At 39.4% G+C, this 288,358-nt stretch overlaps 3 protein-coding genes and 1 pseudogene across 6 annotated transcripts; all 4 read right to left on the reverse strand.

Annotated features, from left to right (window-relative positions):
* Positions 1–938: 938 nt before the first annotated feature.
* On the reverse strand, positions 939–55,045 carry MRAP2 (melanocortin 2 receptor accessory protein 2). The gene is made up of 4 exons (XM_047101287.1): positions 54,996–55,045; positions 32,036–32,169; positions 19,224–19,323; positions 939–2,488 (listed from the first exon to the last, which is right to left on the reverse strand). Exons 2-4 carry the CDS (start codon positions 32,160–32,162, stop codon positions 2,095–2,097), a joined length of 621 nt encoding a protein of 206 aa, XP_046957243.1. The 5' UTR covers positions 32,163–32,169; positions 54,996–55,045; the 3' UTR covers positions 939–2,094.
* An 8,874-nt stretch (positions 55,046–63,919) lies between these two features.
* Positions 63,920–136,584, reverse strand: LOC124529130 (tigger transposable element-derived protein 1-like; annotated as a pseudogene).
* Positions 136,585–139,475: 2,891 nt separating this feature from the next.
* LOC124528385 (cytochrome b5 reductase 4) lies at positions 139,476–234,095 on the reverse strand. 4 transcript variants are annotated; one of them, XM_047101952.1, is made up of 17 exons: positions 233,901–234,089; positions 232,455–232,517; positions 230,287–230,440; positions 205,384–205,484; positions 201,729–201,810; positions 190,672–190,701; positions 186,004–186,064; positions 184,535–184,592; positions 182,712–182,805; positions 179,031–179,063; positions 176,903–177,025; positions 161,422–161,562; positions 159,733–159,885; positions 156,777–156,927; positions 156,384–156,470; positions 144,730–144,894; positions 139,476–140,090 (listed from the first exon to the last, which is right to left on the reverse strand). In XM_047101952.1, the coding sequence occupies exons 1-17, from the start codon at positions 233,973–233,975 to the stop codon at positions 140,036–140,038; spliced, it is 1,626 nt and encodes a 541-aa protein (XP_046957908.1). In that variant the 5' UTR covers positions 233,976–234,089; the 3' UTR covers positions 139,476–140,035. The 4 variants fall into 4 exon arrangements, 3 of the variants coding, with proteins under 3 accessions (XP_046957908.1, XP_046957909.1, XP_046957910.1); XM_047101953.1 differs by lacking the exon at positions 232,455–232,517 and having other exon boundaries at positions 233,901–234,087; XM_047101954.1 differs by lacking the exons at positions 139,476–140,090; positions 144,730–144,894 and adding an exon at positions 154,798–155,011 and having other exon boundaries at positions 233,901–234,092.
* Positions 234,096–236,621: 2,526 nt separating this feature from the next.
* Positions 236,622–240,927, reverse strand: RIPPLY2 (ripply transcriptional repressor 2). Its single transcript, XM_047103016.1, has 3 exons — positions 240,577–240,927; positions 240,188–240,252; positions 236,622–236,769 (listed from the first exon to the last, which is right to left on the reverse strand). Exons 1-3 carry the CDS (start codon positions 240,925–240,927, stop codon positions 236,622–236,624), a joined length of 564 nt encoding a protein of 187 aa, XP_046958972.1.
* Positions 240,928–288,358: the final 47,431 nt, after the last annotated feature.

Below are 288,358 nucleotides of genomic sequence, written 5' to 3' on the forward strand. Positions count from 1 at the left end.
GAGAGGCAGGATGGTCAGAGACAGAGGTATAAAGTAGGAGCAGAGGATGGAGTGATACAAAGTCCTAAGCCAAAGAGTGTGAGTAGCCTCTGAAAGCCGGAAAAGGCAAGGAAGTGGATTTTTCTTTAGAGCTTTCAGATGGAATACGGCTCTGATGACACCTTGATTTTAGCCCACTGACACTGATTTTGGACTTCTGTGCTCTAGAACTATAACAGAATAAACGTGTGTTGCTTTAAGCTAAATTTGTGGTACTTTGCTACAGTAGCAACAGGAAATGAATTTAGGATCCAACATGACCATGAAGAACATGTTGCCTGCTGTGTTGTAAGAAGTTCTTTGTCTCTGAGCCAGGAGTCTCATGTCTTCTGCCAGCATCCACAAAACTGGACCTGGCTTACGTTGATAGCTTGCAGGAGGTGTAAAATCTTATACCCTTCACAGTTTTTGACATTTAGTTAATAAGAATGATGGTATGGTCATAGGTATTTTTCCAACTTCTAGTAACACTCTTCTAATGAATCTATTTCTAAATAAGATACCACTTAAATAGCTTTGAATCTTAAGAAATAGCCTATGGTTTATATTTGGTTGTTTAAGTGATGAATAGTAATATTCATATTAGTAAAAGTTAATAAAATCAGCATTCTTTAATGAAAATAGCAAGTATCTATTTGCAAAAATGTGCTAATTACAAGAAATGTTCCATGCTTTGTTCTACTGTTTAATGTTAGAGTCTTAAAGAATAATATTTTCCTCAAAAGATATTATAGAAAAGGGATTTCTTCTGGTGGGATAACTCCCAAATGAAATCTGGTGCATGACTCAGACCAACTGGGCTCCTAGAGATGACAGAAATTAGGAAGCATTATAAACATGGAATAATTCTTAAAGGAAATGAAAAATTTGGATGTGTGAGAACAAAGAACCAGAGAAAATTCCTGTGCAAATGCATTTATTTTTTAGCTTTAGCAAGACAGGTGGTAAACAAATTCATGATGAAAATGCCACCCAGAGATTAGCAGTTGGCCATGCAAGCAACTGTGTGCACAAAACCAAGTTGTTTCCAATACCAGTGTGCAGACTGGATTCTTTCATGAAATTAACTCTGTGTTGCACCAGGCCACCCTGCATATCTGTTGGTGGGGATTTACAACCCATTCACCATCTCAGCTCAAAGTCCATACACGAGTCACATGACTATCACCTACACACCTGGCAAATAAATAGCATGACAAGTACTCTTCTTGTGACGGACGCACGCCAACACAGAGATACAAAAGGCACCTCCTCTCACTGAGCTGACAACCTTCTCTACATTTCTGGGAACAAGAGTGCCATGCGATGTACCATGAATTGGTACCATGAATTGGTTCATTCTGGGAGAAGAGGGGCAGGGCTGGCCCTAGCTTTTAGCATGGGTGGCTGGAGGTTCTCAGAAGAGCTGTTTCAGTACAATCAAAGAAATGTTGGCCATGGTGACTGAGAGATGTGTCTTCTGACCTCCTCATAGATGCTTGGACCTCTGACAAAAGCTGGGCTCAGTTAAGGGCTGAGTGGAAGGTACCGACATAGGGCATCCTACAAGAGATAGGAGGCAGTGCCCTGGTTTATACTGCGTTATGTACATTCCAGCTTCTTCTGGATGCAAAGTCACAAATTCACAAAATATTAGAGCTGGGATGAGTCATCTACTTCAAACTCCTCATGTTACAATGAACAATGTGGCAGCCCAGAGAGGTAAAGCAACTTGCTAAAAATAGAGCGTGGTGGTGGCAGGGCCAGACTGGAATGCAGCATGCTAACCCCCATTCAAGAACACTGACACTCTGTGCAGCCACACTTTTCAACAACAAGGAAGATGAGACCATGCAAATACTTTATTCTCAAAAAAGCCTGAACTGTGTTTAAAGGCACAGAAGCTCAGCTTCTTCAGCTCTTTTCTGAGGGGGCTCTCCTCTCTGTGTCTTTCTTTCTATCTCTGTCTCCCATGTCTCCCCCCAACACACACAAACAACTTTGGTCAGTGGAGATTTCTTGCTTTACAAAGACGGATCCAACATCTCCAGGAAGACACTTTACAGAGTACGTTTCTCAATCCAGGTCTTTGTGTGAGATCTGGGAAACTGGCTTATTTTCTAGAACAATAGGTGGTTCTGAAATCAGAAGATCATCCTCCCCAAAGGAGGAGTTCTGGTCTGTGTTCACGAAGTTGGGGATGTCAAACTTCATGAGCCTGTTCAACTCCTCCTCTGGCCGCCCGTTGCTTCTAATGGCTTCCTGCAGTTGAACACAGCTGTCAAGGGCTGTGGTCTGGTGACAAGCTTTAGCCCTATCCAAGTGTTCCACTTCATTGATGTAGCAGTGAAAGAGAGACCTGGATTCCTCATTGCCCTGTCGAGAAAACACCTTATCTGGCTCCAGCGGTCTTCCGAAGTCTGACACAAAGCTATTCATTCTGAATCTCTTCTCTGAAGACTCTGCATTGCTGTAGAGAGAAGGAAAATAAAAGAGTGCTTATATACCAGCTTGTTCACCTACAGAAATCGTGGGTTTTGGCATGTTGGGCAGACCAGCATGTTTCCACTGAGCCTCGAGCACATGCCTCTGTACAGGACAGACAAATACCACAACGGAGAGATATCACTTCTGAACATGTAAATAAACCCAAGACAACTGGACCATCCCGAAAAGACACCTTGCTGAGGAATCCCCCAATATTCTGGATCAAACAGCCATGCTTCTCTGGGACTCTTGGATCACCTGCATCAGAATTAGTTGAAGTGCTTCTTCTGAAAATGCAGAATCCTGCAGGGCAGGCACCTGGGTGGCTCAGTCGGTTGAGCGTCCAACTTTGACTCAGGTCATGATCTCACAGTTCGTGAGTTGGAGCCCTGCATTGGGCTCTGTGCTGACAGCTCGGAGCCTGGAGCCTGCTTCAGATTCTGTGTCTCCCTCTCTCTCTGCCCCTCTCCCACTCATGCTCTGTCTCTCTCTGCCTCTCAAACATAAAGAAATGTAATTTTAAAAAAAATGCAGAATCCTGGGTCAAGACCTTCAGAATCTCCAGAGGTAGGGGCTGTGTTTTCATAGAATCCCCAGGGATCACCACTGATGGTCAAGTTTAGGACTCCTGACCTACATCAGATCAGCCTGAACAGCAGTGCTATCTTACAGGGTAAGTTTCATATTTGTCAAAGTGCTTTCATGTCCATGTATTTCACTTGATTCTCAAAAATGACCAGTGCAGTCACTTAGGGCAGAAATCATGATACCCATTTCACAAATACATGAGCTAAGGTAAAGAGCCATCAGATTGCCCCCCTGAGTCACAAAACCAGTTAGTAGTGGCAGTGAGAATAAAACCCACTTTCCTAATTCCTTGTTTTACTTAATGTGGAACCAATTAGCAACTCAATGGTAATAAGTCAGTGAATGAATGAATAAAATAAGTGTCGATTAACCCCATTAGAGCTTTGAATAATCTGACACCCATCTATTTTAATCACCATCCTTTCCAGGTTTCTACAAAGGTTGCTCACACACAGGTAGTGATTCTTTAAGGGTGAGAATCATGACTGAGCATATTTTCAACTCCAGAATAGAAGCTGACAAAAATTAGATTCTAGAGTCTGTTTAACAAGCATGTGATCTCCATGATTTTAGTTCTAAATCTCTTCCTTCCCACCCTATCACTCAGGATAAAGTTCTCATGACCAAGCTCTCATGGGGCAGAGGGCATGGATGCATTTTTTTTTAAGTTTATTTTTATTTATTTTGAGAGAGAGAACATGAGCAAGTGGGAGAGGGGCAGCGAGAGAGGAAGAGAGAGAGAATCCCAAGCAGACTCCACACTGTCAGCACAGAGCCCAATGCAGGGCTCAAACTCACAAACTGTGAGATCATGACCTGAGCTGAAATCAAGAGTCAGATGTTTAACCAACTGAGCCACCCAGGGGTCGGTCCCTGGATGCAATTTACAGTCTGGAAAATCTGACTGTATGGACTCCATATATTACTTCCATATAGACCTCTGGATTTTGGAGGTCAGTTATCCTATAAGCTTTGCAATCCAGCAGCTGAGGGACTTTATACCAGCTCTCCAACCTGATTACCTGGGTGACATCAGACAAGGCATTCTTCTCAGAAGCCTGAGTTTTCCTTTTTTTTTTTTAATTTTTTTTAACATTTATTTATTTTTGAGACAGAGCATGAATGGGGGAGGGTCAGAGAGAGGGGGAGACACAGAATCTGAAACAGGCTCCAGGTTCTCAGCTGTCAGCACAAAGCCTGACGCGGGGCGAACTCACAGACCGGGAGATCATGACCTGAGCCAAAGTCAGATGCTTAGCTGAGTGAGCCACCCAGGCACCCCGATCCTTTTTAATTAAAAAAAAAAAAAATCAGGTGAACAAATATCATAGCCTACCGAGCAAATGTGATGTGAAGCTCAATGATTTATACAAGAGTACAATGTTCACCAAGTCACGTATTCAGAATTCAGAGAAAAATCACTTTAGAGGGACTGACAACTTCTGCTTTAATGCACATTTAAGAGGTCTTCTTATCTTTCAGTAAGTGGTTTTCTTCCCCTAATTGTCACTTCACCCAGGTTTAAAAGATGTTTGAGAGTAGGAATGAGTGTGCCAGCAACCTGTGACCAAATAAGATAAAATGTCACCTAGGAAAGAAGGGCTTAACACATTTGGAAACGGCATGACTAAGATGCTGGGGCTTATGTCACTTTCCAAATCCAGGGCTAAGAAGCAGCTGAGGCTTCTCTGCCTGCCTGGAGCATCTACCTAGTATGAAAGCAGACCCAGAAACCCAGCTGTGGGCAGCAGCTCTTCCATAACCCAGGCTACATTTTCTCAGGATTAAGAAGTGGCTCCATTAATCATCCTTGCTGAGAAATTAGTCAGTCAGAGAACTCATATGACTTCACTCATATGAGGACTTTAAGAGACAAAACAGATGAACACAGGGAAGGGAAGCAAAAAGAAATAAAAACGGGGGTGGGGGGGACAAAACAGAGAGACTCTTAAATATGCAGAACAAACAGAGGGTTGCTGGAGGGATTGTGGGAGGGGGGTGAGCTAAATGGGTAAGGGGCATTAAGGAATCTACTCCTGAAATCATTGTGGCCCTATATACTAACTTGGATGTAAATTAAAAAAATAAATTAATAATTAAAAAAAAAATCATCCTTGCTGAGCCAAGAGGAGACCAAAAGAGTTTTGTCTTCCTGCATGGCAGAGCCAGGAGGTGGACAGTCAGGCCCTGGAGGTGCCTTCTCTGCCCCACCCGGCTCTTCTGACCTTTCTCCTGATGATCTCTTGGTGTGATAACAGTGCAATTTGTCTGATTCTCCCCCCCTGAGAACAAGGCAAAAGTTCACCTTTGTACTCTTAGAATTTGGTAAATGTTAAATACTCAATAGATCATCCCTTTATTCTTCTTTTCTTTCTTTGACTGGTAAACTAAAGAACCTATATGTGAAAAAATGTAATCACAGACACAGATTGCTTCAATTCCATTTATTCCATTATAGGGTAAAATTTACATATTGGAACTCATAGATCATAAAAGCAAAATCCCACGTAAACATCCATATAACTCTGATAGTGACCAAGACAGACAATGTTTCCTTTCTCCTAGAAAGTTTCTTTCCATTCAATTTCTACCTACTTTAGCACTGCCTTGATCTCTCTATGGATAAGCTTTGCTTATTCTTGAATTTCTAGTCAATTTCCACCTCCAGTAGGTAAAGTGTGTGGATTTTTATCACCACAGATTAGTTTAGCCTGTTTTTAAAATTCATACAAATTCATATAATATATAACCTTCTGCGCCAGATTCTTTTGCTTAGCATGTTTTTTGAGAATCATCCATGTTGTTACATATAACAACAGTTTGTCCTTCTTGCTTAGTGATATTTCATCATATAAGTTTGTTACAATTTGTTTATTCATTCTCCTGTTAAAAGATATCTGGCTTGGGGCACCTGGGTGGCTCAGTCGGGTAAGCCTCTGACTTCTGGTTTCGGCTCAGGTCATGATCTCATGGTTCATGGGTTTGAGCCCCGCATTGGGCTCTGTGCTGATGACACGGGACCTGCTTCGGATACTTTCTCTCCCTCTCTCCCTGCCCCTCCCCCCACTCACCCTGTCTCTCTAAAAATGAAAAAAAAAAAAAGACATCTGGCTTGTTGACAGCTTGGCACTGTTGTGAGTAGAGCTATGAACACTTTTTTTTTTTAATTTTTTTTTTTAATGTTTACTTATTTTTGAGAGAGACAGAGACAGAGCGCAAGTGGGTTAGGGGCAGAGAGAGAGGGAGACACAGAACCCAAAGCAGGCTCCAGGCTCCGAGCGGTCAGCACAGAGCCCAACATGGGGCTTGAACTCACAGCTATGAGATTATGACCTGAGCTGAAGTTGGAAGGTCAGGATGGAGCCACCCAGGCACCCCGCTATGAACACTCTTAATTAGTCTCTTTGTAGATACTTGTTTTTATTGCTCTTGAGTAAATACCTAAGAGTAGAATTCCTGGGTCACAGAGTAGACACGTGCTTAACATGATAAGAAACTGCACTTTTCCAACGTAGTTGTGCCATTTTACAACCTCACCACAAAGTATCAGAGTTCCAGTTACTCCCCATCCTTGTCGACATTTGGTGTTGTTGGTCTTTTCAATGTTAGTCATGCTAGTGGGAGGGAAATGGCATCTCGTTGTGATTTTAATGGGCATGTCTCTGATGTCTAGTCATGTTGAATACCTTTGCATGTGCTTATTGGTTATTGGTTTATCTTCTTTTGTGAAGTTTCTGTATGAGTCTTTTGCACATTTTAAAAATTGGGTTATTTTTGTTATTGATTTGTGACAGTTTTGTAATATATTTTGAATACAAGCCGTTTGTCAAATGCATTGTAAACATTTTCTCTTGATCTGTGATTTACATTTTCATTTTCTTAGGATGTCTTTTGAGGGGTGCCTGGGTGGCTCAGTCAGTTAAGCATCCAACTCTTGATTTCAGTTCAGGTCATGATCTCACATTTCATGAGATCAAGCCCCATATCAGGCTCTGTGCTGACACCACAGATCCTGATTGGGATTCTCTCTCTCCTTCTCTCTCTGCCCATCCCATGGGTGTTTTCTCTCTCTCTCTCTCTCTCTCTTCCAAAATAAGTATTTTTGAAGGTGTCTTTTGATGAGTGGAAGCTTTAAATTTCAGTTAAGTTCAAGTTATCAACTTTTAAAATTTTACATTATGTTTTTTATATCATCTCTAAGAAATAATTGCCTACCCTAAATTCATGAAAATATTCTCCCATGCTTTCTTCTAGATCTATGCTGTCCAATATAATAGCCATTAGCCACAGGTGGCTATTTAAATTTAAATTATGTAGAATTTAAAAAAAAAAATCAGAATCTCTGTTCTATTACTCCCATTTCAAGTGCTTAAGAGCTACTTATGGCCAGGGGTTACCTGCATGGACATCACAGAGAACAGTTGCATCATCACAAAACTGCTCTTGGACAGAGTTGTTCTAGGAGCTTTTACTGTGGGTATATGAACCATGTTGAAATAGGGGTCAAGATTCCTTTCTTTGTTTATCCTTTTATTTTTAATTTTTTTTTAATGTTTATTTATTTTTGAGACACAGAGACAGAGTGTGAGTGGGAAAAGGGCAGAGAGACAGGGAGACACAGAATCCGAAACAGGCTCCAGGCTCTGGGCCTCAAACCCACAAACCATGAGATCATGACCTGAGCCGAAGTCGGACGTTTAACCGACTAAGCCACCCAGGCGCCCCTTTGTTTATCCTTTTGACCCAGCACTGTTAAGAGACCTTCCTTTCAATCGACCTTAGACATAGTCATAGACAATAAGAAAAAAATCCATTCACAATAGCATCAAAAAAGTAGAATACAGGCATACTTCATTTTATTGCCCTTTGCTTTATTTGCAAGTTCACAGACACTGTGTTGTTGTTTTGTTTTGTTTTTTTTTTTTTAACAAATTGAAGGTTTATGGAACACCGTATCTGGTGAGTCCATCAGTGTCACTTTTCCAACAGCATTTGCCCACTTTGTGTCTCTGTGTCACATTTCAGTAATTCTCACAATAGTTCAAATGTTTGCATTATTATTATATTTGTTATGGTGATCTGCAACCATTAATCTTTAATGTCTATCTCTTAATTGTTTTGGGGGCACCACGAACTGTGCCCTCACAGGACGGCAAACAATAAATGCTTTGTGTTCTGACTGCTTCACTGACCAGCCACTCCCCATCTCATCTCTCTTCCTCTCCTTGGGTCTCCCTATCTCCTGAGACATAGCAATATTGAAATTATGCCAGTTAATAACCTTACAATGGCCCTAAGTGTTCAAGTGAAAGGAAGAGTTACAAATCTCTCACTTTCAGTCAAAAGCTAGAAATGATTAAGCTTAGTCAGGAAGTGAGTGCCATTACTGGAACTGGAACCCACCTGTCCTCCCCAACCCACCTCTTGGCCCTTCATGAATTATGTCTTGTGTCACCTCCTGCTAGAAGTCTTCCCTGAGTCCTCCAGTCTGAGTTAGAATGTTCTCCTGGAAGACTGGGTGCTTCTCTCCATCTGTCTTCTCACTCTGTATTATACTCTTTTCTTATCTGGCACCCTCATTAACATTATCATCTCTTGAGGGCAAGTATCATGTGTTTCTTGCCTATTTCCTAATACTTAGCATAGTACTGGGCATATAATAGCTGCTCAATAAATTTCTCTTAAATGACTTAATGATGAAGAGATCTTGAAACTAAATCAACCCTTGGCTTGGCAGGCAGCCTCTTCTATAGTTTCTACAAGGTCAGAAATTAATTCAAGGGCAGCATACCCAAATAAGGTCAAAAAGTAAGAGCAAGAGAGCCTTAATAAGGGATGGTCTATCGGTGGGCACCTGGGTGGCTCAGTCAGTTAAGCGTCTGACTTCAGCTCAGGTCATGATCCCACGGTTTGTGGGTTCAAGTCCGTGACGGGCTCTGTGCTGACTACTGAGAGCCTGGAGCCTGCTTCAGATTCTGTGTCTCCCTCCCTTCTCTCTCTCTCTCTTTCTCTCTCTGTCTCTCTGTCTCTCTCTACCCTTTCCCCACTTGCTCTCTGTCTCTGTCTCTGTCTCTCTCTCTCTCTCAAAAAAATAAATAAACATTTAGAAGAAAATTTTAAAAAAATAATAAGGGATGGTCCATTAATAGATCCTGAGTGTGGACTCTAGAGTGAGAGATACAGGAGGTCCAGCAAACTAGTCTCCCCCAGGTCTGCCCTGCACCTACTTTCGGTACAAGGAAACACCCTACCTCTGCCCCCTACAGTGCTCTCCACATCCTCAAGCTCTGTTCCATACTCTTCCATGGTGCCTCTCACATAGGTCCTTGGAACTCATATACCGTAGAGTTACTAAAAGGGCATCTTGTACTTTCTACAACTGGCCAGCCTTGGAGGCTGCAGGGCTCAAGTTCCATGGGGAAGATTTCCTGCCACTCATTCGTAAGAATGGCTTCAAGGAAAGCCAGTGAAAATACTGCCCCTCAGTGGCTACCCATTTTTTAAAACAGCATAGCCCTAATAACAACCAAAAATACTTTTATTTATTTAATGCAGTGAATATCAAAGGATTCTCACTAATTAGGCATGGGAAGTTTGCAGCCAGATGTGGTCTTTTTAAAAATGTATTTATTTGAGAGAGAGAAGTAAGTGAGTGCAGGAGAGGGGCAGAAGGAGAGTGAGAGACTCTCAAGCAGGCTCCACGTTCAGCATGGAGCCTGAGGTGGGGCTCAATCTCATGATCCTGGGATCATGATCTGAGCTGAAATCAAGAGTTGGATGCTCAACCGACTGAGCCACCCAGGTGCCCTTGGATGTTGTCTTAATTTAGTTTTTAGGAAAGAAACACATGCCGTATTGCTAAGGATGCCTTTCCAGCCTGTAGAGGGCCTGGGTACCGCTCTGTGGGTTGTTATGCTCCCATGAAAAAGAGAAGACAGCAAGTTTCAACTTTCTCATTCTCTCAAATTCAGCTGCATAGGGAAAAACAATGCTCAATGGCACCTTTTAGATCAGTTAAAAGAGTTTAAAGTCAACTTGTTCTTCTACAGCTTTGGTTACACTTGGGAAAATTAAAAACTACAAGGGCCAAACATCTTAAATTCTACCTTGATTAAAATTACAGTTAAAGCCAGAAGCCAGAAGCTTCAAAAACTGAAACACTGAAAGAATGAGAAGCTTTGAGATGTTGACTGGTCTGGCAATTAATACCACGTTATAAGTTATCATGAGGAAAGGAGAGAATACTGAAGAATATTGTGCTATAGGTTGAATGTCTGTGTCCCTCCAAAATTGCTGTGTTGAAATCTACTCCCTCTTGAGATGGTATTAGGAGGTGGGGCCTTTGGAAAAGGATACTTAACCTTAATGAATGGGAATATGCCCTTATAAAAGAGGCCCCAGGAAGATCCCTTGTGCCCTCCTTCATATGAGGACACAGTGAAAAGTTTGCCATCTATGATTTACCAAATCTATGATTTACCAAATCTATGATTTACCAAATCTATGATTTACCAAATCTATGATTTACCAAATTTACTAAGTTTACCAAATCTGCTAGCACCTGGATCTTCAACTTCTCAGCCTTCAAAAACTGTAGGAAATAGATTTCTATTATTTACAAGCTTTCTATCCTATGATACTCTGCTATAGCAGCCTGAACAAACGAAGACAGTTTGCCACAAAATTTAGAATCATCAATAATTTTAGCATTTTAAATTGTTTTTGTTACATTCTAGATCTTGTCATTATGAAATTGATGATCTAGCTACTGTGCTCAAGAGAAGGCCTCCTGTGTCATCCTAACTTTTTAAAAATTACAAGAGTTTGAGAGGAAATTGAACCTTGTAATCATTTATTTCATTTATTTGTTTTAAGAATTTGTATTCCAGTATGCCAGAGTGGCTCAGTCAGGTAAGTGTCTGACTCCCGGTTTCAGCTCAAGTCATGATCTCATAGTTTGTGAGTTTGAGTCCTACGTAGTCAACACAGAGCCTGCTTGGGATTCTCTCTCCTTCTCTCTCTGCCCTTCCCCCGTTCGTGTGCACTCTCTCTCCCTCTCTCTCTCTCTCTCACACACACACACACACACACACACACACACACACACAATAAACTTAAAAAAACCTTATATTCCTCATTTTCATCTTGTTTTAAGAAATGCAATTGGCTGGGGGGGGGGGGGGGCGGGCGGGGGAGCGCCTGGGTGGCTCCCTTGGTTAACTATCTGATTTCAGCTGAGGTCATGATCTCACAGCTCTTGAGTTCGAGCCCCATGTCGGGTTCTGTGCTGACAGCTTGGAGCCTGGAACCTGCTTCAGATTCTGTTTCCCTCTCTCTCTGCCCCCCTCTCTCTCTGCCCCTAACCCACTCACATTCTGTCTCTGTCTCTCTCAAAAATAAATAAAACATTAAAAAAAAATTTTTTTAAAGAAATGCAATTGGGGGGTCGCCTGGATGGCTCAGTTGGTTAAGTGTCTGACTTCAGCTCAGGTCATAATCTGGGGGTTAGTGAGTTCAAGCCCCACACTGGGCTCTGTGCTGACAGCTTGGAGCCTGGAGCCTGCTTCAGATTCTGTGTCTCCCTCTCTCTCTGTCCCTCCCCCACTTGTGCTCTGTTTCAAAAATAAACATTTAAAAAAATTAAAAAATAAGAGAAATACAATTGGGACTTAATCTATTTGTTGCAACATTACTGAAATCCCCCAGTCAGAATAAAAAGACTGATCAGACTGTTCTTATTCCTGTTTTTTTTTTCTTCTTCTTACCATGGGTTGTGTCAAGTATTTTCTGTACCTGTGGAATATTCTGTACCCGAACAGACAGCCTCTAACTTGCAGTCCTCTGGCACCTGCACTGATTGTCATTACTCCCATGACACTCCCCTGCTCACAAACCTTCACTGAATCCCCAGACTCTCTGCCTGATAGCTCAGACCCCCCACCCCTACCTCAGCTGGGCATTCTGGTGTGCTCTCCCACCAGTCCCCTTGCTAATCCTATGGTCCAGCCACATGGCACCAAACGCACTCAGGACTGTCCCTCTCTTAGGCTTGTACTGTTCCTTCTTCCTGATGGGCCCTTCCATGCTTCTCTATCTGTCAAAGTCAAATACCTTCTTCACTGTCCAATGCAAATGTTACTGCCTCTAGGGAGACTGTCTGATCTTGCAATGAGAAGGAATCTATCCCTTCTCTGTTCTCCTGCTGTATTTCACTGACCTTTTCTTACAAGATGCATCCCTTCCTGCCTCGTGTCAGAGCTATTTGTGTATGGCCCGTTTCTTCCTATGCACTGTGGTGCTGGATTATGTTCATCCTTGCATCTCCCAAAGGGCCTTGCAGTCATCAGACCCTCAATGAGCGCACTGAACAGCTGTATCTGCTGGTGGTCCAAAGCCCTGGTTCCCATGAAAAGCTTAGCCACCCCCAGTGTATAGCATTGTTGATAGTGGTAGACCTCTCGAACCCTTCTTCTGTGACCCAAGAGACAAATCAGGTCAGGAGGACAGGCCCCTCCCACCTCCATTGGAGAAGGAAAACATCTGTAATTCTCTGGGTTATTCCTCCAGAGATTTTTCAGATTTATCACGATGTTTTGCAAACGAAGTGCCTGCTGGTGTGCTGAGTCTTAGTACGTCCACGATTGTCTTCAGGTTCGCCCTACTCATGAAAAGTGGTGGGCAGTTCAGCCTGTAGGCACCTGTACTTCTAGAAGTCATTTCCAGTGGTCCTTTAGAGATGTGTTAGGCTAAACAAAGACCCACTAAGAGTTAAACCTCTGTGACTACAACTACTGAGAAAATAATAATAACCACTAATATTTATGGAGCCACAGCCTGTGCTAAAAGCTTCATGTCATGTAACAAGGCCTAGAGGTGGCAACCCAACCCTTCTGTCTGTTTGTGGCAGTGCCTTTGGTGGCTTTAGTTGCTAGTTCTCACTTACCAGGAAGGTGTCAGTCTCTCTGGGGTAAGAAGAGTTTACTACATTAGAACAACCCTCAGTGCAGTCCTGGGTAAGCCATGGCTTCACTGATGGGAAATTAAAAGTGACTCCTGGAAAAGGGGGGTATAAATTGAATCTGATACATAAAATAGTCATATTTTCTACCTGTTGATAGTGGTAGACCTCTCAAAATGTCAGCACTTCTTCAGGAACCACTCACTATGTCTGCATTTTGCCAGCTAGTTCCTGTGGCCTTGGTCATTATCAGAAACCTTAAGCACTGACATTTCTTGCTATTAGCTTTTAGATGCACTATACCTATCCTTTAGTGAGTGCCATATTCAGGTAAATTGCAACTCAAAGTAAAATGTAATTTCCATTTTTATAAGGTCATGAGCAATTCTGCACTCAGGCCTAAAAGTACATCCCCACTCGGACAAGATGCACTTAGCCAAGGCTACAAAAGGAGGGTATTTGAGACATATGATATCTGGAGTTTGATAGTTTTGGGGGGAAGTTCAAAACATTCAACATAAAAATGTGATCCAAGGCTTTCCTGTTGCTCTCTCTCTGGCAGATTTATGATAATGGGGCTATAATGCTTTCACAAGACAGCCAGAGTAAATGGCTCCTTAGCTGAGAAAGCAGGGGGAAATGGTTCTTTTATCTTCATTGTCCATAAAGGATCCAGGTAAGAGGGTTTTTTCCCTACACACACAATAGCGAATATTCCAGGAGGAAAATAATCCCCATTAAAGCTGTTTCTTGGGCCTAAAAGCTTTTAGGAAAGGTGATGTCAGCTTTATAATAGTCTTTCTCCCTCTGCAGTATACTTTACTTACGTTCGCCAGTATCTGGTTCTCTTCTTCTGGGCACACAGATTACCCTTCTCGGCCTGGGCAGTCAGGGGGTGTGGCTAGTTCTGGCCAATGAGCTGGGAGAGGAAGGGATGTGTGCCACTTCCTGGCTGAAGAACAGAAGGGCAGGTGTGAGATCTCCACAGGTGCTCTCCCCGTTACAGTAACCCAGAAGGCTGAGTGTTGGAGACAGCGCAGACATAAGAGGAGAAGCTTCTGTCCACCCACGGCAAACATGTAGCTTGAGTAAGAAATAAATTTGTGTTGTGTCATACTAAGATTTGAGGAGTTGTTCGTTACTGTCTCATAAACTCATCTGGTTGTTACACGATCCCTCTCTTCGCAAAAGCCATTGAAGGGTCAGTGACTCCAGAATTGAAGTTCTTAGGCTAATATGATCCCAGTTTGAAGTCTTCAGGGGGAAGAAACTTGCCCATTTTATTGTGATGTCATTGGCTCAGTGTAGTGAATGGATCTCCACTCCTACCATCGAACATTGTTAAGTGAAGGTCCAGCCAGGGATGGCAATTACATATACTCTCTCGGCTAAATTGTGATCGATTCCTGATGGATGCCTAAAATAGTGTTTTAAAAACAATTCTGAGGCTAAGTCTTGGCTATGCAGGTAGATAGCACCGCCGATTCGTGATGTCTGTTGTGGGCATGGCACAAGGAGTAGAGCCGCGGGTTGTGGTATCTGCCATCTTTGTGTGTCTCTACTTTCAGAGAGGCACATATGCTTTGCATGTGCCAGCAATAATGAGATCCTTCCCTGAAACACCTCCACGGAGAAAAAGAAATAAGCAGTAGACTCAGCACTAGTGCATTATGAGCTCGCAGACTTGATCAGGTACCTTTGTTGCTGTTCTTGTTCTTGTTGTTTTGTATTTAGATTCAAGTTGGTTAACATACAGTGTAGTATTGGTTTCAGGAGTAGAATTTAGTGATTCAACACTCACATATAACATCCTGTGCCTTCCTTAATGTCCATCATCCATTTAGCCCATGCCCCCACCCACATCCCTTCCAGCAGCCCTCAGTTTGTTCTCTGTATTTAAGAGTCTCTCATGGTTTGCCTCCCTCTCTGTTTTTATCTTATTTTATTTTTCCTTTCCTTCCCCTATGTTCATCTGTTTTGTTTCTTAAATCCCACATATGAGTGAAATCACATGATATTTGTCTTTCTCTGACTGACTTATTTCACTTAGCATAATACACTCTAGTTCCATCCATGTCGTTGCAAATGGCAAGATGTCATTCTTTTTGATCGCCACGTAGTATTCCAATACATATATACACCACATCTTCTTTATTCATTCATCAGTTGATGGACATGTGGGCTCTTTCCCTAATTTGGCTATTGTTGATAGGCTGCTATAAACATTGGAGTGAATGTGCCCTTTCAAATCAGCATTTTTGTATCCTTTGGATAAGATCAGGTATCTTACCCAGAGTGACAGAGTCATATTCCAAAAGGATGTTGCCCGATACCTACTTGAGGAAATAACTGTTCTCTGTGACCAATTATCCAGAGAGCCTGCTATATAAAGCAGTCAGAATTCAGACATGTCAGTCCTTCCAACCCAACACCAAGATTCTCTACTTAGTCTCCTTTCTAAAATCATCTCACTGTTTGAGAGACATACTCAAAGTGAGGCTAGAGTGGAATATTGGCAAGTGCAAATAAAACGTGAATGCTTAGGGCCTGGATGTCCCATGGGAGGATGGGTTTCTTTTTATTCTGCCTCCTACTGTTCACTTGGACTCCCAGCTCTCAGCAGGACCTCTACCAGCACCCCAGGGATGGAGTAAGAGTCACTGAGTACCACTGTGAATCCAGAAGTTCCATAGGCATTAGCTCATTTAATCTTTACAATAATGCTAGGAGACAGATACTATTTTATTTGTACAAATGAGGAACCTCAAGCAAAAAGAGGTTAAGAATTCAGTGCAAAGTCTCAGTAGGTAAATCTGGAACTGTTTGACTCTAAAGCCCATGCATAGCCCGGTATGTCCTAGAAGAAAGCAAATCTGATTGCTAGTATCTTTGGTTCAATAGAAGGAAGAGATTAAAAATTACAGATATGAGATCATTTAATGTAGTGGTTAGTAACAGGAGCTTCAGAGTCAAAGAGGATTTAGTTTGAGGCCAGGGCCAAGAGTTGTTTTCACCTGTGAGACCTCAGACAAATGATCCATTTCTCTCATCTGTACAGTTGGAACACTTACAGGATTTACTTCATCTTCCTGTGAGGACTTAGTGAAATTATACATATAAAGTGATTAGTAGACCCCAGCATATGGTAAACATTAAAAAAAAAAAAGCTGTTATTATTTTCAATGATTTATCATTCTTTCCTCCATGCCTAATTATCACACAGGCAAGCTTAAATTGGTTGTTTTATATTAAAGTTGACTGGGTGGAAAAAATAATGTCTCCTTTAGAGAAGATTTCTGCCAAATAAACGTCAACATTACTAAGGTCTAAAAGCCTTTTTAACTGATCAATTTAGGGATTTTTGCCCCATGTCTGCTTCTTTCAGTTTTCTATTATGATATACTGCAACCAAATGCCAGATCTTATACTACCTCAGACTCAAAAAAGCATTTCAAATGTGGCCCTGAGGGCGGATCCATTATTTTATTAAAGCAAAAGTAGGTTAGACTTTCTCCTTAACCTCATTAAAAGCATAGAGTTACAATGACCCTTGTTCTTTGATTGAGATTATTCAGAACCACCATCAAAAGATAAACCATGTAGCAATAGGACTGAACTGCCAACTGAAAGATTGGAAATGCAAGTCTCAGCTACCCAGGGTCACCACGACATATTAAGGAAATGTATCAGCCAGGACTCCAAAGAAAGAAAAACAACAGGCGCGTGCACGTGTGTGTGTGTGTGTGTGTGTGTGTGTGTGTGTGTGTGGCTAACTACTGAGAGAGAGAGATGTATTCTGTCTGTCTGCCAATCCAACTACTGAGAGAGAAACCGATTTATTTTAAGGAATTGGTTCATGTGACTGTGGTTCATGTGACTTTGACTTTAGCAAGTCTAAAATGTGAAGGGTAGGCTGACAGGCTGGAGCCCCAGGGAAGTTACAGTTTGAGTCAGAAGGCAGCCTTCTGCCAGGATTTCTTTCTGCTTGAGGGAGGTCATTCTCTTCCAAGGAAGGCCTTCCAATGATTGGATGAAGCCACTAATTTTATGGAGGATGATCTGCTTTGCTCAGAGTTTATGGACTTAAATGTTAACTCATTTAAAAAAATGGGATAAAATGTTATCTCATTAAACACACACACACAAACACACACCATTTAGAATAACATTTGACCAAATATCTAGGTATCACGGCCTTGACATATAAAATTAATCATTACATGAAGTCACGTTTTATTCAGGGTTAGGGTGTTCTCAACCATAAAGATCACCTGCATCCTATATTAAACAAACACATCCCAATAGTCCTTCAAAAATCTATCTGTCCCTCTGAACAAAAGGAAGATAATAGCGTTGTTATTCCCTGACCACTCTATGAGATGTTCCCTAATCTGAATTAATCCTCAGCTTTTCTTACTACTGTTGCAACCTGCACTATATCTTCAAATTCCTTGGACCAATATAATAGAAGCAAAGGCATGTACAGATTTGTTTAAGGACATGGAAGAAAGCAAAGATCCAGGTCTTTTTATTTAATTTTTTTAAGTAGGCTTCATGCCCAACACAGAGCCCAACATGGAGCCTGAACTCACGACCCTGAGATCAAGATCCAAGCTGAGATCAAGAATCAGACTCTTAACCAACTGAGCCACCCTAGCACCCCAAAGGTCCATGTCTTTTTAATCGCTGTTAAAGAGATTTTCAACCATATGTCTCCATATGCTTCAATAAAATGGTATTTTCCTTTCATTTAAAAACTGTTTAATTTTTTTCTACACCTTAATGTCTGAAAATAGCTAAGTGAAGGGCAGAACTGTTCTCTTTAGCCAGGCATTTGTTACAGTGCAAGTGCAGGCTGAAGAGTGAACAGATGCTGGAGAGTGTGTAATGAAATGTAACAATGAGAATCCTGTTACCAGGCTATGAGGATGAAGTGAGCTACCAAATATGAAATGTTCAGATTTGTGCTAAATTTCTTCGATTTATTCTCCCAGGTGGCTCTCCATCATTCCCCATGCTGCTCTGTGCTCTGTGCCCTAGAAAGCTGACCTCTGATGGGGACTGGCTGCTGGTTGTGCTACTGTGATCATCCAACGGAGATCTGGTGCGTGGTGGGAAGGAGAGAGGAAAATAGGGTCTTGGTATTTAATTTGAGGCTCCCTCCCTGAGAGGTCACATGGGCTAGTTGTGTCCCTCAACTCAAAGTCACGGCTCCTTTTGGCCACAGGACTCCTGGGTCCCCTTCAGATCTAGGGTGGAAACTACTCCTCAGTGTTGCTAGCCTGGAGGTCCTGTAATATCCTGTAGGGTTATCCTCCCATCTGGCCACAACCTGTGGATAGTCCCTTCATCAAAAGCACATCTAATTACCTAATTTGAGTGTGCTATTTCTGCTGGCTGGGACTAACTAAAAAGGGATTCAACATGTTATTTTTCCTTTTGTTTGAAGAGTTGGGACAACAAAAATCCTCTAAAACATTTCTGAGTTTTTTGCAATCTATAACTGAGAAAATACCTTCTGATGTTACTCAGTGTTCTTTAACCACCATGTCATAATTTCCTCCATAAATCCAAAGCCCAACTCAAATGTTCTTTATCCTGCCATGAGAATTACATAATCCTTAGGGTTTCTCTTTTTATCCTAATTTCAAGGAAGCTCAGTGTTGAACTCAGTGTTTATTGTCAATAATTAATTCATTTAAGTACCCAGTAATAACTATTTCTATGCTCCATGATACACTTTTAAAACTGGTTTTCATCTGATTTTGCTATTTTCTTTCTTTCTTTCTTTCTTTCTTTCTTTCTTTCTTTCTTTCTTTCTTTTCACTGTTTTTGGTCTCGCAAGACATCTAAATTCTTTTGGGAGTAAGGAGAAAATACATCCTAATTAGTAAATATTTCAAAATAAAAATCAGGCCTGGAAGCAGCTTTAATGCTTTAAGAAAGGACCATGAAACCTAGGTTCACGAGGGTCCACTTGAAAACTACAGAGGCAAGAGGCAAAGTGCCAGGAGGAAGATGGGTCTCACCCAAAGGCAACTGAGTTCAGGCAGCAAATCCATAACTAGCCTCTTTTTTTCCACCACTGGAAGCAACCCCAGCCCCAGATATCACATCCATCTATTTAGTTCCCCATGGGGCTTAGTGACATTTAGGAATGGCCCAAACTTACTCTTGGTGTGGAGCTCCCGTCTTGGTCAGCAAAGTCAGCACAAAAAACATGAAAATCACGAAGACAGCAAGACCAACCCAAAATCCAATCACAATGGAATCTGTAAACAGTTAATACTGGGATTAGTATTTCACAGCAGCTTAAAACTTGACCATTTGAGGAAACTGAGCTTTCTGGTACATGAAATAAGAGAGGAAGTCAACAATCTGATAAGATAATCTTGACCCATTAGTCAACTGGGGACAAATAAGATACAGAGAATGAGGGAGAGGGAAGAGTCCACATGCCCCTGGGTTTCTGTCTCAGATAACACTAAGAGACTTTGGCCTTACTGACTCTTGGTTTCCAGATCTTAGTGAAGGAATCCAGGCCAGAAGGTGAACCATCTAGGTCCTTATGATTCCACTAAAGTGTCCTGAGTTAGAAAATATTGCTTTTAGCAGAGACTGCAATATGAAATTTCAAATGAATTCTGATTCAAACCAACCCATTTTGTATTTTCACTTACATTCATGTTGGAATAATTCAAGTCCTTATTACTTCTTGAGGAGAACATACGAATTGCCTCCCAATTGCTCTCCCTGTCTTCTACCTTTCCTTCTGCCTCATCTCTGTAAGAATCTACTTTACGACAGCTCTGATAATATTTCCCTTTTATAAAAAACTCTTCGGCAAAAATGGATCTGACCTTTTCCAAATTAAAAGAGATTCCATGTATATAGCACTTTATATGGTATCTGACATCTGAGAAAAAGGTACCCCATATTTGTCAGCTATTATTGTTAAAATTATCATCAATTTTTTCATTTACCCCTACTTTAAACCCCATGTTTCCATTTAGACTAGGGAACATTGTGTCCCTGTATTTACCTTAACTCTTAGCCATAGCTTCTGAAGACACACACCTTTTCAGGAGCTCTCACCATCACCTGGCTGGAACAACTTTCCCCAACATAGAGCTAATGAAAGTGTATCCATCCTTTGAGGCCCATTCCTTACATCATCCCCTTCACAAAGTCTGGACTAACTTCCCTAACTGATGTGTTTTCTCCCTCCTTTGAACCCTGTGACATTTGTGCTTCTATACAGTGGGCCCTTGCTTGATCCTATCTTGGGTAATAGTCACAAGTATCTTTAGAACAAGGATGAGACTGGATTGTCTACACAAACTGACATACACATAATAGAGTCTCAAATCTGGGGGAAGCACCAGAGTTAAGTTATTTTTCATTTTCTGATCTATTCTAAGAAGTTTACCTACGTGAGATTATGGTAAGGATGCTTAGAAATATTTTTTTAAATAAATGATTGAGGGGGGTGCTTGAGTGGCTCAGTGGGTTAAGCGTCTGACTTTTGCGCAGGTCATGATCTCACAGTCTGTGAGTTTGAGCCCCATGTTGGGCTCTGTGCTGACAATCAGAGCCTGGAGCCTGCTTTGGATTCTGTGTCACCTTCTCTCTCTGCCCCTCCACTGTTCGCACTCTGTCTGTCTGTCTCTCTCTCTCAAAAATAAACAAAAAATTTTTTAAATAAATGGTTGGCACTTATACATTAAATGTGTTTAAATGTAGGGGCGCCTGGGTGGCGCAGTCGGTTAAGCGTCCGACTTCAGCCAGGTCACGATCTCGCGGTCCGTGAGTTCGAGCCCCGCGTCAGGCTCTGGGCTGATGGCTCAGAGCCTGGAGCCTGGAGCCTGTTTCCGATTCTGTGTCTCCCTCTCTCTCTGCCCCTCCCCGTTCATGCTCTGTCTCTCTCTGTCCCAAAAATAAATAAACGTTAAAAAAAAATTAAAAAAAAAATGTGTTTAAATGTAAACCATCATTCTAATTAAATTATGTGGGGGCGCCTGGGTGGCTCAGTCGGTTAAGCGTCCGACTTCGGCTCAGGTCATGATCTCGCAGTTCGTGAGTTTGAGCCCCTCATCAGGCTCTGTGCTGACAGCTTAGAGCCTGGAGCCTGCTTCAGATTCTGTGTGTCCCTTTATCTCTGGCCCTTCCCCTCTCGAGCTCTGTCTCTCTCTCTCTCTCTCAAAAATAAATAAACATTAAAAAAACTAATTAAATTATGTGTGTATAACCCTTTTTCTAAAGTGAAGAAATCAGATTAGCAATTTACTCCGAATAATTCATATTTCATTCCGTGTATAGGATTGCTGAGAGGTTAACTTTTGTTCAACAATGTTTATTCAACACTCTGGATACAAAACTAATATAATCTTTCCTTGAATTAAGAGTGCCAAAGAAATAGAAATTGTAGACTTTGCCTTATAATATAGTGGAAATGAAGTCTAAAAAAGACAAAAGGACAAGTACCAAAAAATACATGTATGCAAGTACAACCAAATGCAACAATAATGTATCAATTGTGGGGGCACAGCTTATGAAGCACCACTGTACAGGTAATGACGGTTCAGCATGCTGTACCTCATCAATTGCCTGAATACCAAAGGCAAATTCTAAAAGGTCACACCAGAGTTATGTTGAAGTTCTCAGTTAAGAGTTTAACCTAGTCATGCTGATTCACATTGGAAGGTGTTCTCATTAGGACAGCTTTCACATTGGAAACAATGGCTGGATCCCCATCAGTAAGTACTTCACTTCTCTAGCCCAGGGTGGGCAGAGGTGGAGGAGGAGTGCCTTCAACCCAGCCTAGTTCCTTCTCTCTGCCCTTCTAGTGGCCCAGTGAGTTGATCAAAAAGCAGCAATAATGTGGGACATGAGAAGGTCATGGCCCTCCCTTGAAGTCCTGAGGGAGCAGACTAGGGAGGAGCAGGGCTGTGGCTGGAAATTGAGAATCCTAGTGATCAAACAGCATTTCCAAACACTTCCTTAATAACATGCCATCTACATTTCCTATCACAATATGCTTTAAATGGTTCTGTTTATTCACATTCCCCTTGAAATGGAATTTTGCTTCCTCTAATTATTCCCATTAATTTTCCTTTACCTTGCTCTCTGTCACATGACTTGACCCTATGGTACTTTCTTACCCTGAACCCCTTTCAGAGGACATCAGAGATCCCCATATCATTCTAGGAATATCCAAACTCTCTTACAGTTTTATTTATATGCCAAGTTTCATGGGCATGGGCATGGCAGGGAAAACAGAGCCTCTGGCCTTCTCCAGAGCACCCTTTCCTAAAAAGGATTAAAAATAAAGGTTTATATAAAGTAAAGCTCCAATGCAGCCAGTTGGTTAAAGAAGCCAAGAGAAACCTTCCAAAGGTGTTTTCAACAGAGCCCAGCAGTCACTTTTGTCCTGTCTAGAACCAGAACTATTTAGAGATCATTACGGTAAAAGGGTAGAGAAAATTGCCAAGGGAAATTCTAAACGGAATGTGTCATAATAAAATAACTTCCCTTCAACCTGACCATTAATGAATGGAATGAAACAGAGCTGAAGGCTGATGATGACATGTTTTTCACTGGTGTGATAATTTTTCTCAAAGATTATCTTTTCTACTCCCGGGTAGGACTAGAACAACTACCCCATCCCAATACCCTCCTCTCCACCACCTAAGAATAAACTGTGACCTTTCCAACTCATGGTTGTATGAAAAACAAGGATTCATACTTAATTTGAAAGAGAGGGTTCAGGATATGAGAGCCAGCACTGTCCTCATGCTGCTTCTGGCTTTAATGCATTAGGATCAATTTTCTGTTGGGAATTCCTGGAAAGGAGTCCACAGTGGTGTTCCACAACTTGCTTTGTGCTCCCAATGACAAGTTGTAGCCTAAGCATTCACAAGCTCTAGCTCTGCTTCTCATCGTGATGACCTGGCTTCTTGCTAACTCATCCATGCACGTGGCTGGCATTATCTGCAAGTTGGCATTGAAAAAAAGCATGGAATATGGTCTCCACTGATGGCTCAGAATAAGAGGATGCTCCTTCAGTTGTTGCTCAACACAACAGCTCAAATGGTCCACTTAAATGGGTCCTAGGAGCCTACTGACTCATAGGCTTTGTTTCTGTCTTACCTATCCAGGGCCTTCCTAAATGTCCTATTTCTCTCCTTCCCTTGATAGCAAAATTTTTAAGAGATTTGCCTGTACATACGATTTCCAGTTCTTCTCCTCTCATTTTTTTTTCTTGAACCAATTCCATCAGCCTTTCACTCCCACCCACTCCACTAAGACTGCTTTAAAATCATTGCCAATAACTTCTACACTATAAATCCAACAGTCAAATCACAGCCCTCAATTTACTTGACCTAGAAGCATCATTTGACACAAACCACCGTCTCATCCTTGAAGCTCTTTCTTTCTTTTCTTTTCTCTTCTTTTCTTTTGAGAGATAGAGAGCAAGTGGGGAGGGGCAGAGAGAGAGGGAGACAGAATCCCAAGCAGGCTCTGCACCATCAGTACAGAGCCCAATGTGGGGTTTGATCTCACAAACCATGAGATCATGACCCAAGCTGAAACCAAGAGTGAGATGCTTAACCAATTGAGACACCCAGGTGCCCCCCACTTGAAACTTTAAAAAAAAATTTTTTTAATGTTTATTTATTTGTGAGAGAGAGACAGAGTGTGAGTGGGGGAGGAGCAGAGAGAGGGAAACACAGAATCCGAAGCAGGCTCCAGTCTCTGAGCTGTCAGCACAGAGCCCGATGCAGAGCCGGAACTCACAAACCACAAGATCATGACCTGAGCCTGAGCTGAAGTCAGACGCTTACCGACTGAGCCACCCAGGCGCCCCTCTTGAAACTCTTTCTTAATTTGGCTTTCAGGAAACACACCTGCCCTGTTTTCTTCCTACCTTTCTGTATGTTCCATTTAGCCTCCTCTGCTATTTTCCTCCCAACATCTCCAACTTTCAAATGTTAGCATGCCACAGGGCTCATTCCTTATACCTCTTCAGTTTTCTATCTATACTCATTCATCCAGCCTCTTAACTTTGAGTACCATTTATATGCTGTGACTCTCAAATTCATACTTTCATAGCACCTCCCCCACCATCTCCTATTGGATGTCTGACAGGTCTCAATTTAACAAGTCCAAAGCTGAGCTCCTCATGTCCCGACTTCTCCCACATCTTCTCCATCTCAATTAACAGCAATTCATCCTGCCAATTAGATCACAAAACTTCCAACCAGCCTTGGCTCTTCACTTTCTATTTTGCTCTATGGCCAGTCCATTGACAAACCCTATCAGATCTATCTTTAAGAAATATCCACAATTTATGCACCTCTCACCACTCCACTGTCCCCACCATGGCCAAGCTACCATCAACAGCTGGACTATTGAAATAGCTCCCCTGAATGGCATTCTGCTTCCAGTCTCATCCTCTTCCTTCCCCAGCTTCAGAGTGGTCTTATTAAAACCTAAGGCAGATTCTACTCCTCTTCTCCAAATTACACCTCAGAAAAAGCCTAAGTCCTTAGCATGACATCAGAGGCTCTTCTACCTCTTTCCTCTTCTCTATTGCCTGACTTCTCTTGCTGCTCTGCCTCTTAATCACTCCCCTGGCACCATGTTGGTCTCCTTGTTGTTCCTCGCATGTCCCATTTCATTCTTGCTATGGAGAATTTTCTGGAATGCTCTTCCCCAGATACCTTATAATTCAACCTCTCACTCCCTTCAGGTCTTTTCTCAAATTTCTCCTTCTCAATAAGGCCTTCCACAGCTGGTCTATATATAATTTCACCTCCATACCCGACATCTCCTTTCTCTAATGTATTATTTTTTTCTATCACCATCTGGCATGGTTTGTTTATGTCATTTATTTATTACCTGTCTCTCTCACTAGACAGCAAGATCTATAAGATGAAGTATTTTTGTCTTTTCTGTTCACTGTTGTATCCCTAATGCTTAAAACAGTGCTGCATATAACCAGTGCTCAATAAATATTTGCTGAAAGAAAGAGTAAATGAGTGAATGTCCATTCTGCTGGTTCCAAATATATGTCAGACATAGGTCCACTTCTGATACATTTCAAGGTTTAATACCAGATGCAAAACTGAGGGCAAAAGGAGAATTCACAATAACCATCAGAGATTGTCTCTCAGATGAAAGACCCTTTGAAGGTAGGAATCTTTATTTCAGCAGGTAGAAGAACCTAGTCTAACTAAAGATGGAGCTACTATTGCAGAGTATGATCTGTTACAGGTATCGTCACAGTCATTCATATCCTTAATAAATGCTTTCCCTTGAAAGGTCTTGCTTCCCTTTTTCTGAAACTGCACCTAAATGGCTTTGAATTTTGCTCTGCAAAAGAAGGAGACACACTTGAAGGTCAGAATCACGGCATATTAAAATGGAAGAGAGTACACCAAAATACACAGGACGATAGGTGGCTTCATCTTTTCTATTTTCCTGTATGGCTGTGTTTTTTGTTTGCCTCTTATTCTTCTCTAGGTGTCTCAGATATTGTCAGGTTGCTGAAGCTAAAGACCCCCACTTTGATCAGATCTCTCATATCAGAACAGTAAGAACTCACCCAGGCATTTTGGTTTTTTCCTGATGTGAATGTTAAAACTAACAAAAGAACTTCTTATTAATAGTATAGTAGGTAAAGTAAGTATGTGATGTGTCACACTTCTGACTACATTGTGCAAGAATTCTTGCCAGCTACAATCATTTTTAGAATGTAATACCCTCAAAAAAGATTTTCAATTGTCTCTAGAAATGTACCAACCAAAATAATAGCAGCAGGCCTGTCTTCTTGGCCCCATAAACTAAGGAAAAGAGAAAGGAGAACAGAAAAATAAAATTTGTGCCACCAGGCTGCAAAAGCATATATTGTAGGGAAATATATGGCAATTTGCCCCGTCATTTTGATTTCCACTAAAATTCTTAACAAACAAGTAGCCTTACCTAAAGATTGTCCCAGAAAAGTAATAGATTAAAGAATTAAAATAAATGCAGGAGGATGATTTCATACCCTTACAGCAACAGCCTTCCACCAGGTAATCAATGACAGCATATCCTAATGGATTTCATGCACTTTTTGAAATTTCCACAAAGAAATACTGAGTAGACAGCAAAAAAGGAAGGAGTGAAAGCATTTAATTACCACTATTCACTTTAGGGATGAAGGATATACGGTTCAGTTAACGACTTTTCAAGGAACAAATACAGAAAGGCCTTGATTGAGTAAATGAGTCACTCTGAAGCTCTTTGCAGCCCCACTGGTGGAGACAGGAACGTGGGAGCCACGGATCACTGCCCCCTAATTGACCCACTGGAAGCCCTGCCACAGCCACCAGCCACCAGCCACCAGCCACCAGCCACCAGTGGCTTCCAGGCCCCAGGGACTCACTCATGAAGCCTGGGGTCTTGTACTCCTTCCTGCAGCAGGGGAGTGTGGACATGGGCTAGGTCAGCTGGAGGGGGCAGCTGACCAGGATAGAGATTTAGGAGGCTCCTGAGCTCCCCTCCTTCCATGAACACACTGAATATACAGCTACATATGGAGGCGTTCCCTCTGAAAGACATCTGGAAACTAAGCCACTCCTACACCTGTGGCAAATGAGGAAAATACATACATAAAAATGGGTAGAAAAGGCTGAAACACAATCTTGCCATAACCCCCCCCCACACACACACACACAGCTACATACAGTTGGAAGGAAACCCCCAACTTCCAGCTTCTCCCTAAGAAGGGAAGAGTTTGGACAGGATATCTAGAGCCCCACTTTTAAGATTCCCGCTACAGAAATGCACCCCTAAAATGTCTAGCTCTGACAGCCAACAGGGCTGACATCCATGAGAACCCACAGACTACAGCAAACAAAGAAGCAGTAATTCCTGGGCTTGCAAGCCTTCACCACAGCCATCTCCCCCAGGCTCAGTGCAGAGGAAGCAGACAAAAACACCCATTTCCCATTCTTTCCCTGAAAGGGGTTTATCTGCATACTTTAAAAGATGTTGCCTCAGGGCCAAGCTTCTAATTTAGCACACATCTAGTGGTGCCCACCGCCATCTTCTCCAGAGGGCAGGGAAGCTGGCAAACACCTCCCCTGCCTTCTCCCTCCAGCCTGCTCCAGTAATAAAACCAAGTCACTAGTATCTCCCTGGAAAGAGGTTGTATACAAGTCTGACATCCTAGCTTTTGTGGCTACAGCCCGAGGCACAGGTCCCCAGTCACCTGGCTCTGATACCAATGGTGTCCACATTCAGGAGTCCCACAGGACTATAGTGAACAAAGAAGCAGTTCTTAACAAGCACAGGACTACTTTCGCAGCTATGCACTTGGTCTAGAAGAGAGGAAACAGGCAAAAACTGAAAGAGGACTTTCACTACGTCCATTTTGACCTCCAACTTTCTAATTAATTATTTCTTTCCAGCTTTTCTCTTAATTCAGGCAAAAGATCCTGGGGCAAAGCATCCCCTGATGAAAACCGAAACTACCCCATTCTGCAATAAGGACTTCCCTGAGCCAGCAAGAGCCTGCCCATGATCGACTCCAAACCAATGATAACCTGACTCTACTGCCCACATTTGTCCCCCATTTTTCTTATATAAACCTGAAGTATTTTCAGCACTTTGGAGACAGTCTTTGAGATGCTAGTCAGCTGTCTTCCTGATGATGGCCTCACTGATATAACTGCTTTCTTGTTTTACTATCAGTCATTTCTCTGCCTTTGGATTTTGTCAGCTGCAAGTGGCCAAACCTGGTCTACTCAGGCCCCCCCAGAGCCAGGTGCTCTTACACCCCTGCGCCCCTGTTACAAAACTTCTATCTCCCAATTTCTCCCTGGGAGGGGTTTAATTGCATACTTTCCCAGCTGCTGCCTAAGGATCTGGCTCCTAATCAGGCTACATGTAGGTGCTGATCACGATTTTTCCCTTGAGGACACAGGCAAGTCTTGACATGCCCTCAACTACTAGGAGCGTAAGAACAAAGAAGTTTGCTTTGACAATCATAAACGTTTGAGAGGCAACTAGGAGCTTAGTTGATCTCCCACACAAGACCATTCAAAACTGGGGTAGGTAGCTGTTTTATCTAATGCACAGAAACAAGCCCAGAGAGTCAAGAAAAATGAAGAAAAAGAATACGTTCCAAACTAATGAACAAGATAAATGTCCAAAAACAGATCTTAATGAAATGGAAATAAGAGATTTACCCAATAGAGAGTGCAAAATAATGGTCATGAACATTGGGGGCAGGCTCCATGACATTGGTCGGGGCAATGATTTTTTAGGATTTGATACCAAAAGCAAAGGCAACAAAGGCAAAATTAAATAAGTGGGACTACATCAAACTAAAAAGCTTCTGCACAGCAAAGGAAATCACCAACAAAAGGAAAAGGTAACCTATGGAATGGGAGAAAATATTTGCAAACCAAATATCTGATAAGGGGTTAATATCTAAAATATATAAGGAACCCATACAATTCAATGCCAAAAAGCAACCCAATTAAAAAGTGGGCAAAGGACCTGAATATATATTTTCTGAAGACATCCAAATGGCCAATAGGTACGTGAAAATGTGCTCAACATCACTAATCATCAGGGAAATGCAAATCAAAACCTCAATGAGATACTAACTTATCCCTGTTTGAATGTCTATTATCAAAAAAGACAAGAGATAACCAGTGTTGGTGAAGGTGTGGAGAAAAGGGAACACTTGCACACTCTTGGTGGAAATGTAAACTGGTACGGCCACTATGATAAATAGTATGGAGTTCCTCAAAAAATTAAAAACAAAACTACCTATGATCCAGACTTCTCACTTCCGGATATATATCCAAAGGAAATGAAACCATTATCTTAAAGAGATATCTACAGGGGCGCCTGGGTGGCGCAGCTGGTTAAGCATCCGACTTCAGCCAGGTCACGATCTCACGGTCCGTGAGTTCGAGCCCCGCGTCAGGCTCTGGGCTGATGGCTCAGAGCCTGGAGCCTGTTTCCGATTCTGTGTCTCCCTCTCTCTCTGCCCCTCCCCCGTTCATGCTCTGTCTCTCTCTGTCCCAAAAATAAATTAAAAAATTTGAAAAAAAAAAATTAAAAAAAAAAAAAGAGATATCTACATTCCCATGTTCACTGCAGCATTATTCACAATAGTCAAAATACAGAAAAAACCTAAGTGTCCATCACTTACATAGGTACACACACACACACACACACACACACTAAAATATTAGTTGTCCTTCAGAAGAAGGAAATCTTGGGGCACCTGGGTAGCTCAGTCAGTTAAGCATCCCACTTCACTCTCAGGTCATGATCTTGTGGTTCATGAGTTTGAGCCCTGCTCAGGCTGTGTGCTGACAGCTCAGAGCCTGGAGCCTGCTTTGGATTCTGTGTCTCCTTCTCTCTCTGCCCCTCCCCCACTCACGCTCTGTCTCTCTGTCTCAAAAATAAATAAACATTAAAAAAAAAAAAAAGAAAGAAAGAAACAGAGTAGAAAAGTGGTTGCCAGGAGCTTGGTGTGGAGGAAACAGGGAGAAGTTGATAAAAGGTTATAAACTTTCAGTTATAAAAGGGATAAGGTCTGAGAATCTAACATATAACAAGATCAGTATAGTTGACAACATGTATTGCATAATTAAAATTTGTAACAGAGTAGAACTTAAATGTTCTCACCAAAAAATAAATATATAAAAAGGGAAATATCTGAGGTGACGAGTGTGTCAATTAACTTGATGGATGGAATCCGTTCACAATGTGTGTGTACACTAAATCATCATTTGGTACCTTTTAAATATATTATAATTTTATTTGTCAAGTATACCTCAATAAAGCTGAAAGAACAAGTAAAAAGCCTTCCTTGCAAGGGAGGATCAGGTGAAAGTGAAGGATCATGAACACCAAGACAGGTCAGAATAGCAGCATCTAGGAAATCCTAACAGAGCAAAAGCATTCCCTTTACCACATTTGCATCTCCATTTCTAGTCTTTCTTACAGTTCCTAATGTGCCCCATGAAACTGAACTGGTTAAGAACCTAAAATTTTTATAGTGTTATGGATATTCATTCTGAAACAACCTAACATCTCTGGAATATTTAGGGAGTAAACACAACAGGACCTGCGAGTTGGCAGCAGTTCTTAGCCAACAAAGAAGCTTTGTGTTGGCCAGTCAGCATGCAGTATGACTTGAGTTGGACAGTAACCTTCCACAGAATTGTATTTCCTTGCTCTGTGCTGGCTCATTAATCGCTCCAATCACATGAAGCACAATTCACGCCTATCACACAGAGTTAGGAATTGTCACAGGCGATTCTAGTCTGTCATTATGAACACACACACAGAATGCTCTCTACAGCCTCAGAAAACCAGCAGGGATGAAAGGATGCCATTGACCATGTGTCAGAAAAGAAGGTTCTTCAAAATAGTTCCAGACTACTTTTTGATGGCCCAAATGTTCACACAGCTTGGGAGAGCTGGAAACATCAATACTTTGAAAAGAATCTCAATTTGTAGGTGAAAGCAGGCAAAAACCTCTTTGACCTCGGCCACAGCAACTTCTTACTCAACACATCTCCAGTGGCAAGGGAAACAAAAGCAAAAATGAACTACTGGGACCTCATCAAAATAAAAAGCTTCTGCTCAGCAAAGGAAAAAATCAGCAAAACTAAAAGGCAACCTATGGAATGGGAGAAGATATTTGCAAATGACATATCAGATAAAGGGGTAGGATCCAAAAGCTATAAAGAACTTATCAAACTCAACACCTAAAAAACAAATAATCCAATGAGGAAATGGGAAAAACACATGAATTGACACTTCTCCAAAGAAGACATCCAGATGGCCAGCCAACACACGAAAAAATGCTCAACATCACTCATCATCAGGGAAACACAAATCAAAACCACAATGAGATACTACCTCACACCTGTCAGAATGGCTAAAATGAACAAATCAGGAGACTATAGATGCTGGTGAGGATGTGGAGAAATGGGAACCCTCTTGCACTGTTAGTGGGAATGCAAACTGGTGCAGCCACTCTGGGAAACAGTATGGAGGCTCCTCAAAAAATTAAAAATAGAAGTACCCTATGACCCAGCAATTGCACTACTAGATTTTTATCCAGGGGATACAGGTATGCTGTTTCAAAGGGGCACTTGTACCCCAATGTTTATAGCAGCACTACCACAATAGCCAAAGTATGGAAAGAGGCCAAATGTCCATCGAAGGATGAATGCATAAAGATGTGATACACACACACACACACACACACACACACACTGGAGTATTATTAGGCAATCAAAAAGAATGAAATCTTGCCATTTGCAACTACATGGATGGAACTAGAGGGTATTATGCTAAGTGAAATTAGTCAGTTAGAGAAAGACAAATATCACATGACTTCACTCATATAAGGACTTTAAGACAAAACAGAGGAACATAAAGGAAGGGAAGCAAAAAGAATATAAACACAGGGAGGGGGACAAAACATAAAAGGCTCTTAAATATAGAGAACAAACAGGGTTGCTGGAGGGGTTTCGGGAGTGGGGGGGATGGTCTAAATGCATAAGAGGCATTAAGGAATCTACTCCTGAAATTATTGTTGCACCATATGCTAACTAACTTGGATGTAAATTAAACAATAAATAAAATAAAATAAAATAAAATAAAATAAAATAAAATAAAATAAAATAAAATAAAATAAAATAAAATATAAAATAAAATAGAATAGAATCTCAGTTTGAGAATGACACTGATTCATGTTCCTCCATTAAGGGAATCTTTCAAGTTCTTTGTCCCTCATGTAATACCATCTCTGAGCAACCAGGCTGTTTGGAAGGGGGTGCTTTCTGGGGTTTGGGGGAACAGAGTTGTGTAAAAAGAATGTTCAGGAAAATTCATCACTGGGAATTTCACAAGTTAAGACAAATACATTATGTTTACAATGGGGAATTATATAAGACTTACATTTATGAGCCTTCAGTCCTTCAAAGGAAACTGGTCCAATCTCATAATATTCATATTCCCAGGTGTAATCAGAATTAGATGCAGATTGCTGGGATGTTCTGTTAGACATTAACCTCTGGGCAGACATCTCTACCCTGCAAAAATGGAGAAAGGCAAGTGTAGAACCTGTTAATTCATCCTCAACTGCACAGTTACTCTCATTGCTCTTGACCTACATTCAAAAGTTCAGAAGGGAAAGGCCTCAGGGAGGTCCCATCCATGAGGTCAGGGAGAGGTCCTTACTGGCTGCCTATACTTCATACCAAATAGCCATTGTTTCCTTTTATCTCTACTAGATTGGAATGTATTTGAAATCAGACACCATGTCTTCTGTTGTTGTCTCCCAGAACTTAATTCAATGCCTGGCACATAACCAACTTTCAATAACTGATAATTTTTTTTAATGTTTATTTATTTTTGAGACAGAGAGAGACAGAGCATGAACGGGGGAGGGTCTGTGAGAGGGAGACACAGAATCTGAAACAGGCTCCAGGCTCTGAGCTGTCAGCACAGAGCCCGACGCGGGGCTCGAACTCACGGACCGCGAGATCATGACCTGAGCCGAAGTCGGCCGCTCAAACGACTGAGCCACCCAGGCGCCCCTTTCAATAACTGATAAAAGAAGGAAGAGAAGGAAGGAGACAGTATACCAAAGTCTCCAAGCTTACAACTTCAGCCCCATCACCTACCTACACCTACATGAGTACATAAAGAACCTACGGAGAATAAATAAAATCAGTACCAGAAGTGAACTAGCACAGTATACATATACTGAGCACCTGCTATGCAAAAATAAAGACAAGCAACTGATATCTAATGAAATTGGGGGTGGGGGAGGGGAGAAAAGAGAAGTGGTCAACCAAAAGTCCCATAATGGGAAAAGATCCTCAGTGGAAGCCCGAATCTTGCCTACTGCTTACTCCTGAAATTTGTCTTGTCCTCAGGATGTCCTGAGTGTCTTTGTGATGATTTTAGATTTAAAAACTCTGACTTCACTGAGACAAGAAGTTGCACTGTGCAGCATGGATGCCAAAGTCGACAAGTCAACAGAGCCAGTATTCAATACTGAGCACGTACTGTGTACAAGACAGTACTCATTATGGGATGGGAGGAGATGCTTGAGATACAGACCCAGATCCCACAGACCTTGCTTTATATTGAAGAAATAATACAAAGTGACAAATAGCAGTAATATAAGGGAAAATTTGAATGAAAGATCAGCCAAAACTAAGATTCACTGAGAAGTTATAACCACAGGGTCTCACCCCCAAGATCTTTCTGATGTTCCCCTTCTCCTACCCACCTTGGGTCAATATCACCCACTGCTGCCTCTAGGACACAACCCCCAGAGAAGCTGAGGCAAAATCACCACCACCCCTCTGCCCCAAGGCATGAATCTCATCTTTCCCTTTTCCTTTCTTCCTCATTCCCCGGTCCTGGACCCCATAGAAATAGACTCTCACCCCTCAGCATCATATTGTTCAAAGGATGGTGTGCTCTGATCCAGAGATACATGCCAGTATCAGAACTGAGTGCCCAGTCAAACAAATCATTCTTTCAAAGGCAGATGAGAATGTACCATTTCTCATTTGGGAAAGAAAGCTACACAAATTTTAAGAAAAGCTGACCTTTAAGTAAGTATTCAGTAACCTTTCTAGCACCAGCACAAAAATAACATAAAACTATTACCACAGTATTATCTTTGGTCTTTGTATCGTTTGAACAAGAGATTATTTCTCTCAATAAATTTCCTCAGGAAATGAAAATTAGCAACTCAAACATAAGAAACACTATCCTCACTTATGAGTAGTTCTTCCAGAGGAAAAGAATTGTGTGAGAGAGTAGCTCTTCAGTCGTAGGGTTCAGAGATAAATGGTAGATCGGATAAACATCATGTCCATTTCAGAATGTAGAGAGGGGCCCCAGGGTGGCTCAGTCGGTTGAGGGTCCAACTTCAGCTCAGGTCATGATCTCACAGCTTGTGAGTTCCAGCCCCACGTCAGGCTCTGTGCTGACAGCTCAGCGCCTGGAGCCTGCTTCGGATTCTGTGTCTCCCTCTCTCTCTGCCCCTAACCCACTTGCATTCTGTCTCTGTCTCTCTCAAAAATAAACAAACATTTAAAAAAAAAATAAAAAAAAAAATAATGTGGAGAATTTCACACCATGCAGGAAATGACACTAGATTTGAAGCTGGGAGACCTGGGTCTTCATATTTGCTCTACCACCATTCCATGTGTTGCCCAGAAATGGTTCTGGCTACAGTCAAGAAGACACCATCATCACCCACCTGGTTCCCTTCTGGAGCTGCCTAACTGGTTTTTCTGCTTCTACTCTTACTGACCCTTTGTGATCTACTCTTCACTTATCAGCCAGTAATCTTTGTAAAAAAACAAATTGCCCCTGTCACTCCTTTGCTTAATACTTTTAATGGCTTCCCATTGCCCTAAGGACAAAGCCCAAAATCCTTGAAAGTTCCTACAAGGTCATGACTTGGGTCTTGGTGTCCTCTTATCTTGCCTCATACCCTACCAAACTGCGCTTGTATTTCCTGCAGTTCCTCAAAGACTTCATGCTCTCTGTCCCTGCACACGTGCTATTCCATCTGGTAAGAATGTGCTTCCTACCAGCCCATCCTAACTCATTCCTCCTTCCCTCCCTGCAAACTCTCGTCTACACTGGAGTCAGCAAATCTGGTCCACCAACTGTTTTTGTACAGCCTCCAACTGAAGAATGTTTTTATATTGTTTAATGGTTGAAAATAATTTTCAAATAATATTTTGTGATGTAAGAAAATTCAAATTCAAATATCAGAGTCCCTAAATAAAGTTTTACTGGAACACAGCAGCCATCCTTGTTGGGTTTTATATTTTTTTAATGGTTTCTCTAGCATTACAACAGCAGAGCTGAGTAGTGGCAACAGACATAGCATGGCCCAAAAAGCCTAAAATATTTACTTTCTGCTATTTTATAGAAAAAGTTTTCTAACCCTCCTTTATAGCAATGGGGAAAAAAAAGATCTAAGCTTCAATTTTCCCATCAGGAATATGATGATGATAACAGTACCTACTTCATGCAGTTGCTGTAAAGATTATGATGAGGGAGCATGAGGCAGACGGAGGGGAAAAGCACAAGGTAACATTCCCCCCACCCCACCCACACACACACCCCAGGTAGAATACGTGTGATATTCCTCGGACACTCCTGGCTACCCAAGAACAAAGGAAAGGGGTATAAGTGCTTACCATGGTAATATGGGAAACTAAGGCAAATGAAAAATTAAATTCCCTTACTGCCTACAGTCCATTGATAAACCCTTGAGACTGGCAGAGTGACCACCCTCTAGGAGCTCAGGTGCCTCAAGGATGACACTTTGCCAGGGGCAAAAGAGAACCTTAGTTTAACATTATCCCAAACTCCAGGATCCCGTAAGCCAGCTTCCTTTATCTCAACTGCTCCCAAGATATATGCTGGCAAACATAACCCAAGCTTATGCACCACCCCCCCCATGTACATCTGAAGGGTCTCATGACTGAGGTTTAATTAAATGGTAATAAATGGTGTTTCCCTAGCAACTGCTAGCCCCTCAATGTCCTGGAAACCTTGCTTCCAAAAATTCCTTAGAGACTCTATCCCTGACCCTCTCCCAACCTGAGGGTATATAATGTGTTACCCAACAGGACCCCAGTACAGCTCTTCCTGTCCATGGGTCCTGTCCCCATGCTTTAATAAAGTCACATTTTTGCAACAAAGACGTCTTCAAGAATTCTTTCTTGGTCATCAGCTCTGGACCCCATGAACCCCTATCCCCCCAAAACTTCATCAGATTACATGTGATGTTGCATGAAGTATGGGTAGCCAGGACCCAGTTAAGATCAATACATAGCAGCCAGCACTATTATTATAAGCTAAGAAGTGCAAGTCTGAGATAGAAAAGCTAGACTTCTTCTTCAAGCATCACCAACTCCCCTGTCAGCCAATTCTTATCCAATTCACTATGTGGTTCATTGATCTGTGTGCCCTACGCAAATGAACACAATTATAATAAAAATAACTCAAAAGGCATTCATTTAGATGCTTTAAAAGTTTTAATGAGAAATAGGGACATCATGGGATTCACGCTAGTCCATCAAGTCAAAAATATGGTAACAACCTCTCCAATTTTTTAAGCAAAATAGTATGAAGTCTGGTTTGATCATCTCATTTTTATTGGAAATCAGGCATTATAGCCAATGTATTAAGCGGAGCAAAGAAAGGCAGTAGGCTTCATCTAGTGTCAAAATGGATAACAGAAAAATAGCAAAAGTACATAAAACAATGAAGGAAATAAAAGTGAGTGTTTTCCATCCTCTGTGTCAGCTGCTGTCCCCATCTGCACAGCAGTGACCCCCATCTGTGGCTACCCAGGCCCACAGGCCCAGCAGGTCTCCCTGCTACTCTCTCAAGTCAGAAAGAAGCATTACCACCACCCTCACAGGGCTGGCCAGGAACTAGCAAACAGGCTATATCTGTACAAAAAGGCAGATATCTAGAAATCTCAAGCCCTTACCCACCACAGAGAAAGTGTTTTCCCATTCCTTCTTTTCTCTCCCTTACACTATTCCTGTTCATCTAAAAGAACTATTTAGGGATGGATAGAGACCAAAGCGTAATGAAAGTCACATGTGCAAAGATCCTGAAAGAGGAAAGGCCGTCCTTTAAGAGAGGAGTAGAGCGCTGAAAGACACCTGGAGACAAGAAGGAGTGAAAAGCAGAGCCAGCCTATCAGAGGTTCTCCAGGGAAGCAGAAAGACGAGCCGGACAACCTCTCCCAGAGCAGCCACCATTTTAGGCTTTAGATAAAAGGGGGCAGGGGTGAGGCTTCTGTTTTCACGAGCTATTTCATCTTGGTTCTTAAACCCCACAGTTAGATTTGGAGGACCGTGTCTCTGGCCTCTCCTCTCAAGCAGTCACCAAGCACCCTTGAAAAAGCCCAGAAGGCAACATTTTTCATCCACGTCCCAAATTAATCAGCCTGGGCCACCAAATCCCCAAGGACATGAAAGAAACAGAAGACTGCAGTCTGGCAGTATTTTGTATAATGTCCATTTTCAAAGCCTGGGGTTGCTTATCTGAGCTTTGCAGAAACACGAGCTGGCACCGTTTCCCCATTTGGGAAATGCCAGCATGTCAGCCTCCAGAGTCTGATACTTTCACATGGTGAGGAACCCGGTGTCTGGGACCTAACACCCCGTGTGGGAGACAGCACCGCGGCGAGCTCACAGGGGAGCTGACAAGCAGGCAGCTGCTGTCTCCGGAACACAGCAAACACAGCTGCCTTCGGTGCCTCTGCTGTTCCTGACAACCCCCTCCCCAAATTCCCTGAATGTCAGATTTCTTCATAATATTAGCATCACCAGAAACAACTTCTTGAGAGGAAATGAATCCTAAGTGAGCTTCCTGGGGCAGCAGGGAGACCAATTGCTCTTTTGAGCAGCTGAAAGCACTCCTGCCAATAACAGCAACCGTGACGAATTGTGAGGGCACCTCAAAGCCACACCTGAAAAGGAAGTTACCTTTTCCAGGTGCACACGTGGTAGTTTAGGCCAATTCATAGCATTGGAGGAGGGAGAAATATCTCAAACCCAAACACAGACAGAATGATTAGCAGGCGTCAGACACTCTCATGGCCGTGTCAACATCACCCCTTCTCCCATACACATTCCCAACACTTTCATCCCTTCTTCCAATTATCTCATCTTTCCTCCTCCAACCCAGCTTCCCACACCACTCCTGGGCACACTCTGCCCTTCGTAAAGACAGGTCAAGCAATTCTCTCCACCTCTTTCAAATTGGGAAGATGCATGTGGACATGGACCTTTCTATGGAGTGAATAAAGGCTCTTCATCGATACCTTTGCAGGGCCATGATGGGTTCATATGCCCATGGGGGCTGTTTCCTTGAAGTTGGACCTTGATTTCCATATTAAGGTGTAAACATCAACAGATGTGTTTTCCAAGTGACCACCAACTCAGCCACAGGACTGGAACATTAAGGAAAGATCCAAAAGATGCTTATAAACCCTAAAAAATGAGCGTGCATGTGCACACACACACACACACACAACCTGACAGCATGGCCAGAAAGTCACTCCAAGAAGCTACTGGCCAATGTCACAGATCCAAAGCCCCACAGTAACCAGCATGTGTGGAGGAAGACCTAACAACCCATTCAGATCTGAGATCAAAATTCCCAACTGCAGCCACACTATCTTCTTTCCTGTCAACCCCCAAACGCCAGTAGTGGGCATGTCACCCAGGATGCTAATCTCCATTCCGGTATGGGCCATAAATTTCTAATTAGTTATGTGTTCTTATCTCTTTCTTCCTTCTATTCCTAGGAACAACCGTCCCCAGCAAAACACAGAGAAGTCACTCTCTTCACCCATCACCCCTTCTCTCTCCAAGCAAAGGCATTTGAGAAACCAAAGGTAAAGCCTGGCTAGGCCGATTCTGGTGGCTGGGGAGCCTAAGGTCAGAACTTCCGAATCACAGCTTTAGAAGCTTAATTCCCTTATTGCACAGAGATGTGACTAGGCCCCCAAGTCAAGACTAATGGTGCACCCACTCTGCCCACACCTGAGTGGGTAGGACCACACAGAGATCAGATGAGAGTCTACAAAGTTATGAGTCAGGCTCATGATAGACCAGAGTCCCTGGGTATTCCTAAAGCACTTCTAAAAGCAACGTATCCCAGCAAGAAATTATGCCTTAACTTCCAAAATCAGAGTCTCTGTAGTCTCCTCCCAGGACAGTGCTTTAAAAAAATGCAGACATGGTCTTGTTCTCCAGTTTACTTTTCCTTTTTATAGATTCTGTGTGACCCACTACCTTCTACTTGTACTCATCACTTTAAATCTCAAGTTTGCAGATTTCTTTTCTGTGAATCCATTTTAAGTAAGCAACTTCTTTCACATGCTGTGGATTTTTATTTCTTCCAAATAAAGAGATCTTGCTTCTGGGACCTTGAAGTATTCTCTTCCTACTATCTTTTGACTTGAGTGTACATCTTACTTTTGAAGTCTGAATCTAGCCACTCAGTTCAGCCTAGAGATATCACACACACACACACACACACACACACGCACACATGCACACACCTCTTTCCTTCTGAAATGGACATATTCCCAAATTTCTCTACATTATCAAGTTTTATGCAGTTCTTGGGTATTTCCTAGAAAGTACTCAGCTACCCATCAGACCTCAAAAATGTGGTGACTGACAGCTGGCAGAGAAATTCTGGGTGCATCTTCTTCCTGTCTATCCCCATGTCTCTGCTGCACGCAGTAACTTGTTTCCAGGAGCAAAACATGGAGCAGGTTTCTCAAGCCTGGGGTCTACCTCGGTCTTAAAATCAGAATCAATGCCAATAGAAGAACAACTTCCAAAACCAGAAACAGGACTTAAGATTTTGTGCAGATAAACTTCAGCCAACACCTGAAATGGAGAGATGCTTCATTAACAAGTGGGCATCCCTTTTCTACCAGCTGGTGCCTCAGAGAGGGCAGTGGTTTGGATTCCTAAATCCACCTCCTCCCCTTAATGCTCTGGGAAGCCACATAGTAGTAAATAGACTAGAAAGTAATTTTTAAAGTTAGCATTTCCTGACTCTGTCAGTCTCCCTAGTTCAATCCAGCAAATGCTTACTGCATGACTACTAGGTACTAGGACACAATGACTATCCCTGAGCCCTTTGGAGAATCTTTGGAGATGGTAATAGATCTTTGCATTGCACCACAGCACAGACTATGATAGGACTGCATGGACCAGTCCCCCAGTGCCCTCCTCTTCCCTCTTGTCTCTTTTCCATAAGCACCAACAGGGCAGGGCCTCCTCTGCTTTGCTCACTGTTGTATTTCCAGCAACCCACACAAGGCCTCGCTCATAGCAGAAATGCAATACTTGAATTAGTTTCTCCTACGGTGGAGACGCCCCCAAATTATCTTTCATTCTCTTAGTCAACCCTGAACTTGAGAGCAGAGTTCTCCCATCCTAACAGAAACTTTGGCTGGACATCGAGAAGAGAAACATACCCACACAGGGGAAAACACACTCCAGAAAGAAGCCATGAAGCCTCCATCTGTAAAGGATTTCCAGAGAAGAGACGAGTCATAGCTCTGAGGTAGGTGTGGGGGCGGCAGGCACACTGCTCCCAGCAACCGGGCTTCAGCCCCAGCTCTGAAGATTTAGGAAGCTAGGTTTTCACAATCCTCCAGGGCTGAGAAAGGTAATGAACTGGGACACACTAACCAAGTGGAGGAGAATGATTTATAACCATGGCATCAATTCGGTGAATTACAATAAGGAATAAAATGGCCAAGCAGACCAGAGAACATGCTTTACGTGGTCTGGGAAACAAACTTTAAGACCCAAAGATTAACTGATACTGTGGAATAGAGCAAAGGAGTTATGCAATATAATGAAACAGGGCTCTACTCTACCCCACTACACAAGTGCCAGGATGCCGTGCTATTTGTTCTATATCCCAACACGGACGTCCTACTGTAGCCACAAATGAGGCCACTCCCATGGTGGGCTGGGGTCCCCACCACAGAAATGCCATAAGTTTAACTCCTACCTCTTTCTGGACTTCACTTTCCTTGGTCTGGGCTTCAAGAAATTCTAGGCATATTGAACAAAACAGTGGAATCCCAAGTTGACCACTCTGTTATAGTTAAGGTTTTCTGGGTCCCCAATACTATTTTTTCTCTATTCCTAAGCTTTCAGAAAAAGTATGTTTTTTATTTGTTATTTGTTTTTTTTTAAGTTTATTTATTTTTGAGAGAGAGAGAGAGAGAGAGCAAGAGCAGGAGAGGGGCGGAGAGAGAGAGACAGAGAGAGTCCCAAGCAGGCTCTGTACTGTCAGCATGGAGCCCAAAGCGGGGCTCGAACTCACTAACCATGAGATCGTGATGTGAGCCAAAACCAAGAGTCTGACACTTAACCCACTGAGCCACCCAGGTGCTCCCAGAAAAAGTATGTTTAAAAGTACTAGAGTCAAATCAAAACACCAACTATCACAAAGCAGTATTTCACAATGAGTTTTCGCTTCACACCCATTAGGATAGCTGTTATAAAACAAAAACAGAAACAAAACCAGAAAATAACCAGTGTTAGCAAGGATAGAGAGAAACTGGAACACTTGTGCGTTGCTGACGGAAAGGTAAAATGGTGCCGCTGCTAGCTCCTCAAAAATTTAAACATGGAATACTTTATAATCCCTCAATTCCAGCTCTGGAATTATACCCCAAAGAGTCAAAAGCAGAGACTCCAACAGCTATTTGTACACCAGTGTCCTCAACAGCATTATTCACAGTAACTATAAGAGGGGGGCAGTACAAATGCAGACTGGCAGTTGAATGAATAAACAAAACACAGTATATCCATGCAATGGGTATTATTCAGCCTTAAAAAGAAATTCTGACATATGCGACAACATGGATGAGCCTTGAAGACATTATGCTAATGAAATAAGCCAGACACATGAGGACAAATACTGCAGGATTCCCTTTACGCGAGGAACCTAGAGTACTCAGTTCACAGAGGCGGAAAGTAGAATGGTGGTTGCTGAGGTCTGGGAGAAGCAGGAATGGGAAGTTATCATTTAGTGGATACAGAGTTTCAGTTTGGGATGATGAAAATGTTCCGGAGGCAGATAGTGGTGATGGTTGCACAACAATGTGAATTTTATGTTATACATATTTTGCCAAAACTTTTAAAAGTTCTAAAATTTTTTTTCTAATAAGAAATAATAAAAATCAGCACTTCCCAACCAATGTCCTTGGGGAAAGTATAATTGAGAGCTCCTGAAGCAAAAGACCACCCCGGGGGACATCCAGGCATCCCTCCTGGTGTGGGTCCTTCTGCTATGGCCAGCTTTCAAGGATTCAGCTTTGTTCTTTTCCAGAGCCCTTGTGGTGAGTCCTTTCCATGTAAAAGGAATATTCTATCCAGGATGTGAGGAATCTTCCTCCTGCATACCAGAGAGAGCCGTGGGCAGTGGGGGGAAAATACTGGTGCAGCCCTGGCTCGGGTCCCCTTACCTCCACCAGTCCTGGAGACACACTGATTGCTTCACAAGCTCTCCTTTTGACCAGCTTCACCTTCTGTTGTCCCTGTCATTAGCCAACCTCATTTCAGCAGAAGTCCATTACAAGTTACTATTCCCAAGCTTCCAGAGCCTTCTTGTGGATTGCATTTAAAGTCACAAAGAGGAAACACCATAATCTTCTAAAACGGGCTCCAGTCTCTGGGGAATGTTTTCTGGAGACCAGCTAGAATTTATGGATCTGCAAGACAGGACTGCCAATATTTTTATTTTGCCAAATAAGGACATTTTTTGAAAACGACTATTATTAATAATTATCATCCCATAAGCAAAAAGTCATTTTAAGCACCTTCCAAGCGACAAAGAGATAATCTCACAGTAAATTGCACAGTCCTCTGCAAGAAAGGAAAGCTGACAGTGACATCAACATGTTCATAGGAGGCAGATACTTTTACGTGGGTCTGTATTACACTGCCTCGGTCCATTGCATTCGCATGAAAGCTGCCCGAAATGGCTTAGACATCCATCCTCTCTGAAAGCAAAGGAAAGGACTCGGAGGGATGTGGTGAGATTTTCTTCTACAGAATCTATGATTCTGTAACTGAATAAAATATCAAGTGTTTTCCATTTGTATCACGAACTCAATGATGTGTGTCTATTTGTAAAAATTGTGTGTGTGTACACGTGTGTGTGTGTGTGTGTGTATACAGTGCAGTATGGATATAGTACTGTCACAGGCTGAACTGTGTCCCCCTAAAATTTGTATGTTGTAGCCCTAACCACCCCCAAACCTTAGAATGTGGCTACATTTGAAGACAGGGCCTTTACAAAAGGAACGAAGTTAAAATGAGGCCTTTAGGGTGAGCCCTAATCCAATCTGGTGTTCTTACAAAAAGTAATAAGGACACAGGGAGGGATGCCAGGGCCACTTGTGCACATAGGGACAGCGAGAGGATGACCACCTGCAAACCAGAGAGAGAGAGGCCTGGAACACATCCTTCCCTCAGCCCTCAGAGGAAACCAGCCCCTGATGACACCTTGATCTTGGACTTCAAGTCTCCAGAACTGTGAGGAAATAAATTTCTATTGTTTTAGCCACTCAATCTTTGATATTTTGTTTTGAGAGCCCTAGCAAACTAATACAGTTTTGATTATTTAAACTGTCATAGGGGCGCCTGGGTGGCTGAGTCAGTTAAGCATCTGACTTCAACTCAGGTCATGATCTCATGGTTCGTGGGTTTGAACCCCACACTGGGCTCTGCACTGACAGCTTGGAGTCTGCTTCAGATCCTCTCTTTACCTCTTTCTCTACCCCTCCCCTGCTCTCATGCTGTCTCTCAAAAATAAATAAACATTAAAAAACATAAATAAAAATGAAAAATAAATAAATAATAAACTGTCCTAGAAAGTCCATGAAAATTGACTTACTAAACCAACCACTTTTACTGTAACTAAACAACAAAAAATTTCTGGAAAGAAAACCCTTTTTGAAATGTCATTAACCTACCCCACTATATGCCATCTTCAACAACTTGTGATGTTCTCATCAACATGTCCTTCAAGAAGAACATGTTAAAATGAGTATGGGTCCATTCAGCCCAACGAGGATATTTTAAACACTATGAGTTCCACTATGAAAGATTTTGTGGGGTTTCAAAAGTCAAGGCCTATGCCCTGAAAGAATTCAGACTTCTATTTGAAACCAAACTCTCCTCTGTTAAATATCACCCCTTCAAATACACACACAGAGACGTTAAGGTGCAATGCAAAAGCCTGATGACACAGGCAGACAATATGTGAATGGGATTATCATGAAAGAGAGGCTCATTACAGCAAGGGGCCAGGTGGGGGAGGGCTCAAAGACAGTCCTCTGAGCTTTGCCTACTCTATTCCACCTGCCAGCCTGGACTGCCATCTACCCCCTACTCTGGATTCCTGCCAACCTTTGAGAATAATGCTCAGTCACCACTTCCCCCCCACCAGAGTCCTGCCCAAGCCCATGAGGATTGTCTCCCTTCATTCAAATCCTGTCATGTGGATTACCTGAATCTCTCACTTTAATAATGAGTATATAAATCAGATTCCCTCAGGATCAGACTTTGCCTCTCCCTGAACTCTCATGCTGATTTATAGAGCTGTTATTATAAAACATCATGGCCAGGTGAATTACCATTTTAACAATACTAGGGAAACAACCACCCTTTCCATTTTAATTAGTGGAGTTTGTGAAACATTCGCCATGATAGGGCTAAGGAGAATGAGACTGGCCATATCTTAAATCACTTTGAGGACGATCTGGCAAACGAGCCTACTTTGTATTTACTGCTCATGCTATCTGTCTCCAAACAGCACACACTGTTCTTTACAGCCCTGAGCTGAATCATTCTTTTGACAAATAAGCCAAAAGGAGAAGGACCAGTTATTCCAACCTCTGTTCCATGGAAAAGGAAATTTAAACCAAAGCAGTGGTTTATTTAAGAGCTCCAGACCGAACCATAGGAAGGCTACACTTTCTCATGATCATCATATCCTCCTTTGTCTGGGATTCTTAAACTAAGGTGTATGTCTTTGTCTTTTCTAGTTTTTCCACCTACCGTACCCACTGCCAACCTAGTACAGTCCCTAATTACAAGCAGACAGAGTCTGGCAGAGCAAGGCCAGCCAGGCTCCAGGCTCCCCCGGGCCTTCTCAACTGCAAGGAAGGACTGGCCAGAAGACAGCCAGACAGAGCCTTGCACAGCAAGAGTCAGAAATGCCAGTTCCTTGCTCTGCCTGCCGAGGACTGGGGATATCAGCCCCCCAAGTCTCAGGACATACCTGGCTCATCCTCCCGGTTCAATGTTCCTACATCCAAGTCTGGAGTACATGTAAGTAACATCAAGCAAACAGACCGTTACTCTTTACTGTTTCAACCTAAGCATATATAATCCATACTCTGAGCTGGTGCAGCTGTGGGGCCTGATCAAATGTCAATCCTATTTTTCTCTTCCAGTGCCCCTTAAAATGCATTCAAAAGAATGCATTTAAAAGACTTAGAAGGTTATATTTTCAAATTAAATAAGTACAGATATGTTATAGAGTAAACTGCAAATATCAAATGAATGTTCAAGAGAAATACATATTTGCTTCTGGTGGCCTTGGCCTATGCTTCAGACTCCCAGAAACATGGGTTAACTATCCTCTCCTACTGAGGTAATTTAATGGAGACTTTAGAGGAGCACTGGTTGGAATATATGTCGGTTTACATGATAGAGCATCCCGATCTTCAGATTCACCTGTTGCTTTGTTTTTTTCTTTTTTCTTCCACACAAGAGAATTATATTGGGGGAGGGGGTATCTACACAAATATTCATAGAAATACAGGTGCTGTTTACACCCACATATCCTCACTTATCTCTAATTTTTCTTTCTTGATCAACTAGGCAACTGTAAAGCTGACCTGTAGGAAGCAGCCCCCTCAGCCTGCCCCACCTCTGCCTTTAATTGTTGTTTTTGCTGTTACCAAGGACATGAAGAAAACAAAGGCACCTTTGAGGAGAGTGATTATTTGAAGCTTATAAATTATTTTCACTTGAAGGGTTACAAAATTTACTAATGTTCTCCAGTCAGGTGAAAATCGCATAGATCTTGGTAACAGAGGCACAAGCAACAATTCAACTCAGACTTTAACTAAAATCCATAATTTTAGTATTTCATAAAAAGATGCTCAACTTCTGGTTTTTTACTTCACATCTCAGCAACACCATAATGGATTGAAGAATCATGTTTGCAAGGAAGGAGAAGCAAAAATGCATACTTTCCCCTCTTTCTAATAGGACTAAGCAGTTCTTATTCTCTAGTCAAGAAGAAAAATCACTTTGCACCCTGACATAAGCTAAAAATAACATGACCATCCTGTCTGAAAGTTGGTCCCCCAGATAACAAAACCTTGAACATGTCCCATAAGCCTGGGCTCCCTAAGGGAAACCATTTTTTTCTCCTGATTGTTTGTTATGGGGTGTCTGAAGATAAGTCATAACTTTGGGGAATACAGTAATCATGTGCGAAAGTTGCTTTCAACCATGAACAAAAGACTACTTGAGATACTTGAGAACTCTGAAAATCTTATGGGGTATTTTCTTTCAAGTATTCATTGTATTTTTATTTGATGAGTCAATCTTCTGAAGCCTAACACCCCTGCACTCTGGGCAAGTAAATATTTTCTTTCCTTTTCTAAACGCTCCTACCTCCAAGTCTGGAGTACATGTAACATCAAGCGAATAGACCGTTACTCTTTACTGTTTCGACCTAAGCATATATAATCCATACTCTGAGCTGGTGCAGCTGTGGGACCTGATCAAACGTCAATTTTATTTTTCTCTTCTGTTGCCCCTTAAAATGCATTCAGTGGATTCATCCTCCCTGTCTTCAGATGAACACTTGAGTAGATCCTTGGGTAGACCTTTCTGCTCAAGCAACCACTTCAAAGTCCCAAAAGAATTCAAGTTTGCAGTCTGGAAATAAAAGAAACTCCAACCTGGTTATAACATTAAATCTCCTTCCCTATGCCAGCTAGGTCCTGCTGCCTGCTAGTCTCTGCAGGGATTGGGGGAATGTTGATCTCTTTTCTTATTCTCCACTTTATGTGCAACTGCTGGTCAGTTTATCACCCCGCCAAAATCAAAGTAGGGGCCGGGACTATATGGCCCCTCTGTTTATGGGTACTTTAATGATACTCACTTTCCTTCAGCTGACTGCTCACTCTTCCTTAGTCTCTGGATTTCTGGAAACTCTAGCTGCTGGGGGGCCCTCACTCCTGGGCTGAATTTAGAGTGGCTCCAGGTCAGCCCTCTTTCCTACATGGTCCCACTTGGTCCCACAGGAAGGTGTATGATATCTTTTGCCCTAACAAACTCTGTGAAGGCAGGTGATCCTACTGCCCAGGCCACCACATGAGCCCCAAATGCAAGAAACACCTGTACAGTTCAACTAGTGTTTCTTCAAAAGTCCCCCTTGCTGGATTTGGGATGAAGGACATGATCTTTCTGAACAAATCTCTTTAATAAAGCCTCCTCTCATAATCCTCATATTCTTGAAGCAGCCAGTGGGGTATGTTATGCAAAAGTTCTCAAATATATACACTAAAATTTCTACTTGGTGGTCTAGCACTGTCTTTTGGAATTTCACATAATTTGAATGTGTGGCTCAGTCAAAACTTTACTTCAGTACCCTACTTACATACCCATACATACAAATGCATAGACTATAATTTCCAATTATTTTTAAAGTTTATTTACTTTTATGTATCTAGTAAAGTTGAGGAATTTGAGCATTGAAAGGGGCAGAGACATGGAAGTCAATACTCTCTCACTGGGGGGGAATACTCTCTCAGTCCTGACAGAAAATCACCTAAAATTGGCTTGATCTGATACTGGGAACAAACCTACTTCCTCTTCTCCAGATATCTGAGGACTGGTCTCGTAACTGGCCAAGGCTCCTCTCTGCCAGGCTACATACTTATTGTTCCTCACATGGCCTAGTCTTCAGATCCTCATCATCTAGGTCACTTTGCTCTGGATGCTGCAAAGTTAGTTTCAGTCCTCCATTAAGGGGCCACCAGAAGGGGATGCTGTGTGGAGGGAGCCTAGGCTCCCATGATCCAGTCATCACAGGTTTGAGGTAGATGGTAGTAGTTAAGGGCCCAGGTTCTAATCCCAGCTCTACTGTTTACTGGCTATGTAATCTTAAACAAATTATTTAATCTTTCTGTGCTTCAGCCTTCTCATCTGTTACCGGAGAATGGTGATAATTATATTCCCTACTTCATGAAGTTGTTACAGGGATTGAGATAAAATTGTGAAACACTCATAATTATGCCTGGCACATAATAAGCTCCACACAAATGTCTGTTTAAAAAAAAAAAAAAGACCTGTCATTGTCATTGCAACCCAAGTTTGTGACTGAGTAGCTACTTCACATTATGGTCCTTTCAGGGCTTGGTGAGCCACTGAAATCCTTGGGTTTTTTTTTTTTCTTTTACGTGAATTATGAATTGCTTCTCACTGGGGTCACTCCATCTTTTACTTTTTAAATTGACTGTGAACCTAAATGCAGGACTAGGCCTTCAGCCTTCTAGTATTATCTCTTGCCCAGATATAAAATGTGTCTCATGGAGTATCCTGCCAGATTTGTACTTGCCACATCTCTGATAAATGTCTCCTCTATGTCTTTCTCCTGATAAATAATACCAAGGAGGTGCAGGGACAGGGAGAGAGCCTTGTTGTACATCCTCTATTCCCTTACTTTATCCTTAGGGATAGTATGAGACTTTGCAAAATGCTTCTGCAAAGGCAGGACACTCTTTGGGCCATCTGTAATGGGGAGCAGGGACCAATGGCTAAATTATTTGTATGTCTCTAGCTTTGGGAAGCCCCATTTGTAAAATGTAAATAGCAACATCCACCTAGCTGTGAGAAGTAAAGGAGATTGTGCCCAAAAGTGGGCACTAGGGCACTAGGAAGCAGCTTGCTAAGTCACTGCCATACCAAAAACATTAAAAGGTCAAAAATAAACATTCTCCAGAAGACATAGCATATTGGGCCACAAAATCAGTCTCAACAAATACAAGAAGATCCAAGTCATATCATGTACCTGTTCTGACCACAACACTATGAAACTAGAAGTCTACCACAGAAAAAAATCTAGAAAGACCAGAAAGACATGGAGGTTATATAACATTCTACTAAACAATGAATGAGTCAACCAGGAAATAAAAGAAGAAATAAAAAGATATATGGAAACAAATGAAAATGAACATAATGGTCCAAAATATTTGGGCTTCAGCAAAAGTGGTCCTAAGAGGGAAGTATATAGCAATACAGGCCTACCTTATGAGCAAGAAAAATCTCAAGTAAAAACCTAACCTTACACCTACAGGAGCTAGAAAATGAACAACAAATGAAGCCTAAAGCCAGCTGAAGGAAGGGAATAATAAAGATTAGAGCAGAAATAAATGATATAGAGACAAAACAAAAACAAAAACAATAGAACATTAGAACAAATCAATTAAACCAGAAACTGGTTCTTTGAAAAAAATCAACAAAATTGATAAACCTCTATCCAGACTTATCTAGAAAAAGTGAAAAGAACTCAGATAAATAAAATCACAAATTAGAGAGAAGAAATAACATCCAACACCACAGAAATAAAAACAACTATAGGAGAATACTATGAAAACTATATGCCAACAAATTGGACAGCCTAGAGGAAATGGACAATTTCCTAAAAGCATATAACTACCAAAACTGAAACAGGAAGAAATAGAAAATTTGAACAGACTGATACCTAGCAAAGAAATCAAATCAGTAATCAAAAAACTCCCAAAACAACAGTCCAGGACCAGATGGCTTTACAGGTGAATTCTACCCAACATTTAAAGAAGAGTTAATACTTATTATTCCCTGGGAATGCAAGCTGGTGCAGCCACTCTGGAAAACAGTATGGAGGTTCCTCAAAAAACTAAAAATAAAACTACCCTACAACCTGGCAATTTCACTACTAGGTATTTATCCGAGGGATACAAGTGTGCTGTTTCAAAGCACCCCCATGTTTATAGCAGCACTATCAACAATAGCCAAAGTATGGAAAGAGCCTGAATGTCCAACAACAGATGAATGGATTAAGAAGATGTGGTATATATATATACAATAGAGTATTACTCAGCAGTCAAAAAGAATGAAATCTTGCCATCTGCAACTACGTGGATGGAACTGGAGGGTATTATGCTCAGTGAAATTAGTCAGAGAAAGACAAATAACATATGACTTCACTGACATGAGGACTTTAAGAGACAAAACAGATGAACATAAGGGAAGGGAAACAAAAACAATATAAAAACAGGGAGGGGGACAAAACAGAAGAGACTCATAAATATGGAGAACAAACTGAGGGTTATGGGAGGGATTGTGGGAGGGGGGATGGGCTAAATGGGTAAGGGGCACTAAGGAATCTACTCCTGAAATCATTTTTGTACTATATGCTAACTAATTTGGATGTAAATTTTAAAAGAAATAAAAAGTAAAACAAGTTTAAATAAATACTTATTCTTCTCAAACTAGTCCATAAAATAGAAAAGGAAGGAAAACCTCCAAAATCATTTTATGAAGTCAACATTACCCTGATGCCAAAACCTGACAAAGAAAGCACAAACAAAGAGAACTATAGGCCAATCAATATTTCTGATGAACACAAATGCAAAAATCCTTAACAAAATAGTAGCAAACCAAATCCAACAGTACATTAAAAAAAATCCATCATAATCAACTTGGATTTATTCCTGGGTTGCAAGTGTGGTTCACATTTGCAAATCAATCAATGAGATACATCACATTAATATAAGAAAGGATAAGAACCCTATGGTTATTTCAATAGATGCAGAAAAGCACTTAACAAAGAACAACATCCATTCGTGATAAAAACTCTCAACACAGTAGATTTAGAGGGAGCATACTTCAACATAGTAAAGGCCGTAGATAGCTAATATCATCTTAAATGGAGGAAAAGTGAGAACTTTTCTTCTATGATCAGGAACAAGACAAGGATGGCCATTTTCTCCACTTTTGTTCAATATAGTACTGGAAGTCCTAACCACAACAATCAGACAACAAAAATAAATAAAAGTCATCTAAATCAGCATGGAAGAAGTAAAATTTTCACTATTTGCAGATGACATGATACTATATAAAGAAAACCTGAAAGACTCCACCAAAAACTGCTAGAACTGATTAATGAATTTAATAAAGTTGCAGGATACAAAATCAATGTACAGAAATCTGTTGCATTTTTATACACTAATAATTAAGTAGCAGAGAAAGAAGTTAAGAAAACCATCCCACTTACACCTGCATGAAAACCAATAAGATACCTAGGAATAAACCTAACCAAAGAGGTGAAAGACCATACTCTGAAAATTATAAAACAGTGATGAAATAAATTGAAGATGACGAAATAAGTGAAAAGACATTCCATGCTCATGGATTGGAAGAGCCAATATTATTAAAATGCTTATACTACCCCAAATAATCTATACATTTAATGCAATCCCTATCAAAATACCAACAGCATTTTTCACAGAACTAGAATAAAAATCCTAAAATTGTATGGAACCACAAAAGACCTCGAATAGCCAAAGCAATCTTGAAAAAGAAATACAAAGCTGGAGGCATCATAGTTCTATACTTCAAATTATATTACAAAGCTGTAGTAATCAAAACAGATAATACTGACACAAAAATAGACACACAGATCAATAGAACAGAAAACCCAGAAATGAACCCACAATTACATGATCAATTAATCTTCAACAAAGCAGAGAAGAATATCCAATGGAAAAAAGACAGTCTTTTCAACAAATGGTGTTGGGAAAACTGGACAGCCACACGCAAAAGAATGAAACTGGACTATTCTCCTTCACCATATACAAAAATAAACTCAAACTGGATGAAAGACTAAATGTGAGACCTGAAACCATAAAAATCATTGAAGAAATAACAGGCAGTCATTTCTCTGACATCAGCTGTAGCAACTTTTTCTAGATAAGTCTCCTGAGGGAAGGTAAACAAAAGCAAAAATAAACTATTGAGCTATGTCAAAATAAAAAGCTTCTGCACAGCAAAAGAAACAATCAACAAAAGTAAAAGGCAACCTACAGAATGGGAGAAGATGTTTGCAAATGACATATCCAATAAAGAATTAGTATCCAAACTTTATGAAGAACTTATAAAACTCAACACCCAAAAAACAAATAATCCAATTTAAAAATGGGCAGACGACATGAATAGACATTTTTCCAAAGAAGACACAGATGGCCAACAGACACATGAAAAGATGCTCAACATCACTGATCACCAGGGAAATGCAAATCAAAACTTCAATGAGATATCACCCCACACCTATCAGAATGACTAAAATCAACAACACAAAAAAACAAAACAGGTTTTGCCAAGGATGTGGGGATAGGGGAGCCCTCTTGTACTATTGGTGGGTATGCAAACTGGTGCAGCCACTCTGGAAAACAGTATGGAGTTTCCTCAAAAAGTTAAAAATAGAACTACCCTACAATCTAGTAATTGCACTACTAGGTGTTTGCCCAATGAACACAAAAACATTAACTCAAAGGGATACATGCACCCTAATGTTTATAGCAGCATTATATACAATAGCCAAATTATAGAGCCCAAGTGTCCATCGACTGATGAATGGATGAATGGATAAAGAAGATGTGGTATATATAAGCAATGGAATATTACTCAGCCGTAAAAGAAGAATGAAATCTTGCCATTTGCAATGACATGGATAGAGCTAGAGAGTATTGTGCCAAGCAAAATAAGTCAATCAGGGAAAGACAAATACCATATAATTTCACTCATGGGTAGAATTTGAGAAACAAAACAAATGAGCAAAGGGGGGAAAAAGACAGAGAGAGAGGCAAATCAAGAAACAAACTCTTAACTATAGAGAACTGATGGTTACCAGAGGGGAGGCAGGTGGGGGGAATAGGTGAAATAGGTGATGGGGATTAAGGAGGGCACTTGTGATGAGCACGGGGTGTTGTATGGAAGTGTGGAATCATTATACTTTACACCTGAAACTAGTATTACACTGTATGTTAACTATCTGGAATTTAAATAAAAACTCTAAAAAAATAAATAAAAGGTTAAAAATAAGGAATTTATAGAGGAATTCTGATTGGCAAAATATCAGGCCTAGAGAAATGGGGAAGAGGAAGGCTACATTTTCCAGAATGTGCAGATGATACAATTTGCAAAGTGAAACCCCACCATGAGCAGAGTGGGGGTAGCCTAGAAGGATGAAGAGGGACATCCAGGGATAGGTATGGACACCCCTACAGAGGCAGCAGGATGGACAACACAGAACAATACACACACACATTTGATAAAACAATACTCTCCCTTGCACATACAATGCACTTGATGTTTTCTCTCCCCTGCTATTTAATTTCACGTTTAAAAAAAAAAAAATGCTGATGATGGAGCACCTGGGCGGCTCAGCTGGTTAAGCATCCAACTCTTGATTTTGGCTCAAGTCATGATCTCACATTTCACGGACTGACTCTGCATCAGGCTCCATGCTGACAGTGCAGAGCCTGCTTAGGATTCTCTCTCTCTCTCTCTCTCTCTCTCTCTCCCTCTCTCTCTCTCTCTCTCTCTCTCTCTCCCAGTCTCTTTCCCTCTCTCTCAAAATAAATAAAATAAACTTTTTTTAAAATGCTGGTGCAACTCACTACATTCATATCATTACCCTATATGAGTTATAACCCACATTTGAAAAACAACGGGGTATGGCATGCCCCAATCTACAAACGGGTAAGTCTCTAGAAAAGAGAAATCGTTTGACATAAATTGTCTTTGCAAATCCTTTCCTGGGTGGTCTTTAGCTTTCTCCTTTAAAAATTTGTTCTGAAACACTGCCAGGATTCAATGTTTCCCTCTTTTGAAAAGTCTGGTTGGGGTTCTCCTCTCTCAAGCCTGCTTTAGGGCGATGGTGAATGCTTTCACCGCTCTAGGATGCCTGTTTTTTGGCCTTGAGCAATCCAGCCCAGTCTTGGGTTTCAAGACCTCTTAAAGGGGTCTTATTTCTTTGCTCCCAGAAGGAGCAACTCTGCCTTCTCCTGCACCTGCTGGTATTCTGTCATCTTCCATAAACATTGGATGATCAGGGCATAACCCCTTGATGTGGACACTCCAATTCATGGTGGCCTCTCCCATCCTGGACCTTACCGGTGGCAGGCCCAGGCCACTTTCCTACCTGTGTTCTTAGTAAGGAACCCCTTGTGATGTACCTAAGGGGCACTAGCCTCACAGTCCTAGTTTCCAGGCCTCTACTCCCACTATTAACTGGAGGATTCGGTTGGAAAACTTGTATCTCAACCTAAGTATTTTTCACGTGCAAACTGGAAATACTATCACTTACCTTTGGGGTTTTCATAAGGATTTATAGATGGAAGTTCCCCTCTCTTCCCTGGAATAGCATTGGCAATTTCTCCCAACCCCCCTTTGCTTGCAGGACACCATTAAATGTTTCCTTATGTCATGAGATTAAATCCAGAATAATAGCTGGGATTCCTCGAGTCTTCTAAACTGCTTAGGAAACCACAAAGCCTCAAAACAACTTTCTAACGAGGCGATCTTTTGTCTTCCTCAATTAATTATGCGGCAAGGATGGAAAAGGAAGAAAAACGAAACCGGTATTTCCCTCTAATCAGTAAAATGACCTGCGGGCAGGCTCCCTAGCGCAAACGAAATGAATTAACTGTCAAGCTAGGGTTGATTCCGAGAACCCTGCCCACCGCAGGGGGCGGGCACCCCGGGCCAGCGGACAGCGCACTTCCCCTGGATGCGTAGGGTCCCCGCGCCCAGAAGGGCTCTCAGCTGTAGGGCACAAAGGTGGCAGGCAGACCAGGGCGTGGAAAGTTTTCTCACGGGCGGGGGAAGGTGTTCCACGGCCTTCCCAGTGGAACGGAGGAAACCCACCCAAGCCGAAGCCCAAGCCCCGAGCGCCACCGCTCCCAGCCTTTTCGGACGGCCTCCGGCGGGACGCTCACATCAGCGGGCTGCGAGGAAGGTTATAAACTTGGGTGCTCTCCACGGGGTCTCACTCTTCTCCTGCGCACCTCCAAAGCCTCAATTTTCCCCTTCCCACTCCCATCCTCCCAAACATCCCCCAACTAAAGTCCACCCCCAAACCCAACGGAGCCCGACTGCCTGCCTTCTCTCGAGCCTCCCGCACCCAGTGCCTCGGCTCTGCGTGGTCCCGGGCGCCCCGTCCCGCCCGCGGTTACCGGCTGGCGCTCCCCGGCCCGCGGGCGCCGCTCCTCCGAGGTGCGTGAGCTTCGCCACCGCCTCCACCTCCTCCCGCGGCCCCGGGCTTGGCGAGTCGCTCCTGGCGCCGCGGTGCGGCGGGGACGCGCGCTCCCGACCTGCAGGCGAGCTGGCCCGGGGATGCCGAGGCCCAGAGGAGGCGAGCTTTGCCGAACCCTGCCCCTCGCTGTCTGGATAAGAGCTTTCCGCCAAGAAGGGGAAAAGGGATCCGAGAACTCTTCACCCTCCCCAGCTCTGCAGTGGGTCCCTCAGGCCGATTTTGACTAATGAGCTGAGCAAGGAGAGGGCAGCATGAATGAGATTTATGAGAAATCCTCAGCGTTGGATTCAAGTTCAGTAAGGCCGGGCTCCTCTAGCACGAGCTGCTAGAATTACCTCAATTTCAGTTTCTTCTCTTGCTTCCAGGTACCGGTGCCAACGGACAGTCTAAATGTCCCCCAAACAGGGCCTCAAAAGGATAGGACTGGACCAAGAAAGAGTAGTTTCAAGTTAGCAGAAGTGGCTGTCTCCTCCCTTCCCGTAAATCTTTACTGGATTCCTATTCCATGCCAGACGCTGATCTGGGTGCTGTGGATTCTATCTCCTGGAGCTTGTCTTCTAGTAAAGAGACACTCAATAAACATAAATAAAATATGCAGTATGCGCCATGGCAATAAATGCTACCGAGAAAGAATAACTCAGGGAGCGGATAAAGAATGTTGATGGCTGTGGTCGGAGGTGGCCCCAAGTGACGGTGGCTCTTGAGTATGTATGAGATGGACCACGGGAATCTACCCCAAAAACCAAGAGCACACTGTACACACTGTATGTTAGCCAATTTTGACAATAAATTATATTTTAAAAATATTGAAAAAAAAAAAAGAACTGAGATAAGAGAGCAAATCCTGCTGGCATCTGGGAGAAAGCCTTTGCTGCGTTCCTCTCACTGAGATGTTCTTTATTGTGGGAGGCATTTCCTTTACTATGCATAGGCGCCCTATCAGGCAGTATTATTACCATTTTACAAATGAGGAAAGTGTAGTTTACGGAGGTTAAATGAATTGCCTGAGGTCACAGATTATGGTAAATGGAGGAGCTTCCCTTCAAACTCAGGAAGCCTGGTGCCCCAGAACCATGGTTTAACCAGAACCACAGGGCAGTGGGGAAAAGGCAACATTAGCAGCACGCAGGCAGGCAGGCAGGCAGGCTGGCGGCGGTATGATTAACTTCATCTCTCAGTGTCAGAAAAAGATTCCCCGTGTCACTGACTTTTTTGAAAAAGCTAGTTCCATTATTATGTGTCATATGAAACATCTTGCAAACATCTTTACAGCTGTGTGTGTGTGTGTATAATCCTCACCCTCATCCTCGGGCAGTGTAATTCTCAGTGACATAATCTGACCATCTGTGATGAGATTCTCGAGTCCTTCCCTAACTCTGTGCATCGCTCCTGCTCCTGTTTATGCAGACGCAATCTGTCACCCATGCAGTGGAGCCTGCACCGCACGACATCAGAGAGCAGAGCCGCAAAATCGGGGGCGCTGAGAGGCAAAGGGGCAAACCAGTCTCCGCCTCAGAATCAGAATCTGATGGCCGCTTTGGGGCAGAGTGCCAATGGCTCCTGAGGCAGAGAACAGGGGCACATTGCCCTATGTGGCAGAGGCCACTGAACATCGGTTTCAGAGGCTAGAACTGCCGCATCCAGTGGGAACAGCACCGTCAGTAGGATGGTCGAACTCCCGTTTCTCTGCTAAGTATTTCTGCCCTCCCACGGCTACACCCATTCCCTTCTCCTCTCCCCCAGTGCCAGCAACATCTTCCTACCTGGAGTTTGGCTCTAAAATAGTCTCCTCTTATTCCTCCATAGCCACCCCCCCTCTCTATATAGATATAGATGATACAGATATATGTAAAGTGTATTTATTTTGAGAGACAGAGCACGAGTGGGGGGAAGGGCAAAGAGAGAGAGAGAGAAGAGAGAGAGAGAATCCCAAGCAGGTTCTGAGTAGAACCCAGCACCAGGCTCCAACTCACAAAGCTGTGAGATCATGATCTGAGCTGAAACCAAGAGTCAGACGATTAACTGACTGAGCCAGCCAGGTGCCCCTGGCCTGATTTATATTTAATTTTTCCACAAGTCTTAGCATAGTACCTTGCAGTCAGTGGACCTTTAGTGAGTATTTTGTGAATTAATCTATAAGAATGCAACTTCAGTGTCTCTTACTTTTGTCTTTTCATTCCAAAATAGCTTTCAAGGTCATGGTAATTTAGTGACAAGACTGAGTTACATGTAGCTATAGCTGTTGCTTGTCCATAGAAATTGACAACAGTTTACTTTGAGGTAAATTCTATTTGCCCCATCCTGGAATTTGAAAACTGAGATTTAGGAGTCATTGCTCCAAGGTCATAATACGAATCATTGCCAGAGCCAAGATTTAAACCCAGGGCTCTGACTCCAAAGTGCATGCTCTTCACCACAAGCTCATGCTGCTCCTTCTTCGGTCATTTATTCACACATACATTCATTGAGCTTTCGATCAATATTTGTATTTATTGTCTCTATTCTGCACCAGGCATTGTCAAAATAGCAATGATTAAAACTCAGTTCTTGGGGAATTGATGGAAGGTGGCCCAAAGGTACAAAACCTCCAGTTATAAGATGAATAGGCACTACGGATGGAACCTACAACGTGATGACTGTGCTGTAGGATACACAGGAATGTTGCCACAAGAGTAGATCCTAAGGGCTCTCATCACAAGGAAAGTTTTTTTCTGTTTTTGCTTGTTCTTTTTACTGTATCCATATGAGAGGATAGATGGTAACTAAACTTACTGAGGTAATCACTTTGCAATACATGTGAGTCAAACCATTATGGTGGTTTATATATACAGTGATTCTGTCATTACTTAACTTATACAGTAATATATGTCACTTATATCTCAATAAAACTGGAGGAACAAAGACAAGGAACAATAACAGAGTTATTGCACTCAAAGTTGCTTGCAATCTAGTAGAAGGGACAAATTGGAAAATACTCAGACCTCAGTGTTATAAAGCTTATAAAAGAGATGCATAGAGGTCCTAAAGGGACACTTTGTTTTAGCTTTGATAATGACAATAAGGATTCACTGAAAAGATAGAATATAATTTTAATTTTGAAGGATATAGTTTTTTATAATGAAGAAAAGCATATGGTAGACAAAGGGCATCTGCAAAAATATGGAAGCACGAAAAAATACTGTACATTCAGGGAATGACCGCAATGATTCGGGGTGGGGGGTGCATCATGGTGAGAGCGGTACTGAGGGGAAGCTGGAAAGGTAAGCACAGCCAAAACACAAGAGGTCCATGGAGTCCACTACTCTCTTAAAATGTACAAAATCATGGATATCTACGTACATGCATTTTCCAGGGAACAGGTTTGATAGCTTTAGTCAAATTACCAAAGGGGTTGACTGACCCAGAGCTGCCCAATCCACAGAACACAGGTAACCCCCCAGGAGGTTGCAACATCAGGATTGGGGGTGGGCACAAGGCTCACCCCACCAAATCACCTCCAAACATGGAGTGCATTGCCAGCCCTGGGCAAGGATGGCTGAACCCTTACCCTTCAGCACCTGCACCCAGATCCCCTCCAAGGGCAGAAGGAAGGCAGAGCTGGGCAGCCAACATGCCAGAAGGAGGGAGCTGACAGCTCAGAACTTTTACCAGACAGCAGGACCACAGTGAACCAAGATTCTAAGCCCTCAGTGCATTGCCCCACCAGACTTTTGCCCCTACCCTACCTTCCTATGTTGAAGTCCTAACCCCCAATACCTCAGAATATGACTATATTTGGAGATAGGGCCTTTAAAGACGTAATTGAGGTCAAATGAGGTCATGTGAATGGGCCTTAATCCTATCTGACTTGTGTCCTTATAAGAAGAAGAGGTAAGGACACACAGACACTTGTGTACACAAAGGGATGACCATGGCAAGAGGCACCAAGAAGGAAGCCACATGCCAGCCAAAGAGGGAGGCCTTAGAGGAAATTAACCCTGCTGGCACCTTGATCTTGGACTGCCAGTCTCCAAAACAATGAAACAATAAATTTCTGTTGTTTAAGCCATCAAGTCTGTGGTATTTTGTTTGGCAGCCCTAAACATCTAATAGATTTGCAAAACAGATTCAAATTCAAAGATGAAAATTTTAAGAAATTCAGTATAGTGGCCACAGAGCATTAAATCTCAAATGAGGGCTTTCCTAAGCATGGAATGTCGTGCTGCTACACTGGTCACATCCCCCTGAAGCCAGGTCTTAGAAATAAGGGAGGGACAATCTGCAGACAATTTGGGATCTGGGAGTGGAGAGGTGTGGCTAAAGCAGTGGGAACGGATGAGACTGCCTCCCAGAAACACGAAATGAAAAGACAAGAGAAGAGAAAGAGTTGATATCAGGAACACAAACCTGGAAGGAAGACAGAGAAAGAACGATTAGAGAAATAAGGGATGAACAAGAGAAGGTGGAACCTGATGGAGAAATGGGCACTAGTGTCAAAGACCCAAGGTTAGGTGATTAAGAACTTGAGCCCATTGGTCTTTGCACAGAGGTCATGTGGTAGAAACAGGTCAGATTACTGTTGGTTAAAGAGTAAGGACGGCAATTATAGGCTACTCCTCTAAGGAGGCTGGGGAGGGGCTGGAAGTGGGACTGCTGGGGACCTCTGTGCAAGCACAGGAGGAGTCCAGGAGACTGAAATCCAGCCCCACATTCTGTCACCCCATCAGCCTTCAGGTCAATGGGAGGTATTCTAGCAGAGGCACCAAACTGCCTAGCCTTGAATAACAAAGCTGTAGCTGGAGCTTCTCTTTTTATCTGTTTATTCTTGGGGCCCCCTCTCTTGTTCCATGAGAGCAGGAACTGTTCTGTCTCCACCAGGGACTAGCTGCAGCACCTGGCACCCAGGAAGCACAGTAACGTATGCTGAATAAATTAATGGGATGCAGAGTCAAGTGACAGGTTGTGTTTGTTTTGTTTTGTCCTCATTTATTTGTCTCAGATGAAAAAGTCTGAAACACGTTTATAGATTGAGAGCTTCCAGAAGGAAGAGAGAAGTTGAAGAAAGATTTGAGAGAGGAAAGAATTGATGAAATAAGAGACTAGGGAATAGAGTAAGAAAATAAATCAACATAAATACTAGAAGCAAAAAAATTTTTTGTATCTGAATCATCCTTTGGGAAATTCATTTATTCATCTAGTGGTGACTACCTTGCTTTATCCTGGACCCTACTAGGGGGCACCTGGGTGGCTTAGTCAGCTAAGGTTTCAGCTCTTGGTTTCAGCTCTTGGTTTCAGCTCAGGTCACGATCTCAGTTTGTGAGATCAAGCCCCACATGGAGCTCCACACTGACAAAGCAGAGTCTGCTTGGGACTCTTTCTCTCCCCCACCCCCCACTGAAGTTCACTCTCTCTTTCAAATAAATAAACTAAAAAAAAATTATCACCTGGACTCTACTGGGAATGGAGAACTTTTAGGAAGGGAGGTTGGATACAAAAGAAAGTGAAAGAGCTATTTCCTTCCAGCTATTCAGGATGGCACCATCTAGTTGAAGAGATTTCTCATGGAAAAAGATAAACAATGATGAAACATAGCAACACAGCAAGGATGGTCCCAACTGTTTGAGTAATAAAAAACAAAACAAAACAAAACAAAACAAAAAAAACCCACAAAGATTCAGAAACAGAATGAATGGAGAGAAAACCTGGACACGTTAGGAAAATCTACTGCAGAGAAAGAGAGGAGATGGGGGAAAGGAAGCAGAGAAGAAATAAAGGAAGGTGGATTCTGGCATGACCTGCTGATAATAGGTTGGCTGGCAGCTTTCACCATCTGGAAGGCGGGGGCTAAGTGTAGCCCCAGGACCTGGGACAGCTCCATTTATTTTCCGGTTAACGAGGACCCATGCCAAGGGCCCAGCCAGGAAGCAATAAAAATGCAGACCTGTCTGAGAGAACGACACATCCCTAATGGCTAATGTGTCTGGGTGAGGAAAATTTGGCAGTTTCAGAGTCCAATAACATGGCAAGGACGCCCTAAAGGAAATGATGAGAAAGAAAAATAGACATTGTTCTCATATATTGAAGTGTATAACACAGTTACCTCTCTGACTTGATTGTTTTCTTCAAAGAATAGGATAATCCGTCACCAACCCATATCAAAGGCAAAATCACACACAACACACACATGGACGCAGGTGTTCCACCATGCAAAGTTCTCCAAGGGAGAAGCAAGCACAACTCACTTCATTGACATAGTTGTTCAATTAAGCTTCAGAAAATAGAATGGTGCGTGTTTCAAAATGCTGAGGCTTCTAAGATGTGAGCAGTTCAGGCTGCAGTTGGTCATGTTCTAATCATGAATCTCTCCCAAGTCATTAATAGTGGTAGCTCTCCACCTAATTTCCTAGATGCTTTGAGCATTGTCACCTTTTTTCTTATTCTGCATAAACTGTATTTCATTGCCATCTCTTGGCTTTATACTATTGTTGTTTTTAAATTAGCACAATTATTTCTGAGTCTATGCAGACTGCTCTCCCTTGCCAACTGTTTCCTTTTATTCCATGGAGCAAGGACACCAGGGCACACCATACACCTGCATGTGTGCAAACAGGGCCGCTCCTCACGGTATCCATCCCGTTCCTCCCTTCCAGTGCCAGCACATTTGCTTGGAGCTTTCCTCTTGCTGCCTATTGTTCCCCTGGAACTGCACAGACTTCCACCTACAGAGCGTGGGACCAAGCAGACAAAACATCTAATGTATTTTTGTTCGTGTTTGGCACTCAGTCAGGAAGATGGAGTTCTGAGCCTCTCTGAAATGTCAAGCTGAATACATTTTACACCACCAGAGAGAGACACAGTGCACCAAGGAGAAACCATAGCCTTGTGGTGATAACTTGTAGCCCCAGGCTCGAACGCTCTCGTATTTCTTTTTCTCAAAATCAAATTGTGAGTTTTGGAGTGAATTTCTGGTGGCTTCTTAAGTGTTTACTATCACACAATAATGACGAAGCTTCTGTTTATTGGCTCTGGGCTCACTGACTCACTGACAACAAATGGAAAGCAGAGACTGGTTTGTTCTGGCTCCTTGCTTTCTATTATTCCTTAAATTATATCACAGCCAATATTAGGCATGCATGAATTATTTCAAAATGGAAAAACATATCTCTAGCTCTGCTGTTAGAGATTATAGCCACATGCATGTCCCACATATCCATGCCTCTGTCTGCATGCCTGCCTCCATGCAGGAAGGTAGGTGAGGACAAGATGAGATCTTGCAGCTCTGCATGACTTCACCTTCTGACGAAGTCTACCTTTCTCCCACTTTTCTCTCTGATCCCTTTGCCTCAGGGGACTATTGCACTCATTATCTTTACATTAAAGATTTCTTTCTCTAGTTTTAGTTTACGACCAAGCCAGTATATCCCTGCCATTACAGAACATAAACTGATCCACATGCAGTCCCTAAAGTCCTACCTGCTTCAACGGCAGCTCACTGCCACCTGCCTTCACTGAATTGCTGCAGGCTCCTTAACACTGCCGGTCTGGAACCTGTCTGGTATATTCCACACCCTCCTGTTTCTCCCTCATCTCCCAGGAGCATCAGACAGTCAGGCCCTGGGGGACTTCCCTCGGGACAGCTGCCTCCACTTCTCAGGCACTGTCTTGTCACCATTGGCCACCTTTCCCTCAAGCCTTCTTTAACAACTAACACGTTTACACACACACACACACACACACACACACACACAATTTCAATCCATTGCAATTTTAGAATTATCTTAGAATAGAAGCCAATAACACTCAGCACTACCCCATGCCTTACCAAGTGCTTTGCAGACATCGCATTTAATTCTTACAATAATTTTATGAAATAGCTGCTGTTATCATCACTATTCCCATTTTACAGTTGAGGAAACTAAGGCTTAACAAGGATAGAAATGTGCCCCTATGTGCGAAAGCATTCAGCATACTTCTGCCTCTCCTCAAATTATTGCTAATACTATTCTTAATATTTCTGATTCCACCAAAAGGCAGGTGTCTATTTGTAGAAATTGACTCAATGTGAAGAAGGTAGGTAATAATGAGGAGAAGGAACAGAAGGAAGATGTGTGTGTGTGTGTGTGCGCACACACACATGCATGCATGTATCTAGGTATGTGTATTTGTGCATAAAATCTCAAAGAACTGTTGAAATAAATGTAAAAACATTTAAATTTTTATTATTTTTAAAGTAGTATCAGCATTTTATGAAAAGCTGAAAGAGGAAAAGAAAATCATCTATAACTTCACCACCATGAAACTACCAATTTTAGCATTTTTGCATTTGCTTTTAGACCGTTGTAAAACATGGCTGTTTATATACTAATCATATTGTATGTAAAAATGTGTGTATACATATGTGTATTTCACTTAATCCCATTATGGTATAAGCATTTTCCATGTTATTGTATAATTTTGGTAAGCATCACCTTTACTGTAACTGTAATGGTTCATTAAGTATGTGCCATAATTCATTCAACTATCTCATAATTGATAGACACTCAGATAGATTCTGGTTTTTTTCTACTATAAGTTTTGCTGCAATATTTGTATTTATCTTCTATAATAGCAGATATGACAAGTCACAGCAGTTATCCCCTCTAACCTTAATATTCATTTCACATTTGCAGACATTTTTCAGATGCATACCCACACGTAGTGCCAACAACGGCTGTCTTTGTAAAAGCCGCTGAGGGTAACAGAAGATGTACACTCGTAAAGGGTTTTGTTTGGTCTTTATTTATAAACTGTAAATCTCTACTTATCCTGTTAACAAGAAATGTAGTTATTAAGCACCCTGAGTTTATAAATGAGAAACCACTCAATTTAGCCAGGACATGAGAGATCTGAGGGCAGGGAGAGGCGACGACGGTCTTTAAATATTTGAAGGTGAACGAACTGGGGAGACTTGATCTGTGGCCTCAGGTGGAGGCGGGTTTCAGCTGAGTGAACTTCTGCCAAGTGGCCCCGAGGCGGCCCCCTAGTGGCTGTGATCTGGAACAGGCTGGTGCAAGGGCCTGGCAGGGACTGAGTCAGGGAACTCAGGCGGCTCCACAAGGCTGGGCTCCCTGAGATCTTTTCCAGCCCTGAGGGGCGGTAACTGTTAGAAGTTACACAAAATGACTTTTTTCCTTTTGTAAAACAGAAAATAATCAATTACCATAAATTTGAATTGTTTAAAGTGAAAATGTGAATGTTTTTTTAATGATGGTGTGCATTGTGCATGCAGTATATTTCAGGATTGTTTTATCTTATTTTTAAAGTATTTATTTATTTATTTATTTATTTATTGAGAGAGAGAGAAGGGCAGAGAGAGAGAGGGAGAGAGAGAGAAACCCAGGCAGGCTCTGCCCCATTAGTGCAGTGCCAGATGTGGGGCTCGACCTCATGAACTGTGAAATCATGATCTGAGCAGAAGTTGGATGCTTAACTGACTGAGCCAACCAGGCACCCTTGTTTTATTTTATTTTATTAATGTTTATTTATTTATTTGGAGAGAGAGAGAGAGAGAGTATGAGCAGAGAGAGGGCGGACAGAGAGAGAATCCCAACCTCAGCACAAAGTCCCATGCAGAGCTTGATCTCAAGAACCATGAGATCATGACCTGAGCTGAAATCAAGAGTCAGCCACTTAACCAACTGAGCCACCCAGGCACCCCTCGGGCATTGTTTTAAATGCTGGAGATAGGCGTGAGCAAAATAGACAAAACTTTGTACCTTAAAATACCTTCAAAATGTTTCTGCATGTATTTTCTTATTTGACCTCATGATGATTGGGTGAAGTGAGCCGAGCAAGGATTCTCCCCACTATGCACAAGGAAGCTAGGGCTCAGAGAGGGTCAGTGACTTGCCCAGAAACACATGTGGGAGAAAAATGAAAACTGGCCCTATGAGCTCCTGCCCCAGTGCTCCAAGCACTGCCCTGTCACTGCCAGCGGAGAGGAACTCGTGCTCCTGTATTCCCACCACAGACTTCGAGGGTGGGCAACACATCCCCAATTCCCTAAAATCACTGCATTTTTAATGTAGCAAAGAGATTAAACCTCGGAAGCAGTGCTCATTACAAGCCTAATGTACTTTAATTTCTAAGCTATGAGGTTCACAAAGACTGATGTTGTATCTTGCTCATTTTTAGAACTCCATGCCTGACACATAGCATGTGCTTTATCAGTGTTTGTTAATGGATAACCACAACTCATAAGTATCAAATGCTATTCTTTTTTTTTTTAGGTTTGTTTGTTTATTTATTTAAGTAATCTCTGCACCCAAGATGGGGCTAGAACTCACAACCCAGAGAACAAGAGCTGTATGCTCCTTTAAGTGAGCTAGTCAGGTGCCCCCTCAAATGCTATTTTTATGTTGTGTTTTTAAAGTATGCTCTTCTTGGGCTCCTCAGTGGCTCAGTCAGTTAGGCGTCAGACTTTTGATATTGGCTCAGGTCATGATCTCACAGTTTGTGGGATTGAGCCCTGCATCCAGGCCCTATGCTGGCAGAGCGGAACCTGCTTGGGATTCTCTCCCTCTCCCTCTCTGTCCCTCCCCCGCTTGCTCTCTCTTGCTCTCTCTCAAAATAAACATTAAAAAATTACAAAAAAATAAAGTATGCTCTTCTTGTGAAATTATAGTACCTCAGAAATGGAAAGTTGTTACATTTCACATGACTTTAAAGAAACTAGAAGGCTAGGATAAGGATCCGTGTATCGATTATAGAAATGCTTGGTTGAGACATGGGTGGGACTGATGCCTTGGAGAAACAAGGGTCTGCCTTAATCTTCATTTTAAAGCATTGGTTGGTTATTTTGAGCATTGGTTCGTTAAAGCATGATTTTTAGTGCATTTCAGTATGTTCTGTTTAATTAAATTCTGGCCTTTGGTTTTCCAGTACTTTAACTAAATTCTTCATTATAATCACTGGGTTGTATTTACCCAGAAGTAGAATCATCTTGTGCCATCACAGGCATTCTCTACCCTTGGAAGCTAAGAAAAGTAAACACATCTTTCCATGGCAGGTTTCTAGTAGCTCTCTGTTTAAAGGGAGAAGTTAATGAAAAGGTAGCACCATGCTCCCTTTTCAAGTCCTCATTAATTGAAGACAAAGCCATATTAGACCTAAAGTAGAAAAGGATAAGCACACATATATACACATAAATAACAAAAATATAGCATATACACTTATAAATATACATACAGGCACACCTCACAGATATTGCAAGTACTGTTCCAGACCACTGTAATAAAGCAAATATCGCAATAAAGTGAGTCAGACGAATTTTGTTTCCCAAAGCACATAAAAATGATATTTACACTATATAAGAGTCTATTAAGCGTGCTATAGCATTATGTCTAAAAAATAATGTACATACATTGATTTAAAAAAAATGCCTTATTCCTGAAAATGGCTAACCATCATCTGAGCTTTCAGCAAACCATTTCGCTGGTGGAGGGGCTTGCCTCAGCGTTGGTGGCTGTGGACTTATCAGCAGGGTGGTTGCTGAAGGTGGGGGTGGCTGTGGCAATTTCTTAAAGTAAGACAATGAAGCTTGCCGCAGTGACTGACTCTTCCTTTCACAAACCATTTCTCTACAGCATGCGATGTTGTCTGATAGCATTTTGCCCATAGTATAACGTCTTCCAAATTGGAGTTGATCCTCTAAAACCCTGCTGCTGCTTTATCAATGACGTTTATATTATATTCTAAATCCTTTGTTGTCTTTTCAACAATCTCCACAGCGTCTTCACCAGGAGGAGATTCCATCTCAGTAAACCACTTTCCTTGCTCATTCATGAGAAGCAGCTCCTCATCCATTTGAATTTGATCATGAGATTACAGCAATTCAGTCACATGTTCAGGCTCTACGCTTAATTCTAGTTCTCTTGTTGTTCCCACCACATCTACAGTTACTTCCTCCACTGGTGTCTTGATCCCCTCAAAGTCATCCCTGAGGGTTGGAATCAATTTCTTCCAAACTCCTGTTAATCCTGTTGATAATTTGACCTCTTACAACAAATCATGAATATTCTTAATGGCATCTAGAATGGTGGATATTTTCCAGAAGATTTTCACTTGTCTTTGCCTAGATCCACCAGAGGAACCACTGTCCATGGCAACTATAACTTTATGAAATGTATTTCTTAAATAAGATGACTTGAAAGTCAAAATTACTCCTTGATTTGTGGGCTGCAGAATGGATACTCTATTAGCAGGCTTGGAAACATGAATCTTGTCATACATCTCCATCAGAACTCTTGGGTGGCCAGGTACATTGTCAATGAGGAGTAATGTTTGGAAAGGAATCTTTATTTTGAGCAGTAGGTCTCAACAGTGAGCTTAAAATACTCAGTAAACCATGTTATAAAGACATGTGCTGTCATCCAGGCTTTGTTGTTCCATTTATAGAGCACAGGCAGAGTAAATTTAGCATAATTCTTAAGGACCCTAGAATTTTTCAGAATTGACTTTAACTTGAAATCACCAGTTGCATTAGCCCCTAACAAGAGAATCAGCCTGTCTTTTGAAACTTTGAAGCCAGGTATTGACTTCTCTTCTCTAGCTATTAAAGGGCTAGATGGCATTTTCTTCCGATAGAAGACTATTTAATATACACTGAAAATCTGTTGTTTAGTGTAGCCACCTTCATTAATTATCTTAGATCTTTGGGATAACTTGCTGCAGCTTCTACATCAGCACCTGTTTCTTCACCTTGAACTTTGATGTTATGGAGACGGCTTCTTTCCTTATACCTCATGAACCAACCTCTGCTAGTTTCAGACTTTCCTTCTGCAGCTTCCTCACCTCTCTCAACTTTCATAGAGCTGAAGAAAGTTAGGGCCTTGCTCTGGATTGGGCTTTGGGTCAAGGGAATGTTGTGGCTGGTTTCGTCTCCTATCCAGACCACTAAAATGTTCTCCATATCAGCAGTAAGGCTGTTTTGCTTTAATATCATTGGTGTGTTCACTGAAAAAGGACTTTTAATTTCCTTCAAAAACTTTTTCTTTGCATTTAAAACTCGGCCAACTCATACATGAGGCCTTGCTTTTGGCCTAATTTGACTTCTGACGTGCCTTCTCACTAAGCATAATTACTTCTAGCTTTTAATTGAAAGTGAAGAAGACTTGCAACTCTTAGAGGCCACTGTAGAATTATTAATTGGCCTAATTTAAATATTGTTGAAATTTCAAGAAATAGGGAGGCCCAAAGAGAGGGAGAGAGATGGCTGGTGAGCAGTCAGAACACATACAACAGTCACTGGTTAAGCTTGCCATCTTATGTGGGCATGGTTTGTGGTGGCCCAAAACAATTACAAGAGCAATATCAAATATCACTGATCACAGATCACCATAACAAATGTAATAAGAATGAAAAAGTTTTATATATTGTAAGAAATTTTAAAATGTGATGTAGAGACACAAAGTGAGCAAATGCCACTGGAAACATTGTACTCATAGATGCTCCACGCAGGGTTTCCACAAACCTTCCATTTGTACAACATACATCTGTGAAGTGAAATAAAGTGAAGCATAATAAAATGAATATGAGAGAGGGGGAATATTCAGTGGAAGGGAAAGGGCATCAGGTGAAAATAATTTAAAATTCACATCTATCTATGTAGATGGGAAAATCCACAAATGTTCAGTTCTGAAGACAGCTCTAACGTCATGGCTGTCTGTGCCCTGGCCAAAGAATTGTTCACTCTTGTTCATTTGTGGAGGAAGAAATTTAAATCAATTATTGAAATGAGGTTGTTTGATGGGATCCAAGCTATCGAGGAGAGTCACTGTAACAATCAATGAGAACAGGGGTCAGGGTTAAAGAGACCTCAGTTCAAATTTCTGATCTGCGCCAACTTGTTCTGCGTCTGTTTCCTCATCTGCAAAGTATGGATAAACACTGTCTCCAGGACTGTTGCAACTAGAATGAGGTCACTTATGTGAAGAGCTTACAATGGAGTCCGTCACAGAGTAAATGCTCATCAGAGGGCAGTAGCCATTGTTCTCGGTTATGCATGATACAGCAGTCACACGGCCACAGTCTCTACCTTGTAGAGAAAAGATGAGATTTTGAATCTGGACTTTTGAGTTTCAGTCCAAAAGTAGATAAGTTTGTACTCTGGGCAAATCAGTGAATCTATTTATGTTCCTTTTAATGACACAGCATCACTCATCCAAACCTCACAAGTAACAACTAATTCTGCTTCAATTTCAGAGCCACATAAAAAGTGGAACCAACACTTGTTGGTTCCAACCAACTTCACCATAAGATCTGAAGGTGTTTTGCCTCAACTAGGCTTTCCATGAAACCAGAACATCTCCCAGGGAGACAATGCAGCTGCTCCCTGTGGTTCATACTGTGGTTTCTCTCTGTGCCTGAGTGTTTTCTAGAGCTGGATTGCTTTCTTCTCATAAGAAATGATGTAACTCTGGAACACAAGCAAAACAATGAGGGAAAGAAATCTCTGGGCAATAGTGTCCTCAGTTCAAGCAGAAGGTTTTCCAGTATGGAGGTTCCTCAAAAAGTTAAAAATAGAACTGCCCTATTATCCAGCAATTGCACCACTAGGTATTTACCCAAAGGATATAAAAATACTGATTTGAAGGAGACATACACCCCAATGTTTACAGCAGCATTATCTACAATAGCCAAATTATGGAAACAGCCCAAGTGTCCATTGAATGATGAGTGGATAAAGAAGATGTGGTATACATACATGATGAAATATTACTCATCCATCAAAAAGAATGATATCTTGGGGTACCTGGGTGGCTCAGTCAGTTAAACGTCTGACTCTTGGTTCTGGCTCAGGTCATGATCTCACAGTTTGTGAGTTCAAGCCCCGCATCAGGCTCCGCACGGACAGTACAGAGCCTGTGTGGGATTCTCTCTCTCCCTCTCTCTCTGCCCCTCCCCAACTTGTGCTCTCTCTTAAAAAAAACAAAACAAACAACAAAAAAAACACAACGAAATCTTGCCATTTGCCACAATGTGGATAGCTTATGCTCAGCGAAATAAGTCACTTACAGAAAGACAAAAACAATACAATTTCATTCATGTGTGGAATTTAAGAATCAAAACAGATGGACATAGGGAGAAAAAGAGAAAGACAAACCATAAAACAGACTCCTTTTTTTAATGTTTATTTTATTTTTGAGAGAGAGTGCGATCAGGGGAGGGTCAGAGAGGGAGGAATAGAGAGGATCCCAAGCAGCCTCTGAACTGTCAGCTCAGGGTCCAACGTGGGGCTCAGTCTCAGGAACCATGAGATCATGACCTGAGCTGGAATAAAAGTCGGACACTTAACTGACAGAGCCACCCAGTTGCCCCCAGGCTCTTGACTATAAAGAACAAATTGAGGGTTGCTGGAGGGGAGGTGGGAGGATAGGTTAAATAGGTGATGGATATTAAGGAGGGCACTTGTGATGAGCACCAGGTATTGTATGTAAGTGATGAATCACTAAATTCTGCATCTGAAACCAATATTGCACCATATGTTAACTAGCTGGAATTTAAATAAAAACTTAAATAAAAAGGAAAAGTTTTCACTATCTGCTTTTTTGGTAGGTAAGAAGAGTGGACTCTGTGATGTTAGCTTTCATCTTGGATTCCCCAGAGCATTGCTCCCCCAGGCTTTCCAAGTAAGCAGCCACTTTATGTCTGGGACAGGATTAACAGCAGGTCTGTAATCCATTCTCCATAGGGTTATCCCCAGGAAATAAAGAAGGTGACATGGTCTAATTTTATAAAGATACTAATGACAGGTTTTATGCCAGGTAAAATAATTGAATTGCTAGGGGAAGAGTCTCCCTAAAAAAACTTTTAGCACGAGTACAAAGCTACCTGTATTGCTTCTGGTAAACAAAGTTGGCATCTGTGAATTTGGGGGGCAGAGTTCTCTGAAAAGTCATGCAAGCTACATAACCAGCTGAGTATAAAATGGAGAGTTTTCAAGACTTAAATGGGCTACTTCTGGGTAAGTGATTTGACCAGCACACATCCTATAGAGACCTCATATATTCATCTGGGCCAGAATCAATCCAGTACTTTGAAAAAGGGCTTAGGAACCTTCACTGACAGTCCTAAACTGGCCTATGCTTATGCTATGCCTTTTGATTACTTGTCTCCTTGAAATTATTAATAAAATTTGACCCTAGGTAAGATCTATGATTTGTGTGAGTCTGATGTGATAGTCCCATTTTTGTGATCAGCCAGGAATACAGTAAAGAAAGAGAAAGGGGTGAGCTCAAATTTCAAGTAGCAGGCATCAGGATGTGGAGTGAACGATATGCCTTCTTGGGAGGCTCCATAAACGGAACACAAGTGTTCATTTTGACTCGCCTTTGAGATTGGCCATATGTAAGGACCTGGGACTTGGTCTTGAAAGAGATAGTTTAGGTGAATATTAAGAGGAAAAAGCATGGAATTTAGAAACCCAAGTGGAGATATCATTCCCATCCAACAGATTTCTCTCAAATTCAAAATAAAGGGCTTTCATTATAAACTGTTCTTTGACTGAATTAGCTAAGCTCATAACATCAAAGCAGGGATGGTCATGCCAAACACTGTCAAATCTCGCCAGGTGGATGGAATATTTGAATCAATGTAGTCAATCAAGCAGGACAACCGTGTCAAGTATGGATACCAATATTTTCCAGGTAGGAGTATGGATCATTGAGTTCCTGGGCACATATCCCTCCATCTTGCCTCCAGCTCTGCCTCTCGACAACCCTACCACATAAGGTCATATAGTCCACTTTTGTCCCTGGACTTCCCAATCATTTTGACTTTCTATCCATATCTTCTTATTTTCTTTTTTTTTTTTTTTTAAATTTTTTTTTCAACGTTTATTTATTTTTGGGACAGAGAGAGACAGAGCATGAACGGGGGAGGGGCAGAGAGAGAGGGAGACACAGAATCGGAAACAGACTCCAGGCTCCGAGCCATCAGCCCAGAGCCTGACGCGGGGCTCGAACTCCCGGACCGCGAGATCGTGACCTGGCTGAAGTCGGATGCTTAACCGACTGCGCCACCCAGGCGCCCCATATCTTCTTATTTTCATTTTCATCCCTCTGGGCTCAATCTTGGTAAGATACTGGCTTGTTTAAAAAACAATAACAACAACAAAGTTCACAAGTACTTCTTTCTCATGACAGAGGGAGAATTACTTTCCTTCAGTCCTCCTGAAAGGATTCTGCTGTACATTTTAGGTGACTCATAAAGCAGTATGTCTACTGATTAAATCCAGAATATTAATGTTCCTGTGATTGCTTTGGTCACCTTAGAAACTCTGGAGTGTAGATGAGAACCTGAGCTGTCATTTCACTGCCAGAGCCAGGTGAAATCATTTGGCTCAAGACAAACTAAACAAGGTATGTCTTTAAATGGCAATTACATTGTTTGAAAACCAGGTCTTTCCTCCAGCTTCCGAGGAAAACTCAGGGTGTAGTGCTGATTAGAGAGCAGAAGTTCTGCCAATTTCTAACGGATGTTTCCCAAGATTGTGGAAGCAGAATGAAAACTGAGTTATCAAAGAACAATTGACTGTGGGCTCCATTTCAGATAGCTCATTGGGCAAGTGCCGTTTAATTCTACACCAGATGCAAGGTTTAAATTGATAACTCAAGTAGATATCGCAAGGAAATATCATGGATACATGCATACTCTAAAGAAGACATGAAATATAGAATATTTGCAACAGAATAAGAAACTTCAGAGGCTAATATACATGGCAATATCCTTATCTTCCTCCCCGCCAAGACAATTGTTTATATTTAACATTTATATATCATTTACTATTATGAGTACTTTATAAGATTTATAAAGATTAACTCATTTCATCTCCATGACAGCCATATGAAGTAGCATAGGTATTGTTACCATCATTCCAGATGAGGAAACTGAGAAAGAAAGGAATCAAATAACTTGTTCAAGGCCACATAGCTTGCCTAATTCAAATCTAGAGTCTGCTCCAGAATCTACGTTCTTATCCACTCTGCTTTGCTGCCTTTTTGAATATTTTAAACACAAAATTTAAAAGCATTTAATTATTCTCTATCTTTTAAAAAAATTTTTTTTTAATGTTTATTTATTTTTGAGACAGAGAGAGACAGAGCATGAACGGGGGAGGGTCAGAGAGAGAGGGAGACACAGAATCCGAAGCAGGCTCCAGGCTCTGAGCTGTCAGCACAGAGCCTGACGCGGGGTTCGAACTCACAGACCGTGAGATCATGACCTGAGCCGAAGTCGGACGCTTAACCAACCGAGCCACCCAGGCGCCCCAAATTATTCTCTATCTTAAAATATTCCTTTACCTAAGAAAATACATGCATGGAAACCTTGGCATGTGGGCTGGGGAACCTCCAGCAGAAAGTGAGCAGAGATCACTCACAAAATAGTAGACAAAGTGAGCAACTGCTGCTTTGATTCAACCATCTTGCCAAAGCCTGGAAATTTCCCTCTTATCTCAGTTCTGCCTTCATCATTTGGGTCTGAGTGGAGGGTCTTAAATTTGTTTTCCTGTTCTCTGTTATATGTCCAGGCTTCCAAATTAGTATTGCCTACAGATGCCAGATAACCTTCCCAAGACTGTTTATTCATTCCATAAACTCTTTCCATATGCCAAACCTGTTCTTGGCATAAAAAAATAATTGAAAGCATCTTCTAGGTGAGTGGAAATATAAAATGTGACTGGAAATACAAAAAATGGGAATAGGAAAACTCAGAAGTTAATGCAAGTTAATCCAGTATGTATCAGACAGACTAAATATCAGTGATTCATCTCACTTTACTGAGCACCAGTCCTGGCTACTATGACAATATGAAGACAAACAAACATTATTAATTGCCTTTACATTCCTGGCTCTGTAGTAGGTATATTCCTTTACATTCCTGGCTCTGTAGTGGGACATATTAGTGGACCAAATAAACTCAGTTCCTGCTTCACAAAACATACAAGTTTTTGGAGAAGGCTGACAATAAAAAGGTAATTATAAGTGCAAGTGTAAATTATAGAAAACTTTAAATTACATTTCTAGGGTTGACTTTGTTAAATGCTGAGATTCCTTGATCTGGCAGTTATAACCTGAGGGGCTCCTTATCCAGACTGACAATTCCTCATTTTAGAGCTTTTGGAAAATATGTGATATTGAACATTAAGTAATTACATTGTAATTTCCAGAGTTGGTATTGCTGGGTAGAGGGAGGGATTGAATGGTTACCCAGGCAGTGTTATGGTGGAGCACACTAGGGGTGTTCTCAATGGGGAGAGATTATTTGTGCCTCAGGTCCTGAGAAACAGGTCAGCAAGAGCCAGAGCATACTGGATGGGAGCAAACCCTCCCTTACAAGCCAACTGACAAAGATTCAGTGCATAAACTGTAATTGAAACAGATTTTAACTCATAAGTATAAAAAGACTTTTGGGGCGCCTGGGTGGCGCAGTCGGTTAAGCGTCCGACTTCAGCCAGGCCACGATCTCACGGTCCGTGAGTTCGAGCCCCGCGTCAGGCTCTGGGCTGATGGCTCAGAGCCTGGAGCCTGTTTCCGATTCTGTGTCTCCCTCTCTCTCTGCCCCTCCCCTGTTCATGCTCTGTCTCTCTCTGTCCCAAAAATAAATAAACGTTGAAAAAAAAAATTAAAAAAAAAAAAAGACTTTTAAATTTATACCTAAGAGACCTAGAAAAAGAACAACAAACAGCTCAAGGTTAGTAGAAAGAAGGAAATAGTAAATATCAGAGAAGAAATAAATAAAATAGAGGCTAAAAAAACAAAAGAAAAGATCATGATATAAGGAGCTGTTTCTTTGAAAAGATAAACAAAATTGAGGAACTTTTAGCTGGAAAAAGAGAGAGGGAACAAATAAATAAAATCAGAAATGAAAGAGGAGAATTAATAATTGACACCAAAGAAATACAAAACATTATAAAGAAATTCTATGAGAAATTAATTATATGCCAACAAATTAGACAACCTCGAGGAAATGGATAAATTTCTAGAAACATACAATCTTCCAAAACTGAATCAGGAAGAAATAAAAAACCTGAATAGACTAATTACTAGTAACAAAATTAAATCAGTGATTTAAAAACTCCCATCAAACAAAAGTTCAGGACCAAATGACATCAGGGGTAAATTATACCAAACAGTTAAAGAAGAGTTAATACCTAACTCTTCAAACTATTCAAAAAAAAAAAAAATGAGGAGGGAAAGCTTCCAAATACATTCTAGGACGCCATCATTACCCTGATATGGAAAGCAGACATAGACACTACAAAAAAAGAAAACTACTGGCCAATATCCCTGATGAACATAGATGCAAAAATCCTCAACAAAATAATATCAAACTACATTTAACAATACATTAGAAGGATCATTCACACAATCAAGTAGGATTTATTCTGGGGATTCAAGAATTATTTAATATTTGCAAATCAATCAATGTGATACATTGTATCAACAAGAATAAAAATCATATGATCATCTCAATAGATGCAGAAAAAGCATCTGTCAAGGTACAATATGCATTCTGATAAAAACTCTCAACACAGTGGGTTTAGAGGAAACATTCCTCAACATAATAAAGGCCATATGTGAAAAACTCACAGCTAACATCATACTTAATGGTGAAAAACTGAGAGCTTTTCCCCTAAGATCAGAAACAAAAAAAGGATGTCTGCTCTCACAACTTTTATTCAACATAGTACTGGAACTCCTGGCCACAGTGGTCAGACAAGAAAAGAAATCAAAGTCATTTGAATTGGTAAGGAAGAAGTAAAACTGTCACTATATGCAGATGACATGATGCTACAAATAGAAAACCTTAAAGACCACCAAAAAACTATAAGAACTGATACATGAATTCAGTAAAGTTGCAGGATACAAAATTAATACACAGAAATTGGTTTCATTTCTATACACTGATAACAAAGTAGCAGAAAGAAAAATTAAGGAATTAATCCCATTTACAATTATGCCAGAAAGAATAAAATACCTAGGAATAAACTGAACCAAAGAGGTGAAAGGCTTATACTCTAAGAACTATAAAACACTGATTGAAAAAAATGAAGATGACACAAATAAATAGAAAGATATTCCATGTTAATGGTTTGGAAGAATTAATATTGTTAAAATGTCCACACTATCCAAAAGGAAACTACAGATTCGGTGCAATCTTTATCAAAATACCAACAATATTCTTTAGAGAACTAGAACAAATAATACTAAAATTTATGAACCAACAAGGATCCTAACTTGCTAACACAATCTTGAGAAAGAAGAACAAAGCTAGAGGAATCAAAATCCCAAATTTCAAGACTTACCACAAAACTACAGCGATCAAAACATCATGGTACTGGCACAACAACAGACACACAGCTCAATAGAACAGAATAGAGATCCCAGAAATAGACCCATGCTTATATGGCCAATTAATCTATGACAAAGGAGGCAAAAATATACAATAGGAAAAGACAGTCTTTCAATAAATTGTACTGGCAAAACTGGACAACCAAATGCAAAAGGATGAAACGGGAAAACTTTCTCATACCACACACAGAAATAAATTCAACATGGATTAAAAACTTAAATGTGAGACCTGAAACCATAAAACTGCTAGAAGAAAACACAGGCAGTAATATCTTGACATTGGCCACAGGAACATTTTTCTAGATATGTCTCCTGAGGCAAGGGAAACAAAAGTAAAATTAAACTATTGGAACTACACCAAAGGAAACCGTCAACCAAACAAAAAGGCAATCTACTGAATGACAGAAAATATTTGCAAATGATATATCTGGTAAGAGGTTAATTCCAAAATACATAAAAATTTCTACAACTCAAAACCAAAAAAAAAATCCCAAACAATCCAGTTTAAAAATGGACAGAGTACTTAAGTAGACATTTTTCTAAAGAAAGCATACAGATGGCCAACAGACACATGACAAGATGCTCAACATCACTAATCATTAGGAAAATGCAAATCAAAACTACAGTGAAACATCACCTTATACATGTCAGAATGGCTAGAATCGAAAAAATAAGAAATGGCAAGTATTGGTGAAGATGTGGGGAAAAAAGGAACCCTCATGCACTGTTGGTGGGAATATAAGTTTGTACAGCCTCTATAGAAAACAATATGAAGGTTCCTCAAAAAATTAAAAATAGAACTACTATATGACCCAATAATTCCACTGCTGACTACTTACCCAAAGAAAACAAAAGCACTAATTTGAAAAGATTTATAAACACCCATTTATTGCAGCATTATTTACAATAGCTAAAGTATGAAAGCAACCCAAGTGTCCATCAATAGATGAATGGATAAAGAAGATGTGGTATACACACACACACACACACACACACACACACACACACACGAATTGAAATGTCATAAAAAGGGATGAGATCTTGCCATTTATGATTATGTGGATGGACTTAGAGGGTATTATGTTAAGTGAATTAAGTATACAGAGAAAGACAGATACCATATGATTTCACTTATATGTAGAATCTTTTAAAAAAACTAAATGAATATACAAACAAATAAAAAGCAAAAACAGACTCAGAAATACAGAGAACACACTGGTGGTTGCCAGAGTAGGGGTGTAGAAGGGAATGGGAAAACAGGTGAAGAGGAGTGGGAGATACAGGCTTCCAGTCATGGAATGAATAAGTCACAAGAATAAAAGATACAGCAAAGGGAATATAGTCAATGGTACTATAATAGTGCTGTATGGTGACAGATGGTAGCCACACTTGTGGTGAGCATAGAATAATGTATAGACTTGTCAAATCGCTATGTGGTACATCTGAAACTAATGTAACATTATTTGTCAACTATACTTCAATTAAAAAAATAATAAGACAAAGACTTAGTAATAAGTGCCCTGAACAAAAGGCAGAAATTAATTCAATAGAAATATTGAGGACGAGAGCCACAGGGACACACACAAGAATCTAGGGGTGCTTGGGAGGCTCAGTCAGTTAAGCGTCTGACTCTTGGTTGTGGTTAAGGTCATGGTTTCAAGGTTTGTGGGATCAAGCCTTGCATGAGGCTTGCAATGAGGGTGCAGACCCTGCTTGGGATTCTCTCTCTTTCTCTCCCTTTCTCTCTCTCTCTCTCTCTTGATTTCTAAGTTTCTTCAATAAAGCCTTAGAAAAAAAAAGAACTCAGAAGGTTCTACAGCTAAGACAACTTCCTTTAAATTATCACCATTCTCTTAAGAATGAGAAGTCGTGGGGCAAGTGGGTGGCTCAATCAGTTAAGCCTCCCACTTGGGCTCAGGTCATGATCTCGTGGTTCACAAGTTTGAGCCCCATGACAGGCTTTGCACTGGAAGTTCAGAGCCTGGAGCCTGCTTCTGATTCTGTGTCTCCCTCTCTCTCTGCTCCTCCCCCAACTCACACTCTGTCTGTCTCTCAATAAATAAACATTAAAAATTTTAGAAAAAAAAGAATGAGAAGTGGCAGTTGAAACTAGAAGCCACTTTATAGTCTTGGCAGATTGTGTTATTCAAGTATAATCAGCCTACATGTTCTTTTTAGAACGGACTGTCGTTTCTTTCTACAATCTTCATAAATTTCTGTAAGCATTCCTAGAGAAGGAGGGCTCTTTCTAACCAGAATAAAACAAATTAGATAAGCAAAGCCTCTTCTTTACCAGAGCTGTGTTCTCTGTTCTTAGTTTCATCCAGCTTCAAGTAGCAAGTGTTTTGAAGAAACAATCTCATCAAGCAAACATCTTTCTCTTTACTTTAAACTCCATTATCTCCTCTTAGAAGAGCACCTTGGCTCCAAGCAAAATGGTGAGAGCTACAGCCTAAGTATTGCTTACGCTAGGCAAAGGCCCGATACCTTTTGAAAGACTTCATTCCTTTAACGGCTTATACGTACTGCAATATGTATAAGTTTGTGAAGTAAATGATAATAACCACAAAACAATTTCCAGAGCTGTGTTCCAAAAATAAAGGTCTGAGATGCCTCCTCAGGCGAGTAGAGTAAGGCTGGACAACCCAGCACTAAAAGGCAATGGAGTATACAAAAAAAAACAAAGAAAGAAACAAGGCCCCAGTCTTCATGCTGATGGAGCTGGCAGATATATTTTCTTTATAGGCCAATTTTCCCCCACCTTCCCTAATGTCCCTAATAATGTCTGGCTAAATTATTGTTGTTGTATGACCCGGGAATTCTGGGAATTCAAAATAAATCTAGGCAATGTGTTTGTAAATGGGATTAGTATGAGAGTACAGAACCTTGAAAGAAAAGGCAGTATGTGCTCAGAAATTGTTTTGATGTCATTTTTATTTGAGACTAGAGAGTCAAAGAAGAAATGTTAGGGAAAAAAACATCTATTCTAATGGGGACATGAAGGCTTTAATTCAGTGTGTAAAAAAGAAAAACGGGAAAGGGAAACATGTTCAACATTTCCTTTTTAACCCCAGTGGATACACAGATAAGGATTGGGGAGGCAACACCTAAAACCATGAATTAATTACATAGTCTTCGACTAGTATAGGGTTTGGGATTCAGAAGACCACGCTGTTTATAGACCCCCAACTAAAGGGCTCTCCCAATATCACCCAATGTAAGGGTGCCATCAAATTCCCCTGCAGCTACAACACTAGCACTTTTATATCCAGCAGAAAAGTACATTTACGAGCTCACACTTGTGTTTATGAGCCTGACCCTTCCTAAGCAAGCCAGTGCATCACCCTAGGGCTCCACGTGTCTCTTTATAACTGAATCTGAGGCCTTTCGAACAAAAAGAAAGGAAAAAAATTCAATCATGATTTTTGATGCTGTGATTCAAAGTGCTAGTGTATGCTTTGAGAGAGCTGTAAGAACATATTCACAAGGGTATATCTGGGTAGCAACAGAGCAAAAACATTTTATAGCAAATTATAAAAACTTGAAAAAACATTATATTTTAAAGTTCTCCTCAGGTAAAACCCAGCTCCTGTCATTGTTCAAGATGATCTTGCTTATCCTAGGCCACACACTTTGAAATGCCCAGGTAATACAAATTATTTCCTCCTGGCCAATTAGTAGCTGTGTTAAACCCAAATAATAGCAAGTGACCCTAGAGTCTGGGAAAGTTCAAAGTCCACTGTCTCATTTCCTGGTGCCCTGAAATACAGGTTCCCAGCACTGTGGCTCTTTGAATGGACAAAGGAAAATTGCCATAGTTTTACTCTTCTACTTTCATCCTTTTGCCCAATTTTAAAGACTTTACCATGCAAATCACAACAAAGAAAGGAAAATCTGCCCATGGTTCTAAATGATTTTTTAAAAATGTCATTTTTTGTTTCTAAAGACAAAAATGTTATCATAGCTTCATGTATATTTGTGCTCCCTTTCTAAGACCAGAAAAGTATGAGTTTAGTGAGGAAAATCAGGACAAAAGCAGAAATAAACAACCTATTTAAAATAAGCCAGGAGCCACAAAAAAAAAAAAAAAAAAAAAGATACCCAGGAATAAACTTAACCAAACTCTGAAAACTATAAAACACTGACGAAAGAAATTGAAGATGACACAAAGAAATGGAAAGATATTCCATGCTCATGGATTGAAAGAACAAATATTGTTAAGATGTCTATACTACCCAAAGGAATCTACACATTTAATGCAATCCCTATCAAAATACCAACAGAATTTTTGACAGAACTAGAATAAAAATCCTAAAATTGTATGGAACCACAAAAGACCTCGAATAGCCAAAGCAATCCTGAAAAAGAAATACAAAGCTGGAGGCATCATAGTTCTATACTTCAAATTATATTACAAAGCTGTAGTAATCAAAACAGATGGTACGGATACAAAAATAGACACATAGATCAATGTTTATTTATTTTTAGGACAGAGAGAGACAGAGCATGAACGGGGGAGGGGCAGAGAGAGAGGGAGACACAGAATCGGAAACAGGCTCCAGGCTCCAAGCCATCAGCCCAGAGCCCGACGCGGGGCTCGAACTCACGGACCGCGAGATCGTGACCTGGCTGAAGTCGGACGCTCAACCGACTGCACCACCCAGGCGCCCCCAAAAAATAGACACATAGATCAATAGAATGGAATAGAAAACCCAGAAATGAACGCACAATTATATGGGCAATTAATCTTCAATAAAGCAGGAAAGAATAAACAATGGGAAAATGACAATGTCTTCAACAAATGGTTTTGGGAAAACTGGACAGCCACATGCAGAAGAATGAAACTGGACCACTTCCTTACATTATACACAAAAATAAATTCAAAACGGATTAAAGACCAAGATGTGAGACCTAAAACCATAAAAATCCCAGTAGAGAACACTGGCAGTAACCTCTTTGACATTTGCTGTAGCATTTTTTCTTTTCTAGATACGTCTCCTGAGGCAAGGGAAACAAAAGCAAAAATAAACTATTGGGACTCTGTCAAAATAAAAAGCTTCCGCACAGCAAAGGAAACAATTAACAAAACTAAAAGGTAATCGATGGAATGGGAAAAGATATTTGCAAATGACATATCCAATAAAGGATTAGTATCCAAAATATATAATGAACCTATAAAACTCAACACCCAAAAACTAAATAATCCAATTAAAAAAAATGGGCAGAAGACATGAATAGACATTTCTCCAAAGAAGACATACAGATGGCCAACCGACACATGAAAAGAAGTTCATCATCACTTACCATCAGGGAAATGCAAGTCAAAACTACAATGAGATAACATCTCACACTTGTCAGAATGGCCAAAATCAACAACACAAGAAACAAGTTGTGTGAGTTGTTGGTGAGGATGTGGAGAAAAAGGAACCCTCATTGGTGGGAATGCAAACTGGTGCAGCTACTGGGGAAAACAGTATGGAGTTTTCTCAAAAAGTTAAAAATAGAACTACTGTACAACCCAGCAATTGCACTACTGGGTTATTTACCCCCAAAATACAAAAACCCTAATTCAAAGGGCTACATGCGCCCCTATGTTTATAGCAGCATTATTTACAATAGCCAAGATATGGATGCAGACCAAGTGTCCATCAATTGACAAATGGATAAAGAAGGTGTGGTATAAAAATATACTGGACTATTATTCAGCCATAAAAAAAGAATGAAATCTTGCCATTTGTAATGATGTGGTTGGAGCTAGAGTATATTGTGGTAAGTGAAATAAGTCAGTCAGAGAAAGACATATACCATATGATTTCACTCATATGTGGAATTTAAGAAACACAACAAGTGAGCAAAAGGAAAGAGAGAGAAAGAGACAAAGAGATGGAGAAAGAGAGAAACCAAGAAACAGACTATTAACTATAGGGAACTGATGGTTGCCAGAGGGGGAGTTGGGGGGAGGGATGGATGCAATAGGTGATGGCGATTAAGGAAGGCACTTGTGATGAGCACCAGGTATTGTACGGAAGTGTTGAAATGCTGTATTGTACACCTGAAACTAATATTACACTGTATGTTAACTAACTAGAATTGAAATAAAAACTTCAAAAAGAAACAATAAAATAAGCCAGAGCCTACTTAAATTTTGTTTGGCTTTCTAGAAAATTATTTTCTCCATTTTCTCTTTCTTTTGGAGAAAGGAAGCCTGTTAGCAGGGAGAGTATGAATTTTATCAAGGGAGTGATAAGCTTCCTTCTCTATGTAAAATCATCTCTATGCTAATGTCTTGTCGCAGTAAGCACCTACATGACCCACATATTGGGGTCACCTGTTTCTACTGGTGAATCTTTAAAACATACTGGTATATTTTTATTTCACAATCTTTTCTAAGTGAAGTTTAAAGCATCACTGATAGCATGGTGTGGCTCTAAGAAATGAAGAAATGAGTGGTGAGATTGTAGAAAACAGGAAGAGATTATTTATGATCATATTGATCCTTGAGGTTATATCCACTGGTCTCCTTAGTATGGTCAGCATCTAAGTTTCCTAGGGCTGCTGCAGCAAAGTTCCACAAACTCTGTGGCTTAGAACAACATAAATATATTCTCTCACAGTTCTGGAAGCTAGAAGTCAGAAATCAAGGGACCGGCAAGTTTGGTCCCTTCTGGAGGCTCTGAGGGAGAGTCTGTCTTGTGCCTCCCTCCTAGCCTCTGGGGGTTGCCAATATCTTATCATTCCTTGGCTTGCAGATGCATTGCTGTGATATCTACCTCCATCATCACACGGTGTTCCTCTCTACCTATCTCTCTGTTTTCTCTTCTTATAAGAATGCTAGTCATATTGAATAAGGGGCCCTCCCTACTTCATCTTAATTTATATTTTAATTACATCTGCAAAGACCCTTTTCCCAAATAAGGTCACAGTTACAGGTACCAAGGAAAATGACCTCAACATATCTTTGTGTTGACACTATTCAACTCACAACAGTCAGAATTTTTTTTTTCTTTCTGATTTTAACAAAAGTGATTGAAAGCCAAGAAACCATCTTGTGTAACCATATTGTGGTCCTATCCACCACTAAAATGTACACCTTTGGCTTAACCTATGAGATTTGAATGTTAGCAAGTTATATGTTATACAGAAGGCCATAATTAGCAACTAGCTTTTAAAAGAAATCCATCAGGGGCATCTGGGTGGCTCAGTAGGTTAAGCATCCAACTCTTGATTTTGGCTCAGGTCATGATCTCATGATCTTTAGTCGAGCCCCATATAGGGCTCTGTGCTGGCCACGAATCCTGCTTAAGATTCTATCTCTCCCTCTCCTTCTGCCCCTCCCCTGTTTGCACGCACATGTGCACACTCTCTCCCTCAAAATAAAATAAAATAAAATAAATAAATAAATAAATAAATAAATAAATAAATAAATAAGAAATCTGTTAGGCCAGTACCCTTTGGCCTCATTAAAACAACCCATTTGAGTTGCTACATTTGGTCAAGCTCTAGAAATATCCTATTTGAAGTTGGTATCTAGCATCCAGACTTACCATGTATGATAAGAGACACAAAATTTAGAGTGTTGGAGTTTATGGAACCCACATATTGGATGACTAACTGGGGGTTACAAAACTGGATACCCACTTTGGAAGTTTCCTCCATGACCTACAAAAATTGTGCTGTTTCCAGTGAAATTCCAGGACAAGATTGCTTGGGAAGTAATTTTTCTGGTTTCAAAATAGTAATAGGAGAATTGCTTTAGCAGTGGTTCCACTGAAATTGGCTCCACTGGGTGTTAGTCCCTCCATTCTTGAAGGGATCCTGGCCAGGAGCCTCTTACCGTGGACATTTGAGTTAGGACAACCCAACCTCTTAATTTAGCAGGCCAATCAGACAACTTTGAGAAAAAGGCAGAATAGAGAGAAATCATCAAGCTGTTGTGACTGACTCCTCCAGCTTTACCAATTGGAATTAAATACCATGAAATCAGCGACTAAACTGTAGTAATTATATATTGTAACAACTACAGTAATTTCTTTTTTTTATATTTTTAAAAAATATTTATTTTTGAGAGAAACAGACAGCGTGTGAGCAGGGAAGGAGCAGAGAGAGAGAGGGAGACACAAAATCTGAAGCAGGCTCCAGGCTCTGAGCTGTCAGCACAGAGCCTGACACGGGGCTCAAACTCACGAACTGTGAGATCATGACCTGAGCCGAAGTCAGACACTCAACCGACTGAGCCACCCAGGTGCCCCTCTTTTATGTCCATATTTCCCCCAACATTTTACAATGAAAATTTTCAAGTATACAGTAAAGTTGAAATAATTTTATAGTGAACATCACCTAGATTCTAACATTAACATTTCACTATACTTGATTTTTCATATAAGTATCCATTGGTCCACCCTCTGTCCACTTATCAATCTGTCTTATTTTTATGCATTTTAAAGTAAATTACAGACATCAGTACATACCCCTTAAGTACTTCAGCATGCATATTATTAACTAGAGATTTCTACAGTTTCTAAAGTTGTGGAATAGGCCACATACAGTACTATGAGATATTTATGGAGGAATGCATAGCACATCCATGAGGATATATTTTATTTCATAAGTGTCCAAGTAGCATATTCCTTTCCTGAGCATTTCAGTAAAATTTAGAATACAAGATAAGCATGGTTATAGAGCTTAGATTAATATATTTTATTTAAAAAATACAAAAAATTCATTAAACCATCTTATTCACAACTATTGGTATTACATCCCTCCCTGGGCATATATACAAGAACTTGGGTTGGTATTGCTTCACAATTTAGGTCTCATGGGTTCCCAGCTGTTGTATGACAATAGTGAATTTGTTGACTTAGGTTCTCTCCAAGGACCACAATCATTACATTTCTACTAGGTCATTTCTCATACTGCTTTCCTATACTCTATAGAAGATCCTATAATCTTCTTTCAAACACAAGCTTAAACTTGATGTCTTGTCAATCAAAATTCCATGAAGTCTAACCCTATGTTTTATTAATATTTGTCAAACACTATCTTTCCATTAAAGAGAAAGCACTATTTCTTTCCATTTACGCCCCATCTATTTTCATGAATTGCTGTACATTGCAGAGATTGCCTGGATAATATATCCCTGTTCTGATGGCAAAAGTTGCAAGTAAACATAGAATTTCATTGATTAAGTGGAGAGAGAGAAACAGGACAGGAAGCCACATGGGCTTAAAAAATGATTGAAGCTATTAACTCTCTATAAGGAGATCAGAAAACAGCAATGTAAGAACTCAGGGAAGGGATGGCGAATCAATGGGTATTGATGAAACGTGAGCTAGTGGAAACAAGCAGAGAATCAAAAGGAAAAAAAATCATAGAAATAAGGCAAAATTGGAGGGACCACAAATCAAATAAAATAAACACGGTAAAATAATCAAAACAAAAAAGAAATTTATTTCTTTAAAAGTTGAAAAGAATTAGGGAGAAAATGATACAGAAACAGACTAAGGAAATCCGACACATATTTGGAATTACAAAAAAAAAAAAAAAGAAAAGAAAGAAATAAGAAAAGACAATATAAAGATTAGAGGGAAAGAAACAAAATGGTAAACATTATACCCTCCCTGCAATAGAAAAATGTAAATGTTGTATGCCCAGCAGTATAAAAGTAATTTAAGTATCACAGATTGAAATGGGCATAAGGGAAAAAGGTGAGAGGAAGAGTAAGTACAATGATCTGTAATGTATCTGAGTGAAATCATTTAAAGTTGGAAGTGAAGTAATAGAAATACGAGCATATATAAGTTGCACAAAGGTAAATTTTAAAAATATATTATTGATCAAAATTGGGAGGGCAGGGGGAGGAAGTTGAGAGAATGATGTGCAAATAAGCTAATCATCTGTTCATAGCAGGGAAAAAGAGATATTGTGTCTAAAAAATTAAAGGGCTAAGGGGATTATATATTTATAATTACACAAGTAACCACAAAACACTGAATTTTCTAAATATAAAATGAAACACCCATATCAAAATAAAGAAAACAGATCATGGAGTAAAATGCTTTTTTAAAACTATAAAACCAACAAATATAAAAAATATAATAAGATGAAGCCCACAAGTATTTTTCAAATTAATAAATATACATGGATTTACCTCATCTATGAAAAGAAAAAGAATTGTAGACTAGATCAAAAGGTAAAACACAGTTTCAAGCTAAAACAAAGTGATTCAGAGAAATGAAAAATAAATGTCTCGGTAAAATTACACATATCAGGTAAATATAAACCAAAAGAAAGCAGGCATTTCAACTGTAATATCAGAGTAAGTGGATTACCAGAAAAAGAAAATTAAAGGAGACAATAAAAAGGCATTTTATAATCCTAAAATTTGCAATTAATGATAAGTGTGTGACAGCTAGAAATACTTACTTAAGCACAAAATAACACAGATACATTTTCATAATTCAGAAAGGATAGGAAATATCAGAAATGGACAAAAACATTTCTAGCAGGAGACTTTAATCCATCTTTCAGTCCATGGGAGATAAATTGGAAAAAGACAAGAATATAGAAAACTTAGATCACAAAATTAATAGGATAGATAAATTAATAGATATCTGATATTCAAAAAGTAGAAAGGCGCCTGGATGGCTGGCTCAGTTGGTTAAGCCCCTGACCCTTGATTTCAGCTCAGGTCCTGGTCTCATGGTTTGTGGAATCAAGCCCTGCGTTGGACTCACTGTGACAATGTGGAGCCTGGGGAGTCTCTCTCCCTCTGTCACTGCCCCTCCCCTGCTCGCTCTCGCTCTCTCTCTCTCTCTCTCTCTCTCTCTCAAAATAAATAAACATTAAAAAAAACAGAAACAAAAACAAAAAAATAGAGACTATATATTTTTAAGCATCCATGGTACAGTCACCAAAAAAAAAAAGTTTTTTAGTTGATTTATTTATTTTTGAGAGAGAGACAGCAAGCATGAGTCGGGGGTGGGCAGAGAGAGAGTGAGAGAGAGCATCCCAAAGAGGCTCCACACTGTCAGCACAGAGCCTGATGTGGGATTTGAACTTATGAAACTGTGAGATCATGACCTAAGTCGGAATCAAGAGTCAGATGCTTGACCAACTCAGCCACCCAGACTCCTGAATGCCTTTCTATTTATCTAAGTTTTATTTTTCCTTAGGAGCATTTTATCATTTAATTCATATAGGTTTTTGCCTAATTATTACTACCTTTAGTTTCTGATATTTTCTCTTATTTGTCACTATTGTTTTTTTTTAATTTTTTTTAACGTTTATTTTTGAGACAGAGAGAGACAGAGCATGAATGGGAGAGGGTCAGAGAGAGGGAGACACAGAATCCAAAACAGGCTCCAGGCTCTGAGCTGTCAGCACAGAGCCCGACGTGGGGCTCGAACTCACGGACCGCGAGATCATGACCTGAGCCGAAGTCGGACGCTTAACCGACTGAGCCACCCAGGCACCCCTATTTGTCACTATTGTTAATAGGCTCTTTCATTCCACCATTCTGTTATATTGACTATAAGTATGTATATAGAGAGAATTATATATATATATATATATATATATATATATATATAATTTTTGAATATTAGTTTTATACTATGCTCCTTTACTGAACTATAGAAGATTTTACAACTGATTTTTGTTGTTGATGCATGCCAGGAAACTGCAGTCCACTTCACAGCGCCTCTATAGTCCTGGGGAAGGTGGCCAGGAGGGGAACCTGAAGGTTCCTGCAAATCCTCCTGGCAGCTGAAACCCACTCATCTGCCTTCACTGCTGGAAGAGAACATGATTTCTGCCTTCTTTCCACTTTCCAAAGCAATATAGGTGTGCATTTTATTCATACAATATAAATTGCATCCAGAGGGGAAAGTGAGCCTAATAAATGTACTTTTCAGCTTCCAGCCCCCATGATACAGGAGAAGCATGACAGGGGATATGAACGAATACTACAAAAAAAAAAAAAAAAAAGGATCCAACATGAATATAAAATATATAAAAAGTTCATAAGATGTCAATAAGATTTAGAAAAGTGGCCAAAGGATATAAACAGTTCACAGAAAAATCAGCAAAGGTATGAATAAACAGTTCAAAGAAAATGATGCCTATAAAATGTTTCTTAAATAAATGAAAGTATTTCACATTCACCTATATGAGAAATGCAAATATAATGTACCCCAGCATAAGAGTTTTCATTGCTTGACTGGAAACATCATAATGTTGGCAGTACACTGTACTGGTGAGTGTATGAGGAAACAAGATCTCTCCTATTATAGTGGGAGAGTGTGGTTTGGCATTATCTATTAAAATTACAATTGTATATATATTTCATTTAACATAGAAATCCTGCTCCCAAGAATTTATCCACCAGATATGTTTGCAGGTGTGAAATTGTGTAGCAAATATCTTCACACAACTAACTGTCCATCAATTGGGGGTTGGTTATATTATGTTGTAGTCATACAATAGATTATTGCCATCTTCAGAAAGAATGAAGAGGGAGGAGTTAAGATGGCAAAATAGTAAGGGGACCCTGGACTTGTCTTGTCCCCCAAACATAGCTAGATCAACATCAAACCATTTTGAACACCCAGGAAATCAATCTGGGGATTAAAGAAAATCTTCACAATTTGAGGGAAAGAACACGGCAGGTAGCTGGCATGGAGAAGTTGGGCAAGAGAAGAACTACAGTGCCACAGAAGGGAGGGAGTCATTTTTGCAGAGAGGAGAAAGAGGGGGAGAGAGAGCAGCACATTGGATTTGTGCAAGAAAGCACTCCCTGAAAGCAACGAGATAGAAAGAATGAAAACACATACAGGGGACTGCACAAGAAAACTGTCCCCCAAAACCATTGATGGGGGGAAAGGTGTTTTTTGTTTTTTGGGTTTTTTCTTATAAACAATGGAGCACAGAGTCTGAAGTTTCAGAGGTCAGTCCCTGGTGGTACTCCCATGAGGAAGCAGGGTGGAGCCCCTGGATCAAGCAGTGAGGTCTGAGGATCTCCTGGATTGCAGAGAGAAGTGCTTCCCCTGCTTGGAGTGCATTTGGTGGAGAGGATACAGCTTCTCCACAGGCAAAAGACCCACCAGGAGCCATCAAGCCCCCATGTTCACCTGTATAGGGGAAACTGGACCTAACTTTATTTGGGTATTTTTATTTGTCCATTTGTTTGTTTGCTTTGTTGTTGTTGTTGCTTCTGTTTTTGTTTTTGTTGTTATTGTTGTTTTTGTTTCTTGGATACAGAAACAGCAAAATTTTTTATTATTTTTTTAATTAGTAATTTTTTTCTCTCTTTTCTTTTTTCTCTTTCTATATTTTTTTTAATGTTTATTTGTTTTTGAGAGACAGAGCATGAGCAGGAGAGGGGCAGAGAGAGAGAGAGGGAGACACAGAGTCCAAAGCAGGCTCCAGGCTCTGAGCTGTCAGTACAGAGCCTGATGAGGGGCTTGAACTCAAGAGTGGTGAGATCATGACCTGAGCTGAAACCCGATGCTTAACCGACTGAGCCACCCAGGTGCCCCTCTCTTTTTTTGTATCAAGCTTCTCTTAACAAGAAGACCAAAACACACCTAGGATCCAACTTCTTTTATTTGATTTTTTTAAAAAAATTTTTATTTCATACTATTATTATTGTTGTTGTTGTTGTTTCTTCCTCCAAAATGACAAGATGGGGGAATTCACCTCAAAAGAAAGAACAGGAAGAAATGATGGCCAGAGATTTAGTCCATGCAGATATAAATAAGATGCCTGAACTAGAATTTAAAACAACAATCATACAGATACTAGCTGGGTTTGAAAAAAGCATAGAAGACAGCTGAGAACCACTTTTTGCAGAGAAAAAAGAACTAAAATTTAGTCAGGCCAAAATTAAAAATGGTATAACCAAGATGCAAACCCAAATGGAGGCCATAAAAATGAAGATGGACAAGACACAGGAGCAAATTAGTGATATAGAGGATAAAAATGTGGAAAATAATGAAGCTGAAAGGAAGAGGGAAACAAAGGTCAGGGATCACGAAGACAGACTCAGCAATTTATTATAACATGATAACATTTGTATCATAGAAGTCCCAGAAGATCCAAAGAGAGAAAGAGGGGCAGGTTTATGTAAACAAATTATGGCTGAAAACCTCCCTAATCTGGGGAAGGGCACAGAGGTCAAAATCTAAGAAGCATATAGAATTCCCATTAATTTCAGCAAAAGCCAGCCATTGTCAAGACATATAGTCAAACTCACAAAACGCATTGACAAGGAAAGAATCCTGAAAGCAGCAAGGGAAAAAGTCTTTAACTTACAAGGGAAGACTGACAATGTTTGCAGCAGATCTGTCTACAGAAACTTGCCAAGCCAGAAAGTAGTGGCAAGATATAGTCAACATGCTGAACGGAAAAAAATATGCAGCCAAGAATATTCTATCCAGCAAGGCTGTCATTCAAAATAGAAGAAGAGATAAAGAGTTTCCCAGACAAACAAAAACTAAAGGAGTTTGTGGCAACTAAACCAGCCCTGCAAGAAATTTTAAGGGGGACTCTTTGAGTGGAGAAAGAAAAAGACCAAAAGCAGCAGCAGCAGCAGCAGCAGCAACAACAACAACAAAATAGAAAGGACCAGAGAGCATCACCAGAAACACCAACTCTACAGGTAATACAATGGCACTAGGTTCATATTCTTCAATAATCACTCTGAATGTAAATGGACTAAATGTTCCAATCAAAAGACATATGGTATCAGAATGAATAAAAAAACCCCAAAAACCAACAAGATCCATCTATATGTTACCTACAAGAGACTCATGTTAGACCTAAAGATACCTGCAGATGGAAAGTGAGGGGATGGAGAGCCATCTTTCATGATAATAGATGTCAAAAGAAAGCCAGAGTAGCCATACTTACATCAGACAAACTAGATTTTACAACATGGGGTGCCTGGGTGGCTCATTCAGTTAAGCATCTGACTTCAGCTCAGGTCATGATCTCACAGTTTGTGAGTTCAAGCCCCATGTCGGGCTCTGTGCTGACAGCTCAAAGCGTGGAGCCTGCTTCGGATTCTGTGTCTCTCTCCCTCTCTCCCTGCTCTACCCTTGCTCACACTCTGTGCCTCTGTCGCTCTGTCTGTCTGTCTGTCTCTCTCTAAAGTAAATAAACATTAAAAAAAAGCCAAAAACTGTAACAAGAGATGAATAAGGGCATTATATCATAATTACAGGGTCTATCCATCAAGAAGAGCTAACAATTAGAAATATGCCCCCAACTTGAACACCCAAATATATAAATTAATAATAACAAAGAAACTCATTGATAATAATACAATAATAGTAGTGGGCTTTAACACCCCACTTACAGCAAGAAACCTAACAGACACCTAAGCAGAAAACCAACAAGGAAGCAATGGCCTCAAATGACACACTGGGCCAGATGGACTTAACAGATATATTCAGAACATTTCATACTAAAGCAGCAGAATACACATTATTTTGGGATGCACATGGAACATTCTCCAGAATAGATCACATACTGGGTCACAAAACAGCCCTCAACAAGTATAAAAGGATTGAGATCATACCATGCATATTTTCTGATCACAATGCTATGAAACTTGAAGTAAACCACAAGAAAAAGTTTGGAAATCCCTCAAACACATAGAGGTTAAAGAACATCCTACTAAAGAATTGTTGGGTTAACCAGGAAATTAAAGAAGAAATTAAAAAATACAAGGAAGCAAATGAAAATGAAAACACTATAGTCCAAAACCTATAGGATGCAGCAAAGGCAGTCCTAAGAGGAAAGTACATTGCAATTCAGACTTATATCAAGAACCAAGAAAGGTCCCAAATACTCAATCTAACCTTACACCTAAAGGACCTAGAAAAGGAACAGCAAATAAACCCTGAAGCTAGCAGAAGAAGGGAAATAATAAAGATTAGAACAGAAATAAATGATATAGAAACAAACAAACAAACAAAAACGGTAGAACAAATCAATGAAACTAAGAGCTGGTTCTTTGAAAGAATTAACAGAATTGATAAACTTCTAGCTAGACTTATCAAAAACAAAAACAAAAACAAAAACAAAAAAAAAGGAAAGGACCCAAATAGATAAAATCATGAATGAAAGAGAGAGATCACAACCAACATTGCAGAAATACAAACAATTATAAAAGAATACTATGAAAAATTATATGCCAACAAACTGGGCAATCTGGAAGAAATGGACAAATTCCTAGAAACTCATATGCTACTAAACCTCAAACAGGAAGAAATAGAAAATTTGAACAGACCCATAATCACCAAAGAAATTGAATCAGTAATCAGAAATATCTCAATAAACAAGAGTCCTGGGCCAGATGGACTCCCAGAGGAATTCTACCATACAAATAAGAGTTAATATCTATTCTTCTCAAACTCTTCCAAAAAATAGAAATAGAATGAAAACTTCCAAACTCATTGTATGAAGCCAGTGTTACCTTAATTCTGAAACCATACAAAGACCCCACTAAAAAGGAGAATTATGGGCCAATAACCCTGATGAACATGGATGCAAAAATTCTCAACAAGATATCAGCAAATCAGATTCAACAGTACATTAAAAGAATTATTCACCATGATCAGGTGGGATTTATTACTGGGTTGCAGGGCTGGTTGAATATTTGCAAATCATATACCATGTTAATAAAAGAAAGGATAAGAATCATATGATCCTGTCAATAGAATCAGAGAAAGCATTTGACAAAATACAGGATCCATTCTTGATAAAAACCCTCAACAAAGTAGGTATAGAACGAACATACCTCCATTTTATAAAGGCCATATACGAAAGACCCAAAGCTAATATTATTCTCAAAGGGGAAAAACTGAGAGACTTTCCCCTATAGCGAGGAACAAGACAAGAATGTCCAGTCTCACCATTACTATTTAATATAGCACTGGAAGTCAGCCTCAGCAATCAGATAACAAAAAGAAATAAAAGGTACCCAAATAGGCAAGGAAGAAGTCAAACTTACACTATTTGCACACAACGTGATACTCTATTTAGAAATCCCAAAAGACTCCACCAAAAAATGGCTAGAACTAACACATAAATTCAGCAAAGTCATAGGATATAAAATCAATGTTCAGAAATCTGTTGCATTTCTATATACCAATAATGAAGCAGCAGAAAAAGAAATCAAGGACTCAGTCCCATTTGCAATTGCACCAAAAACAATAAGATACCTAGGAATAAACCTAACTAAAGAGTTAAAAGATCTGTACTCTGAAAACTATAGAATACTTATGAAAGAAATTGAAGAGGACACAAAGAAATGGAAAAGCATGCCATGCTCGTGGATTGGAAGAATAAACATTGTTAAATTGCCTATACTACCCAAAGCAATCTACACATTTAAAGCAATCCCTATCAAAATACCACCAGAATTTTTTGCAAACTAGAACAAATAATCCTAAAATTTGTATGGAACCACAAAAGATCCTGAATAGCCAAAACAATCCTGAAAAAGAAAAACAAAACTGGAAGCATCACAATTCCAGATTTCAAGCTATATCACAAAGCTGTAGTCATTAAGGCAGTATGGTCTGGCACAAAAACAGACACATAGATTAATGGAACACAATAGAAAACCCAGAAATGGACCCACAACCATATGGCCAACTCATCTTTGACAAAGCAGGAAAGAATATCCAATGGAAAGAAGACAATCTCTTCAACAAATTGTGCTGGCAAAACTGGACAGCAATGTGCAGAAGAATGAAACTGAACCACTTTCTTATACCACGCACAAAAATAAATTCAAAATGTATGAAAGGCCTAAATGTGAGACAGGGAACCATGAAAACCCTAGAGAACACAAGCAATAACTTCTTTGACTTCACTGGAGCAAATATTTACTAGACACATTGCCAAAGGCAAGGGAAACAAAAGCAAACATGAACTATTGGGACTTCATCAAGGTAAAAAATTTCTACACAGTGAAAAAAATAATCAACAAAACTAAAAGGCAGCCTATGGAATGGGAGAAGATATTTGCAAACAACATATCCGATAAAGGGTTAGTATCCAAAATCCATAAAGAACTTTTCAAAATCAACACCTGAAAAACAAATGACCCAGTTAAGAAAGGGGCAGAAGACATGAATAGACACTTTTACAAAGAAGACATCTAGATGGCCAACAGAAGTTGAAAAGGTGCTCAACATCATTCATCATTGGGGAAATACAAATCGAAACCACAAGAAGGTACCACCTCACACCTGTCAGAATGGCTAAAGTTAACAACATAAGAAACAACAGGTGTTGGCAAGGATGTGGAGAAAGGGGAACTCTCTTGCACAGTTGATGGAAATGCAAACAGGTGCAGCCACTCTGGAGAATAGCCACTCTGGGTGTTCCTCAAGAAACTAAAAATAGAAGTACACTATGATCCAGCAATTGCACTATTAGGTATCTACCCAAAGGATTAAAAAATGTAGATTAGAAGGGGTACATGCACCCCAATGTATAGCAGTATTATCAACAGTAGCCAAACTACGCAGAGAGCCCAAATGTCCATTGACTGATCTGTGAATGAAGATGTGGTGTATATAAACACAATGGGATATTACTCAGTCATAGAAAAGAATGAAATCTTGCCATTTACCATGACATGGATGGAGCTAGAATGTATTCTGCTAAGTGAAATAAGCCAGTCAGAGAAAGACAAATACTATATGATTTCACTCATATGTGGAGTTTAAGAAACAAAACATATGAACATATGGTAAGGAGAGGGGGAGAGAGAAGAGAGGGAAACAAACCACAAGAGACTCTTAAAGACAGAGAAACAAACTGAAGATTGATAAAAGTGGGTGGAGGATGGACTAGATGGGTGATGGGTATTAAGGAGTGCATTTGTTATGATGGGCACTGGATGTACTCCTGAAACTAATACTACACTGTGTGTTAACTAACTAAAATTTGCATTTAAAAAAGGAAGAATAACAATAAAGGAAAACTCTGTGAACTGCTTTGGACATATTTTCAAGACATTAAGTGAAAAAAAAAAAAACAAGGTGCAAAACTTTACGTAGAGAAGTCTAACACTTGTTTAAAAAAAAGAGAAATCACATATATTGCATCAGTTTTTATTTGCTAAAAATTCTAGAAAGGCAAATAGGAAACTAACAATAGTGATTATCTTCGGGAGGGGACTGTAAGAATTGAGCAGACGAAGGACAGGGAGAGAAAGATTCTCTTGGGTTTTATGGTTGGATTACATAAATATGTTCCCTAGTCAAAAATAAATTAATGAGTTTTCAGATGAAGAAGATTGGCAGAGGAAAAGAACTTGGCACAAGGTCAGTGGAATGCTAAAAAGGCAATATCAAAAGACTTGAGAATAAGCCCTGCAAGGAATGAAGAGTGAGTCTGTAAAATTCAGCTTAGAAAAGAGAAAACTGAGAGGTGATAGAACAGAACTCCTACATATAAACTGGCTGCTAGCCATTTGCCATCTTCCCTGAAAACAGGAGATAGGAGAGTTAAAGCATGAATGATTTCACTTCAATATCCAAATAAGACTGCAAATACAGGGCTAGGTTATCAAAAGAATACACAGACTTGCTTTCTCTGAAGCCCACCACTCCTTGAAATACAGAACTCTTCATTCACTAGTCAAAATACCCTGCACTGGCTTTTGGTCCACACCTGGGTGGCTCAGTTGGTTAAGCATTTGACTTTGGCTCAGGTCATGATCTCAGTTGGTGGGTTTGAGCCCTGCATTGGGCTCACTGCTGTCAGTGCAAAGCCCACTTTTGATAGTCTGTCCCCTCCTCTCTGTCCTTCTTCTCTTGTGCTTGTGCTCTTTCTCTCTCTCTCTCTCTCTCAAAAATAAATAAACATTTTTAAAAAGTTTAGAATACAAAGAATACAAAGCCATTCCTACTCTGCACCAGCCTGCCTTTAAACCTAGGGCTATTGCTGGGCCATTCCTGCTTTCCTCCTTCCATACAACATACTCTCACCTCCAACCTGGTGATAACTTCCTGTTTTTAAAACCTGTGCATTTTCCTCTACTGATACTCATCTCACTTCCTGGAATATCCTACTTCACTTCCTAGAGAGCTCCTATTCACTCTTGAGACTCAGAAGGTAAGACCTTTGTGAAATACTTTTGGAAGCATCTCTGTGGCACAATTTGTTGTTTCCCCCATGCCTTCCCATGCCAAATGCCCACATTTCTGTCTTTTATTGTTCATTAGACTACATGATGGTTAGTGGAATAGAGGTTTGATGCCCCATTAAAATTGGCAGATATATCTTTCTATCCTTAGAAACCAATATTGTGGCCTATAACTAGCACAGTACTTGACCTCAAAATATGCTGACTGTATGGAGAGTGCGGTATAAAAGCACACTTGGAAATGAGAAAATCTAGGCAGTAATTCTGTGCCTATATATTTCAAACCCTTTGAAGAAATGGGATTATTACTAGTCTGCTCTACTATATTTACAATGTCAGGGACAAAATCCAAGGCAATCCTTGGGCTGTGCTAAATAGATCCTGAATACATCAGAATACATGCTATTTCAAAAGATGGACAGTGGGCTTGCCATCAATGCAATCGTATCATCTGGAATATAAATGTGCAAAAGCATACTTTGAAAGTGAAGCTCCATCAGTTGCATATCCTACATGAAAAATATGATAACTTGTATGTGTGTGTTCTAATAACACGTGTTTTTAAAACTTCCAAACTTAATGTACTACTAATTTATTTTAGCATTTTGGCTTATTTCCTTAAGGATAAAAAGGAGAAAAAGTCCACAAATGCTTCTACCTGGAGCTCATCAACACCATATCTCTAATTATAAAACAAATAGAAATAAGACCTCTTTATGAAGTCTTGGTCCTAGAAATGGGTCTCTTACACGTCAGAAAAATACATTTGAATTTATGCTTCATCCAAAGTTTCCAATTATCAAATTCAATCTATATTTTACATCCAAAGGCTTGTGCGAACACCCAAGTCCCTGTGTAATCATTTCATTTATCATAATTGATTAAATTGTCCATAATTGTCATAAATTATTGTATCACTAATTGGGACAACGAATCAAGCAGAAATACCTATGTCCTCGTGCAAGTTCAGTTTCATTTTGAATCTGCACAAGAGAAATGGAGTCAGCCCCAATTGGGCTGAACAGCCAGTGTAATCATACTGTTGAGCATTAGGCAGGTACTCATCGTCATTAAACTTTTGTGTCCTCACCTGTGAAAGGAGGAATAATAACAACATTCCCTAGAGAGCTTTGAATTATGAATAACCTAGAAACTGGTGGCACATAATGCCTGGCACATAATAGATTTTCAATAAGTTGTGTTGTTTTTTAAATCATGGTTCCATTTGCCAGTCAGTATTTTATTTACCTTCTTGTAGCTTCCTCAGTGTGGAGCACTCTTGCCCATGCATATCTCACCTTAATGAAGTAAACTCATCTTGGCCCTTAAATACCAGTGTCAACACCCCTGAGAAAACTTCCTGACTTCCTCCCACCTCTTAGTTAGTCACTCTTGAGTCTTCTGCCTTAACATTGTAGGTCTACCTCTGTCTTTGCCTTTATTATACTATAATATTTATTTACTCCTTTAGCTCCCCTACTTTAATGTAAGTTGCTTGAGAAAATAGATTGTGTCTTCATCTGTGTTATATTAGTATCTTCTAGCACCATGTATTTCAAAGGGAAGTAAAAATAAGGGCTCTTAAAATATTTTAATTCAGACAGCTAAAATTGAAAGAAAGCATTGATGTTAATGGTATTTTGACTAAGAATCCAGAGGGAAATCCCCCTATTATGCCAAATATTTAAATTTTTGAAGTCCTGAGATAGTTTTTGCTTATCTCAAAAAATAAAAGTGTGGTAGTTTTCTGTTAATCTAAAGGATCTCAGGGGCACCTGGCTGGCTCAGTCAGAAGAGCACATGATTCTTGATCTTGGCGACATGGGCTCAAGCCCCATGTTGGGTGTAGATATTACTAAATAAATAAATAAACCTAAAAAAATAAAGAACCTCAGATTCTGGGTCTAGGGGGTTTATTGAAGTGCAATATAAGTAAAAAAAAAAAGTCAGCTCTGCCACAAGCAAATTCAAGTGTAACATGAACAACGTACTTTCCATAATATTTGTCCATATGGCCAAAGCTTATAACATTGTCTCAACAAGTCTATAGATGAATAAAAAGTGAATGAGAGACCCTCTGTTTTAGGTGAAGTTAAGGAAAGTTTGGGAAAAAAGTAAAAAATTATTCAGTAGTGAGGGTATGCAAGCTGATTCTATGTGTTTAATTCTCTGACGAACTACACTGAGAGTGGAGTAAGGCTGGTTCCAGAATGGGGCTGGAAATATGCAAGAATTCTCAGTGGCTCCCCCTTCGAACTCCCTGTCACACACAAATGATTTATCAATTCAGATTAATTTAATTAGTAAGATCATCTTTCAAAATAAAAAATACCACTATGGGATGGGAAGAATAATAAATAGTAAAGCAATCATCTGAATGCTATCATCAAATGTTCAGTTCAAATCAGAACCACACCTTGCTAGTTAAGATTGGAAGCAATCTTACACTAGAAGGAGGAAAAAGATCTGGATCTGAGAGGCTCAGTCTCTTAGTCTCACTCTTTATACTTCTGGTGCAGAACAGTACATCCAGATTTTGTTACTGTAGGAATCTGGACAGGTGCTTTACTTCTAAAACCAAGAAACTTGGTTTTCAAACCAAACACATGAGAAATCTAAAACAACTCAGATAGTTTTCAACACAAACAACTGACAAAAAAAAATTTTATAATTACCTCCTATTATCTAAGGAGGAAGGATTCTGGTAAGAGATGGCTTTCATTTGTTGAGCACAAAGCCAGCAGTATGGTGACCAGTGGCTTCCTTATAGGACAGTTTGAGGAGATGAGCATGAGGCCCAGCTGGAGGAGTTTATAGTGTCCTTTGTCAATCTAAGAATGGAGATGTGGAGGGAGTTGAGGGGACCCCAGGAAGGTAACGCTGGAGGGAGGAAGGTGGGAGAAGAAAGGGGAGACTGCAGCAGGCTACAGCAGAAGACGAGAGGAAAATTGCCCAAGATGGGGAGGAAGTGAAAGGTTCTGAGCTCTCTGATGTCAACCAGCTTCCCCACCAAGCCTGCAGTGGAATGTCCACTTCTCACCAATGCTTGGGGGAGAGGCTTTTCATTTGGAAAAATGAGAAGCCCCCTGAGTTCTCTTCCAAGATGGTCATGGGATGAGGACAAAACTGTCCATTGGGCCCAGCCACGACTGTCTCACATAATTATTTTAGTCTTTTGGTTTGATTTCAACTATAAAGGGGATCAACTAATTTCATCATTGATAGAGATGAAAGAAAAAGATAAACAAACCCCAACCAATATGGGCTATGCATCCTGCAGGGGTTTGCTCTCAGTTAAAACAGTGATGTTACTTGGAGTCAATAATGGAAAAACTCTTCAGAAATCATTGAAATTGAGTTTACTGGGCCATGCTGTCACAATCTCAACTGGAACAGCTATACTGACAGAGCTGTAAATATTTTCCTTTGAAATCACTATAGTCCAATATAGGGTGTCTCTGTAGTAAAATCATCCCTCCTGGCTGAGAAAATTGGTTGCCAGGGTAACAGAGTTAAAGCAGCAAGTGGCTGAAAATCGTTTTTCATTCCCAGCACGATGCTTTCCTCTTTTACAAAATAACACCAACACTCTGACAGGCAAAATAACAAAAAAGAAAAACCCTAATTGTGGACACTTTAGAATTCATGGACACAATTTTCTACCAGTCCCATTAATCCATCTCTCCACACCACCCTATCATCTGATCCCTACCAAAAATGTTTTGATTCATCCCACCTCTTACTATAAATCTCCCTTCTCTTTGGACTGATGTGATGATACAGTGTCATTCCATAGTTCTTCACAAATGCTTATGTTTGTAAGCTTATATTCAGCCAGGAGCCAGAATAGAGCAAACAACACCCTCAGTACCCTGTTTATACATACTCCAAGTCCATTTACAAACAAATCCAGCTGGATTCTTACCTGTGAAGATAAATGCATTGCCTTACCCTCCAAAATGAACTTCCTTCCAGAGTTTCTCATTTTATCTCAAGGTGGGGCTACTTTCCCTAGTCCCAGATTCCTAATTCTGGTGTCACCTTTCTCTTTTTTTAATTTTTTTAAATATTTATTTATTTTTTGAGAGACAGAGAGAGACAGAGCGTGAGCGAAGGAGGGGCAGAGAGAGAGGGAGACACAGAATCCGAAGCAGGCTCTAGGCTTTGAGCTGTCAGCACAGAGTCCGACACAGGGCTCAAACCCATGATCCATGAGATCCTGACCTGAGCCAAAGTCAGACGCTTAACGGACTGAGCCACCCAGGCACCCCTCTGGTGTTACCTTTTATTTCACCATCTCTTCTGGTCTTCAGGTCCCACCAGCTGCTAAGTTATTGGAATACTTCCTTGTCATGTTGCTTAACTTTGACCCCTCCTCAGCCCTCCCTAGCAAGTCTTCAAATGCAGAAACTTTATAACATACACTTTATGTCCTGTCATCTCTCCTGGTATCATATTCTTTCCCTTTTGTTTTCTCTCTGACCTATTTCCTCACCCTCTAATTTTAATGTAGATATCCAAAAACATTTCTCTTTTCTTAGCCTGGAAAAACAGGAAACTCCTTTAGGTCAAGACCTGCCCTTGTTGAGGAAATTATCTGAATTGGAATCACCTGCTTTGGGGTATAGACGCTCATCCTGAATAGCCCAAAAGTGGGTGGAACTGTCGTACGTGAGGTGAAGGGAAGAATTTGTCAGTTGCTCCAGGAGAAGAGAGAGGACTTAGGGAACAGCAAGATGTCAGAAGGCTTTGCATCCAGTGGTCCCCCAAACTTTAGAGAAGTGAGAAAAGTCACAGAATGCTTTCTGAAAGTGGATTTTGGTTTTGGTTTATTTTGTGGGAGTTTTGTGTAAGACAACTAGAGAAGGTGCTTATCACCCAGGTTGACATGGCAGGATTGGAGAGCCAGTTGTCTCCCTTAGGGAGACAGGAAGCTGCAACAAGAATTGTAAGTGAGTAGTAGGAAATTCTCAAAACCTTAGAAGGGCTCCGAATTCTCATTTGTCATGTGTTCAAGTATTGGATATGTTTACCAAAATATCTGAAGAATAGGAGGCCCTAGCTGATGTCTGGCTTACATTTTACTAAATTTATATAATTTAATAACTTGCCTTTAATCTTTTCTGGCTCAAGGGAGAGTATAAAAATACATAGATAAAATTTAAAGAATGTAAAAAGGACACTGTTTATACATTGTGATTATAACCTTATAAAACTATTCAGAAGAAAAAATTAAGGAAATATATCAAAATGTCAATCAGCTATGTTTGGTAACATTCTCTTCTTTCTTCAAACATATGTAATATGGTTATATTTTATTTTTACATCTTAAACAGGAAATTAAAAAGGCTATGAATATGAGGAGATGTTCATGATAGAATGTTAAGTTTAAAAATTAAACTAAAAGTACTTGGGTATGTCTGCAATGATATAAAATAAAAATACAATGCCTGTAGACAAGAGGTAGAAAGGATATTCAAAATTGTCGCAGTTTGATTTTCCTGGGAAGCAGACTCTGAGACCGAATTGGGTTTAAGATGTTTTTCAGGGAGCCTTAGGATCATCACCTGTGGAAAAGGGAAGGCAAGAAGGAGGGTGGTCAGAGGGAGAAGTCTAGCTGAATTAGTCTATCGGTTATCCCCTGTTGGGCCAGAATACCTGTCCTGCCACTCCCACCCAACTCAGTCATTGGACATGTGGACACTCCAGGGAGGGGTGACCTTGGGAAAGGCAATCGTCTGCCTGCAGGGGCCTCCATCTGAAGGCTGTCCGCTGACAACACTCCTAGTAGCTGAGCCAACAGTTCCTTCCTTGAAGGGGGTATGAGTCACACATGCTCATATCCAGGACAAAAATGAAAACATCGCACATGGAATGGTAGGATAAATGTCATTCAAAAGCACTTTTTAAATCACTTTTAGTTTTGTTACATCAAATTTTTATTTCTATAAAATGCATATTTTAATAGAACTGATGTCACAGCTTTGTTGTGAGAATTTAAAAAGATAACAACTGTAAAGCACCGTGCTTGACATAAAGTGCTCAATGTCATTACTGTTCTTTATCTCTAACTCTTCCTCACTTACACCCTGCTAAGGAGTAAGTCCTCTTCTTTTCATGCCTTGTATAACTTGACAGTGGCCAAACCACCTCTTTTTTCACCTGTCCCTATCTTTCTGCTTTCTGCCATTGAAAATAATGTAAAGGATATGATGCTGGAGTCATACCGGGCACTTTATGAGCATCCAATGACAACAAACAAGAGGACAATAGGCCCACACTCTATGGATGGTGAAGCAAAAGATTAAGTAGTCTGGGTCTTTAATGGCGTTATTGAAATATCACACAACCCTAAAGCCATCTACTTCTGGACTCTTTATTAAGGAAATAATAAATACCCTCATGATTTAAGCTACTCTTAGCTGGGCTTTGTTTCTTACAGCCAAAAACATTTCTAACAAATATTTAGGGAAATGGAGATGGATGGAAGTTTGGGAAGAAAGAAATACATAAGGTTTGTGAACTGGCTTGAATTCTGTAAGTTGGGAGAGTTGTGTCTTTGGGAACATAACTTAATGATGAGATCACTTCCGACTATGTCTGTTTCCAATTGATCCATGGTTTAATTTCCTGAATAACTCTCTGTCCATGATACAAAACAAATTAATCTTTCTTTTGCCTCTAAGCTAGATGAAGCAGGTGTGTGGGGAGAAAAAGGATAATGAGATTTTCTGTTTATTGGTGTAAACCAGCATGGCCATTAAAAAACAAGCAAAAAAACCCTTTCATTCAGAACACTAAAATTCCTAGCACTTTTGTGAGAAGACCTGCATCCTGATAATTTCCAACATTACCTATGATTCTAAACATAAGCTATTTGTCCTCTTTATTATTCAGCAGGTATGATTCCTGTGGAGTTGTAGAAAGACATGTTACTCTCCATTCTTAGGAGAGCTGTGAGAAATGATTCACCTGGTGACTGGCTGTGGACCATGGGGGGAAATTCAGGAACTAGGAGCTTAAATCACTTGCCAGAATTCTCTCAGCAAATGAGGAATAGAGATGGAAATAAACTTCAGAGCTTCCCAAACTTTTATCCTTCATTCTCTCTAAATGATGCTGCTTATCAGAGATAACTTACAAGCTTTTATGTTGTCATATTAAAAAAGACAGCTACGGAAATGAAAGCTCCCTGAATTATCATTTTAGATGAGCTTCAAGAACTGTAGTTTTGAATTGGAACCTTATGAAAAATAAGACTGAGTGCCTGGGCTGGCTTTTAAGAGTAGAGCAGGTCCATTTCCAAAGGAGATGGATGACGTGATCCGAACCTCAGGTCTGTGAGTCACACACACTAATGCATATTTGGAAATGTCAGTTACTTAGCAAGATGCTCCCCCAAGTTGGTGACACAGTTTTGATTATACTTATACACTAAATTCTGTTTTGTTATGGCTCTTAACTTGATGTGGAGGACTGCGCGCTTATCCCAATGAAAGTATTTCTTGGTTCATGGCCAAGGTCCACTGGATCAGCAGAAATGCTCTCTGCTATTCTCTGCCAGAGTTGTACTTCCCTTCCGGGTCTCAACACTTTCCAGCTCAGACATCTGGGCACATCTTTCCAGACCTATGCTTTGGCGGCTTACATGACGTGTGTTTCTCTTTGACCGATCCAGTGTTGTGCGATGTCCGCGTAGCCTGACCTTACTATAAGGATCTGTCTTCTGCTTTATCTCAGCACATTAGGTGAATCCAGAACTATGAGGAGGGGCGCTGGGGCAGCTGGTGAGTCCAGCACCACAAAGCCAAAGCCTCACTGGGAATTGAGTGATGTGTTCAGGCCAGCTCTCACTTCTTTTGTTCATACTTCTCTCGAGCCTTCTGCCCATAAGAAATGCCTAGCATCCCACACAGGCTAAGAAAGCACAGTCCTTACCTTCAGGGTGCCTACAAGTCATTAAATCAGATTCGGTGATCAGAGCAGATAAAAAGGCCTACGTAGGCACAACCATGCAAACCCCGAACAGACGCATCAAATGCATGACAGACTTTGAATTACTTTTTGACCCCAAATCAAAGAACTTGGCATAGAAGGGATCAATTTAAGTTGGTATGAATTCTCTCTAGTTCATGTATTCTGTGAATTGGTAATAGAAGCAAAGCTATAGGACACTTCTCCCAAGATTACAGACTATTCTTAGAGTTCTCTTTTTAGTCTAAATGGGGTATGACAACACCGGGCAGCACTTCTCAAAGTGTGGGCTGAGGGTCCTTTTCTTCTGAGGATGGGAAGCTTATTTAAAATGCATAGATTTCAAACTTGACAGAAACCCATGGGGGAGGGGAAGGAAAAAAAAAAAAAGAGGTTAGAGTGGGAGAGAGCCAAAGCATGAGAGACTCTTAAAAACTGAGAACAAACTGAGGGTTGATGGGGGGGTGGGAGGGAGGGGAGGGTGGGTGATGGATATTGGGGAGGGCACCTTTTGGGATGAGCACTGGGTGTTGTATGGAAACCATTTTGACAATAAATTTCATATATTGAAAAAAATTAAAATTAAAAAATTAAAAAATTAATAAATAAAATGCATAGATTTCATAGAGGGGCCTGGGTGGCTCAGTCAGTTAACCATCTGACTTTGGCTCAGTTCATGATTTCAGGGTTCATAAATTTGAGCCCCGTGTAGGGCTCTGTGCTGACAACTCAGGGCCTGGAGCCTGCTTTGGATTCTGTGTCTCCCTCTTTCTCTGCCCCTCCCCTGCTCACGTTCTGTCTCTTTCTCTCATTGAGAAATAAATAAACATTAAGAAAATAAAATAAAATAAAATGCAGTTTCATGGACTCCATCTCAAAGCTAAATCAGAATTTCCTGGGGGTGGGGAATTCTGGGAGTCTGTATTTCAATCAGATCCCCAAGTTTGAGACCAGGATATAGGGAATATGGAATTTTGCTAACATCATCTATGTCTCCCAAATGTGCCTGGAGCTTTGGAGCCTCTTGTTAAGCACATTCCCAGGCACCTCCCTTGGACATACGGGTTCAATAGGTCTGAGGCGGTGTCCTGGGATCTGTATGTTTAACAAGCATCCCAAAAGATTGTTGTGATGGGGCAAGTTTGGGGAACTCTGAGCGGAGATAATGGCTTAAAGCACATGTCATTTAGATTCTATAAAAACAGGGGCGCCTGGGTGGCTCAGTCGGTTGAGCTTCCGACTTCGGCTCAGGTCATGATCTCGCGGTCCGTGAGTTCGAGCCCCGCGTCAGGCTCTGTGCTGACAGCTCAGAGCCTGGAGCCTGTTTCAGATTCTGTGTCTCCCTCTCTCTCTGACCCTCCCCCCTTCATTCTGTGTCTCTCTGTCTCAAAAATAAATAAACATTAAAAAAAAACAACAAAAAAAAACCCACAAAGGTGATACTTATTGAGTCCTTACTACTAAACACTGCTGAATGTTTTCCTATGTTAACACACCTGAAAATAAATCTTATGAGACAGGAGGTATTGTGATCCCTATTTTATGGAGGAAGAAAATGAGACTTAGCAAAAATAACTTGAGGTCACACAGCTAGTGAGCAGTGGAGACAGAATTCAAACTTAAGTTGCAGGAGTCAAAGATCCTTGCTCTTCCCTGTTAGACCAGCTTGTCTTTCTTTATGTACCAGACAGCTGCCAGAATGGAGTTTTCTGGTGTATGACATCTGAGAGAATCTCCTTTATGAGGTTTTGCAGTTTTTTGAACCAGGACTTAATACTCAAGGGTATAAAACCTAGTCCGCTTTATTTTTTGAAGTGTTTTCTTTTTTAAATTTTTTAAATGTTTATTTTTTGAGAGAGAGAGAGAGAGAGAGAGAGAAAGAGAAAGAATGTGAGTGGGGGAGAGGCAGAGAGAGGGAGACACAGAATCCAAAGCAGGCTCCAGGCTCTGAGCTGTCAGCACTGAGCCTGACACGGGGCTCGAACCCGCAGACTATGAGATCATGACCTGAGCCAAAGTTGGGTGTTTAACCGACTGAGTCACCCAGGTGCCCCGAAGTGTTTTTCTAACCAAAGCCCTATTTTTAGAAATTATTTTTCCAATATTCACATTATATATTGTATTCATTTCTTTATTCACTTTCTACACTATTAGCTTCTCTTCTACAAGAGTGACTTTGTCGACTTTGCCAGAACTCAGGATTATTACTGTCAAGAGTCTGGAATGGAGGTCACAAAATCTTCCTCTGAGCAGCTGCACCAAAGAAGCTTTGGTCTTAATTGTCCTTGATGTGTCTTATTAACTATGTCAAGTGTTCACACATAACTTCCGCATCAGGCTGATTTCTTGTGCTCATAAATTTACTCATTTTTAAATTTACCAAAGAAAGTTTGTAAATCTGATCTTCAGAAAACGACTTCCTGTGCACACACACTGCGGAGGACTGTGGCACATGAAGATTGGGACACTAGGATTGTGGCAGGGTTAGAGAAGGACACAGAAAGGTCTCTGGGGGGAGAGAGGGAGGAGATGAAGTTGGTTTTGTCTGAAGCTAATGGACACTGTATGTCATTTTTTCCTCATTCAAATGCAAAGGTGAGAAGAGGAACTTGATGGTGGCTACAATGAATGGGTGCCCTGAGCCCGATTTGGAGTGTGGTCTCCTTCCCGCAGGGTTGGGTGGTGCTGGGCAATCTCAGAGCCACCGAGCAATGGATCGTGAGTAGTCCCGATGGATGGGAACAACAAATCAGGAATTGTTCTTAAAAAGTGATTGCATTTTTGTCACCAGATGACACAGTGGCCTGTTTAGTTATTGGAAATGCTTACGGCGCCACTCAGAACTGACTGCTTCAGAGTCTTCTTTTTGTCTCCACTTATTCCTTTAAATTTTTTTTAACAGCTTTATTGTGGTATAATCGGCATAGAATACACTGCCCATATTTAAAGTGTAGAAAAGTTTTGGCGTATGCATATGCCTGTGAAACCATCACCACAATTAAGAGAGTAAACTACATACCACCAGCAAAAGTTTCCTTGTGACCTTTCATAATCCCAGCCTGCCTTCTCTGGAGACCCCGTGGCAGCCACTGATCCATATGCTGTGTCACTGTTGATTAGTTTGCATTTTCTAGCACCTTATGTAAATGGAAGCCTACAGCAGGTACTCTTTTGATCTGGCTTCTTTCATTCAACAAAATTATTTTGAGGTTTAATCCATGTTACCATGAGTATTAATAGTTAATTCCTCTTTAGAGCTAGTATTATTTATTTCACTGATAGGATTTCATTCTATGGATATACCAGCTTGTTTATTCATTCACCTGTTGATGGACATTTGTATTGTTTCCAGTTTGGAGACATTATGAATAAAGCTGCTACGAATAATTGTTTACAAATCTTCGTGTGAATATGCTTTCATTTCTCTTGAGTAAATATCAAGGAGAGGAATGATGAGGTCATACAGTAGAGGCAGGCTTTTATTTTTAAGAAAATGACAAGTGGTTGTACCATTTACATTCTCACCACTAGGTGTGTGAGAGTTCTGTTTCCTCCACATCCTTACCAAACCCCGGGCTGGTCAGCCCTTTCAACTTTAGCCACTCAGAGTTGTGCAGTGGTATCATTATGATTTTAACTGCCTCCCCCTAATGACTTATGATGCTGAGCATGTTTTCATGTGCTTATTTGTAATCTATCTATCTTCTTTGCTGGTATGTTTGCTCAAATCATTTGTCTATTTTTTAAAATAGTGCGTTCTCTTATTTTTGAGTTTTGAAGAGTTCTATTTACACTCAGGGCACATTCTTCATCAATCATATGACTTGCAAATACTTTCCCCCAAATAGTTTTTTCTTTTTTTCCTCATAGTCCTTAATGAGGTCTGTTAATTAGAGGGATCAAATCTGCCAGGAGCCTCGGTGTCAATTGCCCATTGCTGCAGATGCCCAGCCCCCTGTGAGAAGAGCCAGAGGAAGTCAGAGGATGTCCGTGCTGCTTGGAGTCAGTGCCTCCATGTTGCACTGGGTTCAAGGTGTGGAGATAGGAAGAGGCTGCAGGCAGGGGAGCCAGGATATAGGCACTGGGCTAGAGGCTCTCTCATATTATCTTATTTCTTCGTCACACTCACTACTAAGAGCCATTGTTATTCTGATTCTACGGCAACTTGCCAAAGGTTACAGAGCCTGCAAGGAGCAAGGGTTGAAAGCAAACTATGTATGTCTGACTACAAAACCCACGTTTGTTTGCTTTTTCACAATCTCGCCCTGCCTCCACCACAGCCTTGCATGACCGCGGATGGGATGAGTGAATAAGAAAGCCAACTTAATCTAACCCAGCACCAGGTCAACAAGTATTCATTGAGGCCCATCCATGTGCTTAGAACTAAGATATTCTGAACAACAAAAACAACATGTGTGAGGGGCGCCTGGGTGGCTCAGTCGGTTGAGCGTCCGACTTCAGCTTAGGTCACGATCTCGCGGTCCGTGAGTTCGAGCCCCGCATCGGGCTCTGGGCTGATGGCTCAGAGCCTGGAGCCTGCTTCCGATTCTGTGTCTCCCTCTCTCTCTGCCCCTCCCCCATTCATGCTCTCTCTCTGTCTCAAAAAAATAAATAAATGTTAAAAAAAAAAATTAAAAACAACATGTGTGAGCACAACCCCAAATGAATGAGCAGTGACTAGGGTTCATGGATGTAGCAAGACCAGAGCTGAGAGGAAATCCAGGTGAGGTTTTTCGACTACATGGACGTAGATGCAGTGCAAGTGTATCTGCTCACTGAGCTCGGGAATGCCCAAGTAGGGTAGGAAGGTGCCACGCCCAAGTCTGCACACAGGAGTCACAGAACAAATGAAAGGAAACACAACTCTGCGCATGGGGCAGGAAATGTGCGGAAGACTGCAAGACTCCAGATAGATGTAGGTAACTTGACAGTGAGCCATAACGAGTGCATAGAGGGAAATGGGCGTGTTGGAGAATGTCTCCGGCCTTCTGAGGAAACTGTAAAGAAAATGGCCACCGTGCTTTCCTCGCTCAACATTAGGTCAAATGCCAGGCAAGAGAGCCTATCGATGAGATGACATTTGTAAATGTTTATGCTCCTAAACTTGTGGTACCGAATGTAGAGGGGACCCTGATGTCCCCGCAGGTGGGCACAGATCACACAGACTGCCAGCTTTCTCTCTGGCCACTGGAGTCAAGTAGGGACGTCAAAGAAGGGCACTAACATGTATTAAGCACCTGAACTACTAACTCGAAGATGCTAAGTCACTCTTCACAGGCACCCTGGAGGCCATATTGTAGCTTCTTCCTTCTACCCCTGAGCCGATGCTGTCACTGTTGCTGCTACACACCAGGAAGTGAGCGATAGTCCTTTGTGCAGGCCGATGGACTAGCACTCATGTTATCTCTTGGCACATGCAGCAATTATAGCATCTTCTCAAACGTTTATTGAAGACCACTCATTCTTTAAAGGTGAATTTAGTTACTGGAATGTTCCTATGTATAAAAAATATGGTGGATGCAGCATATGAAAGATATCTATTTCAATTATTTATTTTTGAGAGAGAGAGAGAGAGAGGGAGTGAGAGTGAGAGCAGGGGAGGAACAGAGAGAGAGGGAGACGCAGAATCCGAAGCAGGCTCTAGGCTCTGAGCTGTCAGCACAGAGCCCGACGTGGGGCTTGAACTCACAGACTGAGAAATCATGACCTGAGCTGAAGTCAGACACTTAACCCCAACTGGGGCACCCAGGCGCCCCAGAAAGATACCTATTTTAAAATATTTCTTCTTCTTCCAAAAATAAATAAATAAATAAAATAAAATAAAATAAAATAAAATAAAATAAAATATTTCTTCTTCAGTGCCTGGTTCCTGTCTGTAGGGCCTAAAAATTCCATGAGACTTCTTAGGCCTCAGGGGCTTATTTAAGAATTTTTTTCTTTTATTCCAACTCAGAAGAAGAACATTATCCTCATTAACAGCTCATAGGAAATTAAACATATGTAAACCCCAAATATTATGGTTTAAATAGGAAAAAGAAAGGTTTGCAACTGATCCAGTCTGAAGTAATTTGAAGGCTCAGCCAACATGGTGTGACTGATTCAAGTGTATAATTACTCACTTCTATTGAACAAACTGCAGGCAAAGATTATATGCTTTTAGGAGACAAACTTTCTCAAGAAGCCTTCACAGTGCCTGAAGAGAACACTAGACAAGAAAGAAGACTTGTTAATCCTTTTAAACAGGATGATTTGTCCCAACAACCAAATTTGTAACATAATCCAGAAATGTTTATTCCCAGTCTGAACTTAGTTTTCTTCCCTTATTTTGTTTCTCTGAGTAATTTCTGTTCTGAGAGAACAGAACAGAAATGTTCTGAGGCTCTTTTCAGTCTTCTTTTGATCTTCTTGATATTTATACACAGGTGGAAGGGTACCTCAGAAAATATGCCTGTTGTATTTGAAAGGCAATCATTCCACTTCATGAATGTGGAAATTTTGCTTCCTAGGTAGGATGGTTGATCTCCATATGTAGCCAGATGCAACCCAGTGTGGGAGGCTGAGGCTGTCTGTGGTGAGCCAGGACTCAGGTCCAGAGAGCAGCTCACTGGGGCAAGCAGGTGCTGGAGGGGAGAGACTCTGGTACATGGAGATCCCCAATCCTGCCCACTGTGAATCAGACAGGCCTCTAAAGGAAAAACAAGCCATACCGTATTTATTTTTAAATGTATTTAATAAGCATTTATAAAGAGCTTACTATGGCCAGGCACCATTTTCATCACTTTAAAAGTGATTAGATCCGGGCGTCTGGGTGGCTCAGTTGGTTAAGTGTCTGACTTCGGGTCAGGTCATGGTCTTGTGATTCATGATTTTGAACCCGGTGTCAGGTTCTGTGCTGACAGCTCAGAGTCTAGAGCCTGCCTTGGATTCCGTGCCTCCTTCTCTCTCTGCCCCTCCCCCACTTGCACTCTGTCTCTTTCTCTCTCTGTCAAAAATGAATAAACATTAAAACTAAATAAATAAATGAAGATCGAAAAAAAATAGAGTGATTAATCAAGGGGCGCCTGGGTGGCTCAGTCGGTTAAGTGTCCAACTCTTGATTTTGGCTCAGGTCACGATCTCCAGGTTCATGAGCCCTGCATCAGTCTCTAGTCTGACAGTGTGGAGCCTGCTTTTGATTCTCTCTCCCCCTCTGTGTCTCCCCTCCCCTCTCTTTCTCTCTCTCCCTCTCTCTCTTATACACACGCGTACACACACACACACACACACACACACACACAATAAATACATGAACATTTTTAAAAAGTGATTAGATCAAAAACTCGTTCATGAAATGCTCATAATCGCCCTGTGAAGGTCATACTGTGGTGTGGTTTCACACACCACTGCTTTTGTATCTTCAGTAAAATGTCACACGGTTGTCCGAAGGATAAACCATAAGATTCAAAAAGAGTTATTCAATACTTTGAATATTTCAGTGCTGCTGTGTCTTGTGGCCAAGCATTCACATAAAAGAAGTCTTCTTTGTGCCTAGTATTGGTAAGAAGACGCAAGCAGCAGGCGCCATTGTCTCCTATCTGCTAATTAAGCTGTTTGTTTGTAAGGCAAACGTGCAATTCTGCAGAGGAGATGTTAACTCAGTCTTTTTTTTTTTAAATTTTTTTTTAACGTTTATTTATTTTTGAGACAGAGAGAGACAGAGGATGAACGGGGGAGGGTCAGAGAAAGAGGGAGACACAGAATCCAAAACAGGCTCCAGGCTCTGAGCTGTCAGTACAGAGCCCCCCGAGGGGCTCGAACTCACGGACCGCGAGATCATGACCTGAGCCGAAGTTGGCCGCCCAACCGACTGAGCCACCCAGGCGCCCCTATTAACTCAGTCTTTATGTCTGTAGTAAAGTCTGCACGGAGTTGCCGTAATACTGGAAACTGGTACCTCTGCTGTTTCTTTGACTTACTCTTCACCCAATAGGCATTGAGCAATGTCTGATAGTAAAATTGTTAAAGGCTGTATCTCTGAATTATTCTTTGTACTCCTTTGGTCTCATAATATCCTAGAAAATGATCCATGGAGTTTTCATTTCTAGTTCAAAAAGTTGTAACAGACAAGTTTTGGCATTTAAGAGCTCAAGTCCACATTTAAGATATTCAATTATTTCTGCTTTAAACATTAGATTATAGGTGTGAAAACTGGCAATTCTAAATTGGCAATATAGAGGGACAATGTAGTTGATACTCTGTATTTTCTGAAATTTTTCTGTTGTGTAAGACCCAATGGGTAAATTATTAATGTCTATTAAGCAAGGCAAACAAAGGTTTTGTCATTGGTTTCGTTTACAGTTTTGCCCAGTCTCTTTGGAGAGTCAGAGAATTCTCCATTGTGTCAATTTTCACATTTTTCAGCATCTTTAGACATGGATGGTACAACTATGAGTTGAGAAAGCAAATGTGTTGATCTTCCCTTTTATGTCAATGTCCTTTAAATATTTTATAATTTTTTAAATTTTACAATAAAATTATTGAACTCTAAAATAGTTTTAAATAAAAAAAAGTTTTGTTAAATTTTTTTAATGTTTTTATTTATTTTTGAGACAGAGAGCATGAGCAGGGGAGGGGCAGAGAGAGAGGGAGACACAGAATCTGAAGCAGGCTCCAGGCTCTGAGCTGTCAGCACAGACCCCGATGCGGGGCTTGAACTCACGGACTGGGAGATAATGACCTGAGCTGAAGTGGGACACCCAACTGACTGAGCCACCCAGGTGCCCCTTAAATAAAAATTTTAATTATAGGTTTTCAAAATTTTTTTAAATACTGCAAAATTTTTAAAAATATTGCAAAATTACATATATATGATCTCATTTACATAAATTTATGTATGTGTGTACATCTAAACATAGAAAATACATGTTAGAATGATCACTGATGTGTGAAATTCTAGCCTTTTTTGCTTTTTTCCTTATATTTGGTATATTGCCTGATTTTTTTTTTTACCATGCATCATTTATGACTTTTAAAAGCTATTTTCTTTGTTTGTTGAAGGGAGGGACCTCCATTCCCCTTAGTCACTGTGCAAACATCTTGGATGTTGTGTAAAGGGTGAATGGGACTAGTTAGATGATTTGGTAAGTCTGCCTGGACATAATTTGGAGGGAGAACATGTTCATGCTAATCGAAGCCCACAAAGGTGGATTTGAATACCGAAACATAAATATTTCAATTTCATTTACTAAGAGAACACAAAGTCCACTGAAATAACGTCTCTTCCAAATCACATAGCTGACTTGGGAAAATAAGTTACAGAGTTGTAAAAAGCCAGAACTAGAAAGGAACTTCCAGATCATCTGGCCCAATGCTGTCATGTTACAGACAAGACAATGGGGCTCCAAGAGGAGGAAGTAGGTCTTCCATATCACAGAGAAATCTCAGAGTATGCCTATGGAAAGGACCAGTGTCATCTGGGAGGCCTGAGACAGAGTCCTCATTACAGCCATAGTTTGTTAGCCCTGGAGAAATAGTGTCCCATCTCTTCCTCTCCATTTTTCCCTTATCAACATCACCACACTTCCTATAAGCTTCTTGTCACAGCTTCTAAGACCTCTGTATATCCTGTTTTACTCCACAAACTTCTGGTTTCCTTCAGAGATGCCACCTAATTGTCATAAACATATAATATCTAAATCTTAAGGCAGAATGGGCAGCAGTGTAGGCTATGTTAATACTTCTTAGTATCAATTGCAGACTAAATCTTATTTCCAGATTCCAGAGGTCAGTCTGCTGACCCATCATTTCTATTCTTTTAGTGAATTTGCTGTAGGATCATCAGATGGGGGGCAGTGACCTGGGGACAGTAAGCCATGAACTGGGAGGAAATAAAGGAGATACCCAAATCTACTGAAGGTTCATTGACTGCCGTAAAAAATGGTTTAAACCTACAAAATGTAAAGCCAGATTATACTAAAGGTGGTTGCTTAGCCATCTCAAAATACTTTGGGAAATAGTTGGAGCATGTATTAGGGTTTTCCAGAGAAATGGAACCAACAGGAGATATAGAAATAGATAGGTGAATGGATATGAAATTATATATATGTGTGTATGTGTGTGTGTGTGTGTAGACACACACACACACACATACACACATATAAGAGAGAGAAGGGTTTAGCGTCAGAGTACCAAGGGTGAAAATACAACACAGTCAAGCACTGGGATGGAATAAGTTTTCACTCACATAGAGAAGAGACAGAGCAAGATTAGCTCCAATAGTGCACATTGGTTCTTCGTGGCAAGTGGGTCAGCCTCCAGCACAGCCGACACAGGGCAATTGCCCTAAGAGCCTCTCTTTTCTAACGCAATAGAAGGACACTGACCCATCCCCTGTGGAGTCTGAAATACTGGAAGCTGGGGGTTGTGCCTGAGGGCCACTTACAACACACTTACGCAGAACAAAGGAGCAGTCAACAGAGCGGGAAGCAGAAACGTGTTTCCACACAAGGTGATGAGCTTCATCTCAAAGGCCAAGCAAGGTCCATTCTTGGCCAAATTGGAACTAGAAAACTGTGCACACGAGACTATCTCTGCCAACATGTATTTTAAGGAACTGGCTTGGGGCTGGTGAGTCTAAAATCTGTGGGCCCGGCTAGCAGGCTAGAAATTCAGGTAAGAGTTGATGGCGCAGTCTTAAGTCCAAAACTTTCAGGGCAGGCCAGCAGGCTTGAAACTCAGGCAGGGTTTCTATGTTGTAGCCTTGAGCAGAACTCCTTCTTCAGGAAACCTCAGTGTTAACACTTAAGGCCTGCAGCTTATTTATTGGATGAGGTTTACCTACATTATGGAGGGTAATCAATATTATTTAAAGTCTACTGACTAAGCACATCTGAAAAATAGCATCATAGCAACAACTAAACTAAATGTTTGAGCAAACTGGGCACCAGGGCCTAGCAAACTTGATTTTCAAAAAATGCATCGAGGGGCACCCTGGGTGGCTCAGTTGGTTAAGTATTCAACTTCAGCTCAGGTCATGATCTCACGGTTTGTGAGTTCAAGCCCCAGGTCAGGCTCCGTGCTGAGAGCCCAGAGCCTGAAGCCTGCTTCGGATTCTGTGTCTCCCTCTCTCTCTGCCCCTCCCCTGCTTGCATTCTCTCAAAAATAATAAAAAAAATATTAAAAAGTTTAAAAAATGTATTGATTCCCTGCCATTATGTCCTAAATCACTGGCTCTTCTCTGGGAGAGTATCACTGATCACTACTTATCTTCTCATGATGCCATTTTCCTGCTGGAAATCATTCAAGGGTCTCCACTGCCCTTAGTGTTATATACAAACCCCTTATCTTGACACATAAGACCCTCCGTGATTGGCCACAGACTTCACCTGCCATCAAGCATCCTCACACAGACAACCAAACTGTACCCCTGGCCCTTCCAGGCTACTGTGTTGGCTTCCCAGTTCTGTTCATCAAAACCCACTGCCTGACAAAGGCCAGCCAACTCAGATACCAAACCCATTCAAAATCTTTGTTGGTGTTCATAATCTAAAATAGCTCCCTCCCCTCTGTGTTTTAAAGAAATAGAAATTTTTCTTTTAATATCCTGCCTTATATGGGAATCTTTTAAATGCATTATCTTCCTTCTAGATGTAAATACCTTGAGGACTAGAATCATCTCTACATCCTGACAGAACAGGCACTTATATACTCAATTTCAGAGCTAGGGGAATAGGGAAATGGAATAATTTTTTCCTGGTTATCGAGCAGCATGCAAATAAACTTTGAGGTGAAAACAGCAGAGTCCTGCCCCCTCCCTGTCCCTGCGCTCTGCCATATGGCCACTTCATTCCTACCTGAACATTCCCGCTGCCCTGACTCTGGTCTTGGCTGAAGATCAATTTATTGGCTTGGCCTGAGCTCCTCTGACCTCTGACTCTACTCTTGCTTTGGACTTGCGTTGTGCTTCCCTTTGCCTGAGGCTCTACTTGGTATGTCAGACCTTAAAGGACAAGGCTTCCTGCCTCACCTCCATCCTCTCAGAGCTGAGGTGAAGAGAGGTTTATAAGAGTTACCCGAGGCCATGGTTTGGGTGAGGGAAAGGAACATTGGCTCAGGAGAGATCTGGGTTTGAGTTCTGAATGTTACGCTTGCCAGCTGAGGAACTGGGGTAGTTATGTAATGTCCCCTAGCATCGATTTCCCATCCACAAAGTAAGAATTATTAATACAATGCAGTTCATAGGGTTTAGTGAGGAATAAAGGAGATGTGGCTTACAAAATTGTTTTGCACCATTTGCTACAGACCTCAGTTATTCGTGTGACTGGGTCAGCCAGGGACTGCTCATCACAGCTTCTCTGCCCAAGAAACCCTTTGGATTAGAGACTTAGTCCCAATTTACCACACTTTCATAGAGGGCCAGATTAAGATCTTTATATAAACTGATGTGAGTGTAAGAAATTCTAATACAAGAGCTCCTGGGCGGCTCAGTCGGTTAAGTGTCTGACTTCAGTTCAGGTCATGATCTCACAGTCCATGAGTTTGAGCCCCATGTCGGGCTCTGTGCTGACAGCTCAGAGCCTGGAGTCTGCTTTGGATTCTGTGTCTCTCCCTCTCTCTGCCCCTCCCTGCTCATGCTCTGTCTGAGGCTCGTCTCTCTCTCTCTCTCAAAAAAAGAAATAAACATTAAAAAAAATTAGAAATTCTAACACTATGTTCTTATATTTCTTATGGCAATAGCTTTGAAGTTATTTTGAAATAGAACATTCTCTGAGAATGTCAGGTCCTCTATTTGCTGCCCCTAAGCACATGGTGTGGTCAGCCTGCTGGTGTGCCAACACAACCCTCATCTGTGTTCATGCCCTAATGTCTGGCTTTTTCCTGATTGGGTCAGTCTGGGCCCCAATCTCCAACCACCCTGGTCTGGCTCAGCTGATACTCCCTCTTCTAGTAATGACAAGGTAGGAGAAAAAGGCAACAAATGGCAAGGGATAGGTAGGGAGAGAGATCTTATCTCCAAGTTAGTTATCTGAGAGCACACGAAGATGGCAAGCCAGGCAGGTAAGATGGGAACAGATGGCTCATTCTTAGGGTGTCTCTGCTCTAGAGAGGTGGCACTGCTCTCCCTTTGTGTGAGACCCGAGAGTTGGTGTGCATCTTCTGTGCTGGAAGGTACCACCAGCCATTCCAATTAAGAAAGGAATGCTTCACCACTCACCCCTTCCCTCCCTTCACTCTTTCCTCTCCTCTCCTCCCCTCTCCCCTCTTCTCCCCTCTCCTCCCTTCCCTTCCCCTCCCCTCCTCTCTCCCCTCCCCTCCCCTTCTGTCCCGTCCCCCTTCGCCTCTCCTCTCATGTCTCCTTCCTCATTCCTAGACTTGTTTAGCAGATGGGAACACTGGCTCCTTGATAGGTCTGGCCTCACTGCCATTATACAGCCCTACCAAACCCTGTTCTCCTCCTCCTGTAACTCCTCTTACCCATCCATCCCCACTCTGAAAGAGATTCTATCTGCTTGATAACCTAAGCTGCTGTTCTTCCTCCAGGAATTCTGTTATGACTCCTTAAGGCTGAGTGAGGGATTGTGTTTCTATCTCTCATTGCATCCTTTGCATATTTCTGATATAGCATTTATTGTAACCCACCTTGATTGTTGGTCTACTGATTTTGTACATTAAACTAGGATATCCTCAACTAAAAAAAACCAATCCATTATTGAGCACCTGGGGTGGCTCAGTCAGTTAAGCATCTGACTTCAGCTCAGGTCATGATCTCACTGTTTGTGAGTACAAGCCCTGCATTGGGCTCTGTGCTGACAGCTTAGAGCCTGAAGCCTGCTTCAGATTTGGTGTCTCCCTCTCTCTCTCTCTGCTCCTCCCCCACTCGTGCTCTGTCTCTCTTGGTATCTCAAAAATAAATAAACATTAAAAAAAATCCATTATATTGAGAGAGAGAAGTATCAGTCCAACGTGGGCTCAAACAACATCAAATTCTGAGTTACAAAAGGGACCAAATTGGTAGGTGACAATAAAGACTGCATAAACAAACTCTTCCTAATACTTCCATAGCATTTGGGTGCGTGCAGATGGTGGAGGTAGGGAAACCCATTTGTATGGGTCTTGGCTGCATATGCCAAGGGGCTCCTCAGGTAGGCAAAATACCAGATACTAAAAGAGCTCAGCTCACAGACTGTGACTTACAAATAAATTATATAGATAGTCATTGCTCTCTTACTTTCTTCTCCCTTGCCTGCCATGCTGTAATACATTGTTTACGAGCTCTGCAATGAGTCATAGCATGTAAATAAAATAGAATATCCTTTTTCTTTTGCCTCTAAGATTGCATAGAAATTTGTTATACAATAAAAACAACATTAGCATTCTGTGACTACATTCCCCTAGAAAATACCTTCTAGGGCTTTCCAAATAGCTTAGAAGAAGGGTTTCAAACTTTCCCTTTAAAAAACGACTTGAGTCTAGTACTTCTCAGAGGAAATGCCAGCCTCAATTTTTCTTGGCTTAATTTCATTTCAAGAATAGTACATTTTCTTCTTCTTCCTCTCAAGCTCTGCTCTCTAGTCCCAAGAAGAAAAAGAGTCATGGTGAAGCAGCCACAGTTAGTAGATAACAAAGCTGAAGAGCAAAATAATGACAAAATGGCATTAACTACAGATATATCAAAAATAAGAAAAATACTTGGAACAATTTTTCCCAGTGAATTACAAAAGTTAGATGAAACAAACCATTTTGTAGATAAATACGTCAGCAAAAGTGACTCAAAGGGAAAAAAAACCCCACAGAATCCCTGCTGTAGTCTGAATGTTTGTGTTTCTTCCCAAACTCATATATTTAAATCCTACTCCCCAAAAAGTGATAGTATTAGCAGACGGGGCCTTTAAGAGATGGTTTAGCCCTGAGGGTAGAGCCCTCATGAATGAGATTAATACTTTGTGAAAAAAAAAGGCTCCAGAGAGATCTCTATCCCCTCCTACCTTGTGAGAACCCAGTGAGAGGGTGCTGGCTGTGAAACAGAAGAGGGCCTCCCCCAAAGTGCTACCATGCTCATGCCTTGACCTTGGACTTCCAGCCTCCAGAACTGTGAGCAATACATTTCTGTTGTTTATAAGTGCCCTAGTCTGTGGTATTTGTTATAGCAACCCAGTGGACTAAGACAGCCCCAAAGAAACTTAAAAATATTAAAGACAACCAAGCAGGAATATAAAAATCTGCTGATGAAAGATGGTGAAACAGTTTGACAAACGTGATCTACCAACAGTCGAAAAAACAGATTCCTGCCATATAAGGATTTTACCTTAAAGTCAAAAAAGATGAAACATTGTCTACTTCAAAGCACTTGTTATTTGACCAGTACGACTTTGATATTAAAACCAAGTTAGGATGATAAAAAAAATAATAAAAGTAACATGCTAATCTCACTTATGAACATTGACCAATAAAGTTCCTAAATAAAACATTAGCAAAGCAAACTCAATGTTAAAAAAAACAAAACAAACAATAATTATGACCCAACTGGTCCCAAGAACATAGGTATGAGTTAAGTTCAGAAAAATATCTTTTTAATATATGTATGTATTTTATTTTATCAATGATTACATTAGCAGATTTAAAATGAAAAACAAGAGTGCCTGGGTGGCTCAGTCAGTTAAATGTCTGACTCTTGATTCGGGCTTAGGTTCTGATCTTGTGGTCATGAGATCGAGTCCGATGTCTGGCTCCATGCTCAGATTGGGCTTATTTCTCTCCCTCTCTCTACCCTTCCCCCACTTGGGTGCTCTCTCTCTCTGTCTCTCTCTCTGTCTTACACACACACACACATACACACACACATACATACACACACAAAATAAAGAAATAAACTTAAAATAAATAAAATAAAAAATGGAAAACAATCAGATTGCCTTAGTAGATGGAAGAAAATGTTTTAAAAATACTATGATTTCGCCCAAAAAACAAATAATCCAGTTAAGAAATGGGCAAAAGACATGAGTAGGCATTTTTCCAAAGAAGACATCCAGATGGCCAAAAGACACATGAAAAGATCCTCAATATCACTCATCATCAAGGAAATATGAATCAAAACCACAATAAGCTACCACCTCACACCTGTCAGAATGGCTGAAATTAACAATAGATTAAACGGCTAAAACTAACAATAGGAAACAGTAGATGTTGGCAGGGATGTGGAGAAAGGGGAACACTCACACTGTTGGTGGGAATGCAAACTGGAGCACCCACTCTGGAAAATAGTATGAAGTGTCTTCTGAAAGTTAAAAATAGAACTACCCTAGAACCCAGCAATTGTCCTACCAGGTATTTACCCAAAGGATACAAAAATACTAATTTGAAGGGACACATGTACCCTGATATTTATAGCAGCATTATCAACAATAGCCAAATTATGGAAAGAGCCCAAATATCCATTGATGAACTGATAAAGAAGATGTGGTGTGTGTGTGTGTGTATGTGTGTGTGTATACATATATATTATATGTATATGTATAGGAATATGAATATTCATATATATATATATATATATATATATATGAATATAGGAATATTACACAGCCATCAAAAAGAATAAAATCTTGCCATTTGCAATGACATGGATGGAGCTGGAGGATATTATGCTCAGCAAAATAAGTCAGTCATATGTGGAATTTGTAAGTCATACATGATTTCACTCATATGTGGAATTTAAGAAACAAAACAGATGAACACAGGGGAGGGGAAAAAAAGAGAGTGAGGCAAACCACAAAAGACTCTAAACTACAGAGAACAAACTGAGAGTTTCTGGAGGGGAGATGGGCAGGGGATGGGCTAAATGGGTGATGGGAATTAAGGAGATGACTTGTGATGAGCACTGGGTGTTGTAAGTTGGAAGTGATGAATCACTAAATTCTACTGAAACCAAAATTATACTATATGTTAACTAACTAGAATTTAAATAAAAACATTTTTAAAAAGCACATTTCTTTACAAACTTAGAGGGAAGTTCCTTAACCTAATAAAACTTTTAACATAATAGTAAAATCATACTTAAAAAGAAGAATTTAAAAATCATTTGGTAAAATCAACATCATTAAACATTAAAAACAAAACTATTTGTATACACTGAAAACTACAGAAAGCTAATGAAAGAAATTGAAGAAGACACAAAAAAAATGGAAAAAGATTCCATGCTCCTGGATAGGAAGAAAAAATATTGTTAAAATGTCGATAGTACCCAAAGTAATCTACATATTCAATGCAATCCCTATCAAAGTAACACCAGCATTCTTCACAGATTAGAACAAACAATCCTAAAATTTGTATGGAAACAGAAAAGACCCCGAATAGCCAAAGCAATCTTAAAAAAGAAAACCAAAGCAGGAGGCATCACAATCCTGGACTTCAAGCTATACTACAAAGCTATAATCATCAAGACAGTATGGTACTGGCACAAGAACAGACACTCAGATCAATGGAACAGAATAGAGAACCCAGAAATAGACCCACAAACGTATGGCCAACTAATCTTTGACAAAGCAGGAAAGAATATCCAATGGAATAAAGACAGTATCTTCAGCAAGTAGTGCTGGGAAAACTGGACAGCGACATGCAGAAGAATGAACCTGGACCACTTTCTTACACCATGCACAAAAATAAACTCAAAATGGATGAAAGACCTAAATGTAAGACAGGAAGCCATCAAAATCCTCAAGGAGAAAACAGGCAAAAACCTCTTTGATCTTGGCCACAGCAACTTCTTACTCAACACGTCTCCAGAGGCAAGCGAAACAAAAGCAAAAATGAACTACTGGGACCTCATCAAAATAAAAAGCTTCTGCACAGTCAAGGAAACAATCAGCAAAACTAAAAGGCAACCGACAGAATGGGAGAAGATATTTGCAAGCGACATATCAGATAAAGGGGTAGTATCCAAAATCTATAAAGAACTTATCAAACTCAACACCCAAAAAACAAATAATCCAGTGAAGAAAGGGGCAAAGGACATGAATAGACACTTCTCCAAGGAAGACATCCAGATGGCCAACCGACACATGAAAAAATGCTCAACATCACTCATCATCAGGGAAATACAAATCAAAACCACAATGAGATACCACCTGACACCTTTCAGAATGACTAACATTAACAACTCAGGCAACAACAGACATTAGCGAGGATGTGGAGGAAATGGCGAGGATGTGGAGGATGTGGCGAGGATCTCTTTCGCATTGTTGGTGGTAATGCAAGCTGGTGCAGCCACTCTGGATAACAGTATGGGGTTCCTCAAAAAACTAAAAATAAAACTACCCTACAACCTGGCAATTGCACTACTAGGTATTTATCCAAGGGATACAGGTGTGCTGTTTCGAAGGGACACATGCACCCCCATGTTTATAGCAGCACTATCAACAATAGCCAAAGTATGGAAAGAGCCCAAATGTCCATCGATGGATAAATGGATAAAGAAGATGTGGTATATATATATATATATATATATATATATATATATATACAATGGAGTATTACTTGGCAATCAAAAAGAATGAAATCTTGCCATCTGCAACTACGTGGATGGAACTGGAGGGTATTATGTAAGTGAAATCAGTCAGTCAGAGAAAGACAAAAATTATATGACTTCACTCATATGAGGACTTTAAGAGACAAAACAGATGAACATAAGGGAAGTGAAGCAAAAATAAATAGAAACAGGGAGGGGGACAAAACAGAAGAGACTCATAAATATGGAGAACAAACTGAGGGTTGCTGGAAGGGTGGTGGGAGGGGGGATGGGGTAAATGGGTAAGGGGAATTAAGGAATCTATTCCTGAAATCATTGTTTCACTATATATATATATATGCTAACTAATTTGGATGTAAATTTTAAAAAATAAAAAATAAAAAATAATAAATAAATAAATAAATAAATAACCCACAAAACTCTTTGCCAACTAGGAATAAAAAGAAATTTCTCTAACTTGATAAAATTCATAAAACTATAGCCATATCTTAAGTTGTCAAACATTAGAAGCATTCCGTTAAAATTAAGAATAAGCAGGGGCGCCTGGGTGGCGCAGTCGGTTAAGCGTCCGACTTCAGCCAGGTCACGATCTCGCAGTCCGGGAGTTCGAGCCCCGCGTCGGGCTCTGGGCTGATGGCTCAGAGCCTGGAGCCTGTTTCCGATTCTGTGTCTCCCTCTCTCTCTGCCCCTCCCCCGTTCATGCTCTGTCTCTCTCTGTCCCAAAAAAAATAAATAAATAAACGTTGAAAAAAAAAATTAAAAAAAAAATAAAATTAAGAATAAGCTAAAGACTTTTCACTATCACTCTTTTTTGGGAGGTGGTGTGGAGTCAACTTCAAGTATAGGAAGAAAGAAAAAGGAAATTATAGGTAAGAATTTTAAAGACAGAAACAAAACCATCATTATTCTCAGATAGTATTGATTATCTAAATAGAAACTCCAGAGAAAAACAGACCAATTATTAGAATTAGTAATTGAGATTAGAATGTAAACTGGACATATGATAAACATATAAAAACCAGCTGCATTCCTACATACCAAAATATACATATACATATTTTAAAGTATATCATATACAAGACCAACAAAATATAAGGTACTAGAAATAAATCTAATGAAAATGTGCACATCTTTATGAAGGATATTGTAAAACTTTATTTTTTATTATTTTATTATTTTTTAAGTAATCTCTACACCCACCATGGGGCTCAAACTCACAATGCTGACATCAAGAGTCACATGCTCTACCAACTAAGCCAGCCAGAATCCCCTATAAAACTTTATTGAAGGGGCGCCTGCGTGGCTCAGTCGGTTAAGCATTCAACTGTTGGTTTCAACCCAGGCCATGATCTCACAAGTTCGTGAGTTCAAGCCCCACATTGTGCACTGTGCTGGCAGTGTGGAGACTGCTCTGGATTCTCTCTCTCTCCCTCTCTCTCCCTCTCTCTCTGTCCCTCCCCTGCTCACGCTGTCACTCTCTCAAAATAAATAAATAAACTTAAAAAAGACTTTATTGGAATACATTAAAGAAATTCTAAGTAAGTGGAGATGTAGACCATGTTCAATGATAATAATAAATATTGTACAGTTGTTAATTACCTGAAAATAAGTTATAAAGCCCATGTAACTCAGTCACAATCTCAACAGTATTGTTTATGGAACTTGACAACATTGTTTTAAAGCTGACATAGAAGAGCAAAGAACCAAGAGTGGACATGACAATTTTGGAGAACTTCTTCATTCTAGCAGCTATGTTGCTGTTTCTAAAGCTAGAAGAATTGAAACAGTGTGGTGCAGAGGGACCAAGAGACCTAGGCAGACAAAGAGACCTAGGAACAGAATAGAGAGTTCAGGCATGGATGCATTCATATATGAAAACCTGGCAAATGACAGAAGTGGCTGTGCAAATAAAAAAGCAAAGGACAAAGTAGTCTAGTGTTTTCCACATCTTGTTTCACTGACAACCCACAGCAAGAAATATGTTTTCTGGTGGTCAGGAAGATGGCGGAGTAGGAGGATTCTTAGCTCACCTCATCCCACAGACACACCGAAATAATAGCTACATCTGCACAACTAACTCAGAGAGCAAAGTGAAGACTGACAGAATAGACCTTCCACAGGTCTACTATAGCGAGAAGGCCACACCAAAAAGGGGAGGAGGGGCAGAGATGTGGCTGGGAACAAAACCTCTGGTGAGACAAACCACAAACGGTGGGAACACTACAAGCATGGAGAAGCAAGAGGATCAGCGCCCACACCAGGGATCCAGATCGAGTACTGAGAACATGAGTTGGGAAGTTGAGTCCCCATAACAGCTGGCTTTGTAAACCAGTCGGGCTAACTATGGTAGCTTTTAAGATCAGTGGGGCTTAATTTTGGGTACTTTAAAAGTCAGCAGGCTTAACTGGGAGAGCTGTTGGGGGAGGGGGATAGGACACTGAGTCCCTTAAAGGGACTTTAAGGGCCAACATAATAAATAGCTCAGCCCAAGACACAGTACAGAAGCAGCAGTTTGGAAAGCATCTGGGGTATAGTGGAGGAGATTTATTTACTAATCTCAGAATGTGAGCTGGAGGGGCAGAGTCTTCAGGAAAGGTCAAGAACAAAAGTATTCCAAGTGCCATTTCTCTTTCCCTCCTCCAGCCACAGCTGGAACCAGTGCAAACACCCTCCACCTATTGTGCCAGCACCACATGCCCCACCCTCCTCCCCCTGAAGACCTGCCCCCCCCCCAACCTGCCCAGCAGGCAGTCATCTCTCCAAAGCAGCTCCAGCAAGGGCTGGTGCCACTCCAAAGGGACTCTTGTCCTGGGGAGCAAGGGAGATAACTAACTGTACACACCAGTGCACAGCTAGCTTGAGTGCTGATCCTGCCCGCTTATTAGCCTGCTGTGGCCTCAGACAGGCCCTTCAACAGTGTAGGGACAAAACTCTTCCTAGTGTACGCACAGCAGCCAAAGTGGATCATTGCAGCCAACTGGGCTGAAGGCAAACGCAGATCAGCCACAATGGAAGGTGCACACAGCCCACGTGGGGGCGCCTTGGATCACCTGGTTCTGCTCACCAAAAACAATACGATACTTAGGCATAAACTTGACCACGGAGGCAGAAGACCTATACTCTGAAAACTAGAAAATATTGATAAAAGAACTTAAAGATGCCACAAATAAATGGAAAGACATTCCATGCTCATGGTTTGGAAGAATTAATATTGTTAAAATGTCCACACTACCCAAAGCAATCTACAAATTCCATGAAATTCCTGTCAAAATACCAACAGTATTTTTATAGAACTAGAACAAATAGTACTAAAATTTGTATGGAACCACAAAAATACCTCAAATAGTTAAAGCAATCTTGAGAAGGAAGAACAAAGCTGGAGGAATCACAATTTCAGATTTAAAGTTATATTACAAAGCTATAATAATCAAAACATTATGGTACTGGCACAAAAAGAGACACGTAGATCAATGGAACAATGTAGAGAGTCCAGAAATAAACCCATGCTTATATGGTCAACTAACGATGAAGGAGGTGGAATACACAGTGGGGGAAAAACAGTTTCTTCAATAGATGGTGCTGGGAAAACTGGAAACTACATGCAACAGAATGAAACTGGACCACTTTTTACACCATACGTGATAATATCTCAAAATGGATTAAAAGCCTAAATGTGAGACCAAAAACCATAAAAATGATAGAAGAAAACATAGGCAATAATCTCTTTGACATCAGCCTTCGCCACATTTTTCTAGATATGTCTCTTCAGGCAAGGAAAATAAAAGCAAAGTTAAACATTGGGACTACTTTAAGATAAAAAGCTTTTGCACAACAAAGGAAACCATTGATAAAACAAAAAGGCAACTTACTGAATGGGAGAAGATATTTTCAAATGATATATCCAAAATATATAAGGAACTTATATAACAACACCAAAAATGAAAATAAATAATCTACTTTAAAAATGGATATACGGCCTGAACAGACATTTTTCAAAACAAACAAACAAACAAACAAACCCTAAACATACAGATTGCCAACAGACACATGAAATGATGCTCAATGTCACTAATCAATCAGGGAGATGCAAATCAAAACCACAATGGGTATCACCTTATTCCTGTCCAAATGGCTAGAATTGAAAAGAGAAGAAATAACAAGAGGTGTTATTGAAGACGTGGAGAAAAAGGAAACTTCATGCACTGTTGGTGGGAATGCAAATTGGTAAAGGCTCTGTGGAAAACAGTATGGAGTTTCCTCAAAAAAATAAAAATAGAAATACCATACAATGCAATAATTCCACTACTGGGTATTTACCCAAGGAAAATAAAAACACTAACTTGAAAAGAAATCTGCACCCCTGTGTTTATTTTAGCATTGTTTATGATCGTTAATATATGGAAGCAACTCAGGGGTCTATTAATAGATAAAGAAGATGTTAATATATATACACAATGGAATATTATGCAGCCAAAAAAAGAATGAGATCTTACTTTTTTGTGACAACATGGATAGACCTAGAGGGTATTGTGCTAAATGAAACATCAGACAGAGAAAGAGAAATATCATATTATTTCACTTACATGTGGAGTCTAAAAAACAAAACAAATGAACAAAGAAATAAACCAAAAAACAGACTCTTCAATAGACAGAACAAACTGGTGGCTCCCAGAGGGTATTAAGAGGCACAAACTGGGGCGCCTGGGTGGCGCAAGTCGGTTAAGCGTCCGACTTCAGCCAGGTCACGATCTCGCGGTCCGTGAGTTCGAGCCCCGCGTCAGGCTCTGGGCTGATGGCTCAGAGCCTGGAGCCTGTTTCCGATTCTGTGTCTCCCTCTCTCTCTGCCCCTCCCCGTTCATGCTCTGTCTCTCTCTGTCCCAAAAATAAAAATAAACGTTAAAAAAAAAAAAATTTAAAAAAAGAGGCACAAACTTCCTGTTGTAAAATAAGTCATGGAGAATAAAAGTACATTATAGGGAATATAGTCAATAATATTGTAGTAACATGCGGTGACAGATGGTGACTGCACCATTGTAGCGAGCGCTGAGTAATATATAGAATTGTTGAATCAGTGTTGTATGCCTGAAAGTAATATAACACTATATGTTAATTATACTTCAATAAAAATTAAAAATAAAAAACAATTCAAAAAACAAGTGCATTTTTTATCACAAACCAAACAGTGGTGTGTACACGCACGAATATATGCATACAACTAAAACAGAAGATTCAAGAAATACAGTTACAATTACTATCTGCCATGCATTCTGGCATTTTCTATTCATCCCCATTTTATTAAACAAATAATTCCTGCTGCAACCCACAAAATTGATTTCATAACCATGACAGAGTTGTCGCCTTCGATTTGAAAATCTGCACTTGTACAAAAAGCATTCTTGATAAAGAGTTCTGTGCAGGAGAGTGCTCGTATGTTAAAAGAACAGTTTCCCCAGGGTTTGGGGGAGAGCTGGGTTGTAGTGTTGGCCCGTGACCACTACAAGCCAGCAGTGTGTTTACCAATCAGCTAACAAAGTTCCTGAGGATCTAACAATGGACTCTCATGGGTTGGTAGGAGGCAGCTTCAGAACACCGTGATTCGAGCCTAACTGGTTACACATATGGAAAAAAAAATGATTGGATCTCTACATCACATCACATATGAAAATTGATTTCAGGTGAGCTAAATACCCGACATGTGAAGAATATTACACGTGACTGTGAAATGCACATGTTATAAAAAGTAAAAAACAAAAATTCCTGGGTAGAAAAGGGTTTTAAATGATAGGAAAAGTTACTACTCAAATTTAGTAGAGGCTTTGAAAAGTAAAAGGTAAGGCAACCAGGAGACCTGACTGCAGGAACCTCTAGGCAGGAAAGAAAAGAGAAAAGAGATGGTATTCTCAGAACCTAAGGTAAGGGCTCGGGCTGCCCAGCAGTCACTGAATGGAAAGGGCGGGGGGCATTCAGCAGAGTTGCAGCCATGATCCAGGCTGGACAAAGGGAGCTGGAATGGTAGAGACCCCACCAGAAGCAGAGTGGGTGGGGAGAAAGAGCCTGGTTTCTCCTCTTCAGTCTCCTATCTGTGCTTCCCATTTGCTCAATGAAAATGGAAACCTGTCAGCAAGAGACCTTGGGAAGTGTTTTTCAGAGATGAGCTCACTCCAAGAGGGAAAGGCTGAGTAAGGATCTGAGAGCAAACAGGTAAATAAATGCCCAGCACATCAGGGGGATACATATTAAAGCTACACTGAGACCATTTCATATCCATCAGACCTGGAATACGTCTCAAGTTAAACGATTAAAAAGCATTTTAAGGATATGAAATGAAGAGAACTCTCACATTCTGGGAGTGAGCAGGGAAACTGACACAGCCAATTTTGAAAGTGGAGTTGTTTTCCTTGCTAAACTTGAAGGTGCACACACCCTCTGTGACCTAGAAATTCTACTCCTTGATATAAATTTCTGAGAAAGTTCTCACATGTATGAACAAGGTGACATGTCCAAGAATATGAACCATTTGAGGATGGTAAAAAAATTGGAACCCAATGAAATGTCCATCAATAGAAGAAATGATTTTTAAAATATTATCTACTAATAATGGAATACTATATCACAGATAAAATGAATGAACTAGTGCTACATTTATCAACACGCGATAATCTCCTAAACCATGCTATTAAAGCAAGTAGCAGAAAACCATACACAATATCATTCACATTAAGTTTTAAAACAAAAGATGTATGTTCCATGGGGATATTGTTTAGGATAGCATAAATAGCAAAAGTATAAAGATATACATAGGTTTTATATATTTTGGATACCAACCCTTTATTGGATATGTCATTTACAAAGATCATCTCCCATTCAGTAAGTGGTTGCCTTTTAGTTTTGTTGTTTCCTTCACTGTGCAGAAACTTTTTATTTTGATGTTGTCCCAATAATTTATTTTTGCTTTTATTTCCCTTGCCCCAGGAGACATGTCTAGAAAAAAGATGCCATGGCCGATGTCAGAGAAATTATTGCCCCTGCTCTCTTCTAGTATTTTTATTTTCAGGTATCACAAGTAGGTCTTTGATCCAGTTTGAGTTTATTTTCATGTATGGTGTAAGAAAGTGGTCCAGTTTCATTCTTTTGCATGTAGCTGTCCAGTTCTCCCAGCACCATCTGTCGAAGAGACTGTCCTCTTCCCATTGTATATTCTTTCCTCTTTTGTTGGAGATTAATTGACCATATAATTATGGATTTATTTCTGGGTTTTCTATTCCAGTTGATTGATCTATGTGTCTATTTTTGTGCCATATTGTTTTGATTGCTACAGTTTTGTAATATGAGTCTGGAATTGTGATACCTCTGTTTTTGTTTTTCTTTGCCAAGATTGCTTTGGCTATTCGAGGTATTTTGTGGTTCCATACAAATTTTAGGATTGTTTGTTCAAGCTCTGTCAAAAATGCTATTGGTATTTTGATAGGGATTGCATTAAATGTGCAAATTGCTTTGGGTAGTATAGACATTTTAACAATATTTGTTATTCCAATCCATGACCATGGAATGTCTTTCTATTTCTTTGTGTCATCTTCAATTTCTTTTATCAGTGTTTTATAGTTTTCAGAGTGTAGGTCTTTCACCTCTTCGGTTAGGCTTATTCCTAGGTATCTTATTGTTTTTGGTATACATGTAAATGGGATTGCTTTTTAAATTTCTCTTTCTGCTGCTTCATTATTAGTGTATATAAATTCAACAGATTTCTATATATTGAGTTTACCAAATTCATTCATTGGTTATAGCAGTTTTTTGATGGTCTTTAGGGTTTTCTATCTGTAGCATCATGTTATCTGCAACTAGTGAAAGTTTTACTTCTTCCTTACCAGTTTGCATGTCTTTTATTTCTTTTTGTTGTCTGAATGCTGTGTCCAGGGCTTTCAGTACTACATTGAATAAAAGTGGTGAGAATGGACATCATTGACTTGTTCCTGACCTTAGGGGAAAGGCTCTCAGCTTTTCACCATTGAAGATGAGGTTAGCTGTGGGTTTTTCATAGAAGGCCTTTATTCTGTTGATATATGTTCCCTCTAAATCTACTTTGTTGAGGTTTTTTTTTTTTATCATGAATGGATGTTGTATTTTGTCAAATGCTTTTTCTGTATTTATTGAAATGATCATATGATTTTTATCCTTTCTCTTAAAAAATGAGAAGACATGAACAGACATGCAGACAGCCAACAGGTACATGAAAAGATGCTCAACATCATTCATCATCAGGGAAATGCAAATCAAAACTACAATGAGATATCACCTCTTACCTGTCAGAATGGCTAAAATCAACAACACAAGAAAACAGTGTTGGTGAGGATGTGGAGAAAAACAAACCCATATACCCTGTTGGTGGGAATACAAACTGGTACAGCCATTGTGGAAAACAGTATGGAGATTCCTCAGAAAGTTAAAAATAGAATTACCCTACAATCCAGTAATTGCACTACTGGGTATTTACCCCCAAAATACAAAAACACCAATTCACAGGGATATATGCACCCCTATGTGTATTGCAGCATTATTTACAATAGCCAAATTATGCAAGCAGCCCATGTGTGCATCCATAGATGAATGGAGAAAGAAGATGTGGCATATATACCCAATGAAATATTATTTAGTCACAAAAAAGAATGAAATCTTGCCATTTGCAACAACATGGATAAAGCTAGAGAGTATACTGCTAAGTGAAATAAACAGAGAAAGACAAATACCATATGATTTTACTCATATGTGGAATTTAAGAAACAAAATAAAGGGAAAAAACAGAGAAACAAACCAAGAAACAGACTCTTAACTGTAGAGAACAAACTGATGGTTACTAGAGGGGAGTTGGTGGGGGGATGGGTGAAATAGGTGAAGGGCAATATGAGTACAATTATGATGAGCACTGAGTAATGTGTAGAATTGTAAAATCACCATATTGTATGCTTGAAACTAATATAACACTGTATGTTATCTATACTGGAATTTAAATACTTAATTAAAAAAAGATACACGGGAAGGATAAATACAAAATTCAGAGTAATAGTAACTCTGGGAGTGGTATAGAGGAAAATGGGATCATGGAGTGGTCCCCAGGAGTCTTCAACAATATTTAAATGCTTTGTTTCTCAAGCTAGGTAAGCAATACTTGCTTGTTCATTGCATTTTCTCTTTACCTTTTGGTGTGTCTGAAATATTTGGTTTTTATTAAAAAGATAAGGAAGCACTATCATCAAAACCTAATGTTTGTCAAAACTCTGCAATGTGTTTGTAACAACTCATAACATGCAGCTGGTATAAGAGATAGCAATGGTTCGTACATTGCACATTAATTAATTTATTTTTTTATTTTTTATTTTAGAGAGAGAGAGAGAGAGCACAAGTGGGGGAAGAATGGCAGAGGGGGAGAGAGAGAGAGAAAATCCCAAGCAGGCTCCATATTGAAAGTGGAGCTCAATCCCATGACCCTCGGATCATGACCTGAGCCGAAATCAAGAGTTGGACACTCAATCAACTGAGCCACCCATGCGCCCCTCTTCATTAATTTAATTACTCCACATGTTTCTGAACTTACCAAAAACTTGTGAGATTTCCTCTGAACATTTCAGCTTCTTTGTTTCATCAAGTACATAAAAAGCCAGAATGTTTTGAGATAGTATCAGTGGCTAACACTTACTAAGCACCTACCCTGCACAAGACACCAATCACCCCCACTATATCATAGGAGAAAAACATGGCACCAAGAGACCCTGGCAATTTCCCAAAGCCACCCAGAAGAGCAGGGACAGATTGAGGTCCAGAGTCTTCACTCTACTTTCTCTTTTGCCTCTCCCAGAGCAGCCATTATTTTTCTTTCTCACTTCTGAATAATTTTTAAACAAGTACAGATGAAATAAGTGCTTCTGATGGTTTCTGGAACTGACGATAGAGAAAAGCTCTGTAATTTCATAGACTGAAAGACAAAATTCAGAGAGCTTCCTCAGGAGAAGGGAGGCCACCCGATCAGAATACCTGGCCCCGAGGCCCTGAAATAGCTGCCACCACCAGTTGTGTGACCGTGGGCAAGCTCATCAGACCAAACGAATTCTAGACCCAGCTCTACCATTTCCAACTCATCACTTGGCTTTCTTAAGCCTCCTCACCAAATAGAAATAATAATACCCACCTCTTCAGTTTTGTCTGAGATAAATGAAAACATGCATAATGCCAAGTCTGTAACCTCCCTGAGACTGTTACCCTCTGGGCAGAGCCAATGATGCCCATCTTTTGTCGAATCCACAGTCAGTCACCCTGCATTTGAAGTGGACCATCATGGAAGAAGGATTTATACCATAGAAATTGGCTATTTCTACATCTCAGGGTTTGTTTTTTGTTTTTGTGGATTTTTTGACAGCTGGTTGTTAAGCATTTACCAGCACCCCCTGCAAGTGTTGTTGGGAGCTGCTTTGTCGAATTGAAAAGCACTATATAAACATTAGCTACTCTTATTTAAGATTTCATGACCAACAGAACAAAAAAGAGAACTTTTGAGAGTGAAAACGTCTCCCATGAGAATATTGTTCTACATCTCGCAGAACACCTCGTGCAGTACACAAACTTAAGGCCTTCCTTTGCATCCCAAGCTAGTATGGTGGGACTCCCGGAACCAGTGGGTTTCTCAGGAAGTCAGTCCAGTGCAATGGGGCAGAGCTCCGGGGTTTTGTTATGAGTGAGCTGATGGTATCTGCAACACGTTGCTTTTGACCCTTGTGCCCTGTTCTTCCTGAAACCCCAGTGAGTACTGAGAACCCTGTCTTTTGTTTCCTTTGCCACTCCCTAGCTGGGTGCTAGAATACCTTCTTCTAAAGGTTCATTGGACAGAATTCCCACCTCATCGAAGGTTAACAATAATACATTTAAGATTTAAAATTTTAAGTAGATATGCTTAAAAACACCACACTTAATATATGAAAGGTAATGATGAAAATCTAGATGTGTAATGATTTCTGGGATTTTGTTTTTTAAACAGCACAAGAATGTGCTCTTCTGAAGATTGCCTTGTGACATTTCTTGTATAAATAAAATATTACCTTGCTCAGAAAGTGGAAAATCCTCATAACAAACACCTGAATATATTTTACTAAAAATTTCAGCAGGCTTTTTCCCTTGGACATGTTTAAAGAGCAACTGCAGAGCATAAATAACTGCTTTTCTCAGCATGGTCTAAATGAGAGGAAATGGAATTGTAATGAAGTCTACGCGGGCTGCTTCAGCAAGTACTACAGATACAAACACTCCCTTTGCTATTCTAATCAACATTGGGCTGACATGGCTGATTAGAAATTCCCAACTCAGAACATAGCTCTTTGAATTGGAGAAAAAAATGTTGCCATCTCATTTGCAGATTTAACTCCAAGTGTCCAGTTGCTACAAAGCAATGGACAGAATGTACTGCATATAAATGGTTTGTTCCTCTTGATAGCCAAGCTTACAGAAATTGCATATGGATTTTACTTGCATGGTGACAGACTTATTATTTAATGTGTTTTCCACTGAAGTAGAATTGAAGTAGAATTGTCATCTGCTGCCTGCCTCTCAGCCTGTCCGCTCTCGAATGCTCCCCCAACTCTGCCATTAGAGTTCTCTTCCTAAAATTTCAGTCACTCACAGTTCAACTTCACAGTTGCCACCTGTACTCTTATTTCACATTTTTATTTTGGTCAAATCTAAATAGCTCTAACCTTATTTTGGCCCTAAGCACTAATAGCTGTGAAAGCACACATGATTTGCTGCCACACAACGGAAGAAAATACAAAATCTATATGATAATGCCTTATATAGAGAATATATAACGTTACAACTTTATATACTCAGTTTTAGCTGAGTTACAACTCAGTAACAAGAAGAAAAACAATCCAATTTAAAAATGGGCAGAATGTGGAGGGATGGGCTAAGTGGGTGATGGGCACTAAGGAAGGTACTTGCTGGGATGAGCACTGGGTATTATATGAAAGTGATGGATCGCTGGGTTCTACTCCTGTAACCAATACTACACTGTATGTTAACTAACTTGAATTTAAATAAATAAATTTAAAATTAAAAAAAAAATGAAAATGGGCAGAAGACTTAAACAGATACCCTACAAAAGACAACACACCAATGAATGGCCAATAAGCACATGATAATATGTTCAACATCACTAGGCATCAGACAAAAGCAAATTAAAATCGCAGTAAGATACCAGTACACTCTAAAATTTAAAAGATTAATAATTCGAAGTTCATGAGGATGTAGAAAACCTGAAAATCTCATAAAACACTGGTGCGACTGTAAAATGGCACAAATATTTTTGGGAAGAAACCCTGGCATATCCTTAAAAGTTTGAAACAGTATATTCAAAAGCACAATTATCTAACTAGTAAGTATTTTTCTCTACATCAGAGATAGAAATATATACAGGGGCGCTTGGGTGGCTCAGTCGGTTAAGCGTCCGACTTCAGCTCAGGTCATGACCTCACAGCTTGTGGGTTTGAGCCCTATGTCGAGCTCTGTGCTGACATCTCAGAGCCGGGAGCCCACTTCGGATTCTGTGTTTCTCTCTCTCTCTGACCTTCCCCCAACCGCACTATGTCTCTCTCAAAAATAAATCAACATTAAAAAACATTTTTTAAAGAAATATATACAGAACAAAACAGGGTTAAAAAAGTCAAATATATAGTTACCGTATGACTCCAAGTTGTGCTTCTCGTTATCCGTCCAAAGGAAATTAAAAAATACATCCACAGAAAGATTTGGACATGAATGTTCTGGGGACCAGGGACTGTTCTGGGGAATGGCAAGCTTCCCTGAGTGACATCTCATTCTAAGAACCGAGTGCTTGCGGGAAGCGTGGATGTGGCCGCCTACGGTGCTCTCAGCTTGCCTGGTATGGAACCATTGCCTCATCAGCAGGGCCCCAGTCTTAGTGTGTTGCCTCACAGATAAAACCTCCACACCATGCACGAGTGGTGACGGGGTAGCAGAAGAGAACCTTGACCAGGAAAGAAAACCTTCTTTTTGCGTTTTGGACGGATCGCTCTGGTATTGTTTTGAGCTCTGTCACACTGGCAACCCTGGGTGAAAAGAATTCACAGTAAGACCAGAGCCAAAAGATACCAAGTGATTGGCACTGGTTAAGGTTTCTCTTTTCTTTTTTTAAGTTATTAGAATTTTAAATATAGTAGGCCGGAGTCTGGTTCATGTGGTTCCTCAGTAGATACGGCCGCAGACAGGACAAGTTTACGTGGCAGAGGTAGCAGACCACAGAGGAAGTGTGACCGAGCCTTTGCCTCCAGAATGAATATGGAAGTGGAGCATTCTGGAGTGTGACAGCGCCTTGCACTCCTGTCCCATTGTATCACGCCGAGGTAAAAAGTGAGAGCCCAGAGCAGTGTCTAGACAGAACATAGTCTTACCTTGGACAATTTCTGTTCTCTTTGTAGACTGTGGTAGGCAGAATGCTCATCCTTAAGTGTCAATCCCTAACGCCTGCAAACTGTAATATGTTACATTAAATAGCAAAAGGCTCTGCAGCTGTTAAACAAGATTTTACGATTGGGAGATTATTCTGGTTTGTGGGTGGGCCCAATCTAATCATGTGAGCCCTTAAAAGTAGTGAACTTTCTCCAGCTGGGGCAAAAGATATGGCAGAAGGGAAATTGGGCGAGATTTGAAGATTTGAAGCCCGAGAGGGACTGGATGGGCCGGTGCTGGAGTGGCCACAAAGAAAGCACGGGAAGGAACGTGGGCAGCTTTTACAAAAAGACCAGCCCCCAGCTGACAGCTAGCAAGGAAATGGGGAACTCCATCCTACAGCTGCAAGGAATTGAATCCGGCCAACAACCTCGATGACCTAGAAGCACAATCTTCCCCATAGCCTCTAGGGAAGACTGCAGCCTAATTGAACAACCTAATTTCAGCCTTGGGAGGCCTTCCGCAGAGGACCCAGCTGAGCCCCGTTGTGCCCAGACTTCTGAGCATGAAACTGTGAGATAATAAACGGGTGCTGTTTTGAGTCACTAAGCTTGTGGTAATTTTTCTGGCAGCAGTAGAAAACTAATACATAAACTTAATTCATTTATTTTTTGAGAGAGAGAGACAGAGAGTGTGAGCAGGGGACGGGCAGAGAGAGAGGGAGAGACAGAATGTCAAGCAGGCTCCGTGCTTCTTGAGCCCAACACAGGGCTCAAACTAACAAACCATGAGATCATGACCTGAGCCAAAAACTAAGAGTTGGACGCTTAAGCAACTGAGCCACCCAAGCACCCCAAATGTTTATTTTTGAGACAGCATGAGTGGGGGAGGGTCAGAGAGAAAGGGAGACACAGAATCCGAAGCAGGCTCCAGGCTCTGAGCTGTCAGCACACAGCCTGTCATGGGGCTGGAATCCACAGACTTTGAGATGATGACCTGAGACAAAGTTGGACGCTTAACCGACTGAGCCACCCAGGTGCCCCAACACATTTTTTTTTTAATTTTTTTTTTCAACGTTTATTTATTTTTGGGACAGAGAGACAGAGCATGAACGGGGGAGGGGCAGAGAGAGAGGGAGACACAGAATCGGAAACAGGCTCCAGGCTCTGAGCCATCAGCCCAGAGCCTGACATGGGGCTCGAACTCCCGGACCGCGAGATCGTGACCTGGCTGAAGTCGGACGCTTAACCGACTGCGCCACCCAGGCGCCCCTACATTTTTTTTTTTTAAAGCAAGCAAGCAGAATTCTTAGGCAAAAGTGATTTTGAATTCCCTTTTCTTATTGCAAACATGTGATGTAGGAGTCTTAATGTTTGATCAAAAAAGTCTTAGTCTTTGATCAAAAAAGAAGTTACAATCCATATTTCCACCTGTGCCCCTCAGTATATGGCTGTATACAATGGGAGAATGAAGCTCTATTATTTTCTCTCTAAGGCCTTCTAGAAGACCCTAGAGTGGAGGATGGATTTCAGTGAGATCAAGACTGTAACCAGGCTACTGTCCTAATCCAGTTGAGGGACGATAGGGCAGGGCTAGCTGCTGTGGTGAAGTCAGTTTGGAAAGAGAGACACTGGTTCCAAATGGCTCTGGAAGAGCCAGTTAGGTGGAAGGTAATCCCAGTGAATCTGAGAATGCAAGAGGAGAGGCTTGGGGAGCAATGCCCGTGGTATGAGTTGATTATGGGGGAAGGGGTACTTGTGGAACATCCATGTAGCATCCAGGAGATGTGTGGATATTGAATACTGAAGCTCAATGATTCTCAGAGACTCTAATTTAGGAATAAGTAACACACACCAGGATTTTGTTTGAGGTCATTAGAAAAGGGTGTGTCTCCCTCTCTCTGACCCTCCCCTGTTCATGCTCTCTGTCTCAAAAATAAATAAACATTAAAAAAAAAAAAAGGATTGGAGACAAAAAAGGACAGAAAAAATGAGACAACTGTTGGGTGAGGTGGAATTGATAGATTTACTAATAAACTACAAAACAGGCATGCCTAGAGAGTTCATGATCTCTCTTAGAGGAGAAAAAGGAGATGGCAGGGAGGCAGAAGCTGGAGAACGTTCGTGTTAGCCACGAGGGCTCAGGACGGCTCTGTCCTGCCTGGGTGAATGACAGTGTGGCTGGAGATGGATACCCAAGAGGAAGGCACAGGAAAGGATTCCACCAGCCACCTGCACACATGCACCTTCATCAACTGGGTATTTGTCATTTCAGGAATGTAAATCTATTGTGTTTCTCCTGAGTATATCATTCAGTGAAGATTTAGCTATTCACATCATTTTCAGGAAAATTGGAGCTGGCTCCCTGCACCCCCATTTCTGTGCACACAGAGCTGCTGTATTGACTAAGACTGAAAAAAATCTGACTTAGCTTCAGCAGTAGCCACCCATGCATTCAACAGTTTCCTCTGGAAAAGCTCACGGTGACTCTTCTTGATATCCTCTGCTAAATCCCAATCTGTGAAAATATTTGAAGGCTGCGCACAGCAGCTGGAGGAAAGAATGAATCACCCACACACCAGAGCTCACGAGGGCTCCCTGCTGAACTACCAGCTGTGGGGAAAGCAGCCAGCCAGGGAAGGTACCATTTAGGACACAGTGTTCTAGATGGGCTCAAAAAGAATTAAAATTTAACCCATTCCAGAGCACCAAAGGATTATTTTAGGTCATGGGACCAGATACTACACTTTCATTACATTTCCTGATGCCCCTAATTTTGGCTAAGAATTGAAATAGTTGTTAAGATTCTCTTAGACTCTCTCACACATCTAATTGCAAGCTGCAGATATGAAATGTCTCCAGAATCTTTTCCTGCTGCCTTTTTAAGTCCCCCTTAGACACCCATCCAATATTGTTGAATTCAAACACATTTCTACCACAAGAATTAAAAAGTACTTAAGTATACGTTTATTCTACTCGGTATCAATGCCACACACACACACACACACACACAATGTTTCGATCACTTAATAAGTTAAAACATTCCATGTTTTAATAGTTAATAACAAGGACATAAATGATCATTTCCTGAGTTAACAGTGCAATGTAAAATTTAATCTGTATTGCTAATAAGACATTTTACAGCATAGAAATGTGATCAAAATGATCATTTACTTTATCATGTCATAAAACACCAGAGTTTACTGTAGTACAGTGATACACTTTAAATGGTAAGGAAGTCTGTGACTCATCACAAAAGACACCTGTATGTACTTGTTGCCATGGTCGATTCCAGGTCAAATATCAATAGCAAAATAAGTTATGGTACAAAATAAAGTCAACAAGTTGCCTCTACTGAAGGAATATTTGATTTCATTGAAGAAACTGAAACCTGGATTCTAGTTAACCTTTTAGTTAGTATGTACAAAAATGTTCTCTTAAAAAATACTAAGTAATCACAAATTTAGACAAAACAGTTGAATAAAGGACGATGACAGCTCTTCATTATGCTGTAAAACTATGGATCTCCTCTTTGGAAAAGTTCCTATCACGCAGCAACCTGGAAAACAAATAAAAAGTACATGTTTCTTTGGCAAAATGTTTAAAAATAAAGAAGATCAAAGTTGACCGTCATAACCATAGTATTTTTTCATTTTCCCCGCTTAGTATGCACTTTCTCTCCAAATATCTAGTCAGTGTTCAAATTTTCAACTGTCTCATAAATGCCATAATTCTAAAGTTTGTTTAATGCCAACTAAAATCTACTCAGTGTGATTAGCTGATGTTTTTTAGGTATCTTTTGATCTGCGAGATCCCTTCCATCTCTCTCTCTCTTCGTCCTGTGATTTCTTTGTTGACAAAACCAGATTTTTAGGTCTTGCGCCACCCAGAGTCTCCATTTTGCTGCATCTCTGTGGTATACTTTATTTATTTTTTTATTTTATTTTATTTTTTTTTTTTTAAATTTTTTTTTTCAACGTTTTTTATTTATTTTTGGGACAGAGAGAGACAGAGCATGAACGGGGGAGGGGCAGAGAGAGAAGGAAACACAGAATCGGAAACAGGCTCCAGGCTCTGAGCCATCAGCCCAGAGCCCGACGCGGGGCTCGAACTCACGGACCGCGAGATCGTGACCTGGCTGAAGTCGGACGCTTAACCGACTGCGCCACCCAGGCGCCCCAACTGTGGTATACTTTAATAATATGTTGCTGTGTCTCTTATTTCCCACATTTTAATAATTGGATCTTGAGGCTTGATCAGATACGGGTTCAATTCTTTTTGACAAGACTATCTCCTAGGTAGTGTTCTTCCATCAGGAGGCTCATCATACCTGGTTGCCTCTCTTTTTTGGATGCTAACAACCATTGGGGATCTACGTATACACCCATTAGTTCATGAGGGACTGAAGTTGGTGATACTCCTGTAACTCTTTCTTCATTTATCAGCTGAGGAATTCCATAGAGAAAAACGAACATCTGCTAATTTATTATGTAGTTGCCCAGTGGCACACCTCACAGAAAAGGCAGAATAAATGCTTCCCCCCCCCCTTTATTCACCAGTTTTCAGAGTAAGGAGTTGATCCCCCAGCACTCTATTCTCATTCTCCCAAACTGAACAAGACAAGCAGAAATGTCGCTGAAGTATAATTCAATTTGGAAAACAGTATAGAGACTGAAATCTTAGAAGTAGCTCTGTTTAAAATGCTGCTGAAACTAGAGAAGGCCAAATACCATATGATTTCACTCATGTGGAATTCAAGAAGCAAAACAAACAAAGAAAAAAGAAACCAAAAAAAAAGAAAAAAAGAAAAAAAGAAAGACTCTTAAATACAGAGAACAAACTGATGGCTGCCAGAGGGGGGCAGGGAGGGGGGTGGGTGGGTGAAACAGGTTGAGCACTGAGTAATGTACAGAAATGTTGAATCATAGTGTATGCCTGAAACTAATATAACACTGTAAGTTAATTATACTTCAGTAAAAAAGAAGAAAACGAAGTCGAAAATAAAAACATTTATTTAGTACTTGCTATATATGTAGTCACTGTGCTATGCACTTCACGTTCCTAAGTATTATAATTTATTCCCTTGTACAGGTGAGTGCACTAAAGCTTAGAAAGGTTAAGTATTTGGTTCTAGGACACGTGACTTGTGATTACAGATGCTTACAAGTGGCAGAGCTGGGATTCAAACTCAAATCAGCGGCTTCTAGGCAAACACACATATTCAGACAAAGTAAGGGTGTGCGCAGGAGTCACGGGGCCAACTCCGTGCAATGGTCAAGCCTCTCACTGTTTGGACTCACCTACCTTTCTAGCCACACTTTCTGTCCCTGCCTGGCCACACCAGGCTAGTCTTCTGCATACCTGCCCCTTAATGGGTCTGCTTGTTCCTCGGCCCATCCAACCCTTCCCCGCTTCCTGTGACTGGGCAGCATTTTGGCCGTCACTCAAACAACAGGTCTTTCCGACCATGCAGCATCTCTCCCTCCAATACACACCTGCCCAGGTGTAACTTGCCTCTTCCTGAATTTCCTTAACACTTGGGTTCCACCTCTAGTAAGAGGGTTTATGATATTCAGAGTCATATTTTAGTTATTAATGCATGCATTTGCTTCCACCACTAGACAGTGTGGGCCTCGACACCAGAGCCTGTTTTATTCATCTGTGCCACAAACACAGTGGGGATTTGGTAGATGAAAGCACCTTTACTGAGCAAGTGATTATCTTGCTCTTTATATCACAATAAAATCAGTTTCTGAGTCTTTCTCTTATCATATCCTACAAACCTAACGAATTTTCACCAAATATGGAGACTGTGTTTGAAATGGTTATACTTCTGTAGCAGACATGAGATTCATTTTGGAGGGCCTGAAGGAGTGAGAATCGCCCCCAAAGGAGTCATTTTTCAGGACAGCAAAACCTATGATCTAATAAGAGACCCACATAAATGTCAAGTAAGAGACACAAGACATTCATTAAGATGATCGAGACGAGGAAATCAAAGAAACAGGAGTCCTAAATTACAAGTCACAGGGCAAAGGCTATGAACTGCCAAGTACAGGCACATTCAGAGATACTGTGGATTCAGCTTGCAGACCACTGCAATAAAGTAAATATCAAAATACGGCAAGTCAAATAAATTTTTTTGTTTTCCAATGCATAGCAAAGTTCTATTTACACTACAGTCTGTTCAGTGTGCAACAGCATTGTGTCTAAAAAACAATGTACATACCTTAATTAAAAAAATACTTCACTGCTAAAAAAAAATGCTAACCATCGTCTGGGCTCTCGGCAAGTTGTAATCACCGATCACAGATCACCATAACACACGTGAGAATAATGCAAAAGAGTGAAATACTGTGACAATTACCAAAATGTGACACAGAAACACTGTTGGCAGGACAGCAACAATGGACTTGTGTGACACAGGGTTGCCACAATCTGCAGTATGTAACAAAAATGCAGTATGTGTGAAGCACAGTAAGTAGAGAGAAATAAAAAAAAGGTATGTCTGTACTATTTGAATTAAGCTACATCTCACAAGGCAATTCTGTGCAGCATGTTCAATTGTGAGCAAAAGCAGGGATCCATACATGACCAGTGATCCCCCTGAGCAATTCTTGTCAAGCCAGCTAGCAGCATGGAAAGATTAGCTCTGAGGTAAAGCTGAGAAAATAAAGCTGTAGAGATTACATTCAATTTTATAAATGCAGAAGTACTAGGATCTTGGCTATCTTCTATTCAATTACACATAGACTGAGGCTCCGGAATGCAAGGAAGTGGGTATGCAAATGAAGAGCCTGCAAATAGCCCATTGTTCATGGGAGAAAACAACACACTTCTAATAGGAGGCTGTACCAGGGATTCTTCCTCAGTCAGTTAATTGGGCTAAATGGCCTTGAAGACACAGTCTCTTTCAATGCTGAAGAGTTTATGATTCACATCATTTAAAATGATAATTAAATTGCAGTCTGCTATGAAGTAAGCATTAAGATACATTTAAAATAGCAGTGTCAGGGCGCCTGGGTGGCTCAGTCGGTTAAGCGGTTAAGCGTCCAACTTCGGCTCAGGACGTGATCTTGGGGCTTTGGAGTTCGAGCCCCGCGTCGGGCTCTGTGCTGACAGCCTGGAGCCTGGAGCCTCCTTCGGATTCTGGGTCTCCCTCTCTCTGCCCCTTCTCCAGCTCACACTCTGTCTTTCTTTCTCTCAAAAAAAATAAACATTAAAAAAAAATTTTTTTTTAAATAGCAGTGTCAACAAAGTAAAAGAATGTAGCCTTTAGCCTTTTTCTTTCTGAAAAATTATTTTACTTCAAATCATACTGTTAGTCTTCACTATAAATTTAATAGTTTTGTTCCAGCTTTGAAAGATTAAAAGTTTAAACAGTAATTTTTTAAAAAATCTGAAGTTGAGAGTGCTTATACAAAAGAACATTTTTTCTGAAGGTATTACAATCCAGAAATAAAATTCAATTTAATTAAAATACTTTTTTAAATGCAACATAGAGAGAAACATTTCTCAATGCATGTACTGAGGTCAATATGTTTCTTAATTAAAATTAAAAATAGTGAGAGAGAAAAGTAACCAGAAAATGTGAGGTTTAGTCATATCTCAAACAAGGAAAAACAGGGTAGTTGAGGCAGTCATATTTTAAAATCACCTATACACCCAACAGTGCCTACATAAATAATGAAATATTTTAAAGTGTCATTTTAGATTTAAATCAGAGCCAGGTGAATTTCGAGTAAGATGAACACTACCATTGATGCTTCGTCATCCAGTGTCAACTTGGAGTCTTAGCTTATTTATGTTCTAGTCTCTCCTTTTGTCTTGACGTCTGGCTTTCAATCCCTGTATTATTTACTAGCTTTTGCCTAACTGCAGAGAATGAAGAAAGGTGGAAAGCTGCAACAAGATGAACAATGCTTATTAATTATGTCCCAGATAAGAAAGTGGCACCATGTATCCACACTGCCAGTCATTAGCAATGATCATCATCCACATCTAACTCTATGCATAGTCCTGGCCTCCAACCTCTCACCTGCATGAAGGTTAAAAACTACTATTTTCTGAGGCTGTAACCGACTATTGTAGTGCAGGTTTGTATGAATGGGAAGAACAGAGCTAAGTCGATTGCTTCTTATGGAAGATTTTCATTTCACAGTGTTGGGCATTCTTTTCCGTACCACATTGCTACTCACCGTATTCCTTGTTCTGTAAATGGGGTTGGTCCACAAATGCAGATGAGGACTTTGGATTTGTCGGAACTTCTTTTCAAAAATTCAGAAAGAAGAGCTGGTGAAATGTGTCCCCATTTGCCATTCCATTCAGAAGTGGGTGCTGAGAGAACAAATTCAACATCAAATCTGGAGGAAAGAAACATTTTTTTAAGTCTATTATTTGAACATATTATTAGCATGTTTTAAGTTCATGAAAATATTTTCTTTTTTTCCCCTTGAGAACAACTGAATACCTAAACTGTAGTGTATGAAGTGTATAAATTGATACACTTGCTAGAAAAGCACTAGAACAGATGATAAGCAAAAGTTTAACAAAAACATATAGGTAAATCCATATTTACTAGGGGTTAACTTTTGCTACGAATAAGAAGAGTAATCTGGCGTTATTTACTGAACTCACTAGAAAGAGAGTTCCAAGGGATCTCAAAGAACTCCACATTTCTATTCATAATCTGCCTGTATAAATCACAGAACAGAGCAATTACCACTGGCATCTGTGTTTTAATCTCCGACCCAAACCTCTCCAACGAGCTCCAGACCCAAGAGCCTACTGGATTCATTTCTTGCTGTCTTCAACATCAACTTATGATCTCCCTATCCCACACCCGAGGTTATCTTTGTGAACGGCGCCATGGTCCACTTGGTTGCAAAAGCCAGGAGCTTGGGATTCATCCAGGAGACCTTTCTCTGCCTCACCTGCCATAAGCATATCCTCACCAAGTCCTGGCTCCTAACTGTGTGTCTACTTGGCTCAGTCTTCACGTGCTGCCCATCCTCTTCCTGAAATGCTTCTACTAAGCCCCCCACCCCCTTCAGTTCTTAGCTCAAGCATCATTTCCAAAGGGGGAAGCACTGCAGCCCACAGTGCTCTGTTATATGTGTTGTAGGAATGCTTTCCTTTCCCTTTTCTTCGCAGCCCTTACTTCGGCCTGTAAATATGTGGTGATCAAGATGATTATCCTATTAATGTCTACCTTGTCCGCTACATCATAAGCTCCATGAGAGCAAGGATCACTCTCTGGCTGTCACTGCATCCCTAGTGGCCAACACAAAGGAGGCATTCAGATACTAAGAAACGAAACACATGAAAGAAAAAAAAAATGGGTACAGAATTAAAATGAGAGAGAAGAACATCAAACCAAATCTCACAACGTACTCCAGACCATTTCTTCCCACAGCTCTGTGATCTGTTAAGTGAATTGTTGGTAAAGAATCACAGTAAATTAAAAATGTTATGTTGTACCTGATCTCCATTGTAGCAAACAATTCATTCTTAACCATTTTTAGCAGATCAAATGACTTTCTACATTTCCTAGTGAATAACTGAGATGCTTTCTCAAGATGAGCAGAAATAAATCATACGTTAACATCAATCTTAAGAAAAAGTAGAAGCGAACAGTTTCTCTTGTGAGGGGGCCCAGGGAGCCAAATGTCAGAACAGAAACAAGACATGGCCGTTGCCGCTGCCCTCATGTCGCTGTGCGACAGCTCAGGTAAGGTGCCTGCAAACTGACTGGCACAGAGCAGCACAGGCCAACGCTGAGTGTCTGCAGGGGCTCGGAGAACCAGTCCAGGCTCTCACCCAGACCCAGGCCTCTTGGTCTTATTTGTTCATTTGCAGAATGAGGTGGGAAAACTATATCATCTCTGTTCTAATATTCTGATTTTATATTTAAAAACCCTACAGAATTATGTTCTATTTCTTACCTTTAAGGTCCCCATGTGGTTTTAGCAGCAATCTATTCTACTCTGTACAAAACAGCTTCCCCAAATACTTTCTTTCACTAACTTATTTTTCGTTGCTGGCATTTAAAATTTAAAATAGTTTTAGATAATTCCAGAATGTACTATTTGTACACTGTTCTGGGTTTGGCTTGAGGTAAGTGTGCAAAAATACTTGAAGGAATAAAGAAACTTATTTACAAAGAAGCCATATTGGCTAAAAAACAAACAAACAAACAAACAAACAAACAAACAAAAAAAAAACCAAAAATGTGTCTGGAAGAACAAAGTCATATGCTGGCATCTATGAAATCACATTAAAAAATGTACGTGAATTCATAAATGCATTTTTCTGGGAAGATCCATAGCCTTTCAGCAGATCATCAAAGGAGACCCAAAAGCAACTGCAGAACCATTATGTTAAGACATTTCCAATTATACACAGACAACTGGATAAAAGATTGCAATTACCTGGTTAAATTAAAAATAAAAACTTGTCTCTTCTGGCTCTATTTCCAACAGGTTGGTCACTGGAATAAAACTGCTAAGATCTATAAATTAATACTGGTGTCCCTCTCACCTAATTTTCCTTTACTGAGATATTTAAAAGAAAAAAAAAAAGCCTAGTCATTGGCATACCTTCTGCAGGCATCTACTAAAGGGTGATAAATAACTGAGATCCTTACATAAAGGGTGTAGCCTTCCCATGCATTTCGTATTTATTCACACAGCGGTCCCTCGGTCATAATTTTTGGGCGCTTAATGGAAAAAGCACACAGCCACATGGATATAATTTTTAGGGATATTGTGAAGAGGATGCTCTCCTGCTTAGCCGCTACAGGATTAGAAGAGCTTAAAGTGGGATAGGAGCAATACCAAATTAAGATTCAAGAATATTTTAAAGAAGCATTCCTTTTTATCATATTAAGATACAGGTGATTACTATGGAATCCTCTCTTCTGGGTTATTATGAATAAGGGCCAATTTGCTGTATGCAACAATTATAGCCGTGAGGCATAAGAGTAAATGTTCTGAAACTCTTTTCTGCCCTGTGATCTCAACATGCAGGAAAGGACTAGAACTCTTGAGAAGGTTACCTGAAAATAAATTTAGATAATCTATTAAGTGCAAACAAAGCAACATAAAAAGAGAGCAAGTGGGCGAGAGAAAGTAGACCTGCTTCTGGTAAATAAATGTGGTCTAAATGTCAATGGAAGTAAACAAGCTGGTGAAAATAATTACTATTTTTTTTTCAATATATGAAGTTTATTGTCAAACTGGTTTCCATACAACACCCAGTGCTCATCCCAAAAGGTGCCCTCCTCAATACCCAGCACCCACCCTCCCCTCCCTCCCACTCCCCATCAACCCTCAGTTTGTTCTCAGTTTTTAAGAGTCTCTTATGCTTTGGCTCTCTTCCACTCCAACCTCTTTTTTTTTTCCTTCCCCTCCCCCATGGGTTTCTGTTAAGTTTCTCAGGATCCACATAAGAGTGAAACCATATGGTATCTGTCTTTCTCTGTATGGCTTATTTCACTTAGCATAACACCCTCCAGTTCCATCCATGTTGCTACAAAGGGCCATATTTCATTCTTTCTCATTGCCACGTAGTACTCCATTGTGTATATAAACCACAATTTCTTGGGGCGCCTGGGTGGCGCAGTCGGTTAAGCGTCCGACTTCGGCCGGGTCACGATCTCGCGGTCTGTGAGTTCGAGCCCCGCGTCGGGCTCTGGGCTGATGGCTCAGAGCCTGGAGCCTGTTTCCGATTCTGTGTCTCCCTCTCTCTCTGCCCCTCGCCCGCTCATGCTCTGTCTCTCTCTGTCCCAAAAATAAATAAACGTTGAAAAAAAAAATTTTTTTTTAAACCACAATTTCTTTATCCATTCATCAGTTGATGGACATTTAGGCTCTATCCATAATTTGGCTCTTGTTGAGAGTGCTGCTATAAACATTGGGGTACAAGTGTCCCTATGCATCAGTACTCCTGTACTCCTTGGATAAATTCCTAGCAGTGCTATTGCTCGGTCATAGGGTAGGTCTATTTTTAATTTTTTGAGGAACCTCCACACTGTTTTCCAGAGTGGCTGCACCAATTTGCATTCCCACCAACAGTGCCAGAAGGTTCCCGTTTCTTCACATCCTCTCCAGCATCTATAGTCTCCTGATTTGTTCATTTTGGCCACTCTGACTGGCGTGAGGTGATATCTGAGTGTGGTTTTGATTTGTATTTCCCTGATAAGGAGCGATGTTGAGCACCTTTTCACTTGCCTGTTGGCCATCTGGATGTCTTCTTTAGAGAAGTATCTTTTCATGTTGAAAATAATTATTTTAAAGTAGACTGATAATGATCCAAGATGAAAAGTCTTGAAATACAAATGTATGCATTCAATCTAAAATGACTGCAGAGCCTGCAGTCATCAACAACTGATTCCCTCCCCCTCCGGCCAATCAGCTTCCAAAATGTACCTCCTTCACATTTCTTACACATATCTCCTGCCTTCCTATTTTTACTGCCACAACTCTGCAATAGGCCTTTATATCTCTCGACTAAAATACTGCTCTAATATCCTTAGCCCTAATCTATCTGACACATCATGGCTATCTTAGTTCTTCTAAAAACCCAGAACCCATCTTACAACTTTCTGCTCAGAAAGCTTCTGTGATTAGTCACTGCCTAGAGAAGGGTATTTCAGGGTATTTGGAGACCCAGCTTTTCCTGATTTCTCTAGATAAAGAAAAATACTAGATCATAGGGTATTTGTCTTTCTCTGACTGACTTACTTTGCTTAGCATTAAACTCTCTAGCTCCATCCATGTTATTGCAAATGGCAAGATTTCATTTTTTGATGGATGAACAATACCACATGATTTCACTCATATGTGGAACTTAAGAAACAAAACAAACATACAAAAAGAGAGAGAGAAACCGAGAAGCCACTCTTAACTATAGAGAACAAACTGGTGGTTACCAGAGGGGAGGTGGGTGGGAAGATGGGTGAAACAGGTGAAGGGGATTAAGAGCCCACCCATCACAACGAGCACTGAATAACGTACAGAATTCCTGAATCACTATATTGTATACCTGAAACTAACAAAACACTGTATGTTAACCATACTGGAATCAAAATAAAAACCAATAAAAAAGAGAAAAATACTAGAAACAACAGGAAAACTAGTTATTTGCTCACAGGGTAATAATTCACAAAATAAACAGGTAGGGGTTAAAATTTGATAAAACATACATATTACAGAGACATTTTTCAAAATGAATCTGATGAAACACTAGTGTTCTTCCAGATGTGAGTGGTAATCCATGAGAGAAGGCTAACCTCTCAAATGAGTATGGGACTACTGGGTTAAGAAAAGTTAAATAGATTTCTTCAGAATTTCTCAAAACCTTGAATATGCTAACTTCGCAACAAATCTTCAAGAAGGTAATATAGTACACATTCTGTCTCAGACTTATTTAATCACAGAGCCCTTTGGTCAGGGGAACACATGGACGTTTAAAAAAACACATTCCAAGAAACACACCATTTGAGGAACATCTGGGAGGAAGAAAGTCCCTTATGGGTCCATATTAGGGGCCCACATATTTGAGCACATCACAGGCTGGAGAAAAAGAAAGGGGTTCGGGCACATTTCCAATGTACTTGTGCCTCTGAGATCATCGGCATCTGCTATCTCAATTAGACTGAAACATCGCTAGTCTTAATGCTGACACCAGGGTACAGAAACATAGTCATTATCTACAGACCCTGTCAGTAATAAAGGGAGATGTGCTTCCCAGGTTGCCGGAACTTCCCATGTACTAAGTGTAATACAGGAATTACGCTTAAGGTCTTCCATGGCCAGATTTTAACTACCCTGTTTCGTTGACTGTAAAATAAGAGGATTAGAAGTGATCACCACTAAGATTCCTTCCAATAAGGATATAATTAATGGTTTTATTTTTACAAAGTTATTTCACATTGTTTTCCTTTCCACACACAGTTCAACATAATTGGACTCAACATACTGGCCCTCTTGGTTTTTTGCTTATAAAAAATCCTATTATACAAATTTCTTTTCCTGTTCACAGAAATGCTAATTGCTCCCCAAAGCCCAGACCTTCCTCTATGAAGCTTTGACATCCCCACCCTCACAAAAACAGAATCACTCCTCCTCCTAGACTTCTAGAACATATGACTCATTTCTCTCAAGACTTTACACTTACTGCCGAACTTGAGAACTTCACCACCACTTGGGGATTCTTACTCATTCTGTATCTTTCCCCAACATTAAGCACATTTTGCAAAGAGTGAGCACACAAGTGACTGAAGTGATGTGCCTGGTCCACCGGTGCCCATAACGGGGTACACAATCCCCTGTCCTTGTGCTGCTTGGAATCCCTTTCTCTTTCGCCTTGCCTTATGCCCTAAACATTAACCTCATCCTTTCTAAAGGAAAAATAATGACACTAACATATCAAGTGTGGGGAGTACAATATTCTGTGCTTGGTAATTTACCTTTCTCGAGGCTATTTGTCAAAATGTATCAATAGCCTTGGTATTCTGTGACCTGATGATTCTTCTGATGAATTTTTATCCTGCATATGGAGGTACAGAGCAGCTTGTAATCACTATGCCAAGCAGCAGGGGATTGGTTAAATAAGTCATGGTATGGTTACATGACTGCATATAGTGCAGCTATTAAAAATCAGTTTTCCCAACTGACACTACTGGAATTTGGGGCCGGTTATTTCTTTGTTGTGGGAGATTGTTGTGTGTATGTAGTATGTTGCAGCATTCCTGGACTCTACCAACTAGATGCCCTCCGTTGTGATGATAAAAAATGTTTTCAGACATTAATGTCCCCTAAAGTCATTGGAACAGGGTGGAGAGGCAGATTGAGGTGGCAGACAAAAACTGGTTTAAACTATTTGACACACAGGGGCGCCTGGGTGGCTCAGTCGGTTGGGCGTCCGACTTCGGCTCAGGTCATGATCTCACGGTCCGTGAGTTTGAGCCCTGTGTCGGGCTCCGTGCTGACAGCTCGGAGCCTGGAGCCTGCTTCTGATTCTGTCTCCCTCTCTCTGACTCTCCCCCTTTCATGCTCTGTCTCTCTCTGTCTCAAAAATAAATAAACATTAAAATATTCGACACACAGAATGTGCATAATATACTAAGTAGAAAATGTAGTTATAAAAAGTTTAATCAGTATGTCTACATTATTTAAAATTTTTTTTCTAATGTTTTTTTAATTTATTTTTGACAGAGAGAGAGAGAGAGAGAGAGAGAGAGAGAGAGAGAATGTCAAGCAGGGGAGGGGCAGAGAGAGACAGAAACACAGAATCTGAAGCAGGCTCTAGGCTCTGAGTTATCAGCACAGAGCCCAACATGGAGCTTGAACGCATGAACTGCGAAATCATGATCTGAGCTGAAGTCATTTGCTTAACTGACTGAACTACTCAGGAGCCCTAAGACTACATTATTTAAAAAACAAAATAAAAAGATGAGTGTGTATAAGTGCACACATGTGTGTGTCAGAGAGCGAGACAAGGAGATAGCTTTATTAAAAGAAGGTTTTCTCCAAAAATGACTGTTTTGAAATGGAAGGGAAAATACCTATTAAATTTATATATTACAGGGGTGCCTGGGTAGCTCAGTCGGTTGAGCGTCCGACTTCGGCTCAGGTCATGACCTTGCAGTTCATGAGTTTGAGCACTGCGTCAGGCTCTGTGCTGACATCTCAGAGCCTGGAGCCTGCTTCAGATTCTGTGCCTCCCTCTCTCTCTGCCCCAACCCACTCACATTCTGTCTCTGTCTCTCTCAAAAATAAACATTAAAAAAAAATTTATATATAACAAAATGTTGTCCAGAGGTCAATCTCAATGTCAAGCTATCCCGCCCCTCAAAAATCATTTTGCAAAAGGTGAGAACTCACAGAGCTAGGGCATTCTACAGGGATGGGACCTCATGCATAACACTGTTCAGAGGTCAAGAGAGAGATAAACGAAATTTAATTTGGATCCCAGTTTACATAGTAATTAACTATAGCTACTACCACACATTTTTGCCTTCTGTTTCCTCTCAAATTTCTTAAGAAAAATAAATGTGTGAGATTTTGCTAGATTTGAAATGTTGTGAATGGAGTCCTAACTACTGGACATATTTGGATAAAATTCAAGTAAGCTGTTTTCTGTTTAAATTTTATATTTAATGACATGGAAACTTGACTGAAATAGAAACATCCCATAAAAGTACTTATAGTGTACCTGTGTTTTGCAATTCTATTAAGTTTAGCAATGTGGGTAAATGAAGAGATACATTCCCTGGATTGTATGAGAAAATAAGCCAACATAGTATCTTGTTCACTGTTGTGCCCCTGTGTAGAGAGGCACATAGCAGAGCTCACATTTATTTAATGAATGAATCAATGTTACAAATACGCTAATTATGGGCTAGGCACCTACACAAACTGTCTCACTGACCCCTGTAGCCAAATAATTCTATGATGTAGGTAATTGATATCCTTATTTCTACAAGCGGAAAAACTGAGGCTCAGTCAGATCAAATAACTTGCCCAAGGTCACAAGGTTAGTAAGCTCCCATTATGCAATGATTTTTCTAAGAATTTCATCTGTTAATATTATCTAGATAAACTTGGAGGACAAGCATAGCATGCTCGCTGAAAATCAGAGTATTAGATCATATCTTAGCCTCAATATCCATCCTATCTGTCCCTTCTTATTCCACAAGGACTGAGTGGAAGGCTGAGACCTAATCCTACAGAGTAAGGTATTTCACTTGCTTTAACTACAAAATTTAGAAGGATTTTTAAAAAGATATTTACAACCCAATAATTATTTTAATATGTTCAGGTGTCACATTTTGTCATCAGAAACTTTATTACTAAAATTAGGAGTGATACAGGAAAGTCAAGATGTAGGAAAGGATGGTTTAATACATAAAAGATGCCCTTAAATACTAACTAAAATACAGATGTGACTAATTAAAATAACCTTATATTAAATCTGAGTTTTTACTTTCCTTTTTTGTATGGGACTCAACAATAGTGCTAAAAACCCATTAATAAGCCTTTAAGGCTGGGTTTCTCATAAAGCCTCAGAATATGGTAACATTCCTGGTAAACATTCCATACAAGCATGGCCTTTTTGTTTTCCAGTGAGGGCATGACATGAGTCTCCAGGGAGCGGCAATCATACAACACTAGAAGTCCGTGCCAACAGAGTGCCTCAAGCAAGGACAATTATGTCTCCAAGAAGAAGGAGGAGGTTAGCGAGTAGAGAGAGCGAGCACCCAGGAGCATGAGGGGAGGGCAAGAAGAGAAACAGAAGGAGAAGAGGGAGGATAAAGGTAGGCCAGAAGTCAGAGCGCCATCACTTCTCTCAGCAAGCTGGAGAGTCCACTCACCTGGTGAATGCTGTTAGAGCCAGGCATCCAGATAGGAAAAAAAAGGGGCCTTTCCTCACCCTCAATATTCCAGCCTATGCAATCCACCAACCCAAATTATGTAGACCAAAACAAAACAGAATGAAACAAAAGAAAACACACTTTATGTTCAGAGGCTGTCAACACATTTCTTTTTACCAAGTACTTCTTAAATCAAGTTTAGCTCCTACTGAAAGTCTACAAGTACAATGTCTGTTCATGAAAATAATAGCAAATGGATCCTCTCGTACAAGGGAACTATGTTCAAAAATAACTTTGTCAAAACGTTGTCGGAAACATTTTTTTTAAAACAACCCTACAGTTAAAAAGCTTAGCAATGCTGTTTAAATTCTTTTATTTTTTTTTATTTTTTTTTATATATATGAAATTTATTGACAAATTGGTTTCCATACAACACCCAGTGCTCATCCCAAAAGGTGCCCTCCTCAATACCCATCACCCACCCTCCCCTCCCTCCCATCCCCCATCAACCCTCAGTTTGTTCTCAGTTTTTAACAGTCTCTTATGCTTTGGCTCTCTCCCACTCTAACCTCTTTTTTTTTTTTTTCCTTCCCCTCCCCCATGGGTTCCTGTTAAGTTTCTCAGGATCCACATAAGAGTGAAACCATATGGTATCTGTCTTTCTCTGTATGGCTTATTTCACTTAGCATTACACTCTCCAGTTCCATCCACGTTGCTACAAAAGGCCATATTTCATTTTTTCTCATTGCCACGTACTATTCCATTGTGTATATATACCACAATTTCTTTATCCATTCATCAGTTGATGGACATTTAGGCTCTTTCCATAATTTGGCTATTGTTGAGAGTGCTGCTATGAACATTGGGGTACAAGTGCCCCTATGCATCAGTACTCCTGTATCCCTTGGATAAATTCCTAGCAGTGCTATTGCTGGGTCATAGGAATAAATTCTTTTAAATGTTTGATCAGGAAAACAGGAGCTCAGTTAATGCAGAAATGAAACGCATGTACGTAGAGTTCTTCTAAGCCACAATTCAAGTATCTGAGGTAGGCCATCAGTTTCCAAAGCAGTTACACAATCTTCTCCAATCATCACATTAGCCTTACAAAGTAAGTAGGAAAGATGTCATTATTTCATTTGGAAGATAAAGAGACAGGCCCACAGAGCTAAGTAATTTTTGAGTAAGGTCCAAGCTGGTGAAGGGTAGAATGAAAACCAGAATTTAGGCTTTAGGCTTTGTGGTACATGCCGCTTCTAACTTTCCACTTTCAAAAGTGTGAAAAAGACGCTTGAAAACCTAGGAATTTGTATTTCTTTAAATCATGCTCTAAACTGTCGTACGGCTACCTAAATACAAATACTTTTAGGTTTATGGTTTAAGTATGTAAGAAGACTCAATACTTCAAGGATAAGTGAGTCAGGTCATCTTTAATTTGTGAACGTTATTTATGAAGAGAGAGAGGGGAAGAGGATGGAAGACAGGAGGGAGGAAAAACGAAAGGTGGCCATTCATTCCCACACCGAGGACGTTCGGAAAGTAGTCACAAGAAACAGAGTCCCAGAACAGCTGAGTTGTTGACATCTTTAACTCGAACTTTCAAAAAGCCTTGAATTTTATCTGTCCTGTACAGTCTTAAACATATTTACTTCAGATATTTTGTGTGAAGTCCTTATGAAGTCCTGAATTTCTTAAACATAGCTTTGGATGACTACAGATATGCTTTACAAAGTATGACAGCTCCTCCAATTCACTCTTCCAAACAATACCTTCAGAATTTCCTGCTGCTTTTAACTCTCTTTAGGGGAGATAGGGCATATGTCCATTTCAACTATCTAATTTCAGCTGACTGTGCTAGGGCTTTCTTCAATGAAACAGATTCCCATGCTTTCTCATTCTATCAGAGTTCAGCCTGGCTCGAACTTTTTTCTATTGCCTATGCCAGCATTCCCCAAGGTGCGTACTGAGGACCACCAGTATTAACAGCTATTAATGACTTAATGTAGACAAACAAAAATGAAGAAAATCTTAACTGAACATGCATAAGGAAGCCCCCCTCTAAAGTCACAAAGGCTCTAAGAAATCTTGTAGTAAGGAAATATATTTATTTTTGCTTGATCCATCTTATCACATTTATTTGATTTGCACGCACTATAGCAAGAAAATCTTGAATCATCAAATTGGCTACACTAGATCATTTTCAGTGAAACTCAACTCAGAATAAGTAACACGTTAAAACATAACGCCCAGTATATATTTTATCAATACATATATGATGTCGTATTAATCTTACCGAACAGTATTTCTTTGGGGGAGGGATATTAACATTACTTGCATTGAGGGAATTATTGATTAGTTTATTTTTTCTTTGACGGGGCTTCCTGGCTAATTAAACACTCCAATCAAAGGAGATAAGGCCTAGACTGACTATACATTTTTGAATATTTAAGTGCAGAGCTAACACCGGTTTAATACCTTTTATCTTTAAATGCTAATTTCTCCAACTGGCTTCTCCAAATTATATCATCCTCTGTTTTATTGAAGAACATCAGCTTCACTTTCCTTAAAAGAAAAAACAACAACAACTCAAAAAGAACTATTTCAGTTACATTTAAAATATGCATGAATGGAAAAGTCTAAACGTAAACTGGCATGAATGTTTTTTAGTGCCAATTAGGTAACCCAAAGTATCAAAAATAAAAGAATCAAGTTAGTAAAACAGCTAGGACTAGAAGATGTAGGGTAAGGAAATGATAAATGAGGAAATGAGAATACGTCTATTAAGGTCCACTGAGTAATTAATTTAGAATACCTTACACTAATCTAATAGCCTCATAAAGGATAGTAATTAAAGATAAAGTTACATACCTGAGACTGGGTATGTTAGTCAAAGCATAATTCAGTATTTTAACCATTGGTGTGAAGCCTGTTCCAGCTGCCAATAAAAAGAGATCTTCTAATTCTTGGAACTGGGATATTTTAAAACTGCCCTCAGGATTGCTTACGGAAACAAAATCTCCTAAACAATGAAATATAAACTAAATCAGAAGAAAAAAAAATCAGGGAAACTGACGTTAGCCTAGCTAAATTTAGAACACTGAGGAGTAACAGGATGAATTCATAACTTTCTGACTACATCTTAGTCTTTAAGGTATGTAAGGAGTTTGGGGAATACTCATTAAGCCCCCAAGTATGTCTGGATTATATCCTTATAACCAAATTAATAATGAGGTTTTATGACACTCATTTCCCAACATTATTTTCCCAAACCATCTAGAATCTCTAATTTACAAACCACTGACAAGCACTTAAGTACAAATTCTCAGTAAAGGACTGATTGCTAAGCTAAATTATAAGCACCTCAAAAGCAGTGTCTATGTATACCTGTCTTACACAGTACAAGGTGGAGAATATATACTCACTGCTTACATATGGATTCTTAGCCATAGCAATAAAACTAGTAGGAGAGAAAATGGAAATAGAAAAGTATTCTAAAATCTTACGTTAGTAAATGTGCTAACTTCACCTTCATGAAATCTTTGAAAAACCTATTAAAACAACAGCTGTTCTGAATTGAACACCTATAAAAACAAAGCAAGATCAGAAACTGTACTTAGAGCATGCTACTTCTCAATCTAGAATAAAAATATTTGAGCAAAACATTTTCTGTAGTGCATTTTTATATAACCACTCTGTACCACTCATATAAGAGAACTGCCTTTAAGACATTTCAGAAATTTTCAATGTAATTTTAAAAATAGAAAAGTTAAACATGTTTTAAAAACAATTTCAAATAATTTGCTTTATTTCTTTAAATGCTTGGATGTTCATAATTTTTCCTTCTTGTCCACAGCGGGATAGTAAGGATCTTGCAGTAACTGATGAATTAAGTATTGGAAGGTAACAGAAGCTCCCCGTTATAGTTAAAAGGACCATAAGATCAGAACATCTTCAGGAAAAAGTCAGCTGGTTGTTTACTAAAGATGCCTCACAGAATGACATTAACTTGATAACTTCTGTCAACAGTCCAGTCCTTCAACGTCATAAAACTAGACTCAGGCAAGATACCGGATTTTAATCAAGTTCACAAGATGTTAAAAGTATACCGGCCAGAACAGCAATTCATTTACAAAAGGCTATCTGTACCTAGTGACCTGAACATCACACACCCCTTCCAGGGCATCTCATTCTCAGTATCAGAACACTTGGAAGGCCAAAATAATCATATAAGAGTTGCTTGGTGAACATGGAGTTGAAACAAAGACGTGGATAATTTTATAGCATGGCTCATTTAAGCCATGATGAGGCTTTCATGAGTTATCACTATCATGCCAGTGTGTCCCTCCAAGGGATACAGGTATTGGGGCCATGTCTAGCTCCCCTGGATGAAACTGAAAAAACACTCATCTTATTCTTTGGGCTTTCCCTTTCATGCTCTAGGCTAAATCTCCACCCTGCTCTGTTCACATGATCTCTATTAAAAGGTTATAATAACACTGGTTCAGTTTCCACATGCTATCTATAATCACATGTCAGGCTACCACAAGATGATAGTCACCTTCACTAGATTTGCAGGGATTCCAAGATTCTTTAGGTTCTGATTCATATTCAATATTTTGATCTTTGTAACCAAAGAGGACTAATCATATCCATTATGTAGTGACTGGCTTAACTTCCAGAAAGCAACAAATTTTCTTTATTTCCAAATTTTAATGACCTATCTCACTGGCACCTCGATGTTACTGCTAATGCTATGTTAAAAACAGGAAGGGCACTTTTACTGTCAAACAAAAGGCAGTGAAAAGTTGAAGGTACAGAAAAAGGAATAGAAACAGGAACAGGGGTCTTGAAATCACAATAGATTTCATCATAGTCTTTTTATTAATTCTTTCAAAGTACACTTATTGAGAGCCTATTATGTGCCAATTGCCATGCTGAGGTATAGGAACTATAAAGATAAGGAAGACAATCTTTACCCTCAAACGCAAAGTTTTGTAAAGAAGGAACATTATTTATTCTTATCTGAGAACTATGAACAAAGTGTTAGTTACTGAGGGGTTCACGAGAATGGCAGCTTCATAAAAGAAGTGATATTTTGTTTGGGTCTTTAAAAAAAAAAAAAAAGGTACCTGACAGGTAGAGGAAGGGCTGATGGGTGTCCTACGTGAGGCAACTGCATGTACCTATGAATGAGGGTGACAAGCTTGTGGAACTCTGAGTAGCATAAGTACTTTGTATTTATACAAGTAGTTACATGAGAGATGCAGCTGGAGAGATCATGAAAGTCTTTATAGGCCATGCAGAGGACTTAACCATTAAGTAATGGACACCCGTCAGATGTCTCAAAGCTGCAGAGAAACATGATTAAATTTCTCCTCAGGGCAGCTTGGAAATGCAGATAAACAGAAACAGAAGGACTCCATTAGAGGCGACTGAGAGAGAGCAGTTAGAGGTCATGAGGGATGATGAAAGCTTGATCCGAGAAGGTGGCAGAAGGGAAGGAAAAGAAAAGATTAAAAAGCCACTGGGAGGTAGATTCACTGGACCTTAGTGGCTGACTCGATCGGGAGGGAGAAAATGGGAAGATTCAAAGATAACTCAAGCCTCCCGATGGTGTCAAAAATGAACTGTGATGCTATAAATAATAAAGATGAGGAATATGGGAGTAAGGGTAGATTAGGTGGGACAAAAAGAACACAACTTTGGTCTCAGACAAGTTGAGTCTGAGATATTTGATAGACTCCCACATGGGTATAACCAGAGGATAAGTATAACACGGGCTCTTATCTAGAACAGAAATGAGGTTTAAAAAAAGAATACGAACCAATCTGAAGCTGATCAAGCTCTGGTGTGAAGAGTCCAGCAGGATAGATTTTGATCAAAAAGTAGATGTATTTATTGTTGAGAAGAACTGGTTCCTTGAACTCTGAGAGTAAGGAATCAGATACAGGTGTATATGGCTTCACAATTTCAGTACCTGGAAAAAGTCATGACACAGAAATTCAATTTTAAAAATCTCAAAAGCCCTGAATAAAGATGAAACATACAAATATTATGATGCTATCACTACATATTGAAAACTGTACATCTAATATGTATATGATTCTAACTATATGTTCTCCCTAGAGATGCACACACATACTATATACAGAGAACATGTAGTTAGAATCATATACACATTAGATGTATACACACACACACACACACACACACACACACACACACACACACACCTGAAGCCTATGCATGCTGAAATAAACTTAACAAATCAATATTTTACCCATCATATAAACAATGTACATTTATTATGTGCAGTATGATAGGGACTCATGGTAATAAATGTAGACATCCATCTAGTCCATCAGCATATAAACTTTGTAATGGGCCACAAAAAAAAAAAAAGACATCAAAAGTTTACACAGAGGTGTAAGAAGGTACTTACATAACAATTTTAATTATGCACCAAATTTTTAACAATGGTTACAGATGGCCATTGGGATTATTGGGTTAAGAAAGGGAAGAATTTCACTTTTTACTTTATACATTTTGAGCTGTTTTAATTTTTTAATATAATTGCTTTGGCAACTGAAAGAAAAAATGTTAATCCAACTACTTCCAACAATATACTATTAAAAAACACGAATCTAATAAGAATTTGTGTTATATTTTAGCTAGCCAAATTCCAAAGAAAGAGGAGTCCCCACACATTTTTAAGACCAGAATTTTATACATGGCTCCTTGACATCTAAAAATTGATCCACCCGTAAAATTATAATACATCGACAATGACCACACTGGGAAGACAGCAGCTACTGACTGACAGCCTGGCACTGGTGATGGTGAGGAGGGAAACTTAATAGTGCTGTGGGAACCTACTGTACCTACCAACCCCCGGCTGGCAGTCTGCTAGACTGACTGTAGGGAAGACTAACTGACATGAGAATGTGACCTTCTGCAGCTTCAGAAGGCCAAGACAATGTTAGAAGGATAAGAAGGGTATTTGAAATGAGTAAATGAAGTAACTTTAGGATGAAAATGAGGGAGAAAGAATTCAAGTAAGGACTATCTTTATAGAACTTCTTATACTGGCAGCACATGTAAGGAAATCATTTCTAATCATCACTCATTTTCAGTTTTACACATTCAACTTCCAAAATGACACAACCATACGTGGTTACTAAGAGATACTGGGATGTGTTTCTAGTGGCTGTCTCCCTGAAGGACCACTTAGGCACTCCCTCCCCTCTTTCCCTTAGTGTTCTCAGTAATAAGTAACCGTGCTGGTGGAACTCTCTCTCTGACCAGCAGTTTCTTTGCTCCCTACACTGATAAGGCAGGGCTGCGGCTCCAACACGCAGGAATGCTGCATCTACGAACCTAGAACCTGGCTATTAGTCAGTTGCCAGAAGCATTTATTAATAACCTAAATGGTTACTTCCTAAAAGGATTAGTACTGATTTGCAACTGCTAATAAGGAAAGAAACGGTTTCCCCAAAACCTTTATTTACCTTACCTGTAATAGTTAACTTGAGGTAAACATGTTGCCCAACTGGCACCTGAAGATGAGTGCTTGGTGGCAGCATCAGGCAGAAAAGCTTCGTATCATGAGTAACGCCTTCCTTGGAAATTAACCGGCACTTTCTGTAGTATAAACCTAGAAAGTGATTCATTTTCTCTCATTGATAAATAAATTAAATAAAGTAACACTAGACGAAGTGAAAGCACAGATTCAGCTTCTATACTTAGGCAAGCTCAAATTTCACTAAAATGCCTACATGCTTTAAAAATTCATCAGGGGGCCCCTGGGTGGCTCAGTCGGTTGAATGTGTGACTTCGGCTCTGGTCATGATCTCACGGTTCGTTAAGTTTGAGCCCCATGATGGACTCTGCTGACAGCTAGCTCGGAGCCTGGAGCCTGTTTCGGATTCTGTGTCTCCCTCGCTCTCTGCCCCTCCCCCACTCACACTCTGTCTCTCTCTCTCAAAAATAAACATTAACAATAAATAAATAAATGAATAAATATTCATCAGTAGTTTGAATATCTGAAAGTTGGAAATTTTTTCATTTTATTTTCTGAGATATCTATTTTTAAAACTGTAAATACCTCTGTAGTTTGAAAAATGACTTCACTAAGTCTTATTTCCTCTATCTGTAATTATAACATATTAAAAGCATTACATTCTAAGAAATTAAAGCCTAATTTATTTCTTCTTAAATTCATTTTAATAATTTCATCTTTTAAGCCTTATATTCACAGCTATGTAATTAAATTACAGATGTGAAAAATATTTGATAATCAACAAATCTACATTCTAAAGTCTTTTCTTACCAAATGGTCTTGAAATTCAAAGTATTTAAGGTTTAACAATATCAGTACTATTAAATAATTTGGAAATATTTCTTTGATAAACACAGGAAAAATATACATTCTATTTCTCTATGTTTATGTATATATGTATATAAATTATATAATTTTAACTGTTAAGAAATGATTACAGCAAAACTTTTATATATAAGGGTGTAAGTTTTCATTATTCAAAAAATTAATTTAAGAGAAAAATGATAATTCCCAGTTTGTGGTACTAATGTATAAACAAATAAAAAGAAAAAAGTATTTCTATAAATTTTGAAAATATTTGAAATTAATATCCCAAGCTCAGGAAATATGATTTGTACATAGAACAAACTAATATCATTTAAGTTAGAAGAACTTGTTATTGGAATTCTGGAAGCATTAACATTTTCACTTACAAAATTCTTTTTTGGACATAAATAGTACACCAGACAGACTGATGATGCTGGTTTGTTTTGTTATTTCCTCTCTTATAAAACAGCATTTACAGAGATGGAAAGGAATTAACTCTGATAATTTCTTATCCTAATTATTCTCTCACCTTTTTTTTTTTTTTTTACACCTAAAAATATTTAAGTAGGTACAGATTTACTCAAGATTTTAGGGGGTGAAGGCCCAACACCTAATAATCAATAGTGAGTGGAAAACTGAAATTCACTTATAATCCTAAGAAATCATTTTGGCCACAGTATCATCCAATTTCTCATGTTCCCTTGTCCCTGTGGGCCCTAAAGACCCCAGTCACTAAATCTTTCCACTTGCTTCCATGGTAGCTCAGCACGCACCTAAGTTTCGAGTATAGCACTGCACACCAAAACCAAGGGGCACTCTTTGAGTCACCTCATTCTAGTGCCAGGGCCAGACTACAGCTAAAGGAATCACTGTAAAGTTATCCTAGAGCACCTAATCCAGTATTCAACTGACAAAGGATCAATGGACATAGGCTTACCCACAAGGAGAAATGCAGGTTCAAGTGATCTCCTTGTCCCTTCCTTTCTGGGACTCAGAGTGAGAATACAATCAGAGATCCATGTACTATATGTCTAAACATTTAAAAGTTATAAATCAGATGAATAACTGTTAAATAATGTCCTAGCAGGTGAGGTTTAAATTCAGGATTCTTGAATTTCTCGGAGTTCCATGCAGGAAGATGGCAGAGGATGAGAGCTGCACCCCCACTGACTAGCTATGGCCTGCCCCCCTTCTCCTCTCACCCCCCACCCTGTCTGACACTGAGTGGAGCTTTATGTGGGTGTGGATACACATCCCCTATGTTTAAGCTCATCTACTTGCTTTCCTCATAAACAGCCTTGGCCACTCCTTGAATGCAATTGGATCTGAGGACATGTGAGCATGAATTCTGGCTCAGAGTGCAGTGTTGAAGGAAAGAGGGTGAACAGCACGTGGACATTTCTTGGCCCTGCACACTTCTCATCCTATGGGAGGGGTGTGACTGGAAGAGAGCCACTGGGGAGTTTTCCAAGTCTGGAGTCCAGGGCAAGTGCCTGTCTTGCCTAGGCCTAAGGGCCTTAGTGCTTTCTTATAATGAAATGTAATCATGCCCTTCTGAAAACTTTACTGATGGATGAAAAGGTTCATCCTCTGATGACAATGCCAACTCTAGTGTCTGCCAGAAAGGATGTGCTACAGGAAGTATGCATCTCTTCGATTATATTTAAAACACAACAAAACCCTGGGTTACAGTAATTTACTGACACTTCTTGTTAGAGTTCATAGAGTATTCTTGCTATTTAACACCAACGAAATAATTTCAACATCTTGCCTATAAGTCTGCTATAATTTCAAAGAACATCCAGATTCTAAAAATTTCAGAAACATTTAAGGAAGCTTTTATCTTTTAATTATACTGAAGAGAGAGACAGCATAGACAGATGGCCCTGAAACATAGGAGGAAAAAAGACTATGAAGCAGATGTGCTGACTAGTTCAGTCTGCACAATGCCATCATTTAAGTGTCAGGTTTTTGGCTTCGTGAGCATAAATAATTAGACAAGAAAATGAGAAACTGTAGTAAATATAAGATGGTGAAACAAAAGCATGCGACAGAAAAGTTTCCATCCCAAACACCTCACTTCTTTTAATAACATACATATGATATCACTCAGGGTAATACTGAAATACTAAGGCCAATATGATAATTTGGGCATACTCTTTCCTTCTGGTTGAAAAGAAACATGAAAAACACGTTTCTTCTGTTCTTCTAAAGAAAAGAATTTCACAAGGCTAAAATCCAGACGAAGTCTTCAGTGGGAGAAGGAACAGAGAGAGAACCCTGGTTTACGAGTTCACACCGCCATCAATCTGGTCTTCGACTCCTACTCCAACTTAGCATACTTTTAAAGCACCTATCCACTCTTATTTTCCCTACTGGAAACAGAGGCTTGTAGAAGGTAAATAGCTTGTGCAAGGTCACAGAGCAGCTGGAGAAGATGTGGAAAGAGGCAAGAAGTTATTAATGAGTTTCTTACCCCAGTTCATAAGCTTTGTTCAACACTAGCTTATGGCTCTTTAGTGCCTTCCTCCCATTCTAACTATGTCAGTACAAGCACAAATTTATAGATTATCCTTCTATCCTTTACAAGTTCCTACTATATAACGTACAAATTAAGGAATCAGTTCAGCAAGTCAAGATTCATCCCACATATGTCTCTTTTTGAATATCCCCATTCTCTTCTGTTTTGATCGATGATACTTCTTCTTAGCACTCATTACTACTTTCAATCACCTAAATGTCATTTACTTACCTCCTAATTTGCTATCTATCTTTACTCATCGATTCCTCCCAGATCTTCCTGAACAACATAGGGCAATCAGTTAGTGGGACTACATACTTAAAAATGCAGTCTTGGGGGAAAAAAACAACCCAAAACATACTAACATCTATAATACTTAAAAATATATGTACGTACTAAATATGTCCATACAGGAAAAAAACCACAACTTACAGCCATTCAATCCAACAGACATTTCACTTAGAATCTGTCACAGTTCATACTGTAGGGGCCTTGCTAGCCACCTGTTTGTGCCAAGACAGTAACCTTGATGAGCAGTGAACCTTGATAAGCAGTGAACCTGACTGCACGGATGATGTTTAGAAAACTTCAGTATAAACTATTTTCAAGCACTGTACAAATGTATAACATTTTGACTACTGATAAAATAATTCAAACTTATGAAGTCATTAGAATATCTTCCTATACTGAAGAAATAACAAATTTGAGTTATACTACTTTTCTTTTTTAAGCTTATCTATTTATAAAATAGAAAGAGAAAGAGAAAGAGAAAGAGAAAGAGAAAGAGAAAGAGAAAGAGAAAGAGAAAGGGAAAGGGAAAGGGAAAGGGAAAGAGAAAGGGAAAGAGAAAGAGAGAGAGAGAATGCCAGGCAGGCACAGGGCTTGATGTCACGGACTCATGAGATCATGACCTGAGCCAAAATCAAGAGTTGTACACTTAACCAACTGAACCACCCAGGCACCCTGAGTTATATTACTTTTAAAAGAGTTACATAACTGCATTTATTTTGTTGTTTTTAAAAAATTATTTAGGCTTTTCACTAATTTTGATAAAACTTGCACGTAATCTCTAGTAGTACAGTTTTAATATCCTCGCCCAAACCATTCTTGTATATATGAATAAGAATACATTCACAACCTGTCTTCCAACGCTAAGGATGACAGTTATCTGTGGGCATACATCTGTCTCTTCATATACTGGGGTAAAACACAGTGAAGCAGAATGCTCAAAAACTGAGAATTTTCATACATAATTGGTAATTTAGTAATATCAAACTGACAATAAAACACAGATTCCTCTGTCTTAGCTGTTAAAAAAAAAATTCCTAAAGTTATACTAAGATGTTTTACTACCTTAGACTGATGAGAATTAAATCTTTCAAAGTGAGGATTTTGTGGAGTTAAACAGTAACAGTGAACAGTAGTAGAAAGGTGGCTCTTTCTCCAAGACTAGATTCAATGGAGTCTCAGACCACACACCATTTAGCAAGACTGTCACTAAACTGGAACACTTCTATACCCATCACCTTTCTTCTCTCGTTCCACAACTAATAATGCAGCCAACACTGTATACTCAAGTACCTGAATCACCTGAATTCTAAGGTTTTAAACTTCTTCCATTTATCTCTTAACACAATAAATAATTTCTTACACAGTTACAGTCTGCCCCATCTATTCTGTGTTTCTTCAGATTTCACATTTGGGCCATTTTGATAGAGATGAAAATAAGACAGCAAGATGCGAAAGCATTCTATGGTTACTGAGTATAGGACAACTTCATGCCTGCTGGGTAGAGGAGACAATTTAAGAGAACAAAGCACAAGAAGTTTTTCTTTGCTATTTTCAGTATTTCTTCATTTCTAGTACTTTTGAATGCTTATTTTAGACAGCAAAGAAACATGGATGTACAGGCAAAATTTGGGGAGCAATGAGGAGGTGGTTCTTCCTACACCTTCAAGAAGGTCTGTTCCATTGAGAGAGCAAGCAACTTGCCTGCAGAATCATGGGCCTACAGAAAGTCTCAATTAAATGATTGCTTACAGTATGTCAACAAGCACATTTATGAGTACAGACAGTACCTCAGTGTGTGTGTGTGTGTGTGTGTGTGTGTGTGTGTGTGTGTGTGTGGTTTTTGTAGTTAAGAAGCTATTATGAGGTGCACCTGGGTGGCTTAGCATCCAACTCTTGATTTTCAGCTGAGGTCACGATCTCATGGTTTGTGGGTTTGAGCCGTGTCATCGGGCTCCACACCAGGCATGGAGCCTGCTTAAGAATCTCTTCCTCCCTCACCTTCTGCCCCTCTACAACCCACATGCATGCTCTCTTTCAAAAAATAAAAACTAGTAATAAAATTTAAAAATTTTTAAAAAGAAGCTGTTATGAAAGTATAGGTCAAACCACGTAAAACTGTCAAGTTTCCTAGGTTAAAAATAGAGTATCAGCAATTTCACATAGTTCAACTTACATTAAAAAGACAGTTACAGATTCAATAAATATATTTAACATAAAGGTTTATGAGTGGCTACTGACATCACAATTATGACAAAAATTTAAAAATTCTTTTTTACAATTTTGTATCCCAATATTCATGTACTGAGTTGTTTGTTGGCAAATCTTTAATACTAACTTTAGTGATCAAAGTCCCCACAGTAAAGGTAACTGCATTAAAATAAAATTTTAGGTTGGGTATAGAAACAGTAACCCAATTACCTATCAGTTTCTGAACCTTGACAGACAAACAAGTTCCTCACCATCACACACACACACACACACAACTATTTGCTCATAATTGTCATCTTGGGGGGAAAAGTGGGAGGCATCCAACTTATAAGTGGTAGTCTAGTCCCACTGATAAACAGTTTAAAATATCACCTATTACATTTGGATTAAAGGCAAAAATGAAGTAGTTTTCTCTTCCCTAATTATGTTCTTTGCTCTATTTTAATCTTTTGTATAAGTAAATTTTAGATTTGACACGAGAAGGTACTGCATTAAGTCTTCAACTTACATATTTCAAACAACAATTCTTTTAGTTAAGACGTTTCAGTAAGAGGAAGCCAGCATGCTAGTATCATAAAGTCAATAATTTCAACAAACTGAAAACCTAGGAACCACGTGATGGACTATAAACATTTTATGTTACTGACAGCAAGTTAATCACAATAATTTGATGATATAAGTATTCAACTTTGCTAGTGAATAAAATAATCTACAATTTCTGTCACCATTTAAGGAGGGGAAAGGAAGAAGAAATTATCTTTGCTAATTCAGTCAAATAAATAAAAGTATCCCCTAAACTCTTAGTCATTTTCCAAGGTGAAAAACTTAATTCAATGAAAAATACACGCACTGCTCCAATTTTAGACAAGAAAGCTAAAGCTAACCATGGTGGTTCATGACTCAAGCAGAAATGTATGACAGAGACAAAAGAGTTTCTAGAAGCCTCAGGAAATTATAGAGAAAACCTGAGAGATACTCATTCTAACAATTTCCAAACAGAGGTCACTCTTAGTTCCTAGCGTCATTTATTTCTTGGGCTTGGCTTTTATCTGGTTTGCCATGATTTTTCAATCACTAGATAGATCATTTCAGGGGAAGAGATTTCACTTTAATAGTATCTCTTTTCATCATCACTATCTTTTATCTATTTTCTTCTGATCTGCTAGATCACACTATTATTTCTCTATGTTCTTTCTCCCTTCCTAATACCACAATAAAAGAATTCTATTTGACTTTTCCTCACTCATGGCCTACATTTTTCTTTCTCTACAACCTGCAAAATACCTAGCACAATAAGTACCTACGAACAATCTGAAGCTCTTCCTGGAAAACCCTTCATAGTTTCTTATTGCTTTTTTGAGAGTTACTTTCACAACACTGCTTGAAATTTGCTTCTTTCAGGGAGTCATTCACAAATTCATCAGCATCTGTTCACTTGGGGTTACCTCAGAATATGTTCAGGTTGTACTAGAGAACTGGCTGTTGCTAGTCTGTCTCTTTATAAAAAAGTACTCTTCAATCTCATGTCAGTGTATGTTCTTCCACTTGGGAAAATAATTCACATTGTGCCTAAAACAGCCTTCTAGTCACAACATATACTCAAAATAACACTGATACTTTACTGAAATTAAATATTATCCACAAATATATCTTTATAGTTTTAAATATTTATAATATTAAAAAAAAATTCAAATATTTATTTACTTTTGAGAGACAGCATGGGGGAGGGGTAGAGAGAGAGGGAGACACAGAATCCAAAGCAGGCTCCAGGCTCTGAGCTGTCAGCACAGGGCCCAATGCGGGGCGTGAACTCACGAACTGCGAGATCACGACCTGAGCCACAGTCAGATGCTTAACCAACTGAGCCACCCAGGCACCCCTATAATAATTTTAAATATTTAAAGATGCTACAGTGAATACATGCAGTTAATTCCTCCTAACTCCCCTAAAAAAATAGTGAAGTTTATTTTTTCTTTTTTTTCTTTTTTTTTTTTTTTGTGGGGAGAGGAGGTTGTTCGATTGTTTTGTAAGGCATAAGACTACAAGGACCGAAAGAATGGAAATTAAAAAATGCAACAAAACTTTAGGAGCTGACAAGGTAAAGAGATAACTAGTAACTAGTAACTAGGATTGATTCAACAGACTCAATAAAGCTGAATCCTAAACTAGAAGTAAAGAAAGCCAGACTCAACTCATTTATAACAAAAAAAAAAAATCCCCAAAGGCTCAGGAATTGGCAGGACCAAGTATCTCTGGAATTAGAGTGAAGATGGAGCTGAAACCACCTTCCAGATGTTCTTATAAGAAATCTCCCATCTCTCACCCTTTATGAAGTCCTGCCCTACTTATAATAGCCACATATTGGCCCTCTCCTATTCTGGCAAAATATTTGAAGTTTACTCTCTAGAGTGGGTAAAACAACGGGTCTCTGGATTGGGTATACGTTACAAGCCTGAACTGTGTCCCCCTCAATTTTCCTATGTTGAAGTTGTAACTCATAATGTGTCTGTATTTGGGGATAAGTTATTTTAGAAGGTTAAATAAGTGAAAATGAGGTCATTAGTGTGTGATCCCTAATACAGTATGACTGATGTCCTTGTAAAAAAGAGGCAATGAGGGGCACAGACACATGAAGGGAAGACCATGTGAGGATGGCCATCTACGAGTGAAGGAAAGAAGTCTCAGAAGAAACCAACTCTGCTAACACCTTGATCTTGGACTTCTGGCCTCTAGACTGAGAAAAATTTGTTAGGCCACCCAGTTTGTGGTACTTTGCTATGCAAATCCCCTAGCAAATTAATATAGTATACTAGATAACAAACAAATAAAAGAAATTAAATTTACAGACACTCAGCCCACTTTCCCCATAAGACTTTTGAAATTTTGAGTGCAAAGTAGGACACTGTCTACTCTTAAGACTTTGCAAAATACTGGCATCAAACTTCTTCCAAGGAAGCAACCCATCCATATAGGTAATATTATTGTTAACAAGTCTCACCCACATGCACAAAGTTTCTAAGCAGCTTTTAGAGTTCCACTCCCAGATATATGAGCAGGTAGTCAGGGATCAAAAGACATTCAAAGAAAGCATCTAATATGGAAGACAAACTAAAACAAACAAACTTTGGGGACACAGGTTAAATAGGGAGAAGGAAACTCTAAAACTCTGTCAGTAACTCTTAAAAAGATAAGAGAGGCTGTGAAGAACATGATACTAAAACAAAGGAACAGAAATGAAAAGGGTTCTTAGAAGTTAAAAATATGATAGTAGAAATGAGTAAGTCAATAGAAGAACTGAAAGACACAGCTAAAGAAATCACCCAACAAAATATAGAACAAAAGGACAAAATTGAAAATAAGAGAGAAAAGATGAGCTATTTAGAAGACTTATTTAAAAAGGCTTCAAAGGGGCGCCTGGGTGGCGCAGTCGGTTAAGCGTCCGACTTCAGCCAGGTCACGATCTCGCGGTCCGTGAGTTCGAGCCCCGCGTCAGGCTCTGGGCTGATGGCTCAGAGCCTGGAGCCTGTTTCCGATTCTGTGTCTCCCTCTCTCTCTGCCCCTCCCCCGTTCATGCTCTGTCTCTCTCTGTCCCAAAAATGGATGAACGTTGAAAAAAAAAAAATAAAAAAAAAAAAATAAAAAGGCTTCAAATAAGAATACTTCTTATTCTGGACAGCAAAAAACAGACTATGAAGACAAGGAAAATCAATATTTCCCAGAAACTGTAGGTCTTAAGTTTCTATAATGAAAAATAACACAAAGGATAAAGAGCCAGTAAGATAAATGACAACAGACCCACATTAAGGCATATCATATTGTGAAATTTTAAAACTCTTGGATCGGGTCACCTGGGTGGCCAAGTCGATTTGCCTCTTGGTTTCAACTCAGGCCACGCTCTCACAGCTCGTGGGTTTGAGCCCTATGTCAGGCAGGTTCTGCACTGTCAGCATACAGCCTGCCTGGGATCCTTTCTCTCTCCCTCGCTCTCAAAATAATAAACTTAAAACAAACAAATATAGAGGATGTCATTATGTGAAAATTCATCAAGTGGAACACTTATAATATGCATTCTCTTTTTATAAATATGTTATACTAAGATTAAAAACCTAAAAAATAAACAAAAAATAGAAATGAATGAAGAAATGAAATGAAGGAAATGAATTACATCTTTTAGGAGTAAACTGAGAAAATGGTTTAAATAAACAGGAAAACAATAAACATGTTGTCTTTAATATAAAAAAAAAAGGTGATGTGCATATGAGGCATAAACTTAAACTTGTTTTTGCACCTTTCATAAAAAGGAACCTGAAGGAGTAAATGGTTGAACAACAGTCTAAGAACAAGTAGGCTTCCCTATTCAGATATCACTACCTAATGCCTAAACATTAGATAGTAGAGACTAAAATTTTAATCTCTATTAAAAAAAGAGTTTTCCGAGCAAGTAAGAGCCAAAGGAGTTCATGATCACTAAACTAGCCTTACAAGAAATGTTAGAGAGACTTCATTAAGCTGGTAAGAAGTAGCACTAATTAGTAGCAAGAAAATATATGAAAGTATAAATTTCATCGGTAAAGGTAAATATATAACAAAGGTAGTAGATTAATCACTTATAAAGCTAGTATGAAGGTTAATGACAAAAGTGATAAAAACAACTGCAACTTCAATAATTACTTAAGGTTTACACAAGAAAAAAGTTCTTGTTAAATGTAACATCAAAAATGTAGAGTTGTAGAATGCATTCAAACTTAAGTTGTTATCAATTGAAAATAGACCATTACAAATATAGATTTTTGTATGTAAGCCTCATTCATGGTAACCATAAAGCAAAAACCTATAGTGTAAACACTAAAGATAACAAAAAAGGAATCTACATATAATACTAAGGAAAGTCATCACATCATAACGGAAGAGAGCAAGAAGAAAGGAACTACAAAACAATCAGAAAACAATTAACAAGATGGCAAAAAGTACATACCTATCAATAATCATTTTAATGTAAATAGACTAAATTCTCCAGTCAAAAGACATAGAGTGGCTGAATGGATTAAAAAACAGGATCCATCTAAACAATGCCTATAAGAGACTCACTTCAGATAGACTCATACAGATAGAAAGCAAAGGAATGAAAAAAGGAATTTCCATGCAAATGGAAACCCAAAGAAAGCTGAGTTGGCTATACTTCTATCACACAAAATAGACTTCAAAACCAACACCGTAATCAGAGACAAAGACAGCATTATATAACGTTAAAGGGGTCAATCCAAAAAGAGGATATAACATTTGTAAATATTATATACCCAACAGAGGTTAGAGTATCTAAATATATAAAACAAATATTAACAGACCTAATTGGGAGAAATTGACAATACATTAATAGTAATGGACTTCGATATGCCACTTACACCGGAAAGGAAATCAATAAGGAAACAATGGCCTTAAATGACACATTAGGCCAAACTGATTTAATAGATATATACAGAACACTCCACCCAAAAGCAATAGAATATGCATTCTTCTCAAGTGCACACAGAACATATGTTAGGCCACAGAACAAATTTTAAATCATACCAAACACCTTCTCCAACTATAATGGTATGAAACTAGAAATCAATTACAAGAACAAAAGTGAAAAATTCACAGATGTGTGGAGATGAAACAGCATGCTTGAACAATCAATGGGTCAACAAATAAAAGAAGAAATCAAAAAAACTTTGAGACAAATGAAAAGGAAATACAACATATCAAAATATGGGATACAGCAAAAGCAGTTTTCTAAAGGGAATTTCATAGTACCAAATGCCTACCTCAATAAATGAAAACAATCTCAAAAAAACAACCTAACTTCATATATCAAGGAACCAGGACAAAAAGAACAAATGAAGCACTAAGATAGTAGACGGAAAAAAACATTAAATATCAGAGCAGAAATACATGAAACAGAGACTAAAAACACAATAAAAGAGATCAATGAAACTAAGAATTGGTTCTTTAAAAAGATAAATAAAATTGGATAACCATTAGCTAGACTTAAAAAAAAAATTAGGGCTCAAATAAAATCAGAAATAAAAGAGATGATATTACAACTGGTACCACAGAAATGTAAAAGATCATAAAAGAAATCTATGAATAATTATACACCAACAAATTGGACAACCTATGGGATGTATTTAAATTCCTAGAAACATACAATCTTTCAGGACCTAATCATGAAAAAATAGAAATTCTGAATGAACCAATTACTAGTAAGGACTGAATCAGTAATTTAAAAACCTGCCAACAAACAAAGTCCAGGACCAGATATCTTCACTGGTGAATAATACCAAACATTCAAAGAAAAATTAATACCAATCCTTCCCAAAAAAAGAAAAGGAAGGAATGCTTCTTAACTCATTTTACAAGGCTAGTATTACCCTAATACGAGACAAGGACACCAGAAGAGATGAAAATTACAGAACCAATACCATGATGAACATAAATGTAAAAATCCTCAACAAAATATTAACAAACTGATCTCAACAATACATTAAAATGATTATACACCATGGTAAAGAAGGATTTATTCTAGGGATACGAGAATGGTTCATCATCCACAAACCAATCAATGTGATACACTACATTAATAGATGGAAGACAGAAACCATATGATTACCTCAACAGATGCAGAAAAAGCATTTCACAAAATTTAACACTCATTTATAATAAAAACTTTTAACAAAGTGGGTAGAGAGGGAACACACCTCAACATTAATAAAGGCTGCTAATGACAAGCTCACAGCTAAAATCATATTCAATGGTAAAAAGCTGGTCAGGAACAAGAGAAGGATGCTGACTCTCCCACTTTTATTCAACATAATATTGGAAGTCCCAGCCAGAGCAAGAATAAGAAATAAAAAATACCCAAATTAGAAATGAAGAAGTAAAACTGTCACTATTTGTAGATGACATATTACATATTTAAAAAAACCCTAAAGATTCTACCAAAAAACTGTTAGAAATAATAATTGATGTTACAGGATACGAAATTAATATACAAAAAAAATATGTTGCATTTTTGTACACTAATAATGAACTATCAGAAAGAGAAATTGAGAAAACAATCTCATTTAAAATTGCATCACAAAGAATAAAACCTAGGAATTTAACCAAGATGGTAAAAGACCTGTAGTCTGAAAAGTATAAGATATAGATGGTAAAAACTGAAGATGACACAAATGGAAGGAAATACTATGCTCATGAATTGGAAGAATCCACAAAAAATTTTAAAATGTCCATACTCCCCAAAACAATCTACACATTCAGTGTAATCACTGTCAAAATACCAATAGCATGTTTCACAGACCTAGAACAAATAATCCTAAAATTTGTATGAAATCACACAAAAAAACTCAAATAGCCAAAGCAATCTTAAGAAATCTTAAATCTTAAGAAAGAAAGCTAGAGGTACCATACTCCCCTTTTTCACTATTCTACAAAACTATGGTAAACAAAACAATATGGTAGTCATAAAAACAGACATATAAATCAATGGAAGATTATAGAGAGCCCAGAAATAAACCTACACATATATGTAAATTAATTTATGACAAAGGAGGCAAGAATATATACAATGGGGAAAGGACAGTCCCTTTAGGTAAATGGTGCTGGGAAAACTGGACAGCCATATACGAAATAATGAAACTAGACTAGTATCTTATAACATATACGAAAACTAAAGTAGATTAAAGACTTGAATGTAAGACCTGTAACAAGAAGAAGAAGAAACCAGATGGTAAGCTACTTGCGATCCTGGCAATGATTTTTTGGAGCTGACATCAAAGGCAACAAAAGCAAAATTAAAGTTAGACACTACATCAAACTAAAAAGCTTCTACAGGGGCCCCTGGGTTAAGTCAGTTAACCATCTGACTTCGGCTCAGGTCACGGTCTTGCAATTTGTGAGTTCGAGCCCCATGTCAGGCTCTGTGCTGACAGTGTAGGCCTGCTCTGGATCCTCTGTCCCCTCTCTCTGCCCCTCCTCTCTGCTTGCTCGCTCTCTCAAAAATAAATAAAATAAACTTTTAAAATAAAATAAAAAGCTCCTACAATAATAGAAAACCACCAACAAAATGAAAAGGCAACCTGCTGAATGGGAGACAATATTTGCAAATCATATATGTGATAAAGGGTTAAGATCCAAAATATATAAAGAACTGATGCAACTCAATGGCAAAAACACAATCTGATTAAAAAATAGATTAAAATCTAAAAATAAAATTCAGGGAACCTAAAGAGACATTTTCCAAAGAAGACATACAAATGGTCAACAGGTGCATAAAAAGGTACTCAGCACCACCAATCACCAGGGAAATGCAAATCAAAACCACAATGAGCTGTCACCTCACACCTCTGAGAACTGATATCCTCAAAAACACAAAATAAGAGTTGCGTAAGGGTACCCTTGTGCACTGTTGGTGGGAATCTGAATTGGTGCAGCCACTATGGGAAACAGAATGGAGTTTGTCAAAAAATTAAAAATACAACTACCATATGATCCAGTATTCCACTTCTAAGTATTTATCTGAAGAAAACAAAAATATAATATAAAATATTAACATAAAAAGATACATGCACCTCCCCATAGCCAAGATATGGAAACAAGTTAAGTGTCCACTGATAGATGAATGGATAAAGAAGATGTGGTATATATATTTATATACATACATACACACCACACACATACATATACATACACACACACAATGGTATACCATCCAGCTGTTTTAAAAAAGAATAAAGCCTTGTCAGCTTGTCATTTGGACAATATGGATGGACCCTAAGGATATTATGCTAAGTGAAATAAGTCAGACAGAGAAAGACAAACATGTATGATTTCTTTTATATGTGGAATCTAAAAATCAAAACAAAACAAACAAACTCAAGCTCACTGATACAGAAAACAAATTAGTGGCTGTCAGAGGCAGGGGTCAGGGTTGGGAAAAATAGGAGAATGGGTTAAAAGGTAAATAAATCATGGGGATATAATTTACTACATGGTGACTAATAGTACAGTAATGAATATTTGAAAGTTGCTAAGTAAGTAGCTCTTAAAAGAGCTCATCACAAGAAAAAAATCTGTCGGTGACAGATGTTAACTAGACTTACTGTGATGATCATTTCATAGTGTATACAAATATCGAATCATTACATTACACACCAGAAACTAGTATATGTTATATGTCAATTATACCTCAATAAAAGAAAACAAAGAGGAGAGGCGCCTGGGTGGCTCAGTTGGCTAAACAGCCAGTGTCAGCTCAGGTCATGATCTTGGGGTTCATGAGTTCGAGCCCCATGTCAGGCTCTGTGCTGACAGCTCGGAGCCTGGAGCCTGCTTTGCATTCTGTGTCTCGCTCTCTCTCTGTCCCTCCCCTGCTTGCACTCTGTCTCTTTCTCTCTCTTAAATAAATAAACATTAAAAAATTTTTTTTAAAAAAAGGAGTAAAAAAGACACTATGTTCTTTCTCAACTTCTTAAAGGTTCATCTCAAAATGGCCTTCCAAATTCTGGTACAGTTGTACTACTGACAAAATATTTTCATGAACAGAGGACTCAAAATAACAGCACAGCATACCTGTATCTTTCCTTAGAATAAGTGAATTATGATTCTCGAGGGGGTGACCAAGACGTTTCCAAGAAGCATTCTCTTTTTTCTTTAGGACAATTTCTATTTTTCCCACATTCTCAACAACCCGCACTGAAAAGATAAATTCCGTTTGTATTCATTGAAACTAAATATAATACATTATTCTAAAATCAATCTTTCTCAAACAATACAAATGTCCTGATCTGATAGGAATAACAGGGATCATTAGTAAGACTTTGTATACATATCAAAATTGTTTATGCCTTATGTGATGTTAAATCCAGTTTAATTTACTTTATGATTCAAGTTAACTTCTTTCAAACTGATTTATCAAGGGCCAAACTAATATGTATTGACAGTTCTCATATAAGCTCAAATATAGACATGGCAAGTAATTAACACATAGCTAAAAACCAAAACAAAAAAGGAAGGGGCTGGCTGACATATAAATTAGTCATTGAATGGACTCATAAGAGCAAATTTAATTTATTTATACTCTTAACATTTCTCAATTGAGATTTGAGAGGTTCTTATGATTAAATTCAGTAGATCAATACTGAGCCTAGTAAACACAGAAAAAGCCTCATGAATCACTAAAAAGTGCATATGAATCTTAAATAATTAAAAACCCTTTACATTATCTTTTTATTTTTGACTTTTTAAGATAGTGCAGAATATATGGGTATAATAATGAGATATAGACTTTACATATTGATAAAATTTTATGAATTGAATATGCTTTTGAAGACCTAAAGTATATTTCATTTTGTCTTTAGAAACATTCTATTCTTTTTCACTGTAAACACATAATTCAATAGCAATTTAACAAAAACTTTTTAAGATAGATTAGTCAAATACATTCATTTCAATGAACATTCATTGATTTGAAGCTTAACAAATACGGAAACATGGTCCTTGACTTTATACAATTTACAGAGTTTACTATGTTATATGGAAAAAAAAGAAGGCACAGAACCAGTATAGGGTACTCTGACAGTACTTTAAAACAAGAAAGGACTAATATTTAAAAAAGTATATATATTTACAGATATATGTGTACATATCTCTAATGAAGTATTCAGGCTAAAAAAAAAAAAAAAAAAAAAAAAGGAAATCCTTCCATTTGCAACAAAACGGATGAACCTGGAGGCATTATGCTAAATGAAATAAGCCAGACAGAGAAGACAAATGCTGCATGGTATCACTTACATGTAGAGTCTTAAAAAAAAAAAAAGAAAAAGAAAAAAGAAAAGGTCATGTACTTCTATAAACAGAGAGTAGAATGGTGGTTGCCAGTGGCTAAGGGTAGGGTGTGGGGAGAAGATGACAAAAGCATACAAACTTTCAGTTAAGATATGAATAAGGTCTGAAGATCTAATGTATAATTATGGTAACTACAGTTGATAATACTGTTCAATTCCAATTTGCTAAGACAGTGGAACTTAAGTGTTCTCACATACACACAAACAGTAAATATGTGAGGTGATGGATGTGTTAACTCGATTTTTGGAATACTCTTACAATGTATACATATATCAAATCATCATGCAATTAAATATAATTTTGTCATTTATACCTCAATAAAGCTAAAAGCAAAGGACAAAAACCCAAAAAACCACCATTCTATGAATCTTATGTTATTAACAGCTTTGTAAAATCCACATTGCACTTTTATATGCAGAAAAATTCATAATTTAATAAGCTCTGTTAACATTACATATTTAAATATATACACCTAAGAAAAATTTGTCTGGTCTAGTATATTTAACAGGCTGCATGTCAGGAGTGGGGTGGAGATAAGGAGGGAAGGAAGAATGGAAAGAAGACAGGAATTTTTTTCTAAGGAGAGAAAAAGGAAAGGGTAGAGAGATGAAAGGAATAAGGGGAAATTAAAGAGTGAGAAAAAACCTGGGAGAATATATTTATAAACATTAACATATTTGTTTATAAAGAAAATGTCACATCTTTGTTTTGCAATATGAAAATATACATATGAAGAATAAGACAAATGCTGATTTTTCTCCTCCTTTCCCTCTCTCTCTCCCCTGTGTGCGTGTGTGTGTGAGTGTGTGTGTATGTGTGCATACATACATGTAATTATTTTTTGGTAGCTTACCAGAAAAATCTTCTTCAATTTCATGGCTTAGTTCTAGGAAAGAAAAATATGTTAGTTAAAATCCAACTTCAATTCATACAGTCTATGAACACCATGTAAGATCATTTAAATGGTTCTTTTATGTACTGTTTCAAATCTCTCAAGGTAAGTAAAACATTGAGAGCCTGGAGAAAGAAACTGCACAACCAAAATGTCAAAGTATTTAAATATAAATACATTTTTTCAACTTCTCAATTTCTCTCCCTACTGAAGAGCAAATACTCAATTGCCAACAAGTAGGTAACCCACACTAGTCCAAAGTATGGTCCCAGACTGCCGTCCCTACAGACCAACACAGGAGGATGGTGGGAAGGCATGCAGCACCTGAAGCGTGCGTGCTCTCAGTGTGAGCACAAGCATGGGTGTGTATACGGGCCTGGCTTGGGTCTGGCTTAGTTCTTCCTTTCTTATTGTTCTCTGAGGTTGAATATTCATTCAGTTATTGAAAGAAAATTACTGAGTATGTATTACTTTCTAGGCTTTATGGATACAACAGTTAATGAAAGAAAAACCACTGCCCTTATGGAAATTATGTTCCAGAAGGAGGAGATGGAAGAAATATTTTCACAGACATCTGCTTCAAACTTCACTGTGTTAACAAGGCTATCTGGAACTTACAATTCTGCATTAGTCCTTCCAATCCAATATCAGCATCCAAAAGTATTTTTTTTGCAATATTTTGGAGTAAAAAATATGACTGTTTTTGACTGTGGAATTTTTTTTTCTTTTGTATTGTGTGCTACAATATTGTTAGCTACAGTGTGAACAAAATTAGCCATAAAGTATTTGAAACATAATAGATGGTGGCAAGGAGGTTTTACTTAAAGAAAAATCATGCAGGGCTAATGAGTAGTGTATACTTTTCTAGATACCAGAGTGTTTGTTTAAAATTCTTCCCCAAGAGGCAATATACATTAGGTCTCATGCTAAGAAAAAATAGGACAGGTTATTTCTAGAAGAAACGTTTAAGGTTCCAGTCTTAACCGACCGAATGGAGAAAATAGGAAAGAAAAAACATTTTTCTACTCTGATCAAATTCAGGACTGAAGGTATTTCATTAATACAGTAAAAGAGTGAATACTACAACCTCATCAAAATAAAAAGCTTCTGCACAGCGAAGGAAACAATTGGCAGAACTAAAAGGCAACCGACAGAATGGGAGAAGATATTTGCAAGCGACATATCAGATAAAGGGGTAGTATCCAAAATCTATAAAGAACTTATCAAACTCAACACCCAAAAAACAAATAGTCCAGGGAAGATATGGGCAAAAGACTTGAATAGATACTTCTCCAAAGAAGACATCCAGATGGCCAACTGACACATGAAAGATGCTCAGCATCACTCATCATCAGGGAAATACAAATCAAAACCACAATGAGATACCACCTGACACCTGTCAGAATGGCTAACATTAACAACTCAGGCAACAACAGATGTTGGCGAGGATGCGGAGAAAGAGGATCTCTTTTGCATTGTTGGTGGGAATGTAAGCTGGTGCAGCCACTCCGGAAAAGAGTATGGAGGTTCCTCAAAAAACTAAAAATAAAACTACCCTACAACCTGGCAATTGCACTACTAGGTATTTATCCAAGGGATACAGGTGTGCTGTTTCGAAGGGACACATGCACCCCCATGTTTATAGCAGCACTATGCACAATAGCCAAAGTATGGAGAGAGCCCAAATGTCCATTGATGGATGAATGGATAAAGAAGATGTGGTATATAAATACAATGGAGGATTACTCGGCAATCAAAAGTATGAAAACTTGCCATTTGCAATGACGTGGATGGAACTGGAGGGTATTATGCTAAGTGAAATTAGTCAGAGAAAGACAAATATCATATGACTTCACTCATATAAGGACTTTAAGAGACAAAACAGATGAACATAAGGGAAGGGAAACAAAAATAATATAAAAACAGGGAGGGGGACAAAACAGAAGAGACTCATAAATATGGAGAACAAACAGAGGGTTACTAGAGGGGTTGTGGGCGGGGGGATGGGCTAAATGAGTAAGGGGCACTAAAGAATCTACTCCTGGGGCGCCTGGGTGGCGCAGTCGGTTAAGCGTCCGACTTCAGCCAGGTCACGATCTCGCGCTCCGCGAGTTCGAGCCCCGCGTCAGGCTCTGGGCTGATGGCTCAGAGCCTGGAGCCTGCTTCCGATTCTGTGTTTCCCTCTCTCTCTGCCCCTCCCGCGTTCATGCTCTGTCTCTCTCTGTCCCAAAAATAAATAAACATTGAAAAAAAAAATTTAAAAAATAAAAAAATAAAAAAAAAAGAATCTACTCCTGAAATCATTGTTGCACTATATGCTAACTAATTTAGATGTAAATTAAGAAAAACCAAAAACTAAAATTAAAAAAAGGAAAGAGGAAAAAAAAATACAGAAAGGCAGCAAACAGAATCCTGAGTCACCCAAGGTCTGGAGAATCAGTCTCTGTTTTGCAAAAGTAAATGATGTTCTTCATATAAAAATGACTGCTTAAGGGGCGCCTGGGTGGCTCAGGTGGTTAAGCGTCCGACTTCAGCTCAGATCATGATCTCACACTCTGAGTTCGAGCCCTGCGTTGGGCTCTGTGCTGACAGCTCAGAGCCTAGAGCCCACTTCAGATTCTGTGTCTCCCCCTCTCTCTGCCCCTCCCCTGCTCATGCTCTGTCTCTGTCTCAAAAATAAATAAAAACACTAAAAAAAATATTTTTTAAAAGAATGACTGCTTAAAACATAATTTTCTTGTTGTTTGTTTCTTTTCTATCTTCTAACTAGAACAATATCGCCTTCATTGGAGCAGAAAAGGGTGAAATCCTAGAGTCATTACGGGTGAAATGTGGATTTAGAATCTGGCATGTTTGGGGTGCCTGGGTGGCTCAAACTGTTAAGTGTCTGACTTTGGCCCAGGTCATGATCTCATGGTTTGTGGGTTTGAGCCCCGCATCAGCCTCTGTGCTGACAGCTCAGAGCCCAAACCCTGCTTTGGAATCTGTGATTCCCTCTCTCTCTGCCCTTCCCTGCTCACACTTTGTCTCTCTCTGTCTCTCAAAAAATAAATAAATGTTTAAAAAAAAATTTTTTTTTAAACCTGGCATCTTTGGTTCCAGATTTTAGTTCTGGTTTCTTTCTTTTGATCTTTAATTTCTCAAAGCAGACAGAGTGAATTGTAGGTTATGAAGGAACAGGTTATGAAGGAACAGGCAGCTGAGGGATACAATACAACTTTACAGTCCACGCTGTTTTGGTGCCGCCTTGCACTTCCCATGGTGGAGCTGGCAAAAAAAACAGGCCAATGAAATGAGCACTTAGTGATGGCTGTTCTAGGAGCATGGGACAGGTCTCCAGAGATTTGTTTGCAGATATCAAGTAAAAGACATTTAACAAAGCCAGGGCAACAAATATTTCATATCATTACTGACTTTGATTGCACTGAATTGTTTAAACTTGGGAAAGGTGAGGTCAGGTTGCCATTTGCCTGCACTGTTGTTAGTGTAAAGAAAAAAATAGAAAAAAGATAAATCAAAAATGACAAAACAAAATGACAACATCAGATAAAATATTTTTGCTACCTAGAGTGTAGACCAAGTTTATTGCCAGAATTAAGGGAAACTGGAGTTGTTTCCATGAATAAAGAATAAAGTACTTACCAACATGTATAATATATGAATAATCCTTGATAAGTATTTCTGCTCTAAAGGAATCATCCTGATGATCAACTATTACTGAGTCTAGATTAATATCCTTAAACAGAAAGCAGAAAGAGAAAGATTAAAATGTAAAATTTGCCCCAAATTTCTATAACTACTATACTTTTAAGATGATCAGTGGATGTTCATATGGCTCGCTCGCTCTATCTATCTATCTATCTATCTATCTATCTATCTATCTATCTATCTATCTATCTTTTGCTCCACACTGTCAGTCCAGAGCTCTAACTCACAAAACTGTGAGATCATGACCTGAGCTGAGATCAAGAGTTGGACACTTAACCAACTGAGCCACCCAGGCACCCCCATAAGGCATTTCTTTATAGAACCCACAAGGTGAATAAATATTACTCCTGTTTTTTCTCTCTCATACAACCTAGTTCTCCTTCAAAGCACATATTGCAATTTTAATTATGTATTTGTTTCTGCTTAATATCTACCTCACCCACTCATCTCTAAGCTCTGAATGTATGAGACTGTCAAGAATATTGCCTGGTACCTAGTAAGTGCTCAGTAAATATTTATTGAATACTCTGGAAAAAATTAGAATCAGACCAGAAATCAAGATATGTATCTTCATTTTAATCTTTTTACTACTGCATGATGCTGTGCAAATTATACAACCTCTTGACTTCAGCTTTCTAGACAGCTCTAATTTCTACATAGCCTTGGTACAAGTTATTGTGGCACCTATCATGTATACTGTATAATGCACGCATTATTCCACATAGAAATCTTCCCCCTTCCCTTAATCATTCATCCTCTGTGCCTCACTGACATTACCAATGGGAGCAGACCCCAACCTTCTTAGGCCATGCCCTCTTGGTTTTGGACTGTGTGATGAGGAGACAATAAAGAGAAGGAGTGGAAGCGGTTCAGGCAGTGCCTCTGGTCCTCTTGGCTGTATCAAGCAGATTACCATCACTCCTGTTGTCACATCATGCCGCAACAGTCAGAGGAACTCACAGCTCATCTGTGGTTCTGCTACTGCAGAAGTAGCATGCATTCTCAGAAATCCCTAGCTGCCAGAACTTGTCTTTAAATTTACATGGTTCCTCCAGTGTGGGAACCTTGCCAGTTGCTGAAGGATGTGTTTGCAGATGTTGTAAGTTGTCTGTGTACTGATCTGATGTCTCAGATGCAAGCCCCATGAAAGCCAAGTATGTACATATCTAGCCCATCATTAGATCCCTGAATTCTAAAATAGTGCTGCAAATAAAGCAGAAATTCAATACGTACTTAGTAAATCAATTAACCCCTTAATTTTAGTTTCAAGAGGGTGTCTGAATCCCATTAGTGTTTTAAGCATACTAAACCAAGTATCATAGTCTCTACTGTCCTTCAAATTCCAATTTATGCACAAGAAATTAGTTCTTACAATGAAGTTAACTGGGATTCTCACTTTTGTTATCCATGCTTACACACACACACACACACACACACAGATGCGTGTGTGCGTGGAAAAGTACATAAAATACTTTGTAGTCTAGCTTTTTTAAAGACGCTATAGCATGGCTGTTAAGAGTATATACTCTGGAGCCAGGCTGCCTGGGTTCAAACTGCTAGATCTGCCACTTACTGTGTGACATTGGGTAAATTACTTAATCTTTCTGTTTTCCCCATGTATAAAATAGGATAACAAAAGGATCTACTCCATGGAGTTACCGTGAGTAAATAAGTTAATAATATAAAAAGAGTGCTTAGAAAATAGCTGGCATTTATTAAGACTTCACTTTTTTTCTGATTTTAAAGACATTGTTTACCTTCTGCTTAGTATATATTACAATAGTCACTGAAGAGTCTGTCTGGAACCAGTCATAGCTATAAAATATTAAAAGAATGAATAATTATATCAATAATTGTACAGTAACACATACTAAGTCATTAACTATGTGATTTTAAAAATATATGGCTTAAAAATGTGCAATATGACAACATAAGTATATGATTTTAAATATGCAGCTTAAAATCTATAGTGAAAAATATATTTCTCTAGGTAAACTTTGTTCTAAATAATGGGGGTAGGTCTTACAACTAGGGGGTAATTATTCCAACTTGGATTGAAACAAACAATATCCTTGAAAAGATACTTTTTAGAAAGGTTACACATTATATTAAAATCTTTTATATAAGAGCAGTAACACAACATACTTTCTTAAGAAGCATGACAAAATCTACATGCTTATTACCTTCACTCCTCCCTATCACAAATATATTATTATCAAGATTAATAATTCATCAAAGTCTTTTAATGGTTTAACAGTAAAAGTTAAGGTAAAACCAAGTCTTCCATTTTGTAATAGATGTTCATTAAACTGATACTGTTTTTGCACTTATTATAAACATAAGGACACCCTGGGGTAAATCCTAGAGGAGATTTCCTTATGCCCGTAAGTTAAAACTGTATATGAAATACTTTAATAAATTTAACAAATATAGCAGGATGCTATTATATTATAGACTGGCAGTGGGGAGAAAGGAAGAGAAAAAAATTACAAAGAATACATATAACCCTGAGGGCATTTGAAATGTTAACATTAACAAAAATATATAGAGATCACGTAATTTACTAAGACAGTTGCCATGCAATACATTTTGAAGGATTTCCATAAAAACCAGTAAAACAAACTAAATATATGAAAAATAATGTAGTTGAATAAATTATGGTATGGTCATATGATGGAAGGCAGACAAAAAAATGGCTTTTGCAGAATATGACATAGGACACAGGAATACTGCTCATAAAATACATTGTAATGCCAGTATTGTCAAAATAGAATAATATGGAAATAGGTATTATATGAATCAAGCTGGGTGGAAAAGACCAAATATTAAGTATACATCCAGAGTTGATAGATTACAACTGATTTTATCACTTTCTTTTCATTTCTCTAGATTTTCCAAGTTTTCCACCATGAATGTATATTTTATAATCAGAAAAATATTTTCAAATAGTTTTTAAAGTCAAAAACATTTTTGAAATTTAACTTAAAATTTTTTAAACACAAATATTTACACATAAGTGTTTAAAATGGATCAAACTTTAGTTATACTAAAAATTCACACATACAGAAAACAATGCCTGATAAATGAGCACTACAGTTCTTATGTCAAAGAACCATGATTAATACAGTAAGCATGAACTCAAACTCAGAGCTGTTTATTTTTTTTAATGTGTCTATTTTGGTGTAGAAGTAATTTAGCTTTTAAAAAGTACAACAAGAATCCATACCTTGGAGAACTACAACCTTCTTTGGCAAGTGTACCTGCCACTTGGCTCTTGGGAAGCATGCCTTCACAAAGAAAAACAAAACAGCTACCGTTCATCGAGATAGCATTTATTTTTTTTCTTCTTTTTAGTAAAATTCTTATTAAAATAGTATAAAAGGACACAAATCATAGATGTACAAAACCTTACCTTGTAGCCAGCACCACCCCTTCCCCCAAGGGTAACCATTATTCTGACTTTTAGCATCCTTAGTTTTTGCCTGTATTTGACCTTTATAAAAATGGAATCATAAGATATGTTCTCTTTTGGTCTGAGGCTTTTTTTGTTTGGCATTATGTCAAATAAGTATGATTGATAGTAAGCAATAAATCAAACCTTGAGGCTTCTGAACTATTACCCATGCTGTTGAATGCATCAGTAGTTTGGATTTATACTACATTGTACAAATATGAGAGTTTATACATTCTGTTGCTGGACATTTGGGTTGTTGGCAGTCTTGGGCTATTATACATAAATAGCACTGTTATAAATATTCTTGTATAGGGGCGCCTGGGTGGCGCAGTCGGTTAAGCGTCCGACTTCAGCCAGGTCACGATCTCGCGGTCCGGGAGTTCGAGCCCCGCGTCAGGCTCTGGGCTGATGGCTCGGAGCCTGGAGCCTGTTTCCGATTCTGTGTCTCCCTCTCTCTCTGCCCCTCCCCCGTTCATGCTCTGTCTCTCTCTGTCCCAAAAATAAATAAAAACGTTGAAAAAAAAAATTAAAAAAAAAAAAATAAATAAATATTCTTGTATATGTACCTGCACATTCTTAAAGAACATATATCCGCATTTTTGCAAGTATACAAGGTGTGTGTAGATCTGGCTTTACTAGCTGCTGCTTAACAATTTCCCAAAGTGGTTGTACCAATTTATATTTAATACCAGAAATGTCTGAGGGTTCCAGTCACTCCACAATCTCACTGAAATCAATCCTGTCAGCATGCAGCAACACAGCATTTTAAAAGCCCACTAAAACTGTGATTTTTAGTTGAGAACTCAGAGATGTGGAAGAACTCTAGAGATTCTGTAAAGCATTCTGTATTTCCCTCCCACAACAGGACTGTGCTGTTGGTATCTGGAAGGATCGGTTTGGAAAAAAAAGAGGCCTGCTGCTAAAAGGCCTGTTGCAAATCACTGCAACAATTACATTTCTATTCCTCAAACTGTGCAGGAAAACAAATTTAATGTTTCGTCTCTGGTGAATCCTGGAGGTCTCACATCAAAAGTCACAGTTGGGGGGCGCCTGGGTGGCTCAGTCGGTTAAGCGGCCGACTTCAGCTCAGGTCATGATCTCGCGGTCCGTGAGTTCGAGCCCCGCGTCGGGCTCTGTGCTGACAGCTCAGACCCTGGAGCCTGTTTCAGATTCTGTGTCTCCCTCTCTCTCTGCCCCTCCCCTGTTCATGCTCTGTCTCTCTCTGTCTCAAAAATAAATAAACGTTAAAAAAAATTAAAAAAAAAATAAACACCAACAGTTTGAAAAAAAAAAAGTCACAGTTGGGGCGCCTGGGTGGCTCAGTTGGTTAAGCGTCCGACTTCGGCTCAGGTCATGATCTCACTCGTGGTTCGTGAGTTCGAGCCCTGTGTCAGGCTTTGTGCTGACAGCTCAAAGCCTGGAGCCTGTTTCAGATTCTGTGTCTCCTTCTCTCTCTGTCCCTCCCCTGATCATGCTCTCTCTCTCTCTCAAAAATAAAATAAACATTAAAAAAAATTGTTTTTTAAAAAGTCACAGTAATATGGGGCACCTGGGTGGCTCAGTCGGTTGAGCGACCAACTTCGGCTCAGGTCATGATCTCACAGTTTGTAGGTTCAAGCCCCATATCGGGCTCTGTGCTGACAGCTCGGAGCCTGGATCCCGCTTCAGATTCTGTGTCTCCCTCTCTCTCTGCCTTTCCCCTGCTTTCTCTCTCTCTCTCTCTCTCTCTCAAAAATAAACATTAAAAACTTTAAAAGAAAGTCACAGTAATATAAAATCAGAGAGGGGAGGCATCTTTGAGACAAACTAGTGTAGAGGTTTCAAGATTCTTTCCAGCCATAGAAGCTTCTGTTTAAATCCAACTTAAGTGCAAGCACAAGATATCAAACAGCCATATTTTGGGGGATGAGGCTGATCATGAGCCCTGAGTCCAGGCCTTACTCACTCAGTTTCCATCTCTTCCTATGCAACGCTACAGAACATAATTAATATTCAGATAAACAAAAGAAGTCTCAAAGATGGGACATAACAAAGCCACAGTTATGAACTAACTAGGAGTGAATCCTAAAGAAGAATGCTCTACCAGAAAACTAAAAGTATAACAACAGGACTATAAAAATGAAAATGTAGGGGCGCCTGGGTGGCTCAGTCGGTTAAGTGTCCGACTTCAGCTCAGGTCATGATCTCACGGTCCGTGAGTTCGAGCCCCGCGTCGGGCTCTGTGCTGACAGCTCAGAGCCTGGAGCCTGTTTCAGATTCTGTGTCTCCCTCTCTCTCTGCCCCTCCCCTGTTCATGCTCTGTCTCTCTCTGTCTCAAAAATAAATAAACGTTAAAAAAAAATTAAAAAAAAATGAAAATGTATTTTTATCTCAAATGACAAAAAATAAGAAAAGATAACCTTAATAAATTATTTGAAAAATCACTTAAAAGATATTTCACTATGAGATTAATGTCATTTATCATATGGAGGCCTCTTAGATATATAAATAAAAAACAAATGCATCACGATCTAAGACTTTGCATAAGAAAAAGCTATCAACAGGATTCACAGATTGTTACTCAATTTCGATCTTATTAGGGTCTTATTAGGACCTGATTAGGACCAAGAAATCTGGATTTGAAGTTAGTATCAGCACTGTGATCTTACAAAAACCACCATTTCTGCTTCCTCAAATTCATACTAGTAAAGAAATTTGCCCTGCAATCTCATGAGACAGCAAAGGAGACAATTTCCAAACATTCTAAAAGACTATACAATGTCATACAAATATGTCTTTTTCGAACAGAATAATGTCATAGGCTGTGGAATGTGCTTTGATTTCAACATCTGCCAAGCAAAATAAAACACCTTATATATAATATCATTCTAGAAAAGTTGAAGGAATCTGTGGTGAATGAGGGGTAGAGTAAAATAATTAACTAAAGTTAGGTGGACTGAATGGATATTCTCTTTCCCCAAAGTGCTGCTTGATGACTGTTGTTAATTTGAAGGGATCAGGTCTCTAGTGGAATACCACAGTAATCTATCTCATTCAGGATTTAAAATAGTTATTTAAATAACGACATTGCTGGCAGACAGATCACATCTGCAAATACACAGACTTACCACATAGTCTTGAATGAACCAAAATGAGAAGCAGCTAATAAATATAAATATAAATATCACAATCTTATAGAATACAAGATCATGATAGGTAATTGTGCCAGCCAGACACTTAGGGACATGTGTTAATATTCCATTCTTAAGGCCACCTTGAACCGAGGTATTAGTTAAATGCAGTGCATCCAGAAGAGGGCAACAGGAAAGTAATGGTTCTGGAAGCCATATGTGGTGGGAATGGAAATGCCCAGTGTATCAGTAATTAGTCTTTAAGCAATGGTTTTATGCCTATTATCACAAAAGAGTCAATCATTATATGGAACCCAAGATAGGCCCTTCATTTAATACAGTGCTATACTATCAGACAAAAAGCTTCAGGTGTTACATCAAAAACTGAAATAAGTCAGTCTACAATACAGACGACGGTATTCCTCAAGTTAAAAAAGGAAGGGTAACTAATCTGGCAATCTAGCTTATAGCTGAATTTCTATAACTTTCTTTTGCAAAATGGAGAAAAAAACCTATTTCTAAACATACCTTACTGAGAACAAACTGAGGGTTGATGCGGGGGGTGGGAGGGAGGGGAGGGTTGGTGATGGGTATTGAGGAGGGCACCTTTTGGGATGAGCACTGGGTGTTGTATGGAAACCAATTTGACAATAAATTTCATATACTGAAAAAAATAAAAATAAAAATAAATAAATAAATAAATATAGAGGGGGAAAAAAAAAAACATACCTTAAACAAGTAGTTCAATCAATGTAGCCCCAGGCATTTCCTAAGAGTCAATACTGACCACTACACCATATGTATGTATGTATGTATGTATGTATGTATTTATGTATTGATTGATTGATTGATTGATTGATTGGAGGTGGGGAGGGGAGAATGTCAGTCATAATTCTCGGTCATACTGAATGGCTGAAGAAGCCAGAGCTGTTGAGCCTGGAAAGAGTAGTAATAGGCTATTCAGCATCTATATGCAAACACTGGCATTCAGCTCCATGCCTGGGGGATATGACTTGTTCTGTCTTGCTTCTGAGGGTGGAACTCCTCATCACTAACAAATATTCAAGCTGCAGGCAGATGATCGCCATGTTCAGGGATGTTCCAGGAGGGACTACTTACTCTAAGAGTAATGGCTGGCGTAAGGGATCTATAAAGTTCTGCCAAAGCCTCTAAGTTTAGGTAAGTAAAGACATTTTTGTATAAAAAATATCCTCCCCCCCCAAAAAAAAAATCCAAATACTACCCCAAATAATTCTGTAAAACAATTCTGTATGTGAATGTAATTCATAAGAATAAGATCCATTTTTTATCATAAATTTATATGACTTACCATTTAAGACTTTCTTTTCTTCATGATAGTCTGTACAGTGATTTAGAAAAGAAAAGTCAGATAATAATACTATAACATCAAAGAGAGTATCAGTTAATATTTGAAGATAACAGCCCCTTCCTTGAAAAGCTTTCTGTTCAGGTCTGAGGAGAAAAACAAGGCTAATAAATAGATGGTCGATGTTTCAAACAAGGAAACTTCATTCTGAAAATTGCTGGGCCATTTCTTCTCCAGGTGTTTGTCTCCCACTTCACTGAGCTTTTCTCTACTGAATACTTTTTTCTAATATCTTGCTTAATTTCTTTAGAAAGCATATAAAAACCCAGGTTTTGTTTAGGTCATCATATTCCAAAGGAATCAAAATTATTCAGAATTTATTATATTACACATTATAAATAAAATGTTCACGCTAACAACCCAAAGAAAGACACCTTATACCTTTCTTATCTAATCTAATCTAGGTCAATACTTAAAAAGATTATTGCTTACTCCAAATTTAAACGGCAAAATGATGAAAGTATAAGACTTTCACTTGTATGTACAACACAGTAATATTTAACAGTTATTTTCTTTCAGGATGGCAACCAACTCAAATCTACATTGTATTTTGACCATCAAAAATGCTACACCATATGGTCAAAATAAAACCCTCAGCAAGTTAACAGAGTTAAAAAAAAAAAAAAAAAGGAGGAGGAGGAGGAGGAGGAGAAAAGAATGACAAGCCAACAAAATATCCAAGCAGTAAACTGGTAGATATCAATTGTTGAGGTGACCTTGTTTTATAGAAAACAAAAACTAAACCACTTAAATGAGGGCTTGCAAATCTTTTATGTTCTGATTTTCAATCAACCAGGGATACCACAATTAACTCTGCTTCACTCAGCTATCATAAAATAATCATGATTAAGGAGGCCAGATGACTATTCTTTTTATTTTCTTTATTTTACCAAAATAATTTCAAAGCTGAAAGGGATCTTAACAACATGCAGCAAATTACCATCTGATCCCCTCATTTAAGACTGAAAGTCAGGGGTCAAGGACTTGAATGAAATCCACAGCATTTTAGCAACAAAGCCAAGATTAGACTTCATAGCCTCTAAGACTCAGCATCATATTTCTTACTATGCCATTGCTAGTGTTAATACTTTCTGGAAAGGCAAAAGACCTAAAAACCACTTGACTTATACCTCAAAATGAGCTCTGCTTATCAAGTGCCAAATAAAAATCTAGTCATTACAGTTTGCAAGGGATCACTGATGTCCTTGCTTGATCACTTACTTTCATCAGTGGGTTTCATCTGTCTTTCCTACTTAGTTGTAATTATTTGTTTTATCTTAGAACAACCAACAAACACACAGATAAAAGTAAATTAAATCTATTTTCAGTGTACCACATACTTGGCAGTTTGATGAATGTCATTTATCAAGTAAAACAATTTGTTTTTATCTAAGAGGATCACAGCTTTTGAAAAACTGCCCCACATAATTTGTTTCTAAGGAAAAATATATGTTTATCTTATATGATTTACTTCCCGCCTGACATGAATTGATTGAACCTGTCAGAAGTTTCTGGATCCTACTACATAGGTCATTTTTTCTAAATCTTTTTTTTTTTTTTTAATACAACAAGTACCAGTAGGAAGAGATTTTTCTACTTAAACGGTCTAAATTACTTTTAAAAACTCTACTTTTGCAACTCTTTCAAAACACTGACACATAGAAATAAAAGACTATTTTTATTATTAAGCATATTTACATCTGAGTCCTTTTAGTCACATGAGACTGACAAGAAATCTGATGTTCTGTCTAGATCATTAATTCCATAGCTAAGAGAATTTGTATTTTCTCATAATGTTGGTTAAACTCCATTACTCTGATAAGAACCTCTGCTTTCTGGAGAGATCAGAGTAATTTTGAAAGCCAGCACTGCAGTTTACGGACTGCACTCGACTCTTCTGCGGTAAAAGGGTAGGTAAGGATTTTCAACTGTGGCCCCAATCTAGTTTACCTCTGTTGGGTGAAGCCACAGGAGGACCCCCACAATAAAGAAAGAAAAAAATCTGTTTTACCAGTATACTCATTTTTTAAATAAATATTTGATCAGGGTGCCTGCATGGCCCAGTCGGTCAAGCATCCAATTCTTGACTTCGGCCTAGGTCATGATCTCACAGCTTTTGGGTCTGAGCCTCACCTCAAGTTCTGCGCTGAGAGCATGGAGCCTACTTGGGATTCTCTCTCTCCCCGTCTATCTCTGCCCTTCCCCTATGCACATGCTCTGTCTCAAAATAAATAAATAAATATTAAAAAAATAAATATTTGTTGGCCATCATCTTAATAAACACAGTGACATAATGTGAAAGCATTTTGATAAAAAGTTAGGAAAATACGAATATATATTGTTTGCTTATGCACCCATAAATTTGGAAGGATTCATAATGAAATTAGAATAACATGGTTACCTTTGTGTATACATGGGAGGGGAAACCAGTAGATGGGAGACCGAGGTATGAATCATGTGATATGCATTACTTACACATACTTGAATGCATTACACATACTTGAATCATGTGAATGCATTACTTATTCAAAAAAATTAAATAAATGGAATTAAAAATAAAATGTTGATACATTCTCTTGAACACACACAATATGATAAATGCTTTAAAAGAGGTATGTAGCATACCTAGAAGCATAGAATGGGATATCTCTAGTTGGAAGGAATTTGAAAGGACTCCATTGAGGAGGTAATATTTTAGCTACGTTTTGACAATATCCAGGCATTTGTCACTGAGGCCCTGAAGAAAAGCATCCTAGGAAGACAAATGCTGAGTATATATATTTGAGCATTTAACATGTAGCTACATACCTCATCTTCTTATTTCCAAAGGTCGGTATCACGTAACCACCAGATATGAGCTCAGTCTTATTACCAGAGATCTTATCACCAAGACCAAAATGCAGCATTCTATATTCCCTTAACTACTCAGGCTTGCCAGAAGATGGCTCCCTGGCTCTCTACAATATGTTTAATAATCATTTTTTCTCTAGAAATTCTTCCATATTTCTAAATGGAACTCCTCATAACATAAATGAGGCTTAAGTCTTATTTTCGTTTCAAGTTACACACTAATTTCTCAAATCTTATAAAATTTAATGATTTCAATATTTCTAAACTATCTTTACCTTTTACTTTCCTTTACTCATCTTTGTAATCATCTTCTGAATTACCTTTAAATTTTATACATCCCTTAAACTTCAAGGCTCAGAATTACCCCTCACCCTAGAAATAGTTTACTGGCAGAATTAAAATAAGTAATTAATAGTTGAAACACATACTCTGAAAAATTCCAGGGTTAAAGAGATTTTAAAGTACTAGAATGTGTACGTACTCCTGGTCAGTTTTCTTCCTACTACTCATTTAACTAGTCACAGAATAAACTGCATTTTTAGAAGTTCGCGGTTTCTCTGTAGGTAGGGTATACTTGATATTTTTTATTCAATCCCCCAATTTATCAGTTATTTTCCATTCTTGTCATATCCTCTTAGGGTTAACCACTCCTTCCTTATTTGGCATCACCTGCACATGAATATACACATGTTCAAAAATCATCTTTCCCTGAAAACAAAACAAATACTAACCTAAACCAAACACTGGTCAGTAGCACCCACAAAGCATGACACACTTCCTATTCAGGTTTGCACCTGCCCTTGACCAGGGACTTCTCACCCTTGTTTTCAATGACCTCTCCCTTATATCTTTCTGGCAGGAATCACTCAGACAATGGACTGACAGCAGCAAAAGCAAATTAAGGCAGCCTAACACAGCAAATTTACTCATCTGGTAAGGTCCATATCACCACAACACCTTGCTCTTTCTCTCCACTAGTTAAGCCTCGGCTGGCCTTGCTTTCCCCCTATCAGTTGGCACCTGAGCTTATATTTTGCCCACCCACTGAGCCCATTTTACCGAGGAAACTGAAGCTCCTCGATGAGAGAACTTTGACTCTACTTCGAACTTCCAGCCAGCAGCCAGCCCATTCAATAGTTACTTGTCTACATACCAGCTTCACATACGTGTGCTGTGGATACTATCATTTTTAAGAATAGAAAACTAAAGTAGAGGGTCTCACTACTTCAGCACTAGTAACATTTTGGGCTGGACAATTCTTTGTTGTGGGAGTCTATCCTGTGCATGGTAGGCTATTCCGTGGCATCACTGCCCTCTCCTCTACCCACTAGAATGCCAGGAGCACCTAGTTTAGTTGTGCCAACCAAAATGTTTCCAGACAGTGGCCCCTTAAGTAGCAAAATCAACCCCTGTTGAAAATCACTGGCATAAATTTAAAAAAATTATGCAAATGTGGGTAACTTTAATGAGTGATTCTTTGCCTTACCAAAGGAAGCATTCATGAGTCCTATAAATGGCAAGAGTCTCCAAATGAATAACTACAGCCTTGAAATAAGGTACATATACATAAAAACCTCAGTATCTTCACTTTTATTTTTATTCACTTACTGGGATTTTTTCAAGTTTTTATTTAAATTCGAGTGAGTTAACATATAGCATCTTCACTTTTAAAGTAAAGGTGTTAAAACAGCTCTAAACCCTCTTCCACCTTTAAGTATTCTACTGATATGGTTCCAAGTGCTTTACAGTCAGTAACTGCTTGAGAGAGTGGGTATGAAAACAAAAAACAAAGTATTAGAAACCACGATAAACTGATGAGAAATTAGGAAGAGACACTTTTGGGGTACCTGGATGGCTCAGTCAGTTAAGTGTCCACCTCTTGATTTCAGCTCAGTTCATGATTTCACAGTTCGTGAGTTTGAGCCCCCCCTTTGGGCTCTGCACTGACAAGTGGGGGGCTTGCTTGGGATTCTCTCTCTCTCTCTCTGCGCCCCTCCCTTGCTCACTCTCTCTCGAGCTAAAAAATAAACGAACTTAAGACAAATTAAAAAGAAAAAACAGAGAGAGACATTTCTGACACTGCACTATGCCACTGGAAAATATGATTAGTATTTTTAAAATATGACTTACATTAAAATTTTTTAAAGTACACTTACTTTACTTACATTACTTACTTTACTTACATTAAAATTTTTTAAGTATAAAAATAAAAGTGGAGATACTGAGGTTTTTATTTAAAATTTTTTTTTTTCAACGTTTATTTATTTTTGGGACAGAGAGATACAGAGCATGAACGGGGGAGGGGCAGAGAGAGAGGGAGACACAGAATCGGAAACAGGCTCCAGGCTCCGAGCCATCAGCCCAGAGCCTGACGCGGGGCTCGAACTCACGGACCGCGAGATCGTGACCTGGCTGAAGTCGGATGCTTAACCGACTGCGCCACCCAGGCGCCCCCTGAGGTTTTTATTTAAATGTACCTTATTTAAAGGCCATGGTTATTCAATTGGAGAATCCCTCCATTTATAGAACTCATAGATGCTTCCTTTTATAAGGCAAAGAATCGACTCATTAAAGTTACCCACTTTAAAAAATTTGGTCTTGAACAGTGCTGCTCAGAAGAAATATAATGCAAGCCATAAGCATAATTTTAAATTTTCTAATGACCACATTAACAAAAAGTAACAGGTTAAATTAATTTTAGTAATGTATTTTTACTAACCACAATAGATCCAGAATATTATCATTTCAATATGTAATCTATGTAAAATTTATGAGATATTTTACGTTTTTTACAACGAAGTCTTAAAATGCAGTCTTTTACACTTTTAACACATCTCAGCTTGGACGAGGCACATCCTAGCATTCGACAGCCACATGTGGCATGCAGCTACAATAATGGCAGCTGAGAACTAAAATAGGGCGAGAAGCAAGAACATTTTTCATCTTTGCCAGACAATGCAGTGTTCCACATAAATAAATAATCAAGAACCGAAGCTTAACTTTCCAAGGGAAGTTTCTCCTTTTATTCATTATTGATCTTTTTAAAGCACAATATAAACGGTAATGCTTTTCAAACAAAGGATTACAAAAAACACTGATTCTTTGCTTGATAAAGATCCACCAGTATCATGTTTTATATTCTGGTGCAGTTAGCTTTGCTGTTTTCTTCCTACATACCTGTGCATTTCACCACCGCCACGCTAGAAACCACCAGATAAATTGAAAACTATCCTCCCAGAACTGCCCAGCTGTGGAGACGGCCATAAAATGGCAATTCTGGATTCCCCTGCTTTGGGGTCTGGCAGACCACCTCCTTAAAAGAGTGTGTGAGGGATCTTGTACTGAAAGAAGCCCATGCATTAAAATTCTTCAGTGTAGCCCCTGGGTGCCCATCTCCCCCCCACAAATCCCCATGCCAGCGACAGTCTCTTTCCCCCTACTGTTCTCACTTCATCTTTGTTTTCATTCTCTGCTCCTCCTTCAACTCTTTTCATCCTCTGTTCCCATTTCATCCAGAAGTTCCAACCGGAGAGCGAACACATGGCTGCAGTTTGCCAGTCACAGTTTATCCCCTGTTGTCTCACCACGATTACTCACAGAGCCTCCTTGCATGCTCAGAGCTGCCCCAGTTTGGACAATTACACAGTTACCCCGTTCTAATAATTTCTATCAATAAGGCCCAGCAGAGTTCAATGATCAATCCCTGCTCATACACGAAAGGCACAATTGTTACTTATGTTAAAATGGAACTTCACCTTATTTATCAGGAACATTCCTTACTTCTGACACATTAGATCTTTCTCTTTAGTTACTCTGTTCCTTTTACATGCTCTACTCCTGCTGGTTAGCCTGGAGTCCAAACTGTATCTTGAGTCTCTACTGTTAACAAAACAAAACAAATAACAAAAACGATCCACTTACTTGGAATCAACACCTTTCTGATTTGTAAAATTCTTGTCTTTGCTTCCTAATGCTTTTCAAGTTGTCTCATCACTCCCAGCTACTGGCCTCACCCTAGCATAAACACTTACACTCCAAAAAGGCTTTAGAGTGAAACCTGGATTCACAGCCCTAACCTCACATGCTCCGGCAATAATAATAATACTTTCTTTTTTACGGAAACAGAACCATCTTTCGAGGTGAAACACTTCAGTCCATGCTGGTTTACGCCTGATAACTGTAGGGACACACAAAGGAACAGAATGTAAGCAGCCTCAGTACCGCAGGGGTGGAGGGGTGAAGGTAGCTAGGACCGCGGCAACCACTTCTACCAGCTCCACTGCCCACCCCCCTGCAGCTTATTAGGCGCTAGTGGTCAGCAAACATGCCTTTGCTTAATCCTCACAATAACGTTAGCATGTTTTCTTCTTAAATCCCATTTTGCTGCTGAGGGAAAACTCTCAGATCTGTCAACTGGTACCAAAGAACATAACAGCTTATAAGTGGCAGAGATGTGCTCTGACCCCATGTCAGCTTCATGAAATTTGTGCTTTCTGTAGGTCCTATGCTGCCTCAGTAATCAATATTTAAGGACAGTGACAGCTGAGGACAGTGTTAAAAAGGAAACTTTTAATTTATGAATACAAAGTATCTGACTCCATATCTCATTCTGCGTAGGAAATGAGTTCATACCCCCGAGCCAGGTGGTGACGAGGAGAAAGAATACTCACCACAGTTTACTTCTTTATGATTAGGATTCAGAAAGCCTGTCTCCTCGACCCTTCCAACCTCCTGATTTTGGTTTTGTGGTTGCTGTTTTATTTTTTAATTTTTCCTTTTCAGTCTTACCTACCTGTATCTAATCCTCCTCGTTACTGAATGATTTTAGGTTGCCAGTTATTTTCTCTCAGCAGTTTTAAGATATTGTTCTATTGTTTTCTGGTTTCTACTGTTCTTCTGGTAAACAGGCTATAGCGGCTTATAAATTACACTAGTAACTTAGCTGTCAATTCACCAAGCACTGGTCTGTTACTAAATCCGTCTCTCTCTGGCTGTTTCTGGATCTTCTCATTGTCTTCAGTGTTCTGCAGTTTTACTACAAAGAGTCCATGTGTGGATTTCTTTTTATTTTGTTTGGGATTTGCCAAACTTGCTGAATTTGAGGATTTATGACATTAGTTCTGGAACATTCTTAGCCATTATCCCTTCAAGATGTTGCCTCTTCCTCATTCTCACTTCTACTTACTTCTGGAAATCTGATTACAAGGGTTGGATCCCCCACACCTCTTGCATATTTTTTTACCCCTTTGTTTCTCTGTGGTACATTCTGTATAATTTACGCTGCTCAATCTTGCCATTCACTGAGCTCTTCTACTATGTCTAAACTCTTTGGCTACTTGTGCTATGTAATTTTTAAACTCACCACCTCTATTTTTCATTTCTAGAAATTCTCTCTTGTTTTTTAATTCAACACAATTAAATTTTAACAGTCTCTGTTAACAATTTTAACAGTCTCTTGTTTTTTACTCATGTTACTAATAGATTCTTACTGTCCTTAACATTTCAAATATAACTAGTTTTAGTCTGTATATGAATAATGAAGCCCTAAGGGTGAAATTCTGCTCTTGTTTCTTGCAGAAACAAGAAACAGTGATTTGTTTCCTCATGTGTTGTCTAATTTTTATTGGACACTAATAATTATCTGATGTGTACCTGTGGGAATTTTGAGGGCTTTAGGTCTTAAGTGTGTTTCACGATTAAAAATGTGTATACACCTCGGGGCGCCTGGGTGGCGCAGTCGGTTGAGCGTCCGACTTCAGCCAGGTCACGATCTCGCGGTCCGTGAGTTCGAGCCCCGCGTCGGGCTCTGGGCTGATGGCTCAGAGCCTGGAGCCTGTTTCCGATTCTGTGTCTCCCTCTCTCTCTGCCCCTCCCCCGTTCATGCTCTGTCTCTCTCTGTCCCAAAAATAAATAGATGTTGAAAAAAAAAATTAAAAAAAAAAAATGTGTATACACCTCTGACAAACAGCCTGGGAAACTACTAATGGGAGGCCATTTTATTTTTTGGTTTGAGGTTTCTGAGACCACATAGGTGGAATATATTTGAATTCCCAACTCTTATGTAGGCAGGGCTGCGGTTACAAATTCTCTGAGGAAATCTCTCTTTCCTCTCCCCTGTCACCTCATAAATAAGGTCAGGGCAGACAAAATAACCTGACATTCCCTTGTGTTGGACAGATTTTCTTCATGCTTTCCCATTTCACTCATTACACAGACCTTCAAGAGTCTAGGGGCGCCTGGGTGGCGCAGTCAGTTAAGCGTCCGACTTCAGCCAGGTCACGATCTCGCGGTCTGTGAGTTCGAGCCCCGCGTCAGGCTCTGGGCTGATGGCTCAGAGCCTGGAGCCTGTTTCCGATTCTGTGTCTCCCTCTCTCTCTGCCCCTCCCCCGTTCATGCTCTGTCTCTCTCTGTCCCAAAAATAAATAAACGTTGAAAAAAAAAATTAAAAAAAAAAAAAAAAAAAAGAGTCCAAGCCATAGGAAGGGATCTCGGTTCCAACTCCCTGCTTTTAGAGACCCACAATCTGGTCTTCCACTCACTGTGTGACCGTTAACATTCTGGCATGGCTCTTAATCTAGATGATATCCAGATCATCTAGATAAGTGCTAGAAGGAAACGGAGGCATCAGAGCTAGCTTATCACCCTGGATTGCTGCCTGAACTTACCCTTTTTGTATGGGGAAATATCTGGAGATTTTGAACCAATCCGCTTATTTTAAATGGTGTTTATCATATTTGGTGAAGTATTTTGAGAGTCATCTGTCTTTCATTTCCAGAGAGGAAGAAAGAAACCAGAAAAGTCCTTTTTCTAACTTCACGTCCCTTATGGAATAAGAGCCTCAGGAACCCGCATACTTTCTGATACTACAGAAGAAGACATGACCATTAGTACCAGATTATGTAAATGAGATAAGGAACAGTCAGGATGAGGTAAAAGTAGTCATTCAGAAACTCGAATTAATACTGTGTCTCCCGCTGGCAGTGAATTAGTGAATTTAGGAGTCAGTTAAAAGGAGAAAGGAATTGGCTTAAAACGTAAACTGGTTTGGAAGAACTTCCAGACACTAAAAGTCACATTAGTGTGCTTTTGGTATACACACATACTGCTTATTTGTTTTGTAACAATGGGAAGAAAAAGAAATAATCCTTTTTGAGCATCTATTACACTCACGGTGAAAGGAACTTTACTCATGTTACTTCCTAGTCCTATGAATCACTGTACAGATGAAAACTGAGGGTCAGAGGTAGAAACTGGCCCAAAGACTGCACAGTCAATAGGCCGTGGAGCTAGGGTTCAAATCTGGGCATGCCTGTGCTATTTCCACACTGCTGACGGAGGCCTTGAGTGACAAAATTCACTGAACTAATAATAAACAGAAGACTCAGGTCAAATAAGCCAATTTATTCTTAATTGAGTGTCAAAGTCAGGAGTTACTTAAAAGAAACGACTACCGTTCTATCCACAGTCAAGAATTAAGGGCAGCATTTCTGCTATTCCTGTTGCATGTCCAAAATTTTCAGAGAGTGCTCTTCTGAAAGAAGCTTAGGAGGCAAAGAGGTGATCTCCAACACCACACAGATTGTAGAGTCAGGTCAGAAGGTTAGGGTAGGGAATCGGGTGTATTTTAAAAGTAGTTTAAAATCAGAACAAGGGTTTTCCATAATACAGGGGCAAGGAGGGGAAGGTTCAAGGCAAATGGGAGACAAAGCTGGGAGGAAAAATTTCATTGTATAACATCATAATTTCTGGGTTTTGAGTCATGTGACTATATTACATATTCAAAAAAATAAATTCTCAAAAACGAGTCTAAAATTCAACTTTAACCAAGTGTTCTAGCTAACCCATGTAACAACAGAATAAAAGACAAATAATGAAAACTAAATAAGAAGTAAATAGAGTCCATTCACTTCCATAATGCTCATTCCTCACACTTATGAATGTTCTCTCAAAACCTGTCAATATTCTAAGGTTAAGTCATTGCTTCATTCATTCATTCATTCATTTAAAATCTTTACAGTGGCTGGACCAGGAGGCCGGTGAAAAATAAGAACAATATAATGATTTATTTAAATCTATCTGTCGAAATCTAAGTAAAAAAAAGTATGTGCGTGTTACACATCACTGCCAGGTTAGCACTTGGCACAACTTACCTTTAGGAAGAGCAGGTTTAACTGCCATTCTGCCAACCAGGCATTCTTTCAGCATGGATTCATAATTGACCCAACGATGAACCTGGTGTGGGATGTAAATGACAGAGAAGCGACATGACTCTGACTCCATGAGATGCTCTAATTTTATTCGGAGCAAAACTAAACATACTTAGACTGCTCTGGAAAACTAAGCAGATTCAATTAGCCAGTAAGGGAGTGACAGGAAGGCAGCATACAATGTTCTCCAAGTGCCGTGTACAGACCTTTCAGATACCCATGAGGTCTCAACTAGTTTCATAATAATACTAAGATGTTATTTGTCTTTTTCACCAGTGTTGACGCTTGCAATAACGTGAAAAAGGCAATGCTAGGTAAAACTGCTTGCATGCTGGCAAGTCAAGGCAGAGGTTTCAATCTTTATATTCTTCACCATCACATACCCATGGGGGCCAGGGGATTGGTTTCATTTAAGAATATGCTTTATGAAGTAGAAGAAATTATTAATTTTCTTAAGTCTCAACGTCTGAGTAGAGGTCTTGCTTACATTCTGTGTAACAAAATGAGAAGTTCTCAAAAACGCTTCTGCTGCAAAGTAAGATCCTCACCTTGAAGGAAAATACCCAGGCAATTATTTGATTTGCAAACTGAACTGAGCTTTTGTCTCAGAAGACCATTTATATGTAAAAGAAAAAAAATGACTGATAAACAAACTGGTTATTCAGACTTGGGTATCTGACAGACATTTTCTTGAAAATGAACAGACTGAGGTTGTCACGTCAAGGAAAACAGCTGCCATTATTTGTTGCCTGACTCATCAGTGGGAATTAGATTTAAACACCCTCTGGAGGACACCTTCTCAATATACATTAAAAGCCTAAAAATATGCAGCTCTTTCACTGAGTAATTTGTGAATTTACCTGAGAAAATATTCACATACACACGAAGATGCAAGTACCAGGATATTCATCACAGCACTATTTATATTAGCAAAATATTGGAAACAACCTAGATGTCGAATTGTAAAAGACCAGTAAAAGAAAATTAATAAATTATTCAATAAAATACTAGATAATCAGGAAAATAATCAGGTCAAATAATACTGATATGAGAATGCTTGTGTACACTCCTGAGTTAGTAAATATATACTAAAATAACAAATATGCAATATACATATATAATTATAAAGGAGCCTCCATTTATTAATATAAATTAAAATTCCATATACCAAATATTTATGGAGCATCCAATAACATGTAAAGCACTATCCCTGGGGCTAGAGCATTGGGTAGAATTTTAACAGATAAATGAAGAAGAAGGATATCCAAGGAGGCAAAAGTATGAGGTATCCCAATCATAGAACGGGTGATTGGCTCAAAGTACTTCCATTTGCTCAAAGCCAAGTGCATATTGAGGATATTTACTTTAATACAGTCTTTTGAAGGCCTCAAAGGCCATGATAATGACTTTTGATTTATCCCATTGTCAATGGTGAGCATCAGAGAGCTGTAGAACAAGGTGCTAAGATGACTGTCTTTAAGAACACTAATCTAGCTGTCATGTTATTTACATTGGTACTGGAAAGTAAAAGGATCTGTACAGTGTTACAATGGTAGGGCCAGAGAAGGTGATAATGACTTGATCTAAGGCAGTGGGAAGAGAGAAAAGAATGTAATGTTTAAAGACAGCATCATGGGATTTCGCTAGTGACCAGATAGTGGTGCACAATGAGAAAAGGCAAAAATTACTTAAGTGGCTTCAAGTCCCCATTACCAGAAAGAGGAAAACAGAGGGGGAATAAAAGGGAAGTAGATGGGTTGATATTATTTGAGAGCAAAATGAGTTGAAGTGCCAACAGGTTATCAAATTGCCCATCAAGCATCTGAAAATACACAACAAGAGGTCAGAAGCAGGATCTAAAGTAAAGACAAATCTGACAGAGAAAAGATTATTTAATATTCTTTGTGCAACTCAAATACTAGCCATGAATAAGTTCTCCAGTGTTTAAAGATATAAAAAGCTTCACCACAGAATCTAGAATATAAAGTTGTTTACTTCTGTGGTAAGTGAAAGTCTTAAATAAACATCACTGGTCCTATGAAAGCCAAGGGGAACGCAGCAATCTGGTAACTAACATACTATTTAAACTGCTAAAGAATTTAACACTATAGCAGTTCTTGTGACTTCTCCGAAACAATTTTGCTTAAATAAGGTCCATATTAACTTCACAACACTGAGGAATATAAATAGGACTAGATTTTACTGAGGAATCTTCTTGTGGAAGAGTATATTCAGAATCAAGAGGTTACAGAATAGATATAAGAAAAAAGTATGGCAGACAATTTTTCACACAAATGCTTCCAAACTTTTCTATTTGGCTTGCATTGAGAGACAATAACAACTACCAAATGACGATGAGAATTTGCCTTAAAACAGCAATAAGGGGGCACCTGGGTGGCTTAGTTGGTTAAGCATATGGCTCTCAGGTCATGATCTCGCAGTTTCATGAGTTGGAGCCAGCGTTGGGCTCTGCGCTGACAGTGTGGAGCCTGCTTGGGATTTTCTCTCTATCTATCTCTCCCTCCTTTGCTCATGCTGTCTCTCTGTCTCTTTCTCTCTCAAAATAAGTAAAAATTAAAAGTTAAAAATTAAAAAAAAAAAACAGCAATAAGAACCTCCCAAGGAGAATGCTATTATGACCAATGGCCAAATATGACTTTTCTCCAACCAAGGAAAAACACTAATTGCAAATAGGATTCTGCTATTTAAGCAGATGCACATTAAGTACATTTAAATATAAAACAAACTATATTTCTGGCAACCTGGTCAAAAATTAAATCCTAAAATGGATGAAAAAGTAGAAGGAACAGAAATCAAATTATATTTGTTCAGAAGTCAACTCTAAAGATAACCCAATCTGACTCTGGTATCTGAAATGGTAAAATCCCAGTACTACGATGTGGATAATCATCACAAAATACAAAATAAAGTATATGTGAGACAAAAGCAAATTTCTGTTCTTCTCAAGATTGTTTCAAAATAACAGTTCACTCTATTGACAGCAGTAAACATAACTCTATATAACTTTAAAATAGTATAAGAGCCAATGTTTGTTTTTAGTCAATGTAAGGGGAAAGATGACTAATTTAAATAAACGTCTTTTGAAATATACATTCAGAATCTCTGCTATCACTCTAGGAAAAATAAGTTTTCTATTCATTAATCATCTGATTTTCTACATGATAAGCAGATTCAGTACAGCAAGATAAGCCAATTATATAACAATTCCCAAATGAGAAAAAACTAAGGGCAGAGAAGCTAAGTGGCTTGTTCTTTTTTCCAATTGTTACTGTCGTCCATAAGCCACTCGTCATCATAATCAAAATTAATAAAAACTGAGTAATCAGCTGCTAGCAGAGGAGACAGCAAGCACTTAAGAGGAGACTCCTGGATACAGATTTGAAACCATCTCTAAAATTATAGTAAAATAATTCAAAGACAAATTAAACAGTTGTTACTCTCGAGCATCTTCCCAAATTTCAAAATTCAAGCCAATGCATATGAAATTTGTGCAACTATTTTTTCTCTACAACTATCACACTGCTAAATCTAAGAGAACCCTCCCACTGTAATAGTATGATTAATTTCACCACCTTACCTGATCAAAAAGGTCAGTACCATCCGATCCTGCCGCTCTCATTAGTTCATCTTCTCCACCAGGATGATACTCCATATATGGAGTGACATTATAAACAAACCCTGTATCAAAACAAGAGGAAATAATATCATAAAAAAACTTCTTAAAAATTATACAAACTAGAAATGTAAGTTTCAATAAATCTTTTCAAATACATCCTTTTTAACAAATCATTATTATTTCTAAGTATTAAAAACATAAACGGTCAAAGATTTCATCATACTCGCAAGCTAACAAGTTAGCCTGCCAGTTTCATGGGTCCTCGGCAGAAAACATCAGACACAGAGGACAGTTTGGTACTCACATCACTAGCAGTACCCACAATATCAGCATTTGCATGAGTTCCCTGAACCCCAATTCCTACAGACCTTTGGGAAGAGGGTCAGATCATACCTGTACACTCAATGTGCTGCATGACAAGAGGGGAAATTTGAGTTTAGGAAAGTCGAGTCTTTTATAACGAGCAGTAAGCACACGCGTCCTTCGTTCTGGAGGAAGATATTTTCTTTATTGTACCCAACAGTAGGCAAGTGGTCCTTTGCTCTAGAGTCACTAGCTCTACCTCCTGAGGTTGTTTACTATGCACACATCCTTGAAAAGACAGTCAGTACTTCTGCTCATAAGACGTGCAAATATCTGAAAACCCTATAGAAAATTGCCTCCTAACACAAAGAAATAATCAAACACTGTTTATAATTTTTAAAAGCTCTCTCTCTCTAATATTTCTACTTCATCATCCTCTACTGCCCTGATAGGAGAATCTGATGAAAAAGAATCAAGGTCTCATCCATGTGTCTGATCATCTCAGTGAACACCAAGCAATCAAGGGTGCCTGGGCCACTTAGGCATGCTCTGGGAAAGCAAGCACAATTCTTTTCTGCAGTTGCCCAAGGAACAAAGATTATTGTTTAGATCTTAATAAACCCTTTATCTTCCCAGAGTATTTATTTCATCTGTTCATACATTTAAATGTATGGTTACCGTTTTTTAAAAAAAGAACAGGAAACAACAAAGGAGGAGTTGCTTTGTTCTCAAAGCAAGAAGGCTAGGAGTTGCTAGTCTTCTCAAAGAAATGAGTTGCTTTTTAGTCCTTTACTTGAAAACTACAGAGTAGATAAATCCAGCCCTGAAGACACCTCAAGGGTGCCATGAGAACAAGTGGTTTTCTTCTATCCAGGACATTTCCCTCTCTATGTTATGACTTCCATGAATTTAAATCACCTCAGATAACTTAAAATGTTCATCTACAGAATAATCTTGGGAGGAAAGAAGTGATTGGGTTTCAGACCCAAAAAGGCACTGTAGTTTTTCCACAAGTTTAATTTTAGAGAATAACCAACTAGGTAGATTTCTTTATAAAACTGCTTAAAAAGCAATTTAGGCAACAAAAAGAAGTAAATTCACAAAATCTTTCAGCAGTCCTCCAAATAAGTCTGAGGAGAAAAAAAAAAAAAAGCAACTGGTGGAGTTTCCCCCTTCCTTCTTCCCTATCCATCTTCTCCACCAAATTTGGAAGGAATTTTTCCTATTGTTTAGTGCTTCGAAATCCATAGTCCACAAGTGCCAGAGATAATGATTAGGATCAGACTTATTCCCAATTGATTTTTTAAAGACAGAATGCCTTCCAGACAAAAGAATCCCAAACTTCCCCTGTAACCAAACCTTGACTAGAGTTTCTCAAAACATGAGACTTAGAACACACGATCACGCACCGTCTTTGATGGAATTTCATTACCTGTCAGTAACCAGCAGAAAGACAACCAGGCAGGCAGCCCTGCCAGCTATCCAGAATCAGCATAGAAAGCCTAAAACACCCCACACAAATTCTCTTCAGCCTCCCGACCCTTTAGACTGACCTTCAGCCTCTCTCATCAACTCACTCTGGACCTGAACAACTCCCCATGGTCTTTAAAGGGACAAGACCAGGAATGCCTAGACAATCCCTCACTATAAGGAATTGAGACTTAATGTCTCAGCCCAAGAAATGTTAGATCCAACCACATCTGGCTCATGATTTGTTAATTATGACATATAAACCTAGCTCCAAAAATGCAAATGATGTTTTTAGTCTGGTGCCGAGGCTCACTCTTCTCTCTTTTTCTTCCTCTATTTTATGTCCTTCCTTTTTCCTTTTCAAAAGCATTCCTGAAAACTAAAACTTGAAAGTGGCAGAAGAAAACAAATGCAAAGAACCGAACCTTATGCTCTCCTTCTGTGCTTCACTGTATTCTGTTTGTACTATATATGCTTTTTAAAAAACAAGCCTCTAGCTTCCTATATCCTTACTACCTGGTTTTTAGAAACTAATTTTGCAACTTTCTAAATTTTGCAACGACACAACTTCTTCCTACAGCTTTAGTTGCTCAAGTATGGCAGATGTATACAATTGATTGCCTATTAAACAGATAGTATTTGGGGGCCCACAGACATAATCTCAACTTTATGCTAGGCTATTAATAAATTCTGCAAAACCTAAATCCTAATAATGACATTAAGAACAAAAATAGGCAGGAAGAGATTCATAAAACTAGGCAGGAAGAGATTCATAAAACACCAATCCTGAATGGTACAAAATTGCTGTGACCAAGATCCTCTGGTTACAGTCCAAGTGGTGCTTTTAGATCATCTACTTGGGTCACCTTCAGTTGCAGGGGAAGATTTAAGGAGAGTATCTATTGACTTTATTGATGAGTTGATCTATCCATCCACTCATCCACCCATCTATCCATCCATCCATCCATCCATCCATCCATCCATCCATCCATCTTATCTATCCGTTCCCTCCTTTGTACTGCTTTTTTTTTTTTCTGGATTTTGTTTTATAAATTCTGACCAGGGACAGATTGCCTGACTACTGTTAATAAAAGCAAGTTAATTTCACAATATATACACATACAAATCATAATGTTGTACATCATAAACTTAAAAAGTGCTATATGTCAATTATATCTCAATGTAAGGGAAAAAATATAGATAAAAAAGAACAACTTATTAAAAATTAAAATTAAAATACAACAGTTTTATTAGGAACATATGCTCTAATGTTTAAATACATCACCTTTTAAATGCCCAAGCAATATTCAGGGGTACATTTTTAGCTAACTCATCCTAGCAGAGTTGCCGTGCAATTGAAAACATGCACTCAGAACAATGGCTACACTAAGTTTTTTAGGCAAGGTACTGGTAGTACCTGTGCCAATATTTTTGCAGTAAGCTATCTCTTTTGTGTTAATAGGTCTGGAACTCTGAGCTCTCAACTAAGTTCTTAGAATAACAATTACGCACTTTAAAATGACCAGTTAGTGCTTTGCATCCTCAGAAACTTACGCTACTTGGGGTTCTCTCTCTCCCTCACTCTCTGCCCCTCTCCAGCTTACGCTTGCACACACACTCTCTCTCAAAATAAATAAATTTTAAAAACATAGAAATACTGCACAATACTTGGCATGTATGTGATAGGCAGTAAATAAATTTTTGTTGAATGAATACCATGTGGGGCTTTAGAGTTAAATCTATGTTTGAATTTTAAACAAAGATTAATTTTAAATCTGACTACAAAAATACCACTTTTACTTACAGCGGTAGTTCTCAAATTTGGGGACTTGAAGATCTCTTCACTCTTTAAAAAATTGAGGACCCCCGAAGGAGCTTTTGTTTATGATGGTTATATCTATTGATGTTTTTACCTTTCATAAATGAAAATTAAGAAATTTAAAAAGGCAGCTCTTTCTACCCACGGGTCCTGTCCCTGTTCTTTAATAAAACAACGAAAGATGGAAAGAGAAAAAGACAAAGAGAAAAAGAAAAAGAAATTTAAAGAATATTTTTAAATTAAAAATGAAAACAATAAGCTCACTATATATTATCCCAAATAATAGGTATTTTTATGAAAAATAACTATATTTTCCAAAAAAAAAAAAAAAAGCTAGAGAAGTGCCATTGTTTTAAATCTTGGCACATATCTTTAAAGCGTGGCTTAATAGTTGACACCTGTATTCTCATGTCACCTTCTGCACCTAATCCTATATACCTGTGAAAGAAGTATTTTTTTAAAAGGCAGATAACAGTATTACTACAAAGAATTTTTGGACTTGGACCACCCACCAAAAGAGTTTTGAGCTCCCTCAGGAACCCCTGGATCATGCTTTGAGACTCTCTGACATAAAATAGAACAAAGAAAAAATGACGAATTATTAGTGGGTGTGTGGCCTGAACCATGGGGATGCAGTTCACTCCTTACCGGTGAGCTTTTAGGGTTCACATATGGTTACATAACCTGAAAAAGTATGGGAGCCTAATCTGGGAGATAGATTAATAGGTATAAATGTCACTTGAGTCTTACACTGTGGTGTCTGCTATAGAGCTGGCACTGAGAATAAGTTGAGGCTTGCTGCAATCCAGTTGTGAGTTCACTTATCTGAGATATGTGATTCAGGTTCTGTAGGTGGGAAAAGGCTTTTTCTACCTACGGGAAGTTGGAGAGGTAACTGAAAAACAGTGCTCTGAAACGAAGTTTCACACAATGTTGCCGAGAATGGAACACGTCTGGCAGTTCCTCAAAAGGTTAAAAATAGACTGTATGTGATCCAGATTTATTCCTAGGTGGATACTCAAAAGAAAGAAAAATATATGCTCATGCAAAAACGTGTACATGAATGTTCATAGCAACATACTTCATAATAACTTAAATGTCAATGAGCTGATGAACAGATAAAGAAAGTGTATCATATCCATATGTGGAGTAATATTCAGCCAGAAAAAATACTGAAGTATTGACACATGCTACAACACGGATGAACCCTGAAAATAGTATACTAAGTGAAAGAAGGCAAACACAAAAGACCATATATTTCATGCTTTCATTTAAATGAAATGTCCCAAATTTGCAAGTCTCAAGAGACAGAAAGGACATTAGTGGTTACCTAGAGCTGGGGAGGATGGCTAAAGAATGTTTCTGCATATTGCTAAACCATAGCATCTGCGGTCAGTGACCGCTATATAGGGACTCTGATTCTTCACAACATCAGTATCAAAAACTCAAAGGTGATTTCTCCTTTTCAAAAAACTAATGAGTCTTCTTTTGTTTGCTTGTTTCTTTTTAATACTTTTTAAATTCAGATCATGTGACCAGTGTTACTAGTGTCTCTTTTACTTGGCTGCTAGGAAGTTCAGGACTACATTTAATGCTCAATCACAGTAATACTGTTAGCTAGGTTAGGCAACTGGTATATTTTCTTTTCTTTTATGTTTTACTGTGGGTTTTTAAAATTCTTACACATAAAGTTAAACATTGCGTTGCACGATGCCTTAGTCTTTAGCAGTAACAGTTAGGGTTTAAGTTACAACAAATATAAAAAGTATATGTGAAAAACGAGGGGCATTTACCAAGATGGAGAAGAGTTCTTTCTGTGTAAAATGGCAACATTAGTTTTTAGGTATAAAAATGATACTGAACATTGAACTCAAACCTTTAAATAAGCAGTGAGCTCCGAGACACTGGTACTATTTAAGTACATGATGGATGATGGTCTGTAGATCTTATAGAGGTTAAGTCCTGTACTAATGAGAAATCAGACTAAAAACTGACTTTAGAGTTTTCCCAGTTTTTTTTTAATTTTTTTTTAACGTTTATTTATTTTTGAGACAGAGAGAGACAGAGCATGAACGGGGGAGGGGCAGAGAGAGAGGGAGACACAGACTCGGAAGCAGGCTCCAGGCTCTGAGCCATCAGCCTAGAGCCCGATGCGGGGCTCGAACTCACGGACCGCGAGATCGTGACCTGAGCTGAAGTTGGACTGACTGAACCACCCAGGCGCCCCGAGTTTTCCCAGTTTTAAGACATAGGGCTCAAACCCACGAACCGCGAGATCATGACCTAAACTGAAACCAAGAGTTGGTCACTTAATCAACTCAGCCACTTAGGAGCCCCTGTAGTATTTCTATTTATTTCGCTATTCACCACAGTTCATTTTGTTGGCTCTAAAATAAATGAAGGGCTCTAAAGGAAACATGTTTACTGGGTTAACACAGTAAAATCATAGCTTATTTCACAGTATTCAAATGCAGATCCAGTTTTGCAAGTGAAACTGTGACTACTTTGCCATCTTGTGTTCAATAAAGAAATAGCACATTATTTTTATTTTACATCTACTGATATTTACCTAGTTTCTCCTAGCAACTGCTGAGAGAGGGTGTTAAAATATGCAACAATGATTGTGGATTTTAAGTCTATCTTTCAATACTATTAATGTTTGTCTCATGTATTTTGAAACTTTGTTACAAGGCATAAACAGTCTTCCTAATGAACTGACTCTTTATCTCTAGTAAGATTTCTTGTCTTTGTCTGGTTATATCTTTTATCTAATTTTAATATAGTCCAATCTTATTATACTTACTATCTAGACAGTATACGTTTTTCTAAGCATTTACTTTCAACCTTTCTGTCTCCTTATATTTAAAATGTATCCCTTATACAGAGCACCTGAACAGACATTTCTACAAAGAGATACAAATGGTCACCAGGCACATGAAAACATGCTCAACATCATTCATCATCAAAAAAATGCAGATCAATCCACAATGAGATATCACCTCGTATCTGTCAGAATGAGTAAAATCAAAAACATGAGAAATAACAAGTGTTGGCAAGGATGTGGAGAAAAAGGAACCGTCACGTACCGGCAGTAGGAAATCAAATTGGTGCAGCCACTGTGGAAAACAGTATGAGGTTCATCAAAAAAATTAAAAATAGAAATACTGTAGAATCTATAATTCCACTACTGGGTATTTATCCAAAGAAAACAAAGACACTAATTTGAAAAGATACATGCACCCTTATGTTTATTACAGCATTATTTACAATGGCCAAGATATGAAAGCAACCCAAGTGTCTACTGATTGATGAATGGATAAAGATGTGGTATATTACATACACAGTGGTATATTGGTCAGCCATAAAAAAAGAATGAGGTCTTGCCATTTGCAATAAACGGATGAACCTAGAAGGATTACGCAAAGTGAAATAAGTCAGACAGACAAATACCATATGATTTCACTCATAAGTGGAATGTAAGAAACAAAACAAATGGACAAAGAAAAAAAGAGACAAAAAAAGTGACTCTTAAATACAGAGAAAAAAAAACTAGTGGTTCCCAGAGAGGAGGCGGGTTGGGGGATGGGTGAAATACACAAAGGGGATTAAGAGTACACATATAGTAATGAGCACTGAGTAATGTATAGAATTGTTGAATCATTATACTATACACCTGAAACTAATATATAACACTGTGTGTTAATTATACTTCAATAAAAAAAGAAAAAAAAAGGAAAGGAGTTGACCTAAGGTACTTTGGAAACCAATGTTTTGACTGGGAATGTAAAACTAAAGACAAAATTATACAAAACACTAAAATAAACAAACCAACAAAGTGTATCCCTCATAGCCATCATGTAGTTAGGTCTTGACACACACAAACACACAATCTCTTTCAATTCAAATAACTGGTCCATTTATACTTGATTATTGATGTGGCTGAATTCAGAGCTACCATTTTATCAGTCTTCATTCTTATTCTCAAATTTTCTTTTTCTTCTTCCAAGTTTTCTGCCTGTGTCTCTGTTCCTCTTTCCCTGCCTTCTTTTGGGTTAACAAAGTATTTTTTAGAATTTCATTTTATCTACTGACTTTTTAGTTATACCTCTTTACATTATTTTTTAAGTGATTGTTCTAGGGATATATAGTATATGTCCTTAACTATAACCAATCCACTTGAGTTAATACTGTACCCCTTTTTACATTTAATATAAAAACCATTTACCACTCTCCATTCCCTATACTTTGTGCAACCCCTCAGTAGAATGTTATAATTTTTGCTTTAAACATTAGTTACCTTGTTTTAACAGGTAAGAGGGGAAAAAGTAATTTTTTCCTCTTTATTCACATATTTACCATTTCCTAAAGATCTGAGCTTACATCTGGTATCATTACCCTTCAACCTGATGAACTTCCTGTCAAACTCCTTATGGTGTAGGTCAGCTAGTGCTGAATTCTCAGTTTTTGCTTATCTGAAAAAGTCTTTATTTCCTTTTTCTCTTTAAGGAATTCTGTAACTTTAAAGATACAGAATTCAGGGCTGATGTTGTAGGTTTTTTTCCTTCAACAAATCATTTTTATTGTTTCCGTGTGTGTGTGTGTATGTGTGTGTGTGTGTGTGTGTCTGACTGTTGTCAAGATTTTCTCTTTATTTTTGGCTTTTAGCAGTTTGAGTATAATGTGCCTCTATGTAATATGGTTTGTATTGATTATGCTTGGATCTGCTAAGCTTCTGAATTGACAATTTCATGTGTTTCACCAAATTTGGGAAATTTCTGGCCATCATGTTTTCAAATATTTTTCTGCCCCATTCTCCTTTTCCTCTCCTTCTAGAACTACGACTACACATATACTAGACATTTTTATTTTGTCCTGTAGGTCCCTGAGCCTTTGTTCAAATTCTTTCTAATCATTTTCCTCTCTGTTTTTCAGATTATATAACTTCTATTAATCTATCTGCAAGTTTACTAAATCTTACTTCTGTTACCTCTAATCTGCTATTAAGCCCATTTAGTAAAAATTTTTATTTCATGTATTATATTTTTCAATTCTAAATTTCCACGTCTTTATAGTTTCTTTTTCTCGGCTGAGATTTCCTATTTGTTCATTCATTATATACATGCATTCCTTTATTTTCATGAGTATAGTTATAATAGGTGCCTTAAAATCCTTTTGAATCCTTTTAAATTTAACATCTGGATCATCTCAGAGTCACTCTCCGATAATTGCCTTTTCTCTTCAGCATGTCTGCAAATTTTGGATTATATTCTGGCCATTGTAAATAATATGTTGCAGAAACTCTAAATTCTGTTACCTTCCTCCAAAGAGAATGATTGTTTTAGTACGCAATTAATTGGACTCAAACCCCAAAACTCTGTTTCCCCTCTGTGGGAATGAAAACTGAAACTTCTATTCGGTGCTTTTAGCCTTACTGGAACAGTCAGGGTCTGTCTATGCAAGATTTAGACAGTTTATATTCATCTCTAGATTTCTCTTTTTCTGGATTTTCTCCCTCACTTTCCAGTTGTTCCAGATGCCCCAAACTCTGTCATCTAGTTCTTCAAGCCAGTACGACTGGGAGTCTCCCCTGAGTTTTAGTCATCCTTACAGTACCAAGCTGGGCATGACTTCAAGTTAAATACCATCCGAAATGGGAAACTCACCCAGTAGTTCCTTCTTCTAAATACGGATAACTCCTAACCTCTAGTTTCTGTCTGTTTTGGTTGCTTGCCAGTTTCTTTAGATAGTTATTTTTAAAAAATATTTTGTCTTGAGCTTATAGCTGGTGTTTGCTGGAGTGTTAGTCCAATAGGAGACAATTAGCTATAACCTAAAACTCAACCCTGCATATTATTTTAGAAAACTAGGTAATAATACCTTGCTAATTTCAACGGAGAAAAATGGAAAAGAAATTTATGAAAGACAAATGGATTTCATAACAACTTAAAGTAAACGTGGCCTTGGTATTTAAGAACAGTGACTAGAAACTGGGCTTACAAGATGGTGGATAGTAATTCAAGATTTGAAAGCATTTCAAGATTGAAAGCATTCATTTGTCTCCCACACTCCTGAGAAGTTTCTAAAATGACAGTGAAGGACAAATAACACATAAAGTCATAAAGACACAGAAATCAGAAGAGGAGATGACAGCAATAAAGTTTTAGAAGTCTGAAAGCCAAATGCATGAGTGACAACATACTTAGCAGCATGAAGAAAGGTAAAAATAAAGCTTGTATAAGTTGGAGGGGAACCTATAAAAAGCCAATGTGTGCAAAATAACGCCCCAAAACTGTAAGACTCAGAAATTCCAGGCCCTTCTGAAGTCAGGGTGCATGAAGGTCTCAAAATTCAATATAAGAAGCAACATAAGCCTTAAATCCCCTCCCCCATCCTACACAACCAAGCGACCAGCCCCTCCCCAACCCTGCAAGAAGTGTAGTTTACTCTCTGGAGAGGATGAACCAGAGAAACACTTACTGAAGGAAACACACTTGGGAGTGGAGGAGAGGTCTGAACTAAAAACCTGAAGCAAAGTTTACATGTCAAAACATTAAGATCCACCTCCTACCACCACCATCCCAGCAGCTCCCATTTCCCACAGAGCCCTCAGAATACTTATTTACAGATGAGGAGGAGGATTCTACCCCTAAAGACTTGCATACAGGAGGCTGGGGACACCTGCCAGTGCAGCAATTCATAGAAAAGTTCTGTCCACACACAGACAGCTTCCATTTAGCTCCCTGTTTGATCACTCTCAACATAAAAGGACAAACATTTGAAAAAAGCCTCTAAAATTAAGGTTCATTTCTAAACAAATTGTCAACCTGTGGTGCAATTTTAAAAAGGAAAAGAAAAATGAAAAATGGGACCAGCACTACTTTACAGAACCTAGAGAAAAGTTAGGTAACAACTGTCCGGAATACAACTTGGAGCTTCTAATTCCACCAAACAACTTCAATGATGGTAAATTCAATCTACAAAAAAGCTAAGACAGTCTGACCTGAATGCCTCAGTTTGCATGAGAAAATTTAAATAGAATGTGAAAAAGGCCTCTATGCACTTCAGAAGGTCAACAGGGCATAATTATCAAAGATCATCTCATGTGGCATTAGTATAAGGAAAAACAACCCTGATATTTATCTAAAAGGAAATTAATCAGCAAAAGCACTAAAAATTAACCAACGGTCTGAGCAATCAGTTATAGTCTAAATATTTTGAAAACAATTCACAAACCTCTCTTAGGGAGAACAATGAGCAAACATCATTAGCAAGAGTCACATGTGCTATCTACTTAAGCTGGATTTAAAGTTTACATCCTATTAAGCAAGACACCCTCTCTCTAAAAGATGGGTTTTCCCTATTCCATGGGATCATTTCCCTGTCTGCCCATGCTTTAGTTCTACCAGTGATAGCTACCAGCACTCGACTGACTTGCTATTAACTACTTGGGGAAAAAAAAGAAGAAAATATGTCCTTGTGCTTTGGATTATTTTTTATTTTCTAAAGCAAGTCAGCTGCAAAGATTACTTGATATAATGACAAAATTCAGAAGAGAAAGCCACAAGAAAAATTTGTTCCTACTCTTAACAAAAAGAAAAAGCCAGACAATCCAGAAAAAACAAACGTTTTTGAGCCCATCAGGGAGGTGAGGTCATAAGTCAACCATTTATCTAAAATCCAGAGTGACGAGCCCCTCAGAGGAGATGGGACACAAGAATTGTTTCATCTTTGACAAAGCACAGAAAAAAAAGATGTTGCTATAAAACAACTGAAATTTTAACAAAATGCTTAAGGGTCAAATGTGCACTGATGCCAATTTAGAATCTGAGGGCCTCAGACACAGAAAATCCTGTACCCACTCACAAATTTCTTCTTCATAGTCTCCCACCCCCTGAGATGCTCCTGAGAACCAGCATGAGCAGAGCTGAGAAAGGGATATTGCTGGCACCGGTGTGTAGTGCCTGCTCTAAGATTTGAGGGTAGAGCAGAAGTGCCAAGAAAAGTCTGTCTATACTTTCGGACTGCATGAATACAAGGTGGTTATCAGCTACTGGTGGGGCAGAAGTGAGAAATTCACCTATGCTTCAGATTGAATCCTGACACGCAGCAAAAGTTGCCTGTTGCTGGGAAGGTACAGTAAAGTCTCTCACCTTCGAGTCCTTGTATTGATACCAAACAAAAGTTAGCTGCTGCTGCTGCAAAGGGAAGAAAACACAGCTCCTCTTTTATTCTGGTCCAACACCAGGCAAATGCAAGATAAACACTGGAGAAGGGACAGAAAGCCCACTCGTGCCCAGATTCTGTGCCAATACAAAACAGAGGTCTTCTAGCACTGGAAGGAAGACAGGGAAATTGCTCCCAGCCTACACCCTCTGCCCTGTCCTCCTCCTCCTCTACAGATACAAGACAAAGCTCAGCTGTCAGGAAGGGGGTGGGGGAGAGGCAGAAAACCTGCCTGCTTTCTAGATCCTGCACTGAGTATAAGGCAGAGGACATCTCCATTGGGGAAGTGACAGAAGCACTGGAAAAGTTCAGCCTTTGGGGCAGGTGCACAGGACCTGCCTAAGACTGAGGCTAAAACAGGGAAATTGCAAAACCCCTTCTGTCTCCACCACAAGTCTTGCACCAAGTAACAAGCAAGGGAAGTCCACCAATGGGAGAGGGACAAGAGCATGGAAGGAGACCCTATATGGGTATGTAAGGCAAGCGGTCTGCTAAGAGCGGAACAGGAACAATGAGAAAACCCTCCAACGCTGCAGGCTGCACACTAAAAACAAGTTAGCAGTAACTCACTGCTGGAGGAATTTGAAGTCTGTGGTATACTGATGGTAACACTAGCAACAATAAACCCCCAAACCGGCTCAACTACTACCTAGACTGACTCGATCTAATTGTCTGCCAGTAAAAGCGCACCTGTTTCTAAGGGTAAATACCTTGGGTTTCTACTGTTCACCAGTGTGCAACACGTGACATTCAATCAAACATTAAAAGTCACATTAAAAAAAAAGACAAAAGAACTCATTGTCAAAAGAGAAAAACAGCAACACAACCAGACTTAAGATCGTGCATATGTTGGCACTATTACACAGGGATCTTAAAATAACTATAATTAACATCTTAAAAAATCTAGTAGAAAATGTAGATGACATTTAATGGAGGGGAAATTTCCTCACAGAGATAGAAACATAAAAAGGAGTCTAATGGAAATACTAATACATTTTAAAATGGGGCTCAAAAATGAATAATGGACCTTGAATCTATATAAGAAAACTATCCACAAATAATAAAGTTTCAAACTGATTAAGGAACTCCAAGGACCAATAACATAGAAACATCAAATATCAGTTTCAAACTGATTAAGAAACTCCAAGAGCCAATAATGTAGAAACATCAAATATCAGGTTTCTCAACTGGTTACTATTTTGTCAAATAATTAAAACCATAATGTGGTTTATAACTCCTACACATATCAAAATACAATAAAACCTTGGTTTGTGAGCATAATTCACTCCAGAAACATGCTTGTAATCCAAAGCACGTGTATATCAAAGCAAATTTCCCCATAAGAAATAATGGAAACTCAGATGATTCGTTCCACAACCCAAAAATATTCATATAAAAATGATTACAAACTGTAACATAATACAAAATAATAAAGAAAATATGAAATATAAAGAAAAAAATTAACCTGCACTTACCTTTGAAAACCATTGTAGCTGGTGTGAAGGAGACAAGAGACAGGAGGGTTATTGTGTATGACAACTTTCACTATCACTAATGGAATCACTGCTATCTATTGGTTCTATGGGATCTTTTTCTTTTCATACAACTTTAACAAGGAACCTATCCAATGACACTTGTTTTTGCCTCCTTTTGAGGATTTCATGGAAATGTGACATTGCATTATTGTTAAACAGATTCATCACTTACACTGCTACAGCCTTATTTGAGTGGTATTTTTCTACAAAATTTTGCACTGTTTCCCACATTTTACACATCTCCCTAATCTCACTTGAAGTGAGGGATTCCTCCACCTTTCTCTCCTCCTCCTCTGCAGACGAGATGCAGACATAGACTTCTTATAAAATCTTGCAATTTTGGCTACTCGCATACCTCATTCATACTTCTTGATGATTTCCTTCTTAACTACCACCGTAATCTTCTCCTTCTTCCATAAACTTCCTCCTTCTCCTTACTGCCTTTCTTTTCAACATTTTCCTGCATGGGGGCCACTGTATACATTTGCACGGATGCTGACTACAGTATAGTATTAATAAATTCTTGTCATATACTGTATTTAATGTAACTGGCAATAAGACAGCAGAGGAAAGGGTCTATATCTGCAGGCAGCCTGACGTAGAATGAAGCAAAGTATTCCTAAGCTTTCTCTTCTATGGAAAAGCAAAAGACTGTCTGTCCATAGGTGCTTTGAAGTGACAAAAAATACACTAGTGCCAGTTGTGGGCACCTTCCAATGTTCTGAAAAATCACTGATTTCTGTGAACCCCACAGCCTGAGACCAAGCATCTGAGCATGGAGACAATCACCCACAATCCCACAGCAAAAGAAAAAGAGAGACAGAGAGAGAGAGAGAGAGAAGAACCATTGGCTTAGTTGTGATCATGTGAGGTTTGGCATCATATATTACTGGTATTGCAAGACATTGCTCATTTATCAAGTTAAAATTTATTAGGAATGTTTGCTCACCTTGCAGTACACTTGCAGAACAAGTTATCGCAATCCAAGGTTTTACTGTATACATATGATTCAAGGTACATTTACTGAACACTAACCAGGAGCCATGCCCTGTGCCAGATGCTTGGGGTAGGGAGAGAAGCAGTGTATTAGTATCCCAAAACTCAATTTAAATAGGGAGACTATTAAAAATGGCCAAAAAAAAAAAAATGCTATAGATGGTCTAATAGTGGTCCAGCACCAAGTGCTAAGGAAGAAAGCCCAGAGAAAGAAACAGTGAGAGAGGGCCAAAGTCATGAGGAGACTAAACAGAAGAAACTGCTGGAAGAAAGAAAAGAAAGAACTGAGGATGCTAAACAATGTTGGATGGGCAAATGCCCAAGATCATGAGGAGGCTGGAGAGGACTGATAAGAGCACAAAGAGACTAGCCTTAGGAAAGAAAATGTCTTGGAAAGAAAGACATTTTTGAAAAGAGTGTGTCTTTCCAATACAAGAGAAGAGAAGAAAGAATAGAGATTATCACTAATGTTAAACACCTTATATTCACAGTGAACACTTATGATGTGTGTGCACGTGATCTCTCTCTCATATGATCATACCACCCAGCCCTTGCACATGCTTCTTCTGGGAGCCTGGAATACTGTTCCCATTCCTCTTTGCCTAATTAACTCTAGTTTATCTTTCAGATCTCTGCTCAATCTTCTGCCGTCTTCACAGCACAGTGTACCTTTCCTTCACGATACTTGTCAGACTTGATTAATGCTTTGTGTTCCCTACCAGACTGTAAATTCCATAAGATTAAAAGCCATCTCCACTTTATATTTCCAAGTTATCCCTAGAACCTGGTAGAGTGCATGACAAGAAAAACTGATTAAATGAATCAGCCAAGATGGAGGAATAGTTCGATTCCATCTTCTCTATTTTTTATGAAGGACAATTATACATAAGGTAACAAAAAAAAGCAAAAGCCATGTTTCATGGTTACTATAAATAAAAACTGTCTCAGAAGGATAGCCTATATGATTGTTAATTAAAACAACAACAACAACAAAAAAAAACAACTACAAGTAATAGGCACCCCATAGTAATTTCTTAATGAATTAATTTACATATAACCCTTAAAGTGAGTAACCCTCAAATGCTAAACCAGGACTCAATCTAGAGTTGAATACAAAACAGGAGGCAGTAGACTCTAATAGTCTAAAGATAAGAAGTTAGAAATCAGGTAATTCACATATTCACCAAAAATATCATTAAGATGAGATTATCTGCATTTGATGGTGGAGAATGTGAAATCTCTGGATCAGAATGTAAAAATCTACAGATCAGAATAGAAATGGATGAGTAAGCCTGGGCTGCAGGGCTGGTTCAATATTCACAAATCAACCAATGTGATACATCACATTGATAGAAGAAAAGGTAAGAACCATATGATCCTGTCAATACATGCAGAAAGCATTTGACAAAATATAGCATCCTTTCTTAATAAAAACCCTCAAGAAAGTCAGGATAGAAGAAACATACCTTAACATCATAAAAGCCACATAGGAAAAGCCCACAGCTAAAATCATCCTCAATGGGGAAAACCTGAGAGCTTTCCCCCTGAGATCAGAAACATAACAGGGATGTCCACTCTCACCACTGTTGTTTAACATAATATTGGAAGTCTTAGCATCAGCAATCAGACAATAAAATGAAATCAAAGGTATCCAAATTGGCAAAGAAGTAGTCAAACTTTCACTTTTCGCAGATGACATGATACTCTACATGGAAAACCCGAAAGACTCCACCAAAAAACTGCCAAAACAGATATATGAATTCAGCAAAGTCACAGCATACAAAATACATGTACTGAAATAGTTTGCATTTCTATATACCAATAATGAAGCAACAGAAAGAGAAACCAAGAATGATCCCATTTACAAATTGCACCAAAAGCCATAAAATACCTAGGAATAAATGCAACTAGAGATGTAAAGGATCTGTATGCTGAAAACTGTAAAAAACTTATGAAAGAAATTGAAGAAGACACAAAGAAATGGAAAAACATTCCATGCTCATTGATTGGAAGAACAAATATTGTTAAAATGTCAATACTTCCCAAAGCAATCTACACATTCAATGCAATCCCAATCAAAATTGCACTGGCATTCTTCTCTAAGCTAGAACAAACAATCCTAAAATTTGTATGGAACCACAAAAGACCCCGAATAGCCAAAGTAATGTTGAAAAAGAAAACCAAAGTGGGAGGCATCACAATCCCAGACTTTAGCCTCTACTACAAAGGTGTAATCATCAACACAGTATGGTATTGGCACAAAAACAGACACATAGACCAGTGGAATAGAGAACCCAGAGAACTGGACCCGCAATAATGTATGGCCAATTAATCTCTGACAAAGCAGGAAACAGTATCCAATGGAAAAAAGACACTCTCTTTAGCAAATGGTTCTGGAAGAACTGGACAGCAACATGTAGAAGACTGAAACTGGACCATTCTCTTACACCATATAAAAAATAAACTCAAAACGGATGAAAGACCTAAATGTGAGACAGGAAACCATTAAAACTCTAGAGGAGAAAATAGGGAACAGCCTCTCTGATGTCGGCTGCAGCAATTTCTTGTTCGACACGTCTCCAAAGACAAGGAAAATTAAAGCAAAAATGAACTATTGGGACCTCATCAAGATAAAAAGCTTATGCAATGCAAAGAAAACAATCAACAAAACTAAAAGGCAACTGAAGGAATGGGAGAAGATATTTGCAAATGACATATTGGATAAAGGGTTAGTATCCAAAATCTATAAAGAACTTACCAAACTCAACACCCAAAAAACAAATAATCCAGTGATGAAATGGGCAGAAGACATGAACAGTCACCCTACAACCCAGCAATAGCACTACTAGGAATTTAACCAAAGGATACAGGAGTGCTGATTTATAGGGGAAGATGTACCCCAATGTTTACAGCAGTGCTTTCAACAATAGCCAAATTATGGAAAGAGCCTAAATGTCCATCAACTGATGAATGGATAAAGATGTGGTTTCTATATACAATGGAATACTACTTGGCAATGAGAAAGAATGAAATTCTATCTAGAACTGGAGGGTATTATGCTGAGTGAAATAAGTCAGAGAAAGAAAGATACCATGTTTTCACTCATATGTAGAACTTGAGAAACTTAACAGAAGACCATGGGGGAAGGGAAGGGGAAAAAAATAGTTCCCCAAACAGAGAGGAGGCAAACTGTAAGAGACTCTTAAATACAGAGAACAAACTGAGGGTTGATGGGGGAGAGGGGCGGGAGAAAGTGTGTGATGGGCATTGAGGAGAGCACTTGTTGGGATGAGCACTGGGTATAGTATGTAAGTGATGAATCATGGGCATCTACCCCCAAAACCAAGAGCACACTGTATACACTGTATGTTAGTTAACTTGACAATAAAGTATATTTAAAAGAAAAAAAAAGAAATGATGAGTAAGGGGAAATGTAGCTATAAAAAATGTTGATTTGTATTTCCTAAACAAGCAAGTGGTAGTAGAAGAGAGGTGTTTGGAAATCTGCCATTGAGCAGTAACGAGAACAGCACACAAAGCAGACCGTGTACAGCATAGCCAAGCTAACTGTAATAACAATACATTATTGTTTAGATACACTCGGTATGACTGTGATAATGCATTCCGTTATAAATTAAAAAGTTAGCTCCAAATTTGAAAAGCTGTTCTTAGGGGGGAAAAAAGGTTTCTTTGCTGGAGACAAATAATACTGCAGTTTCTCAAAATAAAAGTAAAGCAAGGACCTATGGAAACCTAAAGAAAAGAGCCTACTGTTGGAAAAATCAGCTCTATTCCTGGTGACTTTTAATCTAACCCAAAAAGAATAAAGCTTATTTTATTATTTCTGGAGTATAAATACAAAATAGCCTAGTCAATTCTCTTTCTTCTCAGTGGTTATGTTCTACAAAGTCACCGTGAACAATGAATTAGCAAATACTGAAACAGTGCTCCTTGGGGAAAAGACAGCATGAAGTTCTTCCAAGCCTCTGGTCACAGTTTTCTCAAGTAATTAACATATAACTGTGCTTGCAGTGTGTTTCTGTTTAAAGACACCTTATCCAACATGTATTGCTGATTGATGAACATTCAATTCACACTCAACAGTACTGTCACTCATGCCAGAATGGAGCTTATCTAACGCAGGTATTTTCTCTGTAAGGCACATCACGGTCTTCAGCACTATCCTTGGGGGCCATTTTAAACCAAAATCCACCAGCAAAAAGCACAAGATATGAAAAACATGGCACTAAACAGACCTCAAAAAAAGACACATCTTTACAGTATGAGAGCAGAAATAAGAAGGCAGAGCATCGCCTTGTTCGGCCTCAAGTAGGAATGTGTGCTAGGGTCAAACAAATTTTTCCCTGCACTGTGCATGTCTGCAAATGACTATGAAAGAACTGTGAGTATTGATTTCTGAGGTTTCAAGCAATTGCAGTGAGTAGGCAAATTTGCAAATTTGAAATTATGAATAATGAGGATTGACTGTACTCACAAAAATCTACACTAACATCTCACAAATAAGTTTTTAAAAGGTTTACTGTAAATGTACCTAGAAATCTAGGAAGCTGGACTAGAAATACAATAGGACTAAATACTACTTCTTGGAATCCATTTGCCAATATTTTCTAATCAGTAATGAAACATGAAAAACACCGACCCATTCGAAGTCATTTTTTTTTAATGTTTATTATTTATTTTGAGAGAGAAAAAGAGCACGAGCAGGGAAGGGGCAGAGAGAGTGGGAGACAGAGAATCCCAGGCAGGCTCCCAGGCAGGCTCCGCACTCCCAGCACAGAGCCCAACGCAGGGGTTGATCTCACAAACCACAAGATCATGACCTGAGCTGAAATCAAGAAGGTGGATGCTTAACCGAATGAGCCACCCAGGCACCCCCAAAGTCACTTTTACAGTGGTCTCAAGCAGGCCTCTTCAATTTACTGGTATATGATAATCAGCATTAGGAGAAATCTAATTTTTTTTTCAACGTTTATTTATTTTTGGGACAGAGAAAGACAGAGCATGAACAGGGGAGGGGCAGAGAGAGAGGGAGACACAGAATCGGAAACAGGCTCCAGGCTCCGAGCCATCAGCCCAGAGCCTGACGCGGGGCTCGAACTCATGGACCGCGAGATCGTGACCTGGCTGAAGTCGGAGGCTTAACCGACTGCGCCACCCAGGAGCCCCATTTCTAAGTAGTAAACGAAACCCATTAAATCCCTTATGAACAACTTACTCCTCTAAGTTTGTAACAGAGTGGCCAGTCTACTTAACAGTAACCAACTTTTTCTAAATAGTAGTCATTCAAATGACTGTTACTGAGTATCAGGCTACACTCGCCCTCACTCTCACCACGATTAAAGGCCATATTCCATGGTGCCAAAAAATGATTTCATGACTTAATACATCACTACATCACTACCCACACTGAGTACGTACTACAACAAAATATACTACAGGGGAAACAAATTCTGATCTAGGCTCTGTGAAGCTCTCACAGATGAGTGATTTAGATGTTTGCTCAAAGTTTCACATGTTTATAAATCACCTTTAGTCCTTGAGAGAGAAACAACAATAATGAGGAAAACTGCAAAAGTCTGCATTAATGGTAAATTCCACAAGATCTTTTAAAAAGCATTTCTCTCCTATCCATTCCCTCAACATTCCAATTACCTCCTATTACATTACAATAATTACACACTTCACAGAAAATGGTGATTACTAGGTGAACAAATTGGAAACTCCATATACTGTCTTATGTTTTAGGCCAGTGTTCACATTTTAGTTCATGCTTTAGTCTGCTGCCAGCTAAGTGCTCTTTGTGCACCATCATTTCCAGGAATATGACTGGACTCAACAAACCTGAACATGTGCAAAAATACTGATATATACTCAAAAGGGAAAATAATCTCCATAATATTAGCCATTAAAACCCATACCAAAGTGTATATTTTCTAAGATTTCTTAAAAAGACTAATTGTGTCTCCCTTAACCCAATCAGCTGAAGTTTGAACAGAACTAAAAATGAGGCAATTGTTAGACAAGTAAAGAATTTGAATATTTTAACAAGGGGGAGAAATGATACCATGATACCATGTTTCCCTATGGTATAGGTTTGATTAAAAATTGGGCTCAAACATCTCTGCCCTTCAAAGCTAAATTTGCCATATATTCCCCTTTTCAGAAAGTATCATTAATATTTTTAATTAAAACAGCTAAAAAGAAAAAGGTGACTGCATTTAGTCACATGCTTACTGTAATTTAGGACTGTTTTAGAAATTACCAGTAACCTGTTTGTCTCCCATTCATCCTACTTTGCATTGTCTTTGTCAACATTCTGGTTCACTTATTACCACCTGAACTTCTGTAATGAGCTGAATGCTTTCTGTCCCATTTAATTCACTACATCCACCACCAGACTAATCTTTCTGAGGCATACTCGGATGACACTGTCCCCACATTCATATACCTCCGATAGCTCACACTGCCATCTAAATTAAGAACACATCAGCCTTGGGACACCTGGGTGGCTCAGTCTGTTGATCGTCCGACTTCGGCTCAGGTCATGATCTCACAGCTGGTGAGTTCGAGCCCCGCGTCGGGCTCTGTGCTGACAGCTCAGAGCCTGGAGTCCGCTCCAGATTCTGTGCCTCCCTCTCAATCTGTTCCAACCCACTTGCATTCTGTCTCTGTCTCTCTCAAAAATAAATAAACATTAAAAAAAAATTTTTTTTTTAAAGAACACATCAACCTGACTTTTGAGGCCCTTTACGATCTAACCTAGCATACTTTTCTAGTCTTCTTTCTTATTAATTCTCCAACACTTAACCTAAGTTCCAGAACATATCTTTTTTTTTCAATATATGAAGTTTATTGTCAAATTGGTTTCCATACAACACCCAGTGCTCATCCCAAAAGGTGCCCTCCTCAATACCCATCACCCACCCGCCCCTCCCTCCCACCCCCCATCAACCCTCAGTTTGTTCTCAGTTTTTAACAGTCTCTTATGCTTTGGCTCTCTCCCACTCTAACGTCCTTTTTTTTTTTTTTTTTTTTCCTTCCCCTCCCCCATGGGTTTCTGTTAAGTTTCTCAGGATCCACATAAGAGTGAAACCATATGGTATCTGTCTTTCTCTGTATGGCTTATTTCACTTAGCATCACACTCTCCAGTTCCATCCACGTTGCTACAAAGGGCCATATTTCATTCTTTCTCATTGCCACGTAGTACTCCATTGTGTATATAAACCACAATTTCTTTATCCATTCATCATTGATGGACATTTAGGCTCTTTCCATAATTTGGCTATTGTTGAGAGTGCTGCTATGAACATTGGGGTACAAGTGTCCCTATGCATCAGTACTCCTGTATCCCTCGGGTAAATTCCTAGCAGTGCTATTGCTGGGTCATAGGGTAGGTCTATTTTTAATGTTTTGAGGAACCTCCACACTGTTTTCCAGAGTGGCTGCACCAATTTGCATTCCCACCAACAGTGCAGGAGGGTTCCCATTTCTCCACATCCTCTCCAGCATCTATAGTCTCCTGATTTGTTCATTTTGGCCACTCTGACTGGCGTGAGGTGATATCTGAGTGTGGTTTTGATTTGTATTTCCCTGACGAGGAGCGACGTTGAGCATCTTTTCATGTGCCTGTTGGCCAACCGGATGTCTTCTTTAGAGAAGTGTCTATTCATGTTTTCTGCCATTTCTTCACTGGGTTATTTGTTTCTCGGGTGTGGAGTTTGGTGAGCTCTTTATAGATTTTGGATACTAGCCCTTTGTCCGATATGTCATTTGCAAATATCTTCCCATTCCGTTGGTTGCCTTTTAGTTTTGTTGGTTGTTTCCCTTGCTGTGCAGAAGCTTTTTATCTTCATAAGGTCCCAGTAGTTCATTTTTGCTTTTAATTCCCTTACCTTTGGGGATGTGTCAAGTAAGAAATTGCTACGGCTGAGGTCATCGAGAACATATCTTAAGCCTTTCTGTGTTTATAGTTTAGGCCTTTCCCTCAACTTAGATGCACTTCCTCATTTTCTGGTGAAAACCTGTCCCCAGCTTTCAGGCTATCACTATCACGTATCTCCCTCCCTCCAATCTGATGTCATTTTCTTCAGAACTTCTTATGACACTTCACGCAGATGTGTCTAACAGTCAGTCATTTATCCTCTCCTACTAGAGAGAAAGCTCAAAGAGAAGGGCCTAAATTGAGTGTTTCTTGATAACATAAACTGAACTTGTCAAGAAGGAAAAAAGAAGACACACTTTACGCAAAGGGGAAAAAAAGCCTTATTGTTAGTAGAGTAGAACACATCCTCCAATAGAAATTTTAATAAATGTATCCTCAAATCAACAACCTTACCAGTCTTACCATACATTCAATTCTTACAGGAGATACATAACTGGGAGCAGTGTGCATACTGCTTTTCAAACATAGCAAACAAGTCCCTTATCTCCAGCAGTACATTAAATGAATAGTAAAGTATGACTGTGTTTCATTAATGCCTCATTTATCTAACATCACTAAGATACGGAGGAGAAGTGAATTTTCTGGAGAAGTGGCTTCCTACTGTAGAAACAGAACTCAGACGTGCCTGTGGCCTGGACCAGCTGAGAGATGCTCCTGGGACACCGACCTCCACTTCGCCCAGTCTAGCAGAGAACACTCAGGCAGAGTGGGGCGGTCACTGTGTACCAGATACTTATACCTGTTAAAACAGGTAGGCAGCATGGAAAGAGAGCAAAGAGGGTATTAAAAACCCTGTAAAAGGGCAAAAGGAGGTTTTTGCATCTAGCAGAATCCTCCTTCCAGCCTGTGGGTACTAGCCACAGTTGTATTCCCCTGAGAAGCTCTGGGGGGGTTGAGCAGCTGTTCTGTTATGTCATCACCTGCTAGGAGAGTCCATCCTCCCTGCCACTGGAAACACTTTCACTCTCGAATTAGGTGTTATGGCTTAAATCGTGTACAGCCCAAAATTCGTATGTTGAAGGCCTACCCACCAGTATTTCAGAACATGACCCTATTTGGATATAGGGTCAATGCAGATATAACAGATGAGGTCATTCTAGAGTACAGTAGGGCCTCAATCCAACATGACTGGTGTCCTTATTGAAACAGGAAATTTGGAAACGGACAAGCACACAGGGAGAACGCAATGTGAAGCTGAAGGCAGACTGGGCTGATGCTTCTATAAGCCAAGCAACTTCAAAGATTGGCAGCAAACCAGCAGAAGCTAGGTGAGAGGCATGGAACAGGTTCTTTTTCACAGCGCTCAGAAGGCACCCTGATCTCAGACGTTCGCCTCCAGAACTGTGAGACAATAATTGTCTGTGGCTTAAGCCACCAAGTTTGTGCTTCTGTCTGTGCATCTCTAGCAAACTCATCGTCCCTACTGGTATCTTTCCATTGATCACATCACCAACCTACTATGACAACCACACACCTCCCTAATAGAACTTCTTAACAACGTTAAGCACATTCATTCAACAAGCACATATTGATGTCCTCTATGTGCCAGGCATGAAGGACTGAACAGTATGACTGACATGACACGGTCTCTCTCATACTGGTTACAGGATATGATCAGGATAACTGACAACATACCATAATTACACAATGATAAAATCACAATTGTGCAACAGCACTGCATGACTAAATGACTCTTTAAACTGAGGGTAGTGGGCATATTTAACCATGTCTGCATGACTCAGTGACCTCGCTATGGAGGCCCACCATACATTTCCATGCCCTTTATTACTTCTGTTCCTCTCCGAGATGTCAGGTTGTTGATTACCATGAGGTCTGCTTTTATCAGCTCCCCTCCTCTACCTCTGCTCACTCTCTCCAATCCACTTATTTCTGGTTTGGCGTTTCTAATTTGTTACGGGCTAGGGGCACCTGGGTTGCTCAGTCAGTTATGCGTCCAAATTCGGCTCACGTCATGATCTCACGGTTCATGAGTTCGAGCCCCACATCCAGCTCTGTGTTCCCCTTCTCTGTGCCCCTCCCCTGCTCATGCTATGGCTCTCAAAAATAAATAAACATTAAAAAAATTAATTTTCTACAGGCTATAAAAATTAGGTAATTAATATTGCTAAGAAAAACATATTGAATAATAAAAACTGCTTCATGTGAGAACTGAAGATTTGGCTTAAACACAGTCTTTCTGATTTACTTTCGATTCTCAGAGACATTTTTTTTCTGGCAGAACAATTTCTCCCATTCAAAAAGATTCTGTTACAAGGCACTAAGGCAGGACATTATTATACAGAGAGTATTACTGAATAAACTGCCCACAAACACTTGTTTTCTTTCAAAGGGAGTACAGCACAGGTATGCTATGTAAATAGTTATCTAAGAAATACTGTGCAAATTCAGAATTATTTTATAGCCCAGTGTAAGGTATATTTTTCTTCTCTTATTGTGTATCGTAACACCAAGTAATAGGACCATAAGGTCATATGGCACTCAACTGGAAAGCCCAGCCAAAACCTTTTGCAGTACATAATAAATAACCACGTACCTCTTATGCATATCCAACAATCATCTTTTGTGTTGTGCTTTTTAAGTTCTTCTTCAGTTACTTCAATTAACCTGCCTTTTAATCCCGTTAGATCCTTTCCACTTTTAGTGAGTCGAATCCAATCCATAAGACTTCTGCCCTGTTTTAGAGGGACCTGAAAAAAGGAAAAGAGAAGAATTCAATGTGGCTTCTTCAAGTCAGCTGCTCTCCCCTCCCCTTCCTCCCACTTCTCTTAAGGCTGCTTCGTTACTCTTACCCTCATTCAAAAAAATAAGAAAATTCAAATCAATAATTCTACATTTTTTTTTATAGATTTAGGTGGTTGTCAAAATCATCTCTGCTATATTTGAATTATAAATAGAACACTATAAAACACCTGGGCTATGAGGTAGGGCTTAGAAACTCTGTCACACAAACAGTCATCAGAATGGTATCTAGTAAAACAATAACATTGAACCTGGAGTCAGAAAACAAGTCTTAGTTCCGGCTCTGTCACACGGAATTAAGCTCCTGCCTATACTTATATAACTAGTTTGTTACACAGTACCAGAGAAATGTTTAATGTAAAAGAAGGCACACTCAAGGAAGCATATTGCTATACACTGAATGTGTGTGCCCCTCCAAAATTCATATGTTGAAATCCTAACCTCCAATGTGACATTAGGAAGTAGGGCCTCTGGCAGGTGACTAAGTCTTGAAGGTGGAGCCTTCATGAATGGTATTAGTGCCCTTATTAAAAAGGCCTCAAAGGGCTCTCAGCCTTCTGCCATGTGAGGATGTGGGGAAAAGATGGCTATGAACCAGGAATCAGGCCTTCATCAGACACTGAAGTTGTTGGTGCGCTGATCTTAGAATTCCCAGCCTCCAAAACTGTGAGAAATAAATTTCCATTGTTTGTAAGTCACCTTATAAAATTTATGGCCCTCTGTTACAACAGACGGAATAGACTAAGATATTTATCAATTTCACTTTCCGGAATCCTACCTACTGCAGGCACTCATTTCCCCCCAAATAACCAAACTAATAGGTCTGTGGTACCACTGCAATTTCACATTCCTTCCTACCAACTACATCATCCCCTTCTTACCATCCCTGAAATTCTCTAGGTTTCTTGGTCCCAGTAAATGAAGTAAAGTATGAGAAAATGATCTTTCCCATCCCAAACCAAAATCACTTCTCTCTCTTATCTACGAGGATTCCATAATCTACTGAGTAGTTAAGCAACTCTAATCATGGGCCCTCCCTCCTTCAGTGGCTCTCCACACTACTCTACAATAAATAATGTCTCTAAATTCCCTCGTTTACCAGGCCCTTCCTATCTGATCATAGTTTACCTCACTAGCTCTGAGTTTTAGTTTCTGCTCCTTCCTATTACATGCTTTAGCTAAATGGGAACTGATTCCTTGATTAGTATGAAACACCTGCTCCTCTGCCTGGATCAATTCCCTTCCTCTCTCCCACAGACATTATTTCCTCCAGAAGCCTTCTCTGACCCTAACCCCTTGTGGTCATAACATACTGTTACAATTCTTATGACATTTGTAACTATTTGTGCAGCCTATTAGCTTATTAGACTAACCTCCTTGGAAACAGAGACCACATCTCCAGCATATGGTAGGTTCTCAATAAATATTTATTTACTAGTGTCAGTAGAAATAATAAAGCTACCATATATTGAGTACATATTCTGTAACACACACTGTGCTGAGGGCTTTATACAACAATCCCACAACAATCCATGGGGTCTGAATAAAAGCCTAAGGGCAAGTAACACAGAGGAGTGCATACCATATACCAAGATTGTGCTAAGAGAAACATTATCTCATTTAATCCTATGAACAGCCCTATAAAATGGGTACTATTATTCTCATTTACACCTGAGAAAAATGAGACTCAGAGATTAAGTCATGGGACCTGGGAAAAGAATCTGGGTCTTTCTCACTCAAAAATCTATGCTTTTAACTATTATGATATACAACCTCCCCAACTAGCTTCTGTTTTCTCAACGTCTACCCATGTCATACAAGCCAGACTCAGGTTCTAACACTGCAAGATTACCTTATTTCATAAAGTACTGGGGAGGAGGGGGGGAAAGGGGGGTTGTCTGAGTTTCCCCTTGAATTGCACAATAATTGTATTTTGTTCTCTTTTTGGACCCAAAGACTCACCTTTGTCATCACCATCTGTGAACCTTTTGTCTTTGCTTCTGAGCTTTCTCTTTTAGAATGATGCTGAGAACATTGTTTGTAGTTTGAACAGAAGGCCAGAAACTCATATTCTAATTCAGATATTCTTTCTCTGCAAAGGCTATACTTATTTAGCCAAGAATTTAGCTCAAGGAGAGAAACGGGTCAAACATCAAGGAGGAGGGGTCAGATGATTAGATGGCTGGATGATACATGTAGCAATAAATGAAATGTCCCAGCCAGAGTCACATCACATCAAGTTTTGGGGTCCAAAGCAACATGTCTTAAACAGTTCCCTTTCTGTGATATAGAGATAGCAAAAGCACTCATTTCATGGGATCACTGTAAAGATTAAATGAGTTAATACACACGAAGCACTCAAAACACTTAGACCATACACAGTAAGCACCGAATAAATTTTAGCCATGTTATTACTATTGTTAGAGTTACAGACTTCTGAAAAGCTAATGAAAGCTACAGATTCCTGAATCCATAATTCTAATCCAGAGTCAAACTCCAGGTTTAAGTGGAAGGGGGAAAAAAAAAAGTCGGTGAAGATCCTAAATAATGCTAAGATCCAAGAATTCAGAATTGGGGGGTGGGGGGAAGTGGCCCAAGCAGGTGGAAGTTTCAAAAACAAAACATGAAGTTATAGAATGAGGAACTAACAAATAACTGGAGTAATTATCTACGTTGCAATGAACACAGGAGACAATTTTATTAAATTTTGTAAATATAAAATACATTTGTATTCCACCTGTTGCTAACAGTAACTATGTTTAACTAAAAGTTAAAGAGTATCATATTAGCTTCAAAGTCAGCAAGTGGTATCAGTAGAAAAGGCAGTGATTAAACAGGTACCAAAAGTAGAAAGGCAGCATGACTAAAAGAAGTGTCCATAAACCCTCCGGAGGACTGTAGACATTTGTTCTCGCTTCCCCAATCTTCCCTAGTTGCCACCTTTGGAGGGATGGTCACTGGCCAATGTCGCTACTTCCCAACCTTTCCCTTCTCTTAGGGAACCACATCACTCACAACTCCTTCCGGCAAGTGTAGAACAAAAGACTGGAGATGAGGATAGGCTGAGGGAAAGAAGCTAATACTGAATACCTATATGGTAACGTCAAGCACTGTGCTGGCCCAGTCATACACGACTAAATTTAATTCGCGGGAAAAGACTTCACATTAAGGGAATTGCGGATGGGAAAGAAAGGGGCTAGTAGGTGAGAGGGAGGGAGGTTAGGAGAACTCAATGATTGCAGACATAAGTGGATCAGAAAGAGATCTTCAGCAAGGGCAGGAGGGAACGAAGGCGAGAGCGGAGGACAGGAGGTGGAAGAGGGGTCCTTAGGAGAGAATGGACCTTTGGGTAGCAAGGAACGCCGGCGGGCGGCGAGCTGAATGAGACCAACGGTGTCACCCGCTTACCTTGCTACGCCCCCCGGAGGCGACGCGCTGCTGTGAGCTGGGGGCCGGGAAAGACTGGGAAGGGACGTTCAGCATCCTGGACCCCTGGCCCGGGCCCTGCCCGGGGTCCGCCGCCGGACAAGATCTCTCGGATCGACCCCCTCTACCGTAACACCTACCGCTCCGGCTCCGAGGCCGGGCAGAGGCCAAGCCCCCGACCCACTTCCGGGGTCGCCCGGGGTGAGGCGCGCCATGACGCAGCACGTTGAGGCCGCGAAGGGCGGAGCCAAAGGAAAGAACGGAGCGCCGGCAGGGGAGGAACCAGAGAGAAGTACGCATGCTTCGTTAGTCCTGAAGTCTGAATTTCAGCACCGCAGGGAGGTGACAGCTATTCCGTGGTAGCATTTAAGACAGAGGGAAGCTGTTCCTTAGCCTTGGTGCTGACAGAATCTGAAAATAAATTCTTATAGACTGTTAAACCAGGACACAAGTGTCTGTCTATTGTTAAGCACTACCACCACACTACTTGAAATATGGCACAAAATAACACTTTCAAAGCATTTTGATTTCTCTGAAACTCTCTACTGTAAGACACCTGTCTGTACAGGAAAGAGAACCTTTAAGAATTAAGGTGTCAAATGCAAACAGCCACTCCTACTAGGTGAAGCTTCACCTTTAAGAACCCCCGCTAATGACTAACGAATGAGTCGAAGAAGTAAAGTCTCCTGCTCCGATCACCACTCACAAGCATTTCCTCTTCATCTAACTTCCTATCTTCACTGAAGGACACAGGGAATTGCTTACTGATACAACCCCAGATGGAGTGACGAGCAGTTATGTTTGAGTCAAATAGGTTTAGTTTGAATGCCATCTCTCTGCATTTAATAAATAAGGCCTTATGCGAGTTATTTGAGTGTCTCAAAGTTTCATTTTCCCCATCTGCCTAATGGCTTTAGATTTCAGTAAGGATTAAATGAGATGTCATATGTAAACTACCTGGTATAGTGCCTGGTTGGTTAGTAGTAGCCAATAAATCAATAAATGGCGGTGGTTCTTCATACTATTCCAACATATTGATGAGAGAAGCTCGAATACTATGCAGGTAAAAACCAGTCCCTAATGATCAAAGTCCAGATTCGTGACCTGGTGGATTTTTTGTATATCCCTTGGGGCACACACACCTCCTGAGTGTAGAATCCAGTGAAGAGAAAACGTTTTCAGGAGAAAAAATATACTTGTAAATAACTCTCCCTAATTGAGGCCATTACTAATTTTTCCTGACTCTGACACATGATTTGAACTTACTCTATTTCAACCGCCTTGTCCTTAAGGTTAGAAGGCAAATTGTGTGAATCTAGCCATTCAAGTAAGAGGATTTCTTAGCCAGGTAACCATCTTGGACCTTCACCTCTACCTATCACCATTCTGGGATATTAGTAAACATTTTATTGGCAATTAAAATGCTTATTGTGAAAAATTGTATTTAAGCTAAAGAACTTCACAACCATAGTCTATCTACTATGTTACCTTTACCTTGCAATGTGCTCCTGTTTTCTCTTTCATTAAATGATAAGGTGTTCTTTCATAAGTCTACATTAAAAAAAAAAAAAAAAGCTTGGGGCACCTGGGTGGCTCAGTCCATTAAGCGTCTGACTGTTGGTTTTGGCTCAGGTCATGATTTCATGGTTCCTGGGATCAAGTCCTACATTTGGATCTGCACTGAAGGGGCAGAGCCTTCTTGGGATTCACTCTTTTCTGTCTGTCTCTGCCCCTCACCTGCTCACATTCTCTCTCTCAAAATAAATAAACACTTAAAAAGATAAAAAAAAAACTTAAAAAAGCTAATCACTGACAATTTCTTATTCACTTCCCACGAGAAAAATTTTTACATGACAATATTAGGAGCAAGGAACCAGAACAAAGGAAGGTGATGTTGTTGAAAATCACTTCATATCTGCCAAATTTCTTAGTTCCCCCTTGGACAGAAATGGAAAAATATCAAATTCTGGCCTTTGGCTCCCCTTTTATTGACTCCATGTAAGTCATACTCACTTTTTTTTGTTTTGTTTTAGTTCTGGGAATCCCTCAATGTAGCACTACAATTATTGAACACCCATGCTATTTTACTACTGGGTTTAAGGACAGCAGAGGAGTATTAAAGTGACAATGACTTGATTCTTCATTCATTAAACATCTCTAAAGTTTAATAGCCCTGACATTAATTCCCACTCTCAATTATGGACAATGATTTAAAGTGTTTTTCACCATTTGCAAGCAAACACATAATATTGTGTGATTAGTAACATAAGGTGACTTTCTTCATTATCTAATAATATTCATCTGCAACTACAATATCTAATGAGGATCGGTAAGAAATACCAGATGTTACAAGATTAGGTTGAAAATTAAATATAGTCACTCTCTGCAAAGTTTTAGCTAAATACTTGCAGAATTATAACTAAAGTTAAATTTGTAATTTGATGAAGAGATCAAAATTATCTTTTGTAAACCTCAAATGTTTACAATACAATCAAGACATTTGTACACTGCACTTATTTTTCAATTCCAACATTGGATTATAGTGTAAGGATAAAAAAAAAGCCAAACTACTTTGTAATTCCAAAATATTTCATTTTATTAATAATTTATATACAAATAAATTAGTTTAAAGGATTATGATACATTTGTACACTAAATTTAAATTCTATAAGCTTTTAATGTCATCAAAAGTAACTAATCAGATTAATTTTCACAGATCAGCTCCTCAATTTCATCTTCACTATCAGAATCTTCATAAAATGAAATTGTGGCTTGAATTGGAAAATTTTTCAGAAGAGCTTCTGCTTCTTGATATAAGTAATCATAACACTTTGATTTGGGCCAAAATAGTCTGAAAGAAGCAGACAACATAATATGCTTTATTTTGTCACATTCAGAATCCTTATATTCATGAAATGTTCAAATTTCAAGAGCTCCATATACTTAGCAATTGATGTATGCCTTTAGATAGAGTTTTAAAATGTTACTATCACAGGTTTCATGGGAGTCTACTTGCCAAAGTATCAATAACTAGTTAATTATTTTTAAATCTTTATCCAAGCTATAAATTGGATCAAATAAATTCACACTAAACCCTTTATGAGCATAAGATCAGTATTTAGCTTTCTTCAGGTATTACTGATATATTTATTCTTACAATATACAGAAGAAGGTTGTCTTCCAATTTCCAAATTCCTTTGGGAAAAAAATGAATTCTACTATTACATTAAAATTTTTGATAGCCAATTTTATAAAGACAACAAAATGTTATGCACCTTCCAGAAAAGCGGAAATCATCTAGTATCTCAACTAAAACCCACAAATTTAACTGTTAGTTACAGATGTAGCCAATGTAAGTTTAGAAAAGTACAAAAAGCAATATTTTAAAAACTTTTTCTATGCACTCACACCAGGGGTATAAAAAAGCTTCCTCTGACCCCAACCTTGATCACATCTCCCTTCCTTTTCCCCATCCAACTAAATTTGTAAAATCCATATTAAGATATTGAGAATAATACTGGCTTTATACAATAATTTTCATGTAACCCAATTACCTCATATTTTCAAATTTTTGACAAATATTAATCTTGCCATATGGCCTTCTATTATTTTTCATACAAGGAAAAGAAAAGAAGGATATGGCTGACTCACCAGCAACAGTGCAGTCATTTTAGTGTAGGGTAATTAGCCCCAGCCCCAGGCACCCATTTATAACAGAGTAGTTCTAACAAAGAGAAGGTTACATTGTGCCCAGTATACTCCATTTTAAAGAGCAGAAAAGTAGGTAATATAGTTTATAAATGTTTCTAGACAACTGGTAAAAAAAAAAAAGTTTTTAATTTTGATGCCTAAATAAGCAATCATCAATAATTCAGTTGTTCAGTAAATATTTTAGTGATCCCTTGTGCCAGACATAATTCATCATTCAAAGATAAAAAAATCATGGTCCCTATCCTCAAGAAGATGATTAAATTAAAAATGAAACACACAATAGTACTCAAGATAGAAATTAGTAAAAATAAAATAAACTTAAAGAAGTACTAATTAATGGCTACAGTAGTTCAGAAGAAGAAAGGAATTTCTTATACAGGAAACAATTGATTTTCTAATGCTTAACTAGAACTGTCAAATCCAAAGAACGTTGTTTAATTGTTACCACACTCTTCCCAGAATCTCTGACCATTTTTTTTTCAGGGACTTGACACTTTCCTGAATTCTCCCCCGGGCTGAATGGTTCTTCTCAGTCTCCTTTGTGGATCCCTTTTTCTGTGTATACAGGTTAAAACTGGCCTTCCCAAGCGTTTTATCAAGAGTGATCATCTCTCCTCCCGAAGTCCCCTGGAAGACCTCACTCACCACCATGATTTCCCCAAACATTCATTTACTGAAGACTCTAAGCTGTCCGTATTTCCACTTAAGATCTTGACTGTGGGCCCGTTACCTATAGATGCAACTCTTTACTGAACACACCTATTTGGATATCCCATAGGCCCATTGAATGTGATAAATGAAAAACTAGACTCGTTATCTTGTTCCCCAAATCTGTTTTAAGCCCTAATTTCCACTCTGTTGGTGCAGCATTCATCTAGTCATCAGACACAAACTTGGGAGCCATTCTGTCTTTCTACCTCTTCTTTACCTACTATATCCAATACATTATAACCCTATTATGTCACCCAAGCCTTCCCCAAATTCTGTCAGTCCCAGCCCCACTTCCAATGCGTCAGAATGGCTCTTTAGCATATCTTGCCTGAATTACAATAACTTCCAACTTCACTTCGGTGTTCTAACTAAGCCTATATACCATTTTCTTCGTGCTTTTTCTGAAACACAAATCTGATCACACTTCTCTTCTGGTTAAAATCCTTTGAGTAACCCCCAATAGCATCTACAGAATTAAGTCCATGGGTTCCCAATGTCACATACAGGATTAGGACAAAACTCTCTACCATGGTGTGCAAGATCCGGCCTCTGGCTTACCTGCTGGAATGACCACACCTTCACTTACCCAAATTCCAGCTCCTTGATACTCCCAGAGGGAGCTATGGTGTTCTATGACTCTGTATCCCTTTTCCTATGCTATTTCTTCTGTCCCCTTTTCCCACACCTACCATCCATCTGGCTAACTTTAAGACTCAGCTAGGTAACCACAACCTATCATACACACTTTCCAGATCTTTCCCCACTCCCTCTGGCAGAGTTAGGTGCTTATGTTTGGCCCATACAGGTAAAACTGACCAAACTAAACCATGACAACACTTGTTAAAGGGGTGTGATTATTTTTTCCCTGTGTCCCTTACTAGTGCTGACACATGGTAAGAAATTAACCAACATATATTGCCTTCTACATGCTGTTTATAAGCACGTACATATGAATATCATACATGTCTGCATTTCACAGCTCTCTGAAGCAAGCAAACTGCAGAATAACCTTTCACCTGAATAAAATCTACAAAGGATTCTACAGAAAGGCCGACTTCCTGTGCCTAGGAACAGCAGAGTAGCTCCTCATCGTTATGTCGAGTAACTTCTATCCTTTTTACAGTGTTTAGCGATCTTTAGGATTTTCATTACACTCCATTTTCTCTTACATGTCAAGCTCATTTTGCCGTAACACTGCCACTTTGAACACCATTCTTCCGTCTGGTTTGCAAGAGAATAAGATTATACACAGTCTGGGGCGCCTGGATGGCTCGGTCAGTTAAGCCTCCGCCTTCTGGCTCAGGTCATGATCTCAGGGTTCAGGAGTTCAAGCCCCCGCAACAGGCTCTGTGCTGACAGCTCGGAGCCTGGAGCCTGTTTGGAATTCTGTGCGTGTGTGTGTCTCTCTCTGCCCCTCCCCCGCTCGCGTTCTGTCTCTCTCTTTCTCTCTCGAAAAAATAAACATTGGGAAAAAAAACCTTTAAAAAAAAAAAGAATATACACAGTCTGCCTGTTGTGAAATCAATTTCACCGGACCTCTTCAGCATTCAAAAAAAGAAAAAGAAAAAATTGGTTTGCTGGCACACGCTGTCACCGGTCTACTTTCACGACACCATCCACTTTCCGTCTTTATAATATATTTTTTAAGAGTTTGCTCAGTGTGCACTGATTAACAGTTCTTTTAGGTGAGAGCGTGAACTACATTCGTCAATTCGATTAGTAAAGGACCTCTGCGATCCTTGAAGACAGATTTCCCGAGACAGAAATGCTGCAAGGCCAGCCGTGGAGCTAGGCGGTGCGATTCCCGCTGGAGGAACGGGAGACCTTCGGGGAGGCCTGTCACTCACCTGACTGGGTGTCTGTATTGGGAAAGCTTTCCTGCGGCTTCGGTCATCCCGGGGCCATCCGGCATCTGGGGACGAAAGGACACGAATCGCAGTTATCACTCACCTTGTAGAAACGGGGAAAGCGCGCGATCTAGCGTTCCTCGCGCCGGCAGGGAATGTGACCCCGGGGCTGTCAGCAGCCTCGCTCCCGACCGTATCCGTGTGTCCGCTGCTCTGGATGACAAACTCGCAGCATCAGGACCCACAGGGCCTCTGGTAGGGCCTCGGGCGGGCGCGATCTTAAGCGAGGGGCAGGCCGGGCGTGTGTCCCCCTCGGGCAGGGCATACCCAGTCCCGGTACATCATCTGCGCCCCTGGGAGGCGCGGCCCGAGGCGCGCGGCTCACTCACCGCCTCCGCCGCGTGGTGCCTCGCCCCTTCCTCCCCGTCGCCTCTGGCATCAACCCAAGGTCTCCAGAGGCCTGCGGATCTGCGGGGTGGGGGGCAAAAGGCGCGCAGGGGAGATGTGAGCCCAGACCCGGGAGAACAGCCCGCAGCAGAGCGTGGACCGGGGGCGGGTGGGGGGCGGAGAGCGGAGGGGAGGAGCTCGGGAGACGCGGGCGGGAGGGCCGGGGTGGGGGAGGCGCCGCAACCGGAGTCCGCGCCCCCGCGCGGCGCGGGGCGGTCGGGGGCCGCGGGCGGCAGGCGGCGGCGGCGCGCGCGCTCGCCGGCCCCGCTTGCCGAGGGCTGCCAGGTTTCCATGGCGCGGCGGGGCTGGGGCTGGGCGGAAGGCGGCTGCCTGCTCTCGGGCAAGCCAGACCTCTTCCCCCGCCAGGTCCGAGACCCGAGCTTTATATAGCCCCGGCTGCCTGCTGCATACTGAGCGGTTCGCGCCCTCTCCGCCCCTCTCTCCCCAGCTAGCCGCGGAAACAAAAAGGTTGCGCGTGAAGGCGCGGCAGGCCGAACCTCGGGTGCGAACGCGTGCAACTCCCAAATGGCCCGGGAATGGGTTTTGTCGAGCGAGTGTTAATCGCTCTTCGACACATGGCTGCGGGGGGAAAAAACAACACTCGCCCGAGCAGCCAATTTCCAAGTGAAGAGTCTAGGAGGGGATAAAATGAAGCAATTCTACACGTTTTGTGTATTTCTGCAAGAAGGCCAAGTGGCTGGTAATTGCTTGACTCGGGCCTTTTTAGAATGTGGTAAATGCAAGTAGCTCGGCATCCCCGTACTCTAAAGGCTGGGATGTGGACTAAATGAAAAGGAATGGCCTTAACTCCTCTTTCTGGCAGAATGAAAACTGGGTGAATCAATGGGCTCCTGACAAAGGGATATCTTTGTTAATGTATTGATAGACTGGGTTCTGCCTGTTATTTGTAGAGAATAAAAAAATTCACAAAAGGTGGATCGTAAAAGACTGTTCCAGCCACCAGAGCCGGAGATTGGAGTCATGTGATTTAGGCAGATAGCTCTGTATTAAATTCTCATATCTTTGTGTGGTTTTCCCCAAAATCTAATCAGTGGCCCCCTGAAGATAAGTCTAGAATTTCATGTATACACTTCGGTCACTAGCTGGCATTTTGTTTCTCAATGATAATGAGAAAATTATTTTATGGAGGCAGGGTTGTGTAGAATGATAATGAAATCTTGAAAAGTTATGGGACAAGTTGTCAACCTCTCTGTGCCCCTGTTTCTCCTATTTAAGTTAACCCTCACTTATTACAAAGGGCCATTATACTTGGTAAGAACTGTTATGCTTCAAAGGAAAGATGATATACAAATACCACATTTTTTTCGAAATGTTTTAAATAATAGAGCTGAACTTCATAAAAGTTGTAGATAAAACTTTTGGATGTAAGCCATAGTGTCTCTGCTATTCATTCAGCTACTGTGTAGGAAAATAATGTAATTAATCCTTCAAGATCTATAATGATCCACATATTAAGAGAGATATTGTTTGCTTCAGATAATGAAATCAGTAAGATAGGTACCCTAATGCATGTCTTAATGCCCTAGAATTATTGTTGGCTAAATCAAATTTATAGAATGCCTGCTATAATGCCACACATGGAAAGCCCTCAACAAATTTTAAGCAAATTTTTATATATATTTTTAATTTTAGAGAAAGAACACACAAGTGGCGAAGTGGAGGAGAAAGAGAGAGAGAGAGAGAGAGAGAACCCCAAGCAGGCTTGAAGCTCAGTGCAGAGCCTGACTTGGGGCTCAACGTGGGGCTCAATCCAGAACTAGATCCCATGACCCTAGGATCATGATCTGAGCCAAAATCAAGAGTCGGATGCTCAATCAACTGAGCTACCCAGGTGCCCCTTAAGCTATTTTTAAAAACCTAAACCCTTAACAGATACTAAGCTATCTGATGAAATGTTTCATCATTCAATTTTATAAACATCTTTTAAGGTTTCTGTAATGGGATAAGTACTGTGCTTTCCAGATGTAATGGTGAATAAGATATCCTCCCCTATCCTCAAGAAGGTTATAGTCATTGTGATCTATGACCATTGCAATGGCCAGATAAGCAAAGGTGTTTGAAAAGTGCCAGATTCAAAAGTACATTTTAACCAGAGAAGTGGTACAAGGGAGGGAATTGACAAGTCTATTCAGGACAACCAGGAAAGCCTTTCAGGGTAAAAGAAATCTAAATTGGGATTTCTAGAAGGATCATTAGAGAAATAGCGTAGTCTGTGCGTGTGGTGCAGGAGGCAGAGGAGAAGGAGCAGCACTTCTGGAGGGTAGGGACTGCTGGAACAGATGTGGCTGAGGAGATAGAAGGACTTGGGCTGATAGGAGCCTAATATACCATAATAAAACATTTTGGCTTTGTTCTGTAAGCACTGGTGAGATATTTTAAGCAGGAGAGTGGAATGGTCAAAGTTTACATTTTATTAAAGTCTTTCTGACAGCCATATGGAAGACAGATTTAAGAAAGCCTAATACTGGAAACAAGGAGATCACTTACAAAGTCATTGCAATAGCTCAGTCAAGAGGTAATGAGAAGATGTATAGTAAGGATGGAAATGAAAGAACATATTTGAAGGATACTTAGGAAATAGAATCTACACTACTACCTGAATCATAAAATGTGGGTGGACATGAGAGTGGAGTCTACATATGCTCCCCAGGTTTCCAACCTGGTTAAGTGGGTAAATGCCAATGGCTCAAACAAAGACAGATAAAACGGGAAATATAGGAGAAAGAGCAAATGATACATTTATGTTGTTTTATTCTTTTAATCGTGCACAGGGAAAAAATAATAAATTTGGTTTTTGGATCCTGCATCAGTTAGGTCAGGCAGGACTCTGTAGCAATAACAAATAACTCCAAACTCTCATAAACTTAAAACAACAAATGTTTATTTCTGAGGCATGCTGTGTTCTATTTTTGGTTGGTAGGATCTGCTCCACTTCATCTTCACGTAAGGGTATGAGCTCATGGAACCTCTTTCTTCTGGAACAGTTGTCAGTTGTAACAGGGGGAAAGGGAATACAATTAATAGATTTTTAAAGACCTAGTAACATATAGGTGGAGAAGATATCCAAAGGACAATCAGAGATATACGGTCGGAAGTTCAGTAGAGAGTTCAAGATTTAAATGCAGGAGTCATAAGAAAAGAAGTAGTGGTTTAAAACGGTAGGGACTGTTTGGTCTCCCCAGGGAATTTTGTAGTTTGAGAACAGTACCAAGGACAGAGCTCTGGAGAGCAACATTTGACTGTGAAGTGAGAAGAGATGCAAAAGAGAACAAAGCAAAACAAAACCTCCCTGAAAAGGAATGGTGAAGGTGGTGAAAGGTGCACTTGTGGAGCAGGTGTGGAGGAAACATGGGATGAAAGACTCGCAATGAGGAAGGAAACGTCTAAGGTATTAAATGCCAACACGGGGTCAAACAAGACAAGGATGCATGTTAATTGAATCTGGCAATTAAGGGGGTATAGTGACTTTAAAATATCTTGAGGGTCTGGAGATCAAAGCTTTCGTACAGTAAGTTGAGCTGTAGAGGTGAAAAAATAAAAACGGTATGTTGAGACTACCTTTTTGAGAGGAAAAAAGAGATAAGAGGGATGCTGGGTCAGTAGAGGGGTTTTGTTTTTAGGGTGCAAAAAGCAGGAAACTGTTTATAAGATGAAGAGATGAGGCAGGAGAGGAGAGGCCTCTAGATAAAGGGGATTGGACAATGGCCTGGGGTCCCCAAGGAGGAAGGAAGAAATGCGATCAGAAGCCATGGGGAGGATTGTCATGCAGTTGGAATGTATGCACCCGTGATTACTCAAGAAACAAGTTTAATCAAGGTGACTAGATCTGGGGTGAAAAAGGAGGGGGTAATGTGATGATGAGAAATGAATCTGCGACAATATCAATTGTCTTAAAGTTGTGAAAAAAATGCATTACCAGAAGGAAAACAGGAATAACCAATTAATAAAAATATGGTTAAAATCTATACTTGACCAAATTTAGGTAAACTGAGAAAGAGAATATCCCAAGTGTTCCATTTACATACTTATTTCATTATTCCACTTATTTAAACAGATGTTGAGGCTTGTTTCCAGTGTGTCCAAGGCCAATATAACTTATTCATGTTACATTTAAAATCTATTTTAGAATTCTGTATGAGTCCCACTAATGCATTTAAAATATGTGCTTTTTATTGAGATATAATTCACATATGATATTAGTTTAAGTGTGCAACATTATGATTCAATATGTGTATATATTATGAAATAATGATCACAGTAAGTCTAGTTAACATCTATCACCACACATAGTTACGGTTCTTTTTCTTGTAATGAGAACTTTTAAGATCTACTCTATTAGCAACTTTCAAATATACAGAAGATTATTATTAACTGTAGTCACCAGGCTGTACATTGTATCTCCAGGACTTATTTATTTTATAACTGGAAGTTTGTACCATTTGACCACCTTCATTCATTTCATGCACACCCACCCACCCCCACCTCTGAAAACCACCAATCTCTTCTCTGTATACATGGATGTGGGTTTGTTTGTTTGTTTGTTTAAAAATTCCACATAAGTGAGATCAAATGTTATTTGTCTTTCCCTGACTTATTTTATTTAGCATAATGCCCTAAAGGGACACCTATGTTGTCCCAATGTCGCAATTTCCTTCTTTTTTATGTAATATATATATATATATATGTATTACTTTCTTATGTTATATATATATGTATATATATATATATACATATATATATAACACAATGATATCTCATTGTGGTTTTGATTTTCTTTTATCCATTCATCTATTGATGGACACTTAGATTGTTTCCATGTCTTGGCTTTGACAATAGTGCTGCAATGGGGGTGCAGATATTTTTTCTAGCTGATGTTTTTATTTCCTTTGGATAAATACCAGATGTGCAATTACTGGGTTATATGGCAGTTCTGTTATTTATTTATTTATTTAAGTTTATGTATTTATTTTGAGAGAGAGAGAGAAGGGGAGGGGCAGAGAGAGAGGAACAGAGAGAGACTCCCAAGCCAACTCCTCACTGTCAGTGCAGAGCCTGATGTAGGGCTCAAACCCACAAACTATGAGATCATGACCTGAGCTGAAGTCAAGAGTCAGACACGTAACCAACTGAGCCACCCAGGTGTCCCACTATTTTTTATTTCTTGAAGAACCTCCATATTGTTTCTCATAGTGTCTGCACCATTTGCACTTCTCCACATCCTCCACAACACTTGTTATCTCTCATCTTTTTGAAAATAGCCATTCTAACAGGTGTGAGGTGATATCTTATTGAGGTTTTGATTTGCATTTCCCTGATGATTAGTGGTGTTGAGCACCTTTTCACTTCCCTATTGGCCAGCTGTACATCTTCTCTGGGAAAATGTCTATTCAGATCTTCTCCCCATTTTTTAATCGGCTCGTTTGCTTTTTTGCTACTGAGTTGCAAGAGTTCTTTATATTTTGGGGTATTAGCCCCTTATCAGATTTATCAGATGCATGATTTGCAAATATTTTCTCTAATTCAGTAGGTTACCGTTTCATTTTGTTGATGGTTACTGTTGTTACTCAGAAGCTTTTTAGTTTGATGTCATTCCACTTGTTAATTTTGCTTTTGTTGCCTTTGATTTTAGTGTCTGATCTAAAAAACTCATTTCCAAGACTGATCTCGAGGATTTTATAGCCTATGTTTTTTTTCTAGGAGTTTTATGGTTTCAGCTCTTATTTTCAAGTCTTTAATCGATTTTGGGTTGATTTTTATGTATGTGCAAGATATTGATCCAGTTTCATTCTTTTGCATGTGTCTGTCCAGTTTTCCCAACATCATTTATGGTAGTGACTGTTCCTTCCTCATTGTATATTTTTGCCTCCCTTGTCATAAATTAATTGGTTGTATGTGCATGAGTTTATTTCTGGGATATCTATTCTGTTTTATTGATCTATGTGGTCCCTGTGTTTATGCCAATATTGTATTGATGAGTATAACTTTGTAATACGGTTTAAAATCAGGAAGCATGATGACTCCAACTTTGTTCCTCTTTCTCAAGATTACTTTGGCTACTCAGGGTGTTTTGTGGTTCCATACAACTTTTAGGGTTGTTTGATTTCTGTGAAAAAATGCCATTGGAATTTTGAAAAGGATTGCATTGAATCTGTAGATTGCTTTGAGTATCAAAAGAATTTTAACAATATTAATTCTTACAGTCCATGGACACAGAATACCTTCCTATTTATTTGTGTCATTTTCAATTTCTTTCATCAATGTCTTAAAGTTTTCAAAGTATAGATCTTTCTCCTCCTTGGTTAAATTTATTCCTAGGAATTTAATCTTTTTAATACAATTGTAAGTGGGAATGTTTTCTTAATTTTTCTTTCTGATATTCTGTTATTAGCTTATAGAAACCCATTAATTTTTATGTATTAATGTTGTATCTTGCTACTTTACTGAATTCAGTTATTAGCTAACATTTTTTGGTGGAGTCTTTAGGGTTTTCTATATGTCATGTCAGTTTCAAATGGAGACAGTTGTATTTCTTCCTTTGCATTTTGGATATCTTTTATTTATTTTTCTTGCAAATTAATCCGGCTAGGACTTCCAATTCTGTGTTGAAGAAAAGCAGTGAAACGGTTGTCCTTGTCTTGTTCCTGATCTTAGAGGAACAGTTGTCAGCCTTAGACCATGGGGTATGATGTTAGATACAGGCTTGTCATATATGGCCATTATTATGGTGAGGTATATTCCCTCTATACCCACTTTGTTGAGAGTTTTTATCATAAAGGGATGTTGAGTTTTGTCATATACTTTTTCTGCATCTATTGAGATGATATGATTTTTATCCTTTACTTTGTTAATGTTGTGTATCATGTTGACTGATTTATAGATATGGAGCCATCCTTGCATCCCTGGAATAAATCCCACTTGATTCTGGTATATGATCCTTTCAATGTAATCTTTAATTCAGTTTGCTAATATTCTGTTGAGGATTGTTGCCTCTATGTTTATCAGGAACACTGGTTTGAAATTTTCTCTTCTTATGATATCCTTGTCTGATTTTGGTATCAGGGTAATACTGTCCTCATAAAACGAGGTTGGAAGTGTTCCTTCCTCTTATATTTTTTAAGAGTTTGAGAAAGATTAGCATTAATTCTTCTCTGAGTGTTTGGTAGATTGCACCAGTAAAGCCATCTGTTCCTGGACTTTTATTCATTAGGAGGTTTCTGATTACTAATTCAATCTCCTTACTAGTAACTGTCCTGTTCAGATTTTCTATTTTCTCATGCTTCAGACTTGGTAGATTGTGCCTTTCTACAAATTTATCCATTTCTAAAACATGTGCTTTATATAACATATCAATGAGGTAGCCTGCTGTACATAATCTTCTGGGATTAAAAATATAAAAACTTCATTCAACAAGTATTTATTGAACACCTACTATGTGCCAGGCACTCTTCTAGAAGCTTGGGTTATGTCAGTGAACAAAACAAACAAAGCTTCCTACCTTCATGGAGTTTATATTCTAACAGACATCTAAGCCACCAACTTTTGTAATTTACTAAAAAAAAAAAAGTATTATAAATTTACCTTATATATGGTGCCTGTGTACCTAAAGTGTTTTGTTTGTTTTTATAAACTTTTTAAAAAAGTTTATCTATTTATTTTGAGAGAGAGGAGAGACTGAGAGCATGCGTGATCAGGGAAAGGGCAGAGAGAGAGAATCCCAAGCAGTTCCTCGCTGTCAATGCAGAGCCCAAAACAAGGGGCTCAAACTCACAAACTGTGATATCATGACCTGAGCCGTAATCAAGAGTTGGTCACTTAACCAACTGAGCCACCTAGGTGCCCCAACAAGTTTTTTTGTTGTGTTTTGAGTTTTGTATGACCATAAGATGAGAAAAGTGAAGAATACTCTGGAGAAAGAGTATTAGGCAGTGGTCCTAGGAGAGGACAAATGGAAAAGATCAAAACCACATAAAAACAATGGATAAGCGCTTCTCTATTATCCGGGAAATAATTGCAAATGAAAAGAAAAATTAGAGTTTGAACTAGGTTCCCATTTTGAGTGTGATCCGATGTTGCCCCCCCTTTTCAATGGACAGGATGACCTCAACTAGGGTATGACTTAGTCTCCACTTAGAAAGGAAGGTGAGAAAAAGAAGTGTGAAGGAATGAGGGGAATGTGATGACTCATGTCTGCTATTGCCACCATGTGCCTCCTGAATAATGCCAGTTTTGCTTGTACAAAAGCAGGACCAATCTCAGTTTATACACATCCTTTTTTCTCCATGATTTTATTAACATTACTTAAGGAAAATTATAATATTTGCCTCATTAGCTCGACTCCTTTTTAAAAGACTGTACATATAAAGTGTGCTCATTTCTAGGATAATTATTCATTTGTGTCTGAGCGACAACAGAGTCAAATTCATTAATTTATTTCTATTTTATTTTATGTATGTAATTATGTTTTCATAAGACAAAAAGATTGTGAAAAATCCAATATAAAACCCTATACATAATATGTGTGAGGGATCTTTTTTGAGTGATGGAAATGTTCTAAAATTGGATCACAGTGGTAGTTGCACAACTCTGTAATTTACTAAATGTCATTAACTTGTACAGTTAAAATGGGTGAATTTTATGGTATGCAAAATATAGCTCAATATAAAAACTTCATTTATTTTTATTTATTTATTTTTAATTTTTTTAATGTTTATTTTTGAGAGACAGAGAGACAGAGCATGAGCAGGGGAGAGGCAGAGAGATAAGGAGACACAGAATTTGAAGCAGGCTCCAGGCTCCAAGCTGTCAGCACAGAGCCCAACGTGGGGCTCGAACTCACCAACTGTGAGATCGTGACCTGAGCCGAGGATGGTTGCTTATCTGGCTGAACTACGCAGGTGCCCCACGATATAAAAACTTTAAATATGACATTAAAGTATTGATTCCTAACCATACTCAGTCTGGGCTTCAGAAACCAAAGTTGCAGTCAGAATCAAGCCTACTGGAAATGTTTCTGAATTGGGTTTTTTTAAAATATCCCTCTTTGGGACACCTGGGTGGCTCAGTCGGTTGAGTGTCCAACTTCAACTCAGGCATGATCTCACAGTTTGTGGGTTCGAGCCCGTGTCACGCTCTGTGTTGACAGCTCAGAGCCTGGATCCTGCTTCAGATTCTGTGTCTCTCTCTTTCTCTGCCCCTCCCCCACTCATGCTCTGTCTCTCTCTGTCTCTTAAAGAAAGAAAGGAAGAAAGAAAGAAAGAAAGAAAGAAAGAAAGAAAAGAAAGAAAGGAAAGATTGTAGTGAATTTGCAGGAAGGACTTAAGGCCTCCAAACTATTGAGTGCAGTTGACAAACTGTCAATATCTGTCTCTGAAGTCTCCACTATTGCTAATTTGCCAGAACCCAGGCCCTCATACTGAGGCCATTATAAAAGGAACACTTGTATCACTTCAATTTGAGATTGATCTAAAGTGCAAGCCAAGTGTTTTCAAGTGACTAGGATCTTTATTTTGCATTATTAGAAAGTTAAACACATGAATGGGTTCTAAACTTACTAAGCTAAAATACTCTTTTTCCCCCCTTACAATTGGATTGAAACTTCTAGGATCAACACTTAATGCCAATGAAATCTTATTTGAGATGGTTGATTTCATATAAGTCTTTTTCCAGTTCGAGGATTCGATTCTTAGTGAAAGGTGGCATTTCTAAGCTTCAGGCATTTGAGGATCTTCCCAGCTTTAAGGTAAAGATAACCGTTGTGGTAAAACTGACTGGGAACCGAGTGGAGCTGGTGTGTGTTGTTTTAAACCAAGAAGGTGCTCACAGATGGCTCAGAGAGAGATTTAACAAGTCTGTGCTAATCACACTCATACATGGGAATATCTCCATTGAAAACAGCCAGATTTCACTGTGCCCTCCAGCAACTTTGTGACTTGGTTAATGACAACAATGAAGTGTAGTGTGTAATGGCCTAAAGACAATATGCTTTATATTGTAGTTGCATGTATATTATGAAAGCCGCAAGGAGAGTTTATGAGAGGTGGTTCCAATTCAAAGTATATTGAAGATACAAAGTATTTGCAGACGTTTAGCTTTGACAGGTAAACCATTCAGAGTTCTTGATGGCTTCACTTCTAGATGTTTCTAAACTTCCGTGCTAGCCCCAAAGAGGCTAATTTCTCCTCCTAATAAACAATATAAAATAAAAATACAATATGTAAAAAATGTATTCACCTGACATAAAAGATTGATCTGTCTCATTACAAAACTATATTTTACCATGTTTTGTCACATCTGACACTTTATGTCAAATATCCATTAACTATACAATTTTAATATCTATATTAACTAAATATCAATGGCCAAAATATTATAAACATCAAGATTTAGTTTTAAATTTTGTTTTTATTTGTTTTTCTTTTTTTTAATTTTGTTTTTAGAATAAAACATAAAATAGAGAGATGATTCAGAAAAGAAAATTAAATTCAATTAAACATTTATTGATCAACCCCATGTGCCAGAAACTGTATTAAGCATTGAACATACAGTTTGAATAAGACCAACATGTCTTATTTCCAATTCTCATAGTGCTTGTATTCTAGTTGGGAAACAGAAAATAGACAAATAAATAAAGGAGATAATCACAGAGTTGCAACAGTGGTATAGACAGAATTGAAGAGGGATTTAATACAAAGTAATCAGGGAAGCCTCTTTTAAGCAGGGTGATCAGGGAAGGCCTCTGAAGAGATGATATTTAGGCTGAGCCTTAAATGAAAAATGAGACAGGACCATTTCCTAAATGATCTATAATTATTGCTGCTATATCCGGACCATACAAAGCCATAGCAGAAGATACCTACCTGCTGTGGGTGGCTCATACTATTAGTGGGAGACCAGACAGCTGGTCGTGGGCTGTACCAGAGAAGGAAAGATATATTAAATAGTATTTTTCTGTATTTGTTTGTGAGTTTTATTAATTACTTAGGGAATTACTTGGATTATAGAATAATATTTATTTTCCTTAAATATGTAAATGACTCCCAGTTTAATGGGGAGCCAAATTTTAATTGAAAGTATTAGGTTTGAAAGGTGTCATACTATTCAGGGCACCTCGGTGGCTCAGTCAGTTAAGCACCAGGCTCTCTCTCTCTCTCTCCCTCTGCCCCTTTCCTTCCCCTCACGGGGGGATTTCTCTCTAAAATATTTTTTTTCTCTCTAAAATAAAAAATTTCTCTCTAAAATATTTTTTTCTCTGTAAAATAAAAAAAATTTTTTTGATTAAAAAGGTGTCATACTATAATATGGCAGCAGCAATATTTGCATGATAATTTAATAGGGAAACCAAATGTAGTAGTATGAAATTGAGTAGAATTGGCTTTTTGTTATTATTGAATGAAGTATATAAGGGGATTTATAGAAGGTTACAAGTGAAGAATGAACTACCAGTGAATATATAAGAAAGTGAGATTTTGTCCATCTTTAATGCTGCTAGGCATTCATTAGGCTCTCAGTAATGACGGGTTGATTGAAAGAAGAAAAACAGACAAGTATGATCTTCATAAAACTTGTCTCAATTTTATCTGTTACCCATAATAGTCTTGGTTACTACAACGAGGCATTTCAGTTGTCAGGATTGTACAAGAATCTACTGGTTGCCTTTTCCATAGCTATTCCCCATCTCCACCCTCATTCTTGCTAAAAGAACCCCAATTGTGTGCAGATATTAAGAAGTCAAGTGCTTTTAGAAAAACTATCCTCTTTCTCAGTCACAAGGAGAGAATCATGATTGATCTTGCCAGTGATTAGTTTAGGCAGTCATGTGATCCAATTCTGACCAATGATATTTAAATGGTAATTAATTAATTAATTAATTAATTAATTTAGAGAGCACACAGGGAAGGGACAGAGAGAGAGGAAGAGAGAGAATCCCAAGCTGGCTCCACGTTGTCAGCACAGAGCCCCATGAGGAGCTTGACCTCACGAACCATGATATCATGATCTGAGCTAAAGTCAAGAGTTGGACGCTTAACTGACTGAGTCACCCAGCTAACCCCTTTGTAAAAAAATGTTTATTTATTTATTTTCTGACGAATGATATTTAAAAATTAGTCAGTGTTATGGTGGCAGAGTGATTGTGGGAAAAGTCTTTCTTGCTGCCTAAAAGGAAAGCATGGGAGGAAACACACCAGACCTCCATGTTCTACTTCTCAATCTTGTATTTACTTTTGGTATCAAGACTTGGGGCTCATGAAAGCTTTTATGAGCTAAGATCCTGAAACTAGCAGGTTGGAAGGATGTAAAGATCCTGGGAACATTTTGATAACCATCTGTGGAAATACCCGGCATCCAGACTTTTGGTATGAGGATGTGAATTTTCTTATGTGATTTTTATCCCCTATAAAAGGTATTTTAGTTATTTGTAGTTGGGCGTATCTTCATTCAGTGACTATTCCTATTTTGTAGTATTCAGTAGATTAACTGAACATACTCTTTTGTAATCTGAATAGGCAGTTGATTTGAAATTTTAATGCAGGCATGTCAAACTACTCTTCCCAGCAATGGGATGTGGTTCCACAATGCAGTGCTCCTTGAGTAGGTAAATACAAGTTTGTTATCATTATCTCAGTGATTCTTAAAATCTTCATTGTAGAGAAAGTACTATTTAGTTCTGTCTTTTGAAAGTTTACATTGAAATTTAACAAGCAGGGTATTATCTAAGATGGTGTTTCTTAAGTCTGTTGACCTTTAAAAAAACAAAAGAGCCAATGTTTTTACCAGCAAAATTAGTTTCTTGGGGAATGGCAGAGAATTGCCCTTTGAAACAAGCAAACTATGGTAACCGGCAGGCGAGTCCAGAAAATGGACGGGAGGCTGCTTTTATTGGGGAAAGAAGGAAGCTGGGAAGGTCTGTTAGAACTTCTCATTGGCTGAGTGTGGTGGTTTCCCATTGGCTGAGCTGTTGCTAGGCAAGGAGAAACTCTTCTGTCCTCCTGCCTCCTATGTAGAGTAAGCTTCTTCCTGTTGGGGAATGCAAGGTATGCTTCTTATGGCAAGAGGTAGTACATGAAATCTCCCTCCCCACAACCCAGGGCTTTCTGACTCCACTTTAAAGGAGGTTTCCTTTAATTTACTTTCACAAGCCTGTTAGCCTCAGGACCCCTATAAACTCTTAAAACTTATGAGAATAATTATTTCAAAATGAAAAGTTAAATGAGGGCTCCAAAGACCTCTAGCTAATGTAGATCAAATCCATCAATATTTACTTTATTAGGGGCGACTGGGTGCCTCAGTCGGTTAAGCGTCTGACCCGATTTCAGCTCAGGTCATGAACTCACGGTTTCTGAGGTCAAGCCTCTTATGGGGCTCTGTGCTGACAGGGTGGAGCCTGCTTGGGATTTTCTTTCTTCCTCTCTCTCTGCCCCTCCCTGCTTGTACACATGTGCTCACTCTCTCTCAAAATAAATAAATAAACTTTTAAAAAGTATTTACTTCAGGGGCCACCTGGGTGGCTCAGTTGGTTGAGCATCTGACTTCAGCTCAGGTCATGATCTCACAGTTTGTGAGTTCAAGCCTCACTTCAGGCTCACTTGACAGTCTGTCAGTTCATCCCTTACTTGGCTTTGAATCCTGTGTCCCCTTCTCTCTCTGCCCCTGCCCCACTTGCACTCTCTCTCTCAAAAAAATAAATAAAACGGGGCGCCTGGGTGGCGCAGTCGGTTAAGCATCCGACTTCAGCCAGGTCACGATCTCGCGGTCCGCGAGTTCGAGCCCCGCGTCAGGCTCTGGGCTGATGGCTCGGAGCCTGGAGCCTGTTTCAGATTCTGTGTCTCCCTCTCTCTCTGCCCCTCCCCCGTTCATGCTCTGTCTCTCTCTGTCCCAAAAATAAATAAAAAACGTTGAAAAAAAATTAAAAAAAAATAAATAAAACATTAAAAATATATTTACTTTATTAAAAACTAAAACTGAGGAAATTTTAAAGTATATATATATATATATATATATATAAATTCATTTAAAATAACAAGTACCCATTGTGTATTAACATAAAATATGTGTTTATATAAAAATGGCTATATTTTCTTTTTTTTAAGTTTATTTATTTTTGAGAGAGAGAGAGAGAAAGTGAGCAGAGGAGGAGCAGAGAAAGAAGGAGAGAGAAAATCCCAAGAAGGCTCCGCGCTGGCAGCACAGAGCCTGATGTGGGGCTCAAACTCAGGAACGACGAGATCATGACCTGAGCCAAAACCAAGAGCTGGAGGCTTAACTGACTGAGCCACCTAAGCACCCCTAATTTTCCAGAACTAATTTCTTTTGTGAATTTCTTTAACACCTGGGTGAATAGAAGATGACTAGATTCTCATATCTGCTCTGCATTCAATTTGTTGCAATACGTTGCCTTGGTTGAAGGGCATGGAGAAAATGCAGTCTCAGACGGGTATGTTTGGAAAAGAAAGCGTTTTGTGAACCCTTAACTGCATTCTAGGAACTCCACAGGACTCCTGCACACCTAATGAACCACTCATCTGAGATAACATAAGCTACACTGACCCGACAAGACACTGAGAAACCATGCTATTTTGTTTTTCATCAGCAGGTAGTTACAAACAAACACTGGCAGATCAGGAGAGTTAGATCTTATTCTCTCCTCAGGACAATTTGTCTCCATAATCATAATAAATGTAGCTGGCTCATTCTATTAACCAATCAAAGTTTCTTATATTTAAAAGTTACTGAAAGCAAATTCAGGAGAAGACTGAAATGAGAAGTCATGAGCTCAGAATTAATTGTGAAATGTTATATCTGATCATCATTAGTGTTCTCCAGTAATTTGACGATGCTCACCCTGGATACATGGCAGGATGCACTCCCTGCCCTTTGAAGTCAGCTGTGGCCATGTGATTTCTTTAACCAGTGATATATGAGTGGAAGTGAAATGTCGCATTTCTGATCAGAGCCATAAGAACAAATAGGCAATTTGTCATGTTCCTTTCCCTCTTATCTGGATGGAGGAGATTCCATCAACTGAATAAGAAAGATATGGAGCAAGACCCATAAGATATGGAGCTGAAGTAAACCTTTGTGGTTTTAAACGAGTGAACTTTTAGAACTGTTTGTTCCTATAGTATAACTCAAGCCATGTTGTCTAATTCCCTTTACTTTATGATCCATGAGAGAACAATGCCATGAAAACAAACAATATCGTTATAAAATTCCATCTTTAACAAGCTGCGAGACTAGATAAGGATTGTATTGCTTTTGACCAAAATTTATAGGGAAAGAAATACAGTTAACGTGATTTTTGAAGCAAATTATATTCATTAAAACAATACCAAATTGGGATGAATTATTAATGTTGCGGTAGGTAACATTTTGGAATTGTCTTTACAAAAAGAATTTTCATTCATCTTCAGAAATATTCATCATCTAGCATTACATGAAGGCTCTGCTGGCCTCTAGAGGGAGACATTGATGGGATCCACTCATTTAATTTCATTTCCTGAAAACTCTATAGAAATTAAGATTCTTGGAGTGACTGGGTGGCTCATTCAGTTAAGCGTCTGACTCTGGTCATGATCTCACAGTTTGTGAGACTGAGCCCCTCATTGGGTTCTGTGCTGACAGTGTGGAGCCTGCTTGGGGTTCTCTCTCTCCCTCTCTCTCTCTTCCCTTCCTCTGCTCTTGCACACGCTCTCTCTCTCTCTCAAAATTAATACATATTTGAAAAAAAAGAAATTATGAGTCTAAGTCAGGCCTTCACCCCTTATTTAAAAAAAATACCATTTGTCTTATGATACATAATAGAAACTTGAATTAACAGTGACTTAAACAAAATTGAAATTTATTTTTCTCTCATATAAAATAGTTTATTAGATAGATATTCCAGGGTTGGTATGACAACTCTTTTTTAATGAGGGACCCACATGGTTTCCTTCTGTCTCTTTGTGCCATCATCCATAGGATATGGACCTTGCCTTTGTTGCCCAAGATAGCTGCTAGAGATCCGGCCATCAATCTACACTCCAGGTAATATTATGGTAGCACAGACAAAGAAAAAGAGTAAAAGGGTCAATGATGTCTTTTAAGGAGGTGTCTTAGAAGTTGCTATATAATTTTTCGTTTTAGTCTTTTGGTCAGAATTTAGCCACATAGCCACACCTAGCTGCAAGGAAAGCTAGGAAATACTGCCTTTATTGTGAACAATCGTATTCATACCTAAAAACCAGGGGGGTTGTTACCAAGAAAGGATGAATATTGGGGTGGCAACTAACAGAATGTGCCACACTGTTCTGCAACAGTCACAACATAAAACTATTTGCAAGAAATTTTATCAGAAGCATACTTCATAAAACAATTGATTCCCTTCTTCATACTTGCAAGTTCAGTGGACTTTGGGAGTCTGGAGATATCTTGGCTTTGATAATAGCATGAGTACAGTTTGAAAGCAAGTTTTCTCTAAGTTTCCAAAGGTGAGATGACAGGATAAATTGGTCTATTGAGATCATCCTAAATCACTGAATGCCATCTAAAGAATATTATATCCAGGAGGTAATCTTTTGGCTATAGTATATTTTTTATAACCTTTAATATTGTATCATTTCAAACTTACAAAAAGGTTATAAGGACTCCTATATTCCCTTTACCAAGGTTCACCAGTTGTTAAACATTTTGTTCCATTTAATTTATTGTTTCCTCAGTTGTACACACACACACACACACACACACACACAAACACACACACATTTTTTCTCAGTTATTTAAAACTAAGTGGCAGACATTATGCTCCTTTACTTCTAAATACTTTAGTGTGCATACCCTAAAATCAAGGACAATTTCTTTCATAACCACAACACAGTTAACAAAATCAGAAAATGCTACAGTGGTACAATAGCTATTATCTAATCCCCAGTCGATATTCAAATGTCACCAGTTATCCCAATAATGTCTTTTATACCTGTGTTTCTTTTCCTGGCCTAGGCCCCACTCTAGAATCATGCACTGAATTTAGCTTGCATGTCTCTTTGGTCCCCTTTAATCTGTGACAGTCCCAACACTAAAAATAAATAAATAAATGGGGGCACCGGGGTGGCTCAGTTGGTTAAGTGCCGAATTTGGCTTAGGTCATGATCTCCCGGTTTGGTTCGTGAGTTCAAGCCCCATGTCAGGCTCTGTGCTGACAACTCAGAGCGTGGAGCCTGCTTCGGATTCTTTGTCTCCCTCTCTCTCTGCTCCTTCCCCACTTGTGCTCTGACTCTGTCTCTCAAAAATAAACATTAAAAAAATTAATCTGTGACAGTCCCTCAGCCTTGCTTTGTCTTTCATGCCCTTAGCATTTTTTAAGAACACTAACCAGTTATTTCGTAGAGTGCTCCACAAATTGAGTGTATCTGATGATTCCTCATGATGAATTCAGATTATGCAAATTTGGGGAGAATATCTCAACAGTGATGTTTTATCTCTTGCAAGGCATCCTAAAGGTGGTATATGAAATGACTTTGTCTTGTTATTTGTGACATTAAATTTAATCACTTTCTTAAGGTAGTATCTGCCCGGTTCCTCCGTTGTGATGTTGTTTTCCCTTTGTGATTAATAAGTACTTATGGGAGATACTTTGAGACTATATAAGTACCTGTTTCTCACCAAATGTGCACCACTAATTTTGGAATCCACTGATGATTCTTACCTAAATCAATAGCTATGATGATGGTTTCAAAATGGTTTCAAAAGATAACTTTTTTGCTCCACCATTCCTTCCACCTGTATTAGTGGGCATTTTAGGCCATAGTGTTTTGATTTTTTAAAAACCCACATATTCTATTATTCAGAATTCCATTTGATATTTAAATCTGTGGGCATGGAAAAGAATATGGTTTTGCAAACAAAGTGTTTTAGTTTAGGCTTCTATAACAAATTGCCATGGACTGCGTGGCTTATAAACAATAGAAGTATATTTCCCACAGTTTTGAGTCTAGAAGTCCAAGATCAGAATGCCATCATGGTTGGATTCTGGTGACAACCTCCTTCTGGGTTGCAGACTGTCATCATCCTGTATCCTCACATTGAGGAAAGAGCTGGAGAGCTCCCTGGGGTCTTCTTTCTAAGGGCACTAATCCCATCATGAGGGCTCCACTTGATGACCTAATCACCTCCCCAAAGTCCCACTTCCCCAAAGCATCACACTGGGGGTTAGGATTTCAACATATGAATTTTGAGGCAGCACAAAAATTCACTCCATGACTGGAAGTTCTTGAAATTCTGCCTTGGAGCACAGTGTAACTTTGTGGATGATTATTTATTTATTTATTTAAAAATTTTTAAGTTTATTTATTTTTATTTTTATTTTTTTAACGTTTATTTATTTTTGAGACAGAGAGAAAGACAGAGCATGAATGGGGGAGGGTCAGAGAGAGGGAGACACAGAATCTGAAACAGGCTCCAGGCTCTGAGCTGTCAGTACAGAGCCCGACGCGGGGCTCGAACTCACGGACCGCGAGATCATGACCTGAGCAGAAGTCGGCCGCTTAACCAACTGAGCCACCCAGGCGCCCCAAGATGATTTTTTTTAAAATAGAAACCCCAGGTAAGTCCTAAACATATTATAACTTCAAAGATTTGGAAACATTTTAAAAATTCATTTTAGATCAAGAAACTGAGGCACTGGGAAATTAAGTAATTTGTCTAAGATCCCTTAGTGGGTAACTGGCAGAACCAAAGTTCAAACCCAAGCAACTCAACTCCAGAGAATGCGCTCTACAACCACTGTGTTGTGAAGAATCAATGAGCAGAGCTGAACACTAGAAGTACTCACAGTATCTGAGTGGTTGGTCTATTGAGAGCAGATTTCCTTTCTTGAGCTGGGATCCATGGTCATGGACTCATCCTGTTCCCAGAGCAGAGGATTATCAAAAGCCAGGCAGGACTGGATCCTACAAGGGCCTGAAGTTGCATTTATAAATGATAGCTAAGAAGATTATATTGAAACAGACATTTAGATATTAAAATTTTTGAAACTTAGGTGGCAATTGATTATGTATAGTCTAGCTAAAGTTTTTAGAGTGTAAGATGCTTCCTCGTAACAGACACATTGAATCCCGCTGTCATTTCAGTATAGTGTTTCACCCACCCCTCAGCTATGCCTGTTGTCCTCAAATCTAGAACCTACCAGGGTGGACCTTTCCAGCCTTCAGCCCTGGTCAGGGAGAGATTGTTTGCTTGGTGCATGTGCTGGCGTAGGGAAGTCTAACTGCTGCAAATGCAGACTTTCAACTAATTCTTCTGTTTTCAGCATCACCCCACATTCTCATCTTGAAAGATAACTGGTGCCTGTAATTCTTGAGGCTTCTCGGGGTTCTGCAGCATGAGTCAGCTTGTTTCTCGGTGTTGTCTTCTCCCACTGCTGGTTCAGGTGTCAGCTTTCTTCAAACTGATGACTCAGTTACTAGTTCTCCGTTCCCTCCTTCTCTCTGCCCTTGAGCATGTGTGCCTTTCTGCATTCCTTTACCATCTTCTCAGTAGGGTTTTAGAAGAGAACTGAAACAAATGTATGCACTCAATCCACATTTCCAGATACCTCTTTAATTATATCATTAGAGAAAGTTAGACTGGAGCAGCACCAAGAACAATCTATAGGTCCGTACAAAATCAGGTGTATTACTCTTATTCTAATAAGACTAGTACTGATAAGCTGCTGAGGCAGAAATGAGAGGGTTTTTTTTTTCTTAAACAATGTTAATTCTAGCAAGATTATGCCAGAGCTGGTTTCTATAGACAATTTAATTCTACTGTGCCATATATGCGCTGTAATATACATAATGCACACATGTACGTGCAATACACATATTATATACTGGATATTGAATCCAGTAGTTTGTTACACAAATTATTGCAGAGTCATGTGGTGAGCTCCAACCTGTTTAGGGAGGGTAATGTGTTACTTCTCCACCCCACCGCACTCCCCACCTTGTCTTATATTTGTTCACTATTGGTTCTATCAGTCTGTGGCTAACTTAAGGAAAAGGGAATTTATTGGAAGTGTATCAAGCGTTCAAAGATAGACCCAAAGGGATGCTGGAATTCAAGCAAAAGCATGACAAGAACAAGGAATCTCGGAGGAACTGATGCAGGAAGCAGGGAATACAGACTGTCACCGGGAAAGAACAGCCCAGTGAGAGTGTTACTGCTGACACCACCACTGTGTAAGATGGGTCTTCAGATTGCCTCCATTTGTGCCATACTCTTTCGGGGTTCAAGGTCTGAGCTGTCCTTTACCCTACCTAAGCCACTGCAAGTTGTTCACAACCACAGAAAACTGAACCCGACCCTGCCAGGACCTTCTGGTGGGTGGGGTCTGCCTCCCAGAGTCGTCCACTCACCGAAGAGGTGAGGCAACATCAGGCAGAGAACAGATCTGTACCGTTGGCTCACACCTTCTAGGGAATGCAAAATAAGAGCCAGGAATTCCTGCCCCCAAGAATTTGCCATGAAGAGATCAGGGTATTTTAGGACAGAGACTCTGTATCAGACGCCCGCCGCAGATGCACGTGCCTCCAGCACGCCCTGAGCATCTTTTGCTGCCTGCCTGGGGCAGCTGTTGCAATGTTGTGGGCGGCCGCTAGGCATGTTCCCACACACAGCCCTGAAGTCAGGGAGTGATTGCCTTCTGGGGCCACCCTTGGCCAACAGGTTATGGATAGATGTCTCTCCCCAACCAATCATTTGGTAGACAGTTCTGAAAATATCTATACATCCCTCCACAGGCCCTGGTGGGATCAAGCCTCAGTGGTCCCCAGTAGTGAATAACTTGATAAAATATCCTTGCAGTAGTTTTTTTCTTCTTTCCTATTTATACTTACAGGTACCTTACTCTTGCTCCCTGTGATCACGTGCTAAATAAACCTTGCACGCACAAATCTTTGTTTCAGGCTCTGCCCGGGGCAGGGGGGACCCAGGCTAAGACAGAGCACATACTGCAGAGCCAAAATAAAGTTGGCTTCAGGGATTATGCTCATGAAAGCAGCAAACAGCATTTGTGTGGGTGCTGTTTGTTCTAATTTTATTTATTTTATTTTATTTTTTAAAGCTTATTTATTTATTTTGAGATAGAGTGTGCGAGCAGGGGTGGGGCAGGGAGAGAGGGACACAGAAGACAGAGAGAATCCCAAGCAGACTCTGTACTGTCTGCACTGTCATGACCTGAGCTGAAGCCAAGAGTCAGACACTTAACCGACTGAGCCCCCTGGGCACCCCTGTTCTAATCTTAAAAAGAAGAAAGAACACGGTGTACCCAAGGTGTTGGTAATTGCTGTGCCATCTTAGGGTCCCTTGCACGGGCAGACTTTGCAAGTACAGCTTAGTTCCCCTAAGTACAGGCCAGGCTTCCCACCATCCCAGTGTTTTTTACTAGGTATCCAGAATCTGATGCCTCTTGGGTTAACAGGCACCCTAAGGGGAAAAAGGCTGATCAACCAGGGGACAATCAGAAAGAAGCCCAGATGGTTCTGTTAGGTGAGGATCCGACTCTTGATTTCAGCCCAGGTCATGATCTGGCAGTCGTTGGGCTCTGCGCTGAGAGTGGAGTCTGCTTAAGATTCTCTCTCTCTCTCTCTCTCTCTCTCTCTCTCTCTCCCTCTACTCCTCCCCCACTCATGTGCTCTCCCTCTCTCTCTCTCTTGAAAATAATAAAAAAGAACCCCAGAAAATCATATTTATTTCCAGTATGTCCCTCCCCCTACAAACTCACTGGGCTTGTGCCCCCAAAGTGATGCTTTCTTGGGGACTAAAAGTACAGTCAATTGGTGTGTTAGTGATGACAGCCAAGGCTATTCTGCATTAACAGATATACCCCAGATTTCAGGGGCTTACACAATAAATGTTTCTCACTTACGCAAAGTCCAATGCAGGTACTCCTGATCACACAGCCTTCTAGGACGGGTGTTCTCCAAATTCTTTCTATCCTGTAGATTCATTGTCTTTATACTTATAATCTCCAGGGTGCAGTAAAAGGGAAGGCAGGGTCAATCACAGTGATTCCTTATATTCCAGGTCTATAAGTGGCACTCACTACTTCCATCCACATCCCATTGGCCAGAACCAGGAATATGGTCCCACCTAGATGCTGAGGACTGGAGAATGTAGACTTCTTGTGTGTCCAGGAGGAAAATTAAACGATTTGGCGAGCCTCAGGAGGGTCTCTGTCTCATCTTTCAGGAGGTTCTTGCTCAGTGATTGCTGGACCATCACAGAAGAAGATAGAAGCAGACTTAAATCCCTCCTAAGGCCTGCTCTCTAAGCACTGGGCTTTTCCTTTCTTGGGTCATTTCCTCCAGATTAATTCCCAGGCTTCTGGGGTCCCATATAGTACGCCCATCTCATGCTCCTTTTTTCAATCTTCTCATCCCTGCAGCCTCTTTATCCCTCTCCATGCACCATGTTCTCTTATAACAGACTTCAATGACTCAATAAATCTAGAGCCTAAACCAAAAGAAGCCAAAATAGCCAAATCCCTTTCTCTAAGGTTATGGAAGTCTTGGTTTTTGAACTCTCCCAGAGTGTAAGAAAGAATTACATTCTCTTCCTCTCCTTCAGCAAAGAAATGGTTGAGAAAGAACTAAACAGTAAAATTTTCAGAGTGTTATTGAGTATTTACATTCTACTATGAGCATTTCATGTCCCCTTTTCTCCCCCCTTGTGCCCTTCCCAGTTCAGATCCTCACCTTCTCCCACCAGAATCTTTGCCTCTACCCCACAGATGTTATCTTTTGACATAAAAATATGACCACGCCATTCTACAGCGTAGAAATCCATGATGGCCCTTGATAGTCCCATAGGTACACTTCTACACAACTGTGTGATACCTATGGTAGGCAAAATAATGTCCTGCCTTCACGACTCCATCCTCATCTCCTCAATCTGTGAATATGTTTTGGTAAAATGGACTTTGTGGACGTGATTAAGAATCTCAACATGGGAGATAATCCTGGGTTATTTGGATGGGCTCAAGGTAATTTATGAGAGGGAGGCAGAAGATAGTAGTAGGAGATGTGGTGAGGGAACTCAAAGGTTGGAGTGATGTGAAGAGGGGCCGTGAGCCAAGGAATGCAGGTGGCCTCTGGCAACTGGAAGAGGCCATGCATGGATTCTCCTCTGGAGCTTCCAAAAGGAGCCAGCCCCAAACACTTTGATTTTAGCCCCATTAGACTTATTTTGGACTTCTGGCCTTCAGAATTGTAAGAAAATAAACATGTGCTGTTTTGAGTCACTAAGTGGTCATATATCACAGCAACGATAGGAAACTGATACAACTCCCAAGGCTCTTTCCATCCTGGTCCCAGGCTACTTTCCCAACTTCATTTCAGCCCCTCTATCTTCTATCTCTTCCAAACACAGTGGAGGAACCACTGCTTTTCAGATATTTTGAAACCCTGCTTCTACTATCCCCCTACCCCTGCTCTTATCCACCCGATAAGGCATTAAGCTCCTGCTCATGCTCCAAGGCTCAGCCCAAATTGCCTTTGCTCAAAACAGTCCTGCCCCATTCTTCCTTCTCTCACTATGTTTTCACCACTTTGAACACACCTTGTCAGTTATTGAGGATTTTCTCCTTTGTCATATCATGAATTCCTCTCCAGGAAAGATCATTCAAGTATTTCTAGTTATTTATTTTTATTTATTTATTTATTTATTTATTTATAAATGCTTATTTACAGAGAAAGAGTGAGAGGGGAAGAGGCAGAGAGAGGGAGAGAGACCACGTAAGCTCCACCCATAACAGAGCCTTATGTGGGCTTGATCCCATGACCATGAGATCATGACCTGAGCCGAAATCAAGAGTCAGCACATAACTGACTGAGCTACACTGATGTCTTGCCCCAGTATTTCTAGCTTTTAAACTAGTGCAGAAACTACGATAGGTGCTAATGTTTATTGAGGGGAATTTAATTTTACATACTCGTCCATGTGAAACACTTTAGGTGTGAAAAAGCAGCCCATATCAATATGATGAGGAACTTTCCACATGAACTGTACTTCACGTTCTAAATGTTAGGCAATCTTCTCACCCATACTATGCTCCATTTTTAAATTGCCATAGGAGCAGAAGTAATAATAATCCATTGCATAAAATCATTTATTGGATCAGGGTTAAACTTTATAAATCTACTTTTAGGTAATAGATAATATTTATATATTGTTTCTACTCCATCAACTACATCTCTTATGAACTGGAAAATATATAAGGACTTCAGGATAATGTGATGGTCATAGCAAAGTTTCATGTAATGAAATTAGCCAATTTCTATAAGCAAAAATTTTAAGCAATTAAAAATCTCAGATTTTAACAAGTCAAATCTAGTTGAAAGGTGTGGTGAGTGTTTTTGTTTTGTTTTGTTTTGTTTTGTTGAGAGAGAGAACTTGAGCGTGAGTAGGGGAGGGGCAGAGAGGGAGAGAGAGAGAAAGAGAGAGAGAGAATCCTAAGCATTCTTCATGCCCAGCACAGAGCTTTATAGGGCTTGATCTCACAACTGTGAGATCATAACTTGAGCCAAAATCAAGAGTCAGACAGCTTAATTGACTAGGCCACCCAGGTGCCCCAAAAGATAGGTTTTGTATAGACATTATGAACAGATATATGCTCATAACATCAAATATCAGGTTACATTATACAGACACAGCTGTTAAGGAACTGATTGTGGGCAAAAATTTCCAAACCTCTGAGTTAAGAAATCAGAACTCTAAGCATTTCTGAAAATAAACTCCGAAGAAATTTTGGGGCTTCCCTAGCGTTACCTCATCCACAGGAGGCACACTTGCTGACATGCTCCTATAGAAATCTGACCCTTTCGGAATTTACAAGAAACATTGCACAACGATGAATCCATCTACAGTCTCACAATCCTGAGAACTGAGGTTGGCAGTATTTTTTCTGATAATTTTATTTGCATTTTACAGATGAGGAAATTGGCACCAGTTAAATTGAGTAACTTAACTGTGGGTCCCACAGCTGGTAATGGTGCTGGGATTTGAGCCCAGGCAATCAAGTCCAATGTCTGTGGTCTCGACTCTGAGGGTGTGCTGCCTCCAAGACAGGGCATCTATCACCTGCTGCTGCTCCAAACAGGGTCGCCATTTTCTAGGTGACCTCCTCAGCAGGATGGCTTCTAAAAACCTCAGTGATCACAGTGAGTGGGTAGGGGTTGAACTGGGCTAACCAGAACATAGCAGGTATGAACACTCCTGTCTCTATTGTTGGCGGAGGCTGTTCCAGGCTGTGGAGGTCTGACTAAAAGTTCCAGGGGCTCCAGGACCCTCAGGAATGTCTCTCTGCCTCTAATGCTGACTTTATAATTAGAAGTTTCTGTCCCCAGATAAATGAGTGGTGTGCAGTAATGCTCTTTCTGTGAGAAATAATAGATTCTAGACTTTTCTCCCCTTGGTAAGTTTGCGCCATAATATTAGATTTAATTATTTGAATTTAATTTGTTAGTAGATTGAAGTTTAATTTTAAACATAGAATGAATTGTAGTAATAAGGATCTAACTTATTGAAATTCCTAATAACAACAGTTTCCTCATAAAATGAAACGGGACAGTGTCAGAAAGTGTTACCGCTGAGAAATGCCCCACCTTGATCAGGTTCTTGTCCTAAACCACATTTCTGGTTCCCTCTTCACTGTGAGTCTTGACGGTGGAACCAAGGCCTTTTGAATCCATAGCTGGGTGTGGACGCTCTGTTCCCTCCCCCACCCCGACCAGGGAGGAGCTGGACATAATGCTGGCACAAAGGTCTGTGTAATCAATCTGCTTTCCACTCCGTCTTTCCTGAAGATTTTGCTTTGTGTCATGGTCTGCTTATGGGAAAACCTAAATAAAGATTAAGGCCAAGCGAAATTTCACTATGGTTTCACATCCATGTCCTTTTTGAGGGCTGGGTTGACACTGAAAGATCACACTATGTTTCTAGGTTTAGACCAACTGTCTCTAGTTTAGAAATTCTTCTGCAGAGGCTGAGGGCTTACCCCAAATCCTGGGTACTGGGGTGGCCATGCTCAGCTGTTGGATGCTAGTTGACGACTGCCAGGTCCTGGCTGTGTAGTCAGATATAGCTTCAGGGATGCACAGGGAGTCTGTTTGGAAAGACCAGCACACTTGGCTCCAACAGCACTTGCTCCATGAACCTTTTCCTAGTCTTCTCGTTCCCTAAGTAGGAATCTCCTCCTTTGTGCTTCCCCCACCCTGGATACACTTCTGGCGCAACACCAATCATATGTTATTATCATCATTTGTGCACATTCAATGTCTTTATAATAGACAGCAAGCTCTTCAGAGGAAAAGATCATGTTTTCTTCATCATTGTGTCCCTGCTACGCAAGAAGATTCCAAACTCCAATATTGTGGAGGCACTTAACAAATGTTTAGTTGTTGAATGAATGGATTTTTCTATGATCCTCTTCCAGGATCTCCAGGAGTAATATTTAGTGAATGATGGGTCTACATAACAGCATCCACTCATCATGCTCACCTGAGACAGGTCAGGCAGGTGACTGTGCCAATTCTCCCAGCAGTGCAATTGGGACATTCCAAGGCATGGGGTGCCTAGGTGGCCCAGTCAGTTAAAGAATCTGATTCTTGGTTTTGGCTTGGGTCACGATCTCATGATTTGTGAGTTCAAGTCCTGCATCAGGCTCTGGGCTAACAGTGAGGAACCTGCTTGGGATTCTCTCTCTCTCTCTGCCCCTTTCTCTCTCTCTCACCCTCACTCTCGCTCTCACTCTCCCTCAAAAATAAATAAATAAACTTAAAAAAAAAAAAAAGAACACTCCAAGGCAGGAAGTGAAATAGGACTGAGCCTTATAGCTTCTTCTTCACATGGCCTCTTGAACTATTTCCTAGAGGTAGACACTGAGCTGCGTATAGCTGCACAGGCCTGTGGTCATATATACTAGTTCCTATACTAGAAACAGCCAGCGTGTTCTCTGGATATGGCCAGTGCCAACCTGCTCAACAGCTACAAGCATTTAGCCACCAGTTCGGCAGAGGAAAGGCTGCAGGATGGTGACTCAACCCTCTTTTCCCATGGCTAGAGTCATGAAGAGCTCTGCTCCTCTTTTCTGGTTTCGGATTGTGGGTGGGGGAAGGCTGTCAGCCTTTTCCAGGAATCCTGTCCTGTCATTTCTGAGCAAGGAGAATGGTGTCTATTAGATAGAGCACTTTATTTTGCCCTTTTTAGTGAGAACTGTGTTCTTAGCTGTAAGACAGAAGCCTCTCCCCTGAGAAAGAGACATAATGGAAAGTTAAATCCATACTTTACATTCAATTAGGGGAAGATACTTAGAAAAGGCCCGAGCCTCTTACTCACAAGGAGAATAAAAATACATGTACAGTGTGTGCATAAATAAATAAATGGTGGAATGAGCTGTGTTACTTCAGAACAAAGGTTTTTTTTTTTTCTTTAATGTTTACTTATTTATTTACTTAGAGAGAGAGAGGGAGAATGCAAGCAGGGGAGGGGCAGAGAGAGAGAATCCTAAGCAGACTCCACGCTGTCAGCACAGAGCCTGAGGCGGGGCTCATACTCAAGAAATGTGAGATCATGACCTGAGTCGAAATCAAGAGAATTGGACACTCAACCGAGTCACCCAGGCGCTCCCAGAACAAGGTTTTGTAAATGAGTGAGGAATATCTGTCAGTACTGAAAAGTAAACATGCCAAATATCTGTCAGTACTGAAAAGTAAACATGTCTTGCTTTCTAGTGAAAGAGCAAATGATATAATTCACATTTTAAAAAATCCTATAGATGTATATGTATAGCCGTATATTTTGTAAAAACAAATGTCTATAAGAAATGTCTAAACAAAATGTGTCTGTTGGGTAGAAGGTAATTTTCATGTTTTTATTGTTCAGAATTCTATTTTTGTTTAAATTTTTATAACAGGTGTCTTTTTTATTTAAAAACAAAAAAATGAATAAAAACTTAATAGAAAAAAAAGATAAATGGTCAAAGGAAATGAACAATTTTCAATGAAAACATGCAAATTGCCATTTACCAAAAATTTTGAATGTATATTTTAACTAATTTTATTTTTTTTCATGTTTATTTATTTTTGAGAGAGAGACAGACAGAGTGTGAGTGGGCAAGGAGCAGAGAGAGGGAGACACAGAACCCGAAGCAGGCTCCAGGCTCCAAGCCATCATCACAGAGCCTGATGTGGGGCTCAAATCCATGAACCGCTAGATGATGACCTGAGCCGAAGTCAGATGCTTAAACAAGTGAGCCACCCACGCGCCCCCATATTCTAACTAATTTTAAAGAAAAGAAAACTAAAGCAACAACAAAGTACCATTTCTGGCATGTCAAACTGGAAACTAATTTTTTAACCCTAATAGATAGTCTGAATGAGAATATAGTGAGAGAGGTAGGCACATTTTTTCCCACCGGTGCTGGGAATTTATACAATTTACATTGGCACACTCATTCAGAACAATGAAGGCACAATATATTTGAACCTTAGAAAAGCCTTACTTTTCTATTTTACTCACCAATTCCAATTCTAGAAACTATCGAAAGGAAATAACTTATGTATCAAAAATTTACATAGAAAAATACTTATGAATCATTCATAAGAACAGAAATTAAAAGCAATCTATTCAATAATACAGAAATTGTTAATGGATAATACGCAGCCATTTAAAATATTATGCTCAAAGACATGTTAAAATCTCATTTTATAATTCAGTAAAATTGGGAACAAAAAGCATCTAAGGTATGAATTCAGCTTTGTGGGTAATCAAGTACCTAGATATGTGTACACATTCATACATAGACAAGAAACTAGAAAAATAGACCAGAACATTAAAGTTTGTAATAGCTGGGGTTGTAATTATAGGTGATCTTATTTCTTTATAATTTTCTACACTTTCCATTTTTTCAGCAATATTCTGATTTTCCACCTATCAGGAAAAACAGGGAAGTTAAACTAAAATAATATGGAAAGTAAAAGGGAAAAAACTTACTACAGTTCTTTTTGATTAGCATCAAACAGAAAAACTATCGGCTGTGTTTATATGGTGTACTACTCTTAGTGAAGTGTGTTTTAGGACAGAGAAGATTTTTAAAAAGCCAGCAGTGTCTATTTGTGATTTTCCATAAGCTTTTAACATACAGTATCTTGGTTCTTGGTTTTTTGTTTTTGAATTTGGAATTGCATAGTTCAAATACACCTATAACTATTGTTAAATAGTTACATAAATACTTTTACAACATCTGGGGAATTCAAATAGATTCAGCTGGGCTGTACTTGCTAAACACAGCCGTCATATATATAAAGATCTTGTTACAAAGAGTTTGTGCTTTCCATGCTTCAAATCCAACTCTGATTAAGCTCTGCACCGAAACAGGATTTCAGGCATCCGTATCTTGGATCCAGATGACAAAAGAGCTCACTTTATCTCACCAACTCTCCAGGAAACAAATGCTCCAGATATCAGGCCTGGCACCAGCAAATGCTCCCTGCTTGTTTTCACTAATGCTGTCTCTTCACGTAAATGTTAGTTTTGCTGGGAGTTTTTATTTTTGTCATTTAATATGAGGACAGAAGATTCTGGGGGGGGAGGGGAGAATATTTTTTAAAATCACTTGCCTTAAAAAGTACTTCTTAAAAACATAAGTCTGTATACTTTATATGGTGATTTATAAAGTCACCATCCTTGATAAGAAAATTCCTGCCAATTTCCTCATCTTTCCTTGACAGGCTCAGATCATAGGAGAGAAGGTATCCAAGTGAATCTCACTATTTTCGGTCCACAATTGCTCTATCCACATTGAAATACATTTAAGAAAAACCTCACAACCAAATTCATTTGGAGAAGAGGCAGTCCAGTCCAGATTTGGTAAACATTTATATTTTGCACTTCCTTTAAACTAAACAGAAAGCGCTGGTGTTGGCTGGAGATCTGCCTCTGAGTGCTAATGCAAACACCCCACACGGTCCAGGTGGTATGTGACAGGCAAGTGTTACTCACACAATTACCTGGGAAAATGTGGTGCTCCCACATAGCATGAGCCGCAAGCTTTGTTAATAGGGCTTGTCAATATACTTAAAAGTTATCGACATTAAACCTCTGGTGTCTCTAACTAGTCCCGGTGTGTATTTGACTCTCTTTGCCATGCCATACATCCCTTAAATATCATCTCATAGAGAATAAAAGATTCTTCAGTGTTTGAGGTCAGAGTAGACTGGAACTTAAAATTCCCTTTCATTTGGCTCAATCTCCACCTGACTTTAGGCATTTTTCACCATGCAGGGCTCTTCCTAGAAACTACTATCTCTAGGGCACGTTGTAGGAACTCTCGTTACTATATGTGCATTATTTGTCTTAGTTTCCAAATGATGTAATCAATGGCAGAATAATCTAAAGAGGAGGCAGGGTAGTTAACCAAGACAATATACAAAGTCTTACCAGATGCCAATGCCAGGTGCCAACGGCATGCCCGTGACAAGCCTGTTGCACATTCACATATGCACAGGCATTCGAGTCGAGTTGGTCAGTCCATGGGTTAAAAGAGTACTGGCTCCAGGGCATCTACTTTTTTTGTTCACTTGTCCTATTCCATAGCTCTTTGAACATCCTGAGTGATCAGAAGCTCTTTGAAATACAGTCTGGGTTCTGTTCCGGTTGGGTTATGTAAGTCTAACATCTTCATCTTTTATATCCCAGCCTCAGTGTTCTAGTTAATCAAATAAAATGGCTTTTCGTGAAAGAAATTAGATCTCAGTGCAATTATGACAGGCTACTTCTTTTTTTTAATAATGAGAAACAAAATGGAAATAAAAATTGCCAATGGCCTCCAGAGGCTCCCCAAAGCCTCCTTTGTGGAAGTTGAATGCCTCAGGCAAGAACCCAGCTGTGTGTGGCTCATCCTTTACAACTGACCTGCCATGTGGGTGAGTTCCTTCCAACATGCCTTGATGGGAAACTGTTATGTCCTTGGAAGTGTTTCTGAACGTAGGAGGTTCAGATACTCTTCAGTAGCCCAAGTCCATCATTTTCCAGGCTCAAATCCCTTAGATCCAGAGTATGAAAATCTGAACCCCATTCTGCGATGACTTTGGACAATATATTTGATCTTAATTACAAAGTAAAATTACAATTTACTCATCTGTAAAATACCTATCGGGTCTATGCTAAGAGTTAAATGAGGTAAGATATTTAAAACGCTATCACAAAGACATGAATGGCAGCAAGCACGTGAAAAGACGCTCAACATCATTAGTCTTTAGGCAGATACCAATCAAAACCTCAGTGAGACATTACCTCACACTACCTAGGAAGGTTAGAATCAAGAAAAAATTGAAAATAACAACTACTGGTGAGGAGTAGAGAAATTAGAACCCGCGTACTTTCTGCTGGCGATATAAAATGGCAACTGTGAAAAACAGTGTAGCGGTTCCTCAATAAGTCAAATATAGTTAAATCATATGACCCAGTAATTCCACTCCTGAGTATATGCCCCAAAGAATTGAAAACAGGTGCCCAAACAAAAACTTGAGCATGAATATTTAGAGAAGCACTATTCCCAATAGCCAAAACATAGAAATAATCCAAATGTCAATCAACTGATGCATGGACAAAGAAAATGTGGTGTATCCATAAAATGGAATATTCATCAACTATAAATAAGAAGGAAGTACAGATACATGCTGCAACATAGAACCTTGAAAATATTATGCTTAGTAATATTAAATATTATACTAAGTGAAAGAAAAGAAGTTAGATCCAAAAAGGCAACATATTTTATGATTCAACTTATATGAAATATCCACAATAGGCAAATCTATAGAAATAAAAAGCAGGTCAGTAGTTGCAGGGACTCATGGGAGGGAAGAATGGAAAGTGTAATGGACATAGGGTTCCTTTTTGGGGTGATGAAAATGGTCTGGAACTAGAGACTAGTGACGGTTCACAACACTGTGAATACACTAAATTCCACTAATGATAAATTTTATGTTACATGTGGTACTTTGCCATAATAAAACTTTTCATAATAAAATTTCAATAAAACATGAGTTATCATTACTAAATAATTTTTGAATTTTTACGTATTCTCAGAACAATATTACCTGACAATTATTATCTAACAATATTGTGCTTGGGTTTTATTCTATTAGTAGAATTATTGTTTAATTGATATAATTCTTATCTCTTCAACTAAATTGTATGCTGCATCAGATCAGGACAGGACCTCATTACCTCCCACCAAGCTATTCCTGTATACAGACAGGACTTCCTGTGAGAATTGATTTCACAGGTGCTGAACATCTTATCTGCCCCAAGGGTTTTACCCCATAAGCCCACTTTGAACTATGAAATTCCACATGAGAAGGACTCCTTTGTGGAAGGCCCTGTGTCCCTACCATTGAAATACTGGTTTATTATCTGGAAGAGTTAATACAATGTACCAACAGATCAGATAGTTTAACAGCTTAGCATGAATTAAGTCAGTCATCAAAAAAGGCATTTGAAGGAAAGGGACTTGGCACAGGAGATTTGGTAGGGGGGTGACTGAGCTGACAGTTTTGCCCGTTAACGTGAGTTTCAGTGATTGGCTCTAAACCACCAGGGCAGTGGGAGAAAACAATACCCTGGAGGAGGATAGCTCAAAGGGAGGTGAGAAATTTGAAAAGCAAATTTCACCTAGGTGAGATTTTACTACCATCTTATGTTGTACCAAAGGTATTACGCCTATCCCTTTACAGCAGGCATTCAGTATGACAATCAAGATACTTTTCTTTCGAATGAAAAAGCCTTCATTCTTTTGAATGGATGAGGTCTGGAATAGGTTTTAAAAGTCCTCCTTCCTATACCCCTCTCTTTTTTCACCAGTTATAACTGAAATAATAATAGTAATAGTAATAATAAACATTTATCGGGCTTACAATGGATTAAACAATGTATACGATTTTTTATTCAATCTGCCCTTAATCCCATAAGACAGTTACTATTATTACTCCAATTCACAGAAAAAAGGAAACCGAAACTTCGAAAGGGTAAGCGACTTGCCCAAGTCATAGCCTAGTGGGGCCAGCTTTCAATCCATCCAGAACCTCCACTCTAACTACCACGCTGACTGTTCTAATGCCCTCTGTCACTCTTCGTGGAAACATCAGCATGGGCTTATGAAGTCTAAGAAAATGAACCCTAAGCCAACAGTAGCAAAGAGCAATCATGAACACTGTATAGGGCCATTTTAATCATTTTTCTCTCTGCCACTCCCAGTCACCACACACCTCCCACCTGAGACTTTGATCTTTAATTGTTACTGTCAAAGCAAGATCATCATATCCCCTATGAGAGCATATCAAGTGCTCATTCCAGTTTGGGTTGACTTTTTTGTGTGTGTGCAAAACAAAACTAAACAAAAAGGCATATTGAAATAACGGAAAAAAAGTTACAACTCTAATTGGTTGTTACGTGATATTTGTTGCAAGTACTATGTTTAGCTTGTGTGGAATATCTATAGCCCATCTTATTTCTTTTACTGTGTTTCAACATATATACCGAATCACCATTCATGGGTTATAGTAACACGTCTACTATGTCGTCTATATTTATTTAATGATTTCTTAAGATAGCTTTACGATCACCAGCTTCAGATAATCCAAAACCCTGAGTTGAATATTTCCTAGGTTCCCCAAAAACTATTGTATAAATCTGGCCAGTTCCCTCTTACCCCTATGCAGATTTGTTTATCACATTTATGTACTTTCAAAGCAGTTGAAAGGAAGACTTTGAATCCAAAGCATCTGGGTAGAGAGTGTCATGTGACCAAATAATCTGGTAACACTTGGACTTTTTTACCTTCACTGCAATCTTTAGGCAACGTGTAGAAATTAATCTGCATATGCATAATCTGGGCATACATATGTAGACTGAGTCTATATAGCAATCTCTTTTTCTTTTTCTACATAACATTCTCTCCACTGGCTTAAAATCAGCACAGCCATTATTTTCTTGATCTTTAGAATTTTCCTTTCATAGCTGAGGAGTTTGCTAGGCTATAGTTTTTCATCCAATTGATCATAAAACATTTATCTCTTCAAAGCTGTGATGCTCTCCAGAGGCACTGAGCAAGAAATGTATCAGGGTTTAAATCCAAGAGTGATGTGACCAGGAGCATCTGTCCCACTCTTACTTGAGCAGAGGGACGGAGCCACTGGGTCCACATTACAAATCTAACCATGCACATGTGGTAACGTGTTACTCCAAACACCTGACGGTCCTCTGCTCCCTCACCCACCCCTCACTACACACACAAACCCACATGCTGGCAAATGGCAAAATTAGTACAGCCAGATGGGTGGTGACCTGAGAATTGCTGAGACCATCTGATGCAATCAGAGATTTTACTTGCTGGAGATGTTAATTATTTTGTGCTCAGATAAATACTATAATGTGCAGAAAAGGGACTATTATTTGGAGCTGACTCCTGTTTTAGAGCATGGGCTGTCAGGAGGATGCTCTGGTTGGTCGCTTTAGGATCTAACTCTCAACAAGTCTTCCTGAAAAGATAATTAAAGGACTCCCAGCTCAGCTAAGCACATAATGTTTACATCAGGCAGATAGCAACAAAAAAGCTTCTCAAAATTTCTAGTTTGGCTTCTGAGTTTCTACAGGAATCCATAGAAAGTATGTTAAATTTATGTATCTACTAACTCCCACTGTGCCTGTTGAGCCTTTCTTACTTTCCAAATAGGTAGCCACTTTGGACTCTGAAAAGGATCAAAGCAAAGGTAGAAGGTAAGGGCTTAGGAAATGCTCTGAATGGCAGTTAAGGATTCAACAATCAAACAATTCCCTTGCTACATGCTGCTATGTTTTCAAGACTATACCGTGCATTCTGGGTAATAAAGATGTTATCTCTCCCTTCAAGGAGACTACAGTACAGAATAAGAATACAAAAGAGGGGTGGGCACTAAGATGGCTACTCAAGAGGCATTTCTTTCTTTTTCCCAACAGAATTCCAGTTTTGTTTGGGTAGCAATGTGTCCTGTCCCTAGTGATGAATGATTTAAGACATCCCCTTTCTCCTTTCCCAGATTACGTTTTTGCTAGCTTGTCTAGCTAGGGATGACACAGTTGCCATTGGTACTGTCTTCTACCTTGGGACATTCATGTGAAGATGTAATACCCGGAGCAGCCATCTTGTGATGGTGAGGTAAAAAGGACATAGATACAAATCCAACAGTCTGATAATGATGAAACCGAAGGGTTTTTTGAGTTGTTGATGAAACTTTGGAAGCACACAATAAATATCCATAGAGTTAAACCTTCCATTAATGTGGTCTTCTGTGACACATAACTGAAGGCTTTCTAAACGGATATGACATATATTCGTAAACTATCAGTTAAACAATAGCAAGTTCTAAAATCTATGATGTTGAGTACTAAAGCAAGGACAATTAGGATAGAAATGTTTCCTGTTTCCTTTTTCCTTTGTTTCTTTTTTAAATATTTATTTAAAAACTTTTTTTAACATTTATTTAGTTTTGAGAGATAGAGAGAGACAGAGCACAAGCAGGGGCAGGGCAGAGAGAGAAGGAGACCCAGAATCCAAAGAAGGCTCCAGGCTCTGAGCTGTCAACACAGAGCCCGACACGGGGCATGAACCCATGGACCATGAGATCATGTTCTGGGCCAAAGTTGGACACTTAACTGACTGAGCCACCCAGGCGCCCCTTAAATTTTTGAGAGAGAAAGGGAGTGTGAGCAGGGGAGGGGCAGAGAGGAGAGGGGGAAAGAGGATCCAAAGTGGGTTCTGCACTGACAGCAGGTAGCACAGCAGCTAGCTTGACGTGGGGCTTGAACTCACAAACCGCGAGATCATGACCTGACAGACGCTCAGCCTACTGAGCCACCCAGGCGCCCTGATGGAAATATTTATCAAACACTTCCTATTGTGCCAGGTATTCTGCTTGATGTTATTAGACATACACTTAGGAAAAGCACAACAGAAACTATCTCTGCTGTAATAGAAGAGGTAGAACTTAAGGTAGGCCTTGAAGGTGGCTAGAATTGAGACAGGTCGAAGGTGAGAAAGGACATCCTTCTAGGGAGGAAGAGCAACATAAACAGAGGTGAAGGGACATGAAAGGTCATGACTTCCGCAAGAGATAGTAAGTCATGCTGAAGGAAGGAGAGGTGAAGCACTGGTTGCAAAGAGATACCCAGGTGAGTGGGAGGGGCTTGATTATTGGAGATCATGATAGTCAGAGGAGTTTGGGCTTGGTCGTCCGGTAATTTGGGAATAACTGAAGGCCAGAGGAAGTACCATGAAGAAATGATTACAAAATGAATGCAGGTTGGAATGGAGGTGATAGAGTCTGGGGATAGATGGACAAGTGAAAAAACTGTTATGGAAGTAATAATATTAATATAACACTATCGTAGTAATAGCCAATGATTTAACATTTATTACATGCCAAACTCTAAGTGCTCACATTTAATCCTCAAATGACTCTATGATAAAGGTTTGAATATTTTTGCAGCTGAGGCTCTGAGGCTCTGATAGCTTCCTAACTTGCCACAGGTAACACAATTAAGACAAAGCAGTAATAAAGTAATTAAGTAGTAATATGGGTATGAGGGCTGATTAGGGTGGTGTATCTGGGAAAAGAAAAAAAAGCATGTCTAGTAGACTCTTTAATCTCAGCAGCTCGCTTCTTGTCCCTGAATTCATCAACGGAAGTTCATAAAAGTTCCTTTACCCTACATCTAGTTGCTTCTGTAACTCTTTCCGGATTCTGTCTCTCAAAGCTGCTTTCTCCATCTTGCAAGTTCTACACTACAACACCTTCCCCACACTTCTCATTGTTATTCTCAATGCTCTCCCATAGACTTGCTGCCTTGACCTCTCATTGATTCATGGAACATGAACCCCAAGTGGCCTGTGCTTTGATCGGTCAGTCATAGCCAACCCCCTTTCCACTCCCAGGCCCAGAGTGCCTTAACCCTTAGAAACCTGGGCCTCCAGCTTGGCCTGCAGGAAGAGTGAATATAAGACACATTGACAGGGGTGCCTGGGAGGTTCAGTCAGTTAAGTGTCTGACTTCGGCTCAGGTCATGATCTTCCAGTTCCTGAGTTCAAGCCCCGCGTCAGGCTCTGTGCTGACAGCTCAGAGCCTGGAGTCTGCTTCGGATTCTGTGTCTCCCTCTCTCTCTGCCCCTTACCTGCCCTGTGTTCTCTCTCTCTCTCAAAAATAAATAAACATTAAAAAAATTTTTTTACAGGGGAAGATTGGTATTTTGAAGGATTGGTTTCTTGATGAATTGCTTTCAGAGGATGAATGAAAAGACACTATGATAAACACCAGTATCTCTAGTCTCAAGAGTAGAATAGTGTTGCCACCCACAGAAGGTGAGATGTGGAAAAAGGTCAATGATAAGATCAATTTGGGTACAATAGGATTGACCTGTAGCCTAATAGTGTCAGAAGTTATTAGAGGTTATTGAGCCAAATCTTCTGATGTTGGGTTTATGTGTAACATTCAGGCAGAAAAAACCAGTAGCTAGGATGAAGTAGCCTACTGTAAGTCTGCAGCTCAAGAGGCTGGTTTGGGAATCAAAAACATAGTTATGGGAGTGAAAAGTGAACAGAGAGACTGAGTAGAACAAGCAGATGTCAAAGACAGAGTCATGGATTCAGGGGACAAAGCCCCAGATAGGAGGCATATGAAAAGGAGGAAGCAAGGAACCAGAAATGGAGGCTGAGAAGGAAGGAATAGAAGAATACGCATAGAGTCGACATCAGTGCCAAAAAACTCTATGAGGGGAGAAGGTTTCAAGGAATTTTTAGCTGAGTCAAAAGTTCTTAGAGAAATCACACCTGACTTGAAAAAAATCTTTTTTTTAAAGGATCTCCAAACCTGTAGGGTTAGAGCCTACTTTAAAATTCAATATATTTTCACGGGGTGCCTGGGTGGCTTAGTGATCTCACGTTTTGTGGGTTTGAGCCTCCCATCGGGCTCTGTGTTGACAGCTCAGGGTCTGGAGCCTGCTTCGGATTCTGAGTCTCCCTCTGTCTGCCCCTCCCCTGCTCACACTCTTTCTCTCTCTCTCTTTAAAACAGTAACAAAAATTTTTTGTAATTTAATATATTTTCAGATTATGCCAACTGGTTTTATCTGTTCACCTACTGAAGGGCACCTTGGTTGCTTCCAAGTTTTGGCAGTTATGAATAAAGCCACTGTAAATATCCACGTGCAGGTTTTTGTGTGGACATAACGTTTTCAACACCTTTGGGCAAGGACCAAGGCGCACTACTGCTGGGTCACATGGTAAGAGGATGTTTAGTGTTGCAAGAAGCTGCCAAACTGTCTTCCAAAGTGTTTGCACCGTTCTGCAATTCCGCACCAGCAGTGAATGAGGGTCCCGTTGCTCCCCATCTCACCAGCATTTGGTGTTGTTAGTGTTCTGGATTTTTGACCACTCTAATAGATGTATAGTGACATCTCACGGTTGCTTTAATTTGCATTTCCCTGCCAACATTTGATGTAGGGTATCTTTTCATATGCTTCTTTGCCTTCTCTGTACCATTTTTGGTGCGGTGTCTGTTAAAGTCCTTGGCCTTCTTTTTTTTTTTTTTTTTTTTTTTTTTTTTTACTCTGGTTGTTTGTGTTCTTACTGTTGAGTTTAAGAGTTCTTTGTATATTTTACTTAACAACTATTTTTCAGATGTGTCTCTTACAAATATTTTCTCCATTTCCATTGATTTCAAAATTTCTAATTTTGTCTCATCTCTGCCACTCCCATAGTTTTTCTCTGAGGCTAAAACATGAGCTTTTTCTCCTAGAATTATGTTTTGCAATATGGTAGTCACCTGCCACTTGTGGATATTTTAATTTAAATTAACCAAATGAAATCAAATTTAAAATTCAGTTTCTCCATTGCACAAGCTACATTTCTAGTGCCACGCATAAGTAGTGGCTACTGTAATGTGCAAAGCAGATATAGAACATTTCCACTATTACAGATAGTTCTGTTGGATGGTTCTGTTCTACAGACTCAGGGGATTCTATTTTTATAGGATTACAACATGCTACATTTTCTACCTGGAGACCAGAATGTCTGTACGTAATGCCAGAATAACCTCATGCTTTTGTTCTTTTTCTTCTGTCATTAATTAAAATTTCTGCTTAAGTGGATCATTATTAGAAATAGTTAAGGTGATTTGCCACTATTCCCAGATATTTCTGGCAATTGCGAGTGTCTATAAAGTTGATATTATCTTTTCATAATTTTTATTCTCATTTAAGAATCGGAGGTCCCTATGTACTCCATGAGTCTCAAGTTCCAGTTTAAGATGTAAATGAAGAACGTGAGTGTTCACTAGGAAATCAAGATTTGATGCCCATTCTTTGGTCTGACTTGAATGTTGAAGCATTTTATAGGAATAGCACGCTTGAGAATAAATGAACTACAATTTCTATCATAAGTACATACCTAAAAGCCAGTGTCTATTAGACTACAGATTAAGAGACATGTGATATAGATCAAATTAGCAAGAGCATTAAATGAATAACTGAAATAGCATCAACTGAAAAACCAAGCAAAGTAAATAAATAAACCCTAAACTGGCAGGATTTTCTTGGCAATCCTAAATCCAATCAATTTCTGCTGAGTACCAGTATTCTTGATGCAATTAAAACACAGTAAAATGCATATGTTGGGTTCTAAGTAATATATGTGTGTGTGTGTGTGTGTGTGTGTGTGTGTATTTTTACAGAAATACATGATATTCTGCCAAAGATGACTTAATGTAATGTTTGGATTATGAAAGCTTTTAATATGCAATTTTGATAACTGTTGTATTTTGCTTTTCCATTATAATCATAGTCTATATGTTTATATGCTGTAAACCTTCATGATGTTTCTCTCCAAAGATATAAAAGAGAAATGTATAAGAAGCCTAGTGATAATTTATAAGATTTGCTTTCCCAGTCCTATGCCCCTTTCTCTTTCTCTTTCTCTTTCTCTTTCTCTCTCTCTCTCTCTCTCACACACACACACACACACACACACACACACACACACACACCCTGGAGTTATAGCTGAGAAGAAAACCTTTCAACAAATCCACTTACAATGTAACAGCATCTTTTCATACTTCCCATTGCATAGACCAGAGAAATCTGTCAATATTTCTGCTCTCTTTAGAACTTGATGAGGATTACCAAGTGGTGACTGTGGGAAGACATTTTCCATCCTTTTTTTTAATCTCCCTATCTTTCAGGATGCTCAAAAAAAGAATGCTATGCTTACTTTTCTGTTTAAAAATCACCCAGTGTTTCCTGTGAGTCATCAGCCAGAGGAGTAATATGATTCCATCGTATGGCTGAGTAAACAGAGAGATCTGATTTCAGGCTAGGAACAAGTTTCAACGTGCAAATATAAATCACATAGTTGATCCTCTTTTTCCTCTTTTAAGCAATCCTGCCAGGCATCCAACAAGAGGGTGAAAATCACACTTTACTTGAGCACGTGATTTTCCACTTTTTATCACCTTTTCTTGTTAAAACATGACATTTCTTCCTTGAATGTTTTTTCTCCCAGCTTAGGAAATCTTTTTAATTAATTTTTCAAAGTTAAATAATTTTGATTATTAGTGTTTGGATAATGAATGAGGATGTTTCAGGACAAAATGTCAGAGTACGTTCTAAAGAAAATAATATGGGAAGAGCTGGGGCAAACTATAAGACACACAAATCCATTTTTCTATTTATGTGGGCATACAGCTGAAAAACAGATGAATACAAATTATACAAGGCAGGTAGGAATGTTCTTTGCATCCTCCAATGCCATGAGTTTAACTCACCACCTTATTTCTTTTGTCCTAAAAAAGAAGATGCAAGTCATAACCTATAGCCACCACGAAGTGAGAACACTAAGAAGAAAAACATCTATTTGGTCATTTGGCCATTTGGCCAATTTGGGAACCTTTATGTGAAAGAAAAAAAAGAATGAGACAAATTAGAGGGTGGGTGAGAATGGAAATATATATCCCTTAGAGGAGAGTGGGTGAGCTGGCACAGATTTCTTACTTGGAATCCTGCCATCTCCTCGACCATGTGGAATCAGTTCCAACTTTAGCTGAACCATTAACTAAGTTTATGACCAAGGATAAGCTGCTTGATCTCCCTTTGGACTACAAAACTCCTTGCCTCATAAACTAGGGATTTGGAGGCCCACAGGATGTTAGGGTTTCATGAACAGACAAACTAAGAAGGGTGACCATAAAGCCCAACAATAACTATCATTTTACTCATGGTACTGGGAGGGAGAGAGCCCTGCTAGCAGATATCTGGATCCCCTAGATCCATGAAATACACTCAGTAGATTCGGCTCCTTGCCCTCGTCTCCTTTCCCACTAATTCATACTCTGTGATTCCATGCACGGCATTATGTGTTTGATCATCAGAGCAGCTTGAAACAGGGAGCCTGGATCTTCTCACTGGGCATTTGCTTCTGTGGAGCCCTCACACAAACCAACACCATGGAGTCTGTTGGTAGGATAATTTGCTCTTCTATTTTGTTATTTCCAAGAGTAAATCCTATTTGGATATACAGATTTATAGACAAACCAATGTCCCTTAGAGTGAAGGGCAGAATGGAGGAGAGGTGCCGCAGGTGCTGGTGAGGCACACTGGCTGGGCTTCCAGTTGCCAACACCTGCGCCAAGAACTTGCTATGTGAGACCCCTCTGCCTCCAATATGGTAGGCCTGACAAAGGCTGGAAATGTTGCCCCTCCCCAGAGCAGGCCTCATTCAATGACTGATGGGAGCTGGTGTGTAACTATCCCAGCTCTCACATCCTTCTGGAGTACATGGTCTACACTGGCATTCAGGATTTTCCCAGTGGGATTAGGTTTCACTCATACATGGTGATGGCTGCCTCCTCATGCACTCACCCTATATTGGCTGCCTTCCTTCCCTGTCTCACTTTCCCACTCTCCTCTGGTTGTGACTTTCTTCTCCCGAACAAACTGTTTGCACTTAAATTCTTATCTGTGGGAGGCCAAACTAAGATTGGAGATCATTGGAAATTTGGCTTATATTAGCTTTATTTAAAGTAATTTTTCAAAAGGAGGGGGAGTGTCTGGGTGGCTTCGTTGGTTAAGTGTCCAACTCTTGATTTGGGCTCAGGTCATGATCTCACCAGGTCATGAGATCATGCCCCAAGTTGGGCTCTGTGCTGACATCATGGAGACTGCTTGGGATTCTCTCTCCCTCTCTCTTTGCCCCTCCCCTGCTTGAGCACATGCTCTTTCTCTCGCTCTCTCTCAAAATAAATAAAGAAAAATTTTAAAATAAATAAATAAAAGGAAATCTTGGGGCCTGGGTGGCTCAGTTGGTTGAATGCTTCACTCTTGATTTCAGCTCAGGTCATGATCCCGGGGTCCTGGGATCGAGCCCTGTGTTAGGCTCCATGCTGAGCAAGGAGCTGCTTAAGCTTCATTCTCTCTCTCCCTCTGCCTCTCTCCTGTTCACTCTCTCTCTAAAACTAAAAAAATATAATAATTAAGAAAATTTAAAAGAAAATCTTTTAAAGATACTTTGTGCCAGATATTCCTAAGTACTTTACAGACACAAAGCTTATAAATCCTTTCAAAACTTTCTGAATTAAGGTACTAAATAAAATGTTTATATTTGAATTTTTACAACAGTAGAATATAAATGTTTCAAATGTTTTCTTTCCTCTTTCTTTTTTTTTTTAATTAAAGTCTAGTTGACACAAATGTTACATTAGTTTCGGGTGTGCATCATAGTGATAGCATATGATTTGACAAATCTATACATTATGCTGTGCTCACCACAAGTGTAGCTACTGTCTTTCCTTTTTATTCTAAATGAGTTAAATTTAAAAATGGATAAATCCATAACTATATTAGGGTTTTTAACTAGGTTGTAAAAGTATATACAATCTGAGATCACTTGAGAGACAAAAGCAGGGTACAATAGTACTGGCTTGCCCATGGTTTCGATTTCCACAGTTCCAGTTACCCAGGTCAGTCGCCATCCGGAAACAATTGATCCTCCCTACTTATCCTCCGAGGGCCAATAGTCACCTAAGGCTACATCACAATGCATGCATCACTCACCTCACTTTATCTCATCACGTAGCATTTTATCATTTCATATCCTCCAAGAGGGGTAAGTACAGCATAAGAAGATATTCTGAGAGAGAGAGGAAGAGAGAGACCACATTCACATGACTTGTAGGACAGTATATTGTTATTATCGTTCTATTTTATTACTAGTTATTATTGTTAATCTCTTACTGTGCCTACTTTATGAATGGAAAGAGGTATGTATGTATAGGAAAAAAAACATAGTATATATATAGGGTTCAGTACTATCCACAGTTTCAGGCACCCAGTGGGGGGGGTCTTAGAACATAACCACCATAAATGGGGGACTACTGTATACTTCAGGTGTTGTTATTTTACATTGACTCTCAGTTACACTTTATTTATGCTTCAGTTTCTCTTATTAAAACCAAAGTAATTGTAATGGTTGCTACCCACTTTTACTTAATTTTAAGTTTTACCATATTTTAATAGTACAATCACAACTAACTCATATTATTCTATTTTTATTATAATAAAATGACCTGAATATATTAAAATGCACTGTGGCACAATAGCATATATTAAGAATGAAGAATTTTTCCATTAAGATGTGAAATCAGCGTAATCTTGGACAAAGATTACTTTCCTTTCTGTGCCCTAGTTTCTTCACCTGTGAAATCGGGGTGTGGGTTTGGATTATGTGATGTCAGTCTCTAGTTCTCTTCACAAGCATGTTTCTTTTCAGGGCTGGGTTATCCTGAAAAAAACATGAACAACCCTAGATCATCATGCTCCTGTTAGGATGTGACTATGTTCCTGTGAATAAATCAGAGCTTCTCGATCTTTTCACTTTTTTTCCCACCATTGATTACAGATTTAACCAAGAAACAGAGACAATCATATTATTGAAACACAACAGTCTCCCTGAAATTAAACACTTTCCTGTGTCTCAGCAACAGGAGGTTGGTAATGATGAGGGGAGAAAATAGTTAATTTCGTCATCTTCCCCCTACATCTTCTTGTCTTGTAGTTTGGCAGTGACATGGCAACTAGATAATCACCATCAGACCTCCCCCGACCACCCCCTCCTTCTCTACCCCTGCAGCTCTGCCATTGTTTTAGACTTTATTAGTCATTGTATGTGTTGCCTTTCTAACTTTTATCTCTTTTTTGAGTCATCAATTGATTTAATTTTTGTGTTTTTTTATCTTCTTATTCTCTGGATGGCAGATGGTAGAGTTTGACAGATTTTCTCATCTTAATGAAGGACCAAACAACTGGAGTATTGTGCATGTGTCATTACTTTCATAAATCTTAGTGGTTTTCCCCATGTTTCCCAATGTTTCAAGAGTTCCTAGAAATATAATAAGCATTAAGCTTACAAAGTCTATTTAGGCAAACAAGGTTGAACATAATCTATTCCCTTACAAGCAACAGATATATAGAATTGTTCTCAATGTTTAAAAAAATCCTTTTAATTATTTAATCTGCACATATTTACTGAGTATCCATTATTTAACAAGCACTAGCTGGCAACTCAAAAAGGAAGGAGGAGGAGGAGTAGAAAGAGGAGGAGGAGGAGGAAGAGGAGGAGGAGGGGGAGGAGGAGGAGGAGGAGGAGACATTTCTAACCCTTTCTAAGCTTATAGTCTTTTGGGAGATAATACATAATTAGAAGTCAGTAAATAATTAGGTAATACAGATGGCATAATACATTAACTAAAACCCTGCCCCCATTGAGGCTGGAACTCAAATATTAAAGGGTTTCTTACTTTCCCTCAGTTTGTGGGCTGAAATGTGACACCTCCATAAAGAAATCATTTCTTAAAATTTTGTTTCTGGTACCAAATCTCTAGGAAGTATCAGGAATGCATTGCTTCTCCTACATTCCCCCCACCCCCACCCCCACCCCCTCCCCCCAAAAATAGGTTATCAGTAGAGGAGAAATTCAGAGAAGAGTGATATAGCTTCTGGAAGATCCTTGGTCAATTTCTCCTGCATGGCCCTGAAGTCCATGTCAACCCTACAACTGCATATTTGTCCTCACCAGTGAGAAATGAATAGAATTCGTTGACTTATTCTTATTGCAGGGATCTCTTAAGGCCTTTCCAGGAAGATAAATTTCACAAACTGTAGCAAATGGAAAAGCAGTTTCTCTTTGCTGTTTTATTGTTACTTTCAGAGAATAGAGGGGGCCTCCCCCCCCACCAACCTTCTTCATATGAGGACGTGGAATTACGTTTGTAGCACTATGACCTATCATTTTGTCACATAAGAGGTAAGAAAGACAGTGAGAATGCCACCTTCTCTTGTGAAGCAATAACCTGGATGCATATAACTTTATTCACTCACCCCCCAAAATAGAGGCTCAAATATGCTTGGACATTTGGGGAAAAAACTCACAACAGAGTATCAAACACCTGTAAGGGTAATATCAAAATATAAATATTGTTCTCAGCAGAGAATAATTTAAGGCATGGCAGAGAAATTGACTGGCCTCAAGCTTTCTTGGAGTCCTTAAATTCTGTCTTGTTCTTTAACTTAGGAGGACCAAAATTAGACCCAGTTTAGAGAAGGAATTTGCTATGTGGATAAAATAAGTGTTAATGGGAAAATTCAGGAAAGGCTATGTGGAAGATGTGAGACATGAGCAAACCTCTGAAAGATGGGTAACATTTGGCTACTTAAGGTACACCATTGGCAGTTAGGTTCAAAGCTTATAAATAGAAAGAAATGGGAATTTATACTGAGAAATAGATAAGGGGATATTTTCAGTGAATCATTTTAGAGACAACCTGATATTTAAATGTGACAAAAAGGGCCTTGCAGAAAATTACTCCAAAATTTATATCCTAGACACGAATGTGGAGTCAGTTTAGGGAGGGTAAGGATGAGCTAGGTTTTGAATATTTGATTTTAAGGCCTTGATGTGACTTTGAAAAGGCCTGTCCTTTGGATGGGTGGAAAAATGAAATTGTAACATATTGAAAGGGCAAGATGGGTGTTAGAGATTTCGAAATCACTCTTGGAACCACAAGAGCAGAGGGTTGTTTCTAAAGTTCACAGAGAGATGAGTATTGAAGGCATATAGTTGGACTTTAGGGATCCCTATAATATGGGAGGTGAAAGAAGACAAGCCAGAATGGGGAAGAAAACGAAGGTTGCAAGGCTGAAGAACAAACAGGGAAGTAAGGAGTCACCAAAAACATGAAGGAAATGGCCTTTTCAAGGAATATGTGATCCATAGCCCAAAATGTTATAAAAACAAGTCATATGAGAATAAAGGAAAAGCTATTAAATGTTACCACATTCAAGAGAGCAATTTCAATGTAGGGATAGAGGTCAATGTGAGAACATGGGAAGCTGAAGCAATGAAGGCGACCAAGAGAGAAGTGGCCAGAGCTTAGCAGGCAAGAAAAAGATGAAGATAAATGAAAAGTACAGGTGAGTTTCAGGTGAAGGTAATGAAGTTTAAGCTTTAGGGCCCCTCTCTTACATGGACCCCTTCTAAAGCCCTGGGAGGAGCCCTAGCAATGTACTTAGCTGGTCACGTTTTGTAAATTTTGCAAGAGTAAGATATTTTAACTGCGATTGGCTGTAAGGTCATTTCCTTTCCACTTTAACTTCCTCTCCTCAGCATGAGATGTGATTGAGGGGAAGTTGAGTTGGAGATACTTTTTTTTTTAAATTTATTCAAATCATGGGGTACTAAGTCACATCTGTGTAGAGTAAATTACTGCTGGTCGACCAGGTATGAGAATAGCTTCTAGAAACAGCTTTTGTCCACTCTACCAAACATCATGACTTGAAGACAATCAGCAAAATTTGGTCAAGTGTTGCCAGTTAAAGGGTATTTAAAATTAGTCACTTAGAGAAAAGTGGAAATTCCCCCAAATCTTGCAACTTATGTAAGAAAGAAACCTGATAAATATTTTCTTAAAATTGGCAACAATTCTAAAATTTAACATACCATTTTCAATAATGAGTTATGACCCCCCCCAAAAAACAAAAAACAAAAACCACTTCCTTGGACTAGATAGAATAAAAAACAAAGTTCAATCAACCATGCAAAAAAAAAATGAATTATTTTTCTTTTCTCAATGTAGAAAAATGCTATTACAAAATTGTTGTGATATGAGAAAGCAATCAAAAAGTATGATGTTTTATCTGGATTTTTAAATCAGCTTTTAAAAAATGTTTAATTTGTTATGATTTATTTTCTCCTTAAAAATATATATTTATGTTTTTTAAAATTTATTTATTTTCGAGACAGAAAGAGACAGAACATGAGCAGGGAAGGGGCAGAGAAAGAAGGAGACCCAGAATCTGAAGCAGGCTCCAGGCTCTGAGCCGTCAGCACATATCCTGATGCAAGGCTCGAACTCACAGACTGTGAGATCATCACCTGAGCCTAAGTCGGACACTTAGTCGACTGAGCTACTCATGCGCCCCAATATATATTTACTTTTAAATTAGTTTTGTATTCTTAGGCTTCACACCAAATTCTTAGGCTTCACACCACGATGCACTCGTGATGTACCCAGGTTTTATTGTTTTGTTGTTTTGAGGCGGAAGGGTGAATTTCAAGCAA

Source organism: Lynx rufus, unplaced genomic scaffold (assembly GCF_022079265.1).
Source record: "Lynx rufus isolate CCGP_SWC_20201006 ecotype Redwood Valley unplaced genomic scaffold, mLynRuf1.p SCAF_6, whole genome shotgun sequence".
Taxonomy (NCBI): domain Eukaryota; kingdom Metazoa; phylum Chordata; class Mammalia; order Carnivora; family Felidae; genus Lynx; species Lynx rufus.

Excerpts from the sequence above, each read along its gene's own strand:
- MRAP2 (XM_047101287.1), bottom strand. The coding sequence starts at position 32,162 with ATGTCTGCCCAGAGGTTAATGTCTAACAGAACATCCCAGCAATCTGCA. Across the intron at positions 19,324-32,035 it reads AGGACTGAAGGCTCATAAAT|ATTCCATTGTGATTGGATTT; the intron begins GTAAGTCTTATA and ends AACTGTTTACAG. Across the intron at positions 2,489-19,223 it reads ACGGGAGCTCCACACCAAGA|CAATGCAGAGTCTTCAGAGA; the intron begins GTAAGTTTGGGC and ends TTCTCTCTACAG.
- LOC124528385 (XM_047101952.1), bottom strand. The coding sequence starts at position 233,975 with ATGCTGAACGTCCCTTCCCAGTCTTTCCCGGCCCCCAGCTCACAGCAG. Across the intron at positions 186,065-190,671 it reads AGAAAAGAAAGTCTTAAATG|GCATGCTTCCCAAGAGCCAA; the intron begins GTAAGTCATATA and ends TTCTTTGTGAAG. Across the intron at positions 184,593-186,003 it reads GAAGGTTGTAGTTCTCCAAG|CTATGACTGGTTCCAGACAG; the intron begins GTATGGATTCTT and ends AATATTTTATAG.
- RIPPLY2 (XM_047103016.1), bottom strand. The coding sequence starts at position 240,927 with ATGGAAACCTGGCAGCCCTCGGCAAGCGGGGCCGGCGAGCGCGCGCGC. Across the intron at positions 240,253-240,576 it reads GGCACCACGCGGCGGAGGCG|ATGCCGGATGGCCCCGGGAT; the intron begins GTGAGTGAGCCG and ends TTTCGTCCCCAG. Across the intron at positions 236,770-240,187 it reads CAATACAGACACCCAGTCAG|ACTATTTTGGCCCAAATCAA; the intron begins GTGAGTGACAGG and ends TGCTTCTTTCAG.